At 39.8% G+C, this 233154-nt stretch overlaps 1 protein-coding gene and 1 long non-coding RNA gene across 4 annotated transcripts; both read left to right on the top strand.

Moving 5' to 3' along the window:
- Positions 1-3162: 3162 nt before the first annotated feature.
- On the top strand, positions 3163-15414 carry LOC116784479. The gene is made up of 4 exons (XR_004356085.1): positions 3163-3287; positions 3469-3633; positions 6555-6684; positions 15147-15414. It is a non-coding gene; the product is annotated as an uncharacterized LOC116784479 (long non-coding RNA).
- A 7430-nt stretch (positions 15415-22844) lies between these two features.
- DISC1 (DISC1 scaffold protein) lies at positions 22845-210519 on the top strand. Of its 3 annotated transcripts, none has more exons than XM_032683964.1 (14): positions 22845-22891; positions 41090-42087; positions 45593-45662; positions 75513-75663; positions 78973-79102; positions 83495-83730; positions 99052-99106; positions 104318-104420; positions 114946-115134; positions 167986-168046; positions 188396-188639; positions 194757-194801; positions 202685-202802; positions 209699-210519. In XM_032683964.1, exons 2-14 carry the CDS (start codon positions 41107-41109, stop codon positions 209845-209847), a joined length of 2532 nt encoding a protein of 843 aa, XP_032539855.1. In that variant the 5' UTR covers positions 22845-22891; positions 41090-41106; the 3' UTR covers positions 209848-210519. The 3 variants fall into 3 exon arrangements, with proteins under 3 accessions (XP_032539855.1, XP_032539853.1, XP_032539856.1); XM_032683962.1 differs by lacking the exon at positions 22845-22891 and adding an exon at positions 40524-40666; XM_032683965.1 differs by lacking the exons at positions 22845-22891; positions 202685-202802; positions 209699-210519 and adding exons at positions 40524-40666; positions 193034-193109.
- Positions 210520-233154: the final 22635 nt, after the last annotated feature.

Raw genomic sequence — 233154 nt, 5'->3', positions numbered from 1 at the left:
AGCCATTGCCTATGTCCATCCCATGGTTCAGTCTTTTCCTTGTTTAGCTGGAATCCTGGGGTAAAACATTTCCGTGCAGGAAGAGGAATCGGCCGATTTCTTAGGTAGATTTGTCTACTTACACCTTCAAATTTGGAAATTTATGCTCTGAGGGGAGAGGTCTGGTATTCCTGCATTTGGATAAGGCCTGGTGCGTATGTCCTACAGAAGCCATGGTGCCGTGTGTCATGGATGGGTGGGCAGACCTCATGTTGCATTTGCAGGTGAGCAAACCGTAGTTATTCTGAGGTTTGCAATCATCACGAGCCAAGGAAAATTACCTACAAACATGAAAGAAGTTTCTTCTCCAATTCTGAGGAAGGTTGTCTTTGAGGAGTTTGATTTCCCACCAACTCTACCTCTTTTTACCTCACCCATCATTCCTTTGAAAGGCCTATTTGCAGAATGTAGAAGAAGAGACTTGCTGATGACTTCTGGAGCCAGTCGGTGCCTCCCTGAACACTGGCCAAAAGTGATGTGATGATTCCTTTCTCAACTCCTCCCACAGGCTGGACAGGCTGGCTCTGGTGTCCCTTTGGCCACCCGGGGGGGCTGAACTCTGAGTCTCCACTACTGGATTTTGCAGACCAGTGACATGTGGCTTCATTCTCTTTTTGTTTTTTTTTTCTTTTCCCTAGTGGTGTTTTCATGTCATGCAGATGTTCATTCCTCCCAAAGAAAGGCGCTGCTGTGTGTGCTCTGCTCCTCCACTGCCACAACACAGGTCAGATGACTACTTGAGCTCATCATAAACTGTTTCTTGGCTGTTGGTGCAGTGCAGGTTTTGTGGGACATCATCTAGGTTTGGGTACTTCTCCTGCAGCCCTAAGCTTTCCTGCAGGCTTGCAAGTCCCTTTTAATGTGGAAGAGTCCTACTAATTCCATTTAATTCTTCCTCAAGGTCCTCTCCTCGGATGGCCCCAACAAGAGAAGCTGAAAAAACTGATCTGGAAATAGTGCTGATTTTTGTTAAAATGAGCTTTTTTATGCTTGGGGCAGGAACCAGAGGGGCAAAGGATGTGCTTGAACAGTCCATCCTGGGAGTTCGGATGTCACAGAAACATTGTTAAGTGCCAGGAGTCTCTTTTTAGGAGGAAACGAGGGTTGTTTTTCTCCTTGCAGCAAGTACTGTCGGAAGGTATGTTTTGCTTTGCACCCTACACCTGGAAGGAAAGGTGACAGGCAGCAGATGCCAGGGCTGCAAGGGAAGATGAATAAGTTGTGTCAGGCCGTACAGCAAATCAGTCAGGAGCCTGGAACTTGATGTGGCTCTTTAACCTCCAGCCCAGCTCTCACGGCTGTGAGCCTCAGCTCCTTCTGCTCCCAGAGTCAGCCAAGGCCGGAAGCTGCACCACCAAAATGCTGAGGTCACTCACATGTGCAGGTCTGTGACCTGCCACATGTGTGCATTTACACGTGCCCAGTGAGCAGGAGATGGTGTCAGAAACACAGATGCAGAACCTCCTACTGGCCTTCATAAAGTTCTGATGCCTGCTATTTTATAGTTATGAATTATTTTATTTATATTTTATGTATCTTTGCTGACAGGGCACAAAGAAGAGGGCAAGGTGTGGGCAGGACATATGCTGACACCTGTTTCCTTTACCTCCTTCCCAAGTGTTTTTTCTAGCCTTTTCAGCTAAGCCTCTGCCTGTGGTGGCGCATGGTTGATGGGCTGCTGGAGAAATGCTGCTTTACAGGAGCAAAGCGATACTTAGTAAATAATGTAGATCCTTATTTCTTAATTTGAGCTACCTGTGGTGAGCTACCAACCCACAACTACACCGAGGTTCCTAAATCGTTTGGGCTCATTTGAGATCCTTCTCTCACTACAAAAAATTTTATCATCTCTTAAATGGGGTAGGGCTTATCTGGGTCCTACTTTAAAAATATGCTCTATGGGGAAAGGGAAGCCATGGGCATTTGTGGCAGGAGGCCTGGGGTTGTGACTAAATGGTAATGCCTGTTGTAAAGAACATAAAAGGTTTCAGCCCAACCTTAACAGGGCATGTGCTCTTCTGGGACTGATCAGGAAACATAGGGACACTATAAACTTCCAGTTTATTTGAGATATATGCTATAACTTCTCTGGACCTACCTTCTTACTGAAAGGATGTTTGTTCATTATTAGAGAATGTATAATATTTCTGCCACCTAGTGTCCAGCTTGTGGAATGCTCAAGCTTTTGGTTTTGAGTTACAAGTTATTTGTTGTTTTCTCTTTAAGTTCTTCTAAACACGATTAGTGGTGTGGTATAAACTTCACTTATAGACTTAGGTAGGCCTCTGATAGTAATAATTTATACTTGGCATGTTCTACTACTTCGAAATCTGGGGAATACCAGGGAATAGCATATGTCTATTTTATATCTCATCATATTTGTATATGGTGTTTTGAAGACAAATAAATAAAAAGCCATGAGAAACTTTGACTAGACATGTTTCTTCAGATTTGTGAATTATACAAATGCTCTTATTTGAACTAGTATTTTCAAGGAGTACCAGTGCTAATAAGTAGACCAGAGTCCTAAATTACTGAATTTATATTCTAATCATGCTACCTATACAAAAAAAAAAGCAAGTCTTTTTTAGCTGTTAAACTCCTGGTATAAAATCAAATGCTTCTGCATGTGTGAATTGTGCCTGCATGCTTCCCTGCTCTGACTGCGGTTGTCACAGCAAACGCTCAGCTAAGAAAGCACAAGAGGCTTCAAACCCACTGTGTCTCTGTAGGATAAAAGAAGTGGCTGTGCCATGCTCTCTGAACAGAGGGGGGCTGTGGTTGGTGTTTAAACCCTAGGACATTGTCCAGTTAATGCTAAAGGTGTGCTGGTGCCTTCTGTTGTCCTGGTCCCTCGTCTTTCTCTTGCCCCGTGCTGCCCGGGAGAGACCTGGCATGCACCACAGCACAGGGGTGATGAAACTTTGCAGTAGGCTTTTTAAGGGCATGACACAACCACAGTTATCTTGGATTGTCCCGGTGGAAAGGCACCAAAACTAATCACTTGCAAAATTGCATCAATAGACTTAAAAATGGTGGCCCTGTCTCTATGGAGATTCTTCTTTATTCTTCTAAAGGCCGTTCAAGAATAATGTAAAGTCCTTCTTCTACAGGCTACCTTTCACAGGATACCCACTTTGGGACTGAAAGCCATAGAAGAGCATAGATCCCCTGTTCTTACACCCAGAGTTCCTACCCATCCTGTACCCAGCTCCAGGGTGGTGGACTGGCACACTGGAAATGATCGGGTGAGGCTGGTGTGTCTGGATGCGTGGCTGCAGAAACCTGCTTTTACCCAGGCACTCTGCAATACAAAATTAGCCCTGTTTTATGTTACATTGTCACAGTCGTATCTGAGCATCTTTGGCTTTTTGTAGCTTAGCTGGGGGCCAGATACCTCATTAATGTAAACTGCCTTCTGGATTACAGCCATGGGAGGAAGGAGATGCTGGTTTGTTTTAGAGCAGTTCCTTTGCCTCTGGAAGATCACAGGTTTCAGAGGGATTTCCGTCTTTTTCTGCCGCAGCTTAACAGAGACTGAGATTTCATATGAACCTCTGAATGTACAGGACCCAACATGCACTGTGTATAAAGGTAGGAGACACTTTGAGTCCTCTCAGTCTTTATGATAAACTCAAGTGAGATTCCAGCTGGTGTTTTCAGTAAAACCATTTTGATGTCCCTGGCTCTGATGGGGAAATTAGTGGCATCTCTAACCTGCTGAAACTCAGCAACTACATCCCTCAGGTCAAAGCTCAAAGCTCCCCCTGAGGTCATCAGGAATTCTGAAAGCTGAACTTGATGCTCCTTCTGGGCAGCAGGAAAACACAGAGATAGGCAGCTACAAAGCTCTCTCTAAACCTTGGCAGCCCTTCCCTGGCCTGCCCGTGGCCCTGCTTCTCTTCTGATGCTGATTTCCTTTGATTTGGGAGTCACATTTTGCAATAGGGTGTTACCATGGGGGTTTGCTGATGCAACACCCGAAAATGGAATAACTGGTATATGAGTACATGCTTGTATTTTTGCCTTATTTCCTGTGCACTTCCCTCTCCGCCACCCTGTGCACACACATGGAGCATGCACATAAAGATGTGAAAAATGAAGTGACTTGTAAGGTTTGTTTGATTTTGTGAGTTTGCTTATGGTGAGACATCCACTGTAGTAAAGACAACAATTGACTAAAGTAAATGCAGAAGAGCAATACAGACCTGCAGAGCGACAGGATGGGGAAATAGACTGAATGCAGGTGGATGTGAAGCAATAACACATAGGGAAAAATAATCCCTGTGTACCCCTTCAAAATACTGGGATTTTTTCCAAGAAAATATCAACTCAATGCTTGTCAAGAAGCAAAAAAGCCAATCATATGTTAGGAATTATGAGGACTAGGAATAAAGACAAGAATATGCTGTAATGTCATGGTATGAATCCCTGGGTCACCTGCTTTTGAGTGTGACTCTGTTCCCCTATCTCAGAAAGGATATAGCAGAACTGGAAAAGGGCAGAACTGAGAAGGGCAGAAAGGATGACTAAAGGTAGGGAATAGTTTCTCTATGAAAGGAAACTGTGGAAGTCCAGTGGATTGGATAGGGAGGGTTTAATAGAGCTCTGCAGAGTTACGTGTGCCATAAAGAATGTGGATATGGAGCAACCACTTACCATCTCTGTCAAGTGAAGAATTAGACACCAACAACTGTGGCTGGCCATAGCCAGGCTCAGAGCAGGAGCTGGTGCCTTGCATAGTGGATGGAGACCTCGGGAGCCCCTCACCCATGGATGCTGTGTGGGTAAAGTGGCTCAAGGGGGGCCTGGGCAAGCCCTTGGAGAGTGTGAGAGCCATTGCAGGTTACTGACTCAGCTAACTAAACTGAGCTGAGGAAATCCCTGAGCCCACTTTGGGCCCGGGCTCCTTCCAGGTGAATGCTGTGTTTGGCTGGAGGGTGGCCCTGCTGGGAGCTTTGCCCCCCTGCTCACCATGGGCGAGCACCGGGCAGCCCCTGCAGGGGCTGAGCACAGCCACAGCAACCGGGACCCTGCACATCGGGGGAACAGCCTGTGCTCTGGGCCAGCTGCTGCTGGTGTTTTCCTCCTTGCTTACCATGAGAAGGATGCAGGAGGTCTCCTGAGAAGAGACCTGGTTTCCTGGCCAGGCAGCTGCAAACATGGGGAGGGAGGATATTGGTATAAAGGGCTGTGTCTGTACTTGGGCTCTCATGCATTACAGCAGAGGAGAATCGAGTTTAAACAAGGTTTCCTGGGTCATTGAAGCTGAACGCTTTCTGATGGAGCCAGCTGTGTCTTACACCTTTCACCTCAAGCTCCCCCAGCAAAATGGTTGGGTTTGTCACGCAGGGCTCAGGGCTGGGAAAAGGACAGGGTGAGGGCAGCTCAGCTCCTAGACGAGCAGGGCATGTGGAAGCGGTGGAGAAGCTGTGGGAATCCGAACCATGCATGTAGCAACATGCCGGAGAGATCACTTGAGATCACAAAGCTACCACTGGATGTGCTTCAGGCACAGCTTTACAGTGTAAAAAGGACCATTGCAGCGTCTCCCTGGCGTGACCTGAGCTCCTGCCTTGCCACAAAACTCACACCGCCTGAGCTAAAGCAGGTTTTGATGTCAATGTCCTTAAATTGTTTGTCTCTGTTTGCAACAGGCTTGTATTGATTTAGGTTAATTTGGTTACCCAAAAAGGGTTGTGCTGATTGCTCTAAATGGATTAAATAGTGATTTTAGTTAAACTGATGGCAGGCTTGTGTGTAGACAGGGCCTGGAGCTTTGTAAGCTAATGACTTGGCAGTAATGCAATTTTTTTTAGGCATCTGAGACCAAGCTGTTGTTTTAAACATAAGACCGTAAATGTTACTATTCTAGTAAATGGTGATAGTTTTCTGTTAACTTGTGCTCCTTCTGAATCCTGGCAGGTCTCTTTGCCAACTCTCACTGTTCTGACAATAATTTCACAAGTACGTTTACTCCAAATGGATTTTGGATTAAATCCAAGTTCAAAACATGGAAAATTTCCAATTTTTGTCAAGATTTTCCAATTTTTGTTCACCTTCCCAGACTGCTAATTTTTCCACTGTTTTGGTAATGTAAAAAAAATTTGTCTTCATTTTTTGATAAAAATTCAGATAGAAGAAAAATGCAAAGAAACCCAGCTGCTCCCAATAGCAGGGACCTCTCTTCACAAGTGAGCCCTGAGAGGAGCTTGTGGTCCACAAGCAGCCAGTGTTTAATTTTTTCACTCAGAAAAAAACAAGGGGGAGATCGTCATAGAATCATGGAGTGGTTTGTGTTGGAAGGGGCTTTAGCTCTTGGGCATTACAATTTTTGTGTCCAGATCATCTCAGTGGGAAAAAATCACTATGTCTGCATAAAATCTTTCCTGCCTGACTCTGATCCCACAAGTTGAGCTTCTGCCAAGCGAATCTGTCTTCACGGGTCTTTTCTCCACCAAACTGCAAATGCCATTTTGATTCATCTGCTTTCTCTGTTGATATTTTTATCTCAGGTTGGGACTGAAATTTGAAAAGAACGTGACTCCAGACAAAAGACTCGCTGAGCCTTGGTTAGCCTTGATTTGCAAGGATGCCTAGTGAGACACTGAATAAGCCTTAGCTCTGAAAACAACAGTCCAGCAGGTAGACTGTGATCCTTTTCTGTATATGGAACCAGAAAGTTGGTGGTAAGAATGAGAGGAGATGTCATGCCTCAAAGGACAGAGAGAACAGGAGGAAGGAAAATCTCAGGGTTACCAGCTGGACAGCAGTTGGAGACCAAGAATCTGAAATTACCTAGAGAAATGAGTACACAGTAACCTAGCATGTGCTAAAAAAGATTTTGGCAGATATTTATATACCACTAGTGCAGGTTGGATCCTGGACCATTTTCTGCATTCCTGGATTCCAGAAATTGAATGCAAATAACTTAGAACACACGTAGAGGTAGAGCTGTGGGAGAAGGACATGACACAATTCGGATAAATCAGGGGCTAGAGTATTTATGGAGAAGCTGAGTTACCCAGAAGGAGTAACAAACTGATTGTCCAAGACGTAGGCCAAAGAGATCAAGGGAAACAGCACGGTAAAAGCAAGTGCGCTGTGTGTGACTCAACCACAGCAGCTTGCTGGGGGTGGTGGGTCAGGAAGGAGTAGGGAAGGGTGGAAGTGCAGCCACAAGGCAGTCCCACAGCTGTAAAATTGCGGTCTGCTTGTAACCCTATGGCAATTAGCACTGTGGAATCCATCTTCATCTTCAGTGACCACCTCGCCAGAATGACGATTCACCCCTTTTTCTAACCTGCAGCATGTCCCCAGATGTTTGTGCAACCCCTGGGCCTGCAAGTGCATTCATCCCTCTCATACACATCCTCAGTGCCCATGACCAGGGTATAACAGTGTCACAGGAGCATTAATGATTTGTCTTTTTGTGACACTCCACTACACACTTAGAATGCAGATACAGACTGTGGCAAAGCAGGACCCTGGATTCACATGCCTCCTGGACCCCCATTCATTCCCATTCATCACCCAAAATGATGATGGTGATCCAGCCCTGATAAAGTAAACCTCCACCAGAAGCCAGGAGCTTTTCCCTGTCTTGTATGTGGCTCTACAGCCCCATTGAGCAAGGCTCAGTGGCTGATCATTGAGACATCCAAGTCTGGAGGCTTGGGGATAGACATATTTGTCAAAAAAAAATTACAGGATCATCTTCTTGCCTTGAATGCCTGAAATGTAGGTGAACAAATCTTAATCAAACTGACCAAAACATTTGCACAGAGTGGATGGGACAGCTAGACTGGGAATAAGGCCATTTATCCCCTCCTCCCATTTGCCATCTGCTGGTGTCTGAGAGCTCCAGAAGACAGCTTCAAAGCTATTCCAGGCTCACAGCAGTAAAAGCTGCCCATGAGGGATGGATGCCCAGCCCTGGAACACAGCCCTCCCTGGTCTATGAGTCGTAAAATAAACTCTCAGATCAGAACGTCTGGCTTTGCTACAAAAGACTACAAAGCTCACAATTAGTAAAAGAATATCCTACAAAATCCTTCTTCATACTTTCCTGAGCCTCTTCTATGAAACAATTAGTGGATGCTCTTGTTTTGAACTCTGTGACTCACTCCTGTAATTCAGTTGTGGCCTGTGATCACTCAGTCGTTTAATGCATTGCGGGGAAACAGGCAATTGTGAGAATTTCCTCTCTCCTTCCCTCAGCCTCTCGTGGCAGCTCTGCGGCACATTAGACCACAGTGCCATGCAGCCACAGCCTGGATGCTTGCATCCCAGATGAGCAGGCTCACCCTTCAGGAATGCTTCTGCAGGGTATCAAGCAGTGATCAGGAAGGTTTCTCAAAGAAAAAATGCATCTCACTATGTTTTGCAGTACTTAATAATCCAGCTGCAAGGAGTCCTTTTCCAGTCCTTTTACCAATGGTTTAAATAGTTAAGTTGTGGCTTGGTTCTACCAGAGTTTTATTTCTAATTTGGTATCTTCACAGTGTGTGCATTTTGTAAAAACTCCATAAAAGATAATAGACACTATTAGAGTAATTACACTGGCTAATGTCTCCCACATTCTTTTCTATTAACTGTATTTAACTTTGCCAGTCAGCAGTATATTTACTGTTATGAACTAGTAAGTGACCTTTAATCATTGGATTTGTATAACATACCTATTTGTGTAACTTTCCAAGTACATGGTAAGTATGAAAGACATTTAACAATTAAACCAAAAGTGTTTGCAGAGATTCCCAGTGCAAGCTGAATGTGTCTGGAGGCTTCTCTGTGCTTACCTTGCCTTGATCATGCTGTGATAATTTTGGCAGCAGAGCAAGGAAAAAGCCCTGAATAATTTGCCAACTATTTCACATCTAAAAGAGAATTGAAAACAGAAAACTGAAAAATTCCTCCTGCTGGTACCACACACCAGAAGTCCTGCCCTGTGTCTGCTGAACAGTGCTGTACGTTTGCCATGAGGAAAAGACAATTTCATTCTCTGGCTGCTGATGACCAAGTGCTAAATTTTTGCTGTTACCAGGAATGGCAGAAGGGGCCATTGCAGGAGTGGCCCTGACAGAGCAAACTGCAGTGTCCTTCATGCCAGGCTCCCTTCAGGCCCCGGGGGTGGCTGAGCCAGTGACTCCAGTAGCTGCAGGCAGCTGCTGGTCCTCTGCCAGAGCATGGGGATGAGGGCTTCTCCATGCTCTGGCTTCTCACTTGTCCTCTGCTTGATCTCTCAGACACTTTTCCCCCCCTTAGTCCCTTCATTATTTCCCGTTTCCCAGTTGCTTTCCCTCCTACCACTCATGTTCATTCCTTTCCATTTCTTCCCCTTGTCCTCTTTTAGCTTCCCTATTTCTCTTGCTTTTCCCTCTTTCTGCCAAACCATATGCACCACTTTCTCTCTTTCTGGTTGTTTTCCCAAGAGCTGAATCACAGCAGTTCTGTTTGCATGGCCATTTATGTAGCCCAGAGTTGTCTCCCACAGTTTGGGGTTCTTCACACTTTGGGTGATCTTCCTTGGTTCCCTCTGCAGTCAATTGGGAGAGATGAGAGCCTCCAGAAGATGAGTCAGTTTTTAAGGCTGTTGTAAGACCTTGTGAAAACTGATCTCCTGCCATGATCTACCAGTAAGACAGACAAATATCCTAACTTATGAGCTTTGAACTGGGGACCCAAAGTTATTTAGTACAAGTCCTGCTTTTGCAGTGTTTTGGCATATGTCCGATGGATGGGGAGCAGAGATCAGAGTATCTTCCCTCGGACCAACACTGTCCTCCCGGGTGCCAGACTTCTGCCCGCACCCTGACAGTCAGCACAAATTGCACCTGAGCACAGCAGCTGACAGAGCCTTGCAACAGCCTTCCCCTGGCCCAAAGTCCTATCTGCTACAGACAAAGCATTTGGTCTGACTTCAAAAAGCCAAGCGAGCATTTTTGCTCCTGTTCCTTTTTTCACTCTAAAATAAGTATTGCACAAGGAGTAAGGGAATGAAAGTGAAAAGGGAAACAAAACTTTCAGTCTCACTCAGCCATTTAAAAGCAGGCATGCACATAGTTTCCACGGCTTTCATTTCACTGGGAGAAGGTTTCCCAGGGGCTAACTTCAACATTTTGAATGGACCCATGTTTAGCTGTTTCTTTAGCAAATCACACAGCAACCATGAACTGCAACTGTAGCCTTATCTCCATCCAGACACTTGTTCCCATAGAGATTTTTCCAGTTCTCTGTGGTCAGACCAAGAAAATATAGGTCACATTAAAACAACCCTCCCAGAGTTTCTTCATAGGCACACCCTATTGCATACTGAGTTTGCTGACAAGCTGTTACGTGATAAAGGTCTGTTTTCTCTGTAGAAATCTGGTCCTATGATCTGCTTGTGAGATTCTGTTCCTGGTTTTCCTAGGATTTCACCTCCAGTGCAATCACAGCTTGCTGATCCAGGAATGCAAAAAACTGTGGAAGCCATTTGCTCCCTCTGCTTCCCTGTCCACCTCTGCCCTGCATTCCCTTTCAAACACTGGTGGGCAGAGGAGGGATGACTGCTCTCCCCATGTACATCCTTTGTCCCAGGACATGCTCGGCAGGACATTTTTTCCCACACTTAACCTTTCTCCACAGATCACTGGTGGAGGGAAAACTGGGGTTTACGTCCACCTGCTCTTTGGCCCAGATAGCTCTTGGGAGTATTTTTGATTAATTTTATTACTGAGCGCAGGCCATGACAATACCTTGGCCCTGTGTCTGACCAAGGTGGCTGCTGTGGCAATTGCTCCTACAGCTCACTCTCTGCCCCTCAGCTGCTTCTGTGTGTGTGGCTGACCTGGTGGCTTTGATAATCAAATTTTTATTAGCCTGTTAAGTAAAATGCTGGCATTGAGCCACTGGCAAGTTGTAAAGCTGACCAAATAATTGGAATGATAACTCACTCATATTGAATGTGGTCCACTTAGAGGTGGTGAGTATTTCCTGAATGGAAATGAATCTGTTCTAAGGATTTGGTTTAGATTACTTCACTGCATGGTTTACTTCAGCCCTGTAATTTTATCACTGATACATAACGTAGGTTCATAAATAGAGCAATAGAGCCTTGGCTGTGCTTGGAGATAGTGCTGAGCACTAATGTAAATTATAAATGTAGAGTTAGAAAATGTAACAAGCCCAGCTGGCAAACTTCCATGTATTATCTCACAATAATTGTTTCCAGCCAGCAGAGATTTTTTGTACAGCATAAGACAGGTTATTTATATTATATATTTAGCCTAAAACTGTAATAACATCCTCTGGCAAAGGTATTATCTGATGGTGTCTGAAATGGAACCAGCTTTCCTCTTTCCAGGCATTAATAAATGAAAAATTTTGTGTCATCTCATGGCATTTCCTGAATTGGAGAATAAAATTAGGAGGATTTTTAATTCATATAGTTTACTTCTTAAAAAGTAAATCTATTTTTGACAACCCGGTTTCCTAGAATTGTCACATGTGGTTTGTATCACCAACCAGAGAAATATTTCCTTTGCCATTCTAATCGGGCAGAAACAACAGTACCACTAGCAGGACTGGCTCCTGACTTAGCATAGTCAGGAAAATACCTGTGAACAGGCAAGGCGTGTGAAGGTCACGGAAGAGAGTATGTTTTTTCCTGTTTCCTTAGAAATGCCTGGATGCCTGTTACGTTGCCCATCTGCACATTCTCAGGCAAACCCTACAGTAGTGAGGATATGAAGCCAATGATTAGGAAGACTAATAAGGGTATGTTTAGAAATCTTAGGGAGAGAGAAATCTTAGTGTTGGGCCATGCTGGCTGCTCAGTGTAGCCGTTCCATCTGCTGGTGAGGGCAAAGAATGAGTGTTGTGGTTTAACCCCAGCTGGCAACTAAGTCCCACACACCTGCTTGCTCACTCTCCCCTGGTGGGATGGGGAGAGAATCAGAAGAGAAGTGAGAAAACTTGTGGCTTGAGATAAGGGCTGTTTAACAGGTGAAGCAAAAGCTGTGCACTCAAGCAAAGCAAACCAAGGACTTCACTGCTGTCCATGTGCAGGCAGGTGTTCAGCCATCCCCAGGACAGCAGGCTCTATCACCCATAACAGTGACCAGGGAAGACAAACGTCATCACTCTGAATGTTCCCCCCTTCCTTCTTCTCCCCGCCCAGTTTTATATGCTGAGCATGATGCCATATGGTATGGGATATCCCTTTGGTCAGCTGGGGGTAGTTGTCTTGACTGTGTCCCCTTCCAACTCCATGTGCACCCCCAGCCTATTCACTGGTGGGGTGGTGTGAGAGGCCTTGACTCTGTATAAGCACTGCTCAGCAATAACTAAAACATCCCTGTGTTATCAACACCACAAATTTGTGTGTTTCCAGCACAAATCCAAAGCAGAGCCCCACACCAGCTACCATGAAGAAAATTAACTTTATCCCAGCCAAAGCCAGCACAAACAGAAAGCAGGAGGATGGTACTCAGGACTTCTGAAGATATCTCAGGTGTTTTCCAGTCCATTGGGTAACTTGGGAAGATGTCATGAATATTAAGAAATCAGTTGGTCTGATTTCTTTCCAGCTCCCTCCCCAGTCTCAGGTCTTGGCCAAAGAATTCTCTGCCAGTGTTTGGGTTAGGTTACAATCAGGTTCTGGCACAACCCCAGAAGGTCAGGCTGTGCTACTGACAGACTCCTTCTCAGTAAGGGCTAGCCTCAGGGAACTCCAGGCAGGTCAGCTTAACTTCTGCCCTGGGAAAAGTCACTAAAAATAATGTAATTGCTCGTAAAGAACCAATCAGTTGTAAACTGAAGATGCTGATGTAGTAAGTGTGGAAGACACTAATGAAAACAAGCCTTGTCAGACCTGATGCTTGGTATTTATTGTTGATGAGAGCTCAAGGTTGATGAATATGGGCCATCATAAATGCAAAAGTTTTCTGTCAGTTATTTGAGCAAGTATCACACAAAAGCCTGATTTTTTTAAAAAAAGAAAAGGTGGAACTGTGTAACATCAAAATATTCAATGGTATGAGACCTGGTGGATTGAAAAGATAGAGCTGTCCAAGAAGAACTGTTAAGGGATGGGAAATACTATAGTGAAGTCTGCACAGAGCAGTATAAGAAAGTCTGCACAGAGCAGTATAAGACTTATTGCTGTTCAAGATCTGAGTGAGCATAACATTTCTGCTAAGAAATTGTACAGTGTGAACGCTGGCTGTGTAGGAATAATGACAAAAAGATGAGTCAACTAGAGCGGCCAGGACTGCTCAGTAGAGAGCCCATCCAGCCAAGTGATGTCTTAGTGCAGTCCCACGGTATATTGCTAAATTAACTATCTAAAAAGGGGGGAATAGAGGCTGTACTTACAGGAGGTGAGTTTCAGGGAGTAAGTAGTGACTGAAATACTTTGCAAAGGTCAGAACAGAGAAGCAACTCAGTAGTAGATCCCAGTGTGATGGGAAAAAAGGTGCAGACCATCTTTGGATATAGGATTGGTGAGAAGTGGGAAGTGATCAAAAGCCCCACATGAAACCTTTGCTGCAATACACATCCCACTGGAGTGTACCCACTCAAAAAGAACACCAAAGGATTTTCTGCTGGCACATCAAAGAATCACTGAAATAATTCAAGAACTGGAAGAAAAGAGGCCTTTCATCAGCTGTGGTAGAGTTCACCTTATTTCGTTTATTCAAAGGAAGAAGATATCAGTGTTCATCACCCAGGGTGTAAACGCATTAGGGTAAAACCCCAGGGTGAGATTCAATCACCTGAACACACTCGCAGCATGTTAGATGACAGATGTGTGACTCCTTTTGGGCAGGGGGAAAGCTGAGATAAACTCTCTAAGCCCTGCTCAATCCCACATACGAGAGTCTGCTGGGTGCACACTCTGCACTAAGCCCTTCAGTCTTCCCATGTCAGCATGCTCTCCCAGCTGCTCTGGAAGCTCTGCAGGTAACAGAAGAGTTGTTTTAACAGAGCAGCAAAAACCCCATCAATTACTGTTAACAGTCACATGCAATCAGATAATAGACTGCAGTTCCTGATACAAACTCTCAGCACAGACATATATGGACCAACTTAAATTTGAAGCCAGACTCCATCCTCCAGCTGGAGACCCAATGCACTGGGCTTTCAATCCCCAGATGCCAATCCTGCTCTAGCACTCTTTGGATTTCTGGCATGCAGGGAACATGGTTTCCATACTTTCACTTCTAATATCGTATATTTCTGCTTAAGATATCATTTAAATGATCCTATGTTTATAAGGTATATGGGCATGAAAATGGGAAAAATAAAGGCAGCAGGAACTCATTGCAAAAGCTGATGTGCCTGAATGCTCTTTGTGGCCGTGTACACCAGCAGCTCTGAGAGCCTCCACACAGCCCAGGGCAGTCCCTTCTCAGCACCCACCACTCCTTCAGGCACGGCAGCCAAGGTGATCGGCTGTGGGCAAGTCACAGCATCATTCCTCAGCCATTTCACCTGCATCACAGCACCAGCAGGTCATTTGATAGCACTGACTGCAGTCAGGCAGGGAGTGATAGGAGAGTAGAAAAGTCAGCAAGAGCAGCCATGCCCCAGTGCTGCAGGATGGGATAAGCTATTGCCACAGCTCTGTGAAGGTGAGAGTGTTTTTGAGGGATTCTGTGCCAGAGTCACTGTGACTGCCAAGACACCAGGCCTTCCCTTCTATGGGATCCACTCAATCCACATAGGAAAATGGATGTATACAATGAACATCTTATGGGTGTAAGATGACATGTTAAAGGAGTAAGGTCTATTTAAATGAACGTAACAGCCAAATAATGACAAGTTCAAATCCAGATACACATGTGCTGTGAGAAAAACCCACCATAATAATGACAGTTCAATAGAAAATAATGTCATATCCAGATGTAAAAAAATGAACGTGGGAATGTTTGTTTACTCAGTGACTGTACTGTAATGTTTAAATCCCAGTTTGTGTCAAGCAGTAGATACTGAAGAGTGTGAGAAAAAGATATGAGGAAACTTCGGATTTGGGGGGATTAATTCAGTAAAAAGTACAGTTGATGAGAAATACATGCTTATTCTGCTTTCTAAACCACCAGTGTTCCTGCTTCTGTTTCTCACAGATTTGTTCTTAATTGATCTGCTGACTTCGAATTATGGCTAGTTTGCACTACTGTGACTACAGTCCATTTTTAAAGCCTGGAGAACAGCAACATAAATCCTCAGCTAGTGATCAGGTATGTCTAGGGAATCTAATTCTTTTCTTGGACTAACTTAAGTTTATGGGAAGTCATTCAATCAAAATAAACATCTAAAGGCTTAACTTTTTTGAACTGTATGTCCCCTGGATTAGGACTTTGAACTTGATTCTTAAGCCTATAAATATTTTTAATTGAGTGACAGTCTTGTTTTGAAGTCTACCCTGACACCGGTTGAGTCACTGTCTTTGGAACAGGATCAGAAAACGATGCCAGTAAAGTCACACAGCTGCTCTGTTACAGTTTTAGATGAACAATGAAAAAGGTGATTCTGGAAAGTTAAATGTATTCACCTGTAACAACAGCCATATTAAAGTGTCACCTTTTTCTTTCAGATTTACATTAGTTTGTTTTAAAAAGTTGTGGGTTTGTTGTTGTTTTTTTTTTAAACAAAATCCTGGCTTAACTGAAGTCTCTTGTTTCATGGTTTAATAACTGAGTTCAGGACTTCTATCTTTTGCATTATGGACTCTAATTTATTTTATTTCCCTATTTATCATGAATATTAACTTTATGTTAATAACATCACAAAGCATATTCCAGAGGTATTTTAAGTACCCACAGAGTTAACTAAAGCATAAACTCAGAACATCTCATTTTGGATAGGGTATGATAGTATATCTAACCTAAGCACTGATTAAAGCCATGCAGAAAACTTTTGCTTCAGTTCTGTGGATGACCTAAAAATATATATATTTAAAAGTTCTTTGCAGATTAACCCCAAATGCCCTTGATTTTACTGGGGTTTTTTATGGAAAACAATCATTCGGTGATGAACTTTACCATTGAAAGTGAAATGAGTTCTGGTTTTGAACAACTGAAATGAAAATTAAGGTATGTGAAAGTGTTAGTTTTTTCTGCAGAAGATGTTACTGTGGGGAAATAAAAGGTGGTGACCTGAAGTCAGGAGGATATGCAGGTGAAAAGGAAGCAGCTCAGAGACTGTGGCTCCAGAAGGATCAGGCAATGGAAAAGTATCGGCCAGGTTCTTCTTTCTGCAGAGGGCAGCAATATGGGGAGCAGGAGCCAATGGCCACAGCAAACCACTGAGCCAAGCCATGGTTATCATCATCTTTTGTCCTGAGTCTTCTGGTGAGATATGGCAGCTTGGCTGTGTGCCCTACCTCCCATGGGCACAGCCTCCATCTCATTCTCGTCTGTGCCAGCCCATGCTGCTGCTCTGCACAGCCACGCCTTCCCACCCTCCCACCTCATTGCAGCTTCCGTAGTCCATGCTGCAGACATGTTTCAAAAGGTGCCATGTAAATGGTTTTTAAATGAAAGGAGAGATGATCAGAAGAATAGCTTGAAAAAAATCCATATTAGAACATGAACATAATATTTGTTTTACTCTTCTGCTCTATGATAGATGTTGCAGTGCCACATGTGAGCCTAGCTTAAAAAGATCAAGATGTCTTGATCCTGGACAGATAAAAATAAATAAGTCTAACATATCTGGGATTTCCTCATTCTTATACTGTGCAAAACCTTTTTTTTTTCTTAATTTAATTTGAACGTGAATTTGCAAGGAGAGTTGGCTTCCCTTCAGGAGCATGTTCTGGTGAATACATTATTTACTACTGAAACAGAAAAGGTGTCTGGTGTAGCTGTGATGGGGCGGAGAGTGAACAACAAAGATGAATGCAAGAAGAAGAAGAAAAGCAGAGTTTGCAGCTGAGCTATGAGATGAACCAGAGGTCGTAAGGAACAGAGCTACAGGAAATCTGTTCACTATGGCAGCAGGTGCAAGGGGGGAGCTCTCATACACTAATGTCAATTGGAAGCGAAAGTACCACACAAAGAAGCAGCTATGTGTAGACAGTGAGAAGCTGAGAGGCCAAGACAAGCAGTGAAAAACGGGTCAATTTGGAGCTTGCATGAAGGCTAAGGAAGTTATTTGAGAAGGAAAGAGGCAGCAGCACTCCAGTCAGTACAGAGAGAGTTTGTTAAAATTTGGTGGGATTTCTGACGCAGCATGTAATGCTGCAGCTTCATGGTTGCTTTCAACTGGACAGAAGTTTTTGGTGGAAAAAAAGCACAAAGCAGGCAGTAGCATGGAGGAAGGGAAGGAAGGCACAACTGGAGACGAAGTAGTGGAGGGAACAGGCAGGACCATTTCTTTTGGCAGCTGTGTCTGTATATGCCATTATAACGAAAACTGGAAATTAAGAACTAGCAAAATGCTCCAGCTCCCTCCTGACTAAACTAAACTAGAGGATAGCCTTATAGTATCCACTGTTAGATATGCTTTTCTGTGTCATTTCTTACACCATCCATCTCAATCTAAATACCTAACCACTGCCTAAAAGTGCATTAGGGCAAACTGTAGGGGGTATATTTCTTTTTAAGCTCTGGATGTCTCGCATTAGACCTTACATGAAGGGCACAATTCAAACAGCATTAAAACCCAAGAGGACTATTTTCACCTAGGAGTATTTGCTTCAGAAGTCTCTGCTTCCTGCACCTCTTTCTCCAGGTATGCTTTAAGTCTTCAGTAAAAACTATCTGCCATCTCCTTTCCAATGGTCTGACAATTTAACAAGCATGATTGTCCAAAAGCAGCTCCTTTCTGGATAAAGGAACAGATTGGCATGTTCTGTGTATACACACACACATGCACGCACATTCACACATACACCTGACTGTCTTCCGAGGTAATGAATTACAGCCTGCTGAGTATTCTAGGAGGTAAGGCAAACTCACTTGAAACAGAAGTGATGAAGTTTCAGATAAACTTTAACTTTGGAGTAGATTCAGAGCAAATGCAAAGAACTCATTAGCAGTGCTTTTTTTTCTGAGTGCAGATCATGCCGTTCTTCTTTTGAATATTCCTTTAGAGAAGAGGTACTTTTTGGTAGCTTTGGATTAACTAGCATCTCTTGAACCTCTGCTGTTCAACATATAAGCGGCTGAAATGAGTCCGCTTCTGATGCTGAGTTATTTGAAGTAGCATGAACAAGAGCTGGCTGCAAAGAACTGCAGAAGGACCTTGTGAGGTTGAATGACTGGGCAATCAAAAAACAGATGAAATTCACTGTGTATAAATTGAATCAACACCTACCAGGAAGAAAATCTTAGCCTGTCATATAAGATAGAAAGCTCTGAGATGATCACTGTCACTGAGAAGGAAACCATGGCATTAGTTACATATCTGAGAACATCAGTAAAGTGTGTGGCAGCACTCAGACAATCAAATGTTACGGACCATTGGTAAAGGAACACAGAACACAACAGGAAACATGAAGATGGCACTGCAGGAATCCATAGATAACCTGCACCCTTACTTAGCCTTCTCATCCCAAAAAGCAGAAACAGAAAAAAAAATAGAGAGGGGCAACAAAGATCATCAAAAGTTTGGAGCAGCTTCTGTACAAGGTCAGTCTGATTAGCTTAGCACTCTGCAGTTTGGAAAAGGGATTGCATGATGTGTTAACATACAGGAAATCACCAGGGGCACAGACACAGTGGGAAAAACCTGTTTCTTAAAGCACAAAAATCCAAGAGCTTTCAAAGGCAGGAAGCCATACCCAGGCTCAGAGCATGCATCAGGAGCTGATGCCTTGTGCAGCAGGTAAACCTGGGGAACCCCTCACCCACGGATGCTGTGTGGGCCAAAAGCTGAAGTGGGCTCAAGGCGGGGGCTGGCCAAGCCCTTGGAGAGTGTGAGAGCCACTGCAAGTTACTGACTCAACTAACCAAACTGAGCTGAGGAAACCCCTCTGCAGATATTGGTCAGAGGGTGGGAGAGCCCAAAAGGGAAGTGTTGTGTGGGCTGCCTTGTTCCTGCTCTTGCTGAGGCAACTGCCCTGGCTGCTCTAGACGGCCCTTTGTCTGCACCCATATGCTGCCCTTTTACAACCAATTTCCCCCTGGCTGATGGGAGCCAGCACTGACATCATCTGAGCCAGATGCACTGCAGCAAGGCTGAAGGAAGAAGGAGAAGGATGTGGGGCTATTTTTGGCATGTGAGGCCCATATGCTTGCTGTCTTCTCTCACAAGTCAGGAAGGGCACAGACTAGAACAGGAGGTCAAAACTCCTTTAGAATGTCCTGTATTTCTTAGTAAATGGACTGGAACCAGAGAAGATCAGTAAGTTGACAGTTGTTAGATAAACCTGGGCTTTTTTTAGTAACTTTTCTGAATGTTATGAAAACTTCCTTGTGCACAGGATGGTATATTTAACGTACAATTACATTTCCTGCATCTGAGAAGGCAGGAGTGTCCTTGAAGATTAGGATGGATGGAGGTCATCTTGAAAAATGCTGAATTCATGTGTATGGTTAATATAATGGATATGATGATCCACGATTGAAGCAGGTATTACTTTAACAAAGTTAATAAAAGCTGTAGTCAGTGGACATTCATAAGCTTATATAAAACTTGTAATTAGTAATATCAATAGAAATAAAACTGTCAGTAGAGAGATACTAGGGGTAACAAAAGGTGATGTGTATGTTAACTAGGGAGGAGAAGATACACAGGAAATGATGGAGGACCAAAATTATATAAAACACAAAACAGGAAAGGGGATTTTAGCAGAAAATCATGTTGTTAAAATGATATGTGAGCTCAAGGTGACAGTCTTGGTACAGTGATCTTAGAAATTGTTTACTGTCTTGAAATTATTTACTGCTAACTCTGGTAGGCAGGTAATTCCCATGTTTGCTCACTCACCTTCCTTCTCTTGCCAGATGGGAGAGAGATTTAGAAAGGTAAAAAGTGAAAAAGGTAAAAGTTATGGGCTGAGGTGTAGACAGTTCAATAGGTAAAACAAAAGCTGCGTGCACCAGCAAAGCAAAACAAAGAATTCACCACTTCCCATCAGCAGGCAGGTGTTCAGTCATCCCCAGGAAAGCAGGGCTCCATCATGCATAGTGGTGACTTTGGAAGACAAATGCCCTAACTTTCAATGTCCTCTCTTCTTCCTCCTTTCCTCCAACATTCACTGTTGGGCATGACACCATATGGATAGTCATAAGGAATATCTCTTGGGTCGTTGGGGTAGCTGTCCCAGCTGCATCCCCTCCCAGCTTCTTGGATATCCCAGCCTACTTGATGGCGGGGCAGTGCAAGAAGCAGTGTAAGCACTGCTCGGCAGTAACTAAAATATCCCTGTGCTATACACTAGTCACAAACCCAACACAGAGTCCTCAACAAGCTACGATAAAGAGAATTGCCTCTATCCTAGCCAAAATCCATGTATATATATAGATGATAGCACCTTGCAATGAAAATAAAAAGCTTGTGACAACAAGAGATGTGGAGTCATACGAAAGAAATGAAAATACATACACAGCATTCACAGAATCACAGAATATTCTGAGTTAGAAGGACCCACATGGATCATGGAGTCCAGTTCCTGGTCCTGCACAGGACAGCCCCAAGAGTCACACCATGTGCCTGAGAGTATTGTCCAAAGGCTTCTTGAAGTCTGTCAGGCTTGGTGCCATGACCACTTTCCTGGGGAGCCTTTCCAGTGCACAGCCATCCTCTGGGTAAGGAACCTTTTCTGTAATATCCAACCTAAACCTCCCATGACACAACTTCAGGCCATTCCCTCAGGTCCTGTCACTGGTCACCAGAGAGAAGAGACCAGTGCCTGTCCCTCCACATCTCCTTGTGAGGAAGTTGTTAAAGTGCGATGAGGTCTCTCCTCAGTCTCCTTTACTCTAGGCTGAAAAAACCAAGTGACCTCAGCCACTCCTCGTATGGTTTCCCTTCTAGACTCTCCACCATCTTTGTTGCCTTCCTTTGGATGCTTTATATAATAGCTTTATATCTTTCTTATATTGTGGTGCCCAAAACTGCACACAATATTCAAGGTGAGGCCACATCAGTGCAGAGAAGAGTGGACAATCACCTCCCTCAACCGGCTGGCGATGCTTTCCCTGATGCCCCTCAGAACACAGTTGGTCCTCCTGGCTGCCAGGGCACTGCTGAGTCATATTCAACTTCCCATGGACCAGGACTCCCAGGTCCCCTTCCCAGCACTGCTCTCCAGCCTCTCGTTCTCCATTCTGTAGGGACATCTGGGGTTGCCCCATCCCAGGTGCAGAATCCAGCACTTTCCCTTGTTGAACTTCATATAGTTGGTGATTGCCCAGTCCTCTAATTTGTCTTGGTCTCTCTTCAGGGCCTCCCTGCCTCTGAGGAAGTCAACAGTTCCTTGCAATTTTGTATCTATCATCTGCAAACTTGCTTAGTATCCCTTCAAGTCCTGCATCCAAGTCATTTATGGCTACTTAAAGCCAATGAATACCATAATAATTGTACGCATGTCTTATTAAATTCAGCAAGTATCTGAATGCAATGCAGTGCCAGAGTAGGGCTCACTAACAGTTACATGATGGCTCTAAGACACAAGCAATGCCTAGTATAGCTAAATTTGAAAGTAAATCGTTTCCCAAGAGTATGTTTGGCATATACATTTTGCTTAGCCAGATCCCCATGATGCTGGGATGTGCGAGAGGAAAACCATAGACCTCTGTACGTGTAACATAGGTGGTGTCCTGCACCTGGGGCAGAATAACCCCAAGCACCCATACAGGGCTGACCTATTGGAAAGTAGCTCTGTGGAGAAGGACCTGCAGGTCCTGGTGGACAACAAGCTGTCCATGAACCAGTGATGTGCCCTAGTGGCCAAGACCAATGGAATCCTGAGATGCATCAGGAAGAGCATTGACAGCAGGTCAAGGGAGGTGACCCTGCTCCTCTACCCAGCCCTGCTGAGGCCTCATCTGGAGTGCTGTTTCCAGTTCTGGGCTCCACAGTACAAGAGGGACATGGAGCTCCTGGAGTGGGTCCAGCAGAGGGCTGCAAAGTTCAGTAAGGGATTGGAGTATCTCACCTATGAGGACAGGCTGAGGGAGTTGGGCCTGTTCAGCCTTGAGAAGAGACAACTGAGAGAAGCATCAATGTATTTGAGGGAGGAATGCCCTCACTAAAGCAGGAATGCCAAGAAGATGGAGCCAGGCTCTTCTCAGTGATGCCAACCAATAGGACAAGAGGCACTTGGTGGAATTCTTTATTGTGAGGGTGACTGCACGCTAGAACACATTGCCCAGAGAGGTTGTGGAGTCTCCTTCACTGGAGATATTCAAGAACCATCTGGACACAATCCTGTGCCACTGCTCTAGGATGACCCTGCTTGAGCAGGGAGGTTGGACCAGATGACCCACAGTGGTCCCTTCTAACCTGACCGATTCTGTGATTCTTCATCCCCCCTAACTTAACTGCGGTGTCCCGCAGACCTGTGAGAGCAGAGACCGTACAGCCCGAGACCACCGCGCAAGCAGGAACTGGAGGGCCCTTGTTCTCTGGGATCGTGCGTGCGAACGGCCCCGGCCCCGGCCCCGGCCCCACCGCCGCTCCCGCACCGCCGCCACCCGCACCACCCGCACCACCCTCCGGAGCCGGTCCCGCCCGCCGCCCTCTCCTTCCCCAGGGCGGCGGGGCTGCTTGCGGCCCGCCCCTGGCGGGGAGGGGCCGGCGCCACGGCCGCTTTCCGCCCCGGTGTGGGACAGGGGGGCCGGGATGTGGCGGCCGCAGCCCCGGGCGGGCGGTACCGACAGGCGGCGCCGCGGCGGCGGGGGGGACGCGGCGGGCTCAGGTGAGCGGGGCGGCCCGAGGGAGCCGCGGGTGTTGCGGGGGAGGGCGGGGCGGCCGCCAGCGGGAAGGGGGGACGGCGAGTGCTCGGCCGGGGAGCTCCGGCGGAGCCCGTGAACGGGCAGGGGGCGACTGGGACCCCTGATGGGGCCGGGGCCGGTAGCGCTTCGCCCTGCTGGAGGGGCCGGGCGGCTCGGCTGGAGGTGCCCTCGGGCTGGGAGAGTCGGCAGCCCCGGGGAGTCGTGTTGAGTATGGAGGGAATTTACTAATGTTTTGGTTTGGGTTTCTTTTGTTTGTTTGTGGTTTGGTTTTCCTCGTAAATAAAACACGGATCTTTCGTTTCAAAGTCTGAAAGTTTTAGGATTTTATAATGTTTCCTTTTTTTTTTTTTTTCCCCTAAGCCCCCGCTGGTGTTGGCATTTGTTTCACAGTAACTGTAGTCTAAGAAACAGTCTTGCAACTTTTAAATAACAGAACTGGTTTTTAACTCAAAAAACCCCTCGAATTTCTCTTCGGCCGGTGAACGCAGTTATAATGATACGAAGATGTATAATTTGTTTGTTTTTTTTTTTTAATAAACAAAAAGAGGGAAGTAATAGTGCTTTTAGAAGAGTCACCCACATAATATCTCCAGCCTTGGCTTAAGGAAGAAAAAGGAAACTGCCATCCCAACGAAAACTCTGTGCATATATACTTATAAATAACTGAATTTTATAAGACTGTGACCTCTAATGTGGATGAGCTGCTCTCCTCCTCCCTCAGAGCAGCAGCAGTCAGCTGTCCTGAGCTAGGACTGCCCTCATTCCCTCATTACCTATACTGGTGCTGGCAAAAGGCTGGAGCCTTGGGAAATTTTGGAAGAAAGCACTTCACCTTTTCCAGGACAGCTGGTGAAGAAAGGTGTATCGCTCACTGGGTGCATTTCTGCTGTTTTTTCATCTTCCTTGCCAACAGTTTAATAGAAAACAGCTCATTTGTATTTTGGTAATCCAGGCTAATCTTTCTGTACAAGTGCTTGAGTAACTTCTTGCTATACTCTTAAATAGCAGTTTAAGAGTTCTGCAGTGAAGTGCTTTTATAATGAAGGCTTTCACAGAATATGCTGCAGAAGGTATACAAGCGAGTGCTGCTCGTAATTAAAAGTATATGAGTTTTCAAAGAAGTGACTGAAGTACACTGGGATGCATTATCTCTGTTTTTGTCCTCTCTTATTTGTTCATTTACTTGTCAATTTGCAATTGGCCTTACAGTAACTCTTGAAAATGGGAGAAGTTCTACTTTATTAAACTTTTCTTGGTATTTAAATACTGAAGTCCCTTTAATTATGTTGTATGGGTATTCCCTCATGTCATTGCTGAAGTTAAAATTGTTCTGGTTCACTCTAGGAAGACATTGACAGTGTTTTTTCAATTGAAGCTACAGTACATTTTTTACAATTGATAGGGCTTTTAGACCCTTATGAAGCTGAAAAGTAAGAGTGTTTAAATATTTGATTTAAAAGTTAAAAAAGCTGAGTTTAGAGGTTTCTGGTTTCTTAAAATATTGTGATCGTGGCAATATGCCACAAGGGAATGTGCATGAACCCCCAAATGCTTATGCACAGTGTTTTGTACACTTGAGATTAGGATCATGTCCAACTATGTCTTTTTTTCTTCCTAGAGCTCGATACTATCAGAGTTATCAATATTCTGTACAGCTCTTTGAGATTGGACACTGCAAATGGCGTGTTCTCATACATGATACTGATAATTGCAGTGCAGCAGCACTCTAAAGAACGGTCAGAGGCAAGTATTGTATTGCCACTGGTTTCCTCCCTCTTTAAATTTAGATAAATAATCCTTTGTTCCTGTCAGTAAAGTGAAGTCAAAACTTTGGGCCTAAGCTGCTGCTGCTGGAATTGTAGTGGAGCCGTGAAAGAAAAGAGGATTTATTAGCACCAGGATAAATTAATTGTGATGAAGAGGAGGACAGAAAGCACTGCAAACAATGTTTTGTACTGACAAAAGGGAAAACCCTAAAGGTTAATTCTGACTTTGTTCACAAATTAGGCACACTCGGTTAGGCTTTTTTGCTCGCCATAGCTTGAGCCTTTGACAACTACTGAACCACCTGACCTTTCAAGTGAGATTTACTGGAGTGTGTGACGCCTCACGAGTGCTCCTTGGGAGTTATGATTTTTATTTTTCCTCCCATTTCAGTATTGTGTTTCTTTGAGCAAATTGTCTTTCTAATTGAGCAGAGACAGGCTGTGACCTTTTCTGGTTTTGGCCGTAATGCGTATTAATGACTCCTGTGGAAAGGGGTTTCCGTACCTCCTTTGGAGTATTGGCCTCCAAGGTGAACAGAAAGGAACCTGCAGAGTTGCCATAGTGATTTCCAAGTTCATCCTTACCATCTTGTGTCTTTTTCCAGAAAGCAGTCCTTTCATGCTGTGTCGCTTAGATTAGGATTGAACCCAGGATATGTTGTAATACTATTCAATATTCTTGAAGGAAAACTGCTGAAAAACCCTTATGTATTCAGAATGAATGCGCCTTTTGTAAATCAACAGTCACACGAGATAAAACTTGGCCCTCTCTCACTGAAGAAGGCTGCTGTGCTTATGTTAGGCATGGTAGTATCCTTAACTGGAGGTGTTTCCTTAATTCTGTGTAATGTTAACATTATTTAACACTTTTTTCTTTTTTCTTTAGCCTATAGGCACAGATTCCATTAAGAGCTCATCTGAAAAATGCTTTCAGGGAGAAATGTTTCTTTATCAAGCCTGCTAGCTACTGCTGCAGTGGAAGCTGAGATCCGCTATGGACATACTTTGTTTGTTAAACATCAGTCTTCTCTATGGAAATTGAATTAGCAATTGACATGGAGTTGCTTTCCTATTTATTGATGCTGAGAATGTGAAGTGGCTTAATGAGTAATCTGAAGTCTGCAGGCAGAAGGGTGAGATCATGTGCTTGCCTCAAGTAGGGTTTCTTTGTTCAGTGTGATTCCTTTGGGACATGCAGAATTTGGATTCTGCCTCCCTTTTGTATGTACTGTAAAATGCTGCTTGCTCTGTTTCAGACCCTCCTTCATCTTACAGCCACGCTTCCTTCCAGAACAGCTCTTATTATCTGTGTATGATAAATTTCTGATTGGGGCCTTGCTGTCTAATGAGTATGATTGATGGCAAATTCTGTTCTTTCTCACCCCCTCCTCCCTTCCCCTCTTGCTGCCTTACAAATAGGTGTGTTAGTTATGTGACCCTGATGTCAGGGTAAATTGTCTAATTACTCTGCTCTTTTTGCCTTCCGTCACTCTGTTTATTTGTAACAGTGACAAGTGTAAAAAAACCCCATCTAAATATTAGATTTTACCTTGAAAAGTAAATATTTACTACATAAACAACTGTGCACTCAGAATTAGGGATGGAAAGTGGAAAATGCATTTTCTTAGTAGTGCTTAGTGCTTTAGTTTCAAAGTTGTATGCATTACCTGTATTTATGGATTGAATGAAACAGTAACCAAGTCAGAATGAACAGAAATTTGCTAAACACACTGTATATATGCTCAGATTATAAAATCTCATTGGAAAAGAGCTCTGTGGGAAAAGTGACTCCTGGAAAAAAAGAGCAGAAAGAATGTCGTGTGTGAATTTTCCTTGTTCTCTGCAGTGGCTGAAGAGCTGGTTGTTTGGAGGGGTTTAGTGTGCTCTTGTTGAAAGTTTTGCTTTGCTGGGCTGAGAGGTCAGTGGGGCAGGAAACCATTACAGAGGAAAATCTCTTAGTAGGGAAACTTTGAGGCAACCTGTAGAGCGAAGTCAAGAGGTTGATAGAGAGCATTCCAAAACTAAACAGGAATGGAAGGGTTAGTAGCTGTGGCATTGGTGTAGCTTTTCAAGACCTTGCTTAAGTGTGAATAATAATGGAAAATTAGAATCAAATGATAGTGATGTTTTCAATATGTCTGTAGGTAATGAAGTTTGTCAATGGCGAACAAAGATTTGGGGAGGGCTCATGTTTGTTACAAGCACGCTGGTGGCTAAAAAGGCCAATAGGAGATAGGCACGTCCAGTTGCAAAAGGCACAGCAGAAAGACTCCTTAGGTGGTATATGCTGCAAGACACGGTTCTTTCTGCGTTGTCTCTTCTCCTCAAGAGTGATCCTGTGTGCGTTCTCAAAAGCATCAGCAGCGTTATGGATGCTGTGTCTCCAGACCTCCCAATTGGAGGCCAGAGTAGACCAGTTATGATAATCAATATGGCCAAGGCTGAGATGTTGTTTCAGGGAGTCCTTGTATCTTTTCTTCGGGGCTCCTCTCTTGCAGCAGCCGCTGGCAAGTTCACCATAAAGCAAGATCTTAGGGAGGCGGTGGTCCTTCATCCTTGAGACATGCCCTGCCCAGCGCAGGGTCTTCTTGTTTTGTTTTTGGAAAGCCATAATGTCTCCAGAGAGCTTGGGAAGGGGAAGAATAGTGTTTTCATGCTACTAAACTGCTTTCATGCTGTTTTAGTGGGATGCCTAAAGTATTTTGCTACCAATCTTTAATGATATGTTGGTAAGCATCCTTTCCACTGACATACCAGCTTAGTCTTATGGGTTATCACTCCTATAGATATGCAGGCACCTGGAATGGTGCCTAGGGGAGACTACTTGCAAGGCCAAATGCTTATAGGCACAGGGTTTTCCTTTATGTTCCTAATGCTTGTGATCTGGTTGTTCCCCTTTCGCACACACACATAAATGCCTTACTTCAGGGAAACACCACGAGGTTCCAAGGAAGGAACATCACTGAGCCTGTTCCGTGTGGTCCAGGCTGTCTCAGCTCCATAAAGTGTCTGACTGTGTTGCAAGGGCTAAGCTGATCATAGCAAATTAGTTTTCTCCTCTTGTTGGAGAGCATGGCTTTGGGAACAAGAGCTTTCCATTCTCTTTTAGGAGTTTGGACAAGGATAGTAACTGAGGCAGGGATGAGATTGAATTTCATTGTGCTGGTCTAAGTTCCAGGTGCTTCCTGTTGCTGATGGCCCATGGAGACCCAGATGATGGAGGGAAATGGGCAGCACAGCCATTTGCTGGGGCCTGGCTGTTCCCGTTTTGTGAGTAGTGCATTAACTTGTCAGTATTTGCACTAATAGCTCAGGCTGAGCTGTGGCTGTGTTGCATTCCTAGCTCTGCTCTCGCAGAGCCATAGGCACACAAATCTTGGGAGAATGTGACAAACACCTGCTGAGTTTGGTGATGATTTATATTGCTATAGTAAGATTTCCTTAATGGTAACATCTTTTTTGTTGCTGTGTCCCCAGTGGGAGTGATGCGGATAGGGTGCTGATCTCTCTGCTTCAGCAGTGGTGTGGAGTCTCAGAAGCATGGGATGCTCTCAGACACCCCGGATGGTCCCAGATTATGCTGCCACTGCAGTGGGGCAGCACTGTTTTGCCAGGGAACCATGCTGAAAACTTGCTCCCGTTCTGCCAGAGCCCTTGTTTAGGGGAGCAGTACATTTTTATTTGCTTAGAGCTGTGAAATCTTGAGGAGACCCTCACTGAAATTGTGTGAGAAGGGCCTCGTCACTGTTGCCTCGACTGCAGCACCAGAGCAGCTGATCTTCTGTGTGGTTTTGCTCCCAAACTAGTTAATAATCAACAGGTATTGTGTTTGCCTTTTCCGTTGGGAACCTGAACATGGTCATGGAGGGACAGCTGCTGTGGTGTTCCCATGCAGGTGGTCTGTGGGGGCCTCGTACAGACTTGGCTATGAGAAGAGCTGCTTCACTTAATAGTTCCCTTTGAGAGGTGCACCAGAGCTGGATGTCTGCTTCCCGTGTGAATGAAGATGGGAAAATCCAGTTTTGCCAGGGGTCTCAGATTGCTGTAAGGTCAGAAAAGATCAGCTTCCACTTCTTTCTTTCTTTGCAGCAAGCAATAGCGATAGGGTATTTGTTTTTTTAGCAGATTGAGAATTTTCCTGCTATGGCACCACCTTTCGCCAATGACAGAATTTTCCATGGAGTCATCTGTTCTAGGGTCAAGTTAGGAACCATTTCATGTTAGCCAATAAGGTGTTTTCTGCCCATCTTGAATATAGTTATGAAGTACATTTGTTACCAACTTTTTCTGTATGGGGTAGCACTTTGAGGTAGTAACCAGTGTTGCTGTTTTGGGAAGAACAATCCATAACAATTCTGATTGCCCTTTGTGAAACCTACTGACTTGCCCTGTTGTTCTTTAGGGCCTTCTGTTTATCCTTGAGAGTGCAGTTAGTAAGGTTTTCCATCTTTGGGTTGAAGAGTCTGTATATTCATGCCATTCACCTTCTGAATTAATTTCATATAATTTTAAAATAATTTAGCTTTGTTATGACTAGTGACGGTGTGTAGCAACTCTTTGGTTGTGCTTCTGGTGAGTGTGGTGTGGCACTGAATTTCCTGATGAGAGTTCAGACCTTTCTCCTGAATCTGGATGCACACGTACTTCTTACATTACTGCTTTGTGTGCTGCCCTTAGTGAAACTCTCTGTGCTTTGCCTGGCCATAAAATTGAAAGCCTAGGTGTTCTGTGTAGCCTTAGCAAGTTTAAATTGTCTGTGGTTTTAATGCTGAGAGGCCAGTATGACTGTTCAGTGCAAGCCATGAGAAGTACATGGGGTTGCTGTCTTTCTTCTAGGTCTCTTAGGAGTAATTGTTCTACGTGTTAGCTGTCTAAAAGTGATCTCTAATGACTTGAAAATCATGATATAAAATATGAGAGGAGTTTTTAAAAGGAGGATTACAATGCAGGGAGCAAGTAGGGAATAATACTAGTAGTAATAATAACCAAAATCAAACAGACCAGCTAAAGACAGTGCAGAGGACAATTAGGAATTCTGGGTAGCAGCCTGTGTATATATTTTGAGCACCAACATTGCTTAGTAGTGGAAGAAGAACAAGACCAGTCCCAGAAATCCCTCAAAAACCAAACCAAGAAAGAGAAGAGAAGATATAGAAATAGCTGTATTGCTACTTAATTCAGTTATATAGAACAATCACACCTCTGTCACACTTATGGCTGCCTGATACAGCTGTGTGGCAGAGTTTTCAGGTTTGACTTTTTCCCTGCTCATGTCATAATCAGACTTCACACTGGATAGGATAGTGGCAGTATTCCCTGGGCAGAGGTGGTCTTCCTCCTTGCCTTGCTAGGAAGTTTGTGTGAGAGGCAGGTTTTGTTGCAGCTGTTCAGATGTGATGTTAGATTTTTCTCTGTGTGTAATACCCTTGGAACCATTTAAGGGATTATGTTTTTGAAAGAAAAGTGTCTTCAGAGAGTTATAGTCTCACAGATGGCTCCGTCTTGTCTCCACTTGGCAAGCAGCCTAGGAAAAGGTATCAAAATAATTTTTAATGTAGTAAACCAAATAATGCCTTGAGAGAAATATCTCCAATATTTGTTACAGCCAATAAAAAAGCCTCAGTAATAAAGATTTTTTTGAAATAACTGCAGTAGATCAAAGTGACGTTTAAGTGATGCTCGTGAGCATTGTTTAATCACCAGCTAACTACTAAAGGCCTTCTGCTGTGGAACAATTGGAGTTCCTATGTTCTTATGCCTTACTGTGTCTGCCTTGCTTAAGGCCCTGACCATCCCAAAGCTTGTGATTTCTCTGTGCGTGTATGTTGGATGCTTAAATGCTGTTTGAGAACTTATTTATTTCTAGTACTGAACTTTATTCTGAACTTTATTCATTGAAAGTCAGCTGTTTTCAGCTTCCAGGATGTGATGGAACTATTGTTTTTTAACTTACTTGTGACTCTTTTGTGGAGTTAAATCAGATAAGTTGCTTTCTTGCAAGGTGGTATGCATCTTCACAAATGAAACTCTTCAACTTCTGTTCTGTGTATAGTTAACTAGTGGAATACTGAAATCCTGACATATATATTTAAATCTTAGAGGTATAATAGGATAGTTTGGGTTGGAGGGAGCTTCAGATAGTCTCTGGTCCAATTCCCTGTTTAAAACTGGACTAACTCTGAGGTTCTGTCAGGTCGCTCAGGGCTTTATGCTGTTGGGCCCTGAAAAGCTCCAAGGACAGTGCAACCTGCTCTACCTCTTGGCTGCTCTCAGGATGAAAAATTTTTTCTTGGTATCCAGTTGGAACCTTTTTTGTTTTAAGTTATGCCCATCTCTTTCTTGTCCTATCTCTGTGCGCTGCTGTGTATGGATTGCTGTCATCCTTGCTATTGGTATGTAGCATCTTCAGAAAATTGTTACCAGTAGAGGGTAATTAGAAGGTAATTTCTAACATCTTTAGAAGTCTTAGAGTAGCACACTTGGCATTCTTTGGTTTACTTTCCTTTTTATAGCATAAAATAGCACTGTACTTACTGAAATTTACTATTGCTGCAAATATATCTTTATACCCAAAGAGGGCATTCTAACCTCAGAGATGTTCTTAGTTCTGCCTTTATGGCTTTCTCTGGTGCAGAGTCCTTGCTTATGACTCAGACTTTAAGGTAATTTAAGTTCAAGACATTTCATATGTTTTTGTTCAATAAAGCACTATGACACTTTTATTGTACAGAAATGAAAATACATGTATCTTCTCGATATCTCTCACAATTTTATTGTCATCTCTTTGTTTTTTTAAGGCTAGTCATGCAAGGTGTTCCTGCTCACAGAGGTTTGGAAAGAGAGGATACTTTCTAGGTTGTGAAACTTTTCCAACTATGTTCAAAATGCTGTGATTCCTTTTCCCCTAGTCAGAAGAAAATTTAAAAGGTTTCCATCATAAAAGTAGCACTGTTTCACTCAGAAGTGAAAGAAGCCTGTCAATTAACTACTTATATCTATGGACTCTCTTAGTGGACTTCCTTGACACAGATATTTTATAAATATATTTTCCAGTCTCAGATCTGTGGATTAGTATAGACTTGTTTCAGTTCAGAGTACACAAGTGTAGACAGGTTCAAGTCATTATGGCTAAGTTAAGGAGTCATCTAAATATGATGTTTGTATTTGCTTCAAATTTCTGGTGAAAATGTAAGTTAAACCTGAAGTTTTGAGTAAAAATTCATTGGACAGGATAGCATTATTGCAGAGTCTGCCTCAGGGGGGACCTGGGACTCCAAGGTTTGATAGTTTAGATAATATAAAGATAAAGTTCATCCAAGTGCTACTTTTAAATCTCCAATCTATTCCATGAAGGCGGGAGTTCTAAAAGTACAAAGCCTTAGGTGTATTCTGGTAGTAAAAATACTTATTTTCTAGCTGTCTTTCAGGAGTCCTGTTTTAGTAATTTTTCTGTCTTGAGCATGCTTTGTGACTGGGGTAAGTCATATAGCTTCTCACATGGCCTGCTCTAACCACAAAGCAATGCGTCAGACCACTGCTGTACCTCAGAACTGATGAGATCAAGTGTCTCTGAAAATGCATTGCTTTCTGTGAAAGGAAGCTACAGCAGTTCTACTAATAATAATAGTTATTACTATTAATAGTAATACTTGTCAGGAGTATTATATATAAACCTGAAAGAAGCAGGGGAAGAAATCTGCTGCTGCTGCTACTACACTAGTAGTACCCATGGACCTGTCCCATACACCTGAAAGGATAGGCAGATGTGAACTACCTTGCACAGGATCCTGCTAATCCTGGATTCAGAATTCAGGTTTTCTAAAACAAGTAATAAATTAAAAAGAAAAAAGTATTGGAAGTAACGAGCTAACCATCTATATTTATTCTGGAAAACAATTTGAATGACACTCAAAGTTTTCCTCTGCCAAGCTTTTTGTTACTGAAGCAGATCTATTCAGGTGTGCGTGTTTAATGCCATATGGTACAATATGCACCTTTTTTATCCACTTAAAATGCTAAGCTGAATCTGGAATATACTGACCTAAAAAACTGCTTCATTGGCTTATTCTTTCAATAGAGAGAATATTTTTGAAAGGCCAGTCTGATTTTTGAGTGTAATTCTCATTATTTTTTTAACTTGAAGTATTCTGCAGAAGACTGTTTCATTACTGTATCACACAGGGGCCTTGGCACCCAAGAAACATCTGCAAGCTATCTCATATAAGGGTACAATTTCCTTAAAGGTTAATACTATGCTTTAATGTACCTAGGTAACAAAAGCAGACAAGTAAGGCTCAATGAAAGGTGGCAGATCCTAGGGTTTTGTACGTAGGTAGTAGTACTTCAGTGAATTACAAATAGCATGTGACAGAAATATGTTAAAAAAAACTTAGGGCAAAAGTGTGTGCTTTTGTTGAGCAGCATAGACATGTGTTAATAAATGAAGTGTAGCCTGTATTATTAGGTAATATATGTTAGCCCAGGGAGACTGCCAGAGTAAATTGTGGCAGGTAATTGTCTTGATTTCCTAGACATGAATAGCAGTGATTTAGAGTCATGGGAAAGAAGCTCTTTCAAGAGTGTTTTCATTGAGATGATCTCAAAGGGGATGAATGGAGTCAGTGTGCCTTTAGAGTGAGGTTTGGTTTAGATTGTCATACAAACTCTTGTGTGTGCTGTGAAAGAGGTAAACGGAGCCCTGAGAACTGGCTAAAGTCCTGGTAACTAAAAGGCTGAGCACCTGGAGGGAAGCGATGAAATCAGTGAACACAGCTGAAGTGGGGTTGGGTTCCTCTTAAATGCACCTGGGGAAGCCTAGAAACTTCTGAGCCCTGCTCAGATGGGAAGTGTGAAGTAGGAAGGCTCTCTATCTAGGAAGGGATGGGGTGGTCTGACGAGCTGGAGGGCCTGGAGGCTCATAGGAAGAGGATTTTTGGAGGTAAGTTGAGGCATGCTTGTTTGCCGTTGTGAGAGGAATGCTGTCTAGGGGGATGAAGGGAGGCTTATGCATTTTGGGGTCAGGATGAAAAGAATAAACTGGAAAGGACCAGGGAAGTGGTATTGAGGAATGATATTGGGAAGAGGGTATCTCTCTGTGGCTTTGAACATTGTTTGGGAGCTTTGTTATCGCTCTAGACTGTGTGGTGTGAAGTGTGACCTATGCAGAGTTTGGTCAAAGATCCAGGGCAGCAAATAGAATGATTTCTGGATTAATTCTCTTTTTCACTTGAAGAGAAATGAGTGCTTGGTTTGAGAGAAGTAAATAGGGAGCGAGGATTGAAATGCAATGGAAGTTAGTGTAAAAGAATGCAGGGTTTGATGGGAGTGGTGAAAAGCGTGTGCAGTGTTGGGATGGAGACAAAAATGAGTAAGGTGACAGTCAAAGTAAATCTATTGGTGTTGGTGATGTCCTCACTCAGTCTAGAGTCTGACTGGCTGCTACTTGACTGTATCCCCTGATCCTTGTCTGCTTCTAGTGGAAGTCAAATGGCTTTTGACTGTGCGTGAATGTGCTTTGGTCCTGTTGAGTCTTTAGTCATGGTGTCAGGCGCATGGGGTAACTCTCAACTCCTGCCTGGAGATGAGCAAGCAGTTGCTCGAATCTGTGCTCCTGCAGTACCTGATGATGTGGGTTGGAAATACCAAGTTTGGCCTCTAATGCCAGGGCTCACACCTGGGAAGGTATAGACAGTGAGCTGTCTAGCACTGGTGGGTGCCTTCTTTGAGTTCTCTGTGATCATTTCTTGAGGTCTTCTCATCCTCTGTATTGATTGCCGTTGTTGCTCTGTGCTGCCATGTGTGCTACATTCTGTAATTCAATGCCATTGCCTTCTAGAGAGAAACTCTATTCTTTCTTGGAGTGTTAATTTTTTAAAATTCTTTTTAAGATATCTGACTTGTTCTAGGCAGAGTGACTTCTGTCCCACTGTATTTAGAAGGACCAGTAATTTCTGCTAGAAGAGAGGTGTTCTTGCCAGTGGTTAGTATTCTCCTGCAGTTGCAGCAATATCTGCTATAGTACTTCTTCCATAGCTTGTTCATGCGTAATCTCAGAATTTCCTGAACAGTCTACTTTTTTCCTCCATGCTAGAGGAAACGGATATAGCTCATGTCCTCACTTTTGTGTTCTCAGGCCCAATAAAACAAACTTCCAACTTCTGTTTTGTCTGCCTACAGCCTTGGGTAAGGTTTGTAAAGATCAAGCCATATTCTCAGCAAAGGTCTCAAAAGGGATATTGTGTGTGTCTTTCCTGTGTAGCAGTGAAGGTCTCCAAGGGAACTGCAGTCTGCTTGCTGGAGCACAAAGGTTGACCCCTCACAGGTTATAACATCTGCAGGCTGATGCTGCTGCTGAGTAATCTACAGGCATTTAGCAAAGACTTGTGTTATCCGAAGTCGCTTGTATCGCTGTTGAGGATGGGAGAGCAGTGCTGCAGTCTGTGCCTTGTGGGTTCAGCTGAGAATCTTCATCTTGCCACTTAGAGTGGCATCTTGCCACTTAGAATGGCAAGTTTATTGTCAGCTGGCAGAAGTACAGTTCACACAGTTGCTGCTGCAAAGAGCAAAGAATACCTGAGTACAGAAATTTTGTTGGAGCGTAAAGAGTTGCAGGGCTTCGTGTGAAGCCCTGAGATTTTCATTTCAGGGGGAGCAGGGTGAGGGACCAGCACCAGTTTTTTTGCTTTCCTTCTAGCTACAAGTTGGCCTTGTGTCCTGAGCACAGTTGTAACTGCAGTTTGTGTTCATGCCTGGCTTTTATAGTATCTTGTATTTAAGCTGCATCCTGGGGTGGTGTGCTTTCTGTGGGAACTTCGTGCTCAGGTTTCCTTGTGTCTGGAGCTCCATTCCGTCTCCATTGTTGCCTAGACCTCATGGGCATTGCATCTGACAGCCGGAGCCGGACTGTGGCTGTAAGGTAAACTTCTTTCATCAGGCAAAGGAGGAGTATTTGTCCTAGGACTGATATTAAATTGTAAAGCTAGAAGAATTCGGACTCCTCACCCTTGGCAATATAGGAACTGCCACGTTGTTTTATTTTCATTATAGTGATCACTACTGAGCTGTTAAGAGAAAATTACTTTCTATTTCAGTAAACTCGATTCTGGTTTCAGACTGACTGTGCATCAGATGCTTAATTTGGAACCCACTCTCTTGGTGAAATTAAAAATTCAAATCTCCAAGCTGGAGCACTCAAACTGTGCTTGAATTAGAAATTGACTGCTGTCAATGTGCTCTCACACTTCACTTTTTTTTTAAAATTCTTCCCCCCTCCCCCCCGATGAGTTTTATATTAGTCTTGCTGTAGATGATCTGACTGAGCAGAAGCAGTGGGAATCCATGCTGTCACTCTGTAGACAGAGTGATAAAAGAGAAGTGTGTTGTGTTAAATAGACCATTCTTGAAAAGGACTGCTGTGTACTAATTTCGCAGTTTCACGCGTGTTTGGTGAAATACTTTTATAAGATATGATTGCAAACCCATTAAGTGTTGTTTGCAAATTAATTTATGACCTAAGCAAACTTCACAGTCTCTATGCAATATCCTTACTCCCCTATTTCTGTGTAATATTTAAAGCTGTTGTCAGATCTTGACTGAAAGAACAGGGTGTTCTCTCCACTTTAGACATTTGCATGGGCTGCCTCTACAGAATTTTGCACTGAAACAGGGAACAAAACGTTTTTTCTCCATGAAGAACAAAAAAATTTACACCCCCCCCCAACTCCTGAAATAAGCATTGATTTTTTTCTATTGTGAATATTCTCTGTAGGCTTGCAACTTGTGTGTCCATCTGCCTCTTTGAAAACTGGATAAATTATTCTCAGTTATTTACCTAGAAGTTAAAGAGAATTATACTTAAAGGTTTGGAAAAAATTGGGCTGAATATTTATGGGGAAGTGCCTTCTGTTATTGACTGTGCTGAAGGCACCCAGTGCTGATACTGGCTTGTTCTTCCAGACCTACTTGTGTTCTCCCCCACGGTGTTTTGTTGTCCATCAGATGGTCAACAGGATGGATTACTGAGCTGGGTGCAGGGTAAGTGATGACTGAGGAGCCTAAAAACTGTTGTTAGACAGCTAGTTTTGTGAGTTTGGCAGTTCTAGCTAGCCAAGGTGGATATCCATGGGTTGGGTGAAATATATCAGTGAGTTGTATAAGGAGGTTTGGAGAGTGATTTGGGTTGAGGCTCATCAACCACAGATGAATTTGGGAAGTGAGATGTAATAACAGCTGGAGAACGAGAAGTGTGAGGAGTGTCTGTAACAGGACTACACTGATGTTAATCACAAAGGTCTTGGGCTTTCCTGGCTTTTTTTTACTTGAGACTTCTGTAACAGTACTTTTAACAGAGGCTATGTTGGGATCAGTGCCATCTTATTTTGAATATTTAGTGGTATCTCTGAAATTCAGCAAATGAGTCAAACTGTAACCCATTAAGAACCTGCAACATTTTATGTATTTCTATGACTTAGGAACTGAACAGTAATAGTTATTGTCATGTCAGATTGATTAATCCCTCAAAATGGTTCATTTTTGTTCCTGATAGGTTAAACATTTGTGTATGTGTTTGTAAATAATAAATATTTTCATCTCACTTACTTTGTTTGTGTACAGTTTGATGCAGGTGTTTAAGGCTTCCTTAACAAAAGCAGCACTACAGAAATTGCTTGGAGCAGTACTTTGATAGTTGGCTTTGAATATGACTAAATACCTTTTCCTCCCCACCACAGTTACCACCCACAAATGCTGTGAAGGTGAATTTGTTAATCTAATAAAAATCAGTTGTATGTAATATATGCGTATTCAGATAGTTGAGCTATCTTTAAAACTGCATATATAATTTCTCACTGACTTTCAGAAAGGACTTGATGAGCTTCCAAGCATTTTGCATTACATGCTTAAAGCAGGCGTGAGGAGGTGATCATTTCAGAGTTTCTGTACTGATCTGTAAAATTCTAGTGTACTTAACAAAAATGTAAGGTGGTTATACCTTTTCGTCCTCAGATGCTACTAGAACTTTTGATCAAAAAACCTGAAATGACACTTTTGTGGCTGAAAACAAAGACTGATGATCTAAAATAAATTAAATGATTGTTGTTCTTTAGCATCAGGCTGGGTACAAGAGAACGTGCTCTTTTCATCAGTGGGAAATGCTCTTTGGCTTCACCTCTCCCTCTTTCATCTCACTGGTGTGAACTAAGATGTGAACAACATTGCTTTACAGCAGTAGACTATTTTCTTTTTCCCTGTGCTCTGGATGTGAACTGTTAGCTTTTATGAAATATTGGTCATCAGGAAAGATTGCTGTGGTGAAAGAGCTGTTATGATTATTTCCGGGCTTTCATAATTTGAAGTAATTTGCACATACTTGCCATTAGAATATATATTGCATCATCTTCTAAGATTGTAAAATATATTTTTTTTAAAATTGATTTGTAATATTACAATTGAAAAGCTCTTCCATTTGGGACTTTACTCTTTTTCTAAATGCATGTCTGGTATAATGCATGAAACACTATTATGTCGGATTTAAAAATTACCTTCAGTTGTTTCCATTCTGATAGTCTTGTAGTTAATTGCGAAATGTTATTTGATATTCTTGAAATTGAAAGAATTATAAGATGAATTTGAGGCTTGTCTTTATTTAACAAGATAGCTGAATTGGTTCAGTGTAGTTTCTTGTATCTGATGTGCAGACAAAGCTATGGTTGGGAGGCTATGCAGAGAAACAAAGTCTCTGTAACTATATTTCAGATAGGTGATGATAAACGACTGAAATTATTCTAATCTTGAGAAAAGGGACATGACAGAAGGGTAAACAATGCCCAAACAGTATGCCCAAGGTCATAGTAACTTCCTGGCTGGGTTTTGTGATGGCTGAGGGCACCATGACTGCTCTCCAGCTGGAACTGGGTATCAGGCTGTGGCCACTGCCTTCTCCCTCCTTTATCCTTTGGGCGAAGGTGTGAGTGTTCGTGTTGGTCCCAGCTCTGTCCACTCTGCCTTGTGCTCAGAGGCAGCTACATTGGGGCGAAGGACTTGCAGCTCTCTCCTGGTAGCATCCTCTGGATGGGTCGTGGCTTGGACTGTAATCTTGAGGATAATTCAGACAGTGGTCTGTACTGGTATCCAGGTGAGTGGCTTGTGCTGCTGGACTCACTGGGAGACAGACCTGGAGTCCCTAAAAGAGCTGAATGCCAAACGTCCTTAGAGGGTTACCTGCAAATGTTGTGAGGAATGCAGAGATGTATGGGTTTTGTGTGAACTTGTTGAGGATACTGGAATTCTACTCCTTTGGCTCTAATAATATTTAGAATTGCATCCAGTTCAGTTGGTGTGAATATCTAATGCTTTGGCCAATTTAAACCCTATTTACATTAGCTTAGTTTAAATTTGATGTTTAAAGAGCTGTAATTATCTGTCTGCTTTAGAAATTCATAGTGATTTAGTGAGATCAATTTTAAACTGATTTTAATTAAAGCAGAGAATCTTTTACATTTTTACAGATGAGGCCTGTGACTAGCCTTTTTAAATGGTGAGGAAGTATATGCAGTCCTAGAATGATTTTTTTTTTTTTTCTGCATGACTGATTTCTTCTGCTGAAGTCAAATTTAGGCTGTTGTTTTGTATATAAACTAAAAGAATTAAATTCTAAAGAACATTTTATTCAATTTTTTTCCCTTGCTCTAAGAGTGGTTTCTGTTTGTTAAGACTTCTATTAAATTGCTGCCAGTACAGCATTTCACTGTCTTTTTATTGTAGACAGACCGATGGATTCTGTGACCTTTTTTACTTTTGATTTCTGTGATTCTTTTTTCCTCAGACAAAAGAGAATGTAAGAGATAGCAGGGCTATTCTAATTTATGGTGATAGGAAGCAGAATACAGAGGCCTAACTGCAGTCTCATGGTGAGATGTGCCACTATTCTAGTATATGGAAAATGTATCAACTGCTTTTGTTGAAGGTTATTTGGAGAGAATGTATTGAATGTCGGGAAAATTCTCCTGGAAAGTTTCAGGTCTAATGCTTAAATTCTTGTACAGGATGTCATTGTAGTGAGGTGTGTATGAGACCTGTGTTAGGAGTTGCTGAGTAGTTTAGATTATGTGCACATCTGTCAATGTAAAAATTGACAAAGGATCGTGATGAGAGATGAATATTAAATGTAAAGAAAAAATCTGAAACTTATGTTTTTGGAAGAGCTCTGTGTGTGGGATATGAATATATCTAATACCTGAGATTCTGGCAATTTGATTCTGTTTCAGTGAGCAGAGGGCATAATTCAGCTAGACATCAGATTCCCTTGAAGGGTGATTCCGGCAAATAGGTCCAGTCAATATGTTTCCATGATACAAAATGGATGACAGCGCAAAGCTTGTATTCCCATTATTGTGTGCAGGACAGACAAATGGAATACCTTTTAACTAGCAGTAAACTGAGAAACTGAAAGTAATTGCCACATAATCTTTCACCCATAATATATATAGAAATATACAGAAAACATAGACAGGACATCAATTCTGATGTCCTGCTTTTAATGTTTGCTGTGATTTATATCATGGGTTTTTTTGGTTGATTTTTTGTTTGTTTTCTATTCTCTGCAAACAGCAAATTTATCTTTACATCTGTGTAACTATGGTATGTGTGGGGAAATAGAGTTATTGAGCAAAGGCCCTTCCTTAATGATACTAATACTTCAGTAATGCTAGAAAGCATTAGTTTTCTAGGACTGGTGGTTCTGCATGCAAAGCTTCTCCTTTAACTCTATAATTTGCACGATAGGTAGTACCATAAATCTAAATGACAACTTCTACAATATTTCATTAGACTGATATCTGCAGCCACAGGGTGCTACAGAATTGCATCTGTTCTGGAAGCAGAATCTGAACCACTTGCTACTCATACTATTAAAGCATGGATATGGACACAAGAAACTGGACACAAGCAACAACAGGTTATGAACAAAATTTCTTTGTGAGTATGGTTCTCACCTTGTTGGATGCAGATTCAGTCCTGTCTTACATGTGCTTGTAAGTCTGCCATCGTTCTGAGAGACTTAAAAGTCTGTCCTTTAATGTGCTGTTTAAGCAAGTTGAGAATGAAAAAGTAGACTGGTATTGTGAATAGGGAAGATGAGGTGATTCATTGTATCCAGGTTTGTGTCCTGATGGACAAGACTGTTAGTGAGTTCACTTAAAACCAGGTGCAAATTCTTTAGAAAGTGAATGAATACATGCAGTGTTCTCTATCTGCAGTATGGTCATTGTCTTTGTTTCATTGAAATGGAAAACAATGCGTGCTTCTTGAAATTTCAGGAACAACTATCTTCAGATGCTACAATGTGTTAAGCCTATAAAACTGCAGAAGCATTTCACTGACTCTTTTTCTCTCCCCCAGATGATCACCAGCAATTAATGCCTGCAGGCTCCCTTCGTAAAAAGAAGCTGGCAAAAAGACCTGGATACATGAGGCCAGAAGCTCAGCAACAGATAGAGTTTCAGTCCCTTGGTGCCTGCAAACCATCCAGACCAGGAGAGCTCCAACATGGAAGGCAGGGTTGTGGAGACTTTGAGAACTGCACTCTATGTAGACAATGCCAAAATAACTTTGAATTCCTTCACTGTAGTGCAGTTAGTAGCACTGTAGTTCCTGCTGATCGGGTAACAATGTTGGCCACTACTGGAAATATGCCAGGATGCTGCAAAAATCTATCGTGTTGCAAGAGTCCACGGTCAGAAAACACAGTGACAGCAGCTTACCCTGCTGCCGCAACAAGCAAAGGAGATGTTTCTGCTGTATGCTGTACATGGCAGAAAAGCCACAGTGCTAAAGTGAACAAGCCCCCAAATATGTATGCTTTGGATCGAACAGAAGTGAATAACAACTGTGAATATCAAAACAGAGATGATATTTCTCATTCTGCTGTTGCACACAATAGTTTAGATCGTTTTAGTTCAAGTTTCAGCTTCATACAGCTCTCCCTGAACTCGACCTCTGGGGTAAATGATGTTGAAGGCAAATCAACTGTTGAGGAAACTGAGATTGTTCTGCATCCCAAAACCACAGGAAGTCTGCAGAAGCCAGAAGAGATGTCACAAACTCATGAGAACTTGGGAGATTCATGTTGCTTCTCCAGGTCCAGTGAGGATTTGGAGCATGAACATGAGAGCCCTGTGAATGATAAATTCCGGGACTGTGAGACCCTCTCTTTCTCAGATATAGATGCAACATTTTCACATTCTACAGATTCCTTGGATGCAGCATCTGCTGGCTCTTCTGTCACCTCAGGCTATGAAAGTAGCTTTACTGTTAGTGACCGTAACTGGGATATTTTGATGAAAAAATATGAACCAGCGCTGCAGGATTGCTTGCTTGGCAACCGCAGTACACTAAAGGTCAGTAATCTCACTTTGGTTTTGATTCCTCTCCCTGTCCCTCAAAACATTTTTATTTATAGTTCTGAAATCAAAGTTTATGTTGGAGTTCAGGTACTAATGGCTTTTGTAGCATTTGTTCAAAGAGTTTTACAGTAGTGCTCTGTATGATAAAAGTGAGAGAACAGGTTTTGTTTGGTTCTTCAGAAAAAAGGTGATGTTGTTGCAGTACCCTATTCTGTGTTCACCTGAAACTCACTTCTAATGTCACACATCAAGTTTCTGAGTTCATTAAGCACTGTTTTCTTTCACAGGTGGCTGTTTTTTCTGCAGTTTGGGATATATGTAGTACAAAATTTGGGGATGATAACTCTTTTCTTGAAGCATCATGATTTAACAACGTAAAACTTTTTAACTGGAAATGTTTAAGTTTAGCTAGAGACTTCTTGGAGTGAGGCAACTGTGTGAGAGTAGCATGTAATCTAAGAGATGGGTACTCTCCCTACATGAAGAAAAATGGGGGTCAAGTCCCTCTCTGCCTCCAGCTGGGAATGGAACCTTTTTTTTTTTTCTCTTCCACCACAGAGAAGTAGTGGAGCAGTGAGTCAGGAGTCTTTATTTCTGCATGTATGTATATACCCACACTTACACCTGCAATGTGTACAGGCAGTCATTCACTGTGTCCTTTATGGGAGAGGGGTGAGGAAACTTTAAGAAGGATCATCTGTGTTTTGTTATATGGTTTCTGGGATGGCAGGGTGGGCATTGGAGGAAAGTAATTCTGAGTTTACCTGCTCCAAGGAACCAAATACTAGATTTGTTATGCAACCAGGAAGCAGTAATCTAGACATTAATATGGACACAATGTATTTCACTAATTTGTTCAAGGCGCACTGAGTAGGTAGTGGGGTTTTTCTGGTGTGGTGGGCTTTTTGTTTGGTTTTTCTTTGTTGGGTTGGTTGGATTTTTTTAATTGTTTCATTAGTGCCTTTCAGAAACTCAGGTTCTTGTGACTTCTCAGCTCAGATACATAACTGTTGAGATACACTGTATTGTCTTTAGGCCTGATGAAAGAACCGTCTCTGGGGAGACTTAGCACAACCCTGCTGTCTGGGTAAGACAGAAGGTTGAGAAACTTTTACTATTGCTTTTTTCTGCATGACATCTGACCTGGGCCTGCAATCCTCTCTAATACTTTCTTTCCATAGAGGATTCATGTAGAACTCAAACTAGGTTCTGTTATTTACAGACTTCACAGACATTGACATGGAGCAGTTTCTTTGGCTTCATGCCTGGAATGACAACGTGCCTGTGGTCTGGGATGGTTTGGGAAATTCATTTGCTACAAATTTGGGAATATATAACACAATCAAAATAGGAAGTTATTTTTCTTTCTTTTCAGTATTTTTTTGATAGGCACAAATGAAACATTGCTATCTTTAATTTCTGTATTCATTAATTCGTTGAAAGGAGAATTGGGGATTTGTGCCCTCAGATGTCTTTGCCCTTGGTTAGCCAGTCGTGTATGTTTAATTTGAAGCACCTTCCTATTGTAATGATAATGAGCAAGTCTTAAAGTTTTCAGAAAGGAACAAAAGCAACTGCAGTCAAGAAAAGGAGACAATATCAAAATTGTTAAAATTATGCATTTTCTGTACTTAAAAACAAAAGTGATCATCATCTGGTACAGATATAGGACATGCCATGCTGAAGCAGCTCTTTGAGTTGAGCTCCAAATGTCTTACTAGCCTGCAAATAGAAAACATTGTACTGTGGCAGCATCAGTCAGTTTGCCGTGGGTGAGCCTGGGCTGTGGTACCCAAGCAGACTTTAAATGACCTGCCCCTGTAGCACATGATGGAATAAACACTGCAAACAGCAACAAAGCTGTATTGCAGTATAGATGGTTGTTATACATCATATATGTGAAAAAAAGTGTCATTTGAATCATTCCTACTGCAGGCTTCTTTAAAGCTCTGTCAAAAGTCAGGCATAAAATACAGAAAATAGTTTACGATGAGAATTCAGAGCTCCTCCCTTCAGTATCTTACACATTCCTCAGCAGCCTCAGAGAAAAAAGATTGGAGTCTCAGGATATGAAAACCAAAATAAAATAAAGCCTTGAGGAAATGGGAATGTATACAATGTTTTGTGTTTGTTTTTCTTCTGGGCCATCCTATAGCCTATTATTAATCAGCCATTTTTGGATACTTTTCTGGCTTTATTTTTTATAGTTCTTTTCTGACTAGTCCACTTTCACATACCATGTTTAGAAGGGATATCCTGAATTTAAAGGTCTTACCTAATTTGTGTGTTGATTGTGTAGTCTCAATAACTGAGTGCTTCTATGAAGTTGTTGACTGGCTGTACCTCTTTTTCTCTATTCAATTTAGAGTTTAAATATAGGGATTAAATATGAAAGAGTTTCAGGGAGGAGTGAAGTACTCTGTAAATGCAGAATGTCTAAAGCATGGATTTTGTTGTGTTGGAAAATGCTTTCCCAAGCACTTTCAGGCTTTGGACTGTAGGAATATATGCTGCTTTTTTTCCAGGCTTACCTTTTTCAGTGCTGATATTGGTTTGTTTGGTACCTGTCATGTATAAATTGAATAAGAAACACATTTCAGTCTTGTAACTGTAGCCCTGCTAGGCTATGGCTAGCATGGCAATGAGGAGAGGACTAAACCTACCTTCTAGCCAATTTCTTTTTACAGTAAAAACTTGTAAAGGCCTTGGAATGCACACCTAGCCTTACAAATTTTTAGTAAATTTAGAACTTTAGTCCAGACTCTTTGATGTTAACAAAGAAAAACATTAGCTTTTGAAATAAAACTTTATTATGGTAGAAGTTTCTTTTTGGGTGTGAGAGAGCAGTCTGTATGTAGTTTAGGTATTCTTGGTGTTCTGCTTTTTTCTTCATCCAGCATTTGGATTGTGAACTGAAAATGCAAACATCGACATTATGTAGATGAACCTAAATTGTATTTTAATGAAACTTTGTTGTGTGTGTATGAATACTGTCTTCTGACCCATAACATGAGTATACCTGTTCCAAAATATTCATACTGCATTTCTCTTTCTAGTTACAGAATAAAATGTGGTTTGCATATGGAAATATTGTATTCTGTGCAAAACTCAGGGAAAAAATTGTTGGAATGGGCTCGAGAACACACTGTTGAGTGCAGTGTGATCAGAAGTATATGTCATGCTGACAGAATCCTCTAATAATCCTACTTTGATTTAGTCAAAGGGTGAAAAATATCCTGTGATCACATGATCTCCTTTTCTTTTCAAGAAATATCATTTGTTATTCTCTGTATGTGTTTGGACTAAAGCCATGCTTGGCTCAAGTAGCTTCAGTTCAACTGACTTCCAAATAGGTCTGTCTAATTAACAAATACTGGGCTTAATTATTAAAATTTGGTCATTGTAGTGATTTAGTAAGCCATTATATTATGTAGAGGTTAATAGTCTAAATATTTTTAAATGCAGCTTCTTCATAATTAACTTTTTTTTCTTTCCCTAGATAAAATCCTTGATCTTACAACTTCAGAGGCTTCAGGAAAAAGCAATAGAGGAAGATGACTATGATAGAGGTGAGAATTGCTCCCCTCTATTCTCCATGGGATCATGCTGCCGTTTTTTTTTTTTTCTTTCCTTCGCCTTTCTCTCTTAATTTTATTTTATATTTCCTACATAACAGTTGGTAGGTGTGGAAGACTAGTTCAATGAACTGTATTCTTTATTCTTTTGTATGGCAGGAAGCAAATTAAAGTAGGTCAGCAGCAGGTAGCAACAGTTTTTATTTTCTTGAGCCACATCACCATGTGGGAAGGTTGAAATCCAAATATCCACCATCTGGATCAGCTGTTTTGAAGCAGCATGACTTTAAAAAAAATTGCAGAAATGAATGAAAGCTTTAAAAGGAGAAAGGACAGGCGCTGGCTGCTGACAGAGTGAGATTTGTTGCTTGCCACATTTAGTCATGACACTACAACAGGGCTCAAACACAGAAATAAGGTCAGTAGCTGTTATAAAAGTGAATGATACTGTCCTGTGGGATTAAGTTGATGTCACTGAATTCAATCAAAACCAACTAGAGAATATGGTGATGATAGAGTTGCTGGCAAATGGCTGTCTTTCAATAGTGCTTTTCAAATGGCTTGGCACTTCTGATAAGCTTGGTGTGTGCACACATTAATAATTAGAGCATTTATTAACACATATTCTTCTTGTTTCCTACTCTGGTAGTCTGTGTTCAGGTACTCATGTTTAGATAGTCTGGAGGTTCTAGGTTAAATTCTTCCCCCTAGATCTATAATTAGTTGGAAAACCCTGCAAACATGTCAGTAAAATATGCGTGAATTGAGAGAATAAGACTGGAAAAAGATAACTCCTTTCCTGCCACTTTCTTATTCTCAGCTTTTAGAGATTGGGCAGTGGTCAGAACTTATGGTTTGCCTTTCGAAGTGAGTGTGTGATGCTTACAGTTGTACCATGACTTCCTGCCCTCAAAGAAGTCTCCAAGGTGATGAAAATGTGTTTTAATAGTGTGTAGGGAGTAGGCATGTAGCCCTTTTGCAAGAGTGGTTCTATTGGCCTCTTAAAGGCCCGTCTATGTATAGGAGAAGAGTTTGCTACCATCCCAAATCATTCTTTTAGTGTGGCACCTCCTGATGGGGAAAATGTTTAGGTACTTTAAAAACTAAGGATGTTTTACATATTCATGGATTTAATCTCTGTCAAATAGATATTATTCATGTGTGCGCTTTACATGTGTAACACTCACAACTCTTCTTTTTCTAGTGTCTGTGGGTTGAGCTCGCAGTTGGAGACTTCCCAACAGCTGTGTACTTGGTGCACATGGTTAGCACAGATTCCAGCTGGGATTCTCTGGGCAGTCAGCCACTCTGACAGCAGTATTTCAGTGTGTCAGATGTGACATCTCCTTGTGATCTCCCTGTCACTGACCACAGGGAAAAATTATGACTTGTCTTGAATCTTGCACAGAAAGCCCTTCCGTAGTTTTCCTGGGTGCTAGTCTTGTACCCTTAAAACAGGACCAATGTTCTGTTGACCATCACTTCATCAACTACCCTTTTCAGTTCCACCCTGGTTATCAAGCAGGTAGCACGGAGGGTGATTTGCAGAATCTTCCCCTCAGAAAAATGATTTGGCTGAAATGTTATTTCACCACGTATTGTGAACACAGAGAGAAAAAGTGGCAGCAGTACAAAGGTGGTAAGAAGCATCCACAGGTGGGATTGCTGTTTTCTGTGCTAAGTCTGGTGTATATATAGACAGAAAACATTTGTCCTGATATGGGACTAGATGCTGAAGTGCTTGAGAAAATTTACCTTGGGTTCTTCTATCCCTTTGAAAACTGGGAGTCCGTCTTGAGACACCACTGTTCTCAGAAAATGCCATGCTTCAAGCATGTGTGTGACCATGCATCCTTAATTTTATGAATTTCTAGCTTTTGAGTCCTTGACCTGCTTTCTGTCATAGCGGTCTTTGTTCCTCTTCTGATAAAACTGTGAACCAAGGGGTTTTTGATACTGCTTTTCATTATTTTCATGGTATCTGAACTGGCTTTTTTAGGTTTTTTGTTCATGAAACATGGGCAGCATATTTTCAAGGAAAGAGTCACATGGAGAAGGTGCAGTGCTGCAAGGAGAATCAGAGCTGTGACCTTCCTTCCTCATCTTGCAGTGGCAAGATTTCCACCTTTGCTTTTAGAGCTATGTCACTGCTCCTGGTAGAGAACAGTCTTCCCTGGTGTGAAATTTGAAAGCTTATTAAAGAGCTTACAAATTGGCCCAGTACCAATTTCTGTTCAAGTGAAATTTGTAATTAGCCTTCTTTAAAATGCTCTTATTGTCAAATATTGCTAGCAGGGAATGGAATTGCTAAATGTGCAGAACTGTGATGTGGAGCATAAATGGCAGTGTATTATCAGGGAATGGGAGAAACCAACATGGTGTATACGGAGGGCTAATGACGTTTTAACTATATGCAGAAGATTACTGTCCCTGTAATTTGGGGAATGACCTTGAGTGTACACAGAGTCCTCTGTTAAGAGCAGAACTGTTTTGAACCAGAGAGGATGGTCGTGCTGTGTGTGGTGATGACACTGGTCTTACTCATTTGGAAGTTCTCTAGGAGAAAGGTAGACCTACTGTGATGTGGATAACTGATAAATGCCCTATATATGGAAGAGGTGAGTAGGGGGGAAAGAGAGCAGGTGGAGGGAGGGGTATGAGTGACTGGACTCCCAAGTGGAAAATTAAATTGTCAATAAATACATTATCATGTGTAATTACTGCTTTGTTGTTAGAGGCTCCTCTCTAGCTCTGATCATAGTTGAAGGGATTTTCTGACTTCAGCTTTCTGAGTCATCTAGTCTTGCAGGAAGGGCCTCAGGTTTTTTTTTGGTTTTTTTTTTTTTTTTACAGCAGTTTAGTAGGATGGAGAAGTGTTAGTACTTAAAACTCCTCAAAGTGCTCAGGACTGGTTTCTGCTGTGTGACACTGCAAACTTCGCAGGAATAAGGATATATTTGTTTTCCCCCTTTACAGAAATACAGGACAAATGCATGCTGCTCAGGTCTGTTAGTGATGAATGAGTGATGATTTTTTTTTAAGGGCTTTTTGCGACCACAACCTTCCATTTTTGTTTAAAAGACAACGGAATACCTGTTTAAATCTTCAGCTTGTTTCTTCCTAGTTTTTCCTTTCTTTAGGTGAATCTATTTGCTCCTTCTCTTCTTCCTCATTTTGGGCTTGAGAGGTGCGCAGCAGAAATGGCACTTGCCGTTGCTTGGTTACTTGTGCTGTGCCTTCTGGAAGTCCTGCCTTGGCATGGGTAGGGTGTTGGTGTAGGGGAGCTTCAGTCAGTCATTCAAATAATTACATTTTTTTCCTATACTTTCTTGCAGTGCCATGGGATGGAGTGGGGGATATGTTTGTTCCAAGAGTGCTGGGGGGCTACTTGGGCAGAGGCCACCCCCCTGTCCTATATTGCTGCTCATCTACTGCAGGTCACTGAGCACGGTGCAGTGAAACTGCAGGGTGTTCTCTCTTCATACTGTAGCTGTCATGGGTTGTTTCAAATGCAGTTATTCATACTGTGAAATGGTTACGTGAAATGCATATTCAGTGAGACAAATCTCCTCAGCCCTGGTATATTTTTAAATAGGAACCATTAGGATGTTACTTGTTTTACTACTCTTTCTGTTTGTAGGGGCTGAAATATCAGGAAATAAGTGATTTGTTTTTCTTTTCTGTATTTACTTGTGGTCTCCTCTTGATGGCCACATTACTGTATATTTTCAAAGCAGGTACAGTACCATGGGAATATAAGCATTTTGCCTTGCCTAGCATATAGGAAAAATTGGTCTGTTCTCCAAGGATCACTTGAAGTGTTGTCATGGCTCATTATTCATGATGGAACTTGACAGCTCCAAGGTTAAACACACTGCTGAATACAGGGGGGGAAAAAAAGAAGACAATATATTTTGTGTCTGTAGGAGTTGTGCTTGCAGTAGGAGCAAGTGTGTTTTGCTCAGTACAAATCTATTGCCCCAACATTTGAAAACCTTTTTCCTGTTTTTTTGCTTCTTGAGCTGCTCAACTTTGCCTGGTGCAAGAGGCAAGTGGATTGGTAACTATCAGGACTGTCTTGCTGCTGAACTCTGCTGGTGGTTCTTGTGCCATCTTGTTGCTCAGAAGAAAGTTTTTTCAGAGTGTTTTGTTTTTTGGTTTTGGGTTTTTTTGTTTGTTTGTTTTTTTTAAATTATTATTTTTTTAAAGAAAATTCTTGTATGCAGAAATGTGAGCATACAGATTCATTGTTTGCAACTGATATGGAATGTAAACTTCCCTGTGCAATCAGATTGTATTTAGAGTAGCTATGACTATTCAGTGAAGGTGATACAGTAGATCAGAGCAACTCCTCATCAGTCCAGCATGTCAGGTAGAACACAGAAACATCTTTGCCAGACATGGCAAAACCTATCCTATCTCAGCAATAAAAATTCAGGCTGTTAGTACATTTAACATCATGTGAGCCTTCGGTTATTTTAGGTGAGTTCTCAAAGCATGAACTATGTGAATTGGTAAGCTGCCGTGGACTTGTGTGCTGTGTGTTCTGCAGAAAGAGAGAAAACAATAGAGTATCATGTTAATTAATGGCTGGGTTAAAAATGTTGTGTTAAGTGGCATTCCGAGGGAGGCCTTGGACTTTTCTTACAGTGGTTCTTGCAAACTCCAAAACTCTGAACTCCTGGCCAGGTGTATAGCTGTTTGGTATCTCCAAATTTCTTTTTGCAGTTTAAACTGGAAGAATATTTTTCCCAGTGTAAAGTACTATTTCTAGTCATAACTCTTACAACATTTGAACCAATTAGATATTGAAGCAGGTGGGTGGTGTGTTGTTCTTTTTGTTGTCTTTTTTTCTTTTTTTTTTTTTTTTTAAATTTCTTTTTTTCCTGGAAGTGCTATTTGTGGATGAGGGTTGGACAGAATCCCTGCTTTACTGTGCTTCTATTATTTTGAACTAAAATGCTTGCTTGACAGATGGCTGCTATAACAGGATACAAACGAAGGCAAGTTGGCTTCTTTCTGAGGAAGGACAATGAATTTGAGAGAAGGTATATCTGGAAATAGTTCTCAAAGAACATGTTACTTTGGATTGGACTTGTTTCAGTGTGGCATGTACCTTTGAAAGTTAAATCCTTAAACCTTAGCTGTATATTGAGTGAAGCTCTATATCTGAGGATGCTGACTTAATAAAAAGTGGACGCTGGAGGACAGAGCTCCTGTGACACAGGAGATTTACTATGAGCTTGTAACTTGCAGTTTGCAGGCTATTGACTTGTCAGTGGATTTGGGGTGGATGGAAGAAATAGGACTTTGTGTTATGCCATACAGTCAGAGCTTTGTTTCATCACAAGCTGTAGAAGTTTCCTTAAATATGTGGCTAAGCCTTTTTGGGTTTCATGTTCATTTTTACAACTTCCCAGTAAAGCTATTAAGAGGATGTTGGAAAGGGCCTGTACAAATTCCCAACCCCAAATCTTTGTTGCATGAATCTTGTTTATCTTGTCCTACTCTGACAAATTCAGATAACCTCCACCAAAGAGTTTGGGTGGTTAAGGATAGCAAATGCTTATGTGAAGTATAAATTAGACTTAATTTACCTCGTAACAAAACAGAGGTAACACAAGCCGTGCAACTCTTACACCTTGTATTTCTCTAAGATGGCTGAAATGAAAAGATAGAAGTCTTTTTTTGTACATATCCATTTATTGTTTGGTGCCGTTGTCCAAATGCTTTACCATGTCTTCTGTTTACTAGCAGCAGTAATGACATCGTTTCTTTTTATGCAATCTGTGTTAGGTGTATCCAGTTGCTACTGTGTGGTTTGGTGGGTTTTTTTGGTTTTTTTACTCACAAAACTGAGCAGGAGTCACAATTTAAAGGTATGAATTTCCTTATCTTGCTGTCCTGTAGACAACAGGAAAAACTTTTTTTAAGACTAAAATAATATAGTAATTACCAATGCTCATGAGAGGGAAGTCTGGTATGCATTTCTTGGTGCTTTGACTTGTTGTGTTTATTCGTTACATATAAAGCACATGCATCTTCAGAAGCTTCTTGAAATGCTTTTGATGTGAATCCTCGTTTTAGCCCAGCTGTTTAGTTTCCATCACATCAAGGTGTGTCTTTGAGGTAGAACAGGATCTTGCTGTTGGTCTGCTTGTGCCCCCACACTGAAAATGCAGTCACGTTTTCTACATCTCTAATTCCTTAGCCAATATTGGAGAGGAAACTGCTGTACTCATGCAGTATCTCGCTTAAACTGTGCAGCCTAAATATTTTTAGGAAGTGATAGTATTTTGTAGGATTCTACTATGGTCTCGTATTTTACTCTTGGCCAGTGTGAAGAGGTTCGGCTACATCTTGTGTTTCTGGAAGCTGCTTGAACAAAAAGAAAATTGCTGAAGTTTTGGCAAACCGTGTGCTTGGAAGCTTTCTCTGCTCCTGGCCATCTGCTGTCTAAAACTGACACTGCTGGCCACCCCTCCTATGATAGTTGGACCCTATTTCTCAGTCCATGATGCAGCCAAGCTGTTCCCAGACAGCCTGGCTAGTCTTTTACAAACAAACAGGCAATGAAAAAATATGAACAAAATAAGCAATTATGGGTAATTTAAGATATTACTTGCTGAATTGCTGTTTGAAACATAGGGCTCTGATGGGTGTAACTTGGGAGAAGTGTTGATGTGCTATCTGGACAGTACCCACTGAGTGAGTGACATGGCTCTCCTGATACTCAGCCAGCCCATCTGCTTACTTTGCACTTGAAAACAAATTTTATATTCAGGACAGACTTATCTTTTCCCTTACTCTTTAGAAATATTATCTCCAAATAAGAAAATTGTGTTTCATTTGCAATATGACCACTGGAGACAGTGTGGCTATTAATTCAGCCAACAAGTAGAAATTGATTTTGCTGCCCTTGTCTTACACTTAGGATATAAAAATTTTAAGGGAAATGGGACACCTCCTCTTTTCAGTTATCATCTGCTTAATAAATGACTGAATATGGGTAGAAACTTCTGGATGTCACAGTAATGCAAATTCTCTGTAATTAGGGGTTAAAATGGTGCTGAATGAATGTGACTACCATTTGAAAGCCGACATGAAAGTCTTCCAGTGTAAGTCCTCTGTGGAGAACTGATAATACTCCTTCCTCATTGTTGGATGGTGTCTGGTCAAATTCATGGTGCACAGATGTAATTAAAATCAAATCTGAATTCATATTGAAGTGCAGGGGGTGTTGGTTTGAAATATTTTAATCATGACCTGTACTTGGTGGAGAAAACACTTTTGAGTGAGAGCTGAAATGGCCCCATTAACAGGCAGGCTTCAACAGCTGGATAATCTGGTGCTATATAGTAAATATTAAAATAGTGAGGAGTTCTGAACAGCGTGGTTCTGGTCATGCTATTTCACCTGCCTCACAGAACCTAGGGTAAGAAGAATCAAGATGTATAAGTGTGTTTAAAAAAAATAAATTCATAATATTGTATAAAATGACAAAGTCTTCCAGAGAAAGAAACACTGAGGATGCTGAGGAGGAGAAAGAGAAGAAATATTTGGGGAAAGGAAAATAAAAATCCAAAGTAGAATAACTCTAGAATTAAAATTTAATTCTCTTTCAGAGCACTGTGCCTGTAGAAGCATTGCTACTGGAAATAGCTTTCTGATATAATTATTCTGCCATCACAATTCTGTTCTTGTCTGCCTGTAGATAAGTCTGAATTTTGTACAGTTTTATATTTCCTATATCAGGCGCTTTTTTTCCCCACCTGTAACTCCTAGGGCTTATAATGAGGAATACACAGGATTCAGTAGGATTCTCTTATTTCATTTAAATGACTTCTACATTTCTTCTTTTGGACATTTTTGAAAACAATCATGCAGTTCCAAATAAGAAGGTGAGGAATCTGTCAGAGAAACAAATAATCTTCACTCCCCATGCCAGGCACTGGTGCCATTTTACTTATTGAGTGAACCTGCCTGTTACTGTGTACAAGAGTTATTTCTCTGTGCCCTCCTCCTGCTTTCAAAATACTTAGGCTCTTCTTATCTATAGCTGTTATATTGACTGACCCATTCAGGCTGAATATATAGGGACAGCCTTACATGCTCAGTAAAACTATTCCATTGCTGTTACTTCTTGGGGGGGGGAGCCCTTTCCTTTTCAATCAAGCAAGGAGAAGGCAAGACTGCCTGTGTGTGAATGGCTAATACCTCCCCAGTGCAAACAGATGAGAGTTACTTGGGAACAGTGTGGGCAGCAAAGCAGCTGAGCTGTATTTTACTTACTTTCTTTACTTGTGACACACTTGTTTGTTGAATGCAGGAAAAAAATTATTTGTTATGTCAAAGAATGTGAAACAAAGCTTTCTTGGCTTGTTGAAGTGCCCTGAAAAATGCTGCTTTTGCTCAGATTAAAATATTCAGGTGAATTCAGTCCCTCTTCAAGCCAGAGCTCAGTTATGTGATGACTGCAGGAGACGTAGGTCATGTGAGGACTGGAGTAATTTGGAGGGATAATGCAGCAGGCCTGGTTCTGCTGGACAAGCATCCCCTGGGGTTGTAGCTTTAAGGAGTAAACTTGAACTTTAAAAGGCCTGTGGTGAGAGGTTTCTTGTACCTCCATGTATGCTCCTGTAGGAGCTGTGCTATTAGTGGTGTTAACCACATTTCCTGGTCTCCCTTGTGTGCAAGCAACAGTGTCATTTCTCTTGTCTCTGGAGTTAGGGGCCAAGTCTGCCTCGCGTGCTGTGTCTGCTTTTAATTTGTCTAGAAGCCCTTTTTTCCCTGCTTCAATTTTATCGCCTATAATTCCTTAATAGAAACTTCCTAAAAACACCTCTAATTATTGTTTAGAGTGAATGCTCTTAAGAGCAGCTAATAATGAATAAAAACTGAATGTTTGCTTATAAAATCGATTTTGATTTCAGAAATTAGGAGGGATGGAAAATTAGTTCTTCGGGGAAGCGTACCCTCCTTGCTTGTAAACGCTTTCCTGGCTCTCCTTTTCCTTAAGGGGCAACCTTTCCTCTGTTTCTGTTAGAAAAGTGAACTTCTGTGCTCCCAATTCTCTCTCTGGAGTTCAGTGTGCTGCCTGGCCTTCTCTGTGCTTACCCAGGTTTGTTCTTTCTGTAGCAGTTGTGAACAGGTCAGTGACTTGTGTGCCTTCCCCACTGCTGGAGCAGGGATTCAAGAAGCTGGTGTGTTCTTAGCCAAGATAGATGTTTTTTTTTTCATTTCTTTCATGTAAGGCTTGTAGGGTTCACATTTCTTTGTCTGTAGGAAGATCTAAAGAGTTGTTTGGATGGTTGGTTGTTCAGGTATGTATAGCTGATGCCTATTAGTTCTAAGGAGTGTCTTCTTTCTTATGCATTTTTATATAGTCTTATTTTCTTTTCCCCTATCCACTACAAAGTTACACTTCATGTCTGCCTAAAATTACCAAAGTCCCTTTTTAATATCCAAGATTCATCTGTGATGTAATGTAACAGCACATATAGTTCCTATAATCTCCAATGCTTACCTAAAAGGAATATTGCTAAGTGTTACCTGTGGTGCAGAATTTTTTTGAAGTACCCTTGGGAGAGCAAAGAAAGCATTTATACAGCCCTGACAGGCAACTGGAAAGGCTGCCTTTACCAAAGTAGACTGGATAACCTTTGGAAAAATCAAGAAAACAATGTAAAATACTGGATTTATTTTTTTTTTCAGTTCTCATCTGCAGGCCAATTGACTCAACAGTTGGAGGTCTTTTTTGAAATGATGTATAGCACACAAAGCTATCATCTTGGCTTCCAGACAAGCAGACAGATGATACTGGGGTCAGTTAAAAGTCACAAAAATTACCAGTCATCCCTTCTATCCAAAGGAGTTTAAAGCAACAACCCAAACCAACTTGCAATAGAGAGGTGCAGGGAGGCTGGATCTTCCTTGATATAGATATTCTGCTTAGCTAAGATTTAACTGCTGCAGATTTCTTTTGAATGTTAGGATGAAGCTGGTGCAATGCTTATTTCCATTCAAAGAATGTTCTTCTTAGGAACTCAGGGTAAGGTCAAAAAGTTGAATGAATGTTTCAGCACTGCCAACTCTCACGAAATTCGTGACTGTCCTGCTTTACAACTTTTTCCCACTCTATGCAACGTTTGTCAGGCCACGCCTGGAATCCTGTGTTCAGTTTTGGTCCCTGCTGAAAAAAAAAAAAAAAGAAGTGGACAGGCTGAAGAGGGTCCAGGGAAGGGCTACAAAGATGATCAAAGGACTGGGATACCTTCCATGTGAGGAAAGGCTGAGAGAACTGGGTTTGTTTAATCCTGGGAAAAGAAGCTTTAGAGGGAGACCTTGTCACTCTGTTCCTGTATTTAAGTGGTGTCTACAGAGAAGATGGAGGTTCCCTTTGTGCAATGAATCACATAAGAAGATAAGTGGTAAAGGGCTCTAGTTACTCCTGGAGAGATTCCAATTGGACACAAGAGGAAAATTTTTCACAATGAGCCCAATAGATATTGGAATGATCTCCTTAGGGAAGTGGTAGATTTCCCGATGTTGGATACCTTTAAGGTTCAGCTTGGCAGGGTGCTGGGCTGTCTTGTCTAGACTGTGTGTCACCAAGAGAGGTTGGACCAGATAATCCTTGAGATACCTTCCAAACTGCTTCCTTCTATTGGTGAGGAGGCCAATTTGGCCTTGAATACCTGTTTGAGAAAACATTTCGTGGATATGGGATATGTTTAACAATATTATAATGTGCTCAGTGCTGTACTGCCTGGGCAGTCTTTGTGAAGGTGATGCTCTTGCCATCTTTGGTTTTTGATCAATATTTAAATATCCCCTTCCTTTATTGCTCAACTTCTTCCAAGCATAGGCAGCTGCTTGTTACTGAAATCTGTGGGAATGACCATAGTGAAGAAGGAATTGCTAATTACCAGGGTGAAGCCAGTGGGAAATACAGATCTGTCAGAAGTGCTGTTTCTGGGTGGATTCTATGCTGTAGTGTTTTGCACTTGTTCATTCACAAATACTCTGCCTGGGGCTTCTGGCAAAAGGGCTATTAAACAGCTATTTCTTTACTGCCTTAACCTTGGTCATGAGGAGTTGCCAGGGCTCCTACTGTGCAAATTCAACCCCAGCAGATGCTGTTTTAGAAATGAAGATTTGAAGTCTTTCAGGCATGGGAGTTGTGTGCAAAAAAGAGTGCGTCCTGCATGCGGGGGACTGTATGAGGAACTTAAGTGACAGTAAGGCAAGAAGCTTGCTTTCGTGTGTCTCCCTCTGTGATGTCATCTGTTTCCATGTCCTCTTCTTATAACACTAGGAAATCTCCTAGCAGTAAGTTTGCTTCCCTCTACTTCTTGTTTTAGGAAAGTGCTTGGCAAGTTTCGTCTCCTTCCCTGAGTTACAGGTTCTTCCTCTCCTGTGCCCTTCTTACATGTTTACTCAGCCAGCAGGCTTCATTAGCCTGTGCTGCTGCTGTTTCTGCTTGTCACCTGGTGAGTAGGGCTTGAATTTGCTCCTCACCTGCTAATTGTGGTCTTCTGGAGAGGGTAGTGCATATTGTCAGCCTGCTGCTGTGATGCATTTTGTGGTTGTATCTGTCCTCTGGGCTGCAGGCTCTAACCTGGTGCAATACAGTCATTCTGCTGCCTCCCTGCAGTCTGAAATCAAGATTAGGGGCATGATAACAATGTGCATCTTTCTTTTCCCTTTGTTTCAATGAGATTTTACTAGACTAGACAGCTAATAACCTTTTCTTAGCAGGTGGTGTTTTTCTGCATTCCTCTATTTGCAGCAGCCCCCCAGGTGCCTGAGGAACAAAAGTGCATGTGTGAAAGCTGGAGTTCAAGCCAGTGTGCTCTTTAGTATGGGAGGGAGCCTCACACAATGTATCTACTTGAATCAAAATTAGTTGGTTTGAATTTGTGCCTTCTGGAAACAAAAAGGATTTGGGGGGTGGTGGTGTGTGTTTCTATGTATTGTTTTTCTGCTGGCTGTGAGTGGTTTGGGTTAGATTCTGTAAAGCCATCCTCTGCTCCTAACGAAGTTGTTCCTTCCTCAGGTTTTTGTCAGTGTGTGATTGCAGCAGAATTCTTGCAGAAAGGTGTAATGGGAAAAGAGTGTGTTAAACTTACCCTTTGCTGTCCTGGTCTTTTGGGAGTGAGAGAACCGGATTGTACTTCTGGCTTGCTCTCTGCCTATACCTTTTGTCCTTGCTTTGCCAGAGCTTCCTATTTTGGAAGAATGGTGGAATTGTTTTTTCGTTGTTTGGGTTTTATTTTTAGCAAAATATTTGCATTCAGTCATATACTTTTTTCTTTCCCTTTTCCCCAAGAGATGGATGCATTAAATGCCTGGCCTCAAATACTTTACTTTTCTTCTAGTTTTCTTGCTGCTTTCTGTTATTTCCCAGTCTCCCCTCACATCAAAGAGCACATTCCTGGAGGCCTCTCTGCCCACTGCATGCACTTGCACTCTTTAGTGCGTTCTGCCATACTTTCTATTGCAGTTGGCAATATTTGCACCTTAATCATTTGCATCTCTGTTCTGTCTTTTCTTTTTCCTTCTCTGTTTATGTTAGTCCATTGCAGTGAGTCTTGCTGCCGCAGTATCTCTAGGAAATTCCCAGGCTATCTCTAGTATTGGGAATGAAGCATGTGTATTGAGGTATTGTGAGACATCTCTGTTGATGTGGCTCCTGAAGCTCATGCATATCTTTGTTTCTTTCTTTCCAAGTTGGTGCCTGGAGCTAAAGCTTCTGGTAGTCTGATTGTTTCCATAGTCCTGTGTGACTGCTGTCAGGCTGCAGGTCTGGGGGTTCAGCTGAAATCACCCCTTATTCTTACCATCTTGTGTGAACTTTACACTCTGCCCTGATGAGAGCCTCCTGACCAGCCACCAGTAAGATTGTAAACCTGTTTCAATCCTTTTAACCAAAATCTGCGGATATCTGTACTGGTTCACAGCTAGGGCTATTTGTTAGTGGATTTAGGTAAATAAGCCAAAGGCTTGTTTATATGTGAAGAAAATCAAACCAAGCTAGGACAGGAGAAGAAGCCATAGTGCTAAAGGATATCTTAATCCTTTCTTTAGAAAATTAGTAATTCGAAGAGTCAGGTTAAGTACAAGGACAAATAATGGTTTGTTTGGTTCCCAAAGGAAGATTTGTGAAACTGGATGGAGTGACCAGGAATGTCTGAATTGCACAAGAGATATTTTGCTGTTTAGAAGAGAATTTCTTTCTTTTTTTTTTTTTTTAAGTTTTAAGTTTTGTGTTTATTCTTCTGTTTAAAAACAGTGGAGGAAGAAGGTGAATATAAGTTAGAATGATGACAGTGCAAATTTTGTGGCATCAGGGAGAACTTCTGTAGAATTTGTTTGAAAAAAATAATGCAGGCTTTTGATCATCAGTGAAGCTTAGTAACTGGAATGTAGGAGACAAAGCAGTTGTACAGAGGGAAGTATTATATAGGAGTGTTCTGAAAGAATAACATTCAGACTTCTACTTTCTTTGAAACTTTATGCAAATGCTTCATTGCATTTTTTATTGTATTCTTTCATGTATTTGACACACTACCTATTGTATCTGATTGTACCTTCTGTCTAAAGAAGTATTTCTGGAAAATTTTTTTGGAAGTTAGCATGAGAGAATTTTGTCTGAGTGTTTATTTCTTAATGTTCATTGTAGCATAATGGCACTAAATATAAAATATAGCAGCTTGGTAATTCCTGGAGCCTGCTGAAGAGGTCTGCAGGATTTCCCAGCACCAGAGGTGTGTGCAGCATTGCAGAGGGTGGTGGGCTGCCCAAGTAGGCCTTTCTCTCCATTCTTTGAAGTGTTGAAAAATCAAGTTACCACTGCTGCAGGCAGGATCCTGTGCTCGATGGAGGGCAAATTTTATTTACACAGTAATGGATCTATTTGAAATTTTCAAGTAAACAAATAATATTTTCCAGAATGGGGAGGGTTACTCTCAGGAATATTGTATTGTGTCAATGCAGTTAAAGTTAAAGCATCCGCATCTCAAGGGACATTGATCAAACACAGTGCTTTGTTAACCTAAAAGACTTAAAAATTATATTTTCTGTCTGTTACTGAACAACTGAAACCTGCCAGAGGGTAAAACAAACATCACTCTCATTCTTGCATGTGGCAACTGAAGTGGCAGTGAAGAGGTCTGAAGAATGCTACCTATCCTTTGGTCAGCTTCCAGCCTTCTCTTCCCTCTGGAAGTGAAAACCTGTGTTATTATGCTATGCCATGCCAGATTTTTCCTAATGAAGCAGTAATGCCTTTAAAGAGAGATATGTGGCTTCAGTTACCTGGAACTGTATCTCTTAGAGTACTTATTGACAGGATAGCCTGATTCTGTTATTAATGATGATATAATTTCCATTAGCCTCATTCTGGAGACATTCATGTAGTTAATGTTTATTCTGTGTCTTAGGGACAGAGTTACAGCTACCTCTGGTTAATTTTTGTTGCTTTAAGAGAAAGTTGTTACTTCTTTATTTAATCTAAAGCTTACTTAGGATGCAGGCAGTTTTTAGTTATATTCAACTAGCATCTGGGAAGGCTACTGAGATTTAAGCAGTTTTGCAGCAACTCCAGAAGCCCAGTGCTTACAATTAGAGCATCAGTTGTATGCTATATTGGTTTTGGTTTTAGAATTCAGTGTGTAAAATATTTCTGCTACTCTTCCCAGTAACTGCAAAATTTCTTCCAAACTTATCTTGATGATACAGGATCTGAATCTTATGTGTTCAATTTTTAATCTTTTGTTAGTAATGAAAGCTGAGAATGCACAGAGTTATATATGAATTGCACTTGGATTGACGTAATGAGGTGAGGTGAACCTGAACATCTTCCTTTTCTTTCTCTTTCATCATTGCACAACACAACCCCAGGCTTCCTTGGGTGACAAAGGTCATGTGTCTGTGTAGGTTGGGGTGTTGCTCACTTAGCCTTAAGATTTCAGTTCTGTCGTTAAAGTGGCCTAATGCTAACTTCTGTATTTGTATATGTTAATTTGATCTTTTACAACACACTGTGTTTTTACACATGATAGACTGATACTTTTTGAAGAAAAATAAAAAAGTTCTCATGACAGAGAATGGATTTTACACAGAAATAGGGAGCTAAAAAAAAGAAAAAAACCCCAAAAAACAACCCAAACCCAGAACAGATTTCCATTTTTTCTTTTGTTTTAGGCTACGTGATCATATTTGCTCTTTGCTATTTTAACTTTAGGCAAGCTACTGCAGTCTGCTTCAGGTGAGCTTGGTCATAAAATGGGTATATCATTACTTGTCATACTGCAGTCCTTGGAGTTTTAATTAAAGATTGTAAAGCCCCTTGAACTCCAATCATGAAATGACAGTAGTGTTAGTTTGTCATATCTTGGAAAAAAATTAAGTACTCCAACTGCTTTTTTTTTCTCTACCATGTAGATTACACCAAAGTTATTTTCTGTAGTAGCAATTATTGGATGGAGTGACCTTTACCAATTTAGACATTGATGTAGTGGAAGGGACATTTTTCCACTTGACCTTTATGCAATGTGTCAGCTTGTCCTGTAGCACCAAATGAGTTGCAATTGACAGATTTGATGGAACACTAACTTGGTAGGAACTTATTGTTTGAAGCAGATATGTGTTGAAATCTGGAGCCTCTAGTAAATAATGTGATAAAAGTTATTTGTGTATCTTCCATCACTAAGGGACAGCTTGCTTAGAAATGACTGCTGCCTAAATTGCAATTTGAACACTGGTTAACTGAGATTCTAGTAAACCTTATCAAATAGTGATATTTCAGAGTAAAATCTATTGGTTTAACTTTTTAATTGTTTTTGTATTGCTTTGTAACCAAACAGTGGTTTTCTGTATTTTAACTTTGCTACTTGTCTTAAAAAAGGAAGAGGAATAAAAGTCAGATAATCAATTTTCAGTGTCTGACAAGGAAGGACATGTCTTTCAAGAGGATGGCAGGATGTGTGTGTGTCTGTATATGTATATGCATGCCACCCAAAGATGGAGATAGATATGTGTCTAAATAGCTTTTTTGGTTATGGTCAGATATAATTCTGGGAAGAGAGAAGTTCTGGTTGTGGGGAGGAGCTATGAGCACACTCTAGGGTGAGGGTGGATAGTGTAAAGAGAACCATAAAAGGAGAACTGAGCCATCCTGCCCCACTGATCCAGATGGGAAGTGCAGATGTCAGCTGCTCTTCAGATCTGTTGAAATAAGAGGAAGAGGATTGTGCTTGTTGAGGAGAAAGCAAAGAATAAAGGTCAGGTATTTCAGGTATCTTGTTATAATCCAGCATCTCTGCCCTGGTGGAAGGTTTTGATACTTCCCATAAATAAAATAATTCCACTTCCAAAATGGATAAGTAAAAGTTGTAGTGGAACTCAGGATCTGGGACTATTCAAGTAATGAATTTTCATGGCTTTTTGAAACCACTGAGCAGCAGGACTGATAAAAGAGCAGCAAATGCCATCTGTCTGATCTACATATTTTACCACAGTTCTTCTCAAGCTGTCCAGTTGAGGTAAAGTAAAAAGAATCTGAATGGGTGTGAGAGGGAAAAGCAGCTCAGCTATTTTCTGTTGCGTTTGCAGGAGGTATTTGGAAGGGAGAAAAGAAGGTGTTTGTAGAGGTTGCTGTTTACACACATGGAAATAATAAGCATTAAAGACAATCTGCTCAAACATTTCAACAACAGGGGATGCTGCTGGACAGAATCACTGTGGGAAGCTGGGCAGAAATGTTTATTTTGCTATGGTAAAACAAGTTGTGGTGTACTGACATAGAGTGAAATTCATAGCAAGATTCACTACTGCAACAATACTATTTGTAACTCATGAACAAAATAGAGATCAGTTATTGTGAAGCTGTTTGCTAATAAAAACTATTTTCTTGCAATGTTTTAATTTGTAGTCAATGCATGGTACAGAAGATAGGAGGCTTTAATGCACTTGTTTTACATGCTTGCAGGAGATGCATAGAAAGCTCAACTGCAGTAGCTGGAAGCAGAACCTGCCCCTGGTTAGCTGCAATTCTGGGGCCTACAACATGATCACATTTCAAAGACGTTCTGTCTTTCATATTAAAATAGCAAATCCCTCATCCTCTCTGGAACACCCCCTTTTTCTGAACCCCTTCTGGAGAGCATGACAATAGCCAAACCTCTCCCTGAGCTTGGTTGCTAGGAGGTGCTCCCATCAGAGTCCCACTCTGCTCCTCCTTCCCCTTACCACCTGGCTCTTAGTCAATACAGGTACTGGTATGGCAGCTTTCTTTTCCAGCCTGAGGATGCTCTGATGAATGGGGGAAGAGGCTGCTGGAGGCAGTGAAACTTTCATGGACTCAGGCTGGATAAGGCAGTGAGCCTGTATGTAAAGTTTTAGAGGCTCATAGCTTGAAGTATGAGGACTGGTGAAGATGCCTGAGCACTGCTGTGTTCCACTCAGTTTGGGCATGCAAGAGGCTCTTCTGTGGATCTGCATGCTGGAAGAGGTTGGACTTCTTTGCGGTGGCTGTCATTGGGTGGTCGCTGCTGTTTCCATGTGAATGCAATCCAGCCAGGCCTCCAACTCATTTAGTGGTTGATGGGATGTTGTCTCATTCATAACTGCTTTGCTGATGTGGGGACCAAAATAGAGTTAAAGGGCTGTGGAACCTCCTTAGAGAGCCTTTGGTTTTCTCCCTACTGACTTCTGTGGCTATCTACTTGTGCAGCTCTACCCACTGCCCTGTGTGTTTGAGGAGTGATTCTTACACTTGAAACACTTCCAGGAACTCAGAGCCAGGATGAAAGGAATTTTGTAAATGTAAAAAGCCTGACGTGTGTATGTGAAAGGGAAGAAGAAGGTGAGGAATAATGATTAAAAAAACCCCCACAAACAAAACAACAAAAACCAAACAAACAAAACCCCAAAAAACTTCCAGGATTCTCTTTGTTCAAATAGGAAAGATGATGGGCTTCATCTGCTTTTGAAATTAGATTTAAGTGACTCCAGCAGGTGATAGTCTTTTATACGGAATAGTTTCTGAAAAGGTCAAATTATGAAAGGGTTAATACAAGGTTTCCTATGCAAGTAGAAGCTCAAATTGTGTAATTACAGCGATCCTTTTCTCTGAGGATCTCACACAGGTGTTAATTAAGCCTAATGAGGCCCCTATGGAGCAATTGTTACTATCTATGTTTTTACAGAGGACCTAGAAGCTGAAAGAAATCGGGTTATTGGTTTGAGATCCTCTAATGCGGCACTGTAAAATTGGTGTTCATGGGAGAATAGGCAGTGTGACTTCAAGCCATCTGGTGCAGCCATGGCAGAACCCTTTCGATGAAACCATGCTGCATATTCCTACTGCCTTTTTTTTTTTTTTTTTTGCCTGAAAGTCTAGGTATGTGTAGATACATAAAAAGAAACTGTGGACTAAGAAAAGTTACTCTTTCTAGGTGGGCTATCTTGCTTATGCCTGTAAGTGCTCCTGGGTTTTTCCTTTTATTTCTTTTTTCTTATGCTTATGCTATGCCTGTGATTTGTGGGTTCCTGGGATATTATGATTAGCATTCCGTGTTTCGAGAGGCTTATGGGAAGCAGCAGTAAGAAAAATATATGTTGGTGAGGTTTTTATGTTAATTCCTTTCATGTGTTCGTGTAAATCTTTTCAATGCAGAACAGACAGATTGTTTTGTCAACTTCCTATAGGGAAATCAAACAACTCTGAATTGTTGTTTTTCCTCCTGTAATACTCCTGAGCTATTGGTAATGTCACAAAAAAAATTCTGTAAAAGTACTGGGGGATGGATGAGGATGGGGAAACAGAATTTTGAGATATTCCTACACTGCTTTGTTTGTAGAATGTTGGATTTTTGAGCCAAGTAATCTAAGCTTTTCATCATATTCTGACTATACCCCACATGGTGTGGTGTGGTTGCCCACCTTATATTTAGTAGTTTTATTCTTTTTCCCTGATGTTGGAATTTGAGCAGCTCCAAGACTACGCTTGTAGAAATTGCCACCTTAGTGTCTGGAAGCTTCCATAACCGTTTGAATGTGATGGGTGTATTTACTCTCCCAGTGCCTGATGTGTTGGTATAGGTCTGTTTCAGAGGTGGTGCCTCTGAGTTGTCAGCTCAGTTCTCACCCTGTTGCCCCGCTGTACAGAGTGGATCATTTATAAATGAGTGTTGTGATGGTGATCTTGGTGTTTCAAGGCTTTATTCTTCACATGCAGAAGATATGGCTGCTGGTTTGAAGGAAATGTATTACATCTGCTCATCTTCTTAACAGAGGCTCGCAGGCCATGAACGGGCAAATAGCTCAACAAAACCAAACTAATACTTAGAATACAAACCTGCTGGGTTGTGGTTGTTTTCGATGATTGCTTTTTTGAGTTTTTAGATGGGTCTAAACAAACCCATCTATATATGTCTGTGAATGTATATTACTTCCAGTATGGAGTCGTTACCTGAGAGGAATACCTGAGACCTTTGCTTGGAGGCCATTTGTCTTCCTTGTGTTTCTGTGCCAGTTAAGGGAAGGTCCTCTAATTTTCACACAGTGGAACAATTCACAGAAGAAAGTCTGTAGTGCAAGGGCTATAACACGTGGGTAGGGAGCAGGAAAAATCTTTGTTTCAGGGCAGTGCTTCATAGGGAGGTGGTGACTTGCAGGGCAAAATGTTACACTGCTGCAAAGCTGCCAACATGATGTATGACTTGATAGCAGAGAAAGTGCCTCCTCTGAGGTTATTTCAGTGAGATGTGGCTTTGATCCAGTTCAGCTTGAGAGCCTCTTTCTGCAGAGAAGTTTACTTCGTGCAGTACTCTGAGCCTCACAAACTTTCTGGTTGTTTTTTTTTTTTTAACAGAAGTTGGTGCCATTTTGGAAATGTCAGAAAATATAGGATGTCTTGAAATTCAGGATCAATAGGACAAAGTGTGCTTGAAACAGTTTCGGGGGGGGGGGAATGGTTTGCAGATTTTATATTTGATATTTTATTTTTTTGCAGGATCCAACTACAGTTGCCACTGCCTCGAATGATTTAAATTGTTTTGCATATACATTTTTGTGCCAAAAACAGACTTGGGAGGGCAACGTTGAAGATGGTAGGTAGGAAACAGTCAAGGGCTCAGTATTTGCATATGTAAGCCAGATGAACTGCAAGTGTAAGTCAAATAGTCAAAAAGTTTTATTTTGTCTGTTTTTGGAAAAGAAAGGTGGCCAGAGAAGCAGATGCTAGCTGAGGTGAAGGATATGGGAAGGGAAGAGGGTGAAAGGGGAGAAACTAAGGTATAAGGATGCCTGTGAATTGTTGAGGAGAGGGAATTGATTAGTGAGGCCAAGTTCAAAGGGAAGGGCAGGAAATAAGTCACCAGATATTAGCAGTCAGAAGCTATTCTGTGCTTAAATGATTTCCTTTGCCATTGAATTCAGATTCCTGGAGTTGGTAGAAATTATTGGCTCTGACTAGATACAAGGAAGAAATTTTTTACAGCGAGGGTGGTTGAAACACTGGAACAGATTGTGGGGAGGTAATGGGTGTTCCTTCTCTGGAAACATTCAAGGTCAGCCCGGATGGGGCTCTGAGCAGCCTGATGTAGTCAAAGATATCCCTGCTTATTGCAGTGGGGTTGGACTAGATGACCGTAAAGGTCCCTTCCAACTTAAACCATTGCATGATTTGATGACATTTTAAATTTTGTGAATCTCTTTTTGACTATGACAGGCAAAGTAGTCCGAGATCAACGGAGACATTTTGTAAACTGTTCTCCCTTACTACTTGCTTTCTTAGAGTATGACCTTTTCTGGATAAAGTAGAATGGTGTAACTTCTGGAGCTAGAACAGTGATCAGTGGTAGCAATTGGAAAAGTTGCTGGGCTAAACTAAGTTTAATAGTTCTTAAACAGTTTTTGGTTTTGTTATCTACTGATGGAGAGTGCTTGGGGAAAGGTATCAGTTTAATTTGATGATAAAGTTTTAAGTCTTGAAGAGCACTGGAGATAAGGAAGAAACTATAAAATTAGATGTATATATTTGAAAACATGTAGGCTACTAAATGCAAGAGTGGAGACCTGGGATACAAGCAAACATTGAGCAGTACTGTGGAAACTCATGAAGGAGAATGCAGGGAGCAAGAGAGGCAGAAAAAAGATTTGCTTTAACCAGAAGTAAAATTCTGGCATCCAGGTACTGATACAAAATGAATGGATATACTGTTTTCAGCTCTGGTACCACAAAGACTTCCTTTATCTACTTTCTCCCCTTTTGTTTCTAGAAGCTTCGAGTTTCCTTGTAGAGTTCCCCACTGCAGTTTTCAGAACAATTGCTTTGGAGCTGCATGTGTGCATTTGTATTTGTAGTTCTCTGTGTGTAATACTCTTCCTATAAGAAGTAATATTTTACCTTTTCATCAGTATGCTTTGCCACAGAAGGAAGATAATGTTGTCTAATTGCATTTTGTTTTTGATGGTATTAATCTGTAGCTGTTGGCTTAAGCAGAACTGCAAGCCGATTTTTTTTTTTTTTTCACATATTATAGTCCTTGGGAAACATTGCAAAATAATATACATATACAGTAGTTAATATACACTACACTTCAAAAATCTGTGCTATTTTATTTCAAACTTCAACTTAAAGCAACTCTGCACCTACTTATTGGTGTTTCTTAGCCTAGAATTTGTCTTGCTTTGTTGTGCATTTTTTTACAAAATGACTTTTAAAAGTGGGAAGATAAAACTGTGTATATTATCTCTTCTAGTTTGTGACTTCTATCATAAAAAAAAGATCTTTCAAATGGTGTGCTTTAGGATGATATTCTCAATATATTCAAGTTAGGCAATAATAAAGGATCCTTTTCTTTGTTTGACAACTGGAACAAAGCGTTTTAGATTCACAATATGTACTTAAATAGAGCCTGGTACAAAAAAGTCCCAACATAATCTGACTGCCTCTAGTCATAAAATCCTTGATATAAAAGCCCAGATGTAGACCATCGGATTTTTAAATTTCTTTTTAGAGTATTTAGAACTTGCTGTATAAAGATGACAGGTATCTCACAATAGAATGCAATTAGTTACATTGTTGCACTGTTAATTGACTCGCCTGTTTTCTAATCAACCCATGGCATTTATTCAGAGGCAGCAAAGAAAGACAGATGTTGGCTTAGAGATTCTTGGAGCAAGGAAAGAGATAGAGTGAACTGGGACGGAATCGTCCACAGTTGACATTAATATACAGCTTGTAGTTCACGTATGTGAAGCACACTGATTAGAGACCTCTACCAAAGCTTTTCCTCTACCATCTCAAATAAAAGAAGGAGCGGTATTGCAAGCCAAGGAGCTTTGCATTGATTTCTGCCAGCTTTCTTGTTTTGAGGGATCTTTTTCAGAGTAGAATTTAATTCACAATGGTTGTCTGTGCCATTGTGCTGCATAGCCTGACTTTTTTAAACATACACATGCAGCCTGGAATCAGCAGTACATGTTTTTCTTTATTTCTGTAAAATCTCATATGTAGTGACAGTACTGTCAGCACTACTTAAAGAATAACATTGGTATCAAAATGCACCAGCAATCAGCTTTTTTCCCCTTTAATGTATCTTTTGATGTTACTGTAAATTATTTTTATTATAAAGTCATGTTGGAAATGCAGACATCTTAGTGGTTTCATTGGAAACTTGAGGTTTATGAAAGACTATGAAAAACAAACAGTCAATGGGGCACTGTTTATTTTGTATTATGAATTGGCTAAAGGTGAAATATCTCCAGAACATGTCTATACACAAACTCTTGTGGGGTTTAAAGGAATTTACAAATGCAGAAAATCTGAAGAGAATGACTGTATGGGATAGACACTGTATGGACTTGTACTTTTAGTGCAGTTACAGGAATGAATTACAAAGGTTGCTACATATGGAAAACTGACTGCTATTTAAGTACCTGTTATGCATATTGGGGACTTGAAAAATTGTGATTAGTGTATCATTTAGAAAATTATGGAAGTAGCGAGTTTATGCTCTAATGTGAAATACTTATGAAACTCTTAATATTAAAAAATTTGCTATTAAAATACTACCAAATCTTCATGTTTTTCAGAAGTGTTAAATTAAGTGCAATGGAGATTAAACTGCTTTCCGGTACACTGATATTATTGTCCCTAATTTTCACCTGGAGTGTAGTTAATGGATTGTCCTCTCTGTTTTCCCCTTCAGCTGTCATTTGTTTTGTGGATTGTAAATTTATTGGAGTAGAGGTTTTTTTTTTAACCCCTATTATCTGAGCCTAGTAAAATTGGAGCCTCCAACTGAGGCTCTTCTGTGAGATGATAGTGGCAAATAATAACTACTTTGCTTGCAGAATAGTCATGTTACAGGAAACTGTAATGTAAGTTTATCCAAATAGTCCTGATGTCCTTAAACTCAGCCCACAAAGAACAGCTTTGAGGGTAGTTCACCCTACATCATTGCAGCTGAGGTGAAAGTAACATGGGAAAGGAAAATTTTTCTAACCTTGGCCAAGTAATTTAGGAGATTAATTGTCCATGTCAGGACTCTGACATTTTCTTGCCGGGCTCTCACCCTGCATATTTGCCAGAGGTGTGCTGGAAGAACCTTTCTGGTTTTGTGGCTTCTTGCTTATGTTCCTACTCATGTTGAAAGTAACTGTACCTAGTCCCTCACAAACCCCACAAAATTCTACAACTTGTTCCCATAAATCCATTTAACTGTTGTTATTAAGAGTCAGAGAACACGTTATGGATCTGAGTGACAATCTGTCAGTGATGCTGCTGCTGTGTATGTTCTACGAAGTAGGGGCACTAGTCAAAATTGATGCTGAAAGTCTACTCTAGGCTTTCCACTAGTGCCTTTCTGGGATGAAATACCATGTATAGCATAGACTTTTCAATGTTAAGGTGTAATCTGTAGGTGGAACACTTGATGTTGTACTTTAGCGGAAGCATCTGTGAAACTTCTGAGAAATTAGCTTTTAATTCAAAGCTGAATGAATGCTCTTAAATTCAATATGAATTAGAGGAGGAAAATTAATATCTGCCAATGTATCAAGCTTCTTTTTGTAGTAATGACTAAAATGTCTGTTCTTGTATTTTTTGAAGCTTTCAGACTTCCCAACCCTGCTGCAACGCTGATGTTCAGTACATGAAATTCTGAAATGTTGTATGTTTTAAGGAGGCAGCAATTTCCTGACTTGTAATTGGTATGAGCTGATGGGTGGAAAATGCAGAGCTTGCTGGGAGGCAGAGAATGTGCTTGAGCAGTAGTTTTAAGAAATCTTTTAGATGCTGTTCTGTGTTGCTTTTTTTGAAGGGATTATTTTGAGTACCAGGTTTCCTTCCCTTTCCTCCCCCATCTGATTTATGTATAGTGGTACCTCATTGCTAGGAAAGGAAAAGGAATTAGAGAGAGAATAGACAGCTGATATTGACTGCAGGAGGGGAAGCTTGTGGCATTGAATACTACATGAGGTCATTGCTGTGTGTTTTGGCTACTCTGATGCCTTGACTCTGTCAGGGCATGTAGGAGTCCTGTTTTCTTGTAGTCTTCAGGTTACTAGTCTTTAAATAGCACCAGAATTGGAAACAAACATCAATCTAGTATCAGCAGGAATCGGAAGGGTTTGTCATCTGTACTGAGAGTGACAAAACTATGGACTACACACAAACCAAGGAATTATGGAGTTGTAGCACTCTCTGCAGATTTTGTTCCTCCTGCTTAAGGGTGAATTTTGTGTCAGTAGCTTCTGACGCGAAAGGATGTTCAGTAGCTGGGAGTTTGGTTTGTTCCACTGGTCCTCAAGGTAGTTTTGATAGTTCAGGAACACAGGTGGAGTGTGAAATTTCACAAAGTTGCCTTTTTGATTAGGATGGAAAAAGTTAAGTGGTGGATAAGCAGGATAATTTAATTACTGTGCTTTGCTTTGCTTTGCATTGTAAAGCGGTCTTGGACTACATGGGTTGTTTTTTTTTCAAGTGGGACAAAGTCTGAAGATATGCTGCAGAGGTACCCAAAGGGCCAACTATTTTACTGTCTGTCAATACATGGGATTACACTAAACTTAGTCTGAAGTAGGACCTTCTGAACTGCAGATGTTGGGCCTCAATTCTGAACTGTTTTACTCTGCAGATGTTCTCCTATTGGTCCACATGGTCACTAGGGTAAGCATAGCTCTGCTACTCCTGTTGTTTCAGCAGACTCCTCTAGTGTCTGTTCCCAATCCCTTGTCTTCTTGGAGTTTTCAGGGCACCAGTTTTAAGAAAGTGAATGGTAGGGAGGTTACCTGTCTCTGAAAGTATCTAGCAGGCAAGAAGAAAAAAATATTTTAGGGCTACAGTGTGTGATTTTATGCATGTAAATCCTACACAAATCCTGTTTTAGGGCCTTCAGATTTTTGGAGGAAGTGCAGGGGAAAAGGGAGAAGGTTGTCTACTGAATTGTGGGCTAGAATTAAATGACCTTCCTGAGTTGAACTAGCTGAAGAAACACTTTTTTTTAATGTCCAGAAATTTGTAGAATAACATGATTGATCATCTTCCCACCTATTAACACAGACATAAATAAACCTGAATATATGCAGTACATAGCAAATGAGGCTCTGTCCTTACTGAAATTATTTATTCAAATGTTTTTTAAATGCTGATAAATAGTTCTAATAAAGTGAACCTTTTCTTCAAGGGAGTAAAATGAATATCAAAGTATGTAAAAAGTAGAGGTGGCACATGGTCAATTAAAAATTACAGAAATTGCTTCTTTTGCTAAAAGCTGTTACAAAACGTGACCTATGGAGAAAACACTGTTCTCAAACTGCTGTCTCTCTGAGAAGAGCACTTGGCATCTTCCAGGCCTGTGCTCTGGACTGCCTTTAAATTGAGTGGGATGTCTGAAGTACACTAGGTGGTAAGGATTGTGATGGAGTGTAATGTAAGAGTTAACTTTTACTCTTTGCACTACAAAAGTAGAAGCTTTGTCTAGGATATCTGTAGGGCTCTGCAAGGCAGCAACCTATCAGCAGAATACAATGAAATAAAAGACTGATAGGCCTAATGAGGCCAGTTAGGCCTCATTTTAAAATGCTTCTGTAAAACAGTATGTACTGAATACATTAAAGTTCCTTCATTTAAGAACTCCATCAAATGAAAGGATTGCTTTTTGCATGTAAGCTGTGCATTAAATAACTTATTTTGAAGTGAAGTATGGGACAGAGCATAAAAATATTATGAGAGTGCATGTATTTTTTTGGTGTCTCAGTCCATCAGTGAGTTTTGAGGATTCTGTGTTGGAATAACAAGCTTAAAAGACTAAAATGGAAGTAAAAGAAAGTTGTGTCTGTGAGTTAGATGACTTAGGAATAGCAAAGGTCTTCCATGTCTGCTTTTTGGCTGAAAAATCCTAGAAAATATGGTGAAAGGGATCACACAGAACCACACAGACTATTCTGAGTTGGAAGGGACCCATAAGGATCATCAAATCCAATTCCTGGCCCTGCACAGGACAGCTCCAAAAATCACACCATGCGCCAAGCACATTGGCCAGATCCTTCTGGAACTCTGTCAGGCTTGGTGCTGTGTCCACTTCCCTTGGTAACCTGTTCCAGTGCCCAACCACCCTCTGGGTGAAGAACCTTTTTCTAATATCCAACCTAAACCTCCCTGACATAACTGTAGCTCATTCCCTTGGATCATGTCACTAGTCCCCAGAGAGAAGAGATCAGTGTCTGCCCTTCCACTTCCCTCATGAGGAAGCTGTAGACTGCGATGAGGTCTCCCCTCAGTCTCCTTTTCTCCAGGCTGAACAGACCAAGTGACCTCAGTCGCTCCTTGTATGGCTTCCCCTCTATACCCTGCACCATCTTCATTGCCCTCTGTTGGATGGTCTTTGATAGTTTAGTATCTTTCTTATATTGCAGTGCCCAAAACTGCACACAATATTCAAGGTGAGGCCGTTCCAGTGCAGAGCAGAGCGGGACAATCTCTTCCCTCGACCAGCTGGTGATGCTTTGCCTGATGTCCCCAAGGACACGGTTGGCCCTCCTGGCTGCCAGGGCACTGCTGACTCATATTCAACTTGCCAGGTCCCTCTCCTGGCACTGCTCTCCAGCCTCTCGTTCCCCATTCTGTACGTACATCCAGGGTTGCCTCATCCCAGGTGCATAATCCTGTACTTGCCCTTGTTAAAAGAAGAGAACATATCTGTTTTTTCTGGCCTTAAAAACTTTAAACCCTTAAAAACTCTGCCAGAGCTATTCCTGAGAGATGTTTGTCTGACCTAAAAATCAACACTGGTGGTGATTCCCTGTCTAACCTTGGCAGTTAGATTTAGCACTCTACTATATCTAGCATTTTTTCTCATCTCCTCTGCTGCATCTCAGGTTTGTACTGAGGACTCAAGTTCTAAGGGAAGGTAAAAATAATTGTATTACTGCTTTCTTTGTAACTTGCTTGTTTGTAATAGTACTGGAAGTTATTCCCCTCAGTCTTTATCTCTGCTAGATTGAGGAACTGTGCTTATTGCCGTCTTTTTCACATCCTGTTTGCTAGACTTCTGATAATTTCCATTACTTCTACTTGATCCAGATTTCTCTTGAGCTGCAAGACTGAAAGCTAGACTGAGATGAGCCTTATTTGCATGGTTCCCAGCTCTGCAACTGGCACTGAGGTTCTTGGGTCTCTCCATGCACTGAAGATATCAGCAAGGTCAAATGGCAGGGGTCTCCTTTCCAGGAAAGGATCCTAAAAGCTGAATGCTTCAGTGTTCAGCTCAGTGGCACTGGAGTCTCTTGAGACATAACCCCTCACAGCAATGCTGAAAGGGTAAAAAAATCAATTAGTGCAGAGAGATAAGTAAATATGACCAGCCATATTACTTATAAAATACCAGTGGAACAAATTATTTAGAAGCGTCTGTTACTAGAAACTAATTGAATACTGTGTAAATTGGAATATATAAAGCAGAATGCAGCCAAGAATTAATGAAAGAGAGAATGAATTGGCATGTGGATCCCCTCATCTGTTGTCCTTCCCAAAATAGCCTGTTTCTAGGGCCAGGATGGGTAGGAGTAGCATGATGAAACAACTGGACATGCAAACACGTATGAGCATAATTATGTTGAAGAACAATGACGACATTGTTAAATGGCTGTAGAGGGTTGCCACAACTCCCAGCAAGCCCACTGGTGAATTGTGTGAGTAAAAGGAGGTTTTTCCATGTGTTTTAGCATTCAGTGATCATTGGTCACAATCCAGCCCTTTCGACCCTTACTCTTCTGTTTGTAACACTGATATTTTTGATGGCTGAGTTTGAAATGTCAAGTGGCAAGTCAGCATGCAAATGCTGATATGTTTTTCTGATCAAAATGTGGAACTGGGAGTCTCATCTTGGCCCAAATTTCAGTTTCCTTGTGATGATAGGGATAGGATGAATCTGTTCAGCTGTGGTCCCTGAGAAATGCACCACAGATGTGGTTCACCTCCACTACTGAAAAGGTGTTTCTACTTTGTAGGAATAATATGCACCTGGGTACTTGGAGTGGGGTGCTCATTTCAGCAAGAGCCTTCTGCCAGCGTTTTGCACTACAGTGATAGCAACATAGTGAGTTTACCCTGGAACGGTATGCTGGCCTGGAAGATATAGTCTCATTAGTAAGTTCTGTGTCTTTATTCCAACCTGTTGGCACAGAAGCAGAATGGAGATCAATACTAATGATAGATTATTGTAAAAATACATCATTTCACTAAACCAGTAATTATAAACAACTTCTCTTCTTAAACCACCTTTGAGGATAAAGAAAGAAAATAAGCAATAAAAAGCATGCACAGGTAGATGTTATTCTGACAGTAATGTATTGCAAACGTTAGAAGGATTGCTAATGGCATAAAATTGTAGGCAGCGAGGTCACAAGAAAAGTACTGAATTGTAAAGGTTTTCTGTTTGTGGGTTAGCTCAAAACTCTCTGATTTGACAATGTATCATCAAAGGTGTTCTATCTTGGACCAGGCAGTCTTGTTATCTGTCACGTATGTGATTTTGCTAGCACACTGGCACAATAGAAGGTAGGCGTACTGGAAATAATAATTAGCAATTGGAAAGATGTTCCTTTGTTTCCTACACAGGGACAGAAAACAAATAAGAAGTAGCATACAGAGAAGTGGTTACCCTAAGAAATGTGTAGAGTTATGGTAGAATCAAAGCCATCTCTTAGGGACCACTATAATTTTTATTTAAAGTTGAAAGTAAATCTTTTTGTTGGATGATAAACTAAGCATAACTCAGGAGAGCCTGGAATGTGATGATTGTTTAATTGCTATAGTTACATGTGCATTTTCTGCTGAAATACACTGCTGCGATATCATATCTGATTCTTCAGTTCTTGATCTAATAACAATACAAGTTTTTAAAAGGCCAGAATTTAAATGTGTAACTGCTATCTAAGTTTTAAGACATACTGAAGCAGTGAAGAGTAGCAGCATTACTAGAATTGAATTTTCAGCAGTTACTCTAGGAAAAGAACATGGATGATAACTTTGAACCAATTCTTTGGAGCCCTAGCAAATTAAAACTCTGTGAAAGTGTTGTGAAGCCTGCAGTTTTGTCCTTGTCATAGAATAAAGTAGCTTAGCATCTTGGTTATTTGATGTTTTCCATTGTAGTCTTGTTAATTCATCCTTGAGCAAAATAGACTGATACTTTTTATCAAAAGAGGAAGAAGAAAAACCATCTGTGGATTTTATTTTTTTTTGAGAGAGAGACATTTTTTTTCTTCAGGTGAAACAGGACTGTTTTGTCACTGTTTAATTTTCTTTTTTTTTTATTTAATTTCTAGCTGATAAATTTAGACGGAAACTGGAAGAACTGGAAAAAGAGAAAAAATCTTTAAAATTTCAACTTCCTTCAAGGCATCCTTCAGTTAGCAGTTTTTTGGATAGATTCATTACCCAAGTTCAGGCAGCATTGCACTGGGCTGCTGATCATCGGTAAGTTTGCTGCTTCATTATCTTGTAAAATGGTGCTTCTGTTTTTCTCAAAATGTAGAATACACTTTATGAATAATTTTAATAAAGAGTTTTAATTACCTTCTAACATATCAATATGGAGCTTGTTTATGAACATCCCACCCTGCCACTCTTTTTTTTTCTTCCTGCAATTCTTTCAGAATTGCCCTGAAAAACATTGATCATGATGAACTGGCAAATTAAATGGAACGTTTCTGATTGATGTTGAGTGGGAATGGGATTGAATCCTTGGCATGGCAGCTTGAGCATACAACAGCAACGCAGCTTGAGCAGCGGTTCCCTGTGGAGTTAATTCTGATGCTCCCTTTCAGGCAATGAAAGGATATTTAAATATAAAGTAAAACCAGATTATTTTTTGATATGAATAGATCTTTTGGAGCTTCCTTTTGTATGCTACTTGTTAGGTGGCAGTATTGTGCTCAGAACTGTACAAAGTCACAAAAATAGATTCTCAGCGTTGTCTTGAAGGGGATAACAACTTCAAAGATTGGGGGAATGAGAGATATGTTGGACGACCCAAGGGGGGTAGTTAGCTTAGGAAAAAAAAAGTTACCTTTATTTCTTGTTCTGTCTTCGTCTATGCTCCTAATTACTGTTGTTAGAAGTAAGAGGATACTTTATAGGTATTGAAAGCTATTCTCAAATGCAATAGCACAAATGAAACAAGGAAAACCTTTTGTTTTCTGGCAGCTGGTACATATAAAGGCTGCAGTGTGCTAGTCAATATGTTTGGGTGTAATTTTTGATAGACATGAAAATTAGATAAAATCAGTAAAGATAATAGAATTTTCTTTTTTTTTTTTTGCAAAATTTGAGAATCTGAAGTTATTTTTAGCCTCTGTTTATAGCATCTACTAATATGGGAGGTTTAAAACAAACTACACTCCTTCAGAGCTGTTTCCTTCTACCTTCTGAGGCTCTAAGAGACTGTTTTACCATTTCTTTAAGATTAGGATACACCATTCTCTGTTTTGTCATTAAGATGTGTTCACTCCATGCATTAATTTGTAATAATGATTTTGGCTCTAGAGGTGGTGGTGTCTCTGGTGTCATAGAAACTGAGTCACTAAAGCATCCTTCAGATACGAAGTCTGCTTATTTTTGTCCCTATATAATATATAGATACAATTTTTTAATGTATAAAATAGATGTTATATATAGTTATGAAAGTGTTCTTATTCTTTGTATAATTAGATCTATAACTCCTCTCTTTGCGCAGGTCTGAGCAGTGCCATTTTTCATGGTCAGATTAATATCCTCTTTTCTGTGTAATGCACACTCCTTTCTTTGAGCTTGAGTTTGAGTGTTGTTGTGACCCCTTTTTTTTTTTTTTTTGCTCATTTGATTCTTGTAGCCTTTTATACTCCTTTGTCTGTGGTCTGACGCTCTTGTTGATACAGCAAGTATACACTTTTTCTTCTGTAAAGAGGTTTAAGACTTTTCCAAAATTATTTTTAGATGGTACAGTGGAAAACATGACTGCTTCTTCAAGGAAAATTTGTAGGCTCGGTTTTTATTTTAATTTTGAACTGGAACAAAACCAGTATACCCAAGACTTCTTTTTTGGTTTGTTGTTGTTTTTTAATCTGGAAAATTAAAAAGATGATCAGACTAACCCCAGAAGACCAGATCATTGCAGTTTTACTGTAGCTAAGCAAGTCTCATCTTTTTGCAATGTTCTAAAATGAAAAGTATGTTTGGCAGGTTGTTTAATATACAAAGCTGAAATTCATGCCCTGGTTTTGTTTTACTTAATTAAATTATGAGATGAGTTTTTAGGTGAATGCATTTGATGTTGACACAGGATATTGAGGGCAGAGTAGAAGCCAGATTTGGTTATGTTTAGCTTAGGAAACAGTGCTGTGCAGTCACCCAGGTTTGATGAGATCAGAGAGATCTTGTTTCTGTTCCATCAGTACCAAGTAGGCAGATATACATGGGATTTCTGAGAAGGTTCTGAGAATTTTTCCTAAACTTTGATCAGCCACTTGGAAATGTATTGCGTACCTCTCTAGGAAGGATGCAGGTCCAACTGAAGGAAGGTGGCTTCAGAGCTGCTGGGACATGTGGTTGGTTGGGTCCACAGGAACATATAATGATTGTAAGGCACAGTGATGGTCTTAACACCTCCTAATACAGATGTTGCTTTGATCTGTGCTGTTATTACAGAAATACAGTTCCTGTCATTATGTTTATTTTGCTTAATGATATTTATTTTAGGACCAAGGTTTTATTTTGGTTTTTTTCAGTACATTCTTCAGCCTATAGAGAGGGAGTAAAGGATGCTGATCTTTTGATGGTCCTGGAGAATAGATGAGAACCTCTTGTTCTACAGGCTTGTTCAACAGCTGTGAATGAAGATCATAATTGTGTGATTAATCATGCTTAAACCAGACTTGTGATGCATATTTTGTGTGTGGCATGGATATATTTGCTTTGCAAGATTACAGTGGGAAATCATACTTCAAAAACATTCTTTGTTTGAGACTATTTTTTAAACATGATACTGAAATGCACCTGTACCCTCTATGTGGAAATGCATGTACTTGTCCCTAGAGATGGACACAAAAATGGAACTGGCCTTGCAAGTGTACATGCCCTTAAGCAGGAACGTGCAAGGCAAAATAGGTTTGCATTGTTTGCAGGTGCATTTTGAGAGGCTGATTATGGAATTGATACTTAATGTAATTCAATGATTTCCTTGGGGTCCAGTCATGCTAACATTTACAACTGGGGGTTGTACAAACCACTGTGAGGAAACCCACTGACTGCAATTTTGAAAGAACTCGCTGTGCAAGAGAGAAGTAAAATTAGGCATTGTGGAGCGAACGCTCCAGATGATCTCTAATGTATTCTCTAAAATCTGACAGAAGCTGCAAAAATGGCTTTGGCAAGTTTCTAAACTTCTGTCTAAGAGAGATATTTCTCTGTATTGATAGAAACTAGATGCCTTAGTTTTGTCTCTTTCAAGCAGTGATGGATAAATTTCTGAAATATGAAAAAGCTGGGGGAAGCCTCAAGCTACACAAGTTTTCCATTTTCTTTCTTCAGCATGTTGTAAAAACAGTGTAAATGTTTGAGATAACAAAGGAAGATATGCCAAGGAAAAATCTCTTGTTCCCTAACTATATCTGTTTAAGATCTAATCATTCTGGTGATGGAGTGTTATGACTCTAAAGGTAACATGTAGCATTCTGATCTATTTAATCTTTGAGACATTGATACTTGTCGATAACACTAATTTTTAGCTTTTGTCATGTTTTTTCAAAGGGTTAGACATGAAGAAAACGATTTTTGTCATGAAAAAGAACATAAACTTTTGAGATCAACTTACCAGGAGAGGATGCAGGTTTCGGCCACAAAACGAAGCCAGCTTTTTCAAGAAAAGAAATGGTTACAGGTAACTGGACTGCAGAGTTCTGTGTAAGAGCCAGTGCTGTGTGGGGAAAAGCTTGTAAGCTGTCACACAGAATTAAATAAATTTATTGTAGTAGCAACTTTGCTTCTGTGTTGCAATTAGAGCCTTGGCTGTAGTCCAGTTGATAATCTAAGTGATGATTGGAGATGGCAGCCACAGGAGTTGTGTTAATCTCATTACAGAGAAGCAGAGCTAGAAGGCTTGGTGGCTTGTGTGCATGCTTAAACTTTCCTCATTATCTTTTTAAGCGTGCTTTTTATGTTATAATTTGCCCTTTTAATATTAAACTGATCTTCAGAAATTTTTTTTTTGAAGACAAAAAGTTTTCATCTGCTTCTGGTTAGAATTTATTATAAATACATGATTTACCAGCTTTTATTCCTGAAAGATGATTGATGCTTTTCATAAGGATGAAGGAATCATCATGAAGCAGTCAACATTTGCTAACAATAGCTTTACACTGACATGTGATGTCACAATGTGGGCAAATGGAATGTTTTTAAGATGGCTCCTGTCCAATTTTAAATCTGCAAGCCTTTTAAGCAAAATTTAGGTCTTTTTTTTCACTGTCCTTCAAAACTATGAGTTTTCTGTCTAGTTATAAGTCGTCTAGACCTTGGTGATCATAGTTGGCAATGTGGCACCTTAGAGAGCTAGTAGACTTAATTTTCCTTTTTTTTCTGTGGTCTTACCTTAAAATCTCTTTTTTTGATACTTTCATTGCTTTGGTGGATCCAATAGTAAAATTATCTGTGTGTTTGTATACACACTCATGTGTGTATATATATATATATATATAAAACCTGGAAAGAGAGAAAAGCATTTTAGGTGATCATCTCAGTCTTACTTAGCTGAAGAAATCTTTTCTATCCTAGTCATCACCATTGTATTGTTTAGATTTACTTCGTCAACGTATAAGAATAGTTTTCTGCACAGTGATACTGTTGAACTACTTTTGATCCAGACATTCAGCAGCCACCTCAAGATATTGAATGGAAAACTGCTTCATTTGAAACTCCAGAAAAGCTAATGTTTTTCTTGTTCCAGCTGAATCTTTATTTTTGTGTAGTTATTAGGGAGAAATTACCCCACTGTTGTACAGACATGCTATTTATTAGCATTTAATCAAAATTATTAGGAATTCAAGGTTTGGGAAAGGCTAACCTGTGATGATTGGTTGCTTCCAGTACCCCTTAAGGATTGGTCCTGCCCAAAATCTTGCATGATCAGAAATAATTCCCCCCCCCCCCCCCTCAGCCCCACTTTTCTTTACTTTCCCTTCTTCCCTCTCTCCTGGTGCTTCTGCATTTGTCTTCAGGGATTTGAAAACCTGTGACAGTATCTAAAATTTACATGATTATGTTTGTACTGCAATCTGTACTTCATGGAGAACACAAGGCTGTAAGTGAAGCTGGAGGTTTAGCATCAGTACTGATTAGCTGTCGTGTTAGAAATATCTGTTCAAGCTCAAATCCACAAAATAAAACTTCAACTTATGTTTAGTGGGACGAATATTGTCTGCTGCTCCATGGTGAGACTTCAAGTCCTTTTTATCTGTCCCTGGAGGCTGACCAAGAGCACATTAAAGGCTTCTTGGCATTTCTAGAAAAGAACGCGGGAGAATTCCAGTTTACTGACTAAAATTTCCACGCTCCCAAAAATGCCTGAGAACTATTCCCAAGCAGGGCAGCTTTCTCTCTGTGAATGCAGATTGTGTGCTTCTGCTATCTATTAGTGTTGTAGTAACACTTCAGTACTAAAAGTGTTTTTGTAAAACCAGATTCTGTTCATCTTCCTTTCTGTTCCCATGTAGGTTGCTTACTGCAGTGATCACAATTACTACTTTTTCACAGAATATGTAAAGTCTTTGTATTAAGTAGGGCCTATTAAGATTTTGGCAGTATTCCCAAACCAGTAATACAGACAGAATTGTCCTTTGTGCACACTAAAAGCCTAATTTGAGACTGAAAGAAACAAAACTGATGTTTTTTGGTCTGCTGACCTTTCTGTCCTTGACAAATGCCTGTGAGTTGAAACATGGGCCACAGCATTCTCTTGTTCCTAAATCTAAAACCAAAAAAGGAGGAAAGTAATTGATGAATCTAGTGTACAGCACTATTTATAAGTTGAAATTTTTGAGCCAGCCAACCTTTAAATGTGCAAGGACTGTTTCTTCTTGTTTTAAGTGATGCTGCAGAAGCTAGTTACAGTGCAGCAAACCTGAAAGTGCGTTTGTTGACAAAATGAGCATTAGTGAACTAAATTTCACATAAATTACATTGAAAACATTAAAATAATGTTAAGGTTTCAAAGTGAAGCTCTGAAAAAGCAAAGAAATGCCCAAGTTAGTTATCTGTTCATGGTATGTATGATTTTATGAGTCTTCAATTATATAAGGCTGCCCTCCCCCCCCCCCGATCCCTACCTCAGACATTGCTGAAGATGGAAAGTGTCTGTTCAGATATTCAGAATACTGTTTTATCTTCATTACTCAATATTTGGTCTTAGAACCCCTTTACTGTATGCCACTCAAACCCTATTTTGGATTCAAATTTATTAATTAGTGAATGGACTCTTTTTGCAGTATTAATCAATATGGCATCTTAGTGATTCAAAACAACTTATTTTATCTGTGTAACACCACTTCAAGTGAAGAGATATTCTTATTGCCATTTTAAAGATGGAGAACGAAGAAGTGAATTGCCATAAAAAACCACACTGTTTCTAATGTCAGTTTTGTAATGCCTAGTTATTTACCTGTTAAAGGTTTAGTTTTGAGTTTGTGGTTTTAATTTTGTTTTTCATTTTTATCTTTAATTGGACTAAATGGGGTCAGAGCATGGAATTGAGCTTTGATTTCTGTTGAGAGTCTGTAGATGGCCTGTCAGAGACCTCTCTTGCAGGTTGTATTAAAAATGGTGAACATAGTCTGTGGCTGCATGTGAAGGTAATAGTTTAAGTGGCTTGCAAGGTTTCACAGAGACAGTAAGAAATGTAGGAATAGAAGCCAGTTCTTCAGTATGACATTCAACTAGTTTGACAAGCTAGTCCTTCCCCCCCCACCTAATTGCTTTTCAAATTCTACTACAAATGAGCCAAGGGCCATATATTAAATACCTTTGACTCGGCAACGCAGACTTCTTGAAGATGCAAGTTATCTGTTGGGTTTTCAAGGAAAATCCTGTACAAGGATGACATGCAAATTTGTGAAACTTTTTTTTTTTTTTTGGGCCCCTCACTTCGAGGAGGACATTGAAGTGCTGGAGTGTGTCCAGAAAAGAGTAACGAAGCTGGTGAAGGGTCTAGAGTAAGTCATATGAGGAGCAGTTGAGGGAGCTGGGGTTGTTCAGCCTGGAGAAGAGGAGGTTCAGGGGAGTTTTTAGCACTCTGCAATTATCTGAAAGGAGGTTGTAGCCAGGTGGGGGTCGGCCTCTTTTCCCAGGTAACTAGTGGCAGGACAAGAGGAAATGGCCTCAAGCTGTACCGGGGAAACTCAGGTTGGCCATCAGGAAGAATTTCTTCACAGAAAGAGTGGTCAGGCATTGGAACAGGCTGCCCAGGGAGGTGGTGGAGTCACCATCCCTGGAAATGTTCAAGAAATGACTGGATGTGGCACTTAGTGCTATGGTTTAGTTGACAAGGTGGTGTTCGGTCAAAGGTTGGACAGGATGATCCTAGGGGTCTTTTCTGACATTAGTGATTGTACACGTCTATGATTGTAAAAATTATAACATGCTCTTGAAGAAACATCAGTATCATAATGCACAGAGTTTGAACTTCTAGCAAGATTGGTGCAACTGAGGTTGAAGTTCTGGACATTTCAAGTCCAGGGACGGATTTTGTGCTCTTAATTAAAATGAAGTGTTAATTATCAAAAGGACTGTCCAGTTAGTCAGTGTTTCTCCACTTGCATCCTGTGCCTGATGTTGGACTGGAAGCCTAGAGGAACCATTGCGGGGATATTCTGCAGGAGGACAGATCACTTCAGTTGCCAGTCTGTAGAGTGAGATTCTGTTATATGGTTGAACTGAGATTTGTTTGTTTGAGGTTTTTTTCCTGAAAATTTTTAACTTGGGAAATACCTGTGTATTCTAAAAGTAAAAGATGACAGACAGTGAGTGTTGGAAGAGAAACCTGGAATTTGGTGTTGAAAGGGAAGAGTTTTCAAACTGTTGGAAGCGCTGGAGTTTCTAAATACAACCAACGTAAGAGTTTTGCATGTCAGCAAAAGGATGTCTTCTCATTTAATATTGTGCTGAATTGTACAGACTTAATTCATGCTAACTCTTGAGACTTGTACTGTGTTTTTTTTAGGGGCAGAGGGGTTTCTTTAACGGGGTTTATATAGTAAACTCTTGTCTCTGTTCTATGCAGAAAGAAATTGAAGACCTCCAAACAAGACTGACCATATTAGAAGCAAAAGATCAACAGCTAAGAAGAGAAATTGAAGAACAAGATAGACTTATTCAGTCACAGGACTGTGAACTGGCTGCTTTACTTGGCTGCATTTCTTTGAGAGAACTGCAGGAAATAAGCAAGGCTGTGGATGACACTTTAGCAGCCTCCTATCAAATTCCATTCAGTCTAGATCTTCCAGGAACAATAAAGAGGTATCTAAATTTCAATTTAGATGTAGAGTCTTGTATCTTCCTCAATGTTCTGTTGAATTGGCTGTCAATTGTTTTCTTTGTGATAGCGCCAGCTAATTAACTGCATTCAGACTCTGGAAAATTTTCTAAGAGATGTTGAAATTCTAATATTGATGTACTTCCTCAGGAAGGGATTGTAGTTATTTGAAGGTCTTGCACTTAATGTTTTTTTATGATAAAGGGTCACCTGTAGAGAGCATATGCATCCATCAATTGTTAATACCTATCATCAGTTTACACCATTTCTTCTTGTTTACTGGTGGATTTTTTTTTCCCAGTTTGTTAATGCAGTGATTAAAACGTTTCTCACAACCTGGAAGTGCGTACTAGGCACCATTCAAATAAATATTAGAGATGCTGCTTGCTTCAGTAAACTCATAATCATAATAAAGTCCGATGTGATGAGTGTTAAGCTCAGACAGTGGACTTGAGGTAGTGGGGGAAAGGAGGCAGCATGAATACTTCTGGGACACCTACAGTTACATGCACAGCATATGATTCCTTAAATGGAAAAGTAGCTACTCTTGATAATGTTTTGGAAATAACCTCATCTTTATTTACAAAAACAATAGAAGCACTTGGGGCCTAGACTCAATTGGGTGCTGGTGATAGGACTTTGAAAGTGATACTACTGCTGAGACAATAAAATTCCTGTTTATGCTAACTTGTATTTCTCCCAGATAAGCAATAACTATGTTGCGTGCAATTTCTTTTCTCCCTTCGTGTTTATTTGGTTTAGTTTGATATTAATGTTCATGAGAAATTGCTGCCCACCCCCAGCCTACTGGGGAGTGAAGGGCAGAATGCTGGAGAGACAGTGCTGATGCTGTGCCAGCACTGCTCAGCAATAGCCAAAACACTGGTGTGTTATCAGCAACTTTCTAGCTACCAGTGCAAAGCACAGCACTGTGAAGGCTGCTAAGTTAGCTCCATCTCAGTTAGACCCAATAAAGGATGCAAAAATGCTGGTTTGGACTGCACAAGTAAAACATATTTAGGCATCTGTGAGAGCCTTTGGGAACAGTTTAAATCTCCTATTTCAGGTTATAGTAGAGTGTTTGTGTAAAACCCCAAAGCCTTTTCTGACTGTAACTAATGGTAGTGACGTAAATGCCTGCCTATGGCATGGTAACGTAGGAGACAGAGTCCTTGGTTCAGAATGTGGAAGCTCTGTATCTGAGGTCCTCTGTAGCCTGCCTGGATCTTAATCTACAGACTCAGGGCAAGCTCTTACCCGCCAAGGATTTCAGTGTCCTGGCAGGGAGCATGCTCCATCACAGTTCTTAGGCTGGGCCTTATTGTATCCAGGAATGCAAAAGTAGAAATCTAGCAACAGCCAATAGGCAAGAGGAATCTGACTCTGGGAAAGTGGAGAAGTTTAATAATTATAGCACTCAACTAGATGAGAAAGACCTGGTGGTTATAGTTCTTGAGAGAGTTGGCAACAGTCCCTCAATTAAGTGCTAATGTTTTGATTTTGGGGTTGTTTTTTTTCCTTCCTTCTTCATAACTTAAAAGCAAAGTGAACTGGTAGGACCATGTCACAATCTGGCTGATGCAGGCTTTCAAAGGTACCACTTACTGTCTATTCAGCAACTCCTCTCCTCTGTGCAGAAGATGGTGGCTGTCTCTGAATTAAAATCTGCCTGAGTGTTGTATATGCTGTGTCTTTACTCTGTTGGAAAGTGCACAAGCTGTCTTGGGAGCACAGACTGAAATCTCCAGTCCAGCTGTGAGACTCAACCACTTGACTTTATGATTTGGCCACTTCCTTGCCTTTGGTTCTCAAATCTCTTTCCCCAAACCACTTGCTACTTTAGGTAGCTGAAAGCATCCCAGCTTGGTGGTCAGCAGCCACATTTCCAGCGAGGGTTCTCTATTTCTTTCTTTCAGGGCAGGCTATGTATTTGGAAGGGTTGAGGAGAAGAAAATGCCCTTGCAATGGCTGCAGTTATTTAACAATGAGACTTTGTTCAGTTTGACAGTGAACTTAAGTGATAGGTGGCTTCCTTTTAAAGCTATGCAGTCCATCATATCTTAGGTACAGTGATCTTCTGTCTGCATCCAGTCGTGTTCTGTTCTCTTTCTGTAAGATGAAAATGCAGCATGCAGATAGTAAGACATTTGGTGTGGGTATATGTCCTCTGTGCCTGTGGGTGTTACCTACATTATCATACGGTTCTAGAATAATTTAGGAGGTCATTCTTGTTAAACTGCTCAAAGCAGGACCACAATTTCCAAATAAGATCAGGCTGCTCAGGGCTCCATCTGCCTAAGTTTTGCACATCTTCAAGAATGGAGATTTTGCAGCCTTGCTAGGCATTCTACATTTCATTACCGTTGCTATGAATTTTTCCTTTGTCTCATATCTAGCCAGAATTTTCATGGTTGCAACTTGCATTGGCTTATTCTAAATCAGTACTTCTTGTGAAAGAAGTATTGTATGTTAGGTAACAGGTTAAAATACTTGACTGATGCTAGTTCAGCATATTACTTTTAAATTCCAAAGTCTTGGGATATTTAATCTTTAAGAGATTTTTCTGGAAACGTGCATTTTATTTTATGAATAATTGCTGAAAAAAAAAAGGTTTTCCGAAGTTAGCTTTGTTTCTCACACAGATAGCTCTATTACTTATGAACGTATACTGAAGATCAGTGCTTATGTGGAAAGTTGTTCAGCATTGATGGGCTGTACATTACAAGTTCCTGGCTATTGGGTTGCAAGATACTACGTATTTATTCCGACAGCGTTGTGCTAGTCACTAAAGTACTGCTATAATGTGTTTTTGCATAAATATTTGCTGACTACCTGAATTGCATTCAGCATTGGAGTAACAAGGCAGAGCTATTGCAAAGCACTCTTAAAACAATCTGTGCTGTAATGAATTTTATTCAGTGGCTTGCAGTTCACTATAAAATAAAAATTATTTTTCTTCAACTAAATGCTATTAAATACAGCATATTGAAGCAAACTTCAAGGAATATGAGAGAACATATAAAATGAAGAAGAGTTGCCCAAGTAAAAGTATGAAGGAAGAAGAGAGCGAGTCAATGTAACATTGGGATGAGCATTGTTACTAAGCTTGTTTTTCTTGTCAATTGTTATTTTTTCAGGAATATTCTTTATTTTGTCTTGTTTGTCTTTGGTATGTGGTAAACTTTTTGAAAACAAAAAGCCTTTGTCAACAACTAGAGCATGCTTTGAGTTTGAATAATTCATAAATGTTAGGCATGTTACCCTGGGACCTTTCTTGAGGGCCGTTAGAAGATAGGGTTAAAACCTGCCGGTTAATGGGCAAAGAAATATGTTTTGACAGGGAGTTCTTACTGAGGTTGAGACCACAGAATGTGGTTGTTGTGCTCATCCAGAGAGGCTTAATTGCTCTTGGTAAGCTAAAGGGTGTAATCATTTTTATAAAACGAGGAAATTGCAGGGCAAAAGCTCACTTCACTTCCATGGGGTTGTGTGGAGATGTGTTTAAAAGGTGGGACCAGCTGGTGTTGTGTGCACTGTGACACATGCTAGTGTTTTAACTAAAGGCAACATACTGAAATCAGACGAAAATGGGTATGAGTGTTTCAGTGTGAGGCACTCTGCTGGAGTTTGCAAAAGGTATCAAAATATATAATTTCCTTATTTGCCACTGAAGTGGACACCATTTCAGAAATACATGTTTTTAACTAGTGTAAGTTGAATTTTCCAATTATAAAGTAAGACCATGTTAATTATTTGACTGACTTCAGTACCTCTTGTTTCCTTTATTTGTTTTTTTTTTTTTTTTTGGTTGGTTGGTTTTTTTGGGAGTTTTTTTTGGGGGTATTTTTTTGGGTTTTTTATGGCACAATAAAATCTGGGGAAATCTCTTATAGTTCAGTTCATATTTAGTTTCATTTAGTGTTTTGGGTTTTTTATCCATATCTACAGATGCATGTGTCCATACAGCATGTTGTGCTTAAAATAAATCGCAAAGTTCCATCTGGACTATTGTCTGTGCACTGATTGCTGGCTGAAAGAAATTCAATTAATTACCTTTAAAAATATTTGGATGCTACACCTCTTCTACTTTTTGCATGGAATGATTTTTATTTAATAGGAATTTGTTCTACAGTGGCTGTGCGGGATTTCTGAAGATAGGGAAATTTTCTATTGATATGTATTAGTTATTACAGTATGGCCAGTGCTGCAAGGAACTGAACTTGAAGACTTATGTAGCCAGTTCACTTTGCTATTGTGATGCTTGGAGCTCATTTTAGAAAGATGAATTCAAAGTGAAATACAAATGCTCAGGGTGTAAACCTTTTTAGCTGGAATATACTCAAAGCATTCAGCAACTTCATTTGAGGGCAAAGCCTGATCAGGTGTTTTTTAAGAGAACTTGGTTTACTTGGGGAAAATAGGAAAAAAAGCTTTTATATAGTTTCACATAGTAATGTAGGAAAGTAGCATTTGGAATGGGCTGTCGTGTTTTGTCATTAGAAGAGACTGCCTGGTACGCTTTTTGTTGATCTTCAAAATATATTCTAGTCAAATTAGAAGTTAGCAAGCTACATGAAATTACCGAGTAAACCTTAATGTAGCCATGTTTATTGATATCAGCCTTTCAACAAAAATCTTAGCTTTAAAGTAGCAAAGCAAATTGCAATCTATTCTTTCAAAAGGATATCTGTTGTTTACTAGAAAACATGCAATCATGTCCAGGAAAGTCCTTTTTTACTGTGTGGTTTGAGTTTTATTTTGACTATTTCTGTGAGAATGCCTACATATCAAAAATATCCTTTGGGAATAGAAGAGTATCACAAATACAAAGAACAGAGGGATGAAGTGCCTTTATGGCATCAAAAAATTTATATTACAGTGCACAGGCTGCTAATGTTCGTGACTCTTTGCTGGGCCTGTATGTGGAACAGCAGAGAACCGAATTGTACTTTTAATGCCAGATACTCTTGGAGTCTTCTGGATTTACTTCTTGATTTATATGAAGTTTTTTTTTTGTTGTTGTTGTTTTCCGTTTTTCCTGATATTACAACCATAGTAGTGCTTAATTACAAGTAGAAAGTGATGTTGATAGGTAGGCTAGAAGCAAAACTGATCTAAACTTTTTTTTTTTTTTTTAAATATATTCCTGATTTTTTTTTTCCAGGAGAGGGACTCCTATGCTGTGTTATAAGTTGTTCCTTGAAGACTGATGGTTTGGTAGACCTCTAAGCGCACTGCACGATTTTCTAACTTCTTCTGGCCTCATTTGGCACTGGGGAGGTTTTAGCTGATCCTGGGACTGGCTGCACATGGAGCCAATTTCAGCAAGTCAATGTTGGTTTTACCTTCTCCTGCAACTTTATTTACTTCTGCATTTTCTACTTGGTGGGTGATTTTCCTGTACTGCATCATCAAGTTTTGCCTTGGGAGGATGTTGTCAATCCTGTGGTGCTCCCTTGACAGGAAGACTTTCTTCCCTTCTGACCAGACTTTCCTCCTCCTGCTATCACTTGTCCCTACCCAATAGCCACTTGCCTTCCCAGATACTGTTACAGTTCACTGATGGTGATGTAAGCATGTGTGTTGTGTGCATATGTCTCTAATCTCTGTAAGATTCTTGCTCCTGTGCTGTGTGAAAGGATAAACCTTCTGGGCTCCTTCCTTTGTACTGTTCCCAGCTTTGCATGGCAAATTTTCTTCTTTTTCGCCTTCTTAAAAAATACCTCTGTCACACCTACACCATGCTATCTGTCCACACGGTTGTGTAGTGTCCACCACAGTTAGAGCTTCATCATGAAGTTGTAAGAGTGAAGAAGAGAGAGCGCTCAGTCACCTCACTAGTTCAGTTATTTTAGCTTTGCAAGTCTGCAGGAATTGAAAAACTGTTTGCATCAGATGAAGTGCCGTACATCACCAGAACTGCTGTGCAGAACTGCCCTCCCTGTTTTTTACTTCTGTGCCAGTTGTAAGCTCTGTGCATGGGAACCTTCTGGTAGCTTCAGTTGCCCCCTAAGGTCTGTTGGGTTGACTTAATTTCCATCGGTGATAGATCATGTTCTCTGATGTGAGGAGAATGCACAGGTCATTTTGAGTATTTGCCTTACTACCTTACTTAGGGCCCTTTCATACTGCTCTGATTTTATTTTTTTAAGAGCTTAACACAGAATTTTAACACTGTTCTCTGTGGTAGGAAACCTGTCTTTGACTGTGCTACATGAGATGAGCCAAAATATGATTATGGGATTCTTAAAATACAGCTAGTACCACTGCTGCTATTATAGCTAGATATAATGAAGGTGTTATGGAGCCCTATTTTTTTTTTTAATTGTAGTTATCTTGTTTAGTTGATCCATTTTATTCTGTGTGCTACGCCTTCACAAAACCTGCAGCAGTGGGCTTGCAGCTGAGGAGCAGAACTAAGAGAGGATGTTCCCTGGCATCTGAGGAGGACTCTGCCTTCAGAGGGACTCTTCTCACAGCCAGCTTCCTCTACCCCAAGGGGCTTTTGAAGGGAAACTCCACATGTCTTATCAAATGTCATAACTCAAGCCTTGATAATAGGATTGTCTTATTTTCAGCTAGTCCCACAGCTGGGTTTGTGTTTCGATGAGATCATCATCTCGGCTTTCTCAAAGAAGTTGGCTATAGTCTTTTGTGAGAGGCTAAGACAAGTCATAGGTGAAGGAAGAGGTCTGCCTCATCTTTTGTTATCTGACTGATTAGGAGGCTCAGCTTTCTTTTTGTAGATAGGTGTTTTCCTCTCCATTTTGTCTTCTACCTGGGGTTAATTTCATTCCTTTGTTCTCTGCCTAGGGCTGAAGGGTAGACTCCATGGGCAAGTAGCTTTATTTCTTTTTTTCTCACTCTTGGTAGCAACTCTAGGAGTAACCGTGTACTGAAAGCTTGATTCTGATCCCACTGGGTCTGGTGGGGACCCCTGTTGGAGAGAGGAAAAAGGACTTTTGCAAAGTCTTCTCCTACACTGTAGGCACTGGCCTTCCTTGTGAAGAACAAGAGGGGTTAAAAACACAGCAGGGAAAGGAGAAAGCAAGTCTTCCATCTTGAAAGACAGAACCACTGCTGGCAACCTGAATACTTTGGAGCAATTTTAGAGGCATTTTTTTTTGTCCTTCCAAACAGAAGGAGAAAGTCCTAGCAGAAAGATGAGTAACACTTGCTTGAGTACCCACGTGTGCAGTGTAATGAGGAATCTGTTTTTCCCTGCTGAGCATCTGGTTCCCCCTGCTTGCTTGAACAGCATCCAGTGGGATGTAGCAGCCTATAAAGCCCAGGCTACATCTGTGCTGATTCCTCTGGGTATGCACACAATGAGATTTATTTCTCTTTAGAGAAAAATGACCAGCTGCCCCAATCAATGTAGAATACTAAATTTGTTTGTATATAACGAAGAGAAATAGCTAGCAACAACATCTAGGGACAGACTCTTTCAGCCAGTGAAGTAAAATGGATGTTATTCTTAGGAGAATAATTGCGGCTGCTGTGGGCAAGCCCTAGTTTTTTTGCACACCAGACAGATGTGGCAGAAGAATGGGCATCTATTAATGCATCAGAAAATCTGGGAAAAGTATTAGGTAGGATATGTGAACTGCTCCTGCTGTTGAGCTGTTTGACTGTGCCTTTGTTTTCAGTCTGATGCTCCTGTTTCGGGTAGCAGCTGATGCAACAACTGCCTCAACTACCCTGCAACATCAGCTGGCATAAGAGTGATGGGAAATGCGGCACTATGTGAATGGTTGGTTCAAACAGCCAGTTTTGCGCTCTGAATAGTGTGTTACAGGACCAGATTTCTCAATACATGGCAATGAAAAGTGAGCTTGGAATCATTAAAGATGCTATCAGCATTCCCAAGTGGCTGTGAACTGATTGTTTCTGTTGGAGTGATAGGAAGCTGAACATGAGCCAGCAGTGTGCCCAGGTGACCAAGAAGGCCAATGGCATCCTGGCCTGGATCAGGAACAGTGTGGCCAACAGGTCCAAGGAAGTGATTCTTCCCTTGTACTCAGTGCTGGTGGGGTCACACCTTGAGTGCTGTGTCCAGTTCTGGGCCCCTCAGTTCAGGAAGAATATTGAGGTCCTGGAGCAGGTCCAGAGGAAAGCAACTAGGCTGGTGAAGGGACTGGAGCACAAGTCCTATGAGGAGAGGCTGAGGGAGCTGGGGCTGTTCAGCCTGGAGAAGAGGAGGCTCAGGTGAGACCTCATCACTCTCTACAACTCCCTGAAAGGAGGTTGTAGCCAGGTGGGGGTTGGTCTCTTTTCCCAGGCAACTATCAGCAAGACAAAAGGGCATGGTCTTAAGCTGTGCCAGGGGAGGTTTAGGTTAGATATTAGGAAGAAATTCTTTACAGAGAGGGTAATCAGACATTGGAATGGGCTGCCCAGGGAAGTGGTGGATTCTCTGTCCATAGAGGTTTTTAAGACAAGACTGGATGTGGCACTTAGTGCCATGGTCTAGTAACCGCAGTAGTAGTGGATCAAGGATTGGACTTGATCTCAGAGATCCCTTCCAACCCAGCTGATTCTATGATTTTATATATAAAATGCAAAACTATACTGAGGTGCTGCCTCATTGCTATTGCAGGCATTAAAAAAACCCCTTATTAATAATTCTTATAAAAAATTGTGAAGTGTCATCTAATGTTCTGATTTTTCTGCAGACCTCCTAATTGGGGCTAGTGGCTGGCAGCACTGCAGCAGACAAGAGCCATCTCAGTTTAGAGTTCTTAGTGTATGCAAGAGCTGAGAAGGATGATGAGTTTTTATAGTCATATAGGTATAACTCTTTAAGAGTCAGTGAAGACAAGTGCAGTCACCCAGCAACCCATGAGTCAGTGAGAAATGTTGTTGGTGAGCTGAGGTCATACAGATGTTGGGAAAGTGTGCTTCTGGTTCTGCCTCTTGATAAATTCTGTGTGGGGAAGCACATGTATTGAAGCAATACTTAACATAAAGCAACAGTGAAGAAATATTGCTAGAAGAGCAGCAAATTGATGGAACGAAATTTCTCTCTCTGATGGTTCAGCACTTGGTGCATAATTCTGAGTTCTCATTCATATTCCCATTCATATGGGAACCCTTGGAGAACTCTGTAGATTGAAATGTGCAGAGGGCCCAATGCTTCTGCGCCTTAAAGTACATATCTTGATATTTTTTGTCTCAGATTAGATTAATTTTTGAAGTTGGAAGCTTTCCAAGGTAAGACTCTGCATTTTACTTCTAATTCAGGTGACTAGTTCTGGCAACTGACAGAATTTTCATTTTCAGTGTGAGTTAAGCACAACTCTTCTCCTATTTAGTGTCAAAAGTCCATGCCTCAAGAGTACTATTAGGTTTAGACAGAGAAATTGGATTTTCAGAACATCAGTTCAGCAGACATTTTGTGTTTTTATAATTGTTTAACTAACTTTCTCATAATACAGAAGTTTTCTGTGGGCTGCATTATCCAAGGAAAAATCAGAGTTTGTTTAGAAAACCCTGAACTATGTTTAAAGGATGATTTTGCTTCCCATTACAGAGATGTGCTGCTGTGAAAATCTCATTGTTTAAAGTCCCATGGATCATTGCACAGAGATGAAAAGGAACTTACGTACTTGACTGAAAAATTGCTTTTCTGGTATGGTGATACTCAGATATAGCCCAGACAGGCTTATGAACAGATCACATAGAATGAAAATCTTTATCTAATGTCTTCCTTGATTAGATAGAATCAAACTTTGTGGTAAAGAATTTCAGAAAACAAAAAGTGCTGGTTTACCTTAGTGCATTCATGCTATCTAGCCCTGAATGTTCCTAACTGAGCAGAAGTCCAAGACCAGCAACAGTGTGTTCTTGTCCTGGTAAAAATCTGCACATGATATCTGTAAGGAATGAATCTGTTGATTTTACTCAAGAAAACTTTGGGTACAAGCATATTTTCTTTTTTCCTTTTTTTTTTCTTTAGTCCCAGTTGTATATGTCTAGCTTAAAGCTGTCTCTTGTTAAGTATAGTTTTATTCAGAAGCTTTGTTTTCTGGTTTGTCTTCAAAACTTTCTGAGATATACCCACTGAGGGAACTGTAAAGATACAAGGAAGTTATTGATTGATTTTTTTTTTTTTTTATGTTGTAGATTTCTTCCCTAAAGGCCCAGCAAAGTCCCTAGACTTAAGATTTTTGGTGGATTTTTGGCTTGATGTAGACTGTCACAGATGTTTACACTAAATGTTCCCGAAGTATCACGTCTGGTTCCTTTTGCAAAGGACTGGACAAAAGCTTTTTTTGAAGGTCAGCTTTTGTTTGCTGTTAAAAGCAAGATTAGAAGTGTAGGGCTTGGTTTAGATATTTTCATCATCTCAGACAGTACAGCTTCTTGTGACTTGAGAATTGGAGGAGGAATCATATTAGAAGACATAAGATGGTAAAACCCATGCTCTGTGCAGGCTGTGATCACTAGAATGAGGTTATCCTTTGCAGGCAGTGTCCTTACTCCTGGCCAAATTCAAACTGTAAACTGTTTAAATCTGCTGATTTTTATCTAGGAGGGAATACATATTCATATGAATTGAGGGTTCAGCCCGTCATGCCTTCTCATATGCATACAATATTGAGTGTGGGCTTCTAGGATGTTGCTCTTGAATTAGAAATTCAAATTGGAGTAACTTTAAATTATTCCGATTTGTGCTTAGTTTTAAAGAAACTAAAGTGCTTTTTGCTTAAGCACTATATTGTGGTGTGGAGATAGGGAGTTAAATAATAAGATCTTTAGTAATTTTTTAGGTGGCAGTAATGTAAAGGAGAATATTTGCTGTTAAAGGACTCTTGTCTTTCATGATCTTCAGGCAGGGATCAGAGATGGTAGCTTAGTGTCTCTATGAAAAATAAGAATTTTCAGTACAGGATTTGTTTTACACTGGTACCATATGTGTGGTATATTCTATTGTGCAGATATGGAAACTGCATTCTGACTACATTTTTTGTTACTCTGTATATTTTATTACTTATACAGGAACTGTTTCTGTTTAAGCAGTATGTATATTTGTATATCTCGAATGTGTAGAACAGCATGACTTGCCTTTTGCCCGTTTGCATTCTTTTAATTTTTTCTTAGGAAGCAAAACATAAATACATAATAGCCTGGTATGCAAAGGAAAGTATACTAGAAAAGTAGAAGGAAAGACATTCAGAAATGTGCCTTCCTTTAGTAGAAAGCCATTCTTCCCAGTATTGTGCTAGTCAGCCTTCCTCTAAACAAAGCCACTTCCATAGTATCTGTAATTCCTGCCTGCAAATCATAACTTCTTGAAATATTCTTTAAAAGGCATTTTAAACATTATCTATTATATCATGACATTTAATGTCCTCCGCAGTCATGTGGGAAGCCTGTGATAGAGTGAGGAATGTGTGAACCAGACCACTTGTTTCCTAGTCTTCTTCCGTTGCATTGAATTGGCTTCCTTTATTTAGCTTGCACACCATTCCCAATTACGAACATCATCATCTCGGCAGGTTCTGTGTTATTACAATTCAACACACTCGGTAGCTATTTTTTTTTAAGGTCAGTAAAATGAGGTAAGTAAGGGGCAGTGGCTTGCCTGAAGTGTTTAGATCTTAAAATTTTTCCCATTGTCTCTTGTTACATGCCAGATCAGCCTGAGCTCCTGCACATGCAGCATTCCCACATCCTCCTGCAACTCTCCAGCTGAAGTCCATGTTATGTCATAGTATTACTTCCTTCATCATCCAGAAATTACATAATTCCTCAGCTCCTGCTTTCCTGTTTTGGTCTAGCATGTATACAGTGAGAGCCTAGCATACAGCAAGTCTACATTCCTTTTCTTCTGTCCTCATTACAGATCCTAGTGTGTGTAAGTCCACTGCAAGTCATTTAAATGAATGTGGCATCTGCATGAATGAAAAACTTGCACATGATGTATAGATTGCTGTGGGTTCTGCAAGTGTTAAAAACCTTTATTTTCCTGCATATTTAGTCAGTTAAATTTGCGTTAATTGAATTTCTGTCTTATTCTAGCCCTTCCATCAACTGGGTCAAGAACTTTGCTTTCTCTGTGATGGAGTTAGCTTATACTGAATTTGAGAAGTAAGTTCTAAATGGTCCTTATAATAGATTGCTAAGATTGTGAGGACAAGCTGCCAAATTCTTGATTAGCTGTTCTGTCAGAGAAGAATAGCAATGAGTCAAAACTATGGATGTCTTCCAAGGCAAGAATTTAGTGTTATTCCAAGGAGCTCTTTCTAAAGCCATTTACCCTTGTAGTAATAACTAAAGCAGCTTTTAAGCAGACAGAATACCCCTCTTAAAATGAAATATGATGCTCCAGGGTGCTTGTAAAAGAAAATACTCTTTCTGGTTCAAGTCACATGTAACAGATCATGATTGTTAAAGCTCTTTGTCGGTAGAATGAATCAGTATTGACTGCCTGGTTTCTCTTGCGGGTCATTAGCTTGTCAGTTAATTGGAAAGCTTGTGAGGGGCTTCTCTGTGGTGGTGTTTTGTGGTAGAAGAAAACAACCTGGGAATAAATGTAGTTAAAAGCTGTTTGTAGTTCATAACTATGGCTGGTTCTTACATGGTTTTGATTGCTGTGTGTGCATCGTATGTTGGGCTAATCTCTAAAAGGGATAAAGGATTTCTATGGTGTAGCTCTGAAGGCTAACAAGGGTTTGAAAAAGGATTCTACTGTGAAATTCATACCATAAATAATACAAATACACTTGTAAGAGTCTGTACGAATGCTGCAACTGTAACAAAAGGATTCTTTAGATTCAAGTCTGTGGTTAATGCAGCTATCAGTAGTTTTGGTCAAATTAATTACTTACTAGTGATACCCTTTATTGATATAGGTCAGTTTAATTTAAAAAAATCCCTTAAAATTATAGCTCTGCAAAATTCTCTTAAAACTATAATTCTTCTGTCATTGAAGCAGCAGCATTTGATTCTTTATTTACCTTTCTTTCAGTGAATTGATAGAGACTCAAAAAAGAAATCTGTGTATTAAAGAGGGTGTTGTTTCCCACTGAGCACCTGGTCCTGAAAGTCTGGGTGGGCTTGTGCATCCTTGTTAGCAATGCAGACTTAGTTTGTAATGCTGTTTTGGATGTATTGTTTTAAACGAAGTAAAAAATTGAGCTCTCTTCCCATTAGCTATGTGAGTTCTGTAGAGCAGTGAAACGCTGTATGAACCCCGGGCGGGGAGGCTTTCTTTGAGGAAAGTAAACAGATAAGGGGAAGAGCACATGGAAGGGATTTGTAAAATAGAGTTGCCATCTATATACTGTTGTTCTTCTGGCTATAACTGCACTTTACATTTTGTTATGACCTAGGTCTTTAGAGTTGAATTTTATGAGGCATTTTCAGCACAATTGGGTCAGTCACCCATTAGTCATTCAATTACACACTGCAGCCTTGCTGCTCCCCCTTGACATCTGTACACAAAGCTCAGCTTTTTTTTACATAACCTGACCAGCTCAGATGCCAATTGTGGGAGATGCTGAAAGTCACTGGGAGCTCCAAAGCACGAGAAAAGAAGTGGCTAAATAGTTCATTCCCCCTGGCATGCCCAGAGGCAAGCAGGAAGCTGATAATGGCATCATACACATGTAATACTTTCTGTTTTGCACATATATTGCTGTAGAAAAGGGAGAAATTTGAGACTGCTGTGTGGGAAATGTAATTAAACCACTTTTACGTAGCTAGCTAGCTTCATTTCTGTTTGTTGCCTTACACAGGCATTGACTTACACTGTCATGAGCTGTTTCTGAGGGGCTGCCTCATCTGGAGCTGGAGGGACCTCTGCATCCTGGGGTGGTAATGAGGTGATTGGCCTTGCTGGGCTGTAGATCGAAAAGGTGTGTGCTCCATGAAGCAGACTATTAGGGAAAGCAATGCAAACAGCTGTCTCATTAATGTGATTAAATGATATGCTGAAATCTGCCTCTGAGGCTGTTTCACTCCTGTGTGCAGCTGGGTAAGATGGTCCAGCCAGCCTTTCTGTAGGTGATCAGCAGTTGAGTGCAAGTCCAACTTCAGGTGCTTTGGGATTCAGACTCCTATAAATGCTGACTCTTGAAATAGGGCTCAGTAAATGCTGTGCTTGGAAAATAAGAAAGAGCATGTTCTCAAAAGAAAAATAAAATGTATAGAGGAGGTAGGCAGCAAGAAATGCTTACATGTCAAAACAGGCACTCAATCTTAACATGCTTTCTGAATAACAGTGAGTTGTGTTTCTTCCACCTGTAAAATGAATACAACGCTGTCTTATCATACAAGAGTATCACTGAAATAAACCCAGTGATGTTTCTGAAATGTTTGGATGTTTCAGTGTCGAGGACTAAAGAAAAGCTCAGAAATAAATTAATAGCTCTTATTTGGGAAGAATAGTAACAGTAGGTTGTGAAAGAAGTACAGTTTTTATAACACAGGTAAAAGGGAAAATTGAAATGCTGCTGATGGGGAGTTCTGACTGTCATGTACACAGAATTGAGGTGTCTGACAGAAAAGAAAATAGTGTGTGATAAAGTGATTGAACACTGTATAAAAGTGTATGCCTCCTAAGTAGGAGGGAGGGAAGTATTAAGTTGCAAAAATAATCTCTATCCTAACTCCTGATGTTTGATTTGACTTGAATTTTTTGCACATTATGTTAAAAATGCAAATCATTAATTTATTTACAGGAACCAAAGGTATAGATTTACACTAGATTCGATAATATAAAAGTAGTGAACCTACTTGTTTATAAATGTGGAAGAGAACCTCGACTTTGTTCGTATAAGTGTGAGTGTGATACTTCAATTTCAGCCCACTGTTGAATGATTTTGGTAAATATTTGGTAGGTTTTAAGGATCTAAAGAAACTGAGTAATGGTATTTCACATACAGTTACCTTGAGAACAAGTGACTGTAGTTGAACTTTTCCTGGCATTGAAAACTGGAGAAACAGTTGAAAGCTGCAAACTGTTTTTGTCAGAAATGCCTTTGCATTAAATATTTGGATTACAGTCTAGCGAAGCACCTGTCCTGGGCACTGCCAGAGACTTCTAAGACATGATTACACAAATAATCTTAATTGTGTCTCAGATGGTAAGTAAAATCCATATACTCACAAATAACTGTAAAGGTCATATTGGTTAGTCACTAGCAACACTGAAACTAGGTGTGTAGTTTTTCTCTTGCTATTGGCTCTGTTGTGTTAGTACAAGTCATCTTAAAGCCTTATCTCCATATGAAAACGTGTCTTGTGTAGCAGCCTGTGTTGAGCAGAAGTCAACTTTATTTTATTTTAATCCCTTCTAGCCTTCAGGAAAAGGAACGGTTGTTCAGCATGTCCATTAAAGAAACTACTGCCAAAGTAAGTACATGTTTTCAGTTCTTCAGAATATTTACAGAAGCAGATCATAGTAAATTGTCCATGTTTTAGAAAGTTTATTTTGCAGTGTTCCTTCTAAAAAGACTTTGTACGTAAGTATTTTCAAACATACACTGAAAAGCCCTCCTCAACTTTATATTTGAGCAGGCCACTGAGATTATAATACTTAAGGAAGGAGGGTTCGAGACATACTGAAACTTGAAACCATGACACCGTTAAAAGCTTAACAAAAACCAATATTTATTACCAAGAGGTGGCCAACAAAATGAACAAACCCAAAAGGGAGGAAGGAGGAGAGAAATAAGCCCTCAGCACGACCTCCCCAGTTACCCAGCTGTTGCCCATAAAGTTATCTTACCGACCTAGCATGCCTATAATTACCCATAGCAGAAGCTGCATCCTTGGAGAGTCAGTGAGTTCACAAACTGGCAGGTGTCCCTGCCAAAAGGCAACGTTGTCCTTGGTGTGAAGATAGCTGCCTTCCAAGAAAGCACTATCTACTTTTATACCATTAACTGAGTGACCACAATGTCCCAGGTGTGGCCAGCACCGCCCAGCCCGAGGCCCTCAGTCCCACCCCCTGGTTATGTAAGTGCATCTCTTCTGCACATGCATGAGAACTTTGGAAATCCCCTCACGCACGTGCAGTATGCCTTGGGGGTCTTTCTTAATTGAGTCTGGGGATGCTACTTCATCCTCCTCCTCCTCAAATTCTCCTTCAAGCGACCTTGGAGGACAATTAGCCAATCACAGAACACCAATTAAAACAGTTTATACAGAAGGTCTCCCTCCGAGGACAAATTCGCTGTTCTGTCAGTGAACTTGGCAGGGAGAATATAAACTACTGCAGGTGGCTGGGGCCAAACACAGGCCAAAAGTATCAGCATAAATTCATCCTGGTACAGAAGTGGATGGAGTAATTTCTTCTTTCTCAGCTTTTTTGCTAGTGATCAGTCCTCTTGCTCAGGTCTCTGTTCAGGAACAGACTCCTCAGCTTCGTGAAATAAAAGTGAGCTCTGGTCATAGCTGAATGTTTTCACTCTTAATAAAGAACCTCTTTCTTTCCTACCTAACTGGCTTTGTTGGTGTGAAGGGAGAAGCATAAACTAAGCACCTCATTTCCCTGCCCTTTCACTAATAATCTAGCTAGCAATCTCATTCTCACACTCCTTTAAAAATACAAAGAAAAGTGATATGGCATATTTAATATAACTTCTGTTTCTAACTGGAAATGTTACTACTCTTCCTTTAACTTTCTTATTTCTCTTGGCCTCCTTTCAAGAAGGAGAATACTAAAGTTTTCTTTTTCTTTTGGAGTAGCTCAGTGAGCCACACAGCATCTTTACTCCGTGCATGTTCTAGGAAAAAAAAGATCCACTTACTCTAGCTAATTCATCTAAGTAAGTTCATCTATATGAAACAGGGAGTGGAAAATATTTCTGGGTTTTGATCAATAATCAATTTATGGTCTGAAATAAACTTATTTTTCATGTTCTTTCTCTAGTAGCACTCACCTAAATCAGTAAAAGTTTTATCCTTTATAATCTGTTCTTCCTAATCATCTTGACCTATGCTTTTAGTATGCACTGTTAAAAAGATTGTCCTTCCTTCTCTTCTACTTTGTTTTGAGCTTATTTTCTCTATTCCTTGCTTATGCTCACATATTGAGAAAATTAGTATAAGACTATTATAACATGATGCTTCCTCCTGTATTTTTTAAGTGACTATGAATAAAGTATCAAGGAAATTATTGCAACTGACATACAGGTCATCTACTGAAATGAACAAGTCATTCAGTACCTCAAAGCTATTTGCAAACTAAAACAGAAGTTAGAGAATTTGCCTTCTCCCCAGAAAATGTGCCTCTTGAGGTTTTATTTTTACAACCGTAGTGTCTGGATACTTTTTCAATAAGAGCTGAAACACTGGGTAACAACAGAGAAGTCTGCAAGGTAGAATTTCAGAGCTTGCTTATTTCTTTAAATTTTCAATAGATAAAATATTACTTCAATTTCATTCTATTTCTGTGTGATGGGTTTTATTTATTAGAGAAGATAAATATGAAGCATGTAATGAGACTCCTCCAAATAATTTACTATGTAGTTTATTCAGATCGTCTCATCCTTTTATTTTCATCTCAAAATAAATAGAGCTGGTCTTTTAAAACTTTTTATTGTATGGAGAAGACACTCATTTGTCAAAAGTCTTTTCTTTCCCTCTGTGCCACTGGCATTTCTATGGCCTTTTCTGCCTCATCTGTGTTGTTTTCAGCCGTGGCTGCAAAAGCTGAGTTTTGCCTGCTAATGAAGGGAACAGTGTCTCTTATTCACACCTTCCTTCAGAAATTATTATCTGCTTTCACTAATGGCAAGATTATACTGTGTGGGAAGCCAAGTGGACTGTTCCTTCCTTCAGGCAGTGTTGAGAGAATTTCTTTATCTTTTCCAAGGTGCTATTGTAAAGCAATCTGAAGGTTACTCAAAATTCTTTTTTCTTGAGATGATTGGAGGAAGAGTAAATTCCAGTGCTTTAGTTGCTGTCCTTGTCCCTGTATTTGCTGCTCTAGATTAACATCATATGCTGGAAAGATGGAAGAGGATGACAGTGAGCAAATTTGCTTTTGATATTTTGCTGCTTTTCATCTTGATTCCACACGTCTTTGCTATCCAGCTTCCTACTGGTTTCAGATAGACTGCTTCTTTGAGAAGGGTTTGAGTCTGAACAGAGATTTGTAAGGTATATTCCCAAACAAGAGGCTTTTTTTTTTTTTAAGTCTACTTTAAAAAACCCTCACAAACCATTGAAGAGGATTTTAAAATAGATACAGTAATACTTGGCTGTAAAAAAAACTTCCCTGGAACTGAAAGGGAGTTTTTTCAGACTTCAAGCTTGTTGGTCTATGGGACTCAGCAGAGCTGAACACTGAGAACAGGGAAAGGTCATCACTGGGGCCCCAGGCACCTGCGGTCAGACTGGGTAGAGGAGGATGGCGTGTTCACTGGGAGCAAAGAACACTGGCATTGTGAATGTTCACCATCTTTGTTAGTGAAGAAATAACCTTTCCTTAGTGGCCAAATAAGCTCCTGTAATGAATAATAGTATCTGTTATTAAGATAAAACCATTAGAAAAAATGAGAAGAACTTGAGCTTGTAGAATAGACCTCATGCAACGTGGAAGTAGGGCTATTAGTTTAGGGGATATTACTTTACCTTTCCCAGTTGCTCATTTAGTTTTGTTGAACTATGCCATATGATAGGCCTGAAGATTAATGTTGTTCATTTATCTGCAGAATACATGTAACATAGCTACAAGCAGAGGCTTGGCAATGTTCTTAGCTCATGTTCCAGAAGAATCATCTCTGAGTTGGAGGAACTGCCTTTCAGCCTCTGGTGCCTGCATTTGGTCCATTAATAAAGAGCACCAGCAAACTTTGTTCTGATAGTAGTGCTTACAAACTGGACAGTGTTCACTAGAAACTGATTAAACCTCCCAGCTTATTTTGCATAATTGCCAAACAGCTGTCTAGTCATAATGACTTTAAGTTACTACCAGCATGGGATATATTCATGCAGTTTTCCTGGAGCTGAAAGATTCCCCATCTAATTGCAATTCACTGAGCCATTCAGTGTCCCTAAAGAGAGAGCGCTTCTTAGAAAGAAGTCATTGAAAACTTTCAGATTTATTTTGGAGGTGGGAGACAGAAATGGCCTTCAGGTTCTTTTGGGCACATTTATTCACCTCTGACAGGTTTGGGGATTTAAAAATACTTTAACTGAATTAGTTGGTGAGTCACTTAGAAGGGGGTACTGAAACAAAGTGAGATATGTGGGAATTGAAAAATTGTAATAGGTGCAGAAGTGATGAGATATGTGTTTTTAAATTAATAGGATGACTCTGAAGTCTTTAGATAGTAGCAGTTACTGCTTGGAGGATAGTTCTATTGACTCAAGAAAAAAATATGACCCATTTATGATTAAGAGGTAATCTCAGCTAAACTAAGAGTGTATTATTAATTTAAAAGGTTTTACAGTTAGTGTCAGATCTGAATTAGTATATTTTAATTGTACAGATAATCCATTAGAACTATAATGCTTTTGCTCTTAAAAAGTGAGGTAAGAGATGTGCTTCTGTTAATAAGCATGGCATTTGTTTTTGAGGAGAAAAAAAGTGGAGGAAGGCAGGGAAACTTCTCTCTGGAGATTTCGTTTCACATCACATCTTTTCAGAACTGGCCTCTGCCTATCTTGACTGTTGCTTTACCCTTGGTTCCAATGTTTTCTTAAGTGTCGGCTACAATTTTGAGCAAGGATTTGACATCTGCCTTCAGAATAAGGGTTTTACCTTAGTTCAATGAAAGATTTTTTCTTTTTGTTTATTTTACTTTCTTTCCCAAATGATGCAATGTGGAGTAAACCCCAACAGTTTTGAATATGTGAGAGTTGTATGAACTGTGTATGTTGCACCTCAGTCCTTCTGAGGTGACAATGTACACTGCAACGTAAAGTACAGAAACGGCTGAACTTCCTTGATGTATTTTTTTTCTCTCCTATCTCTCTCCGAGGTTTTAATACCAGTTCTGATTGATCGCTGAGGGGCCTGCAGTTAAAAAGATGAAAAAAAAAACAAAAGAGAGGGCAAGTCAGAAACCTGAATCCCAGTCATCTGTGTCTCATGATTGTGAAACAAAGTACAGTATCAAGCTGGTATAGCCTTATTTATTGCCCATGCAGAAATAAGGCTGCTTTGCCTTTTTTTCCAGTTAAGATGTGGAACAGGGTATATTTTGTGTAAAAATTGCTGTATGTTGTGTTATGGCACTTTAATCTCTAAATGTTGGTTTATTTATGCTCCACTCCAAGCATCACTGTTAATACTAAAATTGTACAGAATTTGTAAAATGGCTTTTCTTCTGTGTGCAGCCCTCAGTACCTAGTAGTGCAGTGTGTCCTCTCTCATACAGGAGCTAATTCTAAAACCTTTCCCTTTTTTTATAGTAGAATGTGTAACAAAGCCTGGAAATTTTGATTCATCTTGGGTATTTCTGTAAAGACATCACTTTTTATTAAGCTTTTTTAACTTGCTGCAGGATGTTATGTCGTGTCTGTAAACTAAGAACATTTGAAGCCCCATTTGAGCTGCCTTACACTTTTACATGGATGAATTCTGTATCATGGCTGTCTGCCTCAATTTAGGTTTGCACGAGTCAGAAACTCTGCAGTACTTTGAGAAGGAAAGTGAGTGATATTGAGACTCAGCTACCAGCTCTACTTGAAGCCAAAATGCTGGCTGTTTCAGGTAAGTCTTAAGTGATGAGAAGGACTAACACTGATAAGGGTTGTATCAGAGCAGTTACTGACCTCTTCATTACAGACTTTTCCTAAAAAGTTGTTGATGTGCTTGTGTGCATGCCTTCAAATCATGGCAAGTCTAGCAGAATGGGGCTGTGTCATGTCTTGTGTAAGGTATTTCAGGCCCCTCTCTGTGGTTTGGAACTACTGGCAGAGAGGATGCTGTGCGGTAGGCAGTAAACATGTGATAGACATGGTATTTTTCCATAGGTGAAATTGGTATATAATTCTCAATAGCTGTTCCTGGACTCTACAAGTTACATGCTTAGAGGTCTCTGGCTAAGTTATAAATGTGTAACTAAGGTATCAAAATTACGAGTGTGGCTTTAAATGACACTTTAAAATGGAATACAATAATTGGCAGCTTCTGCTGTTCAGATCATTAAACAACTATTGCTGGCAGCAAAGGAGCAATTTTGTCCTTGTAGCACTCATGCATGTTATTTACCACCAATAAAACACTGAAATGTGGTTACAGGATCTGATATATAACAGCTTTACATGCCCCAAACTTGGCATTGCTGCACTATTGTCCAAGGAAAAAAGATGAAGCACAGTTCTTTATCTTGAAAGTTGAGAGAGGTAGGTTTCCTAATTCAGCAAATGCTTCACAAATGTTTAAGTAGGTGTCTCTCTGCTAGACACCTGCCTCAGAGAGGAAGCTGAGTAGAAGGGAATCTGGATTGGAGTACAAGGAGTTTTCTGGTATTACACCAAGTAAAGAAAGGCTAAAGGGTTTTTGATACATGTCAAGGTGAGATGATCTAGCTCTCCACAGGTGATTTACCTTCTCAATTATATACAAGAATCTATACTGTACACATGAATTATTTTAAAATGAAACCTTGTGCGGTGTCACATGGTTTGTTTGCCAGAAGTGGATGACATCAGGCTTTAGCAAAATCTGAAAGGAAATCAAGGCCCAGATCTTGTACTGCTGCTGAGCATGATCAGTTTTCTTACTTCTCATAACACCTTTTTGAAATTGAAATTCTCTTTATTTCTCTGTCCGCCTGTAAGAGGTAAGCTGAACAATCGTCCTTCTCTACCCATAGTCTGCCTGAATGTAGGTAATTTTCTCACTCTCAGAAATGGGGGTCAAAGTTTTCCGCAACCATTCTATGGCTTTCTTGAGAACAAAATGTGCAACTGCTTCATGCTGCTAGTAGGAAGCATTTGGCCAGGAAAGCTGTATCTCAGTCTGACACTTTGAGAGAGTGAATGACAACTTAAGGATGGTTTCCAAAACGTTCATAACAGTATTTTATACTTGTTAGCTCTTGAATAAGGTTGGTTGTTTCAGGAATGAATTCCAAAGGCGATTTAATGCTGCTGTTTCTATAAACTGTTTTCACAATACTTTTGCTGTGACTACCTTTCTATGCTTTTAAGGATCTGTGCAAGTTCTTTGTACTGATAAGAAGCACTATTTCTTTTTTCACTCTTGCTCTGAAAAACTCTTCCTTCAGGGAATTTTAGTGACTGTGAATGGTACAATCCTAACTTGTTCCTAAGGCAGAATTCTGGATGGCACCAGTTTGAAAATCAAGGACAAAAGATAATTTAGTGACAGTGGATACTGTAATTTCTTCACCTCCGTTTAAGGTACAGATACTTTTAGTTAATATGGTGGCACTTGCTTGTGTTAAATGAAGAGTTATATGCAGAGGATACAGGGGAGATACAAGAATAAAAAGAAAATTATTTCTCTGAAGACCTGAAAGTAAAAAAAAATCTGAAAAAAATAGAAATATTTCAGTTTTAGAGCATGAAGTGAATAAAATCAGAAAAGGCAGGATACAGAGTGAATTACAACTAGCAGAGAAACAAGTGAGAGGGAAAAGATTTGGTAAATGCAGAAGAAGAAAGAGGAAGGAAGAGATAAAAATAGGTGGGTTTTTATGTTGGTGGTTTTTTTTTTTTCTTTTTAAGACAAAACCAGTGAGCAGTAGATAATATAAAGAAGACTGAATCACTTGGTTTTTGTGTATTCCTCTGGTGTAAATGAATGACCCTTCCTAAATAAGTCATAATTAAGAAGTAGGTCTTAACCTTCTAAATACTGGTTAAGATTTAAGCAAGATACTGTGTGTACATATCCCCTGATCTGCCAGTCAGCTAACAATGTTAATGAGCAACCTGGATATATTGAATCATTAAAAGATGGAAGAATGTTCATTTGGGTAATGTACAATTATTTAAGGACAACCCTGGAACAGCATGACATTCAGCAGGCATTGTAGTGTGGCCATGTAAATATGCAGTAATAATAAAGTCTGATGGTCATAGAGGTTTTCATTTAGTCTGGAAGCATCAGGCAGGGATAAATGTCTGTTACTTCTACTTTTTTTCCATACTAGTTAGATAGATAGATTCAAATAGTTTCCTCAAAACCAGTACTAATAGATACTGAGAACAACTGTTTTTCTCTATATAGTTGTCACATCATTTTTGTTTAACATAGCATTTTTCTTGAGGAAGCAGTAAGAGTTAAGTGACTTTGGAACCGTGTCAAAGTAAAAGGGTAACTGTATCCCAGAAGTTAAATTAGATGAGCTTAAGAATACAGTTAAGTGATAATTAGTTTTCAGAGCTTACATGTGGCATCTAAGTGATGTGATGGCTTGGAAAGCTTTGATATATACTTCAGCCTTTAATGGCTTCCTTAGTAGCTTCAGACAACATTCATCTTCTACATGGATGGTACTTTGTAATCCAAATATATTGATTTAAAGTATTGATGTATTTGCAACAGAAAATATAAGAATACGGTTGATCTTATTTTTAGAGGAAAATACCACAATAAATGCATTGTAAGCATAACAATTCTGTTAGTTCTGTCAATAGAATACATCGGATTTTAAGGCTGTATGATAAATGACACTGTAATGACAATATTGTATACGTAAATGTCTCTCCTCATTATTTTTTTCTGGGAAGAAGTATAAAATTAAATTTAGAAGACAATTTATGACTATTTGGATTATTGAAGGCCATAAATTACAGTGGGTTTAATTAAATCCCAGTGAGATTTCATATGGGAAAAAGAAAAGAAGCCCATACTTACACGTTCAAGAGGTATTTCTATCAACAATTACAATTCAGATCCTTTATATCAACAGCTCACTTCTGATTGACCTGCTGTGACAAATATTCCTGAGATGCTAGTCCAGACTTTTCCTCCAAAGATAATTAGTAGAACCTTATATTGTTCGTGGTTCTTAAGTCAGAAGCTTTAGGTAATTATAGCTAACAAGTACTCCTGATTGCATGAGATGTTACTGTTGACATACACATTAGTAAATACTCATTCATGTAATCTTGTAGTTTGGCATCTAGTAGGTTTTTGGTTGTGTGTTTGTTGTTTTGTTTTTTTTAAATTACAACTGAATACCTTAATGGCAGTGCTTAGAAACCTGCATATTATTATTCTAACAGTTGCTTCTTACAGTAACTCTTAATATGCTTATAAAAATTTTGTCATCGGTTATGGGAAGAACGTGACGGTACATGGTACTCCTTTCTTTTAGCATTCTGTAACTATTTAGCATGAAATTTTTGGAGGGAATAAACTTCAGATGAAATGTTTGGAAACTGGTAAGAAAATTCAAATAGAATGATCTGTAAGCAGGCTGTAGAAATACTATTAAAACTTATTTTCATACCTTGGGCAAGAGTAAATCACAGATGAGAAATGGTGTGTTTCACATTTTTCCTTAGTGAGAAAATAATTTGGTAATAGAAGGGAGGATGCAAACTAAAATGAATTTTAGTCCTGTTATATCTGTTTCCTATATTTGAATAAAAGAGTTTGTTTGATATGTTTCGTAATGTCTTCATAGACTGTGAATTTTTTTTCTCTTGAGAATGCATAGTAGCATGGGACTAGATAGCCAGAAAGTGGCTTAGCAGGGAGCTAAGCAGGCATGAATGAAATGCTGAATTCGTTGTCTATGAGATGCATGTCATTAACTTTCCTTATGTCTTTGCAAATACAAATTAGATCCAAACACAGAAGTTAGAGTGAGGTGACTTGTAGTTTAAATTTTTTTTTTTTTAATCTTAAAACTGTCTGTACTAGTGAGAGACCATGTGTCATCATCCTGTAGTTAGCATTACCTTGATTTCACTATATACTGGCAAGTTGGAGCTGCTTGGAAATGCTGTTGTGGGATGATTTCCAGCAGTAGAACAATAAAGGGTTTTTTTCCTTATGTCAGTGTAGAAGTGTAGTTTATATGTAGCATGACGTAAATACTAGATAGCACATTTCACAAAGCTTCATGTTAGGACTGTTACCTCTTTGGCTGCTCTTTGATGCTCACTTAGGGCAAATTCGGTGTGGCTCAGAAAACAACTATAACAAAAAGAGCCTCCTGCTTTCCAGCTTTGGTGCTAAGTGCTATTGTTGGGACTGAGTATGTTAGAGAGGGGACAGAGCCATCAGGCTGGAAGATGCCAGTGCAGGATGAAGGACATTTTCAGCCATCCATCTGTGTTTTATGTTAATGTGGATGTCTTGTTTTCATATTTGTGCTATAGTTGGTTGTTTCATGCAGAAATATGTATGGACATACAGTTCTTGTCATGATGTTGAGTTCTTCCCCAAACGTGCCACATACAGCTCTCAATTTGTCTGTCACTGAAAGGCAATGGTACTCCTGTTTTTTTAATCTTCTCTGTTTCTGAGAACTGTTGTTTGGTATGTCTTGTCAGATGACATAGCTGGTTCCACACTTTCCAATTCCTGCTTCCCGTAGCAGCCTGAGTTGATGGATCAGGGGCACATGGAGATTAATTCTACTTCATGGCTGCAATGTCTGGCTCCACCATACAATGCTGTGTACTGGTACATCTTCCCACTACAGTTGCTTTATTCTCCATGAAGTAGAATTTGCCACTGTGCGTTGGTGCAAGCGATGTACTTTTTGGCACACCTGTTAACTCACTTGAAAAATAATGCTAGTGAGTCCCCCAAACCAACTCTTAAATGTTCACTCAGACTTCAGACAACTATGTGTTGTGGTTTATCCCCAAGTACTACATGGACACTTTCTGCTCCCAGTGGGGAGGAGAATTGGAAAAAAAAAGTAAAACTCAGGAGTTCAGGTAAGAATAGTTTAATAATCAAAACGGCAATGATAATGAAAAGGAGAGTGAGTGAGGCATAAAACTCAAGACAGGCAAGTGATACATAATACCAATAAAGTGATGCTCACCACCTGCTGACAGATTCCCATCCTATGGGAAACAGTGATTGCCCCCTCCCAGCAACTACTCCCAGTTTATACACGGGGCATGATGTTCTATGGTATGGAGTATCTCTTTATCCAGTTTGGGTCAGCTATCCTGGCTGTGCTCTCTCTCAGCTTCTGGTGCACCTGCTCACTGGCAGAGCATGGGAAACTGAAAAGTCCTTGATTTTAGGGTAAGCGCTACTTAGCAACAACTAAAAACATCAGTGTGTCATCAACATTATTCTCAGCCTCAGTCTAAAACACAGCTCTTAACCAGCCACTAAGAAGAAAATTAACTGTATCCCAGCCAAAACGAGGACACTGTGCTGTTTGTCCTTTTAATCTCAATTCCAAATGAGACTGCTGGATGTTACTGGCTTTCAGCAAATTTCAAAGGTAATTTGTTGTAGCTGAAATTCCAGCATGATATGTGACCAGACAGCAGAAAATCTTTGCTTCTGTTGCAGAAGTCAGTCATGTAGCAACTTTCTTTCTCTCCTGTTACCTAAGCGGCTATCCCTGGAGCAGGAGAGAAGGTCAACTTATCTGTTTGGCACTTCCTTTTCTGGGGTTATGTACTCAAAGGAGACATGGTAGATGGGGAGAGGTGTGAAGGGAAGGTGCTGACACCCCATGGGAGGCTGTGGTCTGGAGGGGATGTGAGAAAACCCCTGTGGAAGGGGACAATGATGTCTCTCTTTCCACTGACTGTCCAGGGAGGCAAGGTGACAGACATCTGAACCTCAGTGCATGCGCTTTTGGGGTCTGCACCTAGGTGGCATGAATATTTCTCTCCTAGGTCTTCCTCTGGTTTTCTTTCTCGACCTGGTTAGTAAAAAGGGGGTTGATGATTTCATGCAGCCCTCAGGATCGTGGGGATCAGTTCTGGGCTGTTTTCCTATTCTCAGCTAGTCCTTTCCTCTCTACTGAACTTGAACTTAATCTCGCCACCTCTGTGAAGGATAACAAAAAATCCTTCTACGGATACATCAATAGCAGAAGGAGGGGCAAGGAAAACCTCCATTCTTTACTGGACACGGGTGGGAATATAGTTGTCAAAGATGAGGAAAAGGCTGAGGTATTTAACACCTTCTTTGTCTTCAACAGTAAGACAGTTTGTCCTGAGGACAGCTGGCTTCTGGAGCTTGTAGAAAGAGATAATCCGAACAGCCCCCCTATAATCCAGAAGGAAACAGGGACCTACTGAGCTGCTTAGATCCCCACAAGTCTATGGGACCAGATAGGATCCACCAAGGGTGATGAGAGAGCTGGAGGAAGAGCTCGCCAAGCCCCTCTCCATCATCTACCAACAGTCTTGGCTCACTGGGGAGGTCCCAGATGGTTGGAAGTTGGTGAATGTCACGCCAATCCGCGAAAAGGACAGGAAGGAAGACCCAGGAAACTACAGGCCTGTCAACCTGACCTCAGTACCTGGCAAGGTTATGGAACAGATCATCCTCAGTGCAATCACACAGCACCTGCAGGATGGACAAGGGATCAGAACCAGCCAGCACAGGTTTAGGAGAGGCTATGGCACAGGTTGGGTCTCAGTATTGCTGAATTGCCGTCTTCCAAACTTCTGCCTTTTACTTCAGCATATTTTTACCTTTTCTTATTGATAATGTTCACTTGAACCTTTGAGTTGTTATTACTGATTTGAAATGTTATTACTTTGGGGTTTACTTACCCCCTCTCCTCCAAGCTCCCCCTTTCTTTTTTTCTGGGTTGCTCTATGGTGATTGATTCAGTCCAGGTACAGGAGGTTCTCTATGGATGAGAATTACTTGAGAATTACTCCTCCAAATGCATGTCTGTGGGGTCTCTCGCCTGTTTCTAGATGACAGTTAACTTTCAGGATCACATCAATCATTTGCTGGCGTTATGCTTCATAAAAGCGTTGGCACATGTTATTGCTTAAAAGCAATAATTGTAATTCAAATATGCTGGAATTCTGTAAAATGTTTCAAGAGATGATAGACCGTCCCTCAATTGCTGTTTATTTTTTCAGAGGTGCAAACACACTGGCAGTGATTCCAGAATCTTACATTTCTGTCATGTGTTAAGCTTTTTTCTTTGTGGGTAGGTGAATGATATTTATTTTCTTCATTTTCTTTTCTGGTGTTGGAATCACTTTGTATTCTCATTAGTCAGGGGGTGAAGGATTTTCAGCCTTGAATTCCAGTGTTACTGATAAATACTATGCTGGCAAATGCCCTAAGCTAAAATGTAAACTTTCTTATGAATTATTAAAGGTAGTGCTGTTATTCTATGAAGAATTAATTTATAGATAATGGTAAAGATTGACCAGTCTATTATTTCTTAAATTCAAACCAGCGTGCAATAGGTATACTTTACTATTAATGCAAAAATTGCTCCCTTGTCTGTGCTATAGTTTCATAAGGATGGGACTTATCTCTCTGCTTCAAGTATAAATAATGGTAACTTGTGAGTGTATGGAATTTCTGCCATAAATGTGAGAAAAAGTGTGAATAAAAAATTTGTGGGCCATTGACTTTGTCTTATATTTTGAAGGGGGCAATATTTAATGAAGTTTAATTAATAACACATTCATTGTTTTTTGTAAAGTGAGACAGATTTCAAACCATATTTTTAGTCAATTTGTTGCTGGCAAATTGTATCAGAATAATGATATTTTACTTCGAGGCTACTAAATGGACAACAATATGCCCAATATAGAAAAATCTGACCATGAGCTGTTAAAATGGGCATGAGTTTGTGGCCTGTAACTATATATAAAAGATATGTGATGTGCAGAGTACTATTTAGCTGTAGTCATACAAGTAGAATTTTAGGAAGAGAGGAAATAAGGTAAATATATTAATGTTTACAGTATGTAAAGGCAATTATATAGCTACTTTCTGCCTGGTGATTTTTTTTCCATTACTGTTTTTCCAGTGTGGGTTGTTTTGCTTGATTTGACTGGTATTTTTGGCATTCACATCAAGCTGCTGGAGCTTACCTGATGTCACTGTCTGTAGAGAGTGGGTTATGAAGGATGCATGCAAGGAGGGAGCCCCAGAGGGCAAGATTAAGGAGGAAGTTTTAACTGTTTTTGTTGCTGTCTTTGAGATAATGATAATGTTCAGTCCCTCAAAGTGAAGTGTACATACTCAGTTCCTTATGAAAGTGTACTGCAAGCATTTTATTCTACCTGTTCAGAGCACTGGATACTTCAAATTTGCTGCAGTAGTTTGCACCCAGTATATTTATATGAACATAGTCAGTGGCTAAAATTGCACATTTCTAGTAACTGTCACTGCAAGACAGGAGGAAAGATGGCAAAAGTGGCATTTTGTTCTTCAGTCTCCTTCATAGAATCCCTGTCTCATGTGTTGGTTTAGTCCACAATCTCAGCATTGGTCTCAGACTATTAATTCCTTAGGTTTGTTGTCTCTGTACAGATTTTCTGAGAGACCAGTCCAGTTAGCTTCAGTGATTTTTGAGTTTCCTGGAAAGAGTTTGGTCTGATTTATATCACCCAATCAGAACTCTTTCACCTGTATGGCTGTATAAAATATAACTTTGAGTGGTTGACAAAGTAACAGTTACTGTGTTCACTTAGCAAAATAATTATTTTATCATCGAAAAGAGGAATTTTAACATTTTCATGATATTAACAGAATAAAATATCTTGACATATGTCTTCAGAATGTTTCTGTGGCATCCAATGTGACTGCCTCAACAAACAACCCCAGGAGGGCATGTTTTTTCATGCTGGCAGCTATGGATTGTATATTAATTTTTTAATCAACCTTCTTATGGCGTTTAGAAAGCAGTTACTTTGGTTGCTGTGATTGAGGTCAGAACTCACTGATGGTACTTGTGCTGCATGAGTTTTTTGTGTGGTCTTATAAATTTTCACTGTAGACTTTCAGGCATTTCTGTTGTCATGGGAAGCCTCATGATGTGGGGGGGTTGTTGGCTTTTGGGCGTGTATCTGAAGCCATTTCCTTATAGCCTCAGTTCTGATATAAACTTCTCCTCTGGGAATTAAGATCCATTCAGCTTGTATAAAACTTTCATATGCAATATCATACCTTTTTCCTTGCTGTCTACTGAAATGTAAGGGCAGGCTTCAGATTCTAATGAAGATTCTCTTGCCTTCATGTATTATTAAGACTCCTGTGCTTTGATGCTTGGGGTGAGTTCAGGTGAATAAAGCTGGACTTAAGTCTTGTTGCCTTAGAAGTGTCTGAATATCTGCCATTTTTCTAGTGATTTTTGTCTTTCTTATCTTGCTGCTTTTTTTTTGCCTATTTGGAGACATGACAGATTAAGATAATAAAATTTGTTCTGTTGTTTCCCAGCAAATGCACTGGTAACCCGTAAGATCCTACTATTTGTAAAGCATATTTTTTGTTATTTAATTGTCTAGTTCTTTGTAAGACATAACTGGTAAACAGGGTTTTAGCTGAGAATTAGAAATAATGGACTTTTGACCTCCTAAAAAGAAAAAAGTGAGGAAGAGGTCGACTGAAACTACCATAGCCTTGAGACTAAAAAAAAAACAACCCTCAAGAAACCAAACACAAAGCAAGACTATCATACTTAGCAATGTTCAGTCTTTAAACCTGAGTTATCTGACACAGTATTTTCCAAAATTTTGGAAAGTACAGCCTCTCTTTGGCTCATCTGCCCTCATACGACCACTTGAGTTTGCAACAGCATGTTTCCTCCAGGAGAATGGTTGTAGTTATTCACTGAAAGTGCTCCCATTCACTCCTGCACTGTGGAGGAATGGAGCCCCTCTTGGCAGCTGCTGGTGGTGGTACTTTGGGGTGTAGCAGGTTGACAGCCTTTGTTTAAAAGGTACTGTGAATTGAGGTGTACTCCAAAAGAAGAAAATGATCTCACAGATCACACCACAATGACCAATGAATTGCAGTTTGGCGTTTCTGAAGTACGAACCCTTAGGAACAGGTTTTCTGCAAAAATATAAATTGTATCAATAATTAAAGACAATACTATTTCTGTGTATAAAAGGTCAAATCAGTTACAACAATTTTTTTTTTTTGTAATATTAAAGAAATGGATGCTTGCAAAGCAGATTTTCCTTTTGGTTTTCTTTTGTTCCCCCAAAATTGATCTTTCAATTGCTTTTGGGAAGTATAATTGCCTAATTTCCTGGGATTGCTGTGTAACCTACTGATGTTGCAAGTGTCTGCTTCATTGTCTTTTTCCTCTTTCTTCCCCCTGCCCCCACAAAACATGCAGGAAGTAATTTTGGCACTGCGAGGGATCTTGCAGAAGAAATAAGGTCATTAACATCTGAGAAGGAGGGACTGGAAGGACTACTCAATGAACTGTTGGTTCTGAGTGCCAAAAATGTCCGAAAGTTAGAGAGAATTAAAGATGATTACACCAGATTGAAGCAAGAACTTGAGCAAGGAGAGACTGCCTTTGGTAAGTAGTTCACAGACTGTTACAGCTTTTTACTCAGTTCGGAACTCCTGGAAGTGTGCTGGGTTTGATGAATTGTTCTGCATTTTACAAAACGTACTGGATGTTCTGAGGGAAGTTTGGCCAGGACCTAGATAAGCAGTATGCTCAATGTCTTCTCAACTGTTTCCACTGGAGTTGAGGGAGGCTTGTGGGAGAAAGGATATTACAATGATATACAACTTTTTGAAATCTCTCTTAGCCCAGTTCTCAAAACCTTTCCTTTCTAAACCGTTTTTATCATAGTGATGATGGTGCTGTGCATGTATTCACATACAGAGGAACATGTAGTCTTTGATGCGGAAGCAATAGGTGTAGCCAGCTGTGACAAAAGGAACATGTTTACTATATACAACTAAATGTTTCTTTTGTACATATATACCATATTTGGTGGTGGATCTGAACATATGAAGTGGAAGGGATGCCTGATACTGGAAGCAAGAGTTCTCATAGCGAATTTAAGTTTGAGAGAGGGTTTAAAGAGCTTGCAAAATGCTGCTCTCCTATAACTGTAAGCAGTATGCTTGGGTTGTAGTGTCATGGTGGAAATGGGGAGGTTGTCTGCAATTACTGGGCAAGTTACTGACAAATGAGCAAATAGTGAGGTCATTCCTAGACTTTGCTTACCCTCTTGTCTGCTGTACTCTTTCCCGAAGTTAAGCAGATAAATGGCCTTGCTGCTTGCTTAAATGAAAAGACTGCCTGCAAATGTACAGTTACTATAGTTACTTCCATAGGTATAATTCTGAGTTACTTTAAAGCTCTAGGGGTTTGAAATGTCTTTTTTTTTTTCAGGATCTTATGAGCAGTAGTTTAGTATTTCTATGTACGAAGTGGATAAGCAGAGCTATCTTGGAAACAAAAATATTTGCAGGCAACTGGATACATCTAAGACTGTTTTAAAAATGCATAGAACTTTATATATATACATGCTACTAGATAAGAACTTGCCTTTTTAAAATCTAGATAAAAATTTTAAAAACTGTTTCTCAAATTTAGTGCACTGTGATACAAACCCACAAATGCACATCAGGCAATGCTTTCTCTTTACTTGTATTGGCAAGAGAGTTGAAAAGGGTTCTAACCTTCTAATCAGTCCATTTTGTTTCTCTTTTGTTTCTAGGACAACTAAACTTACTATACTTCACATTTATTTCTCATTTGTATTTTTCTTCATCAGGGTTTTAAATAAAGCCTGTACAAGACTTTTGCTGAAGCAATGGAATTTGTAGCAGTTCAGACTCTTTTCTTTCCCTGTTGCATTTATGTAGCAGTAAGGAGATGTCTTCTTGATCTGATACACTATCCCACAATTTATGAAAATAAATTTCAAAATACTGAGTGTTTGCTTTGGGAATTGTTGTTTTAATTTATTGTGACTCTGTAGGCATAAGGAGAAATTTATCCTTGTGTAAAATAAAACTCTGTCAAGCAGATACTAGTCATAAATTGAAACATGAGATATTCCTTTTTTCTTGTTTCTGCCCCCTTTACATGTGATCTACACAATTTTCTTCTTTAACAAATGGAAACTCACTTAGGTTTGAGAACACTAGCATGAGTTTGATACCATCGCATTTAACGGAATATGAGCCTTCTGATGCACTCTGGAAATCAGTATGCAGTTGTTGTCTTGAAGATGGCATGCACCTTTATGAAATCAGTGTTATTCAGCATTTTTATGTTTAGAGAATAAAGTGTAAAGAGTTGGAATACAATTTTTCTACCATTTGTTTTTGCCGTTTAAAAGAACGGGAGGTAGGTGTGTTGACTTTGTCTGCGCTGTGAAAGATGGGATTTGAGTTGGGTTAGCTGAGGTGACTTACTTCACAGCCTCAGGCTTGGTGTTTTGTTTATGCCAGTAAAATCTGTGTTGCTGTGGAGGAAGACAGTTTTGCCTTTTCCTTGTGTTCCTGCCCCAGCCCATACACCAGGTCAGGGTAGACAAGAAACCTGTTGTGAGCTAGGCATTAGAATGCCCGTGTGGCCCACCAGTGTGTAGTGGAAGCACCAGTATCAACACGAGGGGTTCAGCAGGGCTGTGGGACTTCTGATGGCAAGGGGTGTTGACCCGTTGGTTTTGGTGACAGTGTGAATTTTGGGAGAGTATAGTGTGGCAGGAAAATGGCTCCTATGATGCTTGTTCCTTGAGCTAGTAAGGCACCACAGGTTCAGTTGCTCTGTGCTGTGAGTAAAATCAGTGTGAGTTGTATCACTGCTGGTGCTGCCCATTCTTGGTTAGTTTGGCTTCTTAAAGCTACAAGCCAGAGAGAGAAACCCTTTCTCCATCTAATTCTACTAGCTGAAGATGTTAATGTCCTCTCTGTTTTTGTTAATATCTGTTTGCCCAGCATTTATTAGCTTGGCCTGAAGGGCTCTCTAACTGAAACAGCAAAAATGGTCAGGGCTAGGCTGGCTGATCTGTGTCCTGGTGTGCAGTAGGGATGTACTTGTGATTCCTTCTTGTGGCACACTTTTGCTATGCTTTAGCTTTGCTATGAAATGAGTGTCCATAAACTAAACATAGGCCAATGAAAGAGATATGGGGAAAGAGGTCTCTTGATCTTTATGGAGTGATCAGGCAAGGGGGAATGGCTTCACACTGAAAGAGGGTAGGCTTAGATTGGCTTTTAGGAAGACATTCTTTATTGTGGGGGTGGTGAGGCACTGGAACAGGTTGCCCAGAGAAACTGTGGGTGCCCCATCCCTGGGAGTGTTCTAGGCCAAATAGGACAGGGCTTTGAGCAACCTGGTCAAGTGAAAGGAGGGTTGGAACTAGATGATCTTTGAGGTCCCTTCCAACCCAAGTCTTTCTATGATTTTGATCTTTAAAGACTTATCCCAATTTAACTAAGTCAGTGGATTTAGAAGTCCTTCACTGTAGAAAGAAGATGCTTTATTTTTCTTTAGTAAACGTAATCAGATCAACTAGAGCTGTTATCTCCTCAGTCTTGCTTATGAATTGTTTCCAGGGTGTAATCCTATACTTTCCCTGCCTCAGGAGCCCTCTCTCTTTTTATATAGCACCTCTGCCTGGGTATTCCTATACATGTCTATTTCTACATCATCTACAGTTTGAATTGTTATGTTTCATGCCTGTGAGCTTCTTCAAAACTTTTTTTTTTTTTAAACTGAAGATAATACTCCTTTGTATAGAAAGCATTAAATAAAAAAAATTAAATGCTAAAATATGTGCGTATGTTTGTCTTTCTCTTGTGTATAAATTGGTCACCTACTTTTTACTTCACTAATAATTGTTGATTTCTCACAGTAATGCAGATATAAGGAAGCAGACGTCAAGGGAAGAGACTTAATCACACAATAATCAGAGCTGGAATTTTAAATAGGACACATCATTAGCATGTTAATGAATTTTCTCACTCTGTGCCAGCTGCCCAAGTATAAAAGATATTGCAGATGTAGTGCAAAAATCAGGCTTGGCTTACTGCACTGAGAGCTGTCAGTGCTCCCTGTAAAGGAAATTTGACAAAAAGTCCTTTTGTATTTTTAGAGATGCTCAAAAATGTTTTTCCCATTGGATAATAGAAGCATTGACAAGTAATGCTATGTATTAGCATTTTAGGATGAATAGTACTAATTTGCCCTTTAGACATTGACTTTCTTCTGAGGCCATTAAAAACGCTTCTGTAAAAGTGATCAAATTTTATTGTCATTTTATATATAGGAAAGCCAGACACTTAGAGGTCATGTAATTTTACCTGAAATGGTGGTGAAACAGTTTCCCGATTGATGGTCTAGCATCAGTACAAGTCCTGATTGAATCAATCACTTGCAATAAATAGATGTGAAATCAAGTGATACTGTGATTTTGTGTGAGCTTTACATTCAAAACTTAATATTGTGTGGACAGCAGAAACCACTAGTGGTACTGCTTAAAGTAATGCTGGCTGTTGCATACTGAAATATTTATGAAGAGCAGGTTCTGTGCTCCATGTACAATTGCATGGGATGTGATTTATCAAACTGTTAATGACCATTTACTGCAGAGCATTTTTATTCTCTTTCAAAGACATATTTTTGTTCTGACAGGTTCAACAGTGAAAGTCTTATAATAGAAACGCTAGAAGCACATGCAGTGTGCTTCCCACTGGGGAATCTACCTTTTGTTTGTTTGTTTAAATATTTGTTTTTAATAATAACTATTATACAAAAGCTTCTCTTTTTCTTTTCGTAACTGATTTTTGTAAAGCTTTTTGAAAATGTCTAAAGATTATTAACAACTTTACACCATTTTTAATTGTTGCAAAAAAATACAAACTCAGGATCTGCCTATGACATGACCAAAATGATTCCATTTTTTACTTAAGTGATTTTTCAGGTGGTGTTTTTAATTTTCTTCCTCAGTGCTAGTTTTTCTGCACCAAGTAGGCTTTTCATATTGTTTCTGTAGTTTGTGTCTGAGCGATTATCTGATTTAAAACTGAAAAGCCAAACCTTTTGATTGCTTCTGTTTAAATAAATCATTAAAGGAGAACCACATAGTGTGTAACAGATGGGCTTCCATGAGGAAGAGGCTGCTCTGAGTTTCATTGTGTGACCACTTCTAATTTGTGCAAGATGATTATGTTCTGCATGTCATACCTGTGTGAAACGCTTGTTGTCATTAAAGTGAGTGGTGAAATGGAACAGCTTATTGCTTGTGTCTATGGCCATCTCTACTTAAATAGTGATCTTGTCAGATTTAGCCAGCGTTCACTCTATTTAGCTTTCACAGAAGGTATAAACCCCTCAGTGGTGATGCAGGAAAGGTACTGGCACTGCAGCTTGTGTCATCCTTTATTCTGAGCTGACGTTCAGCTGATATTCCAAAGTAGTGCTTGGCAGCCTTCTGTTGGGCAGCATGTAACAGTCATGTCCACATAAGAAAAGCAAAGGATAAAACAACAACAACAACAAAACCCCCAAGAAGCCCAATCTTGTGGAGTTCCTTTTGTTTTGTCGTGGCCGAATACAGCATGAGTAATTACACTCTGCTCATTAGTACAGCTCTCCGCTGTTTCATTTGAAAAATTGGAGTTTCTGCGTTTACATGGACTTGTACTGTTATGCTTATTCTGTGCTTGTTTGTGTTTCGTTGATTGTGTGAGCATGAGTAAAATTTTTAAAGCAGTTGGGATCTTTTAGGTTATATATACACATATACATCTTTTGATCTTATAATTCTGTAATAGTAGTAACTGCATATCAAATTGTTGTCAAGTTTTGAGGATCACATTCAGACTAACGATTTTCATTCCACATCCTATCTGTTAAATATTATTTAACTTTTCAGTAGTTGAAGGGGGGGAGGAGTTTGTGTGTTATGGAATTGCCTTTTTTGATAAATATTATCAGTAGAATTTAGTAACATATAAAGAATCAGTTCTGCTAGGCATTTCCTGTAACTAAAATCTCGAATAAGTTTTTATTTCAGATGTCTATTTTTGTCAGGATTGAAAAGATTGGAAACCAGTCTGTTTAAGCATAATTAAGCTTGCCATATGCCTTGAGTCACTTGTAATTGTGTTTCTTGAAATGGTGATTATAAAGGTCATCTTGTCTGATGGTGTTCATTTAAATATGTAAAATACTTTGATTTTCACTTGGAGGATAGAGGTTTAGTTTGTATAAATGTAGTGGAGGTATTAAATTCTGTATAATTAGATGCAAATATGTGTAATGTAGGAAATATGAAATATGTGTTCAGGCAGCTTGAACTGACACAGCAGCTTGGTTCAAAGACCAAGTCTTTTGATTAGGGCCTCTTTCTATGTTGATGCTCAAAGATGAGCTTCTCTTCTATCTCTTTCTTTCGAGATCTGGTGGTAATAACTTTATTGAAATGGTTTATATATCTATGTAATGCTTTATAGACAGCAGCATGACGTAATTGCACACAGAATAATAACTCCTGAAGTGACCTAAAACTGGTTTTGCAGTCACAGGGGGACTTATATACCAGCTGCAAGAAATAGAGCTTGATCTGAAGTTTAACTCTCTTCAGGGAAAATGAAAAATTTCATCTTTAACTAGGATAAGCATAAGGAAATCGAGGTTTTGTAAGTTTAGTGCCACAGAAATGTAGAGTGTCTCTGTTAAAATTGTGGAAATGCAATCCAGTGAGGAAAAGCGTTTCTGAACAGCTTCCTGCTGCGATGAGAGATGGGCAACCTCAAACCCATAACACAGTGTGCATACTTCAGTGTGCTGGTGTACATACAAACAAGGAAACAGGCAACATATTCATCTAAAATGCTGTTTCCAGCTATATATACAATGCATTAAACTTTTGGGGTGGATGTCATATCAAATTATTCCTGGTTTGCCATCTCTACTCTAGGTTTCTGCATTGCTCTGCTTCTTCAGCTGACTGCCTTGCAACAGAATAAGTATGAAGAAGCAACACAGATGAGTAAATTTGGAATAACTGTGGAAGTGTATATCACCAATTTTAATCATTCTTCATTAGATTCTAATTCTACAGCTACCTCTTCTGAGATCCTGGGCTCAGATAAATTTCACAATGTTTGTTTTCCTTAACGACTATAGCTAATTTCGGAAAGAATGTGGTGCTAAGGTGCCAGACAGGTAGGATTAAAAAACAGAGAAAAAATAGTGTCTTCTCTTCATTGGACAGGTGGAACAGGTTCCCATGTGCAATTCAAGCTACTTTAGCATGACACTAGCCCTGGTGACGACCAACAAACATTCTTGCAAGTTTGCCACTTCTATAGTTTGAGCAGCTCGTGTTATAAAATTTGTTTTATTTCATTGTGTAGCCCCTTTCCTGATAGTATACAGGTGCTGTTTCTACATGTTATATTAAGAGAATTCTAGTTTTGGAGGAAAGATATTGCATGTGACTGGAGCTGTTCAGAAGCAGGCAGAAAGCTCTGTCTGGTGGTGGAATGCCCAGAAGAGGATCAAGAAAGTGATGACCTATGTCGTTACGCTTACCAGATAGGATCAAATTAATTTTCAAAGAAAGGTAAATACTACTTTCCTTGTCTCACAGACAAGGCAGTGGAGTTTTGAGTTCTGTTCATTTTGCCGTTTCAGGTACTGCCTGTATGTATTTGGTCAGGACCTGTTGGATGGGATTACAGCATGTATTTGACAACTTGGTCCTGAAACATTAATAAGTTGGAAGTACAAAACCAGTTTTTGGTCTCTTAAAAACCTGAAGCTTATTGAAAAAGTCAATGAACAGTTGGTCTGGCATTCACAGGTTTCTTTAAGTTATATTCTTTTTGTTGTTATTAATGTCATACAGCATGGTTTTGCTTTGTTTTCTTTTTTTTTTTTGACATTGTTCAAGTTAGATTAACATGGTCAAGTCCCAGAAATGTGCAAAGGGCTCTTTAGGATACTTTGCCTCATTTAGCTTTCTTTGAGAATGAGCATAGAGATGGATAGAATATTTAAGAAAAAATGTCAATTTGTTTTCAAGTAGTACTTCAGTGAAACCAGTCTCAGGCAGTTATCCTTCCAAATACTCAGAATTTCTGCAGATTTAAGATAAAAATAATACAGCACTTTATTTTCAGTTAATGTTTCAGATTTTATTTGATTTTTCTGGCTATAAGCAAGAAAATGTTGGTTTGGGTCATCTGGGATCACTGATGTAAAATCGATGTCCTAGAACAGGGTTATACCACTGCAGAGAGTGAAAATACTGTTTAACCTTTTAGTTGCAGGTATTTTTTAGATGTATGTATTTTGATTCAAAATCTTAGCACATGAATACATTTCCACTTAAAAGTTTTCATGGAAGGATTTTGGTAGTATGCAAGTCTAATTCTGTGCTTGCATAAATACATGCAATTTGTAAAGAATTGTACCTCCTTACATTGATGGTAAATTCACTTCACTGACTGAATAAAAAGTCAGATATTTATTTTTCTGAGGCATTACCTTTAATCTTTGCTTTGATATTGACTGGCAATATTCAGATACAGCACCTAGGAGTATGTACATCTGAGCAAAAGAACCCCCTAGGATACCATTCCATTTGGAATACAAAATTGTCCCTCATGAAATGCATGTTTGTTTTCTCAAGTTCTTGTTCCTCTTGTTCCTCAGATGCAAAGTAATTTCTGCATCGTTCTTTCTTGTTTTATTGGTTTCAGGCTTTATTTGAGGTATTTGCAAATACAGTAGTAAAGACACAAGCTAAATGAAGGTTTCTGTAATTAAGATGCTGTAAAATAGAGATGTTATCAACCTTGACTGACTTTTCACTTAATTATTATATACTTACAGTGAATGAAATGACTGTCTGCTGGATAGGTTGTTACTTCAATTACCACAGAGTTCCAATCATGCTGCAGGCTATATAACCACAGATATGTGGAAGTATAACCAAATCTGGCATAATGGATAATATTTATCAAAAGATGGGGGAAGTATAAGACCTGATGATAAACCCAGAATAAACCCACTGAAATTGTAATCCTCTCTAGAACAGCTGGGTTTTGTCCCTAAAATTAGTTTAATACTACATGTGTTATCCTAAAGAAGACTTTACAATAGAAAACCTTTTCCAATTGCCACCTTTTAGCAAGATACAAAAGCAGAAATGCAGAGAATTTAAATGGAAGAAAGAGAGATTATTTGTTCTGACAATGATTCCCCAGAGAAAATGTATTTTCTGTTCTTGGATTTCTTCTCTTAAGCTTTTAGTCTTTTTCTGTACTTCCATTAAATCCTAACTGATTACTCTGAGGCAATGGAAATCTTATTATTTAGAGCAGAGTTAAGTACTTTCTAACTCCTGTTCAGGAACTGAAAGTTTTCATCCAAGAATTTTCCTCCTCTGTCCTTGGAGACATAAACTGGAGTAAAAGGCAGAAAACCAAAGAATTGCTAATGCCTGGAGTTAGGAGCTGGAACTCCATGTCCTTCAGTTTGATTTCTCTTCTTACTCGAGCAGGAACAGAGAGAGTGTGCTCATGATTCAGTTGATTTGGGCCACAGTTTCCTTGTATGAGGACTAGAGGTAATCACTGCTGCTGTTACAACTCTGTTGTGAGGTCTGTGGTCTGGAGACTCAATACTTAAGCACGGGAGACGGCAGTGGCAGGCTGTAGTATAAGGCCCAGGGATTTTGTCACCTATAATTGCGAAGAATTTCTGGCCCACGTGCAGCAGGTGCTCGCGATTAGTATTATTTCTGATTGCCTGCCAGAGTTCAACTGATAGGCTGAGATCATGTAAGAAATGTAAGAAATACATCAAACTGGATATTCGAAAGATTGCTTTTTTTGTTGCTGTGTTTGAACCCTGTTTTTTTTCTTTATACAAAAATATTTAGCAGACAGAATATAATTAAAGCTTTGTACGATGCTAACTGAAAAGAAGATTCAGTCATCGTATTTGTGGATGATATCTTTGGTTTGATGTGCGTGTTGAAGGCTTGGGTAAAGATAAACAGGCATGTTTGCCAAGCTGCATAAGGTTAAACAGTTCATTACCTGTTGGAATTATCAGCTGGAAGACACCTTGCATAATTTGGACTACAACCTTTATATGCTTTTGGCTGGACTATTCCTCTTATCTGGTGAGGTGCATTGAAATATAATTAACAGTGTGAGCTGAAAATGACAGGCTGAAACTAAGTGTATTTTTGTGCAGATAAACAATCCTGTATCTGGATCAGAAGTCGTAGTAACGTTTTATCTACTAATTTTTTTCCCCGGTTCCTGTGTTCTAAAACATTGTACAGAGAATAATTATCTGTGCTCAGTGCCAGAGAAAAGCAAATAGACACCAGCCATGTCTCCTGTATGCTTGACTTTAAGAACCTTTGGAAAATGTTAAATCCTGCAGTAAACAGCAGTAGTTGTAGATCTTCCATATTCTTGTTTTTGAATGTATTGTTGGAGAGAAAATTTTGAAAATACCTGGAGGCAGAAATTCTGATCCATTGATATTAGTAAGTGTTTTGCCTCCAGTTTCAGCAGAGGTCAGGGTTTCACTTCTGGCATTCTATTACATCGAAGCCGCAGCATTCATTTTTGATCTGAACTGCTTAGATGCAAGTCCCCTTATTTTGATGAAAGTGCTGTCCACATAAGAAAGAGCAGAATTTGGTGAGAAATTCTTTTAACTAGGAAATCCTTCAATCTCATCACAAATGATAAATTTTGAAGTTGGTAGGCCTCTTCTAGAGAAAAATCAGTTATTTTATTTTGTAGATTTTAAGCCAAATGCTAATTGCTACTGATTTTTAGTTCGGTGAACTTACAGTCCTTTGACTTTTACAACGAATTTATTATTTTAGGATGTTGTTTCTCTGTAGTTAGGAGAAAACTATTTTTTTTACAAGTCAGAGCATTTGCAGTGTGGCATTTCCAACAGAATCACCTGTAGCATTTATTCTTGTTACTGCAGTAAAAAATGACCTGAATGAAATGTATTGCTCTTGTAGTTTCATGTTTCCAGTGTGCAATCTTGTGGGTATATACATGTCCTTGATCTAGCTCTTGATCTGGATAGATGTTCTTTGATCTATTATCAAAATAAAAATTTGCTTGTGCTAGCAGAAAAATATTAAAACCCCAGTGTAAAGTTTATTCCTTCTTTTCAGTACCTGTGAAAAAACCCTGTATGAGTACCGGTCTAATGTATCATTGTTCATTAGCTCATGAAATGGTCACCCATGTTCTTAGGTGGGAGGATAGTATTCCAGGAGGAGAGATACCCTCTAAATAAGCCTTAGATACTGGCTCAAATATCCAAAATGGTGGTGTCCTTTTTAGGACCTTAGATTGCAATGCAAAGGCATAATTGTGAGTATTTATTAGCTTAGCTATTTTTTTTCTCCATGTCTTTTCTGTTTATTTGCTTAAGTAATACCAGTCTTGGGAAAATTTAAAAATTAAAAAAAATTCTAGAGAGGGACACAACTATTCCAGCAGCTTTGTAGTGCTGAACAGAGCTTCTGACAGTTTCTGCCAAGTACGTAGCTTAGTCTTTTGTCAGCCTGAAAAAGCGTGGATGGTGTGTCAGCATCATAGTTCAAAGATACTTCATGAGCAAACTGACCAGGACTCAAAAAGATTTTGTCTGCAACCTGTCTGCAGTATGGGTTATAGACCACAGGAAATTGAAAAAGAAAGCCCATGTATTTGAATAGTTTTTGCCAAGGAGGCTGGTTAAAATCAGTTGCAGGTATGAGCCATCTCTGTTCAGCTTAAAGAACAGAAGTCTGAGATTGTTTGGTGGCAGCCTGCAAGTACCTGTTCAGAGACCAGAACTTGATAGTGGAAAGATCGTTATGGTGATAGACAAAATCAGAAGTGATCATTTCTAATGGCTCGTAATTGAAGCTTGACAACTTTAGATTAAAAAAAACCAGAGTAATTCACCTTTTATCTGACAGGACAATTAGATTTTGCCAGAGTTAGAAAAGATTGTTGTAAGTTTCCAGTAACTCTTCAGCTTTTTTTATATCTAGTTCCAACTGGAATCAATTCAGAAAAATCTTCCTGAGTTTTGAAGATGAACAGGATCATCAAATGCAGTAACTTCTGTTAAACTTGTCTTCTGGAACTGTTGTTTTATTAATAGAATGATAACTAGAGAAGCTAGTCCTATTTTGGTATTTTCTTTGGTGAATAAAACCCAGTGTAGAATGATAACATTTTCTATAAGTGTTACAGTTCATTGGGTCCTACAGTAATTCCTGGTTCTCTTCCTTCCTGCTTTTTTCTTTAAATTACTAACTCCCAATACTTTTCCGTCTCTGCATGGTTTATTTTCTTCTCCAGCTTACGCTATATGAAATTGTTTTCTTACAATTCAATAATTCATTGAAGTTCTGTTTGTCTGAGCTCCTAATCACATGGAACACAATTTCACACCTTTTCCAAGGCAGTGCACAGTTCACCAAGACCACATTTTTCCTACCTGATTTATTTATTCTTAAAAGAAGATGCCATACACAAGTCTCCTCTGACTTGTGTAATTCCTCAAAGGCACAAGTATGTAGGTGTTTGCTCATTCATATGCAACTTGCATTTTACCTCTCTTGGTGACCCCTGCTGAGGTTACTTATGTAGCATATGAGTGGATTGGTTAGGGAAATGGAGACTGTAAGGAAAGCACAGGGCATTTTACAAGCTGTCTGCCTGACCTTGCAAACCAATATTCACTGGTCTAAATGGAAGAGGTATTCACAGGTTTGCAGGATAAAGTACCAGGGCAGCAGGTTCTTTTCCTGTGTTAGATACTTTGTTATGCACTAAAATGCTGAACTGCTCTGAGAACCATTACGGTATACATTTATTAGTTAGTTCTGTTTCTGTAGCATCCTCCTGTAGCATACCAGGCATACTTTTACATCTTTCAAAGAAATGCACTGAATTAAAAAAAAAAAAACAAAACCAAACAACTGTCTTTTAAAATTCTTAGGTTTTTCCCCCTTAATTGTTCTTCCTATTTTTGTTATATGTTTACTTTCATTGTAAGCCTTCAAATTCCTAAGTCCAGTTAACATGTAGTTCTCCTTTATTTGTCTTTTATCTTTTTTATTTTGCCTCATCTCTGTTCAAAAATTTTGATTTTTCTCTGTTTTTTTATTTGTATCTGTGTATGTACAAAATAATTTGTTATGCTATTCTCTCATTTCTAATAGTTTTTCTAATTCAAATGGTTCCTGAAGTAACTTTCATGGACACACTTTGCTGTTAATTTAATTTCCTAGTTTGTAAATTATTTTTCATATCTTTATTCTTCTCCAGTTTAACTGAGCTTTTTACATGCGATGCTTAACATTACTTCTTTTGAAAAAACATGGAGACTAGGTTTCTTGTTTCAGTCCACATATTGCAAGTCTGAGTTCCAGATTTTTCTTTCCATTTGTGTCATCTGTGACTTGGTGGTTAGGTAGCTGGTTGCTCTAAAAATTGCCAGTACTTACTGACAAGTAGTTTTTTTTTCGAGCCTACATTTGTAGTGCAAGAGACTAATCCAAATGGGAAGCTATTTATGCTTCTTTCTCTTCTCCTGTGGATATACTTTCTTTATTTTACTATTTGTGCAGTGTAAACCACCAAGTACTAACCAGCCATGTTTCATTCCCCAGTCCCAGTGTATTTGAAATTCTTGAGCAGGAGACCCATCTCTGTAGTCCCAGGTCCTTTTCCTGTTTCAGAACAGGCAGATGCTGTGATGAAGTGCCTTCAGTCAAAATACTGCTCTCCCTTGCTGTAAGATGGTCTGTTCTTATCAATGATAACCGGACTAGAGACAACACTTTGTGCAGCTCTCAGGTGGACATGCACTGTCATATGGTTTCCTTATCACAAACCCAGTATTTTTCTTACCCTGCCCATTGTGCCTGTTCAATGTGACATTTAAAGGATTTGTGGTGGGGTAACCCTGGCTTAGTTGTACCATCACACATCACAAATGTGCATTTCCTTCAGCAGTGCTTTCCAGGTTCCCATCTGTTCTTTCAGGTCCCTGTTAGAAAAAGGCCCATGTTGAGCTGCGATGAAGTACGAAGCTCTCAAGGCAGAGTATAATGATCCCACAGAGTAGTATTTCTGCTGTATTCAGCAGCAGAGAGCCCAAGATGACTTCGCATTGGAATTACTATTTTCTGTCTTTATTTCCACCATGGTGTTTTGCTGCTGAACAGTAGAACTGGTGATAAACTTGTATACTTAACATGTGTCTGGAAATTACATTAGCTGTAAAGTTAAAAAAGGCAAAAAGATAGATTTCTGGAAATAACCTACCTAAAGTGATTGTATAATGAAGAATTCTCCTTCAGTACATAGTATATATACACTTCAGTGAAGAGTATATTTTTCACTGAATAGTTTGAGAGTGAGTATTGTAAGCCTTTAATGTTATAAAATAGGTAAAAGGCATAGTAATAGATTTGCTGTCTAAGAATAACTCTGTAATAAGCGGTTAGGTAGGAAAAGTTATCTGACTGTCTAGCAGTCAAAGGTCACTAGTACAGGAAAAACTCATTTAGCTTTTGTTCCCCATTCCCACTTGCGAGGGTTTGAGCCCCTCGCAGCCCCGTCGTCAACCAACCGAGGGGTCTTCTGTGGTCTTCGTCACCCCAGACAAAGGTCGTATCACCACGTCATATCACGAAGCACAGGGGGTCTTTGTGACGGTCTGGTATCTTCAGGAGATTCAAGCTCCTTGCAGGGCCTCCGTGCCCTGTCTCAGTCTGCGAGCTTCTTTGTAGCTTGCAGCAAGGGAGGGCCTCAAGGCCAACCTCCCACACCGTCCTGGCTGAGCTCTCAGGACGACCGAGCTTCTTAGCTCCTTTACTCCATTTAGGACTTCTAATCAGTAAGAGTCCACCCCCTCCATTTTTGGAGGGATCTCCAACAAGGTTTAGGGGAGTTTTGCAGTCCTTACCCCCAAGCTTTCTCTCTGTAGAACTTAGTTCTGCTCTCTGCTGCCGGTTCTCTACCTCGGCTTCAGCAACTCTGAGTCTTCCTTGGCTGCATGCTGTTTCTGCTGCTCTTCTGGTTCAGGTCTTATCAGTTGGCTTTTAGCCGTAACCTCTGGACGCTGCCGCCGCTTCTGCTCTCTCTGCTCACTCACGATGGAAAACATCCTCCAGCTCACAGCTACAGACACATAGTCCAGCTTAACACTGTTCCAAGTCTCTGTAGCCCCCAACTGGGGCTGGGGGGGGCAGAGGCCCCCCAGAGGGCTCCTGCCCTCTCCTCCTGGCTTTCACAACATGGCTACTTCTTCTAACCTAAAACTGCAACTCTTCTCTTCCGTTTGGTTGTGGTATGTTTACGTTTTTGCAGGAGCGCTCATTGGACAGAGTTTCAAAACTTCCAGGGGTTTCCACCCCTTGGGGTCTACCACTTTTCTTATCCTCTGGGGGAAAACAAAGTCCAAACCACTACAACACTGTAGGTGATTGCTTTCTTCACACGTTATTTTTGTTATTTTGCACACCATGTGTGAGTGACAGTAAGCTCTTAAACTCTTCCTGGCTTTGGCAACCATCCCCTTTCCTCTGTAAAATGACAGTCTTTCTGTATGTTTTGATAAGACACCCTTTAAAAGAGAACTTAATCTGCCATCATTTATTTTATTAGATTGAAATATGTTCGTGCTGCCCCCTTTGCTGAGAGTTATTGCTCCAACAATCACAGGCAAATCTGATTTACTGTAAACAGTTATAACAGCAGAGTGGGTATGTAGGCCATAAATTGATTGGAAAATGGGTGCAATTTGCTAGCAAAGAGGAAGCAAGATTAAGTTAAACTGTTGTAGCATTCACTGGAGTCTTGCCCCATCAGCTCCGACAGCTTAACAAAGTACGAGAAGAAGCCTTATGCCAGTTTGTTCTTTGCCACTTACTTTGTGCCTGTGTTATCAGAGAACACCAAGAGGCACTTCTCTGCCTGGCAGGGTACGGCACTGGCTCAGCTCACTTGTGACTGGTAATAAATCAGTTGCAATGAAGAAGAAAAAAGGAAAGAGGCTGTTCCTCCCTTGTCCTGAGGTGGCAGCTGTGATTTGGATACTGCAAATAATTTATTTTTAATTTTATCTAATGAATTGGAAAATTGAGAGAAAGGGGAAAAAAAAAAGCTTTTGTGGAAGAATTTAAGTGGCAGTAGGGAGGAGGCACAAAAACCAAGGATGTATTTGAAGAGAAGGTGTTGAAGATTGGAAGCAGCTCTTGATTTAGTAATGCATGAAATGTTTCTTTTAGCCCAAAGCAAAGCTTAAGTCTCCTCCCCTTGCAAACCTCCAGAGTCAAGTGAATTCAATTTTCTCCCCCCTTAAATACAAAGTGGGAGATCAGTGGCCCAGCACTATCACAGTGTGCAATATCTGGATTTAGTTTCTCCTCCTCTAGGATTTGAATGCACCTCTCTGTGACCTGCTGGAGGTTGGTGGTGATTCTGCAGTATTTGCATATGCTCTGGAGGAGGGGCTGTGCTATCATCTGTGTCCTGACTACTATACTAAAGCTTTCTCCTCTTAAGGGTTATAAAACTCATCCCTTGTTATCATTCTTTGCTTTTGCTAGTGCACACTGTCTCTGGAGTCATGGAAGTTGTAATTATGTAATTTATATGATTTATTGCTTGCACTCAACATCCAGTCTGCACTGTTGTTTCCATTACTTCTGAATTGGATCCATTTGAAAGTTTGATGTTCTTACAAATATCACATAAATATAATTATAGGTAGTGTAACACTATTGGCCAGTCTCATTTGGGAAAGAATTAATTTCAATAGAAAGTATTTTCTAGAATGATCTAATTTGGAGAAAATCCTCTTGTTAGCTGAATTTCATTTTGCATGCGGGGTTAAAGTGTCACTGTTTTCATGCACAGGAGAGGTGCCTCACTGCAGGGTTGATGCTGTGAGAGGCAAGCTGTGTACTCGTTAAGGCAACAAATATCAGATTTTATGTTAAAAAAAAAAAGCTTTTTTAATATGATGTATTTTCCATATGATACCATTTATACTGCCTCTGAATGTTCCTTTTGACCTTGGTGAAAGGCTGTAATCAATCAGCAATTAACGTGGCCTTCCGAGGGCCGAGGGCTTTCCCTGCCGGTCCGGCAGCGCGAGGGGGCGGCATTGCCGCGGGAGAGGGAGCCCCTCTTCCCGGACACCCCCCGGGAGCGTCCCGCGGAATCCTGCCCTCAGCTTCGCATCACCAGCCTTGCGTCCTGCGGCAAAATGCAGGCTGGAATAAGATAAACCGGCAAGTATTTCTTGGTAACCAGATGTCCTCTTAAAACTTGATTTAAGGCTGTTATTCTGGGTTTTGAATTGCATTGTGTTCTGTGTGGGTTCTTCCTGAATGAACACCTTGCTGTAATATTCCAGATGGCTGTCATCTTAACAATAGATAAGAATTAAGAATGGTAATAGGGGATATTTTATTTAAATCCACATCTTTATCTTTCATTACGTATTCACATTCTATTATACCCTGGTGCTGTATTCAAAACACTTGAGGATTTAACAAGGGGAAAAATAACCATTTAAATTAGGATATTATGTCGGCACCTTTCCTAATGGTAATTATTTTTAAGTAGTTGTGCAGTATGGAAGAGCTGGAGCTGTTTCACACCGAGGAGGATGCTTCACAAACTCAGATTTGTTTGAATTGTAGTTACGTGCTGAGAGTTAATTCTGAAAGAGAAAATGAACTTACATAATTGGGTGGGAAGGTGTCACAAACAGGTGTGCTCACAGACCTCGTGTGTGCTGCTAAAGTGATGTGACTGAGCAGAACCTTGTTAATCACATTAATAAGAGATTCTTAAAATATCATATGAGCATACCATACATTTTGTGCTACTTCTGCTGCGTAATGGAATGATATCCTTAATTTCCTATATACCTGTTCAAAAACTGTATTGAGAAGTGTGAGGCATTTTTTTTTCTTTCAGATGCTGAACGGAAAAGAGCGTGGTACAAGCAGTTTAATAAGTAGAACTGGTCAGAATGTGTTTTTGTAAAAGACTTTGCTAAGTTTTTTGATTAGTTGGAGCATCCCAGAAATGTTTTGCTGATAACTCTGACTAAAACTTCCTCAAGCAAAGGATGCAAACCATGTAGTAAATACAGTGGTCTGCACTTCTTGCACTGGTACCAGATTTCCTATGATGGATAGATCCACCTTCTCACTTTTCTGGTCACTGTCTCAAGGAACATTATTTCTCTCTAAGTGTCTGTTTACAAGTCTGGGTGTTGTCTATCCTACCTTGAAAATATCATAGTGCTGATAATTGATAATTGAAATGGAATTATTATCTCTGATCATTGCTGGTGGTGTTGCAACATGTAATGAAGCCAAATTTTGAAATGCCTGCAGAGTAACGAGTGATTGAGCTACATAAAGTGCTTTTTAATAGAGAACATGTTTCCTCAAATGTCAGTACAAGGGGAAAACAAGTGGGTGCCCTGACACTACTGTAGATTTGTTTATGTGTAGCCACTGTGTGCACAGAATTAGCCTTCTGTCATGATAATTTTTACTGACAGAGGTGGAATTATCATTTTCCTTAGGTGCTTGTGGGATTTGAGCTTGCTAAGAGAGCTTATTTGGTTTATAAAAACCGTGCTTAGTTTCAGAAGGACAGTTAAATGCTTCAAGTAACTGCTAATGAAAGACAGGCCCTTCCATGTCTTGATTTCCGTCTTAATGATGGATTTGCTTATGTCAGATTTCTCAGTTGGTAATGGTCTAGATAAAATGAGTGTTGGTTGCTTTCCTTTCCTACAGCTACACCTCAACCTGCAGTGGCATTTTAGACCTTGATGGGAATTGCGCATGAGAATTAGCACTGCATTATAAGCATGGCACTTGAATTCTCTCTTAGGCTTGCTCCTGGAAAGTCAGGGTTTAGGTCCATTGGAATAGTGAAATGGAATCAGGGGGATGCTGATACTTTAGACTATCAGATATAACATCTTTGTAATCCATTAGGATGATGTATATTGTTAATTATTTTAATAGCCCTCAAGTGTCTGTCTCTTGACTACCTACTTTAATACAAACTTTTGGTTCTAGCATCTGTATTATAAATGCTGCTTCAGTTTTCATAAGTGTTATTGCTCTCCTCTGTCTTGTTATGGCTATGCAACATATGATGCTGATACAGTGTCAGACTTACTATATTAGTAAGAATTAATGTATTATCCATTAGTTTGAACTAGAACTCAGTGACAGTGTGCTAGGATGAAAAAATATATGGACCTGTATCAACAGGATACCTAAAAATATCAGTAATTTACCAAACATATAAAATATGTGTTGAGTAAAACCTTCCTTTTCAATACACTTACTTGTCTCATAGAAGACACTGATTGTTGTGTAGAAGAGCAGCTGATTGTTGCTGGTAAATCCAGTGTAGTATGATCTTAGCAAGGGAGTGGATATATAAAAGGAAACGACCTGTAACCAAAGCACAGATTTTTCTTACTTAACATAGACTACCTGTATGTTTTGGAGCTCAGCAAAATTGCACATGTGTAGCTAAAAGCCTCATCAGATTGATTGAAACATTTATATAACACCTCTGATCGATGGAGTGAAGACAATGTGAAATATGTTTTAGGGGGAGATATTATTGTCTGTGTGAATCAATACAAGTGTTAAAGGTGAATTACTGTTTCAGAATATGATTGTTATGTTGAGGAATGCAACTATTTTCCTTTCAGTGCTGGTGTTGAGCCATTTTTTCCTAGCAATGAAAGGAAAATGTGAATTGTGTAGTCAACCATATTGAAATGTTCTTTTTCCTCTTTTTTTTTTTTTTTTTTTTGAACAAGTTCACTTTACGAGTTCTTCAGCAGATGTTTCTGTAGGTGTGCTTATGGACCTCCGACATACAGCAAAGTTTCTACCAGAGTTGTAGAAACCAGGACTTATAGTTTTATATCTCAATTTGAGGGTTGTGCTGTGAGCACAACTGAAAGTGATTTGTGAAGCTCAGTTTAGGAAGAAAATTAGCCCTCAGTTACAGTATGACACTGTGAAACACTTAGCCATAGATTTGTATTGAGATTATAGGAGTATCTAGGATCAGGATGAAATGAGGGAATTAGCTATGAATGGGATGGAAATGGTAGAGGGTGATACAAAAAGAGGCTGGTAGTCTCTTATGAAAACCCTTAATAAGCAGGCTACTGTGTTACAGTCCCCATTTCAGCTGAGGTGATTTCTCAGGATCATAAAGCAAAGCAAATTTCACATGGAAGCTAATGTGAAGAGCACTTGTTCATAGTTTTCCCAAGTGGACAGTTTTGTGTAAAGATTTATAGAAGTCATTCCAAAAGTTGGTTTGCTGCTTTTGTTGGCAGATATGGAAAAGATTAAATCTGTGAAACTATACAGAATATCTGGAATTCAGAAAATAATTAAACTTATCTTGAAAGATTTTATGACTAAAACGCTTTTGAGGAGGAGTTTGTGAAGAGTCCATATTATGCACAATAACTAATCTGTTTTATAAATTATCTTAGCATGTAATATAATAGCTGCAAACAAGAGATTAAATTGTAAAGTTATAGTTAAGCTAAAAATGATGGTTTGTTCCTCACAATAAGTTTGAAGGGCTGCAAAATATTGTGGAAAATGCTTATTAATATTGATTGGTTTCACCCAGAAGATTAAATAGAAATTTTAAGTGGTCTTTGGCTTTTTTGTCATTTTAATAATGAAGATGGTGTGATAGCTCAGAGCTTGGAAGGGCTAACTTGTGAGTAGGGGCTCTATATGGCTGTCAAAGCAGTACAAGTTAGTGGGGGTTTGTAGGCACTGTGTGGCACTCATTGTTTTCCCTTTGTCTATGAATTGTCTTCTAGTTTTTGCAAGAACGTGTACATACTAACAGCAGAAGAGATAGCATCTTTTTTTTCCCCATGTTGCTGCTCACCACATTGTTGTATCATGAGTTCATGTTGAATGCAGCTGTTGCACATTGGTTTTCAGACAGTTCCGGTGTGGTGAGCACAGGGCTGTACTTTGAACTCCAAACCGGAGTGCCCCAAGCAATGTTCCATTTCCTTGCTTAATTCTAAAAAGTTGGGAATTGAAAGCAACAGAATAATACTGGGCTTCACAGAGAGAGCTCTTCAGTTGTATATTGACTCTAGCATCTAACACCTTGCACTGTTGCTGCCGCTTCTGTTTTTCTTCACCCTCCTTCCCTCCCTGCAAGTTTTTTGCCCCTTCTTTCACTGATAATGAACTTATTCAGATGCTGATTCTCTTTGGGTCTTTAACTGATTTCTAAAGAAGGAATCAACAAAATTTATGGGAATCTTGGAAGGATAGGCTTTCCAATGCAGTCCCAATTTTGGGTTTGTTTGAGATTTGTTGAGCTATGCCCTTACTTGTTGCTGTAGTAGCAGTATGCTAAAAGTGATATGGACAAATACAAAATCACTTGAGATGACAAAAATTCTCCTATCCTTCTTTATTTAGAGCTTGTTTCTCACCAGTGTTACAAAATCTATCTGTAGTTGTTGTTGATTTTGCCCAAGTTTTAGGAGTTGCAAAAAATGTATCTCTCTGCAAGATATCTGCCGCTTGACATCTGTGGGGGTGAAGCTGGCAGCAAGCTAACTTGGGATACAGTTATGTCTCTTGAGTGTCTCCCTTCACTTAGCTTGTCCAGTGGAGTAAGTTATACAAAGTGCTGAAATCCAGTTGGCTTCAACTAGGATTTAGACTGTTTAATGACATCAGTGACTATAAATAGAAGTTTTACATCTTACTTTCTGTATATTGCTTCCTATATCTTTCTGGACAGTTTTTAAAAAGTCTTGGATCATTAATTGTTTAATGAAAATTGAGTTAAAAAGTATTTTTCCATCTCAGTAAAGTCCTGTAATAATTTTTTTAAAGAAGTGTAGTTTTCATACTAAATGAAAATTTGACAGGAAAAATACATTTCTATGAACGAGTCCTAAGTTATCCATCAAAACCTAGGGTTCATTTGATTTGATTATTAAAGATTGAAAAGCTGAGCCAGTGAAATGCATTTTTCTGAACCTGTATTTTAAATTCTTCTAGATAATTTATCCTTGGAAAGAGAAGCTACAGTGCAACTGTTTCTGAAGTTAGCAACTCTAAATGCACACAGCATTTGAGGGCTGTGGCAAATGAGGTAGTACAGTGTACTCTACTACTTTAATGTAAATTACCTTCCTGAATATCCATTTTTTGTACAGGGAGCAGTACACAACAGATGCTTCATATGCTTAACTGGGATCGTTTTAAAAACAAAGCATCTCTGTAAAACCTGTCTCTTCCTTGGCTATCAGTATTTCATTTAGTGCTGGCTTTATTTCTCAGAAGAAAGTTCATCTAAGAGCAGCACAGGCAGCATCTTTGCCTAAAAGCAAGTATTCAGGATGGTGGAAGTAGAGTTGTTAGGGTTACATGATTGCAAGCTGGAGTTTATAACTGTGAGTCTGTAATATATTAATATATGTGTGAAATATTAAATATTGAAAGGAGGAGTTTGTCAGAGGAGTGTCCAGGTGTGCCATGCAGGCTGCCAGCAACAACTTGCTCCCATTGATCTTATAAATAGTGTGTGACTTATGTTTTAATTCAGAACACCTTAAAGGACAGCATATCATTATGTAACTATGCATGTCCCTATATGCTCTTTCAAAAATTAACTTTGGCAGATAGTAAGACAGAGAGCAGACTTGTTGGCTCCTCACATGGAACCCACTTCTACAAGAGTTTTGCATGAGCCAAAATAGTGTCAATAAATAGTGTGAGCTGTGAATGAAACATTTTCACAGGAAACAGAGAAGTATACTGATATGGGTTTTAAATATACTTCAGTGATGAATTGTTATTTGAGAAGTGATGCCTGACTGTGCTTTTAAAGATGGTATCACGATGCATACAAATTGTCTGTATGTGTCTTTAAAGCACTCCTCGTGAGTTCTAAATTTTAATCTCAGTATTTATTTTCTTCCATGTCTCAGTAATTTGTATCCTCTGTCACTTCTTCCTGCCATTTGCTGCACTTGTCCAAATGATTTGGTTTTTTGTGTGTTCTGAGACATTTTCTGTGTTTGTAAAGTTCTTCTTCCTGAGAGAAGTAGGAGTTATTTTTCAACTGAAATGTACATGAAGACTCCTGTTACTAATGTAAGGGTTCATCCCTTGAAAATAATACTGCACAGTGTGTGCTAGCACAGACTTCTTCCCTCCCTTGGAACTGGCTATTATTTGCTGAGCACTGTCAACACGCTCAGTGCTGTGTGATACAAAGAAAGACGAGGATGGGATTTCTGCCCCAAAGGGTTTGCAGTCTGTTAGATGCACAGAACAGATCAAATAATGCTAAATATGGCACTGGTGAGATGCACAGATTAGTCTGAAGATGCCACAGATCTTTTTAATATAACTTCCTCCTTTGATGGATGCAGTCTGTGTTTTAATGAAAGTATAAAAATACTCTTGTCTTCCCTGAAGACTTTACAAAAAGCTACATCTGAATAACTGACAGGTAAGTTTAAGCTTATTACTAAGCCAACATATCTGATAAAGATGGTTTGCCTACTGGCAAAGAATTAATTGGATTTTATAGTTTGAGTCCTTTCTTTTGCTCCATCATTATTATCATGGAGTTACAGGAGGTAGAGATACAAAAGACCTATTAAGTCATCCAAGCGATAGGCTTCTCAAAGCCTGCCTTCTATTAACCTTCTTTTTTTTTCTTGAGCCAGACCTTTCTTAATTTTATCCTTTTATTCCTAATTGTATCTAGTTTTTGCCATGCTAAATAATTCATTTTCCTTATTGGCATACATATTCTTCATATCCTTCTTTCAGATATTTACAGGTTGTTACTGTGCCGCCGGGAAAGTTGTTCCTTAGCTAACATTTATGCAGTTAGCTTTTAATGTCTTGATGTAATAAGCATCTTCAATCTTCACTTATCATTTTTGTTGCTTCTCTAATAACTGTCTAATGTGTTATCTTTCTAGTAATGAGATGTCCAGAGCTAAATGTAATATTTCAGATGTGCTTGTGCAAGAGCTCTGCCGAGGGGGACTTTCAGCTTTCTGCTCTGAAAATTCATAGAATCGTTTAGGTTAGAAGAGACCTTTAAGATTCAGCTGCTAACTTAGCACTGCCAAGTCCGCCATTAAACCATATGCATCTGCAGATGTGGACAAAAACCCTTGAGCTCTATTGTGGTGTATTGTATAGCAAACGGGAGACCAACTGATTCAAATGACGGTGGCTTTGTATCATTTCAGGTGATAAAGCAATATTATGTGTGTCTTTCCATACAAGTGTGAATGGGATTTTCTAGATAATTATCTCTGCAGGAGTGAACTATATTCATCAAGAAGATTTGTTTCTTTTATCCCCTTTTTATAATATAGACAATTAAAAACTGAACAGACAAGTGAGGTTAAAATAACATGGAGGCAGTTGGCAGTGCACTGCTGCTGATCTCTCCTCTGAACATCTGCTGGTGCCCTCGGGGAAATATGGTTGGGATAGGAGTGATTTCTGCTGACTCATTATGGTTTATTAACACCAAATTGAATATATTGGCAGTGGAGGTGTCCCTGAGGAGAAGCTAGAAGAACTGGTACTCTGTAGATGTGCCTTATTTGCTTGTGATTCAAATAAATAAATTCTCACACTGGAAAGGGCGGGGGGTTGCAATCAGGATGTGAGGCCTTGGGAAGGATAGAGGAAGAGTGCTCCTGCAGTAAACCCTCATTATTTTGAGGTTCACTGATGGAATTGCAGCTGTGATTCATATCCTCTGTGTAACAGAAGATACAAGATCGAAGAGTGATGAAGGGAGGGAGAAGAGGCCAGGGAAGTGCAGCCTGTCCTGGTTGTGTGCTCCTGGGCCAGTGCCCCATGCAGCACAGCACCACATTCATTCGTAGATCTGTGTACAGATCCCCAACAAATACATTGGGGTGTGTTTAGAACCAAAGGTGAAAACAAATGGTCTGAAACTGGGTTTGATATTATTATGAAATAGCAAAGAACTAAGCTTGCTACAATGTGTTAAATACATTTTTTTATATTTGCTTGTGCTCAGAATGGAACTATGTACAGTTAAAATTTTGACAGGAAAGTACAACCACTGCTCTGAAGGGAAGTTTGGACTCCAAGCATTTGGGGTCCCAGTTTGTTTGAAACTGAACTTTTGACATTGCAGTGTCTTTCTTGTCTCTGCTGCAGGAGCTATGAAGTCATTTCCTGCTTTGGTTTATTTGACCAATTTAGTTTAGTGACTTGTTCATTGAACACTGATCAATTGACTGAGTTAAACTACTGAGAAACTTGTTGCCCCTCTTCCAATCTGCAAATAAAAGCTGTGTTCTGACATGTTAATCTACCAGGTTTGTAGTCTCGAAATAATTTGGGACTTAGAAATGATTGTGTCCACTCCCTAGTCTGAGATGATGATTCTTTTTGATAAATTTAAAATGCAATTTTGGGTAAACCTAACTTCCTTCATATGTACACAAGTCATCAAAAGTAATTTAATTAGGGGATTATTACAATTCTACAGTGTTCTTTTTGTGCCTTTTTAAAAGAACTCTCTTTATTCAAGCTGAGCTTGGTGTAAATATATTAAAATCACTATAGAAACTTAGCTTACTATTTAATAAAATAAACATGAGGATAATATAAAGATACAAGTTTTGTAAGTTATAACTGTTTAAATAGTGTTTGTCTTGTGCTCTCAGAACATACAGTATATATTCTGATATACAGCATGATTTGGTTGTGGATGAACCTTTTGCACCTGCTGTGCAAAGAGAATCATGTTTTTTGAAGATTAGCTAAAATGTAGAGGTGCTAAGACTGATTTAAGGTCACGCTGTGTTCTAATTACAGTACTGTCCCAGGAAACAACATGGTAGCTTTCTTGCTCCCCACTTGTGTATTTAATGTGTTTGGATTTGTATCTTTTGTCCCTGCATTCCTGTGCAAGGCTTTTGGTCTTGCAGGATAAATTTTTAATGTACTGTTCATTTCAGTAAATAAGTGTTGATGGAGAGTGTCTAACTGGCAAGCTATGGTCCTTGTTAGCACTGCTTTGGGATAGTTAGTTTCCAGTGTCTGGTTTAGTGTCCTGGTATTTGGGATGGTCGTTCTTCAGTGTTTAGTACTCTTCCTCAAATGCCTAGTTGGAGACAGACCCTGGTTTTGAGCAGGACTTGTGGTATGATGTTTTATTTTATCCTAATTTAGAGCAAGCATGGATATCCTGATAATATGAAAGGAAGTTAAGCCTCCCAGATGTACTTGGTTCTCTTTTTTGTTATAGGTGATCACAGATTAGTAGGCATGTATTGTTCCCAACCTTTTGGCATGCTGAGAACAACAGAGAAGAACAAAGGGCAAAATCTCTTGCCTCATTACAGTCTAATTTTTTAATTTTTTTTCTTAATTTTTCAGTCAACCTTCCATATACAGAATATGAAAACAGGGTGTTGAAGCAACAGACACAAACATCAGCAGTGAACTGCTTTATTCAGTATATCTTAGTGGGGGATACGCTGATACATGCTAAGGGAAAAGGAATCTGAATTAAATTAACCAAAGAAGAATGAATGCTTTACAAGCAGAGTAGCATAATTCTTTCATGTTTCTGAAGGGTTTTCTAAAGCACAAATTAATTAGTCTCTCAGCCCCTCTGAGATGAAGCTTCGTTTACTCAGGGCTGAGGCCAGGAGAGATTGTTGCATCATTTACTCTGACTTTGCCCTTTGTATGTGCCAGGCAAACACTTTCTTAGTCTCTCTCACAGACAAGCTAATGTGTCTTTTTCTACTGGTCTTTAATAAGGTCTTGATCTGAAGGAACTGGATGCTGCAAGGCAAATCTCTGGCTTGTAGGCATTAAACCCTCCAACGCATGGTACTGCACACCGTCATGTGTACGGGCATCCTATGCAGTGCTTGGTGAGAATTAGTGCCTTGGATGGGGGTCTGCAGCAACTGCTTAGAGCTAGCCATAAGAAAGGCTAAGGAGGGAGATAAGTCATCAGCCTTGTGTTTCTCCTTAGAGCCTAGATATTTAGCTCAGGCCTTCATGAAAATGTTTCTTTCCATTTGAGTTCATAGACTATTGCCCTCTCCTGAAGATAGGACAAAGTATAGGCAGTATTTCATTTCTCTGATCACTTGGAGGGAGAGATTGACAGATTTCACTTTGTTGGAGAATATCCAAACTGCCAGGGAAGGAAAGGGAGCCTAGGCTTACTGCCAGTCCCCTTTGTCTCTAACCAAGAGCATACATAATACTATTTCCTGGTGATTTCATCTTCCTCTCTAATGAACACTGGAACATTTTAACTACATTGATACCTGAGACAGTTGTTGAGCATCCTGCTCTTGCCAAACAAGAATACTAAACTTGTGAGACTTTTGCTGATGGTGGAACTCAAAGGTTAGTGAACTCAGGGGCATGTTGAGTTTTTTAGACAACTAACAAATTACCAGAATAATTGCAACCTCACTTTTTGGGATAATGAGAACTGATATTTCAGAAGCTTTCCAAGTCTAAAAGGTTGTTAGCATTGTATGAGAAATCAGCATCTAATTATTTTTTCCTTCCTCCTTTATTATTGTACCATTCTCATTGTCACATAATAATTTTGTAGTGTTCCAGAAGAGGCAAAGTGTGTAATTCTTTTGTTTTTGAGAACTTAAATGAGATTAATGGCAAAATGGATCTTATGGTTCTGTTGGAGTCTGCTGATCTGTACTGCTTATTCCCTTGCTGAACTCCAGTCTGTGACAGTGAAGAGTGGTGTGGTGGAAATATCAATACCATCATAAATGAAGAATGGTGACTTCAGAAGATAAACAAGCATTTGCAATCAGTTAATTCTGTAAAAAACTAAAAATCAGGACTTGCAAAATAATCTCTTATAAAGTAGCTGTTGTAATCTGTATAAGCCTTTTTCCAAACAGATCAAGTTTTCTGCAAAACATTGAAGTCTAACATTAAATTTTATGGAAGCAGAATTCACACTTGATTCCCCTCCTCCCCCCCCCCCCCCCAACTATAACTTGAAGATTTGCACTACTAGTTTTAACTACTCAGTATGTGGCTTAGGGAACTTTTTTCAGATCAGTCACTTCTGAAGATGTCAGGGAGATCTCAATGAAATGTTTGTTTCAGATCCGATAGGTCTTTAACTCTTACAGTAATCAGGTAGTCAAGTGGCTTCTGATATGCTGGTGACTGCTTTTTCATCACTTCAAAATGTATGTGTCCGTTATCTTCTCGTGCTTTGCTCTAAATGGTCAGATCAGCCTCTGCACTGCAATTTCAGTTAGTTTTTACTATATCTTTTTTAGTCATTGTTCTAGATGGCATATTTCCGATGAAGTTGCTTTATTGAATCTCTTAGGGGAAATTAGAGGAGAAGGAGAAGATTAGAATGGAATTGTTAATGCAAAAAACGTGCTTCACTAAGTTACTGAGAGAACTACTTTTGGTTTGCCTATTGCTGCAGCATGTATGGATATGAATGTATTGATCACATATCAAGCAATTTCTGGCAGACCCTCCTTCATTTTTTCTGCTAAAGAAAAAAAAATAGTATATATTTGTGTGTGTGTATATCTTTGTTTTCTTTTTGAATGCTTTATTTTCAGCCTTAATTCTGTCACTCTTTGTAGTGGTAGAGTTTTTGGGATTCACCCCTTCATTGCACAGCTTAGCATGGATGCATTTTGAGTTATACTTCAGAGAACAAGTACAGGCTACTTCTTTCTTAAAAAGAGCACTGAATGAATCATTCTAATTTCCTCTCTCTTCCTTCTTCCTCCAGTCTTCAGCATATTTGTGTTGCTTGAAAAACAGCCTTGCTGTGAAGTTTTTCAGACATTCATTATATAAATTCCAAGCTTGGCTTGCTGTCAGCGTTCTGCAGTGAACGTGCAGTGGTTGCTTTATTCTCCTTTGGTTTGTTGTGATAATGGTTTTTGGTACCTTTTGTGATATGTTCTTCATTTATCTGGAACAGCAAAAGGTGTCATAACAGATGAAGCTGTAGTGGGGATTTCAACTAGGTGGTAAATGAAGTCCATGATTGTATTTTCCTGCTTGGGTGACAGTGAAGTAAAGAATAGTAACATGCCTTTTTTTCCCCCCCAATCTTTTTAGTGTTTCCCTTATTATTAAGGGGAAATTTCCCTGCTCTTCTCCTGGGAACCTGGGGAACTGCTGTGTGCAGCTCCAGTGCGAAGACTTTATAAGCATTTGATTGCATTGATTAGTTCAACAGAATTCATGCCCACAGAAGAAATCTCTTGTTCATCTTTTTTGTTCATCACTGTCAAGTCTACCTAATTAAAGTGCCCTCCATTTTTAAACAATGTATCAAGTCACCAGTTTTACTACGAATATTTTTTTATATCACCCACTCCTTATTCACCTTTGAGATGCAACTTTTGCTGTGTGCATTAATGTTAATAATCAGTAATAACCTCAAAAATAATGAAACCTAGAACTTCTTCAGGCCTAAAGAACACGAGTTATACTTTTTCTACTTTTTAGATGTCTTTTGCAGTTTATTTTCATGCTTAAATATCTTGGAGGTGCTTCCTGTTTGTTTAGATTAGTATATATTTCTTGCCTCTGTAAATCAAGGAATGATATTCTAGTATTGCATTTCAACCTGCATCCCTTTTGCTTCCCTCCCTTCAGCATCTGTGCATCCTGAGAGAAGTACCTACTACAGTGCTGATGTTGCACCCTTTCAAGTTGTCTGTCCTCTTAACTTTTTCATGTCCCACTAAAAAAAAATAAAAATAGTAGTCTGAGACTGTAATCTCTGTGAAGAGTAATTACTTTCTGCTTGTCTCTGTTAATATGTTTGGTAAAATATGAGAGCGGAGTAGGAGTTACTTGGAAGATGATGCAGGCTGTTTTTTCAAATAAGGAGTTTTTTTGGTTTTTTGTTTTTTTTAAAAACCCACAACAGTGACTACAATCTAAACTATAATTAATAACAAATTAGGCATGAAAGAATCCTGTGCACCAGCACAAAAGCTTTTTGATGAATATAATGTTCATATTGCAGCATTATCCCCTAGTTCATGGTAATGATTAAATTTCAAAGTATCTAAAGAGAAGATGGAGCAGTAACTGTGTTTCTAATGAATCTGTAATGAGTTTTAAGGCTGGGTAACCATGCAGAGTTGAGGGATTTGCATAATAAAGATTCTAACCGGACTAAGACTATAGAGCTCTTTTCCAGAAGAAATGACAATTGTTGTAGAATTTAGTGAAAATTAAGCTTTTGTAGCTTAGCCAGAGATACCAAGGATAATAAGGAAAAAGAATTATGAGGAAGATGCAGTGGTGGCACTTCACTCGTGCATGTGTAAAAGTGTGCCTGAAAGCAATGGATTTTATGGCCTGTATAATTACAAAGAAATAAATTTCAATTTATTTGAGTCTCCTTCAGCCAATATTAGGATTCAGAAGAAGTGAGTAACTGAGAATTGTAGAGTGTATGTAAAAGCCTCCCCAGCATCCTCACCGGTAAACTAAGACAATTCTTTTTTAATATGAGGAGCACACACCAATAAAGGAGAGAGATTATTTAATTTCAATTGCAGGAGGAAGATCTTTGCTTAGCCCTGAGTTGCTGCATGCTGACATTGGTGTGCTTCTTTTATTGGGTATTTTTTGTTCAATTTTACTTTCTAAAGTTTTTACAGTACACAGTGAATGTATACTGCATATACAAAATGACATTCATTGATTTTCTGTAACATAGCAAGAAAGAGCTCACACATTCTATCTTGACTAGAACTAGAGGATTCTGAGGGCTCTAAAACAGTGAACTGGAAATTCTGATTTTTTTTTTTCAATATGGACATTGAATTTTTATCTAAAAAAATACAGTAGTACAGTTTTTCAGGCAGACAATGTTTTACAATAAAATTACTTCATCTGTATGCTGTCCTTCTTGGTTTATTCTGTCAAGAACCATTTTTCACTTTATAAAAGTGTTGCTTTTCCTTACCGATATCAAAGGGCAGCATTAAAATGAACCTCATCTCATCTCCATATGGTATGATTGGAGAGCAGCGGTACACAATGTTCTGCTTGTGATTTGAGACACTGTGCTGGCCTAATTGTTTGCAATAACAACTGTGACTGCAAAAATAAAGCTCTTCTTACTCTTCTCTTTGTTTCGTTTTGGTTTGGTTTTGGGTTTTTTTGTTCGTTTGTTTGTTTGTTTTTGTTTTTTTTTTTCTTCTGCTCCGTCAGCAGTCAGTTTGTGCTGCTTGGCCTCTTCTCATAGCCAGGCTAGTTCTCTTTCTATCAGAATACTTTCTGCTTTGGTTTTCTATGGCTTCACTGATCTGATTGTATTTGCCCAGAAAATGCTCCCTAGAGCAATTTCAGCTGTTCTCTGCTTCCTGATGTTGCACCACTTGTCTGCATTTTTTTGCTCTGACTTTGTGTGACTTTGTAGGATGTGAGGTGCTCTGACAGTACAGTCAGCTTCTGGGAAAAGTTGGCAGACAGTGGGAGAAAAAAAGGGGGAAAAAATCCAAAGAGATCCATCTCTTCGGACAGTGGATGTGGTCCAACAGTGCAGGGGCAAAACGTGTTTTAAAAGCCTGTGAGAAGTCAGGTGGTTCCTTACCAGGTATAGCAGGAATCGTCACATTTTATTCACTTTTTTTGCCTTCCAGAGTTACAACAGTCAGGCCTTTCCTTTTCTTTTTCCTGTACCCTGGATGTGAATGTGCTATGGTGACCCATTAATCTTACACTGATGGAGGATTGAGGACAGCAGCTGCCGACAGTGCCCAGAGCAGTTTGTACATCTGAGGTCAGCAAAACCAGCCAGCTCACCTCAGTCTCCAGCTGCAGGATAATGAATTTGTTCATCTCAGGGAGACATGTATGCTGGTCTCCATACAGTCTTTTTATCACGGTCAGTCTGTTACAAAGATGCAAATTCCATTTTCTGATCCCCCATTTCCAGCCAGAAATATTGAGGTTGAACAAGGTCAGCATATGATGTCAGAAAGTGTATGAGTTAGCACCACACACCAGTCTTATGGCTCTAGGACTATCCAGAGAGACCTGTCATTTTCTTAAAACCTGAAATCCATGAAGTGCTTTCTCTGCATTGATGAAGTTTCATTTTTGTAAGTTCTTTGCTGTGTTCCAGGTCTGGAGTAGACTGAATCCATTCAAGGTGATTTGAACTCACAAAAATATTAACTTCAGCTTTATGTAACTGTACCGCTGAACTAAATTGATCTGTTAATAGCATCGAGAACAGTGAATGACTTGATTAGGAAGGGAAAATCTGATTGATAACCCTCCTATTTCCTTGAAGAATAATCTGGCTTCTTTGAAGTAGCCTTGCTCTTGAATTGTTACCATGACATTACTTGTGCATGTGACTGTACTCCAAAAACATTTTTTTCTTTAAAATGTGGTCTCTAACAAGCTTTGTCAAATACTCCTTGCTTCAGTACAACTTTAGGAATATATTCAGATTGAAATTGATATGTTTTCTATAAGGAAATGGTGGTGTTTTGAAACTGCCCTTCACAGTTTTTAGTTTATCTCAGTTGAAAACAATCAAGAGATTAGCAAGCAATGATTTTAGTTCTTAATTCTCATATCAAAGCTGTTTGTTCTAACAAGATAAAATGCATTCTGAGGCAATATGTGCAAAGACTCATTTATCAGCAAGAAGTAGAAAGTTATCCTCACTTGACCTGAATTTTTTTCTTTGTTCTGTGCTTTTTCTGGGTACTTCTAAAACACTTAAATGAAAAAATAATTTCTATTTGAACTGCACCAGCATAATTTTATCTTCATGTTTCATTTTTTTGTTGTTTAATTTAAAACAAATCTATAAGAAGTTGAGGGAATATTAATAAAATAGTACTGTTCTTTCAAAAGAAGTTTAATGCTACTGAGACTCATACATTTTTTAAGTATCAGAGACTAGTTATTCAGTAAAGAAAATGGTTTCTTCCTGTTTTTAAAAGTTATTATAAACATAAAATTAATCTGTGATTACTTGTATGAGAGTAGTATGAAGGATATTCCCCAAGAAACTTCCTGCCATAGCTTTACTATCTCATTTAAGGCAATTCTGTGTATTCCAGTTGAACCCCAGAACAACTACATTTTGTATTTGACTTACCCTTCCATAACAGCTGTCATTAGAAGTTCAACCCTATGACCCCTTGCTCTATCCTTCTTATATCTTCTTGTGCCAGTTACCTACTGTGAACCATGAATGCTCATCAGGAGCTGAAGCAGTAGGCTTCCAGACTGTCTGGGAGTTTTTTGCAGGTGGACAAAGGAGCTGTGATTGAGGCAAAGAGATTTTTCACTTCTTTTTTTTCCAGTGGCAGTACTGGGAGCACTGTCTATTTGAACTCTTTGATTCAATCTACAATGCCTCACCCCTTCAATAATTTTGTTCTCTATGTCAAATCTTCATGGAAAAGAGAGTCCTTCTAATTCCTGGAATGAAAATTCTTTGTTTCTCTATAAATTCAGAGTTTTGCCTCTTGTTCCTGACCACAATTTAAAGTTATGCTGGCTATAATTATTATTTTTTATGCAGTATGATGATGGTTTGGGGCTGTTTTGAAGAAGGGCTCTAGTAACATTACTTGAGTGCTATGGGAGGTTGTTGAGCTCAAAATCCATTATTATCGGAGGAAAGGTTTAATTGCTCAGGAAGAACAATTAAAGGAAGGTCTCGGAGTTGTAGTTTTGCTCCCCAAGAGCTGCAAGTGCTGAGAGGTGCTGGTCTCAGGAGGTGACCAGGAAAAAGGATACAAAGCCATGAATGAGAGAATTAGTAACTGAACTTAACTAAAAATGAACATCAGGGTGAGTAATGCTTTCTTTTTTTTTCCCCATTTCTCCGAGTTCTTCTGGCAGGATGGCACTTTCTGTCTCTTATGAGGAATATCATACCTAGATAAAATGGAAATGCTTGAAACTTGTATATCAAACTTGATTTTTTGAGGTTTTTTTTGAAAGATTTTGGTGGTTTTAAGATGTCAGTTGTGAAAACGCTTCTGCTAAGGTGGATCCTTCCTGCTCCTTGTGTTTTGTGTTTCATTGATTTTTGAGGATTTTTCTGTTTTCCTTTTTATCCCTTTGTTTCACTTATAAATCAATAAATATTTAAACTTAACTAAAGGTGATCAGAAATAAGTTTTTCAAGGGACTTTTTTGAGGAATCTCCTAATTTTTTTTAATTAGTTTTACTAGAAATTCTGAAAATATTTTCCTTGTAGATAGAAGAATTTTCATTAAAATTATAATGGGAAATGTGAAAAAATGATAGCAATTGGAAGAAATCTAATCAAAAGCATTGGATTGAAATGCTGTTTGACATGTGTTTGGATTGGGTGTTCTCTGTTAAGCCCTGTGGCAAGTAACTTGCCTGTGATGAGTTGTGCTGATGCAACACTAGAAACACCTGTTCACACTGAGATCAACCTTTGTATGTGTTGGCAGTTAAGTATGTGAGGGGACAGTAGTGTTGAGCTGAAAGCATATTAAGTAATGCAGCTAAAACGGGATTTTGCTGACATTACTTTTATCAACTAGTCTTTTAAAGATGCAGAGACGTTAGTGTCCTTTGTTAACAGCCTTTTGAAAAAGGGTGACTGGAAGTGGAAAAAAAAAGAGGAGAAAAGCAGGTCAAAAGCAGAGCCCTGCTGAGAGGATGAGAGGAGTTTTCAGTTTGTTTCTGTGTTATGTACCAGCTGATCAACTTTCTGCTTTGACCTCTGCACGTTACAGTCTCCCTTTGAGGAGAGTTTGAGGGCCCCCTTGATGGGCATTGTCAATCACAATCGGTCATCAAATCTGCCACCTAGGGTGCCCTGCCCTCCATGAATTGTTGGCATGTCCCAGGTCTCGTTTTGTATGAGGCATGATACCACCCCTGTGCAGGAGGCTGGAAAGTAGTCTCCCTGAATGAGGCTATTTCTGGTATCAAGGATATCCCCAGTGAACTTCTGAATCATTCTGGTCTTTCAGGTGACATGATGATCCAGCCTGTCATCTGGGGTGAAATATACTTTGGCAGTATGGGACTTGCTTCCACCTTGGTAGTGCTTTTAGAAATGCAACACCAGAAATAGCCTTAATTTTAGTTGTGTCTAATAGGCTGTGGGTGTGTTGAATCAGCAATTTGGAGCAACAAACTGAGCAGTTGGACATTTGTGTTCAGCTCCTGTCTCTGATTCATATACTCTTGGCTGATGTTGACACAGTTCCCATGTGTTTCTGGGTCTGTTTTTGTAACTGTGAAATGGTGAAACAGTTCCGCTCTCTGTGAAGAACATCACTTTGATTTTGGGATCCAGCAGCAAATGTTGCTTATCTAAAGGCAAGATACTGAGTGGAATGTTAAGGGTTGGAGGGGACCTTAAAGATCATCTAGTCCCAACCCTCCTGCCATGGGCAGGGACACCTCCCACTAGACCAGGTTTCTCAAGGCCTTATCCAACCTGGCCTTGAACACTACCAGTGTTGGGGCATCCACAACCTCCCTGGGCAACCTGTTTTAGTACCTCATCACCCTCACAGTAAAGAATTTCTGTCTAATATCTAGCCTAACTCTCTCCTCTTTCATTTACTCTTTGTCCTATCACTACAGTTCCTGATAATTCCCTCTCTGCCTTCCCTGTAGGCCCCCTTCAGATACTGGAAGGTTGCTAATGGAGTCTCCACACAACCTTCTCCAGGCTGAGCAGCCCCAGCTTTCTCAGCCTGTGTTTATAGGGCAAGGGCTTCAGTACTCTTACAAACTTCATGGCCCTCCTCTGGACTTGCTCCAGTAGTTCCATGTCCTTCCTATGTTGAAGGCACCAGAACTGTATGCAATGTTTCAGGCTGGGTCTCACAAGAACAGAGTAGAGGGTGAGAATCACCTCCTTAGACCTGCTGGCCACACTCCTTTTGATGCAGCCCAGGATTCAGTTTGGCTTTCTGGGCTGTGAGTGCACCCTGCCAATTCATGTTGAGTTTTTCATCAACTATCACCCCCAAACCCTTCTTCACAGGGCTGCTCTCAATCACTTCTCCATCCCACTGTAGGTGTGCCTGGGATTGCTGCGACCCAGGTGTAGGACCTTGCACATCTCTTTGTTGAACTTCATGAGGTTTCCATTGGCCCACCTCTGTCCAGGTCCCTCTGGATGGCATCCCTTCCCTCCAACATGTTGGCTGCACCACGCAGCTTGGTGTTTCCAGTGAACTTTCTGAGTGTGCACTCAATCCCACTGTCCATGTCACAACAAAGATGTTGACCAGTATCAGTCCTAGTACTGACTCCTGAGGGCCACCACTCCTTGGCACAGGAAATTCCTTTTGGAGCAGGTTGCATGCAGTTGTCATCTGGAGGCTGCCGGGTAGAGAGCATCTGATCCTGGCAGAAGCCCACATAGCTTGAGAGGTGCTCTCTTTTTGCTAGAAACTAATTCCCAAAGAAGTATTCTATTAACTAGTTTGGCCAGTCCAGAAGACATTTAATCAACTCACTCTTTGAGGTGAAAGTGAGAATAGTCATTTTGTTTTAGCACTTGCAGTGGACAAAGTACACTTATAAGAGTCTGATATTTGCCCTCAAGTACAGTCCAGCCATACAAGCTGTCACAATCATCTGAGGCTTCTTGGTCTGAAATAGTTGTGGTTCCCACTAGAATTCCCATCAGGATAGCCAAAGTACATTGCTGCCTCCATGCTTTTTGTAAGAGGTTTTTTCCTGAAATAGACTTTTTTGAACAGTGAAGAATTTTGTTTTCTCTGTTGCCCATCTGTTCCCTTTATCCACATCTGGAGTGCCATGATTACCCAGTTGACAGCACCAGAGATAATTTAAGAGTCTTAAAAAGCCAGCAGAAGTTTGTGGAAAGGATTTATAGCTTATTAGGGTGCCTGTATAATTTTTCTCTGTCTAAAGAATCTTTGCAGTATTGTGTCATTTCGAAGAATGAAATTGCCCCTAGGGAAAACTGAAGCCCATCATAAAAATGTACTTGAAAGTAGCATTCCCTTCCTAGAAATCACTGTAAATACAAGAGGCACTATAGGTAAACACTGACAACACAGAGCCTGTTTCTTGGACAATTTAGGTCAAAAGAAGAAGTATTCTTCAAATAATTGGCGAAGCAGGATAATGACTTTTATTTCTGTTATAAATGGGATGAGATATATCTGTGTTGTATTGCCCGTGCCCCATTAGAAAGCAGATTATGTTAACACCTTTCAGAACTGATGAAGTCTGAAGATGGTGCAAATCAAATAGAAGAAATCCAATGTCATTTAATGCCTTTGTTGCTAATTTCTTAACTAAGGAGGGTGGAAGATAAAAGGTTAATCAAAGATGATTCTTACTAGGCTACAAAGTGATTTTATGGCAGGGTGACAGAAGCTGTTGCACAAGGGTTTCTTTTCATTCTCTCTTTGTTTTGTCTGCCTCTCTGCTCCTCCTTGCACCCTGCAAGCTCAGCAGGTCTGTCCTGCCATCTGAACCTGGTAAGTCATTACATGCCTGACTGGCTGCCGTAGAGGGCTGGCATGCCCCAGGAGCTCAGGGCAACGAGGCAGAAGGTGGCACTGTTCACTCTCTGAGGGCTCGAGTGTACTTGTGGTCCTGAACCTTCATGAACCAGAGATTCCTGTTTTTCAGGGAAGGCATGACAGAAAGTGTAGAGGAGAGCTCCTTAAACCACAGAGAGTGGATTTTAATACATTGTTAAGAAGCTCAAGAGGAAGAGGTGGCAACTTCGGGCAGTAGGAGTTGAGTGTCAGAGTTTTGTGAAATGACCATATCTGGCTGCCTGTTGTCTATTTGGATGGCTCAGCTGGCCAATAGCTCTTACAGGTCATCTGATTTGGTGGGAGAACAAGTGTTCAAAACTCTGTTACAAGCAAAAAATAAATTATGAAAACATCAATATGTTAATGCTTTTCAGAGAATCGTAGCTATCCAAATGTCATGGAACTTCCCACAAAAATGCATTTGGAGCAAAGATGAAATGCTAGAAATCAAGGTAGGCAGCTCTACTTTTCTATGCTGACATGCTGCATTTTGCTATAGTGAAGCAGTGCTCACTTCCTGCTGTTGATTGCAGTCTTGTGCCCTGTTTAGATAACTTCTGGGGAAGACCAAGGAGAATGAAGTTATTAAAAATCTGAGCTTCTCTGGGTTCATTTGAAATGAATCATTATTAAGCAATTCTGCCTCACTACTTTTTAGAGAGCGAGTATTTAATTGCTGCTACTCAAATCTATTTTCTTAGGGAATGATTCCCCTTTGGACATCTCCTTTATCTTTAAATAATTTAGTTTTAAAAATGCTGAAAATTGGAATAATGCACAATAAGGAATAATAGTTACACCACTCATTAGGGAAACGATAGCAGACTGACAATCTCATGTGAAACACAGAGAAAGCAAGGAGAAGCTATTTTCGCCCCTCTTCCTTGCCCTGACTCTCAGTGAATGCACCTAGAAGTCTGACACAGATTACCACACATTTATACATCTATATATCTTAAAGGGAGACTTCTAATTGACATTTCTCTGAGGATATAGCAGTGCAGAATGACAGAATTTTTTTTTCTTCTTCAGAACAAAATGTTTGACAGTTTATCTTCCTGTTTATGAAATGTGATGTAAGAAACATTAGCCACCAAGAACCCAGTGGAAAAGAACAGCAAATTGAAAAGAATAGTTGTAATGGAAATAAGGAAAGAAAACAACGCATGAGCTGATTTGAAAAAAAAAAAAAAAAAGAATTCAAATCCACCTGAATAGTCCTTTAAAGACAAAATTTTTTCATAGTAGATCCTGTTGAATCTTACAGTAGTGTGAATTTGCCTCTGCAAATTCATTTGTGCTTGTAATATGAGATTCCTAAGGCTAATCTAAGCTTTCCTGTGCTACTAAATAGGTAGATGTAATAAGCAGTCAATTGATTACCTAGTTTCAGAAGCACTTATTGTACCATATCTCTTTTACTTTTTCAGGCACTCTAGCTCATCTCTTTTTGCTGCTGAGTTTTCATGCAACAGTAAGCATTTTATAGTGCTTACTTTCCAAAATATGCCTTTTGTTTGTTTGTATTCTGACAATATATTCATTTTCTTTCAATTTATGTATGCTTTCTGATCTTTCATGTGTTACTGTCATCCATATAAAGCATTTTTCACCCATCTGAGTATTCAGGAGTCCTTGCCAGCTATTTATAATTCACTAAAAGCCTGTTTTCTGTTTCGCACATGAGTTTGTATTGCAGCTAGGATGGAATCTGTCATGTATTTGTGTGCCATTTTCTCTCAAAAAGCATGTCCAGTGTCTCATATGGGCAAATCCTTTCATTCTCACCGCTGCCACCAGGAGGTTACAGCTGTTTAGCTGGTCATGCACATGGACCTGAAAGTATTTTGCAGAGGTACTTGACTCAAACATCCAAATTCGTTTTCTTGAATCTCTTTTTTTTTTTTTTTATACCTTTCTACCTGGTCCTGCTATATCACAGTAATTTCTTTCAGGGCTTGTAAGAAGCTTTGGTTCCTTCAGCCCCTATAGATCCCCCTATAGATTAGACTCTTGCCTAATGAATTGAAGAATTATAAACATTAATGATGAAATACATCTCTGTCCCAGCTCTAGCGATTCAAATGTGTGAGGAATGACGATTTTTATATAGTTGAGTATAAAACCTGTCACTGAATGATTTCTATTATGTAATCTGAAATCCCATAATTCGGTTTAAGATAAAATAATTTTGAAGTTGACTAACTGTTATTTCTGTTATGTTTCTGCAGAGAATAATGATGTATTACGGGTTAGCATTTGTAGAATAAGCAGCCTTATAAGGCAGTTACATAAAAATTGCAAAGGCTTTACCACAAAATGGTCCAAGGAACGAATCTTAAGATCATCTTTGGCCAGGAGGAGTTATAGCCCATGTATTGTGCTGACTTGATGGCTTGATAAGACTGACCTGAATTGACTGTAGGGTCTAGACCAATTGATGGACTTGTCCAGAATAATACCCATTGGCTCTTTCTCTTATTTTTATGTGACACCTTCTGTCTTCATCAGAGTTGTAATCCTGAGGTAGAACTTCATTAGGATACATCTTTTCCTGTTGTGTCTATGTGCTTCTGTTTCAGCAGTTTGATCCAAAGATGCTATGTGGTCTCTGAAGTTCATTAAGTTGGTTAACTGCTTCCACAGTTGTGGATATGTGTATATACATGTATACTGTTTGCCCAAAAAGTAAGTAGTCCTACACTACTTGTTACTGGGATCTTCCTACCTTAATTTGTTGTGGGCCTCCTGTCATCATTATTAAACTGTGGCTTTTTAGTCTCTGACTGTGTGGTTGGTGTGTGCTGGGTTTGTCTCCATGAAGGAAACTGAATAGCTTTTGTGTGTTAGTTGCATTTTCATGTGAGCAGTATATTCTGTGTTAAATTCCCAGATCCTCCAAGTCTTCCTCATACTGTTCTTTTCCTCACACCTGTTCTTTTAATTCAGATGGGAAAGAAAGTGTTGCTGCGGGGTTCTGAGGATTTCCACACCTCCTGCAAGTTAATTTTGCCCTCTCTTTAGAACAGGCCAGTACTGTTTATCAGGCATCAGGGTCACCAGCATCAGACCATGCTGCTGGGAGCTGAGACATTCTGGCTTCTCCCAGAAGTGAAATCAGATATCTTTTTAGAGGCGCTTAGCCCAAGAAGAGGATTTCCTAGAATTCTAATCATACCCCTTATGTTTTCACCCAAAATACTGTGCTTTGGAGCTGTGCTAATTGACCTAATGTTCTGGTTTTAGATTCATGGTAGTAACCCTCAGAGCTAATTTACACAACGCACTCTGAACTGAACTTGGTAATGCAAATATAATGTCGTATTAGCAAACTGTGAATGGTTCCTACTGGGATTTGTACAATGATTCTGAGCTCATTATTACTGTCATTCAATACTGTGGATGAGTACAGGAAAAATAATTAAACAAAATAGTACTTTAAATCCCAAAAGGAATGTAAAATCAACAAAGTTGAAAACCCAGAAGTCTTAACTTGTGTTTAATATATACACTCTATGGAAAGGGAGGGGGAAGCAAGGGTGTGTGTTGGATATTCAGCATAGCTGCCCAACCTAATTGGATGGAAAAATTGATACCCAGTGAATCACGTATTCCCCCAAATGATTCCATATTTCTCCGAATTTAAGACTGGTAATGTTACGTGGAAAATGGTTTAAGAAGTATTTTCTTCTAATCCTTCTTTAAATATAAATCATCTTCCAAAAGTGTTGCCTGGGGATTTAGCCGTGTGACTCCTACTGATATCACTGAAAGTTTCACGGCTAAAATGCACAAACAGCGCTTTGAAAAAGCCTCTTGCGAGGAAGGAGGCAACACTGTAGAAGCACTGCTGTGTGAGCATTTCTCATTTCTGTAACTTGACCTGGTGTTACCAGCAAAATCTATGAGGGACCTCAAAATTCAGAAAACTGTTGAATATTCCTCAACTTTGCATAAATGTACAGGCTGGTACAAGTCCACCTCTATTAGACTGTGGGCAATTTGTCCCAGCCTTTAAAGCTCAACTGGGGGCAGGGGGAAACTGGCAGGAAAGTCACTATAATTGTTCAGCTGACATATCAGTGAGTCAGCCAGGCAAAGAGGCAGCAGCTTCATTGAAAACCTAATGTCCAGTATGGTGAACTGTAGCACTTGACTATACTCTGACTTGAACAGTGCCCTAGAAAATGGGCTGTAATGTGTTCATCTGCTGCAGACCAGTTCAGACCAATGGAGTTTCCTTTGGGCTCAGTTCTTCAGCAGCACTTTTGAACCTGCTCTTCATTATGACTTTTTTTCCTATCTGACTCCCTCCATTTCTGTTTTTGGCACTACTCCCATGTTTTTCTGGGCAGGCTGTCTCTCTTAAGCTGTTAAGTGCCCAATAATTAGACTGGATATCAGAGTAGGAAATCCAAGTCAACTTCTCTATGTACAGGACATGGGACTGGTGGAAAATTTCAGTCATTAGGTGTCACAGCCCTTGTCGTTGTCCATCTGGTGGACAATTCCATCTGCCTATCCACCTTTTGTATAAAGGAATGGTGCGAATAACATGGATGTTGTCTGTAGGGCTGATTAGTTTGTCCTGAGAGTGTCCAGAAGAAGTAAGAGTTATTGCTGCTCTTGAACCTTAGTGAGAAGAGAAGGTTAAGAGAGGAGGCATGAAATCTGAATTCTGTACATTTTGGAATAGCCTCATAATACTGTTCTTGCTGTAAGTTTTGGGATGTTTTGAAGATTTGGACCTTGTTTTTTTAACAGAACTGGACTTCTGCCTCATGTCTTCAAAACTTAAGACATCAAAACTTTCCAGGTGACACTTGAAAACTAATTTAGATCATGAAGATTAGATCAACTAAGCATGTGAAATCATACATAAAGAACATTTGGTATTAGAAAATGTTCAGTTAAGCTACTGTAAAAGCCATTAGGGATTTATTTCAACATCACCAGAATGACCAATAGAATGCCTGCAAACTACTGTCTCAGGAGTCCTTATGAGATTGTACTTAAAAGCTTTTGTTTCTGAAAGTAGATTAAACACTGCAAATTTGATATGGAGAACAAAACCAGAAGTAAAATTCCCTGTTGTATTGAATGATTTACACCTTAAGTGAAAGAGGAATTTGAAAGGCGGAAGAGTGGAAACTAAAAGGAAGAATGGAGGAGAAAACAAGACACAAACAGCACAGACTTAGGAGTTGGGGAGGGAGACAACTTGGGTCATATGGCAGACAAAATGTATATAAAAGAAAATCATAGTTGAAAGTGAAGAAAAAGTGTCAGCTCCAACAAAAATTGTTATTTTCAGGGAATTTTTTTTAAAAGGCCACTGCATTAAAGCGAACTGCTTTGAAGAATTGAGTTCACTCATCCTACTTATAATATAGCAGTGCTGAGACTCGATATGAAGGGCAAAGTATTCAATTTCCTTGTTTTAGGGACATTACATAAACAGAAGTCTTAGGGTTTAATTCAAATAAAAGATTTTCTATTGATGGTGAAACTCTCAGCTTCAATCTTGAAAGAGATTTTGAACTAGTAATAAGGCTGCATTTTCATCATCTTTCTAAGGAAAATATGAATTGAGTTTGCTTTTTTTTAAAAAAAAAAAGTTTACAGGGACCTCAAATATTTTACAGTTTATCCAGATAAGGGGAAGATGCAGATTTATGCCTGGCTGTGGTGACAGAAGAGGGTGTCAAGGAAAAAAAGATAGGAAATAGAGAGTAGCACAGATGAAAATTACATGGTAATTTGCAGTGTAGTAGGTTTTGTCTTCCTCTGGAATGTCATTGGAATCCCTTGTTTATTACAGAGTGTAAAGTGGTGTGTACAAGTCATTTATAAAATGTACTTTACCATCCTGTGGGAAATCTTATGCCTTCATTGTGACCACCTTAACTTAGAGATGTTAAAGCTGTGGCTTTCAAGAGCTCTAGTGTAGTAGAGTTTTGCCCTAGGAAGTTAATAAGAAAACTAACAAAGAATTTGTAATAGTGTAAGCAACATTTTTAAGTCAGCCAATTAAATTAATGATCCTGTCTTGAAAGCAGTTCAAAAAACATCTGCCCACTCAACAGTGTACCCTTGTGTCTGTGACTCTGCCCTTTTGGGTGCTCAGGATTAGTAGAAGCACTTAGTGCACATGCATTCTTGTAGGTACATCTGTTTTGCTCAGCTGCAGTAACTCTCCCAATTATATTGTGTAAATCTCTGCCCTAGCTTTGTGTGTAAGTAGCAGAGAGGCTTTTAAGGCATCGCTGCATGTTCATGGCCAAAAGCATCATATTTACACTGATATGTCAAGTATAGCCAAATATAATTGATTGGTTTAATGAAACTCATAAGCAGTTCTGTGCAGGTTGCATAATGCTAGGAGAAGGATGAGAAGGAAGTATCCAGGGAAAAGATATTAAGGATTTAGGAAAATGATATATTAAAGCTGTCTGCTTTACTCTTTGTCCCTGAAATAGCTACAGAACAGCCTCTGTTCAGCCTCTCTGCTGGGCAGCTTCACATTTTTCATGTTTGGAAGCCCTGTAAATGCACTGCAGAAAGGATGCCTGGTATAGCCAACATTGGCCAAGTAGTTTACAAAGGGTTTCTGAAAACTTCAGTGTATGTGGGACACTTTGCTTCTCTGTATCATGGTCTCATTGTCACCTGTTCTTCAAAAAGAAATTGCTGCTTCTCTGAAGTTTGAAGAACTGTTCTAGATCCTTGGAGAGAACAGCAGTACAAAAACGCAAGGTATCGTTTTTAAGCCTTGGTACAGGCAGTCCCTGCTTTATTTGATGTCATTTCAAGGTTGTTAAAAAATAGCTTGCAATGCTGAATATTCTTTCTCATCACTATTGCAATTTGTATTACTTCTAACCTTCAGTATATACCTTTGAGATCAGCTTTGCTTTCTTTAAAATAATCTGAAGGACTGATGTTTTTGCACCGATTTGTTCTACTATGAAGATAAGTGTTTGTGATTTTCCTTTGTCCTTTGGCCTTTTTAACACTTTCTTTTTTGTTGTTGTTGCTTTTCAAAGCGCTTATGCTTGTACTCTGCTCTCCCTTTAATCTCTTCTAGTAACCACATTCTAAGACAGCATTTGGGAGCAAATTCCTTCTTTTTTTTTTTTTTTTTTTTTTTTTTGGCTGTGCTGCAGTGCTGTGGTTTTGTTCTGTAAAGAAATTTTGAGCACAAACATCATCTGTTTTAAATAGTTTTATTTGTTGAGGTAAGAAATATATTTTATCCTCTGGCGGAGGACTGCAGGTCCTGTAGGTGCCTGAGTTCTTGCTAATTTATATGGCCTGACTAGTCAGCATGCTGAACTGGGGAAAAAATAATTAATTAGCAGTATTAAGACTAGCGTGGAATTTTGCAGAGCTCTTTAGGAAAAAAACCAAACTTCTGGAGGGGTTAGAGTGATTCAAAGAAATCTTTGACCATTTTTCCTTTGTGACCTTAAATTAAAAAGCCAAAGTGAGCCAGTAATTTAATATAGTTTTTTGGTTGCAATTTAGGTACTAAAGCATTAGGTGTAATACTGAATACTTGAAAGTTCAGCAGAACAGCCACTATGGTATAACTGAAACCAGCTACTGTTATTTTAAAAACCTTGATGTTGTTGAATGTTTGTGACATATGTCCAGTTCTCTATGGATCATCCATATTAGTCGTAAAGTATCCTCTTAAGCCAAAAATTGAATTATGATTTCACTTTTTTATAGTTTGTCTCTTCAGACAGAAACCTTTGACCTATTCCTGCTTTTCATAACATAAGCATTAGGTGTTGTCAGTCATTGTCATGGAGCTTAGCTCTTGCATAAAGCCTAATTGTTCTCTGTTGTTTGTCTTGGATAGCTATATAAAAGGCTCATTCTGGGTCTTTTTATCTTATCTAACAGTGTTAAAATAAATCTTACTTCCAGGAAAAACTTGTGGCAATTCGAGTAACAAGTCTGAACTCTTCTGGTGCCTATGCACATGTTGAGTCTGGTTGCCTTGTTCAGTTGTGTAATGATTTCCAGATGATGTCTTGTGACTGCTGACAATCTGCAGAGGGCAAGCTCTCCTTGATGTTCAAACTTTGCTTTGTGAGGAGAAAGGAGAAAAGAATTTTTTTTTTTGGAGGGGGGAGTGTCTGAACAGATGGTTAGCAGAGGATTGAAGTAATAGGTAGTGAACGGGCAGAGAGAAAAACCAGGTAAGAGAAAATGTGAAGAAAATGTAAGCAGATTGCTCCCTCTCCCTCTACCTTCCCCTTCATTTCTCCCCAATTGCTCAATAAAGAATGGAAGGGAAATAGGAATGGAAAATGAAAGGAAACTTTCCTTTTAGTTTTTGGAAAAGACATGATACTTTCAATGCTAAGGTAGGTTAATAAGTTATTGTGTAACAAAATGTAAACAATTATTTGGGTTGCTGCAGAGAAGCAAGCAAAACAGGATAGTCCCATCCATGTGTTGGGATGGGAGAGTGAAACTCAACCCTCACCTGTCCCAAAGGAGAATTCAAGAACCTCTATCCCCTGAGGATGTTGTCAGTGCAGATCCCCAGCATTCTTCCAGAAGTGGTACTAGGCAGTCACTCTGGAGCTAGAAATTGTGCATGGATCCATGTCTTAACTTATTTTAAATAAAGTAAAAGCTGTCTGTAATGAAGAAACCTTTCTGGTGCAAGTTGGCTTATTTATGTCAGCAGTGTAAAGCAGAGAGGGAGTTTGGGTTTGAGTTCTGATTTCCCTGTAGTGAGAATGTTGCCATCTGGTAACAAACACGAAGTAGGAATGGTTTCCTCCATAGTTTTCTGCAGCCAATTTAAAACTCCATTTGGTGCACTCCAATCATCTGTAGCTTTTGAATCATTTGTGGAAAAGCAATCAAACCTGTGATGGGGGATCAGCACCTAGCCTGTGGTTATTGCAGAGGTGGTACCTGCAGGAAAGAAGTTGGAAGGCCAGGAGGCAGCTTCCAGACCTGAGGCTGGACAGGTGGGTGGTCTTGTGCTATTTGCTTTGTAATCCTTAAAGTCTCTTAAAGTATCGAGGCAGGTCTTTTGCAATGTAATGCGTGCTCTGTGTGTACTGCTGAGCCAACATGTCACCTACCGCCCTGTTAGTTGAGAATCAGTATGCTTGCTTTGATACTGCATAATAAAGCAACTGGTAGAATTTCAGCTGTTATTTTTAAAAGGTACATTGTTTACTGAAAGTAATTTGCCTCCTGCCTGCTGTCTCCCACGTGTAGCATGGAAGGACCCCCTGTGTCAGGCTTGACAGATTTTACAGAAATCTGAAAGAAGCTTAGAATGCATGTGAAAGTATGGTAATTCTCTGAATTTAGGCAGTTTAATCATAACAGAACTTGAAGGGTCACCTGTCTCTTTGGATGAAAAGTACTGCATACAACAAAGAAGGTTCAGGAAGCAAATTCTGGGAATGTCTGTTTCTCAGATGTGCCTTTTTATACGGGCTGGTTTCCCCTGCTCCCTGTCACCTCTGCAAAGCTTTTATGCGTTTCACAGAGAGACAGAATTGTCAGTTGTTATAGGCAGAGCTGCTGGCACCTCCTGTCATTTCTCTTTGTAAGATCTATTTTCTGGTTTTTATTTCTTTGTCAAACTTCTGTTCATGCTGAGATTTTCCATACCTTATGTCCTCCCTGACATCCAGCTTGAGAGCAGAATATGGCATCTCTGTTAAAATCAGTATTTTCTATATACTGTCTATGTTTAGCTGTAATTTTTTTTACATCAAAGGCAAGGTATCACTTGTCTCATTGCAGGCTCAAAATTCATTGTTGCACCAAGACCTACAAATTAAGCCATCCTTAAATACATTGAGAGCCTTGTAGACAGAGACACAAGCAGATGGAGTATGTTCTTTGCCTACTTCTGCTATGTGTAAAATACTACCATTTCTCCAAATGAGCTGGTATTTGGCCTTTATGGGATCTCCTAAAGAGAGAAAACTGGTTCTCCTGGTTTTGCAGTACCCACCCACTCCCAGCATGTCTAGAGGTTAGACTATGCTTCTTCCTGTTCAGGATGTACCAATGTGTTTGAGAGAAATTTAACAGTAAACCTTCTGTATCCACAGCTCCAAAGGGAATTTCCTGAGGAAGACGAGTTCACACTGTACTTTCAGTCTTTTCCTGTTTCAGTGCAGTGGGAAAACACTATGCTGTCCTGTGTTCTGCCAATTTTGTATTTCTCTATTAGTCTTCATATATTTTTATTACTTCCTATATTTTTCCAAAGTTAGAGGGTATGAATTGAAAGTATACTACAAGATTTTAAATGTAAGAATGAGCAAAGTATTTTAAGACGGTGATGCTCCAGATAAAACCTTTGTTTGTTCCTGTGTATCAGAAGAGTTGCTCTACAGTATCTGAGCAGTTGACTATCTAGTGCTGAAGAGGCAAGTGATGGTGATGGAAATTTTCATATGGACAAGATAAAACACACTGCATCCTTCTGCAGGCTCTGAAAGCAGTGGAATACCATTTGACAATAGATCCCTGAAAGCCTCCTGTTCTCTTGTGGGATGGGATTATGACAAGATCAACATTTCTGAATCACCCAGCAGTTGCTGCAGACTCTTTCCCATGCAGAGGGACTGAGACCATCTAGCAGTCCTGTATAGTACAGCCCTGCTGCATTCACACTTTTCAGTCCCAGCAGAACTGCTGTTCTTGACCTGCCTGCCGGTGGCATGCCACAGCAAAGCACAGCTTTCCATTTGTGTGGTCTGAGAGTATCCTATTCTCCAGGCCAGCTGTTTTCAGGAGAGACAAACCTTGTTGATTGAGTTATGAAATCATCTCTAACTAGGGAGAGGGTATTTTCAACTCCATCAAGTAAGACTGGGCTACATCTTTAAATGTCTGGCTTTGATTTCTTAGATGTTCAGATTTTAGTCTTTCCAGATCATCTTTATGTAGTGTTTCTGTTTATGGAATACCCAGTCCATTTGGACTCCTAAATTTTGGTCACGTCATCTCTGGTGGCAGTAATTTCCTCAGGCAAATTTTGTGCTGTTTTGCAGTGATATTTTGAGGATTAGCACATTCCTTAGAACAAACCACAATTCCTGGAAGAGACAGGTAATAACTACGTATCTCAGTATATACTTCATTACTGAAAAACAGTCAGTGAACCAGCACAGAATTTCATTCCTCTTTTTTCAGTATTTGCACTTTTTTATCAAAGCACTTATTTTCCTCTCTTTAATCCTGGCCTTTTTAGTTCTTTCTAGAGTTCTTTGGGAACAATGCACTGTGGAGGGAGGCCATTGTTCTTCACACAGAGCTTGTTCTTTGGGTTTATCCCCTGTCTGTCTGCAGGATGCAAAATTCCTTACCATTCTGTAATCCAAAATCTTCTTACTGGGGGCTGGATAAATCATCTTGACATGTAGTTGAGCAGCTGAGATGTCATCTCTGAAGTTTGACTGTCTTTTCAAGTTAACCTTTAAATGTATCGAAGCCATTCTTCGGTTTTTCAGAGCCTGACTTCACACGTTAATGTAGTACATCTTCCATGACAGAAAAGATTAGAATCATTTTCATAGAATCATTTTCTGCTTTTGCTTTTCTCTTAACATTAATAACAATTTCTACACTTAAAAAATAGAATAGTGACAGGACAAGCAACATGTCAGCCTTGTTCACACCTAATTCTGCCTTTAGAGTTTGCCCCAGGTGGATCAGTGCATGTCCATGTAGTTACTTTTATTTTTATATCATTCTTAAGAGACCAGTCTCATCCTAGACCTTAAGTCAGGCAAAAATCTCCCTGAAGCCACTGGGAGTTTTGCCATACCTGACTAATAAGGTATTTGAGAAGGAACATAATGCTTGCGAATTGGAGAGACTAATTTTGTAGGCTTCAGGTTCATCAGGCAGGCAGGTAATGTCTGGCAGTTCTTTTCATGCTGGGTCTTGATCTTCCGGCAGCCATTGCAGCTCTTCCAACCTTTAATTTTGTGTAAAAATGTGTGTTCACATTATTCATCCACACTGTCCACACATTAAAAAAAGAAAAAAGAAATAATACCTTTTAGGGTGGAAGGCAAAAATTAACTTTGGACTTTGTATCTCTGGGACTCAGTACATCACTTCTCTAGGAGAGAACTACAGACCTTTGGGGGTAGCATGTAAAAAACTACTGTGATATTGACTACAATTTTTTTTAGGCCCATAATTCAGTTTTAAAGACTTATTCTTCTCCGTTGCCAAGCATCCACATCTGGAATGTCCATCTGAACACTGTGTTCAAGGTGTCTCCAGTCAGATATTTTATTTTAGAAAATATTGATAATAGAACCCAAAGCATATATCATGGCCCATATGTCTTTTTAAGCTCAATTTTTGAGGACCAAAGAATAAAAGACCGAAGAATAAAAGTGATGATATCCTTTCGTATGCAGGCTTGAATAATCTTTGTAAGTAACAGAAATAGCATTACCCCATTGGGGCTGCTTTCAGATGAGAAATGACACGTGATGTTCTTTTAAAAGAATGCTATGTAGGTTAATTATTGAAAGGTATTTATGCTGCTTCTAAAATGGCAGATTTATGCTCTATTACAACTAAAAGGCCACCACAGGAGTTCACTGCTGCTCCTCAACTCTGTCTAACAAGGACTGATTCCAAGATTGGACTTTGCTACTCTAAGGAGGAAGAAAAATTTATGAAAAAATAAGAGAAGGAAATGCTGACTCACTTTTCTTCAATTAAGACATCATAAGAAAAGTTTATTTTTAGTCTTTGCAAATTCCCTGGTGTCTGATCTTCTGTGAGTATTTATACTTCTTTATTTTAATGGAGTATTTATACTTTTTTATTTTAATAACTCCCTTCAAGGCCAATATGAGCTAAGCATGTAAATCCCCAGGGAACTGATGAAAAAGGCAATCCCATTCACTTAAATGTAAAAATAAACCATTTGGCATGCAGAAAAGAATCTCATAAATTATTATTTCTTTTTTTTTTCCTCTGTCATCTAGTACTTTCTTGGCCAGATTGAAGGCATACACAGTTTCCTGTATGCATTTTTTTGCTTTGAAGTGTTGGTGAATAAATTCATTAAAGTAGAACAAAAAAAAATTTTTCTAATTTGTTGCTTGTCTTCTATTTCAATGAATAATCTAAAAGACTGAAAGTATTTCTGTATTTGTTGTAGTACCATTTGCAGTTTGTTGCAAGGGAAGTAACCTTAATCAGATTTTTAAGCTGTGTTTTCCTTACAGCAAAATCTCCAGGTTACAGCTTTTCCAATTACATGCAGAAGAAGGCAAGGGGACAAAGATAGTCTAGGGAGCTTTCTCTTTCAGCAGCAAAGTTTGCATTTCTTTTAATGTAGTTAAAATGTTTGACAGGAGAGAGTAGGGTTTAGTGATGTGAGGTGATTTCCAAATGAGTGTTAGCTTTTTACTGACCTACTTTTTACTAGTGGTGTATTCTTGTCCATTACTTTTTGTCATTGAATAATGCTGATATATTAAGCTGTGTGCTTCAAGGGCTTGTAAAATTGCATGTAGGGGCAGGACTGAACTGTGAAAGTGCGAATTACTCCATCAGATCAAACCCAATTAAAAAGTGACAAGCACAGCAGGAGAAATTGAAAGCAAGGTTTATCTTTCATGTAACATAAGAAGCCACTATATCGGTTAGAAACAAAGCCAGTGTGAAACACATTCTCCACCTCTTCTCATCCCTCTCCAAAAACTAATAATATCTGCTGACTTTATTATCAAAAAGAATAAGCCCCTGAGTTGTAATGGCTCATGTTGAAGGACACTGTGGCAATGGCAAGAGAAGGGGAAGTACGGCACCTGTACACCTTGAAGCTATTTGCTGTCAAAGCATGCACTGGGCCTCAGGTCAGCGCATTTGGGGATTGACGGATAGGGAGTTTGGAAAAGTGGTGATCATTAAAATGTGTCATTAAAGGAAGACTTGGAGTTTTGCCGACTCTCTGCAGTTCCACACGAAGTGTAGGAATAAGAGCACGGTAAGGAAACTGTGAACTTCCACTAAGCCCTGTAGTTGTTACAGAACTGCTACAAGCTAGGGAAAGGTGTTTAGTCTCCAGTGCCATTGAAGAAATCCTTATAGAACCTTTTGCATAACATCTACCAGCACTCTTCTAATGGTCAGTTGGATCTGTGAATGTATAAGCTAATGCAGTTGCCTATGTACAATATAATACTGCAGAATCATCCTTCCAGAGTACTAGGGTTGTGGTGAGTTTGGGTTTTTTGTTTCAGGTTTGTGGGAGTTTGTTTGTTTGTTTGTTTGCTAATCCAATAAACTCGTAAAATAAACAAAATAATAAACCAACCAAAAAGTAAATCAACTTGGCAAAATGTGTAAATATGTTCCATATTTGCTATTGGGATGCAGAGTGCTTCAGTGATGTGTGACTGCTGCGTGACAAGGTGAACACCACCTTCGGCAGATAATCGATATTACATTGACCCTCATACCTGCTTCTAATGGTATAACCTCAGTGAACTCCTGTGTGTGTGTGTGAACTAAACTTTAGCACAGCTGATTTGATTAATGCTGAGTTTTGAGGTTCAACTTCAATGCATGTGACATTCTACTTTTTCAACAAAAAAGCCCCAATAATCAAACACAAAAGGGAAAAGTGAGAAATATGTGAAGCACTTGATATGTGTAAGCTGTGCTCAATGGCATTGTATTGTGGGGAAGATAGGGGAGATGAATGGGTAAATTCACAGGGTACCTGATCCATATCACAAGTTTTGCCTGTGAAAACAGTGATGCTCCATAGGATGCATATTCATGTAAAATATATATTTAATTGATGTACAGTGAGTTAAGACTTTATAATAGAGACCGCCTCATTTACAGTCCTACTAGACTTGAAGTTGGGAAGCAGCTGTTAGGGAGGGGGAAAAAGTTATCATAGTGTGAAAATGGTTATTATCTAAAAGCCTCCATTTTCCGGGAGGAGGTTTACCTTTTCCCCATTTGTACCATTGATAAGTACCAATGGTCATCCAAAGGAATGGCTTTATTTTTGTGTGTTATGGTCTGTTGGAGTTTCTTCTGGGTAAAAAAGCTGTAGGGACTCTTTCAGACAATGTCTAGGTCTGAACTTTAAAAACAAATACACAAAACCCCTCAAAACACCAAACCACAAAAAAGGACAACCTAAATTTCTTTTCTAATAAAACCTTTTTGGTTTTATCAGAAAAAGTTTGATACAAGATTCATAACATTTTAAAGGACTGTTATGCATGTGTTAGGCTTGCTTCCTTCTCCTAAAGGTAAAGGGGAGGACCTAGCTGTGTGAGTGCACTTTCTTTTTTTGTGGGGATGATTTTGGTTGGGTTTTTTTTTTTTTTTTTGTCAAGAGGAAACTTCCACAAACTATGCCTTTGTTAGTTTTACCATTTTTCTGGCACAACCAAGAGGTTAATGCATTCATTGCTAGATATATTACTGTAATACAGATACAATAGACTTTCAAGAAAAAAGGGAGAAGACACCCACACTGTAATTTGAATGTGAAAAAGATTAATGGAATTCTTATTCCTGACTGATATATGTAAAATATGTGGGTAAGAGTTGAGTTGGTTTAAAAAAAAAAAAAAGAGAGCCCTCACAAAACTGTGCAGTTATACCATTACCTAACTCTGACCTTTATTTTGTAGTGACCAGTGTAAAAGAAAATGCTGAGAAGTACATGGAGATTCTAGAGGATAAACTACATAGGTAAGGATGATATAATGGAAAACTTTGAAATCTTAAAAAATGCTTGTTAATGCAGCATTGATATGCATAAAAGTGTTACGGAATTTGCATTAGAATAATACCAAAAATAGTTCAAAGTAGGAAATTCCACAAGTGTTAAGATCTCTGTTCATGATCATGTTCAGCAGCTTTTCTGCCAGCCTGGCAATGGGTGCAGGTAAAAGAAAGAATCACTGTTCAGTGCAGAGGACTGCCCTGGAATGGTGGTGGTACAGCCAGAGAATGGGCTCCATGCGTGGGGTTATGATGTCTCACTCCAGCTTTACCTGCAGGTCTTGTAACCAGAAGTGTGCTCTCTTAAGCACCCAGAAACCCCCAAGTTTTAGGGATGTGACAGCTGGTTGAAAAATCACCCCTTTGTTACTATGCAAAACCAATTCTGAGCAGGGCCGAGGAGTCCCTAACCAGAACTCTGGGCATCTTTAACAAGTAAAGGCACTCTATCTAACAGTTTTGAAAAAATGTGGAAAGCGAATAGAAACCAAGACAACAATAGAGATATTTTAAGAACTGAATCCCAATGCAGAATTTACATATGTTTATGGCTTTGTTTTTTTTTAAAAACAAATGCTAACATTTATATTTCCTTCTCTTGCTGCATGAAGGGGGCTCTATGTGACCCCCTCCAAATTAAGGCTTTTCCTTGAAATATGATCAGCAAATATTACAGTGCTGTTCTAATGGAATCTTCTGCATTCGTGAACTTTGCCCTGAACAACTCTATTTTAATTGAAAAAAGGCTTTCATACATAGTCATTGGAGCTTGAGCCTTAATAAAATGCAACTCACCAAATTAGCTCTGCTTCCATTTCCACTACTAAGCAGGTAATTAATAAAGTGTTGCCCTCACTGGTTTTTTGTTGTATTGATAAAGAGAGGGTTATATATATTTTTTTTTTTGCTCACTCATACTTTTGAATATAGAAGTATTTATTTGGCTTAACTCTTAAATTGGAAAGTAATACAGAACTGAACAAAAAATTATGGAAGATCAAGCTGTGTGTCTGTGTGCTGCCTTAATAACATTTATACTCCATATACTCCAATCCATAAGTTTAAGACAAGTCTTAAGGACTTTCAGTGCATTGTCTTTTGGAAAACAATATTCTTTTTTTTAGTTTACTCTCAGGTCATGGTGTAACTCTTGGGGATGGTCCTGTGCAGGCCTAAGGGTTGGACTTGATGATCATTGTGGGTCCCTTCCAGCTCAGTAAATTCTGTGACATGTTTTGATGCTTCTAGGCTTGTATGGGTTTAATCGACATATCAGGCTCCCAGAAGGACGTAAATTTCTATTTAAGTGCTAAATAGTTGGAGAATCTGTATATTTTTTTTTCTCCTTCCAGGGACTTATCAGATAGAATTTGCAGTTGTGATTTTTTTTTTTAAATTTAGTTATGGGGGATGAATGTATTTTTGAGCTGTCTATCTTGACTTTTCTGCATCAGTCTCTTAAATTGCAGCACCTTTTTATGTGCCTTGATAGATGTTGTTAATGAGCTTGGAGCATGCTTTTTTATTCTCTTCTTCTATTTGTGGGAGAAATTTGCATGCTGAACTACTGGTATTCATCCTGCTTCTGTGGGGACTGTCATTTCAGGGAAAGAATTAAAAGCTAAACCTTCTTTTTGGCACTGCTTTATATTTTGGAGGCATTTTTTTTAATGCCTCCAAACAGTAGTTTAAAACAGTAGTTGACCAATTCTTAGCAGCTTTAAGAATTGTCAAGTATTGTAATGTATTTTGTTGCTTTTGTGTGCAAGGGTTGACTTCCTCTGTACTACACAGACCTGGGCTCGTTTTAGTCCAGGTTCTCTATTGCAGCTGGGCTACACGCTTCAAAGTTTTGCTGTTAAGGTAAATGTTCTTCCCAACCTGTTCTGAGGATACAAAAGCATCTATACTGCTGCACTGAACATGCTCTTCAGAGCTTGCTGTCAGCTTCTCTAACAGACTGTTGTGATGTTGCCAAGATTCTAAAATTCCCCTTCCAAACTTAAGAATAAAAAAAAGAAAAAAAGCAACTAATGAACCACCCCCCCCCAAAAAAAAAAAAAACACTTCCCCCACCCCTAGCAAAACCCTGCTAAAACTCAGCAAATAAACCCAACAAAATACTCCCCCAAAAAACTCAGCACAGTGTTGGCCAAGGTTCCAGATGGTGAAGATTCAGTTCTGAACGTGTTTTTCAACATGTGCAAATGGTATTAGTCTAAAAATAGTTAATCTTAAGTAATTAAGGACTACGAATTTATTTTAATATTGGTGGAAAAAGAAAATCTGTAATGTTTTTAACACAAAGAAGTCTCTAAGATACTACATCTTGAAAAATATATTTATGCTAATAAGGTGGTTTAGATATTTGGGTTTAAAAGGTTCCTTGGTCTTTAAGTAATTAACTACACCTCCTTTAAAGCTTGAATTAAAAAAAAAAACAACAAACAACTAAGCAAGAGCCAGAGAGGCTTCCCCATCCCCTGTGCCCCCCTCCTCCTGTTTAGAGAAGAAACCTGAGAGTCTTTCTCTTTTTCTGGCCTTCATATAGATGCTCAGATTACTCCTTTATATATATATCATAAACTAAAGAAAGAGTCCCTAAGGAAAATTTAAGGTGTAAGTTTTAAGTTTACATTTTAGACAGCAGTAGAATTTCCATCCGGCTCATGAATGCACCTTTGGGGTTGCTCTTGAAACCCAAAGAGGATCAACTCTGGGTAGCATGAATTCAAATAAGCCTCTAGAGCTTTTCTCCAGATGAAACATATCATTTTGCTAGGTAATGTTTCAAATAGAAACAACCTAGATTCAGAACCCTTCAATTTAAAATAGAGCTTCAGAGGAAAGTAGAACTCTTAGAAATGTAATTTTTGACCACTTTTGCAACAGAAGAAAATTAATGAAGAAAACTCAGACCAAAACAGCTTTAATGAAGATTTGAGTTTAAAAAAGTCAATATTATCAATTAATTTCCCCCCTCCCCCTTCTTTTCTCTTTTGCTTATTTTGTGATTTTTTTTTTTTTTTTTTTTTTTTTTTTTTTTTTGCTGAGTTGGTGAAGGGAGAGGGAACCTAGCTTATTCACTGGAGTATGTTTTGGAAAGGTGGAGTTTTTTGGTGTGGGTGTTTTGGTTTTGGTTGTGTTTTTTTGTTGTTTGTTTTTTGTTTTGTTTGGTTGGTTTTGGGGGTTTTGGTTTGTTTGTTTGTTTGTTTTTTGGGGTTTTTTTGTGGGGTTTTTGGGTTTGTTATTTTTTGGTTGTTTTTTTTTGTTTTTAAAACAAATGCAATGCTTTTGACTGCAGCCTACAAAATACATGCTGTCAAGTAGCTTGTAGAATATGTTTGATTAGGAGTACTACTCTTCTGATAGCCTTGTACCTAAAGGACAAAAAAAGGGAAAATACACATTGACAAAAAAATGAAATATGTTCAGTATCTACTGGTTTCACTCCAAAGAAGGCAAAACACCCACTAAGTACACAGATTACTTGACATTGCTTTTTCCTTTTAAAATAGAGGTTATATTCTGAGCAGTGGATTGACAGTTGTTGAGGACAGTATCCTTCATGAAAAGAATAAATAAATAGTATGTTTTGTAATGCTGCTGGCTGTCTCTTTCCCAGTCACCAGTATATATCAAGCCACTCCTCAAGTTTATACATTAAATCACTAGCTGCTCTTTTGAGAATGTAAATACCATTGCCATTGCTTCCAAGGTAGACCTTGCAAATCACTTACCTTTTGTTAGTAAACAGGAGATGTGCAAAAGTAGTCAGAGTTAGGATAATGAAAATGTGTTCAGCAGAGACATTTGTCTGTATAAATATCTGAAGTGCAAGAAGTTTTGCTTAGATAACTTCAGCCCATCACTTGAGCCGTTTAAGAGGGATTGTACAGGAGAAGTTTACCATAGTAGTCTGATTTAGCTCATAAAAATTCAGCTGCACATCTTCTTGTGGGACCTGTGTGCTTTCACGGAAAGTGTATTTTTTTTCATCTTGCTTCTTTCCACACCAAGTGAAGGCTCTGCTGGCACTTTATATCATTACCATGAGTAAAGTGGGCTTCAACCGTCAGCAACTCTTTTAAGAACCATCAAGTTCTACCATAAGTGAGCTTAAGTCATGTAAATGATTGACAGTCATGAATTGTGCATTCGAAAGAGTGCTATAAAGCTGTAAAAGGAGATTTGGGTTAGGATTCTGTGATTAAATGGTGTCTCCTAAATCAGTACTTAGATAAAAGTGGCCAGATATTGAAAAACGTGTGGGGTACAATAAACGCCTTTTAAATTGATGTTGATGGAGAGAAAGTATTAAGTTATATTTGTTTAGATGTGGGAATCCAAGTCCAGACTTGGGTTTGAAAGTATTCACTTGTTTTTGAAGATAGCAATAAAATTGCCTGTCCTTTAAATGAAGAAGCACAGTGGAAAGAAACCTTTGATATATATTTCTGCATGAAAAGTCATCATCATCTGAGTTATTTGCTAGTTCTTATGTATGTCAATGTAGGTCATGTGACATAAGCCATTGTGCATCTGTCACATTTTACATGCACCCTGTATCTCATTAAATCTCTGTCCTAGCTTCAGTTTGATTCCCTTCCATTGCAGAGGGGGTTGTGAGAAAGATTGATCTGTGTAAGAACTGTATGTGATAGCTGGAGAAATGAAAACAAGTATGTAGAACAAGATAAAAATTTTAAAAAGTCTTTCAGACCCTTGCCCTTGCAGATGCTGGTAAATGTTCTACAATAAATGTGTTTATCTTATAAAGTGCTGTGCAAAAACAGGAATTCAGTTACACTACTGAAACATGCATTAAAATGACTGGTTGTTTCAGCTCAGTCTTGCCTTTGGAGACACTGCTGTGCTCTTCTTGTAGTAGTAGAGGGAAAGTAGAAGTCTTCCTTTAGATTTCTCTATACCAAAGACAACTAAGGTTAAATTAATGGTGCAAATGAGCTTAATGAGATTTATGATGAAATAACAATACTTTTATTTTCAAGTATCCATCTGCTATATATCCATAGAAACATATTTGGAATTCACTGCCTCTGTGAAACTTATTAGAAACTGATAATCTGTGAAAGTTTGCCCTCTTAAGCAGATAGAATAAACGTGGTGAAATTGTTAGAAGAGAGTGTCACCTGAAGATAATTTTTTTTTTTGTATGCTGTAAATTATTTGATATTTGCCCTAAGAACTGGTTTTATTTGGCATACCAAATATTTCCTGAGTGGCATTGTATGCTAACATGAAACGTTATGCCTGATCCATGACCTAAGCAATTATTGTTAAATATGATATATAGTGAAGGAGCATCTCACAACTGAAAATACCTCTTGGGGGAAAAACGCAAATAAAACATCAGGAGAGACCAAAGATCTTGGGACTATCGTCTGTCCTTCTGCAGGCACTCAGAATGCAAGAGCAAGACCTATCATGGACCACTGCACCCTGAGGCCGAAGAAACCCCAGAAGGAGCTGCCTTCATTGCTAATTAAACAATTGGGCATTTAAACCTTTCTCAAGACTGCAATGATTTTCTACAGTGAGGTGAGGTTCCTGCATCCAGCTGGAGCTTGTTAGCCTCCTGCACCCACTCAGAGCTCTGTTTGAAGTCTGACACTGTGCTGTTGAAGAGCAGTCTGTGGTAGCCAAGCCTACAAGCACAAGCTTGCAAATATTGAACATTTTCATGACAAAGCCCCTTTTTGGTCATCTACAGACCCTTACCTTCTGTAAGGGTAAGATTTCATCTTGAACTGTTAGTGCCCTGTATGTCATGTTATAGAAACCCTGATGCCTGCCATAGGAGAACTGCTAAGGCTGCTGAGTAAGGCTTTCTGTAAGCTTTTGCCTTTTGTACATGCAGCAGCGCAGGTGTGCTCAGGAGTGCCAGATGGCCTGTGGTAATTTTGTGTAACCCATGACCCACCTCAGTTTCACTGAGGAATGTTTCAGCTGCTGGTAAAACCTTAGGAGTGCACAGATAGGACTGAAATGCCATCTTTGCCTGCCTCCCCCTAAGACTATGTGTTTTCTATTGTGCTTCTAAGAGACCATACAGCCCCATCCCTTGCTGGATAATGATCTGATCTTATTTTGCTTACCAGCAGTTCTGCTGCTGGAGTGTTAAATGCAGGTTAGACAAAATACTAGTGACTCACTTAGTCCCTTTCTTCTTCCCAGCTGGTCTTAAGTCATACACAGCTGTGAGAACATTAGCTCTGAAATTGTGAGCAGCAGACACTTTATATGCGTTGATGCATTCCTTTATATCTCATGGCCCACATGGTGATGATTTCTAAATCCCTTATCATAACTGCCTCAGGCTGGAAACAATTTTTTTATACCAGCTAATGTAAAGATGACATTTCTTGAGCTGAGGGAATTTAATGAGATTGCACTGTTCTGTGGGCCTCAAAAGATTATGCTGTGACTTCCATTCATGACAAAATCAGGGCTTTTAAGTGCCTTTTCCTAATTCCCAGATAGGAATCATGAAATTATTTTTGGAGAATAATATCATTCCAAAATAACCGGTGACAATTACACAAAGATATTTTATTGTGCTATTTTCTGTGGAGAAACAGATAAATATAGTAAGATACAATACTGCAATGACTGTACTTTGCCATTATTGAATGATAAAGCACCTGGTAACTTTGCAAATGTGTACAAAACCTTTCTTCTTTAATTGACTGTGTTTCGCTCTTTGTGTTGGTTTCTTTTTTTTGGGGGTGCCTTTTTTTAAATTCATGGGTACACAGTATGGAAAATTACATAGAGTCTTACTCTGATACAAGTTGTTCTCATCTTCATGGTTCCTTGATCACTGAGGTGTGAAGGTGATTGTGTGTGGTTAGGACAACTAGCATCTACTGAAGAAGCAGAAATCAAGCCTTAAGTCCTACCTGATTTCATCTGTTAGTTTGTTTTTTTTAAGGGTTTCAGTCAAATGTTAGTTGATTAGTTCAGAAGAAATGTGGCTGCAACCTGGCTGCTTGGACTGCTACGGAATGCATGCATTCTCTATCAGAAACAATGTTTTCTCATGCAGGCAGTGTTTTTAACGCATTTGAAGATGTCATCCTCGCTGAGATCTGTCACTTCAGACAAGATATCTGATGTTCTGAGGGTCCCATGCCCTAAGAGGACAAGTCAGGATTAAATGCCACAATATCACATTCCAGTTTACATGAAAATAAACAGTCTTAAAAGCTATTCTCTTCCCTTATTATTCATTCTTTTACCTTACATACCACAAGTCTCCTTTATAACATACTAAGTTTCAGAAATGTTTTTGTGTGCTGAGCTGAGGATGAATGCTCTGAATAGGGACACTGCACACTGAAAGGACAATATTTCACACTGCTGATGGTCTTAGTGGCCTTGGAACACATAGAAAGAACTGCGTGTCTTTGCAGATGCAGAATTCTCTTTCTCTACTGTTCCTGTCTGTATGGAATATTTCTTTTTTATAATGTAACATTGATTATATAGGGGTAGTTTCCCCAAATGTGTTGTTTGCTCATGACTTCGAGCTGTTATTTATGAATGGTTCTTATCTCCCTGAAAAAATGCCCTTGGATAGCAGTGAAATCACTTGTGTTGCCTGCCCTTTCAAAAAAGCACTGCAGGACTAGGCCTGGTGTGATTAACTTAAGTACTGAAAATTGGGAACATAGTTAGAAGCTTATGCTGCTGAAAGTGAATATGGTACATAATTTGCCAGATTTGTAAATTTGGAAGAAATCTTTCTACACTTCTCTGACATCTGAAGGCATTCTGCCTAAACCATGGTTTGCTGTTCTTTAGAGTAAAATAGTCTGTCTTGAACATAATGAGTAGTTTTATCATACTGATTGGGTACTCAAAAAGCCTTCAAACACCACCACCACCAAATAACTTGTTGGGTTTCAGTAATGTTGAAAAAACATTGCAGTGTCACCAAACCTTCATGGGACCGATCAAACACTTTACTTTGGAGAATCAGTTCTCCTTGTGAGGAAATTCACATTGTTTCAGTTACCTTATTTTTCAGTTTATGTGAGAGATGATGTTATGAAAATAGGATTAATTTTTCTTAGAGGCTCATGTTTTCCTGATATTCTTTTCCAGCCTGAGAACAGCAACTCCACTTTGCTGTGGAAAGGCAGTGATACCATGGTTTGAAGGATTATCACTTCAGCCATGTAACTGGTAACAAGAACATAGGAACTTGTGAATAAAAGTAGCATTTTAAAGAGATTTCTGTAGAGGAGGGGAAATTCGGCAAGATCCCAGTGATCTTTTGGTATTGTAGTAAGGGAAGTTAACTTGTCCAAAATACTCGTGAATAAAAGGAGCTGTGAATAATGAAAAGCAAACTGCTAAGTGTGCTAGTTAATAAATTACAGGTGATTTTTTTGGTTTCTGTATTGACTATGACTTATCTGGGAGGTACATCACCTTTTTTTTATAATAGTTCTGGAAACTTCATTTTCACAGTGATGAATCCAGTTAACAAAGAAGAAAAACTTAAGTATTCTTTCTTGCTCTGTTTTCTCCCTCTGCTTTAAATGTTTGTGTACTTTTTCATTTGCTGTTCTTTAATTACTCTATCATGAAGTTAGCAATATGAGGAAAAGGGCTTTCTGATTCTCTTCCTGCTTTTTCCTTTACTGTGGCTCCTCTGTCTTCCTTCATTGGAGTTGTCTCACTTCCATTTTGTGTGTTTTATTCTTACCTTTGTTTTTTTCCAACTTTCTTCCATAGGACACCTATTTTTGCATATCATGGAGGTGGGGGAAGTTGGATAATACAAATATAATAAAATACTTGCTTTGCAGAAAACCTGTTCTCACCTTTAGAACACATCAGGTTACTTTTCAAGCCACAGTGCAGATTCTCTTTAAATATTCTTATTGTCTTCATAATCACTTACTTGAAAATGTTTGCAGTGTCCTGGCAGAGTAGTATCTTGGAAACTCTTAGTAAATGTAAATAATGTAGGGAGAAATTTGATGGTATTGCTTTACAGAAATGGATTAGCCTGGATTAACTGAGTCTGGAAGAAAAGGGGAGAATCTTCACTCTTCCTTTTGTTTCTGGTTGTGGAAAGTGTAGGTAATGCCCACAGGAGGTGGAAAGGAAAATCATCTCTAGAAGTGCAGGAGATTAGAGTTTGTAGTCATGTTTCTACAGCATAATGTGCATTTTATCTTCAGTGTTATCTGGTGCCGTGTGCTAGTGGAGATCCTTTGATAAATTCATGTCTCATGCCAGGATGAAACTCTTGATTCCCAGTCTGTAACTTGTGTTTTCAGCACTGGCAGAACTAATATTTATACTCATGAAATGCACATTGCACAAGCAGTAAAAATGGAGGAGGGCAAAGAATGCAATCTGCTTCTTCCACCAAGTGAGAAAATATACTAAAAAAACCACCAAAATTAAACAAAAACCAACCAACAAAAAAAAAAAAAAGCAGCCCTGCTGCTTCTCTCTGTGGCCTCCATGAGATAGGATATAATAGCATTGATGAAACGCACCATGTCTTTTGTGGCAGTGGCAAAAATGTTCAGAATTTGCAGTGATAAAATGAATTCTTGCTACAAAGGAAGGAGAATTTTGTTTAAATTCCTGGAGAACCATCTGCTGGTTTAAGATGTAGAGAGACATTTTCGCAGAAAGGGAGGGATGAGATAGGGAGGCTTTTTGGTCCAACAGTAGTATGAGAGAAGGGGACATAACATAAAATTCACTTTTCCACTTTAAGTCCTAGCAAGCAATTAGTAGTGCACCAATGTGTATGTGATATATTTTGTGCACTGTACATTTTTTGATGACTGTTTGGCTTATATATGAGGTGATAAAAAGTGAAGAAGGGCATAAGAATTACAAACATAGAAATTGTTATTGTCTTTTTTTACCTTTTTTTTTTTTTGGCTTTTTGCCTGTTTGGAGACACCGGGTCACAAATACTGATTTTTAATTGGGAGGTAGGGGAACTGTGGCACATGAGCGTATAGTTTTATGAGAAGTAGCAGAAAGCTCTGTTCTTTTCAGCTATTCTCAGCACTGAAACTAGATCTTTTTAGAGGGGGGGAGAAAAAAAAGGTCAGATTTGAGGCCACTTTCCAGTGCCTCAGAGCTTTAGAAAAAGCAAAGCACATGGTTGAACAGCTTTTACTAACTCCCTGTCCATATTAATTCAGGTTTCATCCAGGGCTTTTTCCAAGTTACTGAATTAGCTTCAGTAGTTAGTGTGCAGCATTGTCAAAGAAAAGATGACGGAGGATTTTACTGCTTATTCAGGGAAAAGCTTGCCCACCTCCCCTCCTTCCCTCCAGGCTCTTTGTCTTCCATTCATTTTATTCTTAGCATAGCAAAAATCATCAGAGGACAAGGCTGGGCATTCTAAAAACATTAAGTATTGCCCTTGCTTAAAAAGGAAGTGTGATGAAAGTTCACAGCCTCTGTAGCTGGTTAATAATTGTGTGTTTTGTTAGGATTTTGGTTTTTTTCTGTATGCCTTTTTCTAACGCTGCATTGTTCTGGTGCTGGTCCGTCATGCCTGTAAAGCTGGAGTCCAACACGGCTGAAATTCATTCCTGTCACAGTCTTGTGATCTAACCCCAGCCAGCCACCAAGCCCCACACAACCGTTTGCTCACTTCCCCACCGATGGGACTGGGGAGACAATTGGAAAGGTGAAAGTGAGAAAACTCATGGGTTGAGATTAGACAGTTTAATAGGGAAAGTAAAAGCTGCTCATGCAAGCAGAGCAAAATAAGGAGTTTATTCACTGCTTCCCATGAGCGGGCAGGTGTTCAGCAGTGTAAGAGCATAGGGTCTGGTGAGAGGCAGTCTAAAAACCAGGAACTGAGTGAGAAATTGATGAAAAATATCCACTTACACAGCAGACTGTTTCCAGTAATTTCATGGGACATTTCCCAGTCTTACTGAGAAAAATGACTGTAAACTTTTCAAAGTGCTTCTCTTTGCCCTTCAGCATCACCTGTGCCTTGCCCAGCTCTGCCCTGCTGTTAGCTCTTCTGTGAGCTGATTTCATGCAAACCTCAACCTATCTTAGCAGTGAAGATATGACTGTGTGAGGGTAGGGAGGGATACGCAAAACTGTTTGTCACTTCTGAGTCCATGGTATTAAGCTTCTACTCTCTTACCAGGTCTTCTTGGTGGCTGCTTGTAGGTGAGTATGTGTAGTGAGAAAAGGCTGCTCCTTTCTGAACTTGGCAAGATCCAAACTTAATTCATGCATTTCTCAGAGGCTTTGTCATCTCTCTTGAGCAGGATTGCCATCAACAGTAGTAATGGGTGTAGAGCAATCAAGGGAGATGAGGATGGATGCCTGACAATCACCTGCCTGCTGTCCAGCGGTGCTGCTAAATTCTTCTGTTCTGTCTTTGGATGATACTTTACACAAAGCCCTGGCTGGCCAATTAGATAGAAACGTCATGATATTTAAAGTAGAAAATAAATAAAGTATTGCCATCTGCATAGCATGAGTATGAAGATGAAGGATGGCCCTATCTTGCATGTAGCTGGGGCAGTCTTTTCTACTAGCATTTGGAAGCTCTCATTACTTAATGTACTTACTGCTGGGAGTGTACAGTGCTAGTCTGGGTAGATACACAGGGCTCAGCAATTTTAAATATACTGTCTGCAGCCATGCAGGATTCATTATAGCTAACAGAGTCCAGCCAGGGAAGCTCTGTAGACCTTGCCTTTCCTTCCCTGCTCTTTTTGATCCAGAACAGGATTTGGCTCCTGAACTTAGATGACTCTGCATGACTACAGCAGAGGTGCCCTTGGATGTTTCAGAGGAACCCTGTAAGCACGTGGCTATTGACATCAGTATTTGGCCAACACTCTCATTTTTCCAGGTGTGTCTTCCTGGTTACAAAAGTTGAATTTCAAGGTGCATTCCCACATGATGACAATATATCATCTCTCCCAACTGAATCTCTTTTAAAAGGGCAATTCTTTGCCCTGTTGTTTTTAACTGTTATGTATGCTTAATTCCTGTTTGATCAGTAGTACAGTGATTCACATTCCGAATTCACTGGACACTTAAAGTCTAAATCTCTCATCATCTCAGAGAAAGAACTGTTGAATTTTATATCAGAAAGCAGAGGTGAATAAAAATTATAGGGGAATTGTAAATTCCTTCGATGTGCTTCCTAACACTTGTGACCAGAGACTGTAATAAGCAATAAGAGATCAGGCTCATTATTCTAATTGCTTTGCGATAACGCATTCTTCTCTTGGTATGAATGGCCTTTGCTGCTATTGCAGTAGTGCGCATTTGTGGCAGCTGAGAACGTGGCCTCGGTGCAAATGTTGTGCTTTCTTCCTGTGGCATACTTTTGGAAACAAATATATTTTCTTGGATTGGAACTGATTGTGACTTTGAAAGCCATTGAATTACTTCAGTTTCAGTGGAATTTACTAGAAGTTGAATTCTTTGTGGAGTTCAAGCTTAAGAAAGTATTGAGGTTTGTGTAGCAGCTCAGCTGAACTAAGATGAATATGTAGATCCTGAGATGCATGTTTTCCAAAATCGTGGCCTAATTCATGCCTCTCCTTTAAATCTGATTTGGGAACAAGTATTAAGTAATGCAGAAAAAATATCTCATTTCAGGTATTCCCATCCAGACAAAATTAGTGATGATGTGAGGCTTTTCTGTTATAGCAGGAGCCAAAGGCAAGCAGGATGCAGACTGAGTTATCAGAGTTAGTACAGAATTTGAACGTGCTTTATCAGATTATAAACGAGGTGGAGGACAAACTAGGATTGAGAAGCTGACTTTATGTGGACTGCTTAATAAGAAGAATTCATGGGTAGCTTTCTCCTCATCTATCAAAGTTAAGTTTTTTACTCTTAGAATAGATTATTTATCATAAATGTTTCAGTGGAGATAGGGGCAGAGTACCATTCCCTTTTTTAAAGAGAGATAAATAGCCCTGAATGCAGGTAGTAAATTTTTATACTATAGATTAGGTAGTATAGGAAAATAAACTGCACAGTAAATACAGGGACAAAATTGAATAGTAAATTCTCACTACAAGATGCCTCCCTTCTTCCCTTGTAAATTACTGAATTTCCTACATCTGACATGTTGGTCCCATTCTTGCATCCACCCTATATTAAGAATCAAAGTGAAAACCATCACCTTCAGCAGTCTATCATTTTGTGTTTCCAGTGGAGATAATTTAAGTATAACACAATGACACTGAATATTGTTAGAAAGATGACAGGCCATGATTAAAGTTCTGTTCCAGGTAAAATAAATGGCTTGAGGATTGAAGAGAAAACAACAAAAATATTGTTCGGTATTGTGTGGTATCTTGTTTTTTTTAATAACACTAATCAAATGGCCATTGTTGGTTTTCACTAGAAAAATTGTTCTTCCTCTTTGTTTCGAACAGGCCTTTCAGGAAAGAAAAAGCAGACATAAAATTTGTACATTTCACTTAAAATACTAGGTGGTAGTTCTGTCCTTAAGATGCTGTATCAGGGTTTTTTTAGGGGCAAGAGAAATAATTCTTAATGGGCTGGTTTTAGATTTCAGTTCAGATGCTAATCTTTCAGTATGCTGGATACAGTAGGTAATGTTTTATTGAGTGGAAAAATTGTGGACATTGAGTGTAACTGATAAGCTTAATTTTTAAAAAAACATTTGCCAGAAAATACTGTCAGAAATTTATGTTTTTCTGTTTATTGGGATCACTGTGAGGGGCCATGTATTTTTACATTAATATATTTCTTATTTGTTGTTATTAGCATCTTTCTATGAAAAATTCTGAATGTCTTAAGGGGAAAGAATTTTTTAAGATTTATGAAGGCAATTCAAATTCACAAAATCACATAATGTGCTGAGTTGGAAGGGTTAATAGCTTTTGCAAGGTCTAAGAAAATTCCTTAGGAATCCTAGAATCCATCATAATAGAATGTGTTTACCCTTTTTTTCTTAATTATACAATTTATAGAATTGGTGGTGTAGCCTCATTGGGCAACAGCACAGAAAGGGGGAGAAAATGGAGGCAGCGAAGAAAAGGCTTAAGTTTTCAACTGAAAGGAGTGTAAAGACCTGTAAGGGTTGTCTCTGTGGCCAGACCTGTAGAAACACACCTTTCCTGGAGCGAAAGTCCAGATATGGGCAAGGAGAGATGTGATAGAAGCGGGGTCTGTGCAGCAGGCAGCAGTAGTCTGAAGGAGACTGTGCAGTGTTTGAGTGGCTGTGTTTCAGCATGGCATTTTCCCTTCCAGCATACATGTTGTTGCACTTCAGTTCCATTCTCTAAGTGTTATTTATACTAGGCCGAGTGACCATAGTGTTAAATATCTCAGATGACCAGATGTCTGAATGTATTTGGGGTTCTCCTCTAGGACTTGTCTGTGGCAGATGTGAGCAAGGAGATAACTGAAGCGTTGCTCTTCTTCTTGCTCACAAAGCCAACAAGTGAGAGCTCCTAATCCCAACATAACTTAAAAGATTGTGGTGGATGTTCTGTAGCAATACTGTAGAGGTTGGATCACAAAACAAAGGCACAAGATACCTATCTCCAGGTACTCTGTCTACTGCATCTCTAGATGTACCCTGTGCTGCTATACCCCTGAGGAGATGTGGATGGCATAACCACTACATTGAGGGCTGGTTTTGGGGCTCAGCTCATCTTTTTCCTCAAATTTGCCCCTTCCTGCACATTTGCCTCTAATCCTGGGGTGCTGTAGAAAGCAGAGCCACTGCTATCACCCATTCTTTCAGCTGCATGAAAGTAGTGTCCACACCTCTTTGCTGCACTGTCATGTCCTGTCTGAGCGCACTGGATGTCTTTTGAATAGGACTGTTGTGCAGAGAACTTGTCTGTAGCTATAAAGTATAGATATTAGAAAAGTCAGCCCAGAGCAAATTTTTCAGGTTTTGAAGATGTAAAAGTCTAGAAGCTAGACGGGGATTGTGAGGATTGCTTTCTTGATCTTTAGTAATTCTGGTTCAGAATATTCTCTAGTAGGTGAAACATCCCATTTAAAGAGGGTTAGCCACTTGTTGTTTTCTAGATATTATTCTATGTTTTATAAGGGAGAAGGCAAGGTCAGAGAAGCAAATTGCTTGTGCCAGAGAAAAGTACTGCAAGCTTCAGACGTTGCCTGGGACTTTTAGCTAGTCTTCAAGGTAGATGATAGAGTGGGTTGTCATATGACAGGGGAATATGTGGAGTATCCTTCTGGGAGCAAGTCTTGTTTTCTCATGGAGAAGTGCGACAATAGTGCTAAGCAGCAAACAAGAGTTATCAGTGAGCTTTGAAATAAGGGAGTAGGAAGAATGTCTCCCTCACTGGGGGACAGTCACGTGATTGGAACCATATGTAATCAATTCATGAGATTTTCAGCTCCCAAGGAAAATGGAGGGGAAAGACACAATGCAAGGAATTGAATTGTGAAATTGAGGTTATATTGAAAGTGTTTATAGGATTAGGGAGACTTGCAAGAAGGAAAAAAAAAAAAGGGTTGATTTCAGATATTTAAGAAAGGTGATTTTCTAGTGTGCAGGCCAAGGGAAAAAAGTGTTTTGCTGTTTGGACAGAGTCCAGGTTTTCTTTATCCTTTTTCTTACACCACCTTTCTTCTCTTTTTTTAAGTTTATCAGCTGAGAGCTGTGATCTGGTGGGCCCTAGCTGTACCTTTGCCCTTATCAGTGCACACCACTGCACACCAGTCAGGTGGGGAAAAGCAGGTTATGTGCCTCCTTCACCTTAGAGCCTCATGTGAATCATGCATACACACATTGTAGTCCTTGTTTTGTTCCACAGATTGGTTGTAGACATCTTAAAATATAAGAGCCGAGGTGAAGGGGCAAGAACTGATGAGACTGGAAACCTTTTTTTTCTTTTTTTAATGAAAGAGAGAAGCAAAGCATATTCCTGAAGTAGTAAATACTTGTTAAATGTAAGAAGGGTTATTAATGCATGACTGTGCATTAATATGATAAACCAAATAAAACAGTGGGTTTCTGCTAACAGTAAAGCAATATGGTTGCCTTCTTTCCTCTAAATATTTTTACTGGATACTTTCTTTTTCTTGCCTTCCTTGTTCACTGCATGGCTGTTGCCTTAAGAAAGGCAACAAAGACACAACTAAATGTTCAGTAAGAAGACCTCATTCCTTCCCCGTGGTGCAAAATATAAACAGAAGTAAGTGACCAAAATATAGAGAAACTTTCCCTAGTATGTACAATAGTTCAATAAAGAATGGGGATATGGAACAAAGACTTTTGATTCACATTGTGATTTTCTCCAAGCCTCAAAACTTTCCAGTCATTTTAATTGTCATAATGAAAATCCCTGTTCTTTTGCTGGACTATTTTTGTTGCATTTCATTTATTTGTTTTTTGTCAGAGAAAACTGCCTTTAGGGTCAGTGAATGTAGAGCTAATATATGTGCCAAGTACTGAGAAAAGGTAAGTACATGGTTTCCTGAATCCACATCTTATTGTGGCTCACCTGTTAGAAGGAGGTTGTCTAGGGTATCTGTTCTTAGTGGTGGGTAATCTCACCTCTTAAGTTAGTTTTTGATTATGTAGTTTCTAAACAGATGTCTTACTATGTATTTTAGCTTCAGTTTCATTCTCTTGGCTTTCAACGTGTGCAGTCTTACAGGGATTTCCCTTAAAATAAGCAAAATAAGCATCATCTTATCAACACAGTGTTGACCTCAGGGTGTTATAAACCACTTTTAACAATTCACTCACTAAGGGACATTCCTGAAAACTGTAGGTGATGAGATTTATTTATGAGTAGTGACATCTTCCTATGTCAATTGCAATTTGCCTTTGAGGATGTTTTGGGAGACTTTCTTTTGTTTTGGTTTGGCCTTTTTTTTTAATAGGGTTTAATATAAAATCTTTTGACTATTTTTGCATGGACATGTTTTCATTTAGACTATAATGTTCAAGAACTGAATGTGCCTTTTGTATATATGCAGAGTCCTCAATAGAAAAGTCATGTTCTTGTAGTTCCAATTAGCACTATAAATAGCTTTAGAATAATGCTGTGCTGAGAGCCGTAGAGAGAGCCCCCACTGACATCTCCCAGAATCTTGTGAAAAGACAAAGGAGCAATGTTCTTTGGACTTCAAGAGAGAAAGAATCCTTGCTGGATATGTCTCTAGACATGAATTTCACCCAACATCATAAGTAGATTGAAGATATCCTTTAGTTTCCTTTTACCCTCTAGTCTCTTATGACTCTTCCTAGAAAACTACTTGGGACTTGGTAAAGGCATGTGCAATTACAATGTCAATTGCCACTTTATGAAGAGAACTCAAGGATAAATCTCTCTGTTCCGTATTCATTTCCTCCTGTCCATAAACAGCTTTGTTTCTCTGACAGCTCTTTCATCATCATCAACTTGACTTAATACAGAATTCTTTCTGCTGTGTACTTTTGTGTTGCTGTGGATGTCTCAGCCATTCTTCAAGTCAGCTTAGGCCTGCTCTTGTAGATTCTTTCTGCATAGTATCCTTGAGATAAGACCTGTCACAGCTATCCATACAGCTAAAAAATTACTCATGTTGAGTCTTGCGTCTCACTTAGTTCGACATCCATTTCCCTGGCCGTGACTTGACAAAAGCAGTCTTGCCCCTTGCCCTGCTCTCATTCATTCAAAGTCACCACTACTGTCTTTTCTTCATTTCACTTTGTTTTTCTCCATTGACTCCCTCTGTTCTGTCCCATCAAGTCTAACTACTAGCCTCCAATATCAGGGCTGCTCACAATCTCACAATCTTTTACCCCCTACTCAGACTTTTTTTTTTTTAGTATCAAAAAACTGACTTTCATCTGCAGATGTTAAACCACATTGGTGTCAATTACTTTCCCATGGTGTTCTTCTACTAGCATCTGTTGTCTTTCTTATATGAGTCCTTTATGGAGGGATAGAGATCTTGTATATCTAATGACATGTTTCATTGGCCTCCTCCAAATCCTTAAAATGCAATACCACTGTGATACTTGTGTGCTTGACACCAATTAGAATAGTCAGTTACTTGTGTAACTAATTAAACTGTTGTATTGTAAATAACATGCCATGTTCACTGTGTTCCTTTGAACATCTTCGTCTGTATCCTAGCTGTTGTTGCTTGTTTGAAACTTAAGGGTCGTCTTAAGAAGCAGGTGTATAAAACCTAGAGGTTGATATATCATAAAATATTTGTAAGTAAAGGAATAATATGAAATCTGATCCAGACTTGATCCATCATTTTGAAAAGTTGCATACCTGAAAAATCTCGCTATATTCAGTACAGCCGCAATGGAGGCTTCATGGAGACTGCAAATGCACTTTTAGCGTGGATTGAACATGAATAAAACAAACTCTGGAATTCAATAGAGTTTAGTTTTACACCTGATGTAAAAGCTAAAGTTTTTTCATGCTGGGGTCAGCATAATTTTTAATAATCATTTGGTATGTGTGTCTGTGTCAGCTATTTGCAGCTTTCAAGTAATTTTCATTCAAAAAGTGTGTTTGAAAAATGCTTCATGGCACTGAATTCCAAAATACAGACTAAAATCTTAGATAGGTTGGGCTTAGATATGTTCGGAGTATCCAAGTGTATGTGCATTCACTGATTTTAATTGAAAAGTTCAGCATAACATCTTAGCTCAAGATAAATTGGAGTTTTGCAGATACCATGGTAAAACAAAGAAGGCCTTCAAATAAAAGCCATCTGTTAGCCTTGTGTTCAGTAATTGCTGAGTACTAAAATGTGTGTAAAACTTAGACAGTCAAAACCATGTTGACCGATGAGCTGAGTCATGGCCGAATAATAGCAGCCTAGGCACCATTATGCTGTACTTTTACATATGCTGTTCATCTTCTCCACTCTGAATATGGCATACATCACCGTCTCTGCCTAATTTTGTCGATAGTGCTTTTCATTAAATTAAATAGCCAAAACAAGCTATCTATTGGAAATTGTGATTTAGGTCTCTAGAGTATTTTTTTAGCCTTTAATAATAAGCCATATAAAGCCGCAAACAAACATTTCCAAAAAGCAAGTAAATGGCCTTATGTATGTCCGCAGGGAAATGTTTTGATTGTGTAACCATGATGATGTGACTGACAAGAAGAGAAACAGTGGGGGTTATTTTATTTTTCTGTCCTGCTAAGTGAAGTGCTACCTGGATGGAACACAGACATATAATCCAGTGAAGAATTTTTCCCTTTCTAATTAGTGATATTCTGAACTCCTTTGGGGAGACTATTTGTGGACCCCATGCTGTATTATGTCTTCAATAAACGTATATGCTGACTCTAAGCACAGATCAAATAGCTCAGCTTCTGAAGCCTAATTTTGCTCTCATTCTGTGTATATTGCTGTATGATTTTTACAGCTTGGCATCGTGTAAATTTGTGGAGTTCAAAATGTACCTCTGTTAGATTATTGAATTCATTGTGAGCAGTGCAGCTCCTTTATCCTTCCTTTCGGATAAAAGATAAGCTGGTATTTAATTTAGTCAGAAAAGTTAAAATCAAATGGTTATTTTTCTTCTTTTAGTCACTTAAAATTGCTCACAATTATATATATATAGTAAATTATATAATTTGAAAAAGAATGGTGAAAAAATATTATTAGAAATGTTATTAGATATTAGCATTTGTATCTGTCTGGCAGTGTGTATTGCCATGGGAATTACTGCTTCTGAGTCCCATCCCGGGCTCTGCCACTGATCTGCTATGTTTTAGTAGGCAACCTAATCTTTTGATTCCTTAGAGACAATATGTATTAAATGGAGAAGTGACCACATCACTTACAAACAGTGTGATGTTAGTATTCATTGTCTTGTTCTGAAAAACTATCTGTGCATAGAATTCCCATTTACTTCAGGTGAATATAACTCTTGGACAAATCTCAGGAGCAGTATTTGTAATGTACACGGACATGTCTGAGAGATGATACTGCATTAAAAGTATATCTGGTAGCATGAAGGAAGCTCAAGTTATGATCCCGAGACCCTTGGACCTGTGTCCTGAACAGGAGAAAGTCACACGTAACAGTTGGAAACAACATCTTAGCACAAAGGTGTTTTATGTCATTGGCTTTGTAATAAGGCAATAATTTTACTGCTTTTCAGTTTGATATAGCATTTGTTATCCCTGTGGGGGTATTTAAGGAACTGTTGGGGGTTTTTTTTCGTTGTTTTTATTTTTCTGTCTAATAATAAGCAGTTAGCCCAAATGTTACTTGAAATAGCAACTATTTTCCCTGAACTGCAGTTTTATTTTCTTTTGGCTTTTATTTCAGCTGCGGGAGCCAGCTGCTCCAAAGAGTGTGGGAAGCTGACTTGGAAGCATGTCAGTTGTTCATCCAAGGGTTTCAGCTGAAAGAAACCAGTTGCTGCATTTTTGAGGAAGAAGAGAACCAACTGGAGGAGATGGAGATGACTGCTGATGGCCCACCTGACTCTGAAAAAAGAAAAGAAGGTCACTTTCTGAAGGACACAGAGTGGGTTAATGTTTCCTGCCACAAACACAGTGAGCTGAAAGAGGTATCTGAAATAGTTTACAGCTGCATTTCAAGCAATACTCATGGTTTTCCTTTTGAGAGGGAGAGTTGAATTTTGGTGACGGGTCAGCAGGGCAGGTTAAGTATGAACTTAACATCTGGCCTCCTATCTGGGGCATGAATAAAATAGCTTATTAGCTTCTCAGAAGCCCTTCAACCCTTTTTCCTTTTACCATCAGTCTTTTTAAAATGTGGGAATTATTCAGGCCATAAATACAGAATGTACATCAGGATGTAAAGGACAAACTATTAAGTATTTAACTCAAATTATCAGATATTCCTCATCTCACTGACAAGTTTCACTCTGACTTGGTTCTGCTCACTTGCTAGCCTGGATCTGGAGGAGAGAGTAAATTTTTTCCTCCCTCAGTGAAATGGTCAAAGGCTTCCGAGCTTAGATGCTAATAGGCTTACAGCATCCAGCAAGTACAAAAAGGAGGAAAAAATATCATGAAGCTTAAAAGGCTTGACAAATTTATTTTAAGTTTTCATGTTCTGATCTGGAATGCCGTCCTGCTTGAAAAATGTACAACTATCTAATAGCCTTTTAACTGTACTGCCAAGGTAAACAAGCCGTTAAAAAAGCTTCATCACCCAACAGCACCACTGTGACAAAAAGACCTTCCAATTGGAGTCATTTGTTTTATTACCATGGAATTTAGTTGATAAAAATTTAAAGTTTCCTAATTGCATTTGATGTTAAGAGCCATTGAACTATGCATTGCTTTGAAATCGGATGCCTAATTTTGCATTCATAGTGGCTGAGACTTAGTGGAAAGCAGATGCTTACCTTACTGTAAAATCTCTTGTAAGTAAAATTCTGGTTTTATATTGGGCTTCAGTAGTTCTTGCAGACTTTTCCCAAGGAAAATGGTTGCAACGGACTGACTCCACATAGACAACGTTTTTATTAGAAATGGTCAGCTGTGGCTTTGATTCTGTCTCTACCCCTCCATTATCATATTTCTGATGAGTCTACTGAAGTAATACGAGGAGTTCTTTTGGTTATGGAATATTGCGCTCCCCTTTCAAAAGTGCAGCTTAGAAGCTCTGAAGGGTTTGGGGTTTTGTGACTCTTTCTGTAGCACTCTTGAGATCTGTACTATAGATTATCACCTCTTTAACCCCTACAAGTCCAGATCGTTTCCCTGAAAATCAACCTTGCTATCCTAGAAGGACATCTAGGCAGCTGAAGTTAGGTGACCTCTGGTTCTGGAGAGAGGTGCAGGAGTCAAGGGACAGGTTCCCCATATCTTAAATGGAAGAGTAAAGTGTACGCTTCCATTAAACTCCTCCTTTTGAACTTGCTTTTCCATTATTTCCTCTATACCTCTATCAATCATAGAGGGAACTTAGGAAGACTACCCACTAACTTCAGCTCTTCATCTAGGTGCTTAAACTTCGTGGTATAAATGGCCCATCCTGGTATCCTGAATAAACTCCATTTTGAGAATATGCCAAAATCCGTTTAGAAGCTGATGTGTAAACATGAAAATGTCCTTCAGGGAAGGCCTTGTGGAGGTACTCCTCCATCTGCCTCAGCACTCCTATGACTGATAAAGTTGAAAGAAAAAAAAGAAGCAGTTTTGCTGGTATGAGACTGGTCATGTATTGTCCAACTTTTAAATGAAGTTGAGCAACAGAGCTCTGTTTTATCGTGACTTACTCAACCAGCTTTCTACTTCTTCAGTGCTGCCTGTAGCTTTGACCATTGAGGCAAAGTTATGCATCAGTGATGACTGTAACCCATTGCAACCATAAAACCCCCCAACATATTGACTGTATTCTGACTCTGGATTTAGGGTTGGGTTGCCTGCTTTTATACTTTTAGAAGCTGAGATTTTTTTCTTTGTTGTGGGGTATAGAAGTTTTACCCAGAAAAGAATGCTTTAGGTTGTAAAACTGATGTCAGTAGGATCAACAGGCAGCATCTAAACATTTAGAGAAGACCTGTAGCAGAATAACATCCCTAACATCTCTTAGTAGTTCATCACAAGGTAGAATATAAAAACAAACAAAAAACTCTGACACAAATCATGCTAACTTACGGTTTTGATTGTGTCGAAGTACAAAGGAGAATATGCCTTGATTTGTAAATGGACTTAGCTGAAAAACAAATCGCTTCTGAAACATTTAAGTGCTCTGTTATGTGGTAGTATATTATTTTATTTAAAAATTAATTTTGTATTTGTGGCCCCCCCCAAAAAATAGCAGTGTGGTGCTTAGTCTCTAAATATAGCCATTTATATTACTTTTATGGAAAAACTTACCATTGTCCATTAGTAGAGAACCCTTTTATAGCCATTTATCAGCAAGTGAGAATACCTAATAGAGAAGCATGGATTTGTCAGAATACTTGGTTTGATGTTATTTACCAAGCCTCTGGTGTTTTGTGGGAGGAGTAGCTTGCTTTGGTTGCCATGTTTCTAGAATATTGTCATGGTTTAGGAATGACACTCCCCAGTTTAGTGCCCCTCCCCAACTGAGACTCCCCCAAACTAAAAGCTGTTCTCATCCTGGGATGAGGTTGAGAATTGGAGGTCCAAAAAGGTGAAAATTACAGGTTGAGATAAAATAAGGAACAGTAACAGCAACAATATCAATAACAAAAGATATAAGACAAAGAAATAATCTACATGGAAAAAACAGACAGAATACCAGCTGGCTCTTCCCTACCACACCTAGCTTTCCCCTCAGAGAGATCGCGTCCCTTACTCCGGCCCTGTGATGATATTGAATGACCAATAATTAGGGTCTGGCCATGCTCTCTTCCTGGCTACTGTAAAAAAATTAACGCTGCCCTGGCCAAAACTAGGAGAAATGACTAATCTCTTCAACTGTGTCACAACCTCTGTTCCCCGTTGGGGAATTTCTAGAAAGCACCGTTGGTCACTGAAGTAGAAGGAAAAAGTGATGTTCTTTGTATTTAAAGGTTACTGAATTATTTACTTCAAAACAGTATAGGAAAGGCTAATGATAGCATATGTGCATATATGCCTTGGAGGGTACATTTCATTCCCAGGTGATTGATTTACTTTACAGTGAAATGCTATAAATGAAGCTCTCCAGTTATTTATTGTGTCATATCTAACTAAACATTAGTGTTGGGTGGATATTGGTTTTGTTGATGTGTACTATAAACAGTGTTCCTGCATATAACTGTATCTTACTGTTTGTTTCATTAGAAAGCAAAAAACTAAGTAAGAAAAATAATTATAAGAAAAGCAAAATAGATGAATCGAAAGAGCCCTTCACTTAGATCCTCAGATAGTGCTTTGTAGAAGGACTGTGTATCATTTTTAATTAAATATCCCCACTAGATCACAAAATATTACATGTTCTGGTTTAAAAATATGTAACGTATAAATTCTTTGAAAGTTCAATATTTTACTGTCATATGAGCACAGGTTTATTAACTGTCAACAGTTATTTTATAGTTTTCATAACTGTGTTTTCTAAGACTGCTGATTTTTTTTTTCCCAGTTTTTATGTGGTAGACTGGCATCCCAAAATAATTCCGTAAATTAGGTTTACTTTACAACACTGACTGTTAACTAGGGAAGACAATCACATGCTTTTACAGCTCAGCTTGTTAAGTATCATTACTAATGTCTTGGTCAAAACTAAATAAAGTGGGGCCAGCAAAAATCATCCTGTGAAACACTCTGAGTTACTTAAAAAATAAGATGTATTTTTCTCAATTACAGACAACTCATTAGACTATAGTATTAAAAAAAATGCTGAGGCAAAGTTGCAAACAATATTACTACCCTCAGTCATGTGAAAGTCAGCTTGTCTAATTTATTTGATATAGATTATTGAATTTTCATATAAGAATATACTTTCCAGCTGGTAACTCTATTGATGAAATTAGGGTACCCTATCATTGCAGTTGTAGTTTGTCTTTTTGTGACTATTTGGGCTTGATTTTTCTCCCAGATCTCTGAGGAATTAAAGATAGGTTCTAGTTTTCATCCTAGAAATGTTTCATACTTCTAAACTGACTGCAAATTATTTTGCCTGGGTGATATGTGAGTGAGGTGGAAATTGCTATGATCCTTACTACGTAGTTAGATACATATCTGTGTGATTTCTAAAATATACAGTAGCATTTCATTTTTCTTCAGACAATGCCTGCTTGTTCCACTCCTTATGATAACTTGCTTTATTTTTTGCTTGTTGATAACGTACGTGTAAGCAAAAGCTTTTTATAACAGCGGAAACACCAATGATAACTAATAAACTGAGAGATGTGTGTGTGCTGGGACCTTCCTGATAGCAAGTAACTTGATGAACCTGGGTATGTGTGCACCTGCAGGCCTGAGTTCCTGACCTATCCTTTTTTCTTCTTCTTCTGCTCTCTGGCATGCTGTGCAGTGCTCCCTCTTAATCACTATGAAGGAAAGAAACACCTACTAGATTTCAAGAAAATTGAGGTGATTAAAGTTACAAGGTAAAATCCAAAATTCAGTAGTTTTACCTTTTGTAAGTCAGCATTTTTGGTAGTTTCCCATGGGAATTCTTTGTAGATCACTTCTTCCTTTTTCATCATAAAAGAGTAGAGAACAGGGATAAGGGTAAGGGCTGCTGTCTTTTCTTCATCTCTGCATACTTAATTTTTACCCCCTGGGATGATATTTTGGGGTCTTTTGAAGATCATGCTGGTGTTGGGAAGATATTCTATAATTGTAAAGCTTTCATGCAATTAACTTTTTAAAAGGTACTGAGTGTTCTAAGTGACACCAAATGAACAATTCTGAAAAAATAATAATATTTAGTGTGGTGTCTCATTAAAAAGAAGCTATCACAGGACATAATACAACATTTTTCAGAATTTAGTGATAGCAAGACCAAGAAAGCCTTTGTAAGCAGGCTGTAACTCATTACTGTGCACTGAGATAGCTTATGGTCCAGGAGGTAGATGGGCAATGTGTAAAGGACAAAGCCTTTCAAAAGCTAAATAAACTGCACATTCATTTGAGTTTTAATTAAATATTGTATTTGTGAAGCTTTGAAAAAATAGTTTGGAAACTTTAAATTTAATCTGAGTTTTAAGTGTCAGCATTAAGCATTACTGAAAGTCAGCATTTCTGTGTTTTTTGTATTGATCCGAGCTGGAAAGGATTTCAGTAGCAACAGGCAGCTGGTTTGTACACAGTGGTCAGATCATCGCTGTATAGCCACATGCGTAGTTGTACAGCACGATGCCCCTCAGCTTCATCTGATACTGTGGTGTAGTGAAAATGCTAACTCTTTAGCTAGGGGTTGTAGCATCGCAGTAGGCTTAAAGCTTACATGTATTTTGCAGTAAAAATATAATCTGAAAATTAATATTATGGGCAAAAGAAATCTAAGCAACCTTTTTTCAGATTGATTACTGAAAATAGTATCCAGTAACAATGATGAATTTATGGCAGTTTAATGATTTTGCACTTTTTTATATATTTATGTACCTACCTCTGATACCAAGTACTGCCCTACCAAAGCAATATGCTTATCTCAGTTTATGTAAAGATTATCAATACTGTAACATGTGATAAGTATTAATGATTTTCCAGTAATGTTAACATCAAATTTCTTTGCTCCTCAGCCAATCAATGAAATGTTGGCTAATTTCTTACAGACTTCACAGATGAAGCAAGTTTTGAAAGAGGAACTGACTATAGTTAGCATGTGTTACGAATAGAAAACATCAGTGGGGTCTCTCATTTCTCCTGAGCAAACTCATGTACAGGGGTTTATGCCGAAAATACTTCTGTAGGCTCTTGAACAGTATACAGATCTGCAAAAGCTTGACAGAAAAGTTTGTTTCAGTCTATAGTTAGTCCTTCCGTTTTAGAGGCAGTATTCCCTGTGCATTTTAACTGAGAAGCCAAAGACAGGCTTTAATAAAATGTATTCAAATATAGTTTTTAAGATCGGGTGGCTGCCACTGCCCCATTACAAGTGCAATTTAAATCTTTCATGCATGTGAAGCAAATTGATGCAGTTGTTCAGCTTATATAAATTTGATTGTGCTGTATGGTTTTTATGTTACATTGAAATCGTACTGTTTATATAGCATGTATCTACTATATACTTAATAATTTATCTCTAACAGGTTATGGAAGACATTTCATTTGGAACAGAAGGTCATTTGTCTGAGGTAAGTGTTTCCTAGGCAAAATAAAGTGGTGGTATTGTACAGACTTTTCTTTGTCTCAATTAGAATTAATGACACTTGTTTTTATAGTGTTACCTTGGGGTAAAGATTGCTAAAGAGTGTGTGAGCATGTAGAAAAGCAACACAATCACAACGAGAGTGGGCCCGTTACTTTTTTTTCTTTATTTTTTTCCATTGAAAATAATGGCAAAGTTGCTGAGTGTTTCAGGGAGTTTATAGTTAAATCCTGTGCTAATATTTTTAAAATATACCAGCAACAACACAAATATGTTTGGGAAAAGTAGGACCAGTAATATTTAGCCAGCCTTACTTGTAGCACTGTCTTGATGCTTAGGAATGGAACAAAGTCATGATGCTTAGCCTGTTTTCTTGTGTACCACTAAAAATACCTTTCACTTTATTTTTGGAGTATGAAAGCATACAGACTGTGGCAGAATACAGGGTAATAGGAATTCCATCTGAATAAAAATACTGGATGTTTGTGATTTTACATTATTCTCGTAAACAAAAATATGTCACATCCTAGTCCATGTATTTAAGAAGGCTGGGATAATTAAGTAACATAAGATGCATTTCTTGTGAGAAAAATCTGCTTATATACAAAAATCTACCTACAAACTAAGAGTTTAGGTAATATAAATGTACGGAGAGTTATACTGATTCTAAGAGCTGTACCGTTTTAGTCTTGTCCATTTTTATATCCGCATGCCTTGGGTTGCAACTTACTTAAAAAGGAAATCTAGTATCCAAGCATTGTGTCCAGCCAGCAAATAAATTGCATGAACGAGTAGCCCTCAGTTCACCTTCCATAATAGCATACATGCCACCTGTCAAGTACAAGTGACAAGTGCTCAGCCAAGCAAATATTAAATAAATAAATACTGCAGTTTAGGATAACTATTCAGATGAGGCATTTCTTTAGATTCCCACCAGTGAATCCAAAGACTGGATCAGCTGGAATGCTTTAGGAAAGATACAAGATATTGCAAGACCAAATTCAGATTGTTGACCTTGTGTTCAGGGCGAATGTGACATGAAAGCATGCCTAGGACAGACTGCTTGACTGTGTGTGAGGTCAGCATAAATAAAAACAGGAAGCCTTGAGAATGAAGGTGAACTTTGCAGAAAATGCAAATGACCTTTCTGATCAGTGACTTTGCTATGAATTAAAGCAAAACTGTGCAGGTGCTTGTGTTCACAGATGACATGAAATAGGGGAGGCAGTCCTGCAGGATAAAGGTAGCAAAAAGCCCTACTTCCATCAGGGCAAAAAATACTGAGGACACCAGAGCTCACAGGGCTGCCTGTAGAAGTATTTTTTAAGAGCTTAATATCTTACAGTCCTCAGAAGTGGAGAAACTTTGCCCTTTTGAAGTTTTGAGGGGGGAAAATAGTGTATAAAGACAATAGAAAGCAATGATACAAATAAAGGAAGTGGAAAAACGCTAGAAAGCCAGGCTCTACCACACTGCCGGAGATGGATTGATGTTGACTTGTAGACAGCTCTATAAAAGCTCTGTGGAACTGTCAGCACCCTGTACCATGTCAAGGCTTTGCCTAAGTGTTCCTTTGATGCTCTGGTCCCCTAATCCTTTCTTGTCAGTCTCCCTACTGTCTGCAGGAGAGCACCCAGTTAGTCATTCCAGATTGTTTCATCCTAGTGACTCAGAAGCAGAGATGGGAGTGAATACAAGGAACCACCTATAAATGATACCCAGCTACGCTGACTCCTTTCACAGCAGGGTGTTGACACTGGAAAACAGTTTGTTGCTTTTGTTTCCTTTTCCAAGTCCTGACCCACTGTGAATTTTTATTGGTAAATCAGTAAATAGCCTTATCCTCCCACAGCAGGAACTGGAATTGTCCCAGTTTAATTAAATAAGCCAGTGCAGTAGTGTGCTCTGATTTTAGGAAATCTGTAGTTGGGGAAGATCTTCAGTCTACTAGGTATGAGAATGGGAACACTGCTGTCAGCCTACAGCAGGGTGCTGGAATGCAGCAAAAAACTCTATTCCTGCATAGATGCTTTTCCAAGGACACTCTTCCACAGCTGTAATGGAAGATAAAAGAAAGGGAACAATTGCCAACATTGGACGTTGGCAATTCTGATGAGTCATTTAACACTACCATGTGGTGTTGTATCCCTGTGGTGGAGGGAAGGGGATCAGTGCAAACAAAGGAAGTGTGGGAAAAGAGTGTGATTGGTGGGAAGGAGGTAGGCCACAGTTGCAAAACAGCTGTCTGGAAAGCTTTATGCCTGAATTGTTGCATATGAGAAAGTGGGGAGTGTGTTGTAGTGCTGAAATCTCCTAAATATACATAAACAGACTGATGGAACAAGCTAGCAGTCTGTAAGTGGAAGGTGACAAGAGCAAGAGTAACTGGGAAACAACCTTGATCTCTTTTCTGAGAAAAGGTGGATAGCTACCTCCGTGAAAGAAAAACTCACCTAAACAAAATCAGGGAAGAAGCAACAAGTGAGTTTACATGAGACGAGCTCTGTAGGAGGAGGAATCAGCAGATTTTCTTCAGTACTGTCCTGAAGATGTCAGGTTTATAGTACAGCACCGTCTTCTTTTGGTGTAGAAAAGAACAAGCAGTCATAGACTACATATCTATATCAGCAGCTTTTCAGCAGCTCAAAAGAGTGTTGAAAAGGAAAGGACAAAAATGTTCCCAAGAATGACTCTAAAAGGGTACTTTAGCATGTAAGAGTGAAGGCAGCAAGACCACTAAGCACACTAAGTTATTGTAAACAGAAGATGTGAAATATCAAAAGAGTTCAGGTACAAGTTGTGTGTAAAAGATAGGTGAAAGCAAGCATGTGTGTCTTCTAATAAGAAAGGTGAATGAGAAAAGAAATGAGATCAGAATTATTTTTTCTTCTTTATTTTTTTTTGCTTTTGGTCTTCCTAAAAATGATAAGCATGCCCAAATATGTAGTGCTCTTGGTATTTGCTACCAGGTAGCAAGAGACAAACACAGTAAAGGATCTTAAGGCAAATGAGATGTACTCAAGTCAGGCTAGACTGATGAAATTTTTTCTGAGTGCATAGGAGCCAAGGAAAACAATCTCCAAACCATTAACAAGCTTCTTCGAAAACTCCTAGAGGAAGCTTGAAGTCCCAGGGGGTCAGTAAAAGGCAGACATGGTATTTGCCTTTAAAAAGGAGGTAGGCCAGGAGTTTATGTGCCAGTCAACATAATTTCAATTAGGATTAGAATTTCAAATGCTCTTGATAGATTGAAAGAATAGCCTGAAATCAATAAAAAGGGATATGTTAAAAGACAGGTGCAAATTACATTTGAGGGAGAAAAAGAGTCCAATTTATATATACCAATGGTAAATAGCCACTAAGATGGCAATACTGCCGAAGAAGAATCTAGGCTTATAGTGGACTACAAATATAGTGGGATTCATTACCTTCACTGAGCTGGAAGAAAGGGCAAATGTCACTTGCAGCCTCATTAATGGGAATGTCATTTGTAAGACAGAAATAATTACTGTGCTTAGCTGAGAATGCCAAAGCCTCCAGAGGGCTATGGTTTGGACACCTCACTCTGTAGAAGACAGGAACACAGTGAAGAAAAGAAGGAAAGTAATAGAAATAAAAGGTTTAGAAATCGTAGTCTGGTTGAAAGTCAAAATCTTCAACCACATAAAACATAATGATAAATAGGACAACTAATAGTTAATGGTGTGTGCTATTTAAGGGTAAAATGAAATGTAACCATCCTGGTTTGTAGCAAGAGAAGTTTGCAGGAGGAAGACTTGCTCATGGCAAGGGCAGTTTAGCCCTGGAGCCAGTACCCTGCAACCATCCATTGTCAGCTGCTAAGAGCCACATTGTATACAGACACCAGCTGAGCACAGTCACAGTAGGCTTGGTCACACTGCAAGTCACAGAGTGGGCTTCGGTGGTCCCTGGTTGCTTCCTGGTCAACCTTGCCATGATGGTGTTGGTCACAAGTAACATTCATTATTTTCAAACTCAGAGATTAGACCTCTTCTCGGTGGACATGTTGCCTTCCGCATCTATGATTGTTCTGCCCAGAACAATGCATATGGGGCAGGAAATCTGGGAAGCAGAGCAGGAACGAATGCTTCCTCCACCTGCACTTTGGACACCTCATGGCTGTGTAGCTCATTGTCTGGGGTCATGTGCACTTAGCCTGCATGTGACTGAAGCATCTGCTCAAGCAGGACAAACATATGGATTGTTGTGTTTTGTTTCTAGAAATTATTTAAGAGATACCCTGGCCTGATGTTATGGAGTTTCAAGTGCTGACAATTGCCATTAACTTCTGCAAGGGTCGAGGGTAAACATGCAGCACTTCTGCCAACAATAGGTCACTGTTCTAAACCTTGTGCCATAATGAGAAGTGTCTGTCTGCAAGGGCAACTTTTTGTAGTTGTTATTTATGTTATTTTGAATTATTTTAACTGTTATAGTAGAGAAAATTTAGTGCAGGTGAAAGAAATCTGGCTTTGACTCAGAAGGTCTTCTAAGGCTTGTATCTTATTGGAATTATGATGGTGCTACTTGGAAGTAAAGCAACACCTTTTTACAGAAGTTCCTCTGTAAGAATGAATTTTAAGGATATATCTGTGAATCCTGCTTTTCAGCACAATGACCTAAGACTCTAATATAGACTCTAATCCAAAATAGAATTAAATTAATCTAGCTACTACAATTCTGATTCTTCTGTATAAAATTGAACCAGATTCAAGAGCACAGAAGATGTTTGCACTGGAAAAGCTGATCAAACATTCTCCTTGAGTAATGCTGTTGAGGAGCTGTTGCTCACAGGTTACTAAAACAACTTGTAAAAGAGTAAAATGAAATGCAAAGCACTAAACCAGAAGCCATTCCCTCTGCTCTTAATGCAGTATGCTGCTGTTCCAGCAATGCATCATCTGGAACATTGTTTGTTCTTACTGTTTTTTGCATCAGGCTCTTACATCTCTGGGAAAGCATGAGAATTTCTACTTTATGTGAGAAGGCAGAAGAATTTCACCTTAAAAAATAATTCACGTCCATTATTTGTGCTGTTTTCACTGGCTTAAGGATTTAGAGGAAAAAAAATTCCCAACCAGCTACGTTCCCTGTTTACAGAAAAATCCATAAAGCAATATTGCATCTCAGCTCTTTCCTGACTCCGGCAATCTCTCCTAGCTGCTTCCTAAAAGTGATGCTAGTGCAAAAATAACCAAAGAAATCTTAAGACCTACAGCAGCTTGTAACACTGAGATAACGTACAAGCCTGGATGGGTTGTATTTTATTAATATGTTTAGCTTGAGGCAGAGTCCACTCTCCTCTCAGAGATATTGTTGATCAGTGTAAAGTGCCACTTTCCAACCGGGAGCTATTCTGAATAGTTTTGTGTCGCTGACAGTGGTTTCCCTGCCTACATAGACAAATGTCAAATAAAAATATTACCAGTGATGCTACCAGGCATAAAAGGCACTAAGAGAATTCTTTTCTATCTACTTCTCTGGGTTATCAAACTTTTTTCAAACGAAGCCTTGGGAGCAGAAACTGTGGAATTGCTTGAATATTTAGAATTATTATTGTGTATTTTTGAGAGCAGTGTATATTTTTTCCATTTTCTTTTATATATATAAGTTCTGGAAAATCATACTTTATGTGATGATTCTCCTGCATTTTTCATATGACACGTGCAACTAAGTTCCTGTGAGACAATGCTGGTCTAAAGTATTGGAGGAACTTCTCATTTCAACTAAAAAGGCAGCTGGGTTATGTAGATGCAGGAATAGTTTATCCCTACACTGTTATGGCTGTATTAAAGAGAAATTAAGCTGCTGTTAGAAATGATGGTTATGTGAAGACCTGATTTTCTTACATGTTATTACTGTTAGAGGAAAATCAGTGATCAAAGGTGGATCTTTCCCTACATGGTCGTAGGTTTAGATGTGCTTTCAGAGTACTCGATATTTTTTTCTATTTACTGAGTTTTTTATCCCAAGACCTAAGGTCTTTTAGACAACTGTCATCTGTTCTTGCATGCATGTCACAGAATGATTCACTAAGAGCTTTCTGTTGATAGAAATTGCTTGGGTTATCCCACTCCATAGCAGCATATGGAGTCCTGCTGGTATACTGAGTAATAATTTAGCTGCTGAATGGAAGACTTTGTCCTCATCTTCTGTTCCTTGTCATGAGAAAAGGATGTTCCTAGTTGCTGCAAGGAAAACGTTTTCTTTCTTGTCTCCTGTTGTCATTTTAAAAACAATTGGTCATTTTCACATCTGTAAGTTCTGCGAAGTGCTGCTGTAGATTCTCATGTTTGGTAATGTCTCTGGAGATGTTGGTCTTGTGCACAGAGCCAGGGACTCAGGCTTGTGCTGCTCTGTGTCTAAACTGCCAGTGTTTGCAACATGGCCTCTCTTAACAAGCCCACCCGTCCAGGGTTTGAGCTGCAGGTGGTTTTGCACCTGTGCAATGTGCTGGATGACCATGTCTGGCAGAGGCCCTAGGGAAGCATGAGGGTTAAAGCTCTGTGCCATAATTGAGGATGTGCCAGGAAGCATAGCTCTTCTCACATTTGACTCCTCCTATGCACTGTGTGATGCAAAGTGAAAGGATAGCACAGAACTGAGGTCTGGTAAATGTGTTTACCAAATGGGCAGCTTTCCAACAAGCATTGGCACAATTTATTTGGAAGGCCTTTGATTGAAGGCTTGAGTTTCCTTAGACAACCACTGGTGGTTGCTCTTACAGCAACAAATCAGTGCAAAGGACCCCAAGTACATTTTTTTTTTTTTTTTTTAGCAGAGGATAAACTTTCTGTAAATTGTATATGGCCCCATGGTCATATTGCTTTATGGGTGAGTGCATAGATCAGGTTTAGAGAAAATCCAGTTTTCTGGATCCCAGCTGATAAATTATTCAAATTTTTTTTTCAACATGGCTCCAGCAGAACTTCATCTTGGCACCATAATCTTTTCCTTACAAATAATCCCTGTCATTCACTGTAGGCAGTGCTATGGTGCCGTGGGAGGGAGAGGAAAGGCTTGTCTCAGAGCTGCACAAATTGATTTAATTTTTTTTCCCTCTTCATATTTGCTGCTTGCTCGGGTCATTTCTCAAATTCACTGAAAAATGTCAAAGATAGCAATTATTCTTGTGCAGTGTATCTGAAAAAAAAAAAATTATGGGAAGGACTTAGAATTTTTACAGACAAATACTTCTGCCATTTTACACTAGTTTCAAAGTAGAGAACCATTATTTTTGAAAATTTTTTTTGTTTAATGATAATTCAGTAAAAAAACATGGTTTTGTCTCATAATCTCCAAGACTTTGATGCATTTTCTTTGATTAGTTGAACAAAGTCCCTAAGCATTCCAGCCAGACTTTTCTTCAAAAATGTAAGTATATTTTGTGTTTATAAGAGATACAAAAAGTGATGCTGCTTGAAATATTTAAGTGACCTAAAAGTGTAAATCATATTTACACAAACAACTTGAAATTTGGAAACCTAAATGGTGTGCTCAGCATGAGACCTCTCCTGCTGTGGTGAGTCAACAGGGGAAAATGGAGAGCAGTTTGGTCTTCACACCCCTTTAATCATCTGCTGAAAGTGATATCATGACTTGTTTCTGCTGGGAAGTAGACTGAGACCACAAACTCATTCCATTTCATATAAATCACCAATTTATTATACAGTAACAACTTTTTGTCTCTTTAATAGGAATTTTCTTTTAGGCCATGTCTTTGCACTGCAAAGCATCATATCCTCTTACTAATATTTTATTTTCCCTTTATTTGATGCAAATTTGATGTATAAAAGTGCAACCAGCAGCAAACATGCCTTTTTCTTTTTCTTTTTCAACTTTCTGTAGGAGTTCTTCATATTTTCTGCAGAGTTGGGAGAAAAATGTGAAGCAATAAGTGAGAAATTGGTGCATCTGGAAGATCAATTGCAAAGTTCCACCTGCAGAGTTGATGATGGAGTTATTCATATCCTTTTTGCTATAGCTATAGATATGTATCAATCTGTGTAAGTATGTACATGAAATACTTACCTTTCAGATTCACATCGAATGCTAGTTCTTATTGTAGATTTGATACATTAAGAATGGAAGAATTAATTGTCTTGCTGAAATGGGCATTTTTGTTTCCTACAGTGCATTTTCACTGTGGTCTGATCTAGCTTTATTTGATTTAAATAGAAATTAGTTCTTTGTAAATTGAGATTAGGCAATGAAAAGACTTTATTTTACTGTTAAAATCATTTTGTTTGTAATGCTCATATAAGTAAAAACATGATGCACCAAAAGCTACATGGATACAAGTGTTCATGCACCTGCATTTCCCAACATGATTTAACTAAATTAAGTCCTACATTATTGACTCAGACTGTGTATATTGTTACATATAGTTTGGGGTTTTTTCATTTTTAAAAAAGTGGGCAACAGATGTATCATGTGGCATCCTACAAAATTTGATCTACCTCTAATACTCCAGTGGAAGCAACCAGATGAGATGTTGTCTTATGCACCCTTATCCCTTTCTGTGCTTCATCTGTCAGTATTTTTTTTAAGATTGCTTAACCTTTATGAGGCATTCATTAGGAATTTTTCAAAATTTCAAAATTTAAGGGCACAGTTTTTTTTTTAATTTAATTTGTAACTTTCATAGGAAAAATGTATCATAAAAGAGATTTTGTTCTTCTGAGAAAGGGTAAAGAGAATAAGAACCAATGTGGCCAGGGAAGATGAGAGTACTTAGCTGGTAAGGTTTTTTGTGAAGAAGAGGTGTCAGTCAAGAGGATAATGAAGAAAGATTAATAAATTCAGATTGGAGAGATTAGCAGAGGACCCCTTCCAGACACTTGAAGGTGAGTTAAGGTGATGATGGTACTAGAAAGGATTCAGCTCCTGCTAAGCTGAGGTGGGGTAGTTTAGAGAAAGGAGAAAAAATAGTGTGTGGAAATACAACTGTGTTTTAAGTAATTTGGCATCAGTTGCCAAGTCATTGCAAAATTCCCATTTTAAAAACTTGGTTTATTTAAAGGTATCAGAAGGATAAACTTTAAGAGGTGGGTAGAGGGGAGAATGGAGCTGGGGCAAAGTTGCATCGGAGGGGCAAAATCCAGTCAGTAATTTGTTACTACTTCAAATCTTTCTTTTCTAAGCATTTCCATATACAGACAATATATAGAAAGATTCAACATTCTTTTAATTATATTTACAGAGTGCATACTTGGTTGTGTGTACAGCGCCTAATTCCTTCCTCCCTTATATATATACTCTTAAATGAGCTTTTCTTATTGGCCATAATAGAAGAAGAGTATTGAGGGTTGGAGTTATGAGCTGTTTACAGGGGATTTAAACTAATGACCTTCTGAACAGTCAGGTCTGATCATAGTAATAGTTTACTATAAGGTAAGGTAAAATAAGCTGAAAAAACTGCATTTTTGGTTCCAGAAGATAATACACTACAAGTATGAAAAATAGTAGTATTTGTACTTTTTATGGAGTATGCATATTTCTTCATAGCTGTTCAAACTGCAAGAGTCAGTTGAAAAAATGAAATTAATCATTGGAAGTTTCAGAAGTGTTACAGATTAGTCTTGTTTTAAGCCACGGTTGTCTGACAGAGATCTGATTTCCTCTATCAGTGAAATTCAGCTCACGTTACCTAAATACAGAAATGCACACTGTGTGATATCCTGGTCCTAGCAAGACCATCAGTCACAAAATAAAAAAACATGTTTAAAACATAGGGACATACAAAGAAGCAGTTTAGCGATTCAGCTACCCCTCATTAACATTCAGTTGCTATTTCAGAAGTAGCCCAGATCAATGTGCATAAAATGTTACCATCTGGTACATGTAATCACTGAGCTATCCTTCAAAAAGGAATGAGAAAAATAGCTACCACAGTGCTACAGACCTGTAGATTGTTTTGGGTTTTTTTAAAAATAAAAACTGCTCAGTGCCTATAAAATAAACTTTCACTCATTGGTAAGTTGAATATATTTCAGGAACTAGTACTGAGACAGAAGACAACAATTACCCTCAATAGAAGATGGATGATTAATAGATGGATCTGTTGTTTGCATAGTAGTTATTTGGTTTTAAATAATTTCCTGTCACAATAGTGGAAAATTATGCAGTCTTCATTAAAAATCTTTAGAACTCTGAAAAACTTATCCTGCTTTCATTACAATTTCAGATATTTAAGCTCATGCTCTCAAACTCTTGTTCATTGATTATTTTCACCCCTCCCATCATCCCCCCAAAAAACTGCCTTGCACATGAATGTAGCAAACTGTATTAGGTCAAAAATCTATCTGGGGGCTGCACAGATGTAAATTTATCCTGTGGTCTGATTATTAAAAGACTTTTAAAGACTCCACTGAGAAAAATAAATTCATGATACTCTCGAGCCATTTGCCAATGTTTAGTGTGTGTCATAGCTTTGATTAATAATTAAGTTTGTATTAGAAGAAAAAACATTCCATGTTTTGATGGCATAGCATGCATAAATCAACCATGCTGCTCGTCATAATTGCCGACATGAACTGAACAAAGGAGAAATTTAGTGGTATTTCTTGGTCCTGAGTATAGGCACAGACCCACTTGTGATTCTAATTTATTATTGAAATTTTTCACAGCAAATGTTAAACTGTACTTTTGTATAAAAAGCATCAAACAATGGCAGGGGGGTTGTTAGAGCTCTCTGCAGCACTACGACAGATCTGCTGAATTCTACACAGTATAACCAAACAAACCCACAAAACATTCAATTATGATTAATCATTAGTGAGTGTATGAAAACAGTCCACATCATTAACTGGAAAAACCAAAGGATGAGAGGTGACTCATTCTGGTGTCTGCAGAGCTGATGAGAGGTGTTACTTTCCTGACAGTAAAGGCCTGGAATTCCCACTAAAATTAAATGGAGTCTATATTGCAATTTCACAGTAATTTTTGTTCTTAATTAGCAGTTACATTTTGATAGACAATTTGAATGCATGTAATAGTTTGTCCTCAGGAAAATGCTTTGTTGGAAGAAAACCTGGCTAGAGTATTATTAGAAAAGCAATCTTCATTCCTTGCCCTAAAACAGACATTTTAATCAGCTATTTCGAAAATGGAATTTTGTGCTTAAATGTTCGTTAAGCATTGCAGGTCACTTTGCTAACCTTTCACCTTTATCATATGGCAGGCACTCATACAAGTCTTGTTTTACACCACAGTAGGTTTTCAACAGAATCACAAGTGTAGAATTTAGCCTTGCCTGTACCTCACTGAGGAATCTCAGCCTGGGTGAACCTGTAAGAGATTTTCGGATCCCACAAGAGTGAGAGGTGGCAGTGGTACCCTCTTTGATCTTATTTTAGATCACAAGAGACTGAGCCCTTCCCACTGTGAGTCACATTGAGAGTCCATCTCTGTCTTTTACTGTGGAGCCCACAGCATCCACATGGGACCTCACCACTGCTGCGTAAAGTGAAAGTATCAGCTCCCTACACCTGCTGGCAGTGTTTCCTTAATCCAGCCTGGTAGGCTGTTGGCCACCTTTGCCTCAAGACACATTGATGGCACATGTTCAGCTCTGTCCCCCATGACCTTAAGGTCCTTTCCTGCGGAGCTACTTTCCAGCTGGCTGGCCACTTCATGTGTAGTGGTGCCTGGGGTTAGAAGAGACGTGCCGTTAGGTGGTGGTACATCTAGCAGAGTTTCTGTCTCCACACACTGTAACTTTTAGCTGTTGGAAACAAGAACAATAGTTAACCAATTTAAAAAAAAAAACACAAAACATCTTTGATTATTTCTGTTCTTCAAGACAATTTCTCCTTCATATGTCCAAAAATTGCTGTTATTCTCCAAAATCCCAGAGGCCCATAGCTCAGCAGTAGTCCTTTTGTTTTACAACATATACTCTTAGTTTCTAATCTTTCCTACAGAAAATTGATTCATAATATCTACCTTTTGACTCTCTAAACATCTGTGCTGAGAGAACAGAAGCTGCACCGATGAGCCTATTTTTTCAAAAAATTAAATCTCTACAGTATTTAGATCTGCTTTTTATCTCCTTGTAAATCATGGACTTTCTCATGATACTCAAGTTTTTCAAAGAGAGGAAGTCAAATAGGTGAAAAGCTTAATGGAAGACAATGTTCAGCGTTGTTGAATATGGGTTGTGTCTGTGTGAAACTGTGCCCAAATACTTTAATTTACTGCTTATGAGACATTGGAGAGATTTTGTCAATTTTTCACAGGTAGGCAGCAGAACCAGAATATATTCCTAGCTGAAACTTGCTTTTGCTCCTGCCTTGAATACTGGCTCAATAGTTGCAGCACTGGATAGAGAATTTAAGCATGAAGAACACCTTTGCATGTGGACCCATGCAAAACTGTTATTTGAATTTTTAAAATTGGTGAAGCGGTTTATCCAGATATAACCTTTGTATATGGATAGAGATTCCATGCTTAGCCATATGCCATATATTTTGTTTAGCCATAAAGGCTTGTTTGACAGATATTTGTCTACAGATGATTGTGGTATTATTTATGAGGTTATTGGATCTTGCTGTAGTTAGACTATCCAGACATCTTTTTTCTGTTGCTCCATCTTTCTGTTGGTTAGGAGTTTCTTTCCTTGTCTTCGTCATTTTCTTCAATCCTTCAAGATTTTTCATCCAGTGAAACATATCAATTTTGCTTTTTCTCTCAACCTGAAAAGAATTTTTTAAATGCTTGGGATATTACAAGTAACAGCATGTAGTCAGAGACTACACATCAGAAGTAATTAAATTTCAGAGACTTCATGGTGTTCTTAAGCTGAAGAATTTCTGTTTTACTAGTTAGATTTTCAGCAGAGCCTCATGATTAAGTTGCAGAGGGGTGGAGAGTCCAGGACCACTAATAAGAGGATAATAACTCTTCTTACTTCAGAGAAGATGCAAAACATAATTAATTTGTCCTTGTACGCTGCTTTGAGATACTTGGATCGGAGAAACTTTGTGTGTACTGCTATTATTTGTAATCAGAGACAGAAAACCTTTAGATGAACAGAGCTGTCCAGAAATTAGAAGTATGCACAAATATTAAGAGCAAAACATCATAGTAAATGGACATAAATACACAAAGATGAAATTTTGAGGAACTGATAACAGAATCAAAAGCAGCCAAAACACTTTTCAAAGGCATAATAATGACTTCCTGAAATAGTAGTGATTTGTATAACTTTACCACGGTCTACTCTAGTTGCAATTTTTCAAAAGGAGTGTCTCACTTTTTACAGTTGTATAACCTGAGGCTGTCTTTTTTTCTTCACATTGTATTGACATCAGGGGTCAAGTAAAACATCATTTCATAATGTATGAGCTCTGTAAAGGATGAAGACTGTCCTCGTACATTATCTTTTCTGTGCATTGAATTTTGGAAACTGAGCTGTTTCAGTGTCCTCCTGTTTCGCTTCCTTTGAAGTGAGATTCTGAGATAATTTTGTGACACACTGCTAGAAAGGAAACTGTTTCTGTCTTTTGGGATCCTTGCCCTTCAGCCATACCTGTAGAGGAGGCCTCAGTGTGGTTGGGATGGGCTCTAGGCCTTGTTCACATAGACTTGGTCATTCGTTTAGCATTTCAGCAGGCTTTAACTTTCCTCTGCTTGCTTTCCTCTTCACATAGTGTAAGCTGTGGAAGAGAAAATAACGCTGGTCTCATTGAGCTACACCCAGTCCTTGCACTTCTTTCAACAATGACTAGCCTTGCTGATATAAGATTATCAGCAGAAAGGTCAATATATTGAAAATACAAAGTGCTTATTCTCAGGAGAGGCTGGTCATAGAACAAAACCTGCACTGCCTAGGAAGCCCAGTCACTTAAAGGCTTGTGCATGTCAGCAGTTGCTACTATCTCCATTCATGTCCTACCTTCATCAGCCAGTCTGTTCACTGCTGCACCCCTTGTATTCTAGTGGCCAGCACCTGACACCTTTCCTCTGTCAGTGTGGAGCTGGGAAAGAGAGAAGTAGAAAGTATTTTTCAGAGATTGAGCCATTAGCCATCAGTTTCTTCCTGAATGCATTGCAGGAAACCTGAACTAGACAGAGACAAATAAAATGTGGAATACTCTTTCTTAACCAAATAAAGCATTTTATACTGAATTATTTAATAGTTTTCAAGTGGCCTTCTTCCTTGTAATGCACAACAGTACAACCTTGCTACTGCCTTCTTTGCTTTTCAACTTGTTCAAAGCATTGCCTGTGGAGTCTTGTATAGCTTTATATTTGTGTGTTCTGTACCACAGTTATATTGATAATTGAGTTAACATTAAAGGTTTTGGGAGGTAAGTGGAGCAGAAACACTTTCTCTGCTATAAGCTCATTTTGCTTCTTACTTAGATTCCCATCCTGCCTTGCACAGCACATGCTGCTAAGCTCACTAATGCCCCATAAGCTGCAGTCACTTGGGTTATGTCTCAGACTGTTCCCACTGCCCTGTTGCCTTCACCTGGGGTCTGATCTACCCAGGTCAGTGTCTCTGTCTTAAAAATCCACCTTTCATCAGGCAGGGAACTCACAGCTCATGCTGCTGCCTCCATGGTACAATTTCTTTATCTCCTTCCTTTCCACAAAAACAGTATCCCCCATCCCCTCCCTTTTTTAAAGTGCCAAGTAATGCTACTTGAGAACTTGAGTTTGCCTGGATTTTTCTTTTGAAAGCAAGTGTGAGAAATGTATTAATGTTTAATCCAAACAATTTGGAAAAAGTTGAAGCTACAATTAGATTGCCATGGCCATCTGTCGTGAGCAGCAGAACAAGAATTTACTTAATAACTTGGAAAGAGAACAGGGACTGCCAATCACCTATAGATTATTCCTTAATAAAGCTTGCACAGTCTCTGCAGAGGGAGATCCAGGTAGTGAAGGAGACGCTCCAGACCATGCTAGTGCAACTTCAGTCAGCCAAGGAGGCAGGAGAAGAAAAGGCTGGAGACTTCCTCTGTGACAGCTGGTGTCCAGGAAAACAAGACTTGAAGGAATAATGAGCAGAAAGAGCTGGTAGGATAACATTAATTCACAAAGGGCTGCTTTTAGTAACTGAATACTGTTTTACTAAGCCTCAGGGATCTCTTCTCTCCCCTGCATAACTAATAAGTAAATCAATTATGGAGAAATAGAGCCTGAAGGTCTATCATCAGAAGTATGCTAGGCAGCCTCACATGTTTTGGCACAGATTGGGAAACAGCTTTCAGAGCAGAGCAGCTCCTGTAAATGTGTAGATTACAAATTGATACATTTCAAGTGAGTCTGCAAAGTTGCCTTTAATGTCAGTGAAATGTTCTCCTTGAAGACTCGTAAACAGTATGTGTCTCATGGATTTCCCCCCCCCCCCAATTTAAAAATGCATCATTAAAGCTGGAACATCTAGTGTTTCTTGGAAAATAGCTGTAAGAATAATAAGAACTTTTTTCCCCCTTTGGCTTTAAACAGCTTTCTTACACTGAATGTATTTTCACATTCCTGCCAATAATTAAATCAATAGGATGAAATTCAAGCTAACCAAGTTCTTTCAACAGAAATTTGGATCTCATTTACTCTGTGGTATTGAGTACAGTGGAGGTAACTAACAGCAGTCCTATAGCAGTAGTTTAACTAGCTTTATTTAGGTATAAACTTGTTTTAGTATTAACAGGGGTTGTAAAGCAAAAAAAAAAGCCTGTGTTGATGTGTGTTCCTTACATTTAAATATTGTATGAACAATAAGACATTTAAGTCTCCTTGTAAAGGTTACTACTATTACTTTGATCTTCCTTATAAACTTCAGAAGGAATGCAGATTTTTTTGCAAGACACGTCTATATATACATCCTTAAACAAGTATTTTTATAGGAAATAAAAGCAATACTCAACTGAAGCCAACCATTATAAATTACCTCTATTTAGATCCTTGTTCAAAACAGTTAATGCCTTCAAAAATTCATTGTGTACTCTTTCTGTGATACCAGTATATCTCTGATGTCATAAAAAAATTCTGTTTCTGTCATTTGTTCCAGAGGGAAAATTAAAAAAAAAAAAAACAAAAACAAAAACAAAAAACAAACCACTGAATTGTTTTAAATCCAATAGATGAAGAAAATGTCTTGCAACTCAGTGCTGTACTTTTGTTGATACTGTTTTTCTGCCACATTTAGAATTACTTTTGTCTGCTACTTCAATTACTCATTTTGTAGCCACATTGTGAAGGTTTTTAGCAAATTCTGGAGGTCACTGGACTACTTGCCCAATAAGATTGTGTTCATTTTCTTGTTTTTTTAAATACTAGTTGAAAATTCTACCTCAATGTTAAGTACATAATGAAGGAGGAAAAAAGTGCCAGGCAGCTGAGACATACAACAGGATTATAATTGCCTGCAGGAGCATACAGTTGTCAAACCAGGGAAGCAGAGCTCGGGTGGTTGAGATCATCAGATCCTCAGGGTCAAATTACAACCTTGTAATTCAGAACCTGGTTGACTTCTTGTTGTGTAATATATGGGCCAGCATCCATGTTGCTGTAAAGACTTTTGGATCTTCAGGTTGCGTGGACTCTGCTACTGCATTCCCATCCTGTTTCAAATGGAGGTCTCTTGCTGCTCTGCTGCTCCTCTGACAAGTTTCTTCCTGTAAGTCCCTGTTCAATACCTACCTCCCCCTAGTAGCTTTGACGCTTTCTGAAGATCCCCTGAACAGATGACCAAGGTGTTTGTCTCCAGCTCAAGGCAGCCCAGCAAGCATGGGTGGCAGCCTGCAGCACCCTGGCATTCAGCCCATGCACAGGACCAGCTCCATGGGAAACCCCACCTGCCAGAAAGCACTCATGGAAACCCATGTGAGTTCAGGTAACAGGAAAGAGAGCACACTGACAAGACAGAGTTCTTAAAACTGTTTCTTTAAGACCCAGAGATGTTCCTTGTGGGTTAATACCACAGAAGTCCCAGGTACTGAGTATCCAGCAATGAGCATTTATATAGGACAATGAGGATAGTCCCAGAGACAATGGTCAGTACACTAAGATTGCATGACACTCCTCTCTCGCACACTGCAGAATATGTGGAGTTTTGTCCTTTGAATAATTAGTGCCTACATTGTAAGTAGCTGGTAGGCTCTAGAAGTGCCTTAGAGCCAGGATCAGCCACAGCTGGAGCATGAAGTCTGCCTCCTTGCAGCAGTAAGGGCTCAGCAACAGGGATATTAACCAACCATCAGAGGGACAGGGAAACAGCACCCTCATTCTCACTAGCAAGGTTTCTTGAAGACAACTCCCATTCAATTAAAAAAACCCTATGTGGCTTTTGTGTTTTGAAGCTTCAGACCATCACTGCATTTTAATAAAACTCCACTTAGGTAACCACTCTAAGAAGACACTGAACTCCTGAGAGGGGAAACTGGATCACTTGTCATTCATGTTATATTTGTATCTGTTAACATTTATTTTAAACATAATGTTGACTACTACTACTTTAATTTATTATTCCATTAACTTCACTGTTTGTTGTGGGAAGTTAGAGCCAGTAACCATCCCTTTTCTCAGACACATTTGATAATAAGCATACTAAAAAAAAGAAAAAGTATACTATGCAATGTCTCAACTGCTTTTTATCTGTGGATAGAACACTTTCAAATAAAGAGAAGTATGTTTTTAACTAACCCAGTGTCTGTTCACATTCTGTGCAGTGTACAACGTTTTAGAAATTTTATCATGGGGAGTGGAGGGGAGGAAAGGAGAAAGAAACCATGTGTGTAACTATTATTATGCTGTTGACAGCAGTAATTTATCTGCTTGGAGGAGTCTGTTATGCCTTTTGGAAATAGTCTAAAGACATATTCAACACTAGAGTCCAATTGCAAAAATGTAGCTGTTTTCAGCATGAGAGGGAGAAGGGAATATCAGGCAGTGAACTATACAGACAGGCAAAACCTGCACTTGAGTCTCAGCTTTACTCTCTCTTGCTGTGCAACTGAATCCTGCCTGCCCTCCCTCAGTTCCTCGCCCATGATTAAGGGTTGAGGGAGGTATGACTGTGTATTGGCTACAGCCATATCTGAGGTCAAAGTTATGCCCTTACACGCATTTAGTGCCATGATTAGAGGTAGGAGAGTATGTACACTGTCCCAAGGACCAGTTCCACACATACTTGCTAGAATTCTCACTTCCAGGTGGGCTGGTCTCCCATCACCTGCAAACAATGAGTATCACCAGAAATAAGCCCCTGTCCTGCCCAGGACATGTGCTGTCCCCATCCAAGACCCCAGACCCAAAGGGTTTGAGGAGTATGTAGGCATATAAGGCTTTATGTGTTTATCTCCTGCCACAACAATGGAATAATAATTTAAATTGAAACCTTACGACTAAGCCCAACCATTCACCCAGCACTGCCAAGTCCACCACTAAACCATGTCCCTAGGTGCCACATCTACACATTTTAAATACCTTCAGCACTGGTGACACCATCACTCACAGCGTAGCCTGTTCCAATGCTTGACAACCTTTTCAGTGAAGTGTTTTTTCCTATCCAACCTAAACCTCCCCTGGTTCATAGCCCCTTTAAGGCTACGTCCTCTTGTCCTAACACTTGTCACTTGGGAGAAGAGACTGACCCCCAACTTTCTACAACGTCCTTTCAGGTAGTTGTAACAAGTGATACGTACCCCCTGAGCCTCCTTTTCTCCAGGCTAAACAAACCCAGTTCCCTCAGCTGCTTCTGGTAAGACTTGTGCTCCAGCCCCTTTACCAGCTCCCTTGCTCTTCCAAAGCACACAGAATGGACTGCTCCAGGAGAGCTGCAAAATGAGGAAACAACTCATGATTAGCAGTGTCTTGCATGTACTTTGTAGGAGTAGCTTGTGTTGAATACACACAACAAGCCCTCCCCCCCACCCCAGTGTAGAAACATATTCTCAAGGGACTAAAAAGAAAGCAAGGAAAGGCCTGCACCCCAAAGGGTGTTTAGCTCCAGCCTAGTATTTCTTTTCTTCACAATCAATTAGCTAATCCATTCTTTCTAAAGCATGACAGCTCAGGCTTTTGCTATCATTACTTGTTAAATCAAGATAAGTGCCTCTTTTCTAGAGCACTGGAGAAGGCAGTTCAATAATGGGTCCCAGATAGGCAGTAGTGCTGGAGAGAGCTCGAGGGTGAGATTAGAATAATCCTTATGTATCCTCTTAGTTTACTATCCTATTAAAAATGAAACTGGGACCAAGAGATTTTTTTTTTTTAGTCTCAGAGATTAACATGGTACAAAGAAGCTCTAAAATATTATGCTCATATGGATATTTTCCTGCACTGCTAAAGATGATGATACAAGTTTCTGGAGAAGTATTAAAAAAATAAAAAGAAAAAAGGGCCTGTGAATATAAGAAATGCTGCCTGAACCTGAAAAGCAGCCAAGCCAGCAGCCACAGTAAAGCATTTCTCTCAAATTTCTAATGAAGTTTTGAATATGAGGCCTGGGAAAAGAACATCTGGGGTTAAGTGAGTAAGGAAATGTTTGAGTTCTGCAAATGCATGTCATTTAGTCACACTGTCCTTGTTTTCTCATCTGGAAGAGCAGTGTCTTTGGGAAGGAGGTGTTGGGGCATTGTCAAAGACACACAATGTCAATACATCACTAGGCTATTTGTTCTTATAATTGCCTGCAAAGTTGAACAAATAGTTTATAATAACAAGCAGCTGTACAGGAATACTAAGTGGCAAAAGAAAGAGAATATTTAACTAGTCAGTTGCAGCTAGGAGATGCATTATAGATCTCACTGGAGAAATGGAAAATTAAGAGACCTTTCCACAGTAACAGTCCAATTTATAAGAAGAAAACAACCTCAAATTTATTACTTCTCTGACAATGAGACTTTGAAACACCAAAGGAAGAGCCACTGTGTTTTCTTGTCAAGTAGACTCAAGATTTTAAGTCTACCAGTTCAACCCAAAACCCGTGTTTGTGCCCGCTCTCAGGCTTCCTTTTAGTACCAGTCCCAGGGCAAGGCTCAGGGGCAGCATCTGGGAGCCAGACACAGCTCTACATCTAGGAGCTTCTTCAGAACTGTTCTGGGAGTCAGTGTCACAGGGACTGGGTTAGAGGTATCAGCGCCAACCTGTTCCACTCCTTGGGGCTTGGGAGGGGTGATAGTGATACGTCCACCTTGCTATTTCTATGCTATTCTAGAAGCTTAAAAATTTTTCCTATTGTTTTTGCTTTAAAGTGGGTTTTCAGAAAGTTCCTTATGCATCCTCCATAACCTGAAATTTAGAGGTACCAGGATTGTTTTATTTGTCCTGGCTCAAATACAGTAATGTCAAGCAGTGAGATCCATTTGTTCTGATGAGTTTGGATCACAGTTTACTCCTTTAAATTTCAATAACATGAGTTCCTGGAGCAGCAGCTGACGAGTTGACCAGGCTATTTCCCTCACTTAGGTAGGCAACACTGAAGAGCAAGAACAGGGTATTGCCATCTGCATATAGCACTGCCAACTCTATGAGCACTGCCAACTCTGCTGTGCCCTCACAAAATTAGAAGCAGGCAAGGTTTCAGGAGAAGAGGTACAAGACCCTCTTGGAGATTAGGACAAACTACCTTTCTTACAACAGAATGCCAACAAAGTTAAGTACAGATAACTTGCCAACTAAAGGCCAAAAAATGACCAGCTCATGTCCTTTAGTATTTACATGGAGAAAGATTTCCAACGCCTACTGGTTGTTTCATCGAGCAGAACTCTCCACCATAGAGAAAAAAAAAAAAATATTTTTAGCATGGAGAGTAATTGTCCATTGGAGCACAAAACTGTCTTTCAAAGTTAAAAGAACCTTGGGATTTTTTTTGTTTCCCCAGAGATTGTGAATAAAGCCCTTCTGCATCCCAGATGTTATGCACTTGATTCAGAAAACAACACAATCCAAGTTCGTATAGCCTGCATGATATGTATGACATTGAGTAATAGTCACACTGCTTTACCTTAAATATATGCATTTTCCTTAATGGCTTAGAAAAAAAAAATGGCACAGAAAGAAAAAGTGCTTTCATAAACTGCTGGTTAGCTGCAGAGATGGAGCTGGAGGACAGAACACCTGGGTATCTGCAAGTTGGGAAAGCCTATTTACCTACTCTCTGATCTTGACCTTAGCTCAAAAGGGCAAGTGAAACCAAATGCTAAGGAAAGCCTTATTGTAAATCTTTCTTGGGAAGCAAAGACTGAAGCTATTACAAAATGGTTCACAGCCTGACTAGGGAGGAGCCCAGAATTATGAGCCAAATTTCTTCCCTCCCAGGTGCAGGCAGCTTAAATGGGCTACAGACATGTTTCATGATGTAGTACCAGGCAGAACAGGGTGGTGCTGGCACCAGATTTGGTGGCTGGGGAGCAGAGGCAGTGCCACAGTCCACTTGGACTGTGCTCCAGCATGAAAAGCAGCACATCCACTTGCAATGCTGACTATCTTCCTCTGCAAAAAGGAAAGCCCGAAGAAACCCAACCAGCACCACAGCTATTGGGCACTGCTTGTCTTGGCTCATAGTGCTGTCATTTGATCAACGTTGTGTCACTTGATTTTGTTAAATGAGAAAGAAAAGGTGAAAAGAACACCCTGCCCCTCACAGCCATACATGATTTGTCATTGCTAATTTTCTATAATGAGCTGTAGCAAATGAAACCAGTCTCTCTCCATTAATCCTGATGGGAAATGTTTCTTCTTTGTCTTCTCAACAAGTACCCCAAATTTTTTGAATCAATACACTACAGCTGTACCAAATCCCCAGCCGTCCACAAAACTTCTCCCTAGCATTGTGAGCACAAGGCTGCAACACAGAACAGCTCCTTTCATTATGACATGGGAATAGTAAGGCATCACCAGCATTATTTCTTTCTTCCTGCTGTGTGAATTTCTTTTTATCCTGAATTGAAAATGTAATATTGATTGAGTCTACTATAGAGGAAAAAAAAAAAAACTAAAAAAAAAATTAACCAGCAATATTGTCTCCTTGAAGAGAAATAAATCACCAGGCCTGGTTAATGTCTTCTCTTCTGCAGCCTTAGTTCTTCAGCTTTAGGAAGTTCTTCCCAGAAGATATATTGAGGTCAGCAGAACAATCATTCAGGGATTTCTTTATTCACTTTCCCCATAAATTGGTAACAGAGCCTTATCTTTTGCAAAAGATATTGGTAAGCTTCAAGTTTTGCCTCCAGCTGTTAACGGTCACTGGGTCATTTGTTATGGAAGGTGGTATTTAGCCCTAGGAGTTGAATCAATAGAAGAAAATAATCCCAACTCCTGTGTATGGACTGTCCACTAGAGAAACCTAAGCAAAGCATCTGATGTCTTGTGGTCAGGAGCTCCCAGGGTGCTTATCCTTCCCTCCAGTCAGTCCACCCCTGAGTTAAAGGCTCAGGCAGACACATGCGCTCCACGTTCATCCCTCTAACACCTTTAACATGTGGCTTATGCATGTCCTAAATGGTGCACCAATTTGAAAGAAAGGAGGATACTTCATACTGGAATTCAAGAATTTTTCCCCACTGCTGCTAGTCATATTTTCATTTCAGCTCTCCTCTTTGATCTCCCTGCAGAGCATCCTGCCTTTGCCATGGCCTGGCACATCAGCTCTGAGAAACAGGTGGTTGTGGCAGTCCTCACCCCTGCACTCTGCAAATGCATGTGGGCACGCACACCCCTCCTCGCACGCACGCTCCATCCGAGGGAATAAACAGAGCCCAGATGCTTTACCCTGACTCCTTTGGGTTGAAGTCTACTGAAAGCCTGATGCTTAGGGGAGGCAGGCATGCTCATCAAGGACTGAAGATCCCCAGAGCACAGGTCAGAGAAAGCTCTTTTCAGCCAAGTCTTGCACACATCTGCCTCTTCGGAGGTTGAAGCCAGCCAAGCAGAGAGCAGAGCTATTTGTCTTTAACCCCACACCCAAATTGTCTACTAATCTTCTCCCCCTCCCTGTAAAAACACTGACAGAACACCACCAGATAGGCAAGACAGCTTAGTTCTACTAGTTGAAGTAGGAGGCAAAGGTACATTTTGGACAGGCAGGGGCTTGCCCCAGCCATTCTCCCAGAAGAGCTAATCTCATCACAGAACGACAGGAAGAGCTACAGGACCCAGTTGGCACCGCAGGTCCAGGCTCTCACAGAGGGTTATCAGCTGCAGTGGTACCTTCTCACACCTCCTTTCCCGGCAAAGCAAACTCATCTGCCTGGAGATACAGCAAAAGCAAATTCAAGAGTCAAGGATAGCCTGGATCTCTGTTTGACCCTACCAGAGCTGGGCTGTGTGAGCATGGGCTTTCAGTACCTCACTGTACCAGTCTCAGCTAGAGTTAACATATCAGTCCTGGGTGGTTACTGTGTAGTTCAGTTACCGGTTGTGGAAGACTTTAGAGAAATAGGAAAGATGAATCTCTCATGCCTCTCATTGCCTATAGGCAATTCCAAACTACCCCCAAATAATTAGCAGTGCTGCCCACTGAAAGCAGATGAAAGGGCAGACGTCTCCATCCCTCAGGGCTTTTAAGCACATCAGTGATTTTGAGAATGCAAATCTGAGTCCCTAGTAAATTTTACCAACAACCTTACAATAAAAACATGGCATATCGTCAAGGCTACTGTCCAAGCTGAGCTTTCTAGTCAGGCTAGGCTGAAATCCACATGCCTCTCTGTTCTTGGTGAACCTAGTACTCACCTGTCAGGTCTCCTTGCCAGTCTATAGGCACCCCCATGCAAGGTTGCACTGTGCATCTGGCAGAGGATGTTCAGACCCTTTTTTCCACATAAGCCTGTGACTTTGAACACCAGCTTGATTTTGAAAACACCTACAGTGGTTCAGTGAGGCTTGGGGTAATTGCAAAGATATCATGGTCCTCTGCAGTTAGGTATGGCTTTGTGTAACCCTGAATTGATGTAGAAGAAATAAAGCTTGTAAGACATCCTCCATGAAGCACGTGGCATAGGAAAAAGCAGACACTGTGTAACTACACAGACTGCAAAAAACAGCACCCACTAGAGGTCAAGTTTTTCCTTGCAACTTGGTGAGAAGATTTCAACCATACGCTCTTGTAAATCTGCATGTTACTGAATGCAGCTTAACTCTCACTCAGATTGAAAACAATGCCCCAGCAGGAGCCTGCTGCTTCAACTCCCAGCCACTGGCCAAGACTGTTCACTTCAAGACTCACCAAGAGGTAGAACAACTTCTCCCATGATATTTGGGGCTAAAAGAAGGGTTTGATGACTTTAACTACTGTTCACATGAAGGAACTATGTTGCTCTGCATCTGGGAGGCAATGAGTTTCAGCAGGCACCACTCACATGGATGAGTCCAGTGAGCAGCTCAACTTCCCCCCGCCTCAGCTACTCCCCTGATAGTAATTTTTAGCTTCTCTTTCCACCTTCTGATGCTCTCTGGAGACCTTGCCTCCTTCTTCAGGTTTCCCCTTGGAGATATACACCTTCTCTAACAGACAATACAGCACAAGAATTTATATCAACAGCTGTTCAAAGAAGAGCTTCTCCTGCACTTTAATGTACACATTCCCACTCCACTGTCTCCTAGGCTAAACACAGAGTCTTGAACCAAACCTCACCTGCCCTTCCAGGTGTCATAAGCTATAGCTGAATTTGCTTTAGCAGGGGGAGGGGACTAGAAGATCTCCAGAGGTCCCTTCCAAATTCAATCATTCTGTGATTCTGTGATAAGAGGCGGAAAAAGCTCAGGAAGTAAACAGCACTACTTAGTTGAGTTTCAGATCTGCCAAGTGTTCCCTGCCACTTTTAATCATAAGTCAAAATAATCCTTTAAGAGGTTTTGCTGGAGGGAGCATTAAAGTGTGCAGGATCATGTAGAGTTCTCCAAGGAGAGTCACAAAGTGATACCAGGAAAAAAATGCAGGCAAGAGGCACACCACTGATATGGCTCCGAAGTTCTGCTCTTAAAATGCTAGAAAAACCTGAGATTAGACAGATATTGACAAAGGATTCTTGTAATGGCAACCAGTAAGTGCATTTCATTTCCAAATTGCATCTTTACAAGAAGCACTGACCCAGACATAAAACATAAGCACAAGCAACAATTTGGAGTAACGGCTGAGCTGCTTAAGGAAAGCTTGACCTAAGGTAATAAGATAAAGACCTCCAATGTCTGCAACAACATCCCTACAGCATTTGAACTCTGCTTGGGCTCCTCATGTGTCTTTCCCCTTTGAAACTGGTATAAGACAGCCCTCTCTTAGTTCATCTCTTTTGTGCTTATAAAATAACAGGAATGATGACATTTGCACACAAACTTTGCACCAGAAGGTAGGCATTGCAGCAGTAAAGGACAAACCTGGCTCCTTCAGCTCACAGACAGATGTGAAGCTTTCAGAAGGTGAAAGAAATTTGCTCTTGCAATAAACAGAAAACAGATTCAGGCCAGACACTGCAGAATTTCTACAGGTTACCCATGAGTGACACTTTTCACTCATTAAGGCAGGAGATGTGGGGTGGGTTTCTTTAAAGGGCACAACTTAGCATAGCTCATTTCTTGGATCCCTTTAAGTGAGGGCTTGTAGGATCTCAGAGCCCATTATGCATTTCAAGATAACAGCCATGACATCATTGGATTCACTAAGGAAAACACTACCTTAGATTCATTCTTTTCATTTCCCCACTCATCCCAAACATCTTGTGAACATTTTACCCCTAGCTGAAACAAATTCCCTTTTGTAAAGGGCATGGGAATCTTTCTAATGTAATGATGCTTTACAACAGTTTTAAAAAGGAAAAGAAAAGATGCTGTCCTCATTTTTAGCTACAATAAGGAAATAAAAAATAAGTCAGCAAGGCTAAAGATTAACTAAGAAGAGCAAGGTATATATTTTTCCAAAGCAGGATCTGTCTTTAGCCATCTCTTTAATTAACTATTGACAGACACAAAGGGACACAGACCCATCTTCTCAGCAGTCCTATCATGACAGAGGCAGTTACATATTCATATACAGTGCCTTTCCCAGAACAGTCCACAGACTGAGTCCCTATCATCACTACACCGCCAGCAAGACAGTGCAGAAGGTAGTATATGCCCCATTCCTCGCATTATATGGAGTATTAATTAAAAAAAAAAAAAAAGAACAACAAGCAGCCTTCTTAATGAAGGAAGAAGGTGAGATAAGGATTTCGGCCTTAAACACCTGGAGTTTGCAGCAGTATCATTCATGTCAGACTATTTTGTGCGGAAGAAATTTTGTGCTTTAGACCAAACCCAGGACAGGAACTTCTTTCTCCCTTGAAGGATTTGCAGTCTTACAAACCTAGTATAAAACAGCCAAATAGCCTCCTTCACCCAGGTTCATTGATCAAGACAAAAACCTGTGTCCAAGTGTGGAAATAATCTAAAGAAACAAGGGTTCCCCACCATTTGCCTGCTCTGCATAGCAATCTCCTGCTGGAAGGCCTTCCTCCACCTACAGATCATTTCTATACTGCACCCCACATTGGAGGCACCTTCCCCACTCCCTGCTTATCCTCCATCCTACCTGATGAGTAGCATGCACTTACCAAGAAGTAGCCCACTCCAAGGAAGCAAAGAAACACTCCATGACACTCAGAGGTAGGAGAGAGGAATTTGCCATTCCCACCACTGTCTCTCATCAGTTTCACACTGAGAGGGCGAGGAAGGGATTGTCTCACCAATGACCCACCAAAACCAAGTTAAAGCAAATGCAGAGATCAGCAACCATCAGTTCATAGATAGATATATCACATTTCATGCAGCAATCGGGGCAGAGATTGTCTAGATAAGGGCAAGATAATCAGGACTGGCTGGCAGAATCTGCAATTCCCTCTTTGGAGAGCACAATATCCCCAGTTAATCCACAGGGTCATTTCTTCCTTCTCCACCTCTAAGCCCTTTGATACTACTAATTCCTATCTGCACATAAAAGACTGTTTTCATCGTGACATGAGCTAATTGACTGATTCTGATGTGGTAATTATCTGGTAAAGGTAGGTCTACATTTTCTTATTTAACACAAATGCTGCAATTCTTGTGCCAGGGAAGCTTCTGACAGTGGCTGGGCACATGTCAGATGGCCTTGCTGCAGTGCACTGCTTCATGATGCCGAAGAGCTGCTGTGAACAAAGCACCAGGGTGTTCTGCATCAGGAGATACAAAGGGACAGAGCAGGACCAGGGGAAAGTCCACATCTGCCTCAGAAATAACTCCACTGGTGAATCCCCAACAGCCTATTGAACCAGGTCATACTTTAACGCATCAGACATGTTTTGTATGAAAGCTCTGGCACATCCATATCTGTGTCAGATGATGCTTAACCAGTTTTGAAGTATCTCTCTTATTTGATGAGCCTGTTTTGACCATAGCCATGTCACAGGTGGTACTGCCAAATAGTCTGCAGACAAGGATCAAGTTCCATTGAGCCCCACTGAACCAGGGAACAGGATGCACAGCCCTAGGAATCCTGGCAAAGCAGCTTTTCATGTGCCATCAGCTTACTCTGCAAATGATACTGAATTTTAAGTCTCAAATGATCTACAAAACATGATGTTTCTCCTCACCTTACCCCCATTCCCCACCCTAGGGGCCATATTGCCCTCCTCTCCACTTCCAGCTTGGAGACTTAATGAAGTTTCAGTAATTCTCTTCACTCTCTGGTCAGCAGTAAGTAGATAAATCACACAGAATCACAGAATCAAGTAGGAAAAGACCTCTCAGATCACAGAGTGCAACCTATGACCCAACACCACCTTGTCAACTAGACCATGGCACTAAGTGCTACATCCAGCCTCTTTTTAAATACCTCCAGGGATAGTGAATCCACCACCTCCCTGGGTAGCTCATTTCGATGTCTGGTCACTCTCTCTGTAAAGAATTTCTTCCTAATGTCTAACCTAAACATCCCCTGGCACAGCTTAAGATGGTACCCTTTGTCCTACTGCTGGTTGCCTAGAGGAAGAGACTGACCCCCACCTGGCTACAACCTCCTTTGTAGAGAGTGATGAGGTCTCCCCAGAGCCTTCTGTTCTCCAGGCTAAACAGCCCCAGCTCTCTCAGCTGCTCCTCATAGGGCCTGTGCTCCAGTCCCTGCACCAGCCTTGTTGCCCTTCTTTGGACACGCTCCAGCACCTCAATATCCTTCCTGAACTGAGGGGTCCAGACACAGCACTCAAGGTGCAGCCTAACTACTGCTGAGTACAGGTGCAGAATCACTTCCTGGTCCTGCTGGTCACACTATTCCTGATACAGGCCAGGATGTCATTGGCCTTCTTGGCCACCTGGGCACACTGCTGGCTCATGTTCAGCTTCCTGTCAGTCAGAACCTCTGGATCAATTTCTGCCTGGTCACTCTCCAGCCACTCTGTCCCCAGCCTGTAGCACTGCAGGGGGTTGTTGTGGCCAAAGTGCAGAACTCAGCACTTGGTCTTGTTAAACATCATAGCGCTGGATTCAGCCCATCTATCCATCCTGTCCAGGACCCTCTGCAAAACCCTCCTACCCTCCAGTAGATTGACACTCCCCCACAACTTGATGTCATCTGCAAATTTGCTGATGGTGGACTCAATCCTTTCATCCAGATCATCAATAAATATATTAAACAGGACTGGGCCCAACACTGATCCCTGGGGGACACCACTAGTGACTGGCTGCAGCACTGTTCATCACCACTCTCTGGGCCCGGCCATCCAGCATGTTCTTAACCCAGCACAGAGTGCCCCTGTCCAAGCCATGGGGTGCAGCTTTTGAGAAGTATGCTGTGGGAGACGGTGTCAAAGGCTTTGCCAAAGTCAGATAGACCACATCCATAGCCTTCCACTCATCCACCAGGCAAGTCACCTGATCATAAAAGGAGATCAGGTTGGTCAGACAGGACCTGCCTCTCCTAAACCCGTGCTGGCTGGGTCTGATCCCCTGTCTGTCCTGTAGGTGCCGTGTGATCACACTTAGGATGATCTGTTCCATAAACTTGCCAGTCAGTGAGGTCAGACTGACAGGCCTGTAGTTTCCTGGGTCTTCCTTCCAGCCCTTCTTGTGGATGGGCATCTGTAATAGATTGATTACAAGATGGATTCTGCTTTGTCATTGTCTTGAGCATGGAGCTAAAAAGCCTTGACGCCACAGCTAGGCTGCTGCAGGAGCAGAGCTACTTGCAAAAGCTCCAGGAGGCACCTAGCAAGCCATCAGAGGAAGGTAAACGAGTAAAAAGTTGTTACAATCAAGAATACGGCAAGGACTTACTCTTCCAAATAAAGTATGCCAGGCAGATCTTGCTTGCAGGCTGAGGGACCAGCCAAGGTACACTCAGGGCCCATCTTGGTACCAGGTGAACTTTGCTTGGATACTGGTGAACTGGCCAGTGGGCATCTGGGGATACCACGGTGAGGGTATTCAGGGCTGTGCCTGGGAACTGCTGTGGGAGCTGCTGCCACCCTATTACCCTGTGGTTTGGTTCATTCCTCAGAGGCTACAGGGCAACCAGAGAAGAAGCCCAGCAGAGATCTACTAGCTTGCAAGCCAGCGGCACTTCATGATGGTGGTAACTCCTGTCCTGTGCTTTTAAATGCAGTTACCCTTAGCGTTTCCTACTTTTCCATCTTCCTTCCTCTTCTCTGCTCTTTTGTATTACAAAATAAAGCTGAATTATGGTTTTGGGATCCAGCATCTGGCCTCGTTTGTGCCTTAATCTCACTTATGGGAATGTTTTAGAACCTGGTTCCCTTCTGCATCTAAGCAGATTGGAACAGTGTCACATTAGCCAACTTCCAATCATCCATCTCTGGTGAGCCAGGACTGTTGATAAATGATAGAGAGCGGCTTACCTCCCTCATCACCCTAGGATGGATCCCATGTGGTCCCATAGACTTGTGAGGATCCAAGTGGCTCATCCTCCTGGCTTACAGGGGGGCTATTTGACTCACTATCCCTGTCTACCAGCCTAGGAGGCCAGTTGTCCTGAGGACAGCCTGTCTTGTTGAAACCTAAGGTCAAAAAGGTGTTAATTACTTCAGCCTTTTCCTTGTCTTAGGTAACTATGTTCCCCTCTATGTCCAACAAAGAATGGAGGTTTTCCTTGCCCCTCCTTTTGCTATCGATATATTTATAAAAACACTTTTTGTTATCATTAACAGAAGTGGACAGATTAAGTTTAAATTGTGCTTTTGCCTCTCTAATTTTCTTTCTAGGAATGTAATTAGGTCATGTAAACACGAGTTGCCTGCCCTTTATTCCAAATGTGATAAAATCCCTTTTTTCCCCCCTAATTTCCTGCAAAATCTGCCTATTCACCCAGGCCAGTCGTCTTCCCTGCCAGCTTGCCTTTCGGCACATAGGGACAGCCTGCTTCTTCAAGATTTCTTTCTTGAAGTAAGTCCATCCTTCCTGGACCCCTTTGTTTTTAAGGGCTGTTTCCCAAGGTACTCTCTGCTGAACCAGCCTCCTGAACAGCCCAAAGTCTGCCCTCTGGAAGTCCAGGGTAGAGGTTTTGTTGACGCCTTTCCTTACTTCATCGAGTATTGAAAACTCTATCATTTCATGGTCACTGTGCCCCAGGCAGCCTCTGACCACCACATCTCCCACCAGCCCTCCTCTGTTTGTCTAGTGGAGCCCCAGCAATGGTAGGGTCATTTAGCAGCTGAAGAAGGAAATTATACTCCGTACACTCTAGGAATCTCCTAGACTGCCTCTTCTCCACTGTGTGGAGTTCCCAGCAGACATCCGGCAGGTTAAAGTCACTCAGAAGAAAAAGAGCTGGCAATTTTGAAACCTCTGCTGGCTGCTTGTAGAATAATTCATCACCTGCTTCATCCTGATTGGGTGATCTATAACAGACTCCCACTGGGATGTCAACCTTGCTGGCCTTCCCCTTGATTCTTATCCGTAAGCACTAAACGTTATCGTCACTGACCAAGTTCTGCAGAGTCAAGAGACTCTCTAACATACAGAGCCACCCCTCCACCTCTCCTACCTCGCCTATCTCTTCTGAAGAGCATGTAGCCATCCATGGCCACACTCCAGTCATGTGAGTCATCCCACCATGTTTCTGTGATGGCAACTACATCAGTTTCCTGCTGCACAATGGCTTCCAGCTCCTCTTGCTTGTTTCCCAAACTGCTTGCGTTGGTGTACATGCACTTCAATTGGGTTGCTGATATCACTCATAACCCTGGCTTTCCACCCTTAGGCTTATCTCTGGAGAGCCTGGTTTCAACTCCTTTCCCCTTCAAACCTAGCTTAAAACCCTCTTGATCAGCCCTGCCAACTCACATGCTAAGTTTCTTTTGCCCTTGCTAGATAGATGAAGCCCATCAGACTCTAGCAGGCTTGGTACCATAAAAATTGCCCCATGATCAAATAATATTGAGGAACAGGCACTGTCTTCTGCCCAGAGCAGATATGCTATGTGACTAAGAGAGAAGGAACATTTTATTTTGGGAAGGCACTTCTAAATTTTGTTTCAGGGTAGGGAATACTAACTATCTTGGAGCAAGCCAGGACCAAAAGACCTTTATCCTTTCTGGATCCCTTTCCCCACCCACGGCGTGGGGCGGCCCAGTTCTAGTTCCGTTTCCGTCTGAAGAACCATTCTGACGTCTTGAAGGATGGGGAAAGGGAACTCCAGGGGTTTTCTCAGGGGTTTCTTCTGGTCCTGAGGCTGGAGGGGAGAACTGCCCTCCCCTCCCCCCACACACGTGGTCCCATGGCAGGCACAGAGACAGCACACTGGGCGTGGAGAGGAGGCAAGAGAGCGTTTATTGCTGGGGATGTTACATTTATAGGGTTTAGGAGGATGCACAGAGTAACCAATTAGAAGTCTCAAGGGGCTTACAGGAACACCCAATCACAGGAAGGGGTTAACAAAGGCCAATGGGAAACACCTCAGGACACCTTCCCAGGACATTCCTGAGATAACATTACCGTGGGGAGTGTTGGGAAGAAGAAGCATGTGTTTGCAGTATAGTATAGTATGGCCAGTCTTCGCGAACGAAGATTTGGGAAGGGTCTTTACCCTTCGAGCCTGCGCAGTGGATTTTTTAGGTGAGATACAGTGTGCGCTGAGCTGAGCCCACCCTTTAATCCTGAGGTTCATCTGCCGGGGCCGAGCAAGCTTGGACGGTGGCAGTGAGGTCCTCAGGACGTAGGTTTGTATAGAGTGACCTTCTCTTAGATGGATGGCCTTACAGGGCTAACGAGCTCCATCTACCCGGGGGACTTTTTCTCTTGACCGGGAACCGAACCCGGGCCGCGGCGGTGAAAGCGCCGCATCCTAACCACTAGACCACCAGAGGGCCCCAATGTGTTTGCAAGGACCACCAAAAGCCATTTTAAGACACATTTAAACAACAGATTTCCCATATAATGCAGGTTTAGCGCTACAATCCTTCTCTAACACCCATCAGTCCACACACTCTGAATAAGTTCCAGACATGGTTAAGCCAAGCAGGTCAGGGCTATCTGTCTGCACCCCTGTGCTGAGTGTCTGACTTGTGAGCCAGTGTAAGTACATCTATCTCTTCCCTCCTCCCATACACCTCACTAGAGGTATTGAATCCCAGTGCCACCAAAATTAATGGCAATTTACAACCACTAGTGTGTCGGGAAAAAGGCTGGCCATGCTCTGGATCAGCTCCTGACTTTTGGCCTAATAAAAGAGCCTGGACAGGGAACTGAGAGCCCAGCCATATTTACAGAAGAATACATGAAGCTTGCTGAGAGAAACCCTGCTATAGGCCACTATGAAGATGCCACAGTCTCATAGCAGATGGCAGCATCATATGCTGAAACATTTTTTAAAGCACTTTACATGTCAGGAAGCAGTCATATCAGGTTAGCAGTTCACAAGCACACTGAAGTTCAGAAATTAATTTACTGCTGTCCCAACACTTCCCAAATGGCACTTGTGAGCCTTGCTGCCTCTCAATCACTGTATTGCTATATCCATGCTCCAGTAGACGGAAAATGCATTTTATGTGGTTTTCCCCCCCCACTATGGATTCCAAACACATAACTATTCAGAAAGACTGCACAATCCATCTGCCTTGCCTGGTTTTGTACATCTTTAAAGTAAACACTTTGAATAGACCCAAGGTCCAACAAGTTATGGTTGCAGCACCCACAAGAACATGACCTCCACTAGTTGGCTTCAGACAACATTAGTATTGCAAACTCTGTAACACAAAACATAGTCCAGTCAAATACTGAGCTCATGATGTTATCCCATCACTGTTCCCCATTAAGCTTAAAGTGTTCAATAGTAGATGTGTTAGGTGTTCACTTCACAAGCCCCTCCAGCATCCTCAGTTACAGAAGGCATGGAGGATGCTCAGAAGCTTAGTGAAGCGGTCATTTACTTTAAGCCATGCCCTGATCCCTCAATGCTGACAATTTTTAAATTTTTCAGTTAAATTTAATAACATGGAATGTGTTCCGACTTGGTCATAGCCTCCTTTGAGTACAGGTTTCAGGTGGATATTTAAGTAGTCACACACCTCAACAGCCTCTTTAAAGAATATTACTCTTGGATGAGCATATAAAAGTGTTCCCTCTGTCTCAGCAGAGACATTAGCAAGTTAATTTTTTTCCTCAAGTAAGTGGGTACTGTCAAGGATATCCGAACAATTACCAAGAGGGATTACCCAAGAGGGACAGCTCAGATTCAAACAGTGAAATGCCAGTGAGTAACCTGAGCTGAGCCATCCCCTGTGGGGACTGGGACCCTGAAATTGCAGCATTAAGCCAGAGAATGAGGAATGTTAGAAGTCAAAGATGAAGCTGGGGTGAGATTAATCTCAAAGGTGAGCAATGTAAACTGTGATCTGTGATTTTAAGATTGCTTGCATCTGCATAACCAGCACTATAGTAAGAAAATAAGAACACTTAAGAAAATTCCTGGATTATATTTAAATAAATCCCTGATTATGCTATCCCTTAAGGCAAGTTCGAAGGTTAGTAAGGTTTTCTTGCCTCCTAAATGTACAATTGAGGCTGCACTCTGAAAAAGACAAATTATCACTGTCAACCAGAACCCGGACTGGGGAAAGGCAGCAGCACCTTACTAGAAAGGTCCTACTGGGGTCCAGGGAAAAAAAAAATTAAAAAAAAAAAAAAAAATCACTAGCACACCACAAAGCACTACCTGATAATTCTGTGTTTCTCTGACCCAACATGGCCAGGTCCCATAGGCTACAAATTCATGGATTACTGTAATCCATACAAATGTAATTACAGATCTCTATGGCTCTTAGCAAGCTCTGCATACTGGCTGTGTGCAGAACTATGAGTACTTCTCTAATCTCATTTTCTGATTTTTTTTTCTCCCCAAAAGCACATCACCAAGTCTTCCTTTTCCCAGACTGAAGTCTGATGCTTTTGATCTCTGAGGACTGAAGACTACATGTTGCCCATCACAAAAGCTTACTTTTTCTTATCTCTTCCTCCACATTCCTTTTAGTCTGTATGACCACAAGAAAACATTCAGGAGAGACATCAGGCAATGAGTTTTGTAACACCAGTCAGATTTTAACTGCAGACCTGTGACCTGCTCCTAGAATACATGTGAGACTACACTATCCTTGTATTTTCTCCACCGATTCTGCTTCCAGTTCCTCCACTTGAGACCTAGTATTTGGGTATTCCCAATTCTGGAGAGGAAGATCACTGTGCTCTGGGACACTACTGCAAGAGGGAGAGCACTGATTAAATTGGCAGCTCACCCTAGCTCCGGTGCCTAGTTAGTCTGGGAAGGCAGAGGAGGAAGGCAAGCTCAAGACCAATTCAGCATCTTACCCAACAGCTTTCAGGAATCCTATGGAGGCCACACAGGTAACAAGTTATCAAGTGTCAGTTCACCCAGAGGCTGCTTCAGGAACAGGCAATTAAAAAGCAGCCATAAGAGGAAGTTTCCAGCCTGTCACCTGTATCACTCTCCCAGACATCCTGTGGGGGTGTAAATGCTGCAAAGGATGCCCTTTCTGACAGCCCCAGCTCTTGGCACTCCCAGAGCGGATGGGGAGCTAGACCAGCTCCCTCTCACACAGCCAACACGCTCCATCCCTACGCTGCAGGGACACCGGCAGAACTCAATTTCTCTGACCTATTGCATTAATGGCCCTGCGATGGAGACAGACAAGAACTACGCCAGTTAATAGCAGTTATAATGAGGGAGAGAAACAATCCTTTTTCCAGTTGAGGTCGATAACAAGGCTCCCATGGGTACCTATGGGAAGCAGATTAGGACTGTTACAGGAAATTAAGACATACGCAGAAGAGTGTCAAAGGAACCCTCAGAGGAGTTTCAAAATTCCTGCAGCCTGATGAGAAATGATTAATTTATTTTCCCAGGTGGATTTTAGGAGAAGAGGCAGAGTTGCACGTATGGTAGAAATGCCATGCATTCACTGATAATAGGTAAACCACAAATGTTACTTGCTCAGCTGTAAAGCCTCTTCTCCATATGGATTCTTGCATCCACAAATGCAGATAGCATTCCCACCTTCCCCTCCAGCTAATGGAAACCTTGCTTGCAGTGTGCTTCACCTAAAAATAAAGTAGGGAGCCAGTAATAACTGGTCTTATTCCCTATCAGGGTATCTAATGCAGAGTGTTCCTTTAGCACAGACTTACAGCTTGAATGTGGAGCAGCTGCCCTGGCATCCAAACCAGAGCTGCAACCCTGCTGCAGAGATTCCAGTAGCCCTAAAACCTCAGCTGAGGAGAGGGCTCAAGGCATACTGGACAGGAAAATTTTTTTCTGAACCACTGACTTCTTCTACAGGCAGAAAGTTCTTAGCTTCAACAAACTGTATTATGGTTGTCCTGTGCAAGGCCCTGAGTTGGACTTGTAGGTCCCTTCCAATTCAGGACATGTAATGATTCTGTGATACGCTCCTAGCTGGTGAGAGTTTATCCCTTCCCAGTCTCTACTAGCCTCCCCAGTCTGGAGTCACAACTTCACTTCTCACACGATGAATTATATCTCCAGTAAGCCTGAACGGCCATTAAATTCAGTGCCAACCTGACTTCTCTGCTTTCAGCAGTCAGCATCAGAGACCATCCCCTGCTTGGAGCTAGTCCTCTCCCAGCCCATGTGCTCAGGGCCTACTCACCCTCCCCTCACATGCAGGTGGCCGCTGCTGTGCCAGTTAGTATCAGTTCCAGTTTTACTTCCTAATGTGAAGACGTGCATTTAGGACAGAAACCAGACAGCCCGCCTGACTTCACTGAGCAGCCAGGTCCCAAACAGCTGATGTTGCATTATCAGCCAGGACCACATCTGAATACTGACTTATTAGTTACCTGTCCTCTGGCCATTCAGAGCAAACCAAACAGAAATCATTCATAGTCTCTGAAGAGCTGCTCCTTTTTAAGTTCAAGGCTCACCTGCATTCGCCACCTTCCAACACCAGAAAAATGTTTGCTTTCCCCTTTGATGCAGCACTTTACTGTTTTGAAAAGCAGGTCTTGAATGCCAGTTTTCCAGGTAGCTAGGTTAGGACTACCATACATTTCAGTTTAGGCCAGAATAGTGTAGTTTTTACCATGATGATGAGTTTAACACTGCTGCTTGACAGCACAGTGCAGCAGGTAACACTTACAGACCCGGGAACACCAGCGTGTATGTTGATCCTGGACAACAACAGAAACCCACAGACCAAAACTCACTCAGATAATAGCATTTCATGTGAAAAAGCAGGACTGTCCTTGTCCTCTATGGCAGCTCCTTACTGTCTCCACCCCAGCATGACCTGGGGGTTGGAGTAAAAGACTCTGCTTATCTTCCATTTTTGGAAGTGGGACTCCACAGATAAAATAGCAAAAAATAGAAAAAACACTGCTCCCCTTCCAAACAGAGGTGAACATCTGTGATTATATTTTCTCAGTTACTTCTCACTATCATCTGAGATTCTATCCCAATAGGAATACAATATCTGTATTTCTCCTATATTGTCTCCTTCTGTTTGTCTTCCAGGAGCCAAAGAGGCTCTGCTGGTTTTCCAAAGAGAGGAATGCTCAAGCTTCTCACCAGTTTCTGAGGAAGCTGCAGGTGCTATGACCTATGAAGACGAGAATCCTTCAGGTCAGGTGCTTACATACATACTTTGAATCAAGTTTGTTCAATTTAACAGAAGCCTGGATCAGGGCTCAGGAGGTCAGTGGTGAAGGGTTGAAGAAAATGACTGTAGAGCAGAAAGAGGTTTGGCTGTCCCAGGAAGAACCATTTCCTGGAAGGGCTGGGAACAGGTAGAGTCAAGTGGAGCGCAAGGTTCTGTTTTTGACCATCCAGTGTCACAGTGGAAGCATCTCCCTTTGTAAGAACTATTTCATAGAGGATACTCAATGAATTAGTGATGCCAAAATCCTCCAAATGTCTTAGAATCATAGAATCAACCAAGTTGGGAAAGACCTCTGAGATCATTAAGTCCAACCCTTGATCCAACACCACCATAGTTATTAGACTATGGCACTAAGTGCCACATCCAGTCTCGCCTTAAAAACCTCCAGGGACGGTGAATCCACCACCTCCCCGGGCAGCAAGTTCCGGTGTCTGATTACTCTCTCTGTAAAAAATTTCCTCCTAATATCCAACCTAAACCTCCCCTGGCAGAACTTAAGACCATAAACTTCAACCTTTTCATTAGACTTTGAGACCTTCAAGATTGATTTCCCAGGTATTGTTGCACTTGCTTGTGGCACCTGGAGAAGAACTTCAATTGCAGGCTTTTGTTCCATTTCTAAAGTCAGCTCAAGAGTCATCTATATTTTCTCTTTTATTGTAGTTACAGTGAAAAGGTATACTTCAGAGGTTTTTTTGAAATGCTGACATCAAAAGCCCATATAAGATTAGCAAAGTACATGCTTGCTATACAGCCTTAAGGACTTCAGAAAGCTTTTCCCTTATTTATCTGCTATATTCAGCTCTCAAACATCGGGTTGTCTGTCTTAGATAGATAGATACCAGGGGTAGATAGAGAAAGGACAGAGCCAAAAAGATGCAGGGGATGCCAAATTCTTTACCATACAGAATTGTAGTAGGTTTCAAGTTAGAGCTCTCCTCTGCCCCAAACAAACACAGAAAATGCAGTTGGTGAGAGGAGTGGGGAGAAAAGAGCATTTGTAGCATGCAGGTCAGAGGTAATATGGCCCTCTTCCCCTTCCTTCATTGGCTCAGTCACAGATATAGCATCTGGAACAAATTAATTTCCCTTGGTGTGTTGCAGCCCTCTTGGTTGCACGCAGACTTTGTGGTCAGCATCTGCTGCCTTTCCTTACAAGTTCATGGCATGCTTTCAGCCTATCATCTCAGCACCTATGACTGTGGACTTTCA

The sequence above is a fragment of the Chiroxiphia lanceolata genome, chromosome 3 (genome assembly GCF_009829145.1).
Source record: "Chiroxiphia lanceolata isolate bChiLan1 chromosome 3, bChiLan1.pri, whole genome shotgun sequence".
NCBI lineage: Eukaryota > Metazoa > Chordata > Aves > Passeriformes > Pipridae > Chiroxiphia > Chiroxiphia lanceolata.
Note: the sequence above shows the minus strand (reverse complement) of the source record. Positions and strands in the feature narration are given on the sequence as shown.

Bases quoted from the DNA above. Each gene is read 5' to 3' on its own strand.
- DISC1 (XM_032683964.1), top strand. From the start codon at position 41,107: ATGCCTGCAGGCTCCCTTCGTAAAAAGAAGCTGGCAAAAAGACCTGGA. The intron at 99,107-104,317 runs GTAAGTACATGT...GCCTCAATTTAG, and splicing joins TTAAAGAAACTACTGCCAAA to GTTTGCACGAGTCAGAAACT. The intron at 115,135-167,985 runs GTAAGTAGTTCA...TTTATTTTGTAG, and splicing joins GCAAGGAGAGACTGCCTTTG to TGACCAGTGTAAAAGAAAAT.